The 288,358-nt window shown below is 43.1% G+C and overlaps 2 protein-coding genes and 1 long non-coding RNA gene across 18 annotated transcripts; 1 reads left to right on the top strand and 2 right to left on the bottom strand.

Moving 5' to 3' along the window:
• Positions 1 to 60,193: 60,193 nt before the first annotated feature.
• Positions 60,194 to 158,339, bottom strand: letm1 (leucine zipper-EF-hand containing transmembrane protein 1). Of its 6 annotated transcripts, none has more exons than XM_085975415.1 (16): positions 157,879 to 158,339; positions 156,796 to 156,864; positions 137,438 to 137,495; positions 132,191 to 132,644; positions 114,659 to 114,802; positions 112,750 to 112,887; positions 110,745 to 110,948; positions 105,179 to 105,298; positions 103,345 to 103,476; positions 90,131 to 90,310; positions 89,058 to 89,213; positions 86,415 to 86,447; positions 76,498 to 76,632; positions 75,881 to 76,074; positions 66,042 to 66,180; positions 60,194 to 63,318 (listed from the first exon to the last, which is right to left on the bottom strand). In XM_085975415.1, exons 1-16 carry the CDS (start codon positions 157,955 to 157,957, stop codon positions 63,166 to 63,168), a joined length of 2,388 nt encoding a protein of 795 aa, XP_085831541.1. In that variant the 5' UTR covers positions 157,958 to 158,339; the 3' UTR covers positions 60,194 to 63,165. The 6 variants fall into 6 exon arrangements, with proteins under 6 accessions (XP_085831541.1, XP_085831540.1, XP_085831542.1 ...); XM_085975414.1 differs by having other exon boundaries at positions 66,042 to 66,198; positions 157,879 to 158,336; XM_085975416.1 differs by lacking the exon at positions 86,415 to 86,447 and having other exon boundaries at positions 66,042 to 66,198; positions 157,879 to 158,335.
• A 54-nt stretch (positions 158,340 to 158,393) lies between these two features.
• On the top strand, positions 158,394 to 260,266 carry LOC147123631 (histone-lysine N-methyltransferase NSD2-like). Of its 9 annotated transcripts, none has more exons than XR_015074964.1 (25): positions 158,669 to 158,942; positions 163,536 to 164,245; positions 182,387 to 182,558; positions 192,246 to 192,415; positions 193,725 to 194,258; positions 196,154 to 196,310; positions 198,165 to 198,242; positions 200,977 to 201,098; positions 206,668 to 206,773; positions 206,960 to 207,084; positions 211,358 to 211,495; positions 213,083 to 213,206; positions 215,630 to 215,830; positions 218,661 to 218,840; positions 221,253 to 221,409; positions 224,305 to 224,510; positions 228,606 to 228,718; positions 230,489 to 230,758; positions 232,019 to 232,135; positions 242,798 to 242,939; positions 244,705 to 244,811; positions 247,528 to 247,729; positions 250,980 to 253,126; positions 257,158 to 257,282; positions 259,719 to 260,266. XR_015074964.1 is itself a non-coding variant. In XM_085975413.1 (23 exons), the coding sequence occupies exons 2-23, from the start codon at positions 163,565 to 163,567 to the stop codon at positions 251,264 to 251,266; spliced, it is 4,389 nt and encodes a 1,462-aa protein (XP_085831539.1). In that variant the 5' UTR covers positions 158,669 to 158,942; positions 163,536 to 163,564; the 3' UTR covers positions 251,267 to 260,266. The 9 variants fall into 9 exon arrangements, 1 of the variants encoding a protein (XP_085831539.1); XR_015074963.1 differs by having other exon boundaries at positions 250,980 to 253,444; XR_015074962.1 differs by having other exon boundaries at positions 250,980 to 256,736.
• On the bottom strand, positions 208,882 to 276,501 carry LOC147123630 (uncharacterized). 3 transcript variants are annotated; one of them, XR_015074973.1, is made up of 5 exons: positions 276,365 to 276,501; positions 271,060 to 271,205; positions 227,825 to 227,942; positions 219,668 to 219,738; positions 208,882 to 211,472 (listed from the first exon to the last, which is right to left on the bottom strand). It is a non-coding gene; the product is annotated as an uncharacterized LOC147123630 (long non-coding RNA). The 3 variants fall into 3 exon arrangements; XR_015074971.1 differs by having other exon boundaries at positions 271,084 to 271,205; positions 276,365 to 276,500; XR_015074970.1 differs by lacking the exon at positions 271,060 to 271,205 and having other exon boundaries at positions 276,365 to 276,499.
• Between the last annotated feature and the right edge of the window lie 11,857 nt (positions 276,502 to 288,358).

The raw sequence follows: 288,358 nt of genomic DNA, 5'->3' as shown, positions 1-288,358 counted from the left end.
ACAGACTTTACAGACGGGGCCTCGGTTTAACATCCCATCCGAAAGACGGCACCTTTGACAATGCAGCACTCCTTCAGCACTGGACTGGAGTGTCAGCTGAGATTTTTGTGCTCAAGTCTCTTGAGTGGGACTTGAACCCACAACCTTCTGACTCAGAGGTGAGGGTGCTCCCAACCGAGCTACAGCTGATGAGCGGGCGGTGCCCTCCCCCACAGAAATTCACTCCCGAGGAATTTTCAAACTTGCGTCAACAACAATTTACATTTCTGTAGGACTCCAAACACACAATGAAATATCTCAAAATACTTTACAAGGCAACAGAAAGCAGTGGAGGTTGGGTATGAGGGGAAAGGAGGTCCTGGAAAAGGGGACAACTGACAGAGGAGAGACTGGAGCAGGGGGTACCTGAGGGTATGGCAGAATGGCTAAAAGAGCGCTCATCAACAATGGAGCAGAGGGACCAAGCAACAGGAAGAAAGAACTTGCATTTAAATAACGCCTTTCACAGCTACTTTTGAAGTGTAGTTACTGTGATAATGTGGGGGAAATACAGCAACCAATTTGCACACAGCAAGGTCCCACACACAACAACGCAATAAATGACCGGATAATCTGTTTTAGTGATGTTGGTTGAGGGAGGAATATTGGCCAGAACATCCAGAGGGAGAAACTTGGCAAAGATGTACAGCTGGAGAAGGTTGCTAAGGCAGACTGGGGTGTGGCTATGGTGGGATTTTAAAACAAGAATGAAGATCTGGAAGGAAATTTGCTGGAGCACGGGGAGCCAGCTGAGCACGGACAGAGGATTTTTGTGTGGCTAAGTATGCGAAACATAGCTCTGTGAATGAGTCTTCTTGAACGTGCTCTGTATGTGTGCCGTACTTGTACAGTTCGTTGTTACAGCTTATGGCCCCAAAAAATTGCTGTTAAAATAACGGTGAAGCTAAATATCATCAACATTAAACGGGGCAAAGGCAAGTCTAATAACAGCGGGTACCATTTGTTGATTGGTTACAGGAGTTTTGGGCCATTATTTTTATTCACTTACTTGCGAATGCTCACTTTAAAATTGAATCTAGGGCTCCCCCTGATGGCAAAATGAGTAAACCCATTACATGATATCTTACTGGGCCATAGAAGCCAAGGAAATCTCAGGAATAGGGATCTAAGGATAAGGGGTAAGACATTTAGGACAGAGATGAGGAGGAATTTCTTCACCCAGAGAGTGGTGAACCTGTGGAATTCTCTGCCACAGAGGGCAGTTGAGGCCAATTCATTAAATATATTCAAGAAGGAGTTAGATATACTTCTTGAGGCTAAAGGGATCAAGGGATATGGGGAGAAGGCAGGGACAGGGTACTGAGTTTGGATGATCAGCCATGATCTCATTAAATGGCGGCGCAGGCTCGAGGGGCCGAATGGCTTACTCCTGCTCCTATCTTCTATGTTTCTATGAATAAGCCTTAACATAGGGAGCAATAGCAAAATTAACACCAAATAACAAGTTGTTAATTTTCAGGGTTGCAGTCCACCTACAATCTGACTTTCAGCCTTTGCTTAATACTGCCTTGTTCAGGGCAGGCTCACGTCACCCTGTTTTACAAATCCCTCCGGGGCCTCGCCCCATCATGTCTCTGCACCCTTCTCCAGCAACACTTTGGCTCGCACCCTCCATTCTTCTGGTTCTTGCCTATTGTTCCTCCCCTCTCTCCCCTCTGCCCCGCCATCAGTAGCAGAGCCCTCAGCCATCAGGGTCCTAGCACTTTGGAACGTCCTCCCTGAGCCTCTCCACAATGGTCAATCTCTTCCCCTTCAACAGCCTCCTCGGAACCTACCTCCTACCATAACCCTGCTAGGTGTGCGTTCCCCTTACCCTGGCATGTTTCATTACACTAAAGGTGCTGTATAAGTGCAAGTTGTTGTAAAAGAATGTGAGATCGGGGTATATTTATTCATATTAGGCTATTTTGTCACATTTCCTTGTGAGGCTTCAAATCAGCTTTCACCCTGAGAATTACATAATTACCTTTATTGAATTATAGATTTTAATTGTAAACTGAGCTGGCTAAACAGCCAAATTTCCTGAAGCTTGCACGGTATCACTTGGAATCTAGATGACATTTAAGCAAATGAACAAGCAAGGACTTTACCTGGGACACTTTGGGCCACAGATCATTCCAATATATGTAAGTCACTCGATCGATTCGAGGGAGTTCAGCCTAGGAAATGTTTGGATTGGATAGAGGACAGGTGTTTACAATGGAAACTATCGTTGGCAAATGACTGTGCACAGCAGTTAGAATGATCTATTGTTAACAGTATCCACTTGGCTCTCGCTTCTGAGTCAGAATGTTGTGCGTTCAAGCCCTACTCCAGGATTTCTTCACAAAGTCGAGGCTGACACTCTAGGGCAGTACTGAGGGAGTGCTGCACTGTCAGGGGGTGCTTTATCTCTGCAGAGATATTAAACCAAGGCTCAGGTGGACGTTAAAGGTCCTTATTCAAGAAGAGCAGGGAGCACTCCTGATATCCTGACCATTATTCCTCCCTCAATTAACACCACGAGCAACAGATTATTCAATTATTCAACTAATTGCTGTGGGCAAAATGACAATTACATTTAAATACATAACAGTTTCAGCACTTCAAATTAATTCATTTGGTGTAGGTGCTTTGAAGTCCTTCTGGGAGATCATAGAATCAGAGAATCTTACAGCACGGGGCCATTCGGCCCAACGAGTCTGAGCCACTCTGCAAGAAACATAGAAGATAGGAGCAGGAGTAGGCCATTCGGCCCCTCGAGCCTGCTCCGCCATTCAATGCGATCATGGCTGATCATCCAAATTCAGTACCCTGTCCCTGCAAGAGCTGTCCAATGAGTCCCACTCCTCGGCTCTTCGACTATAGCCCTGCAAATTTTTCCTTTTCAAGTATATATCCAATTCCCTTCTGAAAGTTCCTATTGAATCTGCTTCTGCCTCCCTTTCAGGCAGTGCATTGCAGATCATAAGAACTCGCTGTGTCTCCTCATCTCCCCTTTTTGCCAATTATCTTAAATCTGTGTCCTCTGGTTACCAACCCTCTTGCCAGTGGAAACAGATGCTCCCTATCTACCCTAACAAAACCCCTCTTATAAAGCACCTTTTATGAAAAGTTGCTTTATAAAGGCAAGTCTTTCTTTCTTAAGTTACAGTTACAAAGGTGCTGGGTAACAATCTCAGGCTGAGACTGGTAGAAGCAAACAGAGCCTGTTGTACCCACTAATATGAACATACGAAAATGACGAGCAGGAAAAGACCAGCCGGTACATCAAGCCTGCCCTACACTCATGATGGCTGGAGCATGATGACCAGATACTTTCCACCCCTTCCCCCGCAGCCATGTAATCTCCTGGGAGAGGCAAAAAAAAAGAGGAAAACCCAGAGCACAATAGAGAGCATCCTGACGAACTGTATCACAGTATGGTATGGCAGCTGTAGCTACTATGACCGGAAAGCCCTGCAGCGGGTAGTCAAAACTGCCCAACGCATTACCGGCACCCGGCTACCGACCATAGAGCACATATACCAGAAACGCTGTTTACGGAGGTCACGGTCCATCATCAAAGACCCTACCCACCCCAGCCACAGTCTGTTCACCCTCCTGCCATCTGGGAGACGCTACAGATGCATTCGCACCCAAACGACCAGATTTAGGAACAGCTTCTTTCCCAGGGCTGTCATCCTACTGAACTCCACAAATAAACTCTAAAGCCTGCACATCTGCCAATGCACTTTATTATGGTTATGTTTATGTTAATGTATTACAAGCCAAATGTATGTTGAATGTTTAAATGTCTTAATCTAAATGTACACTCTCGGGAGCCGCAAGCCTACATTTCGTTGTACTGCACTTGTGCACTAACAATGACAATAAAGTTGATTATGATTATATCTGATTAGAGCTGGCTGGGGGAATGGGTGTGTGGGCCATATCCCCAGCCTCCAATCCTGCTCACTGAAGTTGTGGCCTGCCTCTGTAGCCTTTCTAGTTTCTTTCTCCCACCTGATTGTGCCCCAGGTCTGTAGTATCTCCAGCCTCCAACTCTCGCTTGATCCTGGGCCACCTCACTAGCCTCTGCAGCCAATTATCCTGGCCTCACCCTTCTATTGTAGGTGCAATTCAGCGGCTGCAACATGGATCACTCCCATTGATTTGTATTAGCTGTTGGCCAGGACCATGAAGAGTAGCCTTGGCTCAGTTGGTAACACCCTCGCCTCTGAATCAGAAGGTTGTGTAGTTCAAGTCCCGCTCCAGAGACTCGAGTGTAAAAATCTAAGCTGACACTCCAGTGCAGTGCTGAGAGAGCGCTGCACTGTCGGAGGTGCTGTCATTCAGATACGACGTTAAACCGAGGACCTGTCTGCTCTCTCATGACACTATTTCGAAGAGGAGCAGGGGAAGTTATCCCCAGTGTCCTGGCCAATATTTATCCCTCAATCAACATCACTAAAAAACAGATTATCTGGTCATTATCACATTGCTGTTTGTGGGAGCTTGCTGTGCACAAATTGGCTGCTGTGTTTCCTACATTACAACAGTGACTACACTTCAAAAAGTACTTCATTGGCTGTAAAGCACTTTGGGACGTCCTGAGGTTGTGAAAGGCGCTAGAGAAATGCAAGTCTTTCTTTTGCTATAGGTGGTCTCGTCATAAAGGTGACTGTAACTACAGGTTGCACTGTAATTACCCCATTCCATTGGAAGTGACTCTGTAATATGATCCAGTTTTGTTGCTGACGCTTGCTCTGTTTATACTGCAAGCAGATTCAGCAGCAACAAAATAACTGCATATGCAAGATTTCCTTATGTGCAGTTATAGGAATGCCGAGCCCCAGAAAGAGCATTAAGAGCCAATATGAGCACTCCAAGAGATCAAAAATAACCCATACGATATCGCTTATACACCTCAATCTCTTTTGCCAAACCACCATCTATTCTCTCTCCGACTCCACTCTTTCTCTGGGCAATCTGTTCCATACATTCACAATCTTCCCTGTGAAGTAATTAAATCCAAACTGTCTGTTCACCTTCCCTCCCTGAGCTTGGGTTCATGCCCCGGCTGCAGAGTTTATGGTTATTTGAAATAATTTATTAATGTTCAGTTTATTTAAACCCCTCAGAATCTTAAATACTTTGATAAGAGCTTTCTTTCTCCAGTGTAAACATTCCCAGCTTCCTTGCTCTCTCCTCGTAGATCAGATTACTAAGCCCCAGTATCAGTTTGCTTGGATCTATAATTCTACTGCTGGAATAAGGGAACCCGACAGGGAGCTGATGCACAAATGCCAGTTTCCTGGAATCTGAACTAAATGAGCACTGATGTAAAAGCTTCTTCTAATCCAACCCGGTTCTACCTTCTGTACTGTGCCTTCCAACATTGTGAGCCAATCGTCTGGGTGGCTTAGAAGTTACAAATGTTAAACCGCAGGTTTTCTGCAGGCATAGTTAGTACAAAGTCCGATTTATTACTGACTGGACTTGTTCCAATGTCAAGGGAAGGGCTGTATAGGCCAATAGCACTGCCCACTTCTTCAGAGGTGAAAGGTCAGCCCGTCTACAGCCAGGACCAAGATAAATAGACCCAACAAAAGCTCTTTCAGTGACAGCCAAATGATACCCTTACCTACCACTGCCACTTCAAAATAATGATGGAGCAGGAAGGTCATTCGCTCCATCTAAATTCATCCATCCCCCAGTCCCCACATTGCAGCATACAATTGTTTCTTAAATGTCTCCAGGGTTGTCATCTCCACTACTTTATTCGGATGTCTGTTCTACGTATTGATGACTTTTTGTGCGAAGCAGAATTTCCTGATATCGGTTCTGAATTTATCTTTCACTAATTTGAGCCTGTGGCCCCTGTCCTACTCACAATTTAATTTAAAGTAACATTCCAGATTTGCCTTTTTTATTCCCTTAACTATAGAATTATATTACATCGAATGTACAGCACAGAAACAGGCCATTCAGCCCAACTGGTCTATGCCAGTGTTTATGCTCCAAACGAGCCTCCTCCAGCCCTACTTCACCGCACCCTATCAGCAGATCCTTCTATTCCCTTCTCCCTCAGGCACTTATCTAGCTTTCCCTAAAATGCATTTATGCTATTCGCCTCAACTACTCCCTGTGGTAGCGAGCTCCACAATCTAACTAATTATGCACCACTATAGGATCACCTCTGAGACGCTTCCCTTCCAGGCTGAATAGCGAAAGTTTCTCCAGTCATTCCTCATAAATCAGACCTCTGACACCAGGGATCATCTTGGCGGCTCCTCTCTGCACCACTTCTAAAGCTCAAATGTGTTGTGGCCACTGGAACTGGACTGAGCAAATCCCCCACCCCACCCTCCCCAGGGGGATAGCAGTACCCTTAATGCTCTTGACATTGGAGGCAAACAAATGGATTGAAATATAACTTTGAGAGTTTTAAATGACGGGTTTGTGCTTCCTCATTATGGACCACTCTGCTTTCTGAGCAATGTCATCAGGCACTACACGATCATTTCCATGCTATTCTTAGAAACCGAAGGTAATGAATTCTGTTCCCAGACAGACACTACAGCTGTTTTAGCTGACCTAGCCTGACAGGCATATAGGAACTGAAATTATTACGTGGCTGCACTGTGACAGAACCACCATTACATGAACATGAGCACACAAACGTCCGGTATCTTTTTTTATATATAGTAGGTGTCATTAATCTTATCTGACCACAAGAGACAGTAAACTTCATTAAACGGGTGCTTTTACTGGAAAGCTGCCAATTTATCTCACCACATACAACATGTAATGGGACAAGAATGGTCTTTATAGGAATCTGTCACATTGAGGAGCTTTTGACTTCACAGAGAGGTACAGTTCATTAATGTGCTCTTCTTGGCTTCATTATACTGAATTTATATATACATTATGATCAATATAAGATAGTCACCAAGAAATCCAATAGGGAATTCAGAAGAAACTTCTTTAACCAAAGAGTAGTGAGAATGTGGAACTCGCTACCACAGGGAGTGGTTGAAGCAAATAGTATAGATGCATTTAAGGGGAGGCTGGACAAGCACATGAGGGAAAAGTGTATAGAGGAAATAGATATAGATTTAGATGAGGAAAGATGGGAGGAGGCTCGAGTGGAGCATAAACACCGGCATGGACTGGTTGGGCCGAATGGCCTGTTCCTGTGCCGTATATCCTATGTAATCCGATATAATTTATAGATAATATAAATATATAATTTAATTATAATTCAATATAAATTAAATGGTACAATTTTAAACAAGGTGCAGGAACAGAGAGATCTGAGGGTTCACATACACAAATCTTTGAAGGTGGCAGGACAAGTTGATACAGGAAACGCTTTATTATCCGGCACCAACGGGACCGGTGTGGTGCTCGTTTATCAAAAAGTCCGGATTACAGAGAGGTATAGTTTAAAAGGTACGAGAGCTCCGTACACAGCAACAAATCCAGGCTTCCCTGTTGCTTAGCAACATATGCAGGAACTCCAGCCAAAGACCAAGCATCCCTGTTGCTTAGCAACAAGTGCACGAACCCCAGTTACACAGCCACAGGTCCAGGAACTGCCACTAATATGAAGTAAAACTTACCTGAACCTACTCCTGAATTTTGCCGGTTAAAAGAGAGTTTCCTGTAATGCATTTAAAAAAGCATATGGATTCTATATAGGGACATAGGAGGAAATTTTAGCAGATTAAAAAACGGGTAGGTTGGGACCGGTGAAAATTTTAGAATTCTGAACCCCGACCCCAACCCATCCACTTCCAGGTTTTACGGAGGCGGGACAAGGGCCGGGCAGCCAACCCGCTCCCAGGAGGCAGGTTGGCAATTTAAATATGTTAATGAGGCTGGCAGCCTCTGAGTTAACCTCCTTGGCAGGTTTTACAGTGGGCGGCCGGGTTTCCCAAGCCTCGGGGAAACCCGACGGCTGAAGCGAGACGAGGACAGCTTCAGTGAGAAGCTAAGTCCCTTCACAGCACTGCTTGTATGCCAGGAGGAGTCCCCCCGGCCCCCCAAGCTTCCCCCCCTAATCAGACTCCTCCCCCCCCATTCGGACGCCCACAGGACGGGGGTTCGGACCCCCGCCCCCCACCCCCCTTCCTACATAACCCACCCCTGGTAATATTCAGGCCATAGAGTACAAAAGCAACCAAGTTGTGCTAAATCTTTATAAATCACTGGTTAGGCCTCAGCTGGAATGTTGTATCCAATTCTGGGCACTGCACTTTAGGAAGGAGGTCAAGGCCTTGGAGAGGGTGCAGAGGCGATTTCCTAGAATGGTACCTGGGATGAGGGCCATCAGTTAAATGGAGAGACTCGAGCAGCTGGGATTGTTCTCCTTAGAGCAGAGAAAGTTAAGGGGAGATTTAATAGAGGCGTTCAAAATTATGAAGGGTTTTGATAGAGTAGATAGGTGTAATGTATATACCTTTAAGGGGGGAACTACTTTTTACAGCTCATGTATACTGTAGTACTGGCAGTGACCACACCTGTATATAGCACTGAGTAGTAATCTGTACAGGCAGTTCCAGTGTGAGCCACGTTTAGTAAACACCTGTTGTACCATTCTCCTGCAGTCTGTGTCTTATTATACACGGACACAACATTGGCGATGAGGCCAGTTCGAACCTACCTGCAACTCTGCATCACCTCCCGGGGATTCGTTCCTGGAGATCAGTGGATTGGAGGTCAAGGCCAGAGACTCGGGCGTCAACCACGGGCAACCGCCCAGTCATCCAGCAGAGACTCGAGAATTGCGGGGGAGGCTGTCGAGAGCCAGGATTGGCTTTCCAGTCGAGGTGGTCCAGCGAAACGGGCTGGCAACAGGTAGTGCGCAGACCCTTCCCGGACAGCGGCGGGCTAGAGCCCGACCGAGCGGCACAGCAAAGGGCCGAGCAGCGTCGACGGGGGAGAGAGAGAGAGGGCAGAGCGCACAGGGTGCTGCTGGTGTTCAGGGGCCAAGCACCGTCGAAGAGAGGGAGAGAGAGATGCGCAGAAACCCGCGAGGCGCCGCCATTGCCACGAGGACCACCGAGAGCGGCGTTGACAGCAGCACAGGAGAAGCGCGTGAAACCTACAGGGCGCCGCCATTGCCACAAGAACCGCAGGGAGCAGCGTTGGCAGCAGCGGGGGAGGAAGGAAAGCGCGGGAGACGCCATTTTAAGCCATTGGGAGACGCCATTTTAAACCACACCCAAAATGCTGAAGAGTGGCAGTATCACCGCATTTGACAATGAAGTCGAAGATTGGACTACATATGTCGAACAAATAGAGGTGTACTGCAAGGCAAATGAGGTGTCAGATGACAAGAAAGCGTCGGTATTGTTAAATTTAATGGGTGCAAAGACGTATGGTTTATTATGAAATCTAGTAACCCCAATGAAGCCAATGGAAAAGAGTTTTGAAGACATAGTAACAATACTACAGGAACATTTAAACCCCACACCGCTGCTGATAGCAGAAAGATTCAAGTTTCACAAACAGAACCAGCATAAGGATGAAAGCAATGCTGATTATTTAACAGAACTGCGCAAACTATCGAAACACTGCCAGTTTGGAGCGGGACTGGCAGATACCTTAAGGGACAAGTTTGTGTGTGGGCTTCAAAGTGAAGGAACCCAGAAACAGCTTTTATCTGAAAAGGACCTTACGCTGGAAAAGGCTTTCAGCATTGCGGTATCATATGAAGCAGCAGCACGGGGCGCTGCAGAGATACAACAGAGACCGCAAGTATATGGCACAAACGAAATGTCATATGGAACAGAGAAGTGCTATCGCTGCGGCAGAACAACACACGACCAGAATGATTGTTGGTTCAAAGACAAAGTGTGCAGACAGTGTGGAAAAGTAGGACACATAGCACGAGTCTGCAGGTCGGGAAAGAAAACCAGCAATAAGAAACCTACCAAAGGAAAGTACAAAAAGGTACATAAGATGACGGAGAATAGTTCAGACGAACAAAAGAGTGATAATGACTCTGAGAGCAGGGAACTGAGTTGTCTGAAATTACATAATGTGATCACAACGGAGGATCACCGAACCATTTGAGTCACTCTCAAGATAGCAGGAGTCCAGGTAAAGATGGAATTGGACACAGGATCAGCCCTAACAGTCATAAACTGACGGGATTACAAGCGGCTATTCTCACACATACCCTTGAGAGACACAAAAATTATTTTGAAGACGTACACGGGGCAAAAAGTCTACCCCAAAGGAAAAATAAGGGTGACCGTTATATATAACGACAAGGAAACACCAAAACTAGACCTGTATGTATTGCAAGATGGAGGACCACCATTACTGGGACGTGAATGGATCCGGAAAATACAACTGGATTGGCATTCCATACAGGCACTGATTGTGGCTGACAAAAAGGATGACGACGTCACACCTGGGCGACTGTCAAAGATCTTAACTGACGCGAAAGAAGTGTTCCAGCAAGGACTCGGAACACTAAAAGGCATGACAGCGACGATTAAAATTGAAGAAAACGCAAGCCCAAAATTTTTTAAGGCCAGACCGGTACCTTATGCAATCCGCCCAGCCGTCGAAGCAGAGCTGAAGAGTCTGGAACATTCAGGTGTACTGTCCAAGGTAGACTGGAGCGAGTGGGCTACACCCATCGTCCCTGTGATGAAAAAATCGTTGAGCAGCACACCTGGGGAACCAAGGAAGGTTCGCATCTGTGGGGACTTTAAGGTAACAGTGAACCCGGTCCTTCACACCGTACAGTATCCACTTCCGCGGATTGAAGATATTTTCGCCTCACTATCTGGAGGGAAACGCTTCACTAAGATTGATCTGGCCCAGGTGTATCTGCAAATGGAGGTAGAAGAAGCATCAAAAAAATACCTCACAATCAACACCCATAAAGGTCTCTACCAATACAACCGGCTGGTATTCGGGGTAGCATCAGTTCCGGCTATTTGGCAGAGGGCAATGGAACAAGTCCTGCAAGGGATCCCAGGGACCCAGTGTTATTTGGACAACATCCTGCTCACGGGCGAAAATGACAATGATCACCTTGCCAACCTGGAGCAGGTGTTCACTAGATTGCAAGAATATGGGCTCCGAGCTAACCGCCCCAAATGCGAGTTTTTTAGAAAACAGATCTTGTATTGTGGCCACGTTATCGATAAAGAGGGGTTACATAAGTCCCCAGAGAAGATTGAGCCTGTAGTCAAGGCTCCAGCACCGGAAAATGTGTCACTACTGCGGTCGTTCCTCGGGCTGGTAAACTACTACCATATGTTCTTGCCAAATCTGTCTACAATACTACACCCACTGAACACCCTCCTGCAAACTGGGGTGCCATGGAAGTGGAGTGACGAATGTAGACGAGCTTTCCAGAAGAGCAAAACACTAATCACATCGAAAGAGGTATTGGCCCATTACAACCCAGCATTACCAATTTGGTTGGCATGTGATGCGTCACCTTACGGCATTAGAGCGGTGCTGTCGCACAAATTCTCGGATGGCTCAGAGAGGCAAATAGCCTTTGCGTCACGATCACTAACCTCAGCCGAGCGTAACGACGCCCAGATTGACAGGGAGGCCCTCAGCCTAGTGTGGGGAGTGAAAAAGTTCAGTCACTATCTGCACGGACAGAAATTCACCTTGCTGACTGATCACCAGCCTCTTGTCTCCATTTTAAACCAAAGAAGGGCGTTCCGGTGATGGCTGCGCAACGACTACAAAGATGGTCACTTTTTCTAGGGGCGCACCACTATGAGATTGAATATAAGGGTACGAAACAGCATGGGAATGCTGATGGGCTATCACGCCTGCCACTGCCTACTGCGGAGGAAGTACCAGCAGTGGATCCTGTCGAAATATTCCATTCGACTATAGTTGAATACCTACCGGTAACTAACGCTTGTATCGAAAAGGAAACCCGAAATGCCCCGACACTGTCTCGGGTATATGATTTGACGGTGAAGGGATGGCCAGCTCATGGCGACTCACTGTTGCCAGCATTCTCGACAAGGAGAGAACAGCTGTCAGTGTGCCGGGAGACCTTGATGTGTGGATCCCGAGTGGTAATTCCACCCAAGTTAAGGGATAGAGTGCTCAATGAGCTTCATGAGGGTCATCTGGGAGGGGTAAAAATGAAAAGCCTAGCCAGGGCTTATGTGTGGTGGCCGGGAATCGATCAACAAATCGAGGACCTGACCAAGAGCTGCTCAGGATGCCAGAAAGTCCAAAATGCACCACCACAGGCCCCTCTACACCCATGGGAGTGGCCCTCATCTCCATGGCAATGGGTGCATATTGATTTTGCTGGTCCATTCATGGACTCAATGTTTTTAATAGCCGTGGATGCGCACTCGAAATGGCCTGAGGTGATCAAAATGTCCTCCACCACCACGGAGAAAACTATTGCAGTCCTACGGACCATTTTTGCCAGGAATGGCTTGCCAGAACAGATTTGCTCCGACAACGGACCACAGTTTGTGTCCGAAGAGTTCCGGAGATTCTTGAAAAAGAATGGGGTAAGGCATTACACATCCGCCCCGTATCATCCAGCCACAAATGGATTGGCTGAGAGGTTCGCACAAACCCTTAAGAAGGCAATAAAGGCTATGTACAATGACAACATTCCGCTGCAGCACAAGGTGGACAATTTCCTGTTCGCCTACCGGAATGCGACACATGCAGTCACCAACCAGGCCCCGGCCATGATGTTCTTTAACCGAAGGTTGAGATCTCGCCTGGATTTGCTCAGACCAAACGTACGAAGAGATGTTGAGAGTAAGCAATTCCAGCACATCCATGAGAAGCCAACAAGGAGCTTCAATGTAGGGCAACCAGTCTTGGCCCGCGACTACTGAACAGAAAAATGGCAGCCAGGAACGATATGCACACGGCAGGGGCCACTAATGTACACAGTGGACGTTGGGGAGAGCATCGTGAGACGCCATGCTGACCAGATCCTAGAGTCACAGGAACAAGTCAACCCCATGCCTCGCCCATACGTACCTGGTGATGAACCCGACGTACAGGTAGCATCTACCCCAGAAACAGTAGCATCGGAAGCTGATGAACCAATCGACGACAGGGGGCCAGAATCGCCTCCGCACCAAGAGCAAGACACTCGGGAAAGGCGCTATCCAGAAAGGATCAGGAGGCCTCCCCAAAGACTGAATATATAAATAGACTATTTTCAGCCAATGTTGCATGTTAAAAGTGTTAATTGTAATTAGTTTGATATTTAATTGTTAAATGAGTGTTATGGTACTGTTAATCTAAAAGGGGAGGAATTGTAATGTATATACCTTTAAGGGGGGAACTAGTTTTTACAGCTCATGTATACTGCAGTACCGGCAGTGACCACACCTGTATATAGCACTGAGTAGTAATCTGTACAGGCAGTTCCAGTGTGAGCCACGTTTAGTAAACACCTGTTGTACCGTTTCTCCTGCAGTCTGTGTCTTATTATACACGGACACAACAATAGGGAGATAGGGAGAAACTGTTTCCACTGGCGGGAGGGTCAGTAACCAGAGAAAGCAGATTTAATATAATTGGCAAAAAATCCAGCGGGGAAATGAGGTGACATTTATTTATGCAGCGAGTTGTTACGATATGGAATGCACTACCTGAAAATGTGGTGGAAGTGGATTCAACAGTAACATTCAAAAGGGAATTGGATAAATAGTTGAATAGGAGAAATTTGCAGGACTATGGGGAAAGCGCAGGGGAGTGGAACTAATTGGATAGCTCTTTGAAAAAGCCAAAATAGACACAATGGGCCGAATGGCCTCGTTCTGTGCTGTTTGATTCTATGTTGCATTTTCTGATTTTTCCTCACTAATGGTTCAGTGATAAATACATCACGTGATATGGTACAGAGTCTCCCAGACCAGGAAGATCACAAGTTTAATCTCAGGTCTGTATGGAATGAACTGTCCTCAGCTTGGGCGGTGATGGAGGTGCTCGAGTTGGTCTCTGTGTACCTGCGCTAGGAAGGCGAGGTTGGGGGAATAAGGCAGGGTTTATTCCTGATTGCTTTCCAGTGACCTTTTTGTGGAAAGGATGAAAGTGTCAGGTGAGGACAGGGCAGATCAAACATGAAAAATCGAGCATTTGAGCAACATAATGGAGTTGCTACTGACCATGGACAAGTACCTCAACCCGAATCCGTATCTTCAGAAATAAAGAAAAAAGGAAAGAAAACTGAAAAGGAACGTTTCTGATTTTCAAACTGGAGTCCCTGGATAGTGATCAGGAGTAGGAATTCTTCTGATTTTTTTTCCCTCTCTAGCCAAGGCCCGTTGACACCAACACTGTTTCAATTGGTCCTAGGCTGAGATCAGCAAACTCAACACAGAGCAAGGATTAAACCTAGGGCCATAGCAAAATACTGCAGATGTTGGAAATCCGAAATAACAACAGAAAATGCTGGAAAAACTCAGCAAGTCAGGCAACATCCGTGGAGAGAAATTTGAGTTGACGTTTCGGGTTTGACCCTTCTTCAAAACTGGAGAGAAAAGGAACTAGATCGAAGGCAGGGCTGCGATCGGACAAAAGAATAAAAGAACCAAAAGAAGTAAAAGAGATTAGAAGCTAGACGAGATGGTAATAGGCTGTGATTAGGTGTAAAGTGTACTGGCAGGGCAAAAGATAGCTGCCAGGTGTGAGAGAGAAACAAAAGGAAAGGGGGGGGGGAAAAGGAAAGGAGTGGAAAAATATAAGTGAAAATGAAATAGGGGCCGAGGTTATGATCTGAAATTGTTGAACTCGATATTGAGACCGGAAGGCTGCAGACTGCCTAATCGGAAGATGAGGTGCTGTTCCTCGAGTTTACGTTGAGCTTCCGTGGAACAGTACAAGAGGCCAAGGACGGTGAGGTCCGAGTGGGAATGGAGCGGTGAATTGAAATGACAGGCGACCGGAAGCTCGGGGTCACCCTTACGGACTGAACGGAGGTGTTCCGCAAAGCGGTCACCCAATCTGCGTTTGGTCTCCCCAATGTAGAGGAGACCGCATCGTGAGCAGCGAATACAGTATACTAGATTGCGAGAAGTACAAGTAAATCGCTGTTTCACCTGGAAGGGGTGTTTGGGGCCCTGGACAGTGGGGAGGGGGGAGGTATAGGGGCAGGTGTTACATCTCCTCCGCTTGCACGGGAAGGTGCCAGGCGAAGGGGAAGGGCTGTTTGGGGTGATAGAGGAGTGGACTAGGGTCGTCTTGGCCTGTATGGCTCAGTATTACAGCACACGGCACAGAACCATGATGTTAATCTAAGCAACAGTTACAGGGGACCACTGTTCTAAAGGATTTGGATAAATACTTGAAGGGAAAAAATTTACAGGGCTGTGGGGAAAGAGCAGGGGAGCGGGATTAATTGGATAGCTTTACCAAAGAGCTGGCACAGGCATGACGGGCCGAATAGCCTCCTTCTGTGCTGTATCATTCTATGACTCCATGGGCTAACTTCAGCGCCCCGGAAAAATTAGCGCCCCCGCGTCTGAACTTGAGTGGAGCGCAGGCAGGTGGCCAGCAACAAAAATGGCCGCCCCGCACCTCACCTTTAAATTGCGCTTCCCCGACTGCAGGTACGCCCCCCTGACCCCGTCGGACAAAGCGCCGGCAGTAAGTCAAGGGGCGCTCCTGAAGATGACGTCATCGCCGGTGGCGCAGCACCGCGGGGCGCTACCGGTTAGCGCCGCCGCTAACCTCCCGCTGAATTTCACAGGAGGCGTGGGCGACGCCGCGCCTGGGCACTAGTTGCTTTGCGCCCCGTTAACGCCCTCTTAGGGCACTAACGAGGCGCAAAGCAACCCAATTTTTCCGCCCCATGATTTTTTAAAGTATTTAGTAATCAATAGTCAATTAAATTTATCCTTGCAATCACAGTTCTCTATTCCTCTTACATTTCAATGCCTATTTGAATTGCTTGTTATAATTATTTTCCAGAATCTTTTTTACAGGCTAAAATAACTAATCTGATCCCCTACAATTAAGTGGAAATAAAAGTATAAACAAATTCAGCGAGTGCAATTTGTCCAGAAGTCTGATGTGCAATTTCCAAGAGGGGTTCAGTATCAGCAACTCCGCCAGCAGTTCTGAGAAGATTCCCTAAAGTGGCAGCCTTTGGCTTCATTGGCTGTGAATGGGGGATGGTAGCATAGTGGCTTATGTTACTAGTAATACAGAAGTCTGGAGCCATGAGTTCAGAGACATGAATTCAAATTGCACCATGGCAGCTGGGGAATTTAAATTCAATTAATTAAAATCTGGAATTAAAAAAAGCTAGTATCAGTAATGGTGACCATGGCTTGTAAAAACCTGTCTGGTTCACTAATGTCCTTAAGGGACAGAAATCTGCTGTCCTTACCTGGTCTGGCCTGTATGTGACTCCAGACCCACAGCACTGTGGTTGACTCTGAAATGGCCTAGCAAGCCAATCGGGGATAGTCAGCATGGCTTTGTCAAGGGTAAATCATGTCTGACCAATCTGATTGAATTTTTCGAGGGGGTGACTAGGTGTGTGGATGAGGGAAATGCTGTGGATGTGGTTTACATGGACTTCAGTAAAGCTTTTGACAAAGTCCCGCATAGGAGACTGGTCAAGAAGGTAAGAGCCCATGGGATCCAGGGGGCCTTGGCGCGTTGGATCCTAAACTGGCTGAGTGGCAGGAGGCAGAGGGTGATGGTCGAAGGTTGCTTTTGTGACTGGAAGCCTGTGCCCAGTGGGGTACCTCAGGGATCGGTGCTGGGTCCCTTGCTGTTTGTGATCTACATTAATGATTTGGATGAGAATGTAAAGGGTATGATCAGTAAGTTCGCGGATGACACGAAAATTGGTGGGGTGGTAAATTGCGAGGAGGAAAGCCTCAGGCTACAGGACGATATTAACGGGTTGGTCAGATGGGCGGAAAAGTGGCAAATGGAATTTAACCCGGAAAAGTGCGAGGTGATGCATTTTGGACGGACAAATAAGGCAAGGGAATACACAATGAGTGGTAGGACCCTAGGAAGTACAGAGGGTCAGAGGGACCTTGGTGTACATGTACATAGATCCCTGAAGGCAGCGGAACAGGTAGATAAGGTGGTTAAAAAGGCATATGGGATACTTGCCTTCATTAGCAGAGGCATAGAATATAAGAGCAGGGAGGTTATGATGGAGCTGTACAAAACGCTGGTGAGGCCACAGCTGGAGTACTGTGTGCAGTTCTGGTCGCCTCACTATAGGAAGGATGTGATTGCTTTGGAGAGGGTGCAGAGAAGATTCACCAGGATGTTACCTGGGATGGAGCGCCTCAGCTATGAAGAAAGACTAAACAGGCTGGGGTTGTTTTCCTTGGAGCAAAGGAGGCTGAGGGGGGACCTGATTGAGGTGTACAAAATGATGAGGGGCATAGATAGGGTAGATAAAGAGGAACTTTTCCCCTTAGTAGGGGGGTCAATAACAAGGGGGCATAGATTCAGGGTAAGGGGCAGGAGATTTAGAGGGGATTTGAGGAGGAACTTTTTCACCCAGAGGGTGGTTGGAAGCTGGAACTCACTGCCTGAAAGGGTGGTAGAGGCAGGAACCCTCACAACATTCAAGAAGCATTTGGATGAGCACTTGAAATGCCATTGCATACAAGGCTATGGACCAAATGCTGGAAAATGGGATTAGACTGGACAGGGATGGATGGACGGCGCAGACACGATGGGCCGAAGGGCCTCTTTCTGCGCTGTAAAACTCTATGACTCTATGACTCAGTTGTATAAGGCAGCTCACCACCACCTTAGTTATTTTAGCACTAAATGCTGGCCTTGCCAGCGACGCCCACATAAGAACATAAGAAACAGGAGCAGGAGTAGGCCAATCGGCCCCTCGAGCCTGCTCCGCCATTCAATAAGATCATGGCTGATCCAATCTTGGCCTCAACACCACTTTCCCGCTCTCTCCCCATACCCCTTGATCCCTTGTAGTTCAAATGTCTGTCAATCTTCGCCTTCAATATATTCAATGACTCCACCTCCACAGCTCTCTGGGGTAGAGAATTCCAAAGATTCACGACCCTCTCAGAGAAGAAATTCCTCCTCATCTCCGTCTTAAATGGGCGACCCCATATTCTGAAACTATGCCACCCAGTTCTAGATACCCCCACTAGGGGAAACATCCTCTCAGCATCCACCCTGTCAAGCCCCTCAGAATCTTATGGGGGAGAAATTCGGTGGAGCCGCAAATGGGGCGCCCAGCTCGCCTGGGCGCCAGAATTACCGCTGCGATCGGAGCAGTTGCGACCGCCGGAAATTCAGCTTGTGCGCCCCAAGAGGGACACGGGGCGCTGCTTGAGGCGCTCCGCGTCCCTCTTAGGGCGCTGAAACTGAATATTGCAGCGCAAGGTGCCGCAGCGCCACATGCTGCAGCACGGCGCGCTGCGGTACTGCAGGCCTTCCTCCCATCTTTAAGGGGGAGGGGCCTGCACCAGCGCGATCAGAGATCGCGAGTGCCGGCAAAAGAGCCCGGCACCAAGGGGAAGTGCCGGGCTCTTGGAAAACAGCCGGCACTGCCGCGGGGGGAGATCAGGAGGCCGGGGACGGAGGTGCTGGCAGGCGGCCGCCGAAAAAACGGCCGCCCCACACCTTCACCTTAATTTGCGCCACTCCCGCCACAGGTACGCCCCGTGAACCGGGCGCGATTTGCGAACGGCGCTACAGAGGCAGGTGCTACCAAATATCGCGATCGGGGCGGTAGCAGGGCGCTGCGCACACCGATGACATCATCGGTGGCGGCGCAGCGCAACAGGCTAACACCACCATTAGCGCCCCAGCTAAATATCGCGGGAGGCGTGGCCAGTGGCGCTAAAGCCACTGAGTGCCCTCTTTAGGCGCTAACTGGTGGCGCAGCCCACCGAATTTCTAGGCCCATATGTTTCAATAAGATCACCATTCATTCTTCTAAACTCCAATGAGTATAGGCCCAACCTGCTCAATCTTTCATCATACGTTAACCCCTTCATCCCAGGAATCAACTTAGTGAACCTTCTGCACTGCCTCCAATGCAAGTACATCCTTCCTTAAATATGGAGACCAAAACTGTACACAATACTTCAGGTGCGGTCTCACCAGCGCCCTGTAAAGTTGCATCAAAACTTCCCTACTTTTATGCTCCATACCCCTTGCAATAAAGGCCACCATCCCATTAGCCTTCCTAATTACTTGCTGTACCTGCATGCTAACTTTTTGTGTTTCATGTACTCGGACCCCAGATCCCTTTGTACCACAGCATTTTGTAGTCTCACTCCATTTAAATAATAATTTGCTTTTTTATTCTTCCTTCCAAAGTGGATAACTTCACATTTTCCCACATTATACTCCATCTGCCAAATTTTTGCCCACTCACTTAACCTATCTATACCTGTTGGCAGAATCTTTGTGTCCTCCTCACAACTTGCTAACCCACCTATCTTTGTATCATCAGCAAATTTGGCTACAGTACACTCGGTCCCTTCATCCAAGTCATTAACATAGATTGTAAATAGTTGAGGCCCCAGCACTGATCCCTGTGGCACCCCACTAGTTACTGATTGCCAATCGGAAAATGACCCATTTATCCCGACTCTCTGTTTTCTGTTAGTTAGCCAATCCCCTATCCATGCCAATATATTACCCCAACCCCATGTGCACTTATCTTGTGAAGTGATATTTTATGTGGCACATTATCGAATGCCTTCTGGAAATCCAAATACACTACATCTACTGGTTCCCCTTTATCCACCCTGTTTGTTACATCCTCAAAGAACTCTAGCAAATTTGTCAAACACGATTTCCCTTTCATAAAACCATATTGAATCTGCTTGATTGTCTTATGATTTTCTAAATGTCCTGCTATTACCTCCTTAATAATGGATTCCAGCATTTTCCCAATGACAGATGTTAGACTAACTGGCCTATAGTTTCCTGCTTTCTGTCTCCCTCCTTTCTTAAATAGGGGCGTTACATTTGCGGTTTTCCAATCTGCTGGGATCTCTCCAGAATCCAGGGAATTTTGGCAGATTACAACTAACGCATCCACTATCTCTGCAGTCACTTCTTTTAAGACCCTAGGATGCAGGCCGTCAGGTCCAGGGGACTTGTCGGCCTTTAGCCCCATTAGTTTGCCTAGTACTTTTTCTCTAGTGATAGAGATTGTTTTCAGTTCCTCCCTCCCTATAGCCCCTTGATGATCTATTATTATTGGGGTGTTTTAGTGTCTTCTACCGTGAAGACTGATCCAAAATAATTGTTTAGAGTCTCTGCCATTTCTCTATTTCCCATTATTAATTCCCCAGTCTCATCCTCTAAGGGACCAATGTTTACTTTAGCTACTCTCTTCCTTTTTATATACCTGTAGAAGCTTTTACTGTCTGTTTTTATATTATTTGCTAGTTTACTCTCATACTCTATCTTCTCCCTCTTTATAATTTTTCTCCCTCTTTATAATTTTTTTAGTCATTCTTTGCTGGTTTCTAAAAATTTCCCAATCCTCTGGTCTACCACTAATCTTTGCAACATTGTATGCCTTTTCTTTCAATTTGATACCATCCTTATCTTCCTTAGTAAGCCACGGATGGTGCATCCTTCTCGTAGGGCCTTTCTTTCTCACTGGAATATACCCAGGAAAGCCCTGCAGCGGGTAGTCAAAACTGCCCAACGCATTACCGGCACCCGGCTACCGACCATAGAGCACATATATCAGAAACGCTGTCTACGGAGGTCACGGTCCATCATTAAAGACCCTACCCACCCCAGCCACAGTCTGTTCGCCCTCTTGCCATCTGGGAGACGCTACAGATGCATTCGCACCCGTACGACCAGATTTAGGAACAGCTTCTTTCCCAGGGCTGTCATCCTACTGAACTCCACAAATAAACTCTAAAGCCTGCACATCTGCCAATGCACTTTATATGGTTATATTTATGTTAATATACTACAAGCCAAATGTATGTTGAATGTTTAAATGTCTTAATCCAAATGTACACTCTCGGGAGCCGCAAGCCTACATTTCGTTGTACTGCACTTGTGCACTAACAATGACAATTTAAAAAAAAGTTGATTTGATTTATGAAATATCTCCTTAAATGTCTGCCACTGCTGATCTACTGTCTTACCCTTTAATCTATTTTCCCAGTCCACTTTCGCCAACTCTGTCCTCATACCCTTGTAATTGCCTTTATTTAAGTTTAGGACACTAGTTTCAGACCCAGGTTTCTCACCCTCAAACTGAATGTGAAATTCTACCAAGCTATGATCACTCTTTCCTAGGGGATCCTTTACTATGAGATCATTAATTAAACCTGTCTCATTACACATTACCAGATCTAAAATAGCCCGCTCCCTGGTTGGTTCCTCAATGTATTGCTCTAAGAAACCATCCCGAATACACTCTATGAACTCGTCCTCAAGGCTATCCTTGCCAATTTGATTTGTCCAATCTATATGATGATTAAAAGCGCCCATGATTATTGCAGTACCTTTCTTACAAGCCCCCATTATTTCTTGATTTATACTCTGTCCTACAATATCGCTACTGTTAGGGGGTCTATATAGTACTCCCATCAGTGACTTCTTACCCTTACTATTTCTTATCTCCACCAAAACTGATTCTACATCTTGAACTTCTGAGCCAATATCATTCCTCACCATTGCAGTGATCTCATCCTTTATTAACAGAACTACCCCACCTCCTTTTCCTTTCTGTCTATCCTTCTGAAATGTAAAATACCCCTGAATATTCAGTTCTCAGCCTTGGTCACCTTGCAACCATGCCTCTGTAATGGCTATCAGATCATACCCATTTATTTCTATTTGTGCCGTCAACTCATCTATCTTGTTACGAATGCTGCGTGCATTCGGATAAAGAGCCTTTAATTTTATCTTATCATTTTTCCTTACTCTGATTCTATTTTCTGGTGCACCCTTATGCTTGTACACTCTGCCCCTTCCTGATACATTCTGGCTACCGTTACCCCTGTTGTTGCCCTGCAGTATTACCTTCTCCTTTCTCTTTGCCTTCCTAAATACCCCTTCACCTGAATCCCTATCTCTATTTCCAGCTTAGCTTTTCTCCCTTCTGATTCTACCCTCAGGTTCCCATCCCCCTGCCAAGCTAGTTTAAACTCTCCCCAACAGCACTAGCAAAACCCCCATCCTGTGAATGAATTTTTTTTAAAGCATCTTGGGACGTCCTAAGCACTTTATCAATGCAAGTTAGTTCATTCTTTCTTTCTTGAAAATTCTCGGCTCTTCAACCTCTCCACATCAACAACTTGCATTTGTATACCGCCTTAACATTGTAAAATGTCCCAAGGCGCGTCACAGGAGCGTAAACAAACAACATTTGACATCGAGCCACATAAGGAGATATTAGGACAGGAGACCAAAAGCTTGGTCAAAGAGGTAGGTTTTAAGGAGCATCTTAAAGGAGGACAGAGGCAGAGAGGGTTAGAGGCGGAAATCCAGAGTTTAGGGCCGAAGCAACTGAAAGCATGACCGCCAATGGTGGAGCAATGAAAATTCGGGGATGTGCATGAGACCACAATTGGAGGAGCGCAGAGATCTCGGGGGGTGATAGGACTGGAGGAGATTACTGAGATAGGGAGGGGCGAGGCCATGGAGGGATTTGAACACGAGGATGAGAATTTTAAAATCGAGGCGTTGCTGGACCGGGAGGGAGCCAATGTAGGTCAGCGAGCACAGGGGTGATTGGTAAACAGAACTTGGTGCAAATACCTTAAGCTTGATGGCAATTTGAAAGACGGTATATAAATGCAAGTTTGTTCTTTCTTTGATGGGCAAATGTGGTAGGCTGGTGGTTATGGTACTGGGACTAACAGCCCAGAGATCGCGAGCTCAAATAGCTCCCTCATAGCAGTTTGTGACATTGAATTCAATTTTTTTTAAACTGCTAATTTGTAAACCACCACTAATCTCTTTCAGAGAAGGTACCTGCCACTCCTCCCTAGTCTGATCTACATGTGACACCAGTCCCACAATGCGTGGTTGACTCAATTTCCTCAGGGTAACCAGGGAGGGGTAATAAATGTGACTGTTTGTCAGTGTTACTCACATCTCAAGAACAATATTGCCTGCCTCTCAGACATTTACACTTTCTGGACTGTTGCTCGTGAAGTACACAACACCAGCTCCATCACATGTCCCTCTATTCTCAGAAAGTGACCTGAAAAGCTGCAGCAAAAGGCCAGTTTCCTAAGATCATAACATTCTTTGGATGTGAGGCAGCCCGTTAACATAGCTGGATTAATAGTTAGTCTCTCCGACTGCCTGGCTGCTCCAGACTCTTCTCCAAGACCTGGGCCTAGAAATTCACTGTTTGGGGTGCCAGTCTCGCCAGGGCGCCGGAAGTACCGCCCCGGAAGGAGTCGCGGCCGCCCGCCGCAAATTCACTTTCAGCGCCCCAGACGGAAGCGCGGCGCTACTTGAGGCACCCCGCATCCCTCTTGGGGCGCTGCAACTGAAAATCGCAGCGCAACGTGCCGCAGCGCCACACGCTGCGGCACGGCGTGCTGTGGTACTGCAGGCCTTCCTCCCCTTCTTAAAGGGGAGGGGCCTGCTGCAGCGCGCTCAAAGAGCGCGAGTGCCAGCAAAAGAGCCTGGCACCGAGGAGAAGTGCCGGGCTCTTGGGACACAGCCGGCACTCTGCAGGGGGGGTGCTCAGGAAGCCAGGGACGGCGACGCGGGGAGGTGCTGGCAGGCGGCCAGCAAAAAAAATGGCCACCCTGCACCTCAGCGCCTCTACTGCCGCAGGTAGGCCCCCCTGAACCGGTCGCAAATTGCGACTGGCGCTAAAGCAGGGGGCGCTACTAAATTTCGCGTTCGGGGCGGTAGCGGGGCGCTGCGCACACCGATGATGTCATCGGTAGCAGCGCAGCGCTAACGGCTAGCGCCGGCATTAGCGTCCCGCTAAATTTAGCGGGAGGTGTGGCCAGTGGCGCAAAACCCACTAAGTGCCCTCTTAGGGCGCTAATGGATGGCGCAGCCCACTGAATTTCTAGGCCCTGGGATTCTCTCACTCCAGAGTCCTGATTCTTGAAATCCAAATATCTCACCCCTGTTCATCTCCCACTAACGTAAAAATAGAAAAATGAATAAGAGAATACATGAGCTCTATATCCAGGTTCAAGTACCTCAAAAGTATATGAATGTTTACATAGTAGTTTATAATGTCTTTTTTAAGTCTTGCATATAGCACACACTTCCTATAAGTGTCACACTTATTTCCTGTCAAACCTTTCTCTTCACATTTTGTTGTTAACACCCCTATTGTAGGAAAAGAAAGTTCATCCACTGCTAGTAAATATATATCGAGCCAAAGATTGCGGTCGGGGCGTACCTCCGGAGTACACCGCCGACCTGCGGAAAGAATATGAACCTACCTGATGGCGGCCCTCCTGTGAAAACTTGCGGTCTGACGCTGCGAGTAGGAGGGCAGCGTAATGGCCCACGGATCCCAGGGGCGCAGCCTGTGCGGAAGGGATCACGTGGGCCTGATCCTCCAATCAGGAAACAGAATTAGATTTTACATATTTCAGTAGGGAATCCCGTAATCAGATTTAATTACAATTTACAGGATTGGAATTTAATTCCTAATTAGCTCCATGCCACCAACTTCACTAAAAATTTAATTTTGCTGATAATTTTATCGACATCATTAAAACTCAAATTTTTGCATAAAGAAGAAAAACTAATTTGATAGTCAAACTATATGATTTTCGAGATGAAAATGTTTAAATCATGCCAGAGGTATCCCCTTACGCTGATGCAAACAGGCCCGTTTTCCTGTTTGCATCAACTGTAATGTTTCCGTACACAATTGCTGGGCAGTCGATGGGCAAATAGCCCAACTCTGCGCCAGCAATTGCTTTTTTGTGGGCCGTGTGGATGGTCTGTCAATCCGTACGTTGACAGACCGCAAGTTCGGGATTCAGCGCAAGCGCGTGCGGAAATCCTGAACTTGCGGTGGATTTCAAAGGAGGAATGATGGCGTACTCTGAGAGTACCTACCTCAAAATCCGGGCAATGATTTATAAAAATCCTCTGATGGTGACTGGGAAATCAGGTAAGTACAGAATTGGGCTTGTCTGTAAAAGTGCTCTGACGTTGACCCATAGCACCATCTGCTGGAGATGTGGACAAATTATTTATTTTTCAAGGGGCCAATTACTCTGAAGTATAATTTATTTAGTCAAGCAGAGTGGCAGTGACTTTTTCCAATTCAAGTGTAAGCACCATTAGTAGCCCTAACCCATGGTCTCTTCTGGCCCTGCATATACTTTGAGTAATTCACTTTCAAACTTAAATTCGTTTTTCTATTGTTTTGGTGGTACTTTCTGAATTGTAAAGATTGGACTCTTATCTGGTTATCGGGAGTATGAAAAATATGAATTTCAAACAAAATATATTTCTACCATATGGATACTGCCACCTAAATCAAGGTGAACTTTATCTCTGCAAATTAATGACTCAAGACTTCAAACCTTTTCCTGTATAAATTCAATTCTAGAGAACAAAGCTAACTCTTGTCATTTAATTATATATACAGTCAAACTGGGTTCAAACTTGTCATCTGTTAAGTTTTTAAAAAAATTAAACAAATGGAGATACCAAATTCAAACTCGGATAGTTATGCATCACAGATGTGCTCGTACCTTGGGATGGTGATGCAACATTTGAACCATGGGTCTTCATTTATTAGCAATCATTGCAAGTGACAGGCGGTGGTGTTAACTGAGTTGTATTTTCCTCTCCTCTATTTGGCTTTGATCGCTACCCCCTCACCCTCCCCCACCCTGCCCCATGCTCTAATTTCCATTCTACCTTGTATGCCTCAATAATCTCCTGCACCTTGCTTCTGGTTTCTCCCTTCCTCCCTCTTACTCTCCAAATTCGGCTGCTTTCAATACCCATGCCTCACAATGCAAATCCCCCTCCTTTCCTCCTTTTGCCCATTTCAGTTTTAGGCCCTATTCAGTATGATTTGGACAGGTTGGGTGATTGGGCAGAAGCATGGCAGATGCAATATAACGTGGATAAATGCGAGGTTATCCACTTTGGTGTCAAAAACAAGAAGGCAGATTATTATCTGAATGGCAATAGATTGGGAGAAGGGGAAGTGCAACGAGACCTGGGCGTCCTTGTGCACCAGTCGCTGAAGGTAAGCATGCAGGTGCAGCAGGCGGTTAAGAAGGCAAATGGTATGTTGGCCTTCGTAGCAAGAGGGTTCGAGTACAAGAACAAGGATGTCTTGCTGCAGTTGTACAGGGCCTTGGTGAGGCCACATCTTGAGTATTGTGTGCAGTTTTAGTCGCCTTAGGAAGGATGTTTTTGCCATGGAAGGAGTGCAGCGAAGATTCACCAGACTGATACCTGGGATGGCAGGAATGACGTATGAGGAGAGATTGGGTCGATTGGGCTTGTACTCGCTGGAGTTTAGAAGAATGAGAAGGGATCTCATTGAAATGTATAAAATTCTAACAGGACTAGACCGACTAGATGCAGGAAGGATGTTCCTGATGGTCGGGGAGTCCAGAACCAGGGGTCACAGTCTAAGGATAAGGGGTAAGCCATTTAGGACAGAGATGAGGAGGAATTTCTTCACCCAGAGAGTGGTGAACCTGTGGAATTCTCTACCACAGAAGGCAGTAGAGGCCAATTCATTAAATATATTCAAGAAGGAGTTGGATATATTTCTTAAGGCTAAAGGGATCAAGGGATATGGGGAGAAAGCAAGGACAGGGTACTGAATTTGGATGATCAACCATGATCGCATTGAATGGCGGAGCAGGCTCGAGGGGCCGAATGGCCTACTCCTGCTTCTATCTTCTATGTTTCTATATTCCACGTCTCTGTTCATCATTTGATATTGGTGCCACAATTCAGCAAAAGTGTTAATAGAACCCTTTTTACTCATCTTATAGAGGCTGTAGAAGAGAATCAGTATTTCCTGCCTTTGCCTTGCTGAGAGAGCAAAGAGGAGCATGAGTGGATCATAGAGTCATAGAATTATACAGTACAGAAAGAGGCCCTTCGGCCCATCGTGTCTGCACCGGCCATCAAGCCCTGTCTATTCTAATCCCATTTTCCAGCACTTGGTCCGTAGCCTTGTATGCTATTGCATTTCAAGTGCTCATCTAAATGCTTCTTGAATGTTGTGAGGGTTCCTGCCTCTACCACCCTTTCAGGCAGTGAGTTCCAGATTCCAACCACCCTCTGGGTGAAAAAGTTTTTCCTCAAATCCCCTCTAAACCTCCTGCCCCTTACCTTGAAACTATGCCCCCTGGTTATTGACCCCTCTACTAAGGGGAAAAGTTCCTTTCTATCTACCCTATCTATGCCCCTCATAATTTTCTACACCTCAATCAGGTCCCCCTCAGCCTCCTCTGCTCTGAGGAAAACAACCCCAGCCTGTCCAGTCTCTCTTCATAGCTGAAGCGCTCCATCCCAGGTAACATCCTGGTGAATCTCCTCTGCACCCTCTCCAATGCAACCACATCCTTCCTATAGTGTGGCGACCAGAACTGCACTCAGTATTCCAGCTGTGGCCTAACTAGCGTTTTGTACAGCTCCATCATAACCTCCCTGCTCTTATATTCTATGCCTCAGCTAATGAAGGCAAGAATCCCATATGCCTTTTTAACCAACTTATCTACCTGTCCTGATGCCTTCAGGGATCTATATACATGCACACCAAGGTCCCTCTGATCCTCTGTCCTTCCTAGGGTCCTACCATTCATTGTGTATTCCCTTGCCTTGTTAGCCCTCCCAAAATGCATCACCTCACACTTTTCAGGGTTAAATTCCATTTACCACTGTTCTGCCCATCTGACCAACCTGTCTATATCGTCCTGTAGCCTGAGGCTTCCCTCCTCGCTATTTACCACTCCACCAATTTTCATGTCATCTGAGAACTTACTGATCATGCCTTCTACATTCATGTCTAAATCATTAATGTACACTACAAACAGCAAAGCACCCAGCACCGATCTCTGCGGTACATCACTGGACACAGGCCTCCAGTCACAAAAAGAACCTTCGACCATCACCCTCTGCCTCCTGCCACTAAGCCAATTTTGGATCCAATGTGCCAAATTGCCCTGGATCCTGTCTTGTTTTATACACTTTGTATAAAAATAATAAATTGTAGGACAATGGAGTATTAGTTTAACTCTTTTATTAAGCATTAAGTCTGATCTTACTCATAGAAGCACCGTGGGGAAAAGCATGGCATTAGGACCCCTAGCCTGGGTCTTCAAAACAATAGTAGCCCTTACAGATGCCTGCAGGCCAATGACAAATCAGCATGTGATCACATGTGAATATAATAGGTATTCCTTACAGATGCCTGCAGGCCAATGATAATTCAATATGCAAATATTACATCCCTTTTCTTTTAAAAGAAAAATGTTATGCATTACTTTTAAACCTTTCTTCTACATAATGTTCTCGGTAGCATTAACATATAGGTAAACTCAACATTTAACTAGCACTGAAAACATCTCAACGTTTCAATAACGATGTACAGTTTTTTTTTAGGGCAGCGATCCACCTACACCCTTTGACAGTTCACAAGTCAAGGATAACTCTAGGCTTGACCTCTCGTCCCGACCTTGTGTGGTATGAAACTGAGCATGCTCCTGAATCGGTCAACAATTCAGGTTCAGGTTTAGGTTCAGGTAAGTATGATGCGTTTTGTGTATTGCTCTGTTCATCACACTCTGTTGAACTGATCTTCTCGCCGGAATGACGGTGTTGTTCCTTGGTGTTCAGGAGGTGCCTGCGATTGCGGCGGTACACCTGTCCTTCTGGGGTGCGGACGTGATATGATCGCTCAGTGTCAGCTGGCTGGATGATGACTGCTGGCTTCCAGTAGTCATGCTCCTGGATTCTGACGGATTCTCCATTATGCAGTGGCGGCAGTAGTCTAGCTGACCTGTCATAGTATCTCTTTTGGTGTTGCTGTCTCTGTACACATTTTGCATGCACTTGCTTGCAGCTGACGACCTCTGGCTGCAGCTGCTGGTTGGTGCTTGGAAGGATTGAGCAAAGTCTGCGGCTCATCAACAGCTGTGCCGGTGACTTGAAGTTGTCAACCGGAGTGTTGCGGTACTCAAGGAGACTGATGTAGGGGTTTCTTTTGTCTGCTTTGGCTTTGTCCATGAGTGTTTTTGCAATCTGGACAGTTTTTTCAGCAAGGCCATTACTTTGAGGGTAATGTGGGCTTGATGTGACATGTGTGAAATCCCATGCCTCGACTCGAACTCTTTTGATTTGTATTGGGGGCCATTGTCTGAGACTAAAGTCTCTACCATGCCATGCCTGGCAAAGGCTGCCTTTAGCTTGTGGATCACAGCTGCAGATGTGGTGCTGTGAAGCTTGTCCCATTCAAAAAATCTGCTGTAGTAATCAACAGTCACTATGTAGTCCTCGTTGTTCCATGTGAACAGATCCATTGCCGCGACCTGCCAGGGCCTGTCTGGGATACGGTGAGGTATCATGGGCTCTTTGACATTTGATGGGCGGCGTTCTAGACAAATGGAACATTTTCCGACAATGTCCTCAATGTGTTTGCACATTCCGGGCCAAAACATAATGTCACGTGCTCTTTGTTTGCATTTTTCCATGTCCATATGTCCAGCATGAATTTTTGTCAACATCTCTTCTCTGAGACTGGTAGGAATGATGATTTTCTCCCCTTTGAAGATGATTCTGTTGATTTGTGACAGTTCATCTCTGTGGTTCCAGAATTCAGATATGCTCTGAGGGCATTTCCTCCTTTCCTCAGGCCATCCTTCATGTATGACTTTGCTCAGCAGTGTGAGTTGTGCATCTTTCTCTGTTCCTGCTTGGATCTCCTTCAGTTTTGAGTCACTCACAGGTAAGCTGTTGTACACCATGTGCACCTGCACATCCATGCCTTCACTAAGGCTGCTGTCCTGGTAGCTAAGAGACTTTCTGGAGAGCGTGTCTGCAACAGGAATATCTTTGCCTGGACGGTGACTCGAGGGGCTTGTGGTCGGACTCCACAATGACTTGTCGTCCATAGACGTACTGGTGGAAACGCTTACATCCAAACAGAATTGCATATAGCTCTTTCTCGATTTGAGCATAGTTGATTTCACTGTCTGTGAGAGATCTGGAAGCGTAGCCGATGGGCTTTCCTTCTTACAGTAATACTGCGCCTAGTCCGTACTTTGACGCGTCCACTTGTAGTCTGAGCTCTTTGTTGGGGTCGAAGTAGGCAAGAACTGGTCCTGGTTCTCTGGTGATTAGGTCTTTCATTTTCTGAAATACTGTGTCATGTTGTTTGTCCCACAGGAACTCATTGGATTGTTTGAGCAACTGACGCATGGGTGCGTTGATTTCGGAGAGGCTCGGGGCAAACTTGGCTAAGTAGTTAACCATGCCTAGTACTGTCTCTAGCTCTGCGCGGTTCTTCAGCGGCTCCATCTTCTTGATGGCGGAGATTTTCTCTGGATCCGGCTTAATGCCATCAGTTGAGAGGCAATGCCCGAAATAACTGATCTCAGTGGATCCGATTATGCTTTTCTCGGGGTTGAGCCGGATACCTTTCTCCCGTGATCTTTGGAGCATCGCACGGAGGTTCCTGTCATGTTCCTCTCTATTCCTGCCATAGATGAGGATGTCATCTACGATTACGACTACTCCGTCGAGGCCTTCATAGGTTTCATCGATCTTCCGCTGGAATTCATTCTGAGCTGAGATAAGACCAAATGGTAAACACAGAAATGGGTAGTGTCCAAATGGTATGTTGAACGTTGTTAACTTAGATGACTCTTCCGTGAGCTTGATAGTCCAGTATCCTGATCGTGCGTCCATTACACTGAAGTAACGTGCTCCCACTAGCTTGGGTGTGATGTCATCTAGCGTTGGTAGAGGGTAGTGAGGGCGTTTGATAGCCTTGTTCAAATCTCTGGGGTCGAAACAGACTCTGAGCTTGCCTGTACGTGGTTTCTCAACCACTACTAACGCGTTGACCCGCTCTGTCGGTTCTGTTTCCTGGACGATGATTTCTGTATTCTCCATTGTGGTGTATGTGCCTTTAAGAGCAATTATGGTGTATGTGCCTTTAAGAGCCCCAGGTGTGCGTAATGCCGGTAATTGCCACTTGGGCTATATAAGCCTGTGTATTGTGTATATCCTTTAGAAACCCCCCCCCAGACTTGCTTAGTAAATACCTATGAACCAACTCCTGTCTTCAGTGTCTTTATCTACACACGGACACTACAGTGGCGACGAAGTGGAAACGGACTTACCTGCAATTCGGCAGCACCTCAAGGACATCGATTCCTCCAGCGTCCAGAAGACTCAAGGAAGTAAGAGAAACTGTGGTTTCACCAGCTGGCCAAGCTGGTGACAGGTACTGCGCTAATCCTTCCTGGGCGTCAGGCTGGAGCTCCAGCGGCGGGCTCTACAGCTGAGACAGGCAGCGAAATCGGAGGCAAGCAATAACGGACTGGGAGGGTGCACTCGAGAGACGGCCGGCGCGGCAAGCAGGTCAGCGTTTAGACCTCCGTCGGGAACGAGTCTCCAACAGTGAATAAACGGAACCCACAGTAAAACAGCGTTGTTATCGGTAGCAGCGGCGGGAAAGCGCGGGAAGCGCCATATCGTTGCTACAGAGAGAGAAAAAAAAAAGAAAAAAAAAAAAAAGCGCGGGAAGCGCCATATCTTTTCTGAAATGCCTAAATCTGGTAATATTGAGGCTTTTGATGGCGAAATAGAAGATTGGACCACATACGTGGAAAGAGTAGAGGTTTATTGCACTGCAAATGGAATAACAGATGAAAAAAAAGCTTCAGTACTTCTGAACTTAATGGGCGCGAAGACATACGGGCTGTTACGAAATTTAATCACTCCAGCCAAACCAAAGGACAAGACTTTTAAAGAAATAAAGAAATTGTTGATACCCTGCAGGAGCATTTAAACCCAACACCGCTGCTGATAGCGGAACGATTCAAGTTCTTCAAGAGAAATCAATACAAGAATGAAAGTAACGCTGATTACCTAACCAAATTAAGAAAGCTATCAAAGTACTGCCAATTCGGAGCAGGACTATCGGATTATCTTCGAGACAAATTTGTTTGTGGTCTCTTAAGTGAAGGAACACAAAAAAGACTGCTTTCTGAAAAAGATTTAACATTGGACAAAGCTTTCAGTATGGCTGTATCATACGAAGCAGCAGCAAAAGGAGCTGCAGAGATACAACAAGAGACACAGGACTTCGGCACCCATAAAATGACACAGGAGCTCGGAAGATGTTATCGCTGCGGCAGATCCACCCATAACCAGAGGGACTGCTGGTTCAAGGGCAAAGCATGCAGGCAATGTGGTAAGATTGGACACATTGCACGGGTATGCCAATCTGGACAAAATAAATCCACTGACAGAAAACAAAAAATCAATAAAGAAAAGTACAGGAAGGTACAAATGATGACGGACAATAGCTCCGAAGACCAGAATAGCGATAGCGACTCCGGAAACAAGAGACTAAGCTGTCTCAAATTACATAATGTACTTGCCAAAGAGGATTACCAAACCATTTGGGTTACCCTCACAATAGCAGGGTCCCCAGTTAAAATGGAGCTAGATACAGGATCAGCTCTAACCGTAATAAATCGACGAGATTACGAGAGGCTATTTTCACATATACCTCTAAAAGACACATCCATTATCTTAAAAACATATACGGGGCAGAAAGTCTACCCCAAAGGAAAAATAAGGGTGCCTGTGGTATACAACAGCAAAGAAATACAAAAGTTGTATTTATACATTCTACAAGATGGTGGTCCACCGTTGTTGGGACGTGAATGGATAAGGAAGATACGTTTAGACTGGCACTCCATTCAGGCACTGACGGTGACCAGTAAGGAAAAAAACAATGATGACATCATACCTGAATGATTAAAAGACATCTTGGCCAATGCCAAAGAAGTGTTTCAAGAGAAACTAGGAACCTTGAAAGGCATCACCGCCTCAATAAAAGTGGAAGATACAGCAATTCCAAAATTTTTTAAGGCAAGACCGGTGCCATACGCAATACGTCCGGCAGTCGAGGCAGAGCTGAAGAATTTGGAAAAGGCAGGCGCATTATCCAAAATAGATTGGAGCGAATGGGCAACACCCATCGTTCCAGTCATGAAAAAAACATTGAAAAATAACTCTGAGGAACAGAAAAAAATTCGCATCTGTGGGGACTTTAAGGTGACTGTAAACCCGGTCCTTCACACGGTACAGTATCCTCTTCCGAGGATAGAAGATATTTTCGCCTCACTATCCGGAGGGAAACGTTTCACAAAAATTGACTTGGCACAGGCATATCTACAGATGGAGGTTGAGGAGACCTCTAAAAAGTATCTCACAATAAACACACACAAAGACCTGTACCAGTACAATCGACTGGTTTTTGGAATAGCATCAGCTCCAGCTATCTGGCAAAGAGCTATGGAGCAAGTCCTGCAAGGGATTCCGGGGACTCAATGCTACCTAGACGACATCCTTATAACAGGAGAAAACGACAACGAGCACCTTGCCAATTTGGAGCAGGTGCTCACTAGGCTGAAAGAACGAGGCCTACGAGCAAATCGCCCCAAGTGCGAATTTTTCCAAAATCAGATATCATATTGTGGCCACATAATTAATAAGGAAGGGTTGCATAAGTCACCTGAAAAAATTGAAGCAGTTATAAAAGCCCCAGCACCTGAAAATGTTTCACAATTAAGGTCATTCCTGGGATTAATAAATTACTATCATAAATTTTTACCGAACTTATCAACTATTCTACACCCTCTTAATGATCTTCTACAGACAGGAGTGATTTGGAAATGGAACGAAGACTGTAAACGTGCCTTCCATAAATGTAAAGACTTAATCACATCCGAGAAAATTTTGGCTCATTACAACCCATCACTACCAATCAGACTGGCGTGCGATGCATCCCCTTACGGCATAGGAGCGGTATTGTCCCATAGATTCCCTGATGGCTCGGAACGGCCGATAGCTTTTGCATCACGCTCATTGAACTCAGCTGAGCGTAACTATGCCCAGATAGACAGGGAAGCACTCAGCCTGGTATGGGGAGTGAAGAAATTCAACCATTACCTACACGGACAAAAATTTACCTTGCTGACTGACCATCAACCTCTCATCTCCATATTCAACCCTAAAAAAGGTGTCCCCATTATGACGGCACAAAGACTACAGAGGTGGTCCCTTTTTCTAGGGGCACACCAATACAACATTGAATACAAAGGATCAAAACAGCATGGGAATGCTGACGGTTTATCACGCCTACCGTTGCCAACGATAGAAGAGGCACCTACAGTAGACCCAGTAGAGATATTCCACTCTACCATAGTGGAATGTCTACCGGTGACAAATTCTGCCATTGAAAGGGAGACAAGAAATGGCCCTACTCTCTCACGGGTCTACGATTTAACAGTGAAGGGATGGCCAGCACATGGAGAACCACTGTTGCCAGCATTCTTGCAAAGAAGAGAACAGCTGTCAGTGTGCCGAGGAACCTTGATGTGTGGATCCAGAGTGGTGATTCCACCCAAACTCCAGGATAAAGTGCTAAAGGAGCTTCACGAGGGGCATCTGGGTGGAGTGAAAATGAAGAACCTAGCTAGGGCGTTTGTATGGTGGCCAGGTATCGATGGAGACATCGAAGACATGACCAAGAGCTGCCTAGGATGCCAGAAGGTCCAAAATGCTCCGCCACAGGCCCCTCTACATCCATGGGAGTGGCCCTCATCTCCCTGGCAAAGGGTGCACATCGACTTTGCTGGTCCATTTATGGACTCAATGTTCTTAATCGCAGTTGATGCACACTCCAAGTGGCCGGAGGTAATAAAGATGTCCTCCACCACCACGGAAAAAACCATCACAGTATTAAGGACCATATTTGCCAGGAATGGGCTGCCGGAGCAGATATGTTCTGATAATGGACCGCAATTTGTGTCCAAAGAATTCAGAAAGTTCTTAAAGAACAATGGGGTAAAGCACTACACGTCCGCCCCATACCATCCCGCCACCAATGGATTGGCTGAAAGGTTTGTCCAGACCTTCAAGAAGGCCATCAAGGCCATGGGTAATGAAGACATAAAACTTCAGCACAAGGTGGATAACTTCTTATTTGCATATAGGAATGCAACGCATATGGTTACTAACCAAACTCCCGCCATGATGTTCTACAATAGAAACCTAAGATGCCGGCTGGATTTGGTCAAGCCCAACATCCGAAGGGACGTGGAGAACCGGCAGTTTCAGGGCATGAATGAAAGGCCAACTAGGGCCTTCCAGATAGGCCAACCGGTTTTGGCCCGGGACTACCGTACCGAGAAATGGCAGCCTGGAACTATCTGCACACGATTAGGACCACTGATGTATACCGTGGACATCGGAGACAGCATAATAAGGCGCCATGCTGACCAAATCATCAAGTCATCCGAAAAGGGACAACCTACACCACCACTCTATACATCTAACGATGAAGTAGAGATACCCATATCTACCTCCGATCCGGTGATACTGGAGCCCGATGAACCCGACACTGGCCTTCAAGCCGAATCAGCCTTGCCAGAAGAACCTACTACACCACCAGAAACTACTACACCCCCGAGGCGTTATCCGGACCGAGTCAGGAAGCCTCCTGAGAGACTAACTTATAATTAATTAATACAGCAATGTATATTATTTTGCATATAACATGTAATTAATAATTACTTAAAATATGATGTACTAGTTAGCTAGAAGGGGAGGAATTGTGGTGTATGTGCCTTTAAGAGCAATTATGGTGTATGTGCCTTTAAGAGCCCCAGGTGTGCGTAATGCCGGTAATTGCCACTTGGGCTATATAAGCCTGTGTATTGTGTATATCCTTTAGAAACCCCCCCCCCAGACTTGCTTAGTAAATACCTATGAACCAACTCCTGTCTTCAGTGTCTTTATCTACACACGGACACTACATCCATGCTCTGCAGCTCCTCCTTCAGGCGACTATGTAGAGCAAGGGGTATCCTTCTCGGTGGGCAAACCACAGGGGTTGCTGCTGGGTCAAGGTGAATAGTGCATTCACCTGGGAATAGTCCGATTCCTTTGAAAACGTCAGCAAACTCCTCCATGACTGTCTGCTTCTCAACTGGTGCTGTCAATGATAGCACTAGCTTGACGAGGTCCATGTCTAAACATGCCTTTAGACCTAGCACTGGAGGTGCTCGAGTGTCAACAATGTAAATGTCCAACATCATGTCGCTTTCTTTGTACTTGCATTTCATCACGCATGTGCCTTTTACAATGAGCTGCTCACCCTCATAGCTGGTCAGTCTGTGTGAGGTGGGCTGTAGTTCACACTCATCCTTCAAGTTGTGATACTCACTCAGAGGAATTACATTAACCTGAGCTCCAGTGTCTAGTTTAAACTTAAGCTCTGTGCCCTCTTTTCCTATCTCAATATCTGCAAAGGCTTGCTCAGTCTCTGAAATCTGTTTTTTCTGTGACACAGAATCAATAAACAGTTCCTCTGCATTTGGCTCTCTATCTGGCATTGGGCTGTCACTCACTGTGTGTACTGCTCTTCCAAAAACAGTCCTGCAAACTTTAGCAAAGTGATTCCGTTTACCACACTTAGCACATTGCCTTCCTTTGGCAGGGCAGTGCTCCTTTTCCCCATGCAGCTTGTTTCCACAATATCCACAGTTTTTGACGTGTTTTATGTCAGTGTCACTCATTTTTAGAACTCTCTCTGTTCCTTCTGTTCTGAAACACGCTCTCTGGGCGGTGTTCTTTGGTGTATGTCTATTAACTGCATGCACTGTCTGTTCACGTGAGCTGCTTGTGGCGCCGGTTTTGGTTTTCAACTGTACTTGGGCTATCTCGTGCAATCTAGCTATGTCCATAGCTTTGTCCAGCATTAGCCCGGACCCAACATTCAAAAGTTTCTCTCTCACTTTAGCTGAATGTATTCCAAACATGATGCAGTCTCTGACCATCTCATCTTTATCTGCATGTTCACAGTCTTTTACCAGCAGTTTTAACATGCACACCCACTATCTGGGTGCTTGAGAATACTGATGCCTCTATTTTGCCTGGGTCAATGGAGAAATGTTGGGCAGGAACCCAATGCATTTGGAACAAACTATCTCTACGAGTGGAGGGAAATCCTGGGAGGAGAGCACTCCTAAAACAGAACAAGTGACCCAGCAACTAAATATGCGAGCATGTATTAAATTAAATGGCTGTTTCATTACAATTGTTTATAACACAGGCTATATCCTGCAGTATAGGGGTGGGGTGCCCATAGGTTTTGTGAGCAGCAGAACAGACCATGGAGCCACGAAGACCACATATAAAGTAAAAATCAGTGTTTCTCTTAACTTGCATATATCTCAAGTTGCTGGTAATAGTAGGTCTTGGTGTTGTGATTGAAGATTTAGCCACCAATGAACTAAAACGGCCTTTTCCAAATATTAAGGCGTACACAGTTCAAACAGGACAAATCATAGAATGGTTACAGCACAGAAGGAGGCCATTCGGCCCGTCGAGCCCGTGCCGGCTCTCTGCAAGAGCACCTCAGCTAGTCCCACTCCCCTGCCCTTTCCCCGTAGCCCTGTAATTCTTTTTCCTTCGGATACTTATCTAACTCCCTTTTGAAAGCCATGATTGAGTCTGCCTCCACCACCCTTTCAGGCAGTGAATTCCAGATCCTAACCACTCGCTGCGTAAAAAAGTTTCTCCTCATGTCACCTTTGGTTCTTTTGCCAATCACCTTAAATCTGTGTCCTCTGGTTCTCGACCCTTCCGCTAATGGGAACAGTTTATCTACTCTGTCTGGACCCATCACGATTTTGAACACCTCTTTCAAATCTCCTCTCAACCTTCTCTGCTCCAAGGAGAACAACCCCAGCTTCTCCAGTCTATCCACATAACTAAAGTCCCTCATCCCTAGAATCATTCTTGTGAATCTTTTCTGCACCCTCTCTAAGGCCTTCACATCCTCCCTAAAGTGCAGTGCCCAGAATTGAACAAAATACTCCAGTTGAGGCCGAACTACTGTTTATAAAGGTTCATCATAACTTCCTGGCTTTTGTACTCACTGCCTCTATTTATGAAGCCCAGGATCCTGTATGCCTTTTTAATCGCTTTCTCAACCTGCCCTGCCACCTTCAGTGATTTGTGCACATACACTCCCAGGTCTCACTGTTCATGCACTCCATTTAGGGTTGTACCCTTTAGTTTATATTGCCTCTCCTCCTTCCTACCAAAATGTATCACTTCACACTTTTCTACGTTAAATTTCATCTGCCACGGGTCTGCCCATTTCACCAGCCTATCTATGTCTTGCAGCCGTGAAAGAGAGTCCCGAAGGCTGTGTTGCCTGCCCGGTGCCAGGCTTAAGGATATCTCCTCGTGGCTGGAGAGGAACTTGGAGTGGGAGGGGGAGGATCCAGTTGTCGTGGTCCATGTAGGAACCAACGACATAGGTAAAACTAAGAATCAGGTTCTGCTGAGGGAGGTTGAGGAGCTAGGGTCTAAATTAATAAGCAGAACCACAAGGGTAATAATCTCTGGATTACTACCTGAGCCACGCGCAAATTGGCATAGGGTCAAGCAGATCAGAGAGTTAAATGCGTGGCTCAAAGAGCGGTGTGGGAAAAAGGGGTTTCAATTCATGGGGCACTGGCACCAGTACTGGGGAAAGAGGGAGCTGTTCTATCGGGATGGACTCCACTTAAACCAGGCTGGGACCAGCGTCCTGGCGAATTGAATATCTAGGGCTGTAGATAGGGCTTTAAACTAAAAAGGGGGGCGGGGTCAGGTGAGGGGAAATTTAGAAATCTAAAGAGAAAGGTCATGGCAATAGAGCAGTGTAGCGATTTGGGTAAAAATACGCAGAGTATGACAGGAAGGGACAGAGAGTTTAATGGTAGCAGTGCAGCAGAGAATAAGGTCAAAGCAGGGAATAATGGTAAAACATTTAAATTAAAGGCTCTTTATCTGAATGCAAGAAGCATTCGTAACAAGATAGTTGAACTAGTGGCACAAATAGAGATAAATGGGTTTGATCTAATAGCCATTGCAGAGACATGGTTGCAAGATGGCCAAGGTTGGGAACTAAATGTTCCAGGGTTCTTGACGTTTTGAAAAGACGGCAGATTGGAAAAAGAGGGGGAGTAGCCCTGATAATAAAGGATGATATAAGGACAGTAGTGAGAAAGGATCTCGGCTCGGAAGATCAGGAAGTAGAATCAGTATGGGTGAAGATAAGGAATAACAAGGGTCAGAAAACACTGGTAGGAGTAGTCTACAGGCCCCCTAACAGTAGCTATACTGTTGGACAGAATATTAATCAAGAAATAGTAGGAGCTTGCAACAAAGTTAATGCAATAATCTTGTGGGACTTTAATCTTCATATAGACTGGACAAATCAAATTGGCAAATGTAGTCTGGAGGACGAGTTCATGGAATGCATTCGGGACAGTTTCCTAGAACAATATATCATGGAACCAACCAGGAAACAGGCTATTTTAGATCTTGTATTGTGTAATGAGACAGGGTTAATTAGCAATCTCATAGTAAAGGAATCCTCAGGCGAACGAAGGCTGCACTGGCACACTGAAGGCGGTGTTGGACTTCATCGTCGACGTCTGCCCTTGTTGACAGTAGGCTCCCGAGGTATGGAAAGTGGTCCACGTTGTTCAAGGCCTTGTCGTGGATTTTGATAATCGGGGGGCAGCACTGTGTGGCGGGGGCAGGTTGGTAGAGAACCTTTGTCTTACGGATGTTTAGTGTAAGGTCCATGCTCTCGTATGCTTCGGTGAAGGTATTTACGAGTGTTTGAAGACCAGGGCCTCAAACCCGGCACTAAGCTCATGGTCTACAGGACAGCAGTGATACCTGCCCTGCTCTATGCCTCAGAGACATGGACCATGTACAGCAGGCACCCCAAAGCACTGGAGAGGTACCACCAATGTTGCCTCCGCAAGATCCTGCAAATCCATTGGCAGGATAGGCGCACCAACGTCAGTGTTCTTGCTCAGGCCAACATCCCCAGCATCGAAGCTCTGACCACGCTCAATCAGCTCCGATGGACGGGTCACATTGTCCGCATGCCCGATACGAGACTCCCAAAACAAGCGCTCTATTCGGAGCTCCGGCACGGCAAGAGAGCCCCAGGTGAGCAGAGGAAACGCTTCAAGGACACCCTCAAAGCCTCCTTGAAAAAGTGTAACATCCCCACCGACACCTGGGAATCCCTGGCCCAAGACCGTACAAAGTGGAGGAGAAGCATCCGGGAAGGCACCGAACACCTCGAGTCGCTTCGCCGGGAGCAAGCGGAAGCCAAACGCAGGCAACGCAAGGAGCGCACGTCAACCCAAGTACCCCACCCAACCGCCCCTTCAACCACCATCTGCCCCACCTGTGACAGAGACTGTAGGTCCCGCATTGGACTCATCAGTCACCTGCGAACTCATTTTTAATGTGGAAACAAGTCATCCTCGGTTCTGAGGGACTGCCTAAGAAGAAGAAGAGTAAAGGAATCTCTGGGGCAGAGTGAACATAATAAGATAGAATTTTACATTAATTTTGAGAGTGACTTGTCCAAAACTACAGTCTTAAACTTAAATAAAGCCAATTGCATAGGTATGAGAGGCGAGTTGGCGAAGGTAGATTGGAAAAATAGATTAAAAGGTATGGCGGTAGATAAGCAGTGGTTAGCATTTAAAGAAATATTTAATAAATCTCAACAAAATTACATTCCATTGAGAAACAAAAACTCCACAGGAAAAGTGGCTAACTAAAGAAGTTAAGGATAGCATTAGATTGAAAGAAGAAGCTTATAATGTTGCAAAGAATAATAGTAAGCCTGAGGATTGGGAGTTTCAGAAACCAGCAAAGGTTGACCAAAAAATTGATAAAAAAGGAAAAAGTGAATGAGAGAAAACTCGCAAGAAATATAAAAGCAGATTGTAAGAGTTTCTACAAGTATATAAAAAGGATAAGAGTAGCAAAAGTAAACATTGGTCCCTTAGAGGCTGAGACAGGAGAAATTATTTTGGGGAATAAGGAAATGGCAGAAACATTAAACAAATATTTTTTTTCTCTCTTCACAGTAGAAGACACAAAAAGCATACCAAAAATGGCGGGGAACCAAGGGTCTAATGAGGGTGAGGAACTTAATGTAATTAATATAAGTAGAGAAAAATGACTAGAGAAACTAATGGAACTAAAAGCCAACAAATCCCCTGAACCTGATGGCCTACATCCTAGGGTTCTAAAAGAGGTGGCTGAAGAGATAGTGGATGCATTGGTTTTGATCTTCCAAAATTCCCTAGATTCTGGAGAGGTCCCAGTGGATTGGAAGGTCGCAAATGTAACACCGCTATTCAAGAAAGGAGGGAGAGAGAAAACAGGGAACTACAGGCCAGTTAGCCTGACATCAGTCATCGGAAAAATGCTGGAATCCATTAAGGAAGTGGAATCAAGTCACTTAGAAAATCTTAACATGATTAGGCAGAGTCAACATGGTTTTATGAAAGGGAAATCATGTTTGACAAATTTATTAGAGATCTTTGAGGATGTAACTAGCAGGGTAGATAAAGGGGAACCAGCGGATGTAATATATTTGGATTTCCAAAAGGCATTCGATAAGGTGCCACGTAAAAGATTATTACACAAGATTAGGGCTCATGGGGTTGGGGGTAATATAGTAGCATGGATAGAGGATTGGTTAACGGACAGAAAACAGAGTAGGGATAAGTGGATCTTTTTCAGGTTGGCAGGCTGTAACTAGTGGGGTGCCACAGGGATCAGTGTTGGGGCCTCAGCTATTTACAATCTATATTAATGACCTAGATGAAGGGACTGAGTGTAATGTATCCAAGTTTGCTGATGATACAAAGCTGGGTAGGACAGTAAGCTGTGAGGAGAACACAAAGTGTCTGCAAAGGGATATAGATAGACTGAGTGAGTGGGCAGTAAGGTGGCAGATGGAGTATAATGTAGGGAAATGTGAGGTTATTCACTTTGGTAGGATGAATAGAAAAACAGAATATTTTTTAAATGGTGAGAAACTTTCAAATGTTGGTGTTCAGAGAGATTTAGGTGTCCTCGTGCAAGAAACACAGAAAGCTAGCATGCAGGTACAGCAAGCAATAAGGAAGGCAAATGGCATGTTGGCCTTTATTGCAAGGAGGTTGGATTATAAGAGTAAGGAAGTCTTGCTACAATTGTACAGGGCCTTGGTGAGACCACACCTGGAGTACTGTGCACAGTTCTGGTCTCCTTATCTAAGGAAGGATATACTTGCCTTGGAGGCGATGTAACAAAGGTTCACTAGATTGATTCCTGGGATGAGGGGGCTGTCCTATGCTGTGCGATTGTGTAGAATGAGCCTATACTCTCTGGAGGTTAGAAGAATGAGAGGTGATCTCATTGAAACATACAAGATTCTGAAGGGGATTGACAGGGTAGATGCTGAGAGGTTGTTTCCCCTGGCTGGAGGGTCTAGAACTAGGGGGCATAGTCTCGGGATAAGGGGTAGGCCATTTAAGACTGAGATGAGGAGGAATTTCTTCACTCAGAGGGTTGTGAATCTTTGGAATTCTCTGCCCCAGAGGGCTGTGAATGTTGAGTCTTTGAGTATATTCAAGGCTGAGAGCGATAGATTTTTGGACTCTAGGGGAATTAAGGGATATGGAGATCGGGCGGGAAAGTGGAGTTGAGGTCGATGATCAGCCATGATCTTATTGAATGGCGGAGCAGGCTCGAGGGGCCGTATGGCCTACTCCTGCTCTTACTTCTTATGTTCTTATGTCTTCTTGAAGTCTATCACTATCCTTCTCACTGTTCACTATACTTTCAAGTCAGAAACAGGGTAAACTCACTGATAGCATGTTCTCAGCAGGGAGCTGCGCTCCAAGGGAGCTGGGGTCAGAGATGGGGCTACAACAGGGTGAACTTACCCCTAGAATCACAAATGGAACTGAGTTGTCCAGACTACAAAGGGCAAGTAGTCAGGGCCTGGGGGAGCACATGTGTGACATGGACAGCTCCAACCCAGGGAACTTCATGCCATTCCATAAGTGACTTTCCTCCATTCCCATATATTGTGTAAGGCTTAATTCTCAGCTATACTCAATTCTTTAACTGGAAAAAAATTAAGCTCCAAATAACAGCGAGAGTATTGGAATATACAATGGTCTCACACGCATCAGGTTACTATTTCAAGATTGCATCATCTTCAGCCCCCGGCACAAACTCTGTACCCTTGCCACTGATTCCACCCCCCTCCCAGGCCACGGCCTCAGGTTGAACCAGACCGTTTGCAATCTCGGCATTTCTATTCAACCCCAAGCTGAGCTTCATATGACCCCAATGCAAAAGCAAAATACTGGAGATCTGAAATAAAAACAGGAAATTCTGTAAATATTCAGCAGGTCAGGCAGCATCTGTGAAGAGAGGAACAGAGTTAACGTTTCAGGTCGATGACCTTTCGTTAGAACTGAGTTTCTCTCTCCACAGATGCTGCCTGACCTGCTGCACAATGTTCCCTTTAAGCTGCATGGCCGCGCAGCGTTCTGTGGCTCCCGCGCAGCCGGCTCACTGGCTTTTAAACAGGAAAAACCGCGCATGAATGGGCCGCGCACCCCAAAAAAATGTAACAGGAACATTGCTGCTGAGTATTTCCAGCATTTTCTGCTTTTATTTCATACGACCCCATATCCCCTCCATCACAAAGACTGCCGTTTCATCGCCTATCAAGCTAGTGGAAATCTGGAACTCTCTCCCCAAAAGGCTGTGGATGCTGGGTCAATTGAAAATTTTAAGACAGAGATCAAGGGATGTGGAGAAAAGGCAGGTAAACGGAGGTGAGGTACAGATCAGCCGTGATTTCATTGAATGGTGGATTAGGCTCGAGGGGCTGAATAGCCTACTCCTGTTCCTATCACCAACCCTGCCTCAGCCCATCTGCTGCTGAAACCCTCATCCAATCAAAAAGGCTAATAGAATGCTGGCTTATATCTCAAGGGGGCTGGAATACGAAGCGGTGGATGTCATGCCGCAGTTGTATAAGGCTCTGGTTAGACTGCATCTGGAGTACTGCGTTCAGTTATGGGCACCGTAAGAAAAATATATTGGCCTTGTAGGGAGTACAGCGCAGATTCATTGGCCTTAGAGGGGGTACAGCAAGGAGCTGAATGGTCTGTTCCTGTTCCTATGTTCCACGCCTTTGTCACATCCACACTTGATTATACTAATGCGCTCCTGGCCGGCCTCCCCCCTCCACAAACGTCAACTCATCCGAAACTCTGCTGCCTCTCCCCTATATCATAGCAAATCCCATTCACCCATCACCCCTGTCCTCAGTGATCTACATTGGCCGCTGGTCCAATGCCTCCAATTTAAAATTCTCATCCACAAGTTTAAATCACTTCATGCCCTCACCTCTACTGCGGAAACCTCTTAAAGCATTATAAAAGCCCCAGAACTTTCAACCCTGGCCTTTTGTGCATCCTCCTTCCCCTTGCCCAACCATTGGCAACTGTACTTTCAGCCTTCTAGGACCTGCACTCTGCCACAGGCTTCCTAACCCCCTTCACCTCCCTCTCCTCTTTTAAGGCTTTCACCTAGCTTTTGGTCACCCCTCCTAATACAGTATGTCTTTTGGCTCAGCATCTATTTTGGTCTGATTACTATAGGGAATTCAGGAGAAACTTCTTTACTCAAGTGGTCAGAATGTGGAGCATACTACCATAAGGAGTAGTTGATGTAAATAGCATAAATAGATTTAAGGGGAAGCTAGATAAGCACATGAGGGAGAAAGGAGTAGAAGGTTATGCTGATAGGGTTAGATGAAGAAGGGTGAGAGGAGGCTCGTGTGGAGGATAAAAGCCGGCATAGACCAGTTGGCCTGTTTCTGTGCAGTAGACTCGAAGTCACTTGAAGCAACACTTCTGTGAAGTGCCTTGGGATGCTTTTCCACTTGAAAGACGCTTTATAAATGCAATTGTTGGTGCTGCCAAGATCAGATGAAAGGCACAATTGTTCTTTATCACCTTTCTTTAGTTAGGAAGGCAAATGGTATGTTGACCTTCATTGCAAGAGGATTTGAGTGCAGGAGCAAGGATGTCTTACTACATTTATACAGGGCCTTGGTGAGACCACACCTGGAGTACTGTGTGCAGTTTTGGTCTTACCTAAGAAAGGATATACTTGCCATAGAGGGAGTGCAGCGAAGGTTCACCAGACTGATTCCTGGGATGGCAGGACTGTCGTGTGAGGAGAGATTGAGTCGACTAGGCCTGTATTCACTAGAGTTTAGAAGAATGAGAGGGGATCTCATAGAAACGTATAAAATTCTGACAGGGCTAGACAGACTGGATGCAGGGAGGATGTTTCCCCTGGCTGGGGGGTATAGAATGAGGGATCACAGTCTCAGGATACGGGGTAGGACATTTAGGACTGAGATGAGGAGAAATTTCTTCCCTCAGAGGGTGGTGAACCTGTGGAATTCTCTACCACAGAAGGCTGTGGAGACCAAGTCATTGAATATATTTAAGAAGGAGATAGATAGATTTCTAGACACAAAAGGCATCAAGAGGTATGGGGAGAAAGCGGGAATATGGAATTGAGATAAAGGATCAGCCATGATCATATTGAATGGCGGAGCAGGCTCAAAGGGCCTACTCCTGCTCCTATTTTTCTATGTTTCTATGTTTCTTCAATGACACCAAAGTTCAAATACAGGGCTAGGCTTATGGCATGTAAAGCATATGGCCAAATAGTTCCCCTCCATGATTGAAAATTCAGCAATAGATGGGCTTCCTATGGCCTGTACAAGGTCAAGGAGCTAGCTGTGAGATGGATTCTGGCAAAATGGGAAATGGTTGCTGTTGGATCCGTGGTTCAGTGGATATGCTATTATTAAATAATCACACGGATGCTGTACATTAACAATAAACAGGTCTTTACTGGAGGAGGGTAGTCTCTAGACTGGGGGTACAGAGGCATGCGCAAAGCTTGGTGTGGTCACTGCCGGTACTACAGTATACAGGAGCTGTAAAAGTAGTTCTGACTTAAAGGCACATACACTACAATTCCTCCCCTTTTAGATTAGTAATACCCCTAATATTCAAATAACAATTAACATTTTTAACATGTACATTAAACAACAAAAGTCCATTTATAGATTCAGTCTTTGGGGCTTTCTGACCCTTTCGGGATAGCGTCTTTCCGGAGGTTCTTGTTCTTGGTGCAGAGGCGATTCTGACCCCTTTTCATCGGGTAGTTCATCGGGTTCCACTGCTACTGGGTCTGAAGTAGATGCTACCGGTATGTCGGGTTCTTCCCCAGGTACTCGAGACATGGGGTTGACGCGCTCCCGTGACGCTAAGATCTGATCGACGTGGCGTCTCACAATGTTCTCCCCGACATCCACTGTGTACATTAATGGCCCCTGCCTTGTACATATCGTTCCGGGTTGCCACTTCTCTGTTCGATAGTCACGGGCCAAGGCTGGTTGCCCTACATTGAAGCTCCTTGTCGGCTTCTCATTGATGTGCTGGAATTGTTTGTCCTCAACACTTCTTCGCACATTTGGTCTGAGCAAGTCCAGACGAGATCTCAACCTTCGGTTAAAGAACATCATGGCCGGGGTCTGGTTGGTAACTGCATGTGTCGCGTTTCGGTAGGCTAATAAGAAATTGTCCATCTTATGCTGTAGTGGAATTTCATCGTCGCACATGGCCTTTATCGCCTTCTTAAAGGTTTGTACGAACCTCTCAGCCAATCCATTTGTGGCTGGATGATACGGGGCAGATGTGTAATGCCTTACCCCATTCCTTTTCATAAATTTTTGGAACTCGTCAGACACAAACTGTGGTCCATTATCAGAGCAAATCTGCTCTGGCAAACCGTTTCTGGCAAATATGGTCCGTAGGGCTGCAATCGTTTTCTCTGTAGTGGTTGAAGACATTTTTATCACCTCAGGCCACTTTGAATGAGCATCCACTGCTATTAAGAACATTGAGTCCATGAATGGACCAGCGAAATCAATATGCACCCGTTGCCATGGAGAGGAGGGCCACTCCCATGGGTGTAGAGGGGCATGTGGTGGTGCATTTTGGACCTTCTGGCGTCCTAAGCAGCTCTTAGTTAGGTCTTCGATTTGTTGATCGATTCCCGGCCACCACACATAAGCCCTAGCAAGGCTTTTCATTTTCACTCCCCCCAGATGACCTTCATGTAGCTCATTTAGCACTCTCTCCCTTAACTTGGGTGGAATCACCACTCTGGATCCACACATCACTGTCCCCTGGCATACTGACAGCTGTTCTCTTCTGGATGAGAATGCTGGCAACAGTGAGTCGCCATGTGTTGGCCATCCCCTCACCGTCAATTCATATACCCGCGATAGCGTCGGATCATTGCGGGTCTCCTTCTCTATATCCGCGTTTATTACTGGCAATCGTTCAATTATTGACGAATAAAATATCTCGATAGGGTCCACTGCTGGTGCTTCCTCCACAGTAGGCAGTGGCAGGCGCGATAGCCCATCAGTGTTCCCATGCTGTTTCGTGCCTTTATATTATTTCATATTGATTCGCCCCTAGAAACAGGGTCCATCATTGTAACCGCTGTGCAGTCATCACTGGAACGCCCTTCTTAGGATTAAAGATGGAGACAAGTGGTTGGTGGTCAGTCAGCAAGGTGAACTTCTGCCCATGCAGATAGTGGTTGAATTTTTTTACTCCCCATACTAGGCTGAGGGCCTCCCTGTCAATCTGGGCGTAGTTGCTTTCGGCTGAGGTTAGTGACCGAGACGCAAAGGCTACTGGCCTCTCCAACCCGTCTGGGAATTTGTGCGACAGCACCGCTCCAATACCATAAGGTGACGCATCACATGCCAAACGAATTGGTAGTGCTGGGTTGAAATGGGCCAACACCTCTTTTGATGTGATCAATTCTTTACACGTCTGGAAAGCTCGTCTACGTTCGTCATCCCTCTTCCATGGTACCCCTGTTTGCAGTAGGGTGTTCAGCGGGTGTAATACCGTAGACAAATTTGGTAAGAACTTGTGAACCAGCCCGAAGAACGACCTCAGTTGTGACACACTTTCCGGTGCTGGAGCCTTGACTACTGCCTCAATCTTGTCAGGGGACTTATGTAACCCCTCTTCATCGATAACGTGGCCACAATACGAGATCTGTTTCTGGAAAAACTCGCACTTGTGGCGATTAGCTCATAGCCCATACTCCTTTAATCTGGTGAGCACCTTCTCCAAGTTGGCGCGGTGATCACCGTCATTTTCGCCCGTGACCAAGATGTCGTCCAAATAACACTGGGTCCCTAGAACCCCTTGCAGGACCTGATCCTCGCCCTTTGCCAGATAGCCGGAGCCGAGGCTACTCCAAACACCAGCCGGTTGTATTGATAGAGACCTTTATGAGTGTTGATCGTAAGGTAATGTTTCGAAGCTTCTTCTACCTCCATTTGCAAGTACGCCTGGGCTAGATCAATTTTGGTGAAGCGTTTACCTCCAGATAGCGAGGCGAAAATATCCTCAATTCGTGGAAGTGGATATTGCACCGTGTGAAGGACTGGGTTCACTGTCACCTTAAAATCCCCACAGATGCGGACCTTCTTTGGTTCCCCAGGCGTATTACTCAACGACCTCTTCATTACAGGAACGATGGGTGTAGCCCACTCGCTCCAGTCCACTTTGGACAGTACTCCTGAATGTTCCAACCCTTCCAGCTCTGCTTCAACAGCTGGTCTGATTGCATAAGGCACTGGTCTGGCCTTCAGAAACTTTGGGCTTGCATTTTCCTCTATTTTAATCATTGCTGTTATTCCTTTTAGTGTTCCTAGTCCCTCCTGGAACACTTCTTTTGCGTCAGTTAGCATTTTTGACAGTCGTCCAGGTGTGACGTCGTCATCCTTTTTGGCCTCAACCTTCAGTGCCTGTATGGAATGCCAGTTTAATTGTATCTTCCGGATCCATTCATGTCCTAGCAGTGGTGGTCCTCCATTTGGCAATACATATATATCCATTTTAGGTATTTCCTGGCATTTATATGTCACTTTCACCCTTATTTTTCCTTTGGGGTAGACTTTTTGCCCCGTGTACGTCTTCAAGACAATCTCTGTAGCTTTCAAGGGTATGTGTGAAAATAGCCGCTTGTAGTCTCTTTGATTTATGACTGTTAGAGCTGACCCTGTGTCCAATTCCATTTTCACTTGGACTCCGTCTATCTTGAGTGTAACCCAGATAGTCTGGTGATCCACTATTTCTGTTACCTTGTGTAGTTTCAGACAACCCAGCGCCTTGCTTCTGGAGTCTGTCACTTTTCTGTTCGTCTGAACCACTGTCCATCACCTGGTGTACCTTTTTGTACTTCTCCTGTGGAGATTTCTTACTGTTGGTTTTCTTCCCAGACCTGCAGACTCTTGCTATGTGTCCTGCTTTCCCACACTGTCTGCACACTTGGTCCTTGAACCAACAATCTTTCTGGTCATGTGTTGTTCTGCCGCAGCGATAGCACTGCCCTGTTCCATAGGACATTTCATTGGTGCCATATTCTTGCGGTCTCCATTGTATCTCTGCAGCGCCCCTTGCGGCTGCTTCGTGTGATACTGCCATACTGAAAGCTTTGTCCAGCGGAAGGTCCTTTTCTGATAGAAGCCATTTCTGGGTTCCTTCACTTTGTAGGCCACACACAAACTTGTCCCTTAACGTATCTGCTAGTCCCGCTCCAAACTGGCAGTGTTTCGATAGCTTGCGCAGTTCCGTTAGGTACTCAGCATTGCTTTCGTCTTTGTGTTGGTTCCTTTTATGGAACTTAAATCGTTCTATCAGCAGCGGTGTGGGGTTTAAGTGGTCCTGTAGGATTTCTACTATGCTTTCAAAATTCTTGTTTACCAGCTTCTCTGGGGTTATTAGATTTTGCAGTAACCCATAAGTTTTTGCACCCATGGAATTTAACAGAACCAGTGCTTTATTAGCATCTGGCACTTCATTCGCCCTGCAGTACACCTCAATACGTTCCACATATGTCGCCCAATCTTCGACTTCATTGTCGAACGTAGAGATACTGCCGCTCTTCGGCATCCTTGGGTGTGAGTTAACTGTCACAAATGGCGCCTCCCGCGCTTCCCCTTCTCCGCTGGCACAAAATGGCGTCTCCCGCGCGTTCCTTCCTTCCCGCGCTCGCCCTTCTTCTCCGCTGTGTCTTCTAAAAATGGCGCCTCCCGCGCTCTTCCTTCTCCGCGGCTCAATGGCGTCTCCCCTTTCTTCGCCCCCGGACCCTGTTCAGCCCGTGAGCCCTGGCTGTGCTTTGCACGTTCTTCTTTTTATATTTTTCGACGCCGCTCAGTCTAGAACCCGGCTGTTTCTTTACCCTCTCTCCGGTTTGTTTTCTTTTTCTCGACGCCGCTCGGTGTTCAACCCCCGGCTGCGCCCTGCGCTCTTCACCCTCTGTCTTACCCCGTCGACGCTGCTCGGCTTTCTCTCCGCCGTCGGTCGGCTCCAGCCGCCGCTGCTCGGGAAGGGTCTGCGCTGGACCTGTCGTCAGTCTCTTACTGCTCGTCGTGGCTGGGGAACCAAGCCCGGCTCTCCACAGCCTCCCCTGCGAAGTTGAATCTCTGCCTGACTGCTGGGTGGTTGACCGTGGTCGACGCCCGTGTTCCACGCCCGTGTTCCTGGCCTCGACTATTTTTTTTTTAATGTTGCAGGTAGATTCGAATCAACACTCGTCGCCACTGTTGGATCTGTGGTTCAGTGGATATGCTATTATTAAACAATCACACGGATGCTGTACATTAACAATAAACAGGTCTTTACTGGAGGAGGGTAGTCTCTAGACTGGGGGTACAGAGGCATGCGCAAAGCTTATATACTGGTGTGGTCACTGCCGGTACTACAGTATACAGGAGCTGTAAAAGTAGTTCTGACTTAAAGGCACATACACTACAGTTGCAAGGATGACAATGTCTGGCCTACACAAATTGTCACCTGAATCACCTGGATCCGACAATCAACGAATCAGATCAATGCTCTGCACTCCTGCCACATCCAGTCGTGAATGGTGGTGGACCATTAAACAACTAATGGGAGGAGGAGGCTCCATGAATATCCCCATCCTCAATGATGGTAGAGCCCAGCACATGAGTGCAAAAGACAAGGCTGAAGCATTTGCAACCATCTTCAGCCAGAAGTGCTGAGTGGATAATCCATATCGGCCTACGCCCGAGGTCCCCACCAACACAGAAGCCAGTCTTCAGCCAATTTGATTCACTCCATATAACATCAAGAAACAGCTGAGCGCATTGGATACAGCAAAGGCTATGGGCCCCGACAACATCCCAGCTATTGTGCTGAAGACTTGTGCTCCAGAACTAGCTGCGCCTCCAGCCAAGCTGTTCCAGTACAGCTACAACACTGGCATCTATCCGACAACGTGGAAAACTGCCCAGGTGTGTCCGGTCCACAAAAAGCAGAACAAATCCAACCCGGCCAATTACCGCCCCATCAGTCTACTCTCAATCAGCAAAGTGATGGAAGGTGTCATCGACAGTGCTATCAAGCGGCACTTACTCACCAATAACCTGCTCACTGATGCCCAGTTTGGATTCCACCAAGACAGCTCGGCTCCCAACCACATTACAGCCTTGGTCCAAACATGGACAAAGGAGCTGAATTCCAGAGGTGAGTTGAGAGTGACTGCTCTTGACATCAAGGCAGCATTTGACCGAGTGTGGCATCAAGGAGCCCGGGTAAAACTGAAGTCAGGGGGAATCAGGGGGAAAATGCTCCCCTGGCTGGAGTCATACCTAGCACAAAGGAAGATGGTTGTGGTGGTTGAAGGTCAATCATCACAGCCCCAGGACATCACTGCAGGAGTTGCTCAGGGCAGTATCCTAGGCCCAACCATCTTCAGCTGCTTCATGAATGACCTTCCCTCCAACATAAGGTCAGAAATGGGGATGTTCGCTGATGACTGCACAGTGTTCAGCGCCATTCACAACAACTCAGATAATGAAGCAGTCCATGCCCGCATGCAACAAGACCTGGACGACGTTCAGGCTTGGGCTGAAAGTGGCAGGTACCATTCGCGCCACAGAAGTGCCAGGCAATGAACTATATCCAACAAGCAAGAGTCTAAACACCACCCCTTGAAATTCAATGGCATTACCATCACCAAATCCCCCAGCATCTTCATCCTGGGGGTCGCCATTGACCAGAAACTTAACTGGACCAGCTACATAACTACTGTGGCAACAAGAGCAGGTGAGAGGCTAGGTATTCTGCGGTGAGTGTCTCACCACCTGACTCCACAAAGCCTTTCTACCATCTGCAAGGCACAAGTAAGGAGTATGATGGAATACTCTCCACTTGACTGGGTGAGTGCAGCTCCAACAACACTCAAGAAGCTCGACACCATCCAGGACAAAGCAGCCCGCTTGATTGGCATCCCATCCACCACCTTAAACATTCACTCCCTCCACCACCAGCGTACCGTGGCTGCAGTGTGTACCATCTACAAGATGCACTACAGCAACTCCCAAACCCACGACTTTTTCCACCTAGAAGGACAAGGGCAGCAGACGCATGGGAACACCACCACCTCCAAGTCACACATCATCCTGACTTAGAAGTACATCGCCGATCCTTCATCGTCACTGGGTCAAAATTCTGGAACTCCCTACTTAACAGCACTGTGGGAGTACCTTCACCACACAGACTGCAGCGGTTCAAGAAGGCAGCTCACCACCACCTTCTCAAGGTCAATTAGAGATGGGTAATAAATGCTGGCCTTGCCAGCGACGCCCACATCCCATAAAAACAAATTTTAAATTTTTTTACCATCGCCGAATCAGGCAGGGGGATTGTGATATACTTGAACAAATTAGCATTGAGAGGGAGGAGGTACAGGAAACTTTGTGATATCCGGCACCGACGGGACTGGCGTGTTGCCGATCTATCAAAACTGCCGGACATACAAAGTTAATGTTGAAGCATACGGAGGTTTTCATCTCCGTATCTGACAACAAACACTGTTGCTTAGCAACAGCTTCTAAAGAGTCGGCTGCAGCTGCAAGCATCTGTAGCTGAAGCTGTTGCTATAGCTACAGACCTTGCAGTGGCTGACTGGGGGAAAAAAAACGAGATCTAAAAAAACTTACAGAAAATGGCTCCTGATTTTTGCCGTTAGTATTCCGGACACCTCCAGATAAACCAAAGTTTCCTGTACTAGCAGTTTTAGCGGGCTTAAGTGTGGATAAATCCCCAGGCCCAGACGAGATGTATCCCAGGCTGCTGTGTGAGGCAAGGGAGGAGATTGCAGGGGCTCTGACACAAATTTTCAGAACCCCTCTGGCCACACGGGAGGTGCCAGAGGACAGCTAACATAGTACCATTATTCAAGAAGGGTAGTAGGGATAAACCAGGGAATTACAGGCCAGTGAGCCTAACATCAGTGGTAGGGAAATTATTGGAAAAAATTGAGGGACAGAATTTGTTTCCACTTGGAGAGGCAAGGATTAATCAAGGATAGACAGCATGGCTTTGTCAGGGGGAGATCATGTCTAACCAATTTGATTGAATTTTGAGGGGGTGACTAGGTGTGTGGATGAGGGTAGTGCAGTTGATGTAGTCTACATGGACTTCAGTAAGGCTTTTGACAAAGTCCCGCATGGGAGACTGGTAAAGAAGGTAAGAGCCCATAGGATCCAGGGCAATTTGGCACATTGGATCCAAAATTGGCTTAGTGACAGGAGGCAGAGGGGGATGGTCGAAGGTTGTTTTTGTGACTGGAAGCCTGTGCCCAGTGGTGGGATCGGTGCTGGGTCCCTTGTTGTTTGTAGTGTACATTAATGATTTAGATATGAATGTAGGAGGTATGATCAGTAAGTTTGCAGATGACACGAAAATTGGTGGAGTGGTAAATAGCGAGGAGGGAAGCCTCAGGCTACAGGACAATATAGACAGGTTGGTCAGATGGGTAGAACAGTGGCAAATGGAATTTGACCCTGAAAAGTGTGAGGTGATGCATTTTAGGAGGACTAAGGACTAACAAGACAAGGGAATACACACTGAATGGTAGGACCCTAGGAAGGACAGAGGAACCTTGGTGTGCATGTACATATCTACCTGTCCTGCTGCCTTCAGGGATCTAAGGTGGTTAAGAAGGCATATGGGATACTTGCCTTCATTAGCCAAGGCATAGACTATAAGAACAGGGAGGTTATGATGGAGCTGTACAAAACGCTAGTTAGGTCACAGCTGGAAGACTGTGTGCAGTTCTGGTCACCACACTATAGGAAGGATGTGATTGCATTAGAGAGGGTGCAGAGGAGATTCACCAGGATGTTACCTGGGCTGGAGCGTTTCAGCTATGAAGAGAGATTGGACAGGCTGGGGTTGCAGTGTGTACCATCTACAAGATGCACTGCAGCAACTCGCCAAGGCTTCTTTGACAGCACCTCCCAAACCCGCGCCCTCTTCCACCTTGAAGGACAAGGGCAGCAGGCACATAGGAACACCACCACCTCCAAGTTCCCCTCCAAGTCACAATTGCGGAGAGGTTTGCTTGTGCTGTTGGGGAGGGTTTAAACTAGCTTGGCAGGGGGATGGGCACCAGCATATAGGAGTGGAGGGGAGGAATGGGGTCCATGGAAGAGTGAGTGTGTTGGCTGGTACTGGAGGGCAAGGTAGTGCTGGACGCAGAAGTAGTACCATATTAGATAGGAGACTAAAAGACAGTGTGGTGAATAAGATTGGTGAACTACAAGCACAATTAGTTGTGTGGCAATAATGGAAACGTGGCTTAAAAACAGTGAGGACTGGGCACTTAATATTCAAGGGCACAAGGTGTTCAGATAAGATAGGGAAGGTAAAAAGGTAGGTGGGGTGGCAGTGCTGATTAAGAAAGCCATTGTAGTGTTGGAAAGGGAGGATGCTTTTGAGGGGACAAAGACAGAATCCATTTAGCTAGGACTGAGGAGCAAAAAGGGTTCGATCACACTATTGGGGGTATTCTACAGACCTCCAAATAGTGAGAGGGAGGTAGAGGAGCAAATCTGCAGGGAAATCGCAGAGACATGCAACAGCTATAAAGTGGTGATATTGGGGGACTTTAATTACCCAAATCTCGATTGAGATAATGCTAGGGTAAAGCGAAAGGAGGGGGAAGAATTTCTGAAATGTGTTCAGGAGAATTTCCTTGACCAGTATGTTCTTGGCCCATCTAGGAAGGAGGCATTGCTGGATCTGGTGCTGGGGAATGAGGTGGGCCAGGTTGACCAAGTGTCTGTGGGAGAACACTTGGCTATGAGTGATCATAAGATTTAGATTAGCAATGGAGAGGAGCAAGAAACAATCTAGAGTGGAACTTGGAATAGGGCTAACTTCAATGGGATGCGAAAGGATTTAGCCAGGGTAAAATGGAACCAAAGGCGGACAGGAAAAACTATAATGGAACAATGGGTGATCTTTAAGGAGGAAATGTTCCAAGTACAGGTTAGGTACATTCCAACAAGAGGGAAGGGTAAGGAAACCAAAGCAAGGGCTCATTGGGTGACGAGGGAGATAGAGAAGATGATGAAACAAAAAAAAGAGGGTGTATGATGAATGTCAGGTGAATTCTTCAAGGGAGAACCAGACCAAATACAATAAGTTGAGAGGGGAAGTGAAGATGAAAGTAAGATTGGCAAAGAGAGAATATGAGAGTAGAATGGCAGTTAACATAATAGGGAACCCAAAAGTCTTCTACCGACTTGTAAACAGTAAGCGGGTAGCAAGAGGATGGGTGGGGCCTATTAGGGACAAAGAAGGTGATATATGCTTAGAGGCGCAGGGTAAGGCTAGAATACTCAATGAGTACTTTGTATCGGTGTTTACTAAGGAGGTGGATGCTGACAAAATATTGGTAGAAGTGTAAAAGGTAGAAGCAATGGAAGGGGTGAAAATCGATAGACAGGATGTACTAGAAAGACTGGGCATGCTTAGAGTGGAAATCCAAATATACTACATCCGCTGGTTCCCCTTTATCTACCCTGCTAGTTACATCCTCAAAAAACAAATAAATTTGTCAAACACGATTTCCCTTTCATAAAACCATGTTGACTCTGCCTAATCATGTTATGATTTTCTAAGTGCCCTGATACCACTTCCTTAAATAATGGATTCCAGCATTTTCCCCGACGACTGATGTCAGGCTAACTGGCCTGTAGTTCCCGGTTTTTTCTCTCCCTCCTTTCTTGAATAGCGGTGTTACATTTGCAACCTTCCAATCTGCTGGGACCATTCTAGAATCTAGGGAATTTTGGAAGATCAAAACCAATGCATCCACTATCTCTTCAGCCACCTTTTAGAACCCTAGGATGTAGGCCGTCAGGTCCAGGGGATTTGTCGGCTTTGAGTCCCATTAGTTTCTCTAGTACTTTTTCCTCTACTTATATTAATTACGTTAAGTTCCTCACCCTCATTAGACCCTTGGTTCCCCACCATTTTTGATGGAATCACCATCTGATGGACAAGGAAACCGGGTATGGTGTGTACTCATGATGTGGTCAGGAAGATGATGATAACTCCCATTTCTTGGGGAGTTATGCTGCATACCAAGCTTCTGGTAAGGAGCTCTTGGTACTGACAATCTTCTCCCCGAAGGATTATATCTCTATATTGATCAGCTGTTGAATGACCAAATAGTGATTGCCTTCAATGAGGGGGTGGGGAAAGGGCAAACAGGGAGGCTTTGGCACAAAGATAAGCCTGATGGAAGTTTTGAAACAAACTAACCTCTCTGGTTTAAGACATTGGATTACTGAGCCTACCACAGACAGGTGCTCCAGGGCATCAGTGATAATTGACCAGCCAGCTAAGCTGATGTAAAAAAGACAGATTAGATCAGTCGCCAGGAGCTGGACCTCCTTGCACTTGACTACATATACCCAACAAATCAGTGCTCTAATTGGTAGGATAACCGTAGCTGGACAATCAGCAGCAGGAAGCTTACCAGTGATCTGTGTTGGTAGGCTCAACAGTTTCAGCTTACTAAACCCCAGTAGTACCCTTGTGCATACTTGGAAATCCATTAAGTTTAGCTCTACCAACTTGCACTTAAGTTCCCTGGACTCAAGAGGGCGTGACTCTTCAAAGAGAGGCATGTGCACACTAGATCAGGCAGTAAATTTCTCAGTGACTTAGTTTGAGGACTTAGATGAGAATGATCAACGCATTTCATTTAATCTCAACAAATACCAAAATATTGCAGAAAATATTGGATATTACATGTTCTGGAAGGCTTTGCGCACTGCAATAATCAAATGATTATGAGCTTGAAGGGTCTGTTTAAATGTTGACGATAGCATATAAACCGCCTTGTAGGTGGCCTCAAAGCCGTACGTACACAACAATGGGGAAATGAACCTAGGTGAGCAGACAGTAACTTGAACAGTGGATCTTGACCAAATGAAGTAAAGACCGTGGAAATTTTAAATACCTTTTTTCTAAAATGGGAATTTTCTGGTAGAACCAATACTCTTCAGATTTTTAACATTAGTCTGTACTAGATTTGTGCCTTTGGGGCCTGGTTCCCAAAGCTCTCCACCAGTGGGGTTTTCACCTCATGTCTGGGTCTGTTGTAGACTAATTGACAAGAGATTGATTGCTAGGATTAGTCAACAACTCCATTTTTGTTGTATCCTGCGACTACCAGGATGGTAGAAGCTGAACTAGGCAGACCTTTGTTTTTTTCATCTAGCGATTCTTATCGAATGTACAGCACAGAACAGGCAATTTGGCCTAACAGGTTTATGCTGGTGTTTATGCTCCACACGTGCCTCCTCCCACCCCTCTTCATCTCACCCTATCAGCATAACCATCGATTCCTTTCTCCTTCATGTGTTTATCTAGCTTCCTCTTAAATCCCTCTACACTATTCGCATGAACTCTACCATGTGGCAGCGAGTTCCACATTCTGACCACTCAAACATAGAAGATAGGAGCAGGACATTCGACCCCTAGAGACTGCTCTGCCATTCAATGCGATCATGGCTGATCATCCAAACTCAGTACCCGGTCCCTGCTTTCTCCCCATATCCCTTGAACCCTTTAGCCTCAAGAAATGCATCCAACGCCTTCTTGAATATATTTAATGAATTGGCCTCTACTACCTTCTGTGGTAGAGAATTCCACAGGTTCACCACTCTCTGGGTGAAGAAATTCCTCCTCATCTCTGTCCTAAATGGCTTACCCCTTATCCTTAGACAGTGACCCCTGGTTCTGGATTCCCCGACCATCGGGAACATCCTTCCTGCATCTAGTCTGTCCAGTCCTGTTAGAATTTTATAAGTTTCAATGAGATCCCCTCTCATTCTTCTAAACTCCAGCAAGTACAAGCCCAATCTCTCCTCATACGTCATTCCTGCCATCCCAGGTATCAGCCTGGTGAATCTTCGCTGCACTCCTTCCATGGCAAGAACATCCTTCCTCAGATAAGGCAACCAAAACTGCACACAATACTCAAGATGTGGTCTCACCAAGGCCCTGTACAACTGCAAGACATCCTTGTTCCTGTACTCAAACCCTCTCACTATGAAGGCCAACATACCATTTGCCTTCTTAACCACCTGCTGCACCTGCATGCTTACCTTCAGCAACTGGTGCACAAGGACGCCCAGGTCTCGTTGCACTTCCCCTTCTCCCAATCTATTGCCATTCAGATAATAATCTGCCTTCTTGTTTTTGACACCAAAGTGGATAACCTTGCATTTATCCATGTTATATTGCATCTGCCATGCTTCTGCCCAATCACCCAACCTGTCCAAATCATACTGGAGTTTCTTGGCATCCTCGTCACAGCACACACGCACACCCAGCTTTGTGTCGTCTGCAAACTTGGAGATATTACATCTAGTTCCCTCGTCCAGATCATGAGTAAAGAAAGTTCTCCTAAATTCCACAGCTGTGTCACAGTTGGTAGCACACTCGCTTCGGAGTCAGAAGGTTGTGTCTTGAGCACATAAAGCTAGGCTGACACTCCAGTGCAGTGCTGAGGGAGTGCTGCACTGTCAGAGGTGCCACCTTTTTGATGAGACATTAAACCGAGGCCCCGTCTGTTCTCTCAGGTGGACGTAAAAGATCCCGCAACACTATTTCAAAGAAGAGCAGGGGAATTATCCCCGGTGTTCTGACCAATACTTATCCCTCAACCAACATAACAAAATCAGATTATCTGGTCATTATCACATTGTTGTTTGTGGGACCTTGCTGTGCACAAATTGGCTGCTGTGTTTCCCACATTACAACAGTGACTACACTTCAAAAAGTACTTAATTGGCTGTAAAGCGTTCAGCCATCCGGTGGTCGTGAAAGGCGCTATATAAATGCAAGTCTTTCTTTCTTTTAGTGACTATCTTATCTATGGCCAACACAAAAGCAAAATACTGCGAATGCTGAAATACTAAAATAAAAGTAGAAAATGCTGGAAATTCTCAGCAGGTCAAGCAGCATCTGTGGAAATAGAAAGAGTTAACGTTTCAGGGCGATGACCTTTCGTTAGAACTGGATAAGGTTAGGGATGTAACAGGTTTTAAGCAAGTGCGGAGGCAGAGGAGGAAAGAACAAAAGGGAAGCTTTGTGATAGGGTGGAAGGCAGGACAGATTAAATGGACAAAAGGTGGTACAAAGCAAAAAGGAAATGGCAATGGGACAAGTAAAAAAACAAAAGATGAGTCTGGAGGAGGTGTAAATGGGAATGGCACAATCAACAGCTTCCATGTGAAAAAATAGGGGCAGAGATTATGGTCTGAAATTGTTGAACTTGATGTTGAGTCCAGAAGGTTGTAAAGTGCCTGATCAATTCATACTTAAAAGTGCAGAACTAGTCGTATTGCTTGAAGCTTAAATGCATGCGGCACTTGTAACTAGGCTTATTTTCCCAATGACAGGCATTCGGTTACCTGGGTGAGACACAACAGCAACCATAGTGCATTCGTCTCGAGATCATCTTAAAACTTGAGCTGCTTTCTGGTCAGCTGAAATGGAGAAATCTCAGGAAGTGGGGAAGGAAAACAGAAAAATCCTTAGAAAAATAAAAAGTCAAGACATTGCAGGAGATTTAATTCTTTGTGCACTTTAATAATTCATTTTCCAATTTTTTAACACAAATGCCCAGACCTCTTTAACTTAACCTTTTCCAAATCCAGTCCATTGTTTTCATATAATTTTAAAAAATGTCTCCATTATATTTTCCAAAGATCAGTGCACTACTTCTGCACACATTCATGTTAAGCAGGAAAACATTAATAAAGCAGGACCATAGTTTGTATTTATCACAATAAAGGCAAAGACATATGTAGAGCCTACAACATACAGTATTTTACACCATCACTAACACTTAATAAGCTCACCATCAGAATAGGCATGAGTTTCCAGCAGGCGTTAATCATCATGGTTGTTAAATTAACAATTTTCCCTTTAAATTTCTTGAATATTAAACTTTGCAGACTGATTTTCACTTCCATTTCCCTTTACAAAGGGGAAGGGAGCCATTTCTACTGTAGTTACATAATGAGAGTCCATCATAACATTCTCAATTAAACTTTCAGATTGATTTGTTTTTTGTGCTTTTTCCCCCTAAAGTGATGTCAGTGACTTTCTATCTTTTTCTCTATCCTTCTCCATCCACCAAAAAAAACCATTTTGCTTAGAGTGCCAACATCATCAATAGTTCAGGATGGGTATAATACAGCAAGTAAAGCTCTCTCTACTTGGCTCCCAACCACCAAACTTTATCTCAACATTGTTAAATTTTCCATTCCGCACACCAACCAGATCCTTGTGATTTCTCAGATTACCAATTTAGGAGCAGCTTTAGATTGTGGCCCTAAATACAAACACAGAACCTTTGTAGTCAAGAGAAAGGATACCATCATAATTTCAGGCTCGATTTGAATCCAGATCAGAAGTAAAAAGGAAAGTAGTGTGTCCCATATGCTACCATGTAGTGCAATCAATTGGTACTCCAATGATCAATGAATTGGACTACACAATAGCTGGAAGAGCTGCACAGGGACCTGGGAACAGGTTTGGCGAGGAAAAAATATTTTCCAAAACAAGTGCTTTTGCACATTAGGTGACATGACAGAACACTTTGGAGGTAACTAATGAGGATGGATAGCTCACAAATCTGTTCCTAGTGGTTGTTGAGAATGATGGAGAAATTGTAAAGAGCTAAATGAGCAAGTCATAGACTTCCTTCCAGCAAAATGCACAATCCAACAGCTTTCAATGTTCAAAACAAATTTGTGTGTCCCCCTCCCAACCTGATTTAGTGATGCATTCAGCTGGTCTATTTGTGTTGCCTTTGAAACTGGTCAAAAGTATGCACACTATGCATCAAGTTGCATAAGTCTTATTCCCAGAGCACAATCACACAAGCATCTAAACCGTAAACGAAGTTAGGATCTTTTTCTTAAAAATACAAATAATTACTGGAAAAACAATTTGAGCTCAAAAGCTTCAGTATGGGCAGCGGGGTTTGCTATGGTCATGCCTAAAGAAAAATCAGAAAATGTATGCTAAGAGGGCTATAGCAATACTTTAAGAAAATTTAACTTAATGAAGTTTTAGTAAAGCACTTTATCCAAATAATTTCCAGCCCAAAACATGCATATACTTTCCCCACTGTGGTTAGAGAGACTTAAATTGCATTAGTCATGGATAGTTAACCTCAATTCTAAACAAAAACGTTAAAAAAAATCATATACAAGTCAATAGTGCAAATACTGCACAGATAGGTCATTAACTATACAACCTTTGTGCAACAGTCATTAGTTTTATACACATAGTTTAGGAAATAATATATACTTCACTATGTGGTGTCAAATGGTTTGGAAACCAGAATTGAGTGTACAATCTGCAGGTTAACATGCTGCTCAGTATCTTATTCATATGGCGGTGCTTTTTGAATGCGATGCAATTATGAAACTATTGCCATGGCAGTGCGAAAACAATAAAAATATGAAAACGTTCTGGGATAGTAATGTAGTTAACATTCAAATTTCATTAACCACATCATTACCCATGAGTAAAGCACAATCTTGTGCAGAAACACACATCTCAATTGCCACAACCAACACTGTATCTGCAATATAAATACAGGTACAATTTGAACACTGGGTCAGCTTTTTCCTTCACTAAATGTTCAACCACTTCAAAAATAAATTTAGCAATATCTGAGTGTATTCCGAACACCTGATTCACAAAACATATGCAGTCAATCAGCAATACAGTAAAACATAAGCTGTTTGGGGTGTGTGGGAGTAAACAGTAATAAGCAGTGTAACATTCATATCATTTGTTAAAAATGCATAAGTTATAGTTGAGTAAATGCACTATATGACTGGCATTTATAAGGACTGCAATAATATTTCAGAGGAGGAATTTAGCTCATTTCAAAAATACCATTAAAAATATTCTTTGGTTTGGTGCATTTATCTAGTTCCACTGTATAGCACTCTCTTTAGAATTTATAGAAAATCTGTTTTAATGGGCACTATCGCGCACAAGATTTTGAAATTGAAAGAAGTCTCAATATTGAACGAGTTGAAGATAAATAGTGAAATAAGTGTGGTCCAGAATTGTGTGTTTGTGTTAATGAAAATATTTCCTGAAAGCGATATGATATTCATTAATCCCAATTAGCTGACCTGAAAGTCCAGTGTAAGCACTTAAAAAAAACTGATCACCACCAAGACTATGTTTTCCTGTTGTTTTGTTCATTTATAAAAACATTATTTGAGCTTACCACATCACAATAACATTTATTTTATAAGTGTATTTTCAAAGAAAAAACATTATCTATTGTTTCCAAGCTTCTGGAATGGTGGGATTCAATTCTTGGCATAACAGAAAATTACTCCATTTCTGTAGCACAAATCCGCAATCTACAATTCCTCTTCAGTACATATGATCCACTGGATTCCTCTAGTTATGCACATTATACTTGTAACAAATTTCAAAAATCAAACAAATGAAATTAGATGGGTTCTGATATCATGAGCATTTTATTAGATGAAGCTGTTTAGTTCTGGACTTCTGCTGCCTGTTCCTTCTCAGATTTTCCTTTTGCTTTCTGCTGTTCTACAACCTTCTCTTCCTTGCGCAATAATTCCAAAATCTCTGCAACCTGTTTGGTTGAGATGTCTATATCCTCTTTATCAATTAACTCCACCACCTGCAAAGATCAGACAAGATAGGAATCAGGCAATCAATAATTGTTCTGTAAGCCTGCTATCTCCTAGCTTTTGACTGCCAATACTTACTCTTAACCATATTCAATTGGTACATTTTGTCCTTTTTCATTCATCTTCTAAAATTGTAATTAAAATATAAAATCTGTACAACAGCATTGTAATCCAGGGACAGGATATTAAAAAACTGGTCAGCACATCATCTTTTACAACGATGATCATAGGATTTTCACTCAACCTAAACATGAGGTATTTCTGTACAGTGAGGGAAAGAAGAGAAGCAGCAATATTTGATTAACTACTATGGCCATGGTAATTCTCATTTGTTGAATGAAGTCCAAAGTTCACACAGCAACAGGCATTTTTATTATGCAACAGGGGAAAGAAATAAAAGTGACCGCGGTTTATCGATTTGTCCATGCACAGTCATCTTGATCAGGTGGCCTTTCTGCACGCTGTCATACACAAGTGTGTGTTCTGGCCACACCCTTAATGCCTTCTGGCCAAAGACCCCAAACACCCAGATTAAAACTTTTTCTGCTACTCCCAGTAGCAGTTTTGTCGTTTCATTGTTCAAAATGTCTTGCTGTACATTAAGAAAATTGGAGGTGTCTCCGATGTGAAAAAGATAGTTATTTGTGATTGCCTTGATTAGGTGCTTCGCCCAAACATCAGCCCCATGATAACCTGTAGACTTTGTTGGTAATACTTAGTTTTCCAGAGTTGCACATGCCTAATCACCAAATAAACTGCTCCCAGAAAAAGACCACTCTCAGTGTTTACTATAATCTCGTGTGAAGCCAGAGATCCTCAAATATGCAAAGTAGTCTAGGACAATGGCCTGTTATGTAATTCTTGGCCCTATCCCCCAAAAAGCTATGACCGACTACTGTAACATCTTAACCACTTGGCCAATGCAAACCACACGATTGAGAATCTCAGTAGCAGCCAGTCAATTTGGATTAAGTATGTGCAAACTTCAACAGAAAGCAATGTACTCTGGTGAGTGAAGCCTCAGAACATCCAACTGCTTAGACTTCTCTGGAAGACATATTCTATTTTTCATCTGTACTTAAAACAGCTGCATAAACACAAACCCTTCAGAAGCCTTGCACACACATCTGTCGGGTCTGGATGCTGCACAGATGCCATGGTTAAAATTTATTCTAAAGTTCACGGAGACGGTGGTAATAGAACTCTAAAGATATGACTAGTAGGAACACCTGCTAAGGAAATGTTAACATCCTTGCTTGGCCTTGGATATGCTGGTGTTTGGAGACTGAACTGAGAAGCATTCTTTCTGTTGTACTCCTTGCATGGATTATGCTGAATCAGGGCCATATCCATGTGCAGCAGCTGACAAAGGCAACCTTTTTACCCATGTTCAACTCCTGTTCTGTCAGTGGATTGTCAGTATTCAACAGGGCTCAGTATCAGAACTGGAAATGTTCCTCAGCTCAGGTAACTGTTCTAGGTGGCCTTGAAGATGACAAAACTGCACAGACTCAGTTGGTGACATAAATGTTGTCAGTATCTGGAATTGATTTTGGACAGCATCAGACCAGTGTCCAAACCCGAGGATTGAGCCAGTCTGTGACTGGTGCCGCAGGAGATTATGTGGGACCTGGATGATCCAGCTGTATGAGTTAATACGGTTCAGGTGGTCATGCTCACAGGAAAGAATACACAAAAGATCACTTCTAACATTTCATTCTCCCTCTGATGTTGGAGTGGAAGCAGTGAGGGTGCTTCTGTGTTGAACCAAACCCTTGAGGTTTGTTTGTACCAAGAAGAATTTAAACCTGCACATTCTTATAGCCAGGATGAACAAACAAGTTGGCAGCATTGAGCCCTTATTCTCAGTTTTTCTCGCAATGAAAAATATTACAATAACGGAAGACAGATGTTGCTAAAAGTCAGTCACTAGAAACCATCAATGACATCAAATTGTAATCTCAGAGCTGGCGACAGCTGATATCCAATCACTCGAGTAGGCAGATACATAAAATGATAGTTAAAACAGCACAAGGAATGTGAACATACAGAAAGCCTTGAGAAATTCAAACATTTTGACATGATCAACTGCTGTTAAATGCTTGGAACAGCAAACTGTAATTTTACAAAGTTCTTCTGATTTTAGCGCTGGAGAGAACTGCCGCTGACAGGAGTAAACAACAGTTACTGTGACCTAACTGAATAGTGCATGAATGTGACTTAAAGGGATAATTCTTCTCTATCATCAGGGTGATGGTAATATCCTATTTGGATGTAGAGGTTGAACAAATGATGAAATAACTGAGTAATGGCAATTGAGTCACAAGCAAGTAAGTTTATGGTATTATAATTTCCAAATAAGAGAGATGACCAGCCAGTTGCAATCTCCACACACACAGAAAGAATTACTTTTGATTCAATAAGACTTCCTCAGAAAACTGAAAGGGGTATTACTTTACAGCATCTCCTACAAAGGTGCATTAACGAATAGCAATGCAAACATGCCTGCACCCGAGAAACTACTCAACGCAGGAGGATGTACCTTTGTGCTAAATATTTCTTGGATAAAATGTTTCTCCTAATATAGAAGAGACAGGAGGAGAAAATAGAAAAAAAGTTACAACTTTCCTCAAAAAAGTGTACAGGTACCACGTCATTAAATTCTGGTATGGCAAGATGAAGTTTGTGATTTTATAACTTATTTTGAACTTACTTTTGTGACATCATTGATATCGATCCTTCCATCCTTGTTTTCATCCAGGGATTCAGCAATCTTTTGTAATTTGTGCTGTGGGATATTCTGGATCTGCTTCATTGCACTGATCAGTTCATTGATGCTGACGAGATTGTCCCTAAAGGAGAAATACAAACTGTATATAGGAAAAAATTAAAGTTAATCGCAACTTCTTGTGAGGGGAGGAGAAGGGGACATGCAGGAGAATTTTAAATTACGGATTTGCAAATATCTTTCCTATAACCAGACTCGAGGTTATATTGACAGCCATTTGCCCAGAAAATTACCTGTACTTCAACAATGGAGGTTAACTGAACGTTAATTTATAATATAATCGCTGTTTTACCCATGGTGGGCGCGAAGCAGATAAATACATTACAATGCATTATTCAAAGAGGTAGTAGCAACTAAGTTTCATATCATCCCATATTAGGATTTTTTCTTGAGCACAAAAGTATTCCTACACAACAATCTTAAAATATACCATTACTTTTCTGGGCTTTTACACAAGATACTTCCTCCAGTTCAACGCCATTTGTCACTCCTGCACCAGACCTAGTGGCCTCTACAAACTAGAGTGTGCCTTTACCGGTCCAATAACTAGATAAATGCACCAAGACCCAATAGTTGAACAGAGAACCTTACTCCAGCTTACTGGACTATATGCCATGCCACCATATGATCGCCTTGCCTTAGTGTATATTTTTCCTCCTGTCAATCAGATTGTGACTCAAGCTAACAATCACTAGACAGATTTACTGAACATTAAAGCAGGTAAGAGAGTACCAAACAGCTGATTTACAATATTGACTTCTCTATTCTCCTCAGAAATCAAAACAAGAAAGGGGCTTCCCTCAGGCCAACACAAAACTAACCAGCGAAACAAGCTTTCAATGTTACAACCTACCATGGAACCTTCTGACTAGTCCACTTGGCTCCAGATTGGTATTGCACAAAAGCAGAGTCAAATTTGAAGCTGATCCAGAACATTGGTGCATTAAAACCATCTCTCATAACTAGATTCAGTGATCAGCCATTTAAAACTGCATTTGCCCACACCATATAACTGCTAAACTTCCTGTAAACAGCCCCACAGGATGATGGCTTGACCTATTGATCTGTTCCCAACAATGAATGACAATGTTCATTTCAGTTACAAGAGTAATCCAACTTACGCCAATTAGTTCACAATGACCACAAGCAGGTAAATACCCGCATACAAGTGCCTTCGACATGCCAAGCTAATGCATATTCTTCGCAGCTTTCAGAAACATTCAACAATGAATTTTAACCCGGCATACTGTGAGCAGCAAAGAATATAACAAATGTTGTCACACATAACCAGCTAATAAGATTCAAATTGAGCTGCAAGCCTAAAATGGTCATTGTTGGTATGATCATCAATATTGCAATTCTACATCTGACAGATACATTGAGTAATTGTCTTTTATTTAGAGAAACATTACATTTCAATACAGAGCAATTCACCTGCTGTCTCACCATGGATATTATTCTAAACATGGCAGCTGATCAAATTGTACCCGAGTCCCATTTGCCAGGGGTGCAGGATAGTGATAGATAGAGTGACTTTCGCAACTGTATCTGACTGGAGTCAGAGTAGAGGGAGAGGAAAAATTACTTCCAGGGGTAGGGAGGGGGGAGTTTTAGGGCAGAAGAGAACAAACTGGTGAATTTCAGAGAAAAATCTAAAATTGCATTTAATAGAGGAACCACAGCATCATATTAACTCGAGGCATAGAAACATAGAAGATAGGAGCCCTCAAGCCTGCTCCGCCATTTAATGAGATCATGGCTGATCATCCAAACTCAGTACCCTGTCCCTGCTTTCTCCCCATATCCCTTGATCCCTTTAGCTTTAAGAAATATATCTAACTCCTTCTTGAATATATTTAATGAATTGGCCTCAACTGCCTTGTGTGGTAGAGAATTCCACAGGTTCACCACTCTCTGGGTGAAGAAATTCCTCCTCATCTCTGTCCTAAATGGCCTACCCCTTATCCTTCGACTGCGACCCCTGGTTCTGGACTCCCCCGCCATCGGGAACATCCTTCCTGCATCTAGTCTGTCTAGTCCTGCTGGAATTTTAAGTTTCAATGAGATCCCCTCTCATTCTTCTAAACTCCAGCGAGTATAAGCCCAATCGACCCACTCTCTCCTCATAAGTCATTCCTGTCATCCCAGGTATCAGCCTGGTGAATCTTCACTGCACTCCCTCCATGGCAAGAACATCCTTCCTCAAATAGGATGACCAAAATTGCACACAATACTCAAGGTGTGGTCTCACCAAGGCCCTGTACAACTGCAGCAAGACATCCTTGTTCCTGTACTTGGTGGTAGACTAGGTGGTAAGCCCCAGACTGATCCTCGACAAGGAATCATCTAGTGCCCTGGATAAATATTTTTGCTAGGATATCAACCCCAGTGTTCTTACACTTTCCCAGCACTGTACAATTAGCCTCAGGGCCTCTACCACCAACCTGGATGAGATTAGCACAGCACAGACATCAAAAACCAGGTACATTTTGCTCTGCATGACCATCTAACCAGGATGCTGAGCCATGAAGGAGCATCAGTGCAGATTTCCTAAATCAATACTTAAATAAAGCCCAACAGTTCAGAGGGAAATGTAGCATATGGTGTCGCTGAGCCACATAGACCAGGAAAGTCAATTCACTGGTCTGAGACAAGTTTGCTGGTCCCAGCTAAAAAATGGTTTGTTGTTTTTGCTTTGGTGGTGATGATAATTCATACCGATATTCCAGGAGCAGGGGTTTAAAAAAAGAGCCTACGGTCAAATTATGTGCTACACCTGGATGTGCACTTGTTGCGGGTATTTGGGGGGGGGGGGGGGGGGGGGGAGAAAGCGTGCAGGGACCATCCTCCTTCTTGGAACTCTACCTTAGCATAAGAGGAGAAAGTTGAGGTTGCCAGGAGGGGTTGAAATAAGTCAGGATGTCAAGCAATTGAGAAAAACAAAACAAAATTAATCTCGATAAAAAATTTAAAAACAGTTAATCTTGGTTTTAATTGCATAATTAATTAATACAATTAATGCATCCATCTCATTCAAATTTGTTTTGTTACTGATGCCCAATGTAATTCTTTGCACAAGATGGGGTACGTTGGTAGTCATGCCCCAAATTCAGTCAATTGTGTTTTTTTGCGGATAGGGTTCCAAATTTACCTGAATGCTCATTAACATGACAAGACGCCCTTGTAGAGTAAGTTTATCTGAACAGTCTTTTGAAGCCTGGATCAATTGCTTGGCCTTCAAGATACCAAATCTCATAGGTGTTATAATCATTGTAAAAAAAGTACTCTGGGAACTTGATCAATCAGGAGAAAAATACAAAAGCAAAATACTGCAGATGCTGGAAATCTGAAATAAAAACAGAAAATGCTGGAAATACTCAGGTCAGGCAGCATCTGTGGAGAGAGAAACAGAGTTAATGTTTCAGGTCGATGACCCTTCGTCAGAACGTTAACTTGGTTTCTCTCTCCACAGATGCTGCCTGACCTGCTGAGTATTCCCAGCATTTTCTGTTTTTATCATCAGAGAAAAATACATCTCTATCCATAGAGCAGACCAAAAGATACTTCTGTGCATACTGAAGATTCCATCATATCAGCAAATAATATTTTTTAATCCTGGCATAGTAGAAATAGAATTTATAACTAAGACGGTTCAGATGCAAATCTCAATTTGCAAAGTTATTAGAAGAGACCAGAAGCAAAGCGAGGAAGCCAAGGATCTTAGAGAACTATCTCTATAACACGATATTCCAAGCATCTTCCTAGATCTGGCAGCTGCTCTCCATCTTAATATTCACAAATTTGGCAACTTGTGATATGGGAACCAGATATATGCACAATTGAGCTACCAGATGATTATTTTCACCTGCAGTTTAAAAGTTTTATAAAGGAGCAAGTCCAATCAGTTTCTAGAGCTAGAGTTCCAAAGGTGAGAGTTAAATCTGTGGCGTTTTTCTTCTAACCTCTGTCCACAAGCCTCAACGACTCACTGGCACACAGCAGCGAACTCATTATAACCAGGGGGTGGTGCATGTTCCACAACGTCAATCGGCGACATCAAGAAAAAAAAGCTGAAAAGTAAAGGCTTTTAACAGAGCATGTTAAAAAATGGAAAGGAATGAAACTGCCTACGGCCCTGTTCCATCATTCAATTAGATCATGGTTGATCTGCACCCCAAACCTATTCCCTATCCCTCGGTACCCTCACCTCACCAAATTTCAATTGACATCCACAGCCTTTTGGGCGAGAGGATTCCAAACTTCCACTACTTTATTTCACTCCTAAATAGCTTAGCTTTAATTTTAAGACACTTCTTTCTTCTGGATTCCCCTAACAGAGGAAATAATTGCTCTGTTTCTACCCTACCAAATCCTTTTATCATTTTAAAGAGCTTGATTAGATCACCCCTGAACCAGGGGTGTCAAATGTGCTGAACACTTTCATCTGGCCCACAGAATCCTGAACCAGCTGGCCATCCGTGTCTGCTGGAAAATTTGGATTTGGGCACGAAGCGCCAATTTGCTGCATTTCTCACGCACAGTTGAAAGCCCGGTCCTTTGAAATTGGGAACAGGCATTCTCGATTTCCCTTTCGCCTGCAGTGGGCAGTCAGTAGTGGTCTGGCTTCTCCTCGTTGTTGCTGCATAGGCCGATCGTGTTTCAAGCGAGTGTGTTTTAGAATTGTCTTTACAGATTTGGTGCTATTTGCAGACTCGGGACTGACTTAGTGTAAAAAAAGGTATATCGATGCATAAATCTGTATTCTTAAAGCTTAATGAAGAAAAAGTACTGGAGCTGCTCAATGACAGGATTATTTCCCCCATCAATCTTCATTTCTTTATTTATTCAACATCCCATAACATTGATCCCAGATTTTAAAATTCTGTAGTGACAAGTGGCCGTCGTGCCTTCATCCAATAAGAGAAAAGTAGATCAAGAGTGCCGTGGGTTGCGAGAGAAATGGAGAATTTCGTATTACTTTGCAGACATGAATGGAAAGCTCAAGTGCTTGATTTGTAAGTAACTGACCGCTCTGCTAAAAGATTACAACATTCGAAGACACTATGAAGCAAACCACGGTGAGAGTTACGAGAAGATAAATGTTCTGAATTAGCACAGTCGTTGAAAAAGCAGCAATGTTTACTAATGCTTGCCACGTAAGTGATGGTTCGATTAAGGTGAGCTCTCGTACGCTTCGGTGAAGGTGTTGACAAAGGCTTGGAGTTCGACCTCCGAGTGAGCGCAGACACAAACGTCGTCTGCATACTGTAATTCGACGACAGAGGATGGGACGACCTTGGATCTGGACTGGAGGCGACAGAGGTTGAACAGTTTCCCATTTGTTCTGTAAATTAGCTCCACTCCAGTGGGGAGTATGGGCCTTACTCTAAACATCCTAAGACAAAGGTCCTCTACCAACCTGCCCCCGCCACACAGTACTGGCCCCTGATTATCAAAATCCACGACAAGGCCTTGGACAACGTGGACCACTTTCCATACCTCGGGAGCCTACTGTCAACAAGGGCAGACGTCGACGACGAAGTCCAACACCACCTTCAGTGTGCCAGGTTGCCTGAGGAAGAGAGTGTTTGAAGACCAGGACCTCAAATCCGGCACTAAGCTCACTAAGAGCAGCAGTGATACCTGCCCTGCTGTATGCCTCAGAGACATGGACCATGTACAGCAGGCACCTCAAAGCACGGAGAAGTACCACCAACGCTGCCTCCGCAAGATCCTGCAAATCCATTGGCAGGATAGGCGCACCAACGTCAGTGTTCTTGCTCAGGCCAACATCCCCAGCATCGAAGCTCTGACCACGCTCGATCAGCTCCAATGGACGGGTCACATTGTCCGCATGCCCGATACGAGACTCCCAAAACAAGCGCTCTACTCGGCGCTCCGGCACGGCAAGAGAGCCCCAGGTGGGCAGAGGAAACGCTTCAAAGACACCCTCAAAGCCGCCTTGAAATCCCTGGGAATCCCTGGCCCAAGACCGCACAAAGTGGAGGAGACGCATCTGGGAAGGCGCCGAACACCGAGTCTCTTCGCCGGGAGCAAGCAGAAGCCAAGCGCAGGCAGCGCACGTCAACCAAAGCACCCCACCCACCCGCCCCTTCAACCACTGTCTGCCCCACCTGTGACAGAGACTGTAGGTCCCGCATTGAACTAATCAGTCACTTGCAAACTCATTTTTAATGTGGAAGCAAGTCATCCTCGGTTCCGAGGGACTGCCGAAGGTGGTGAGCTATGCGATTGCCTATGAAATAGCTGTGTCTGTAAAACCATTTTTGAGGGAGATTATTGAAGAACTGCATGCAGAAACATTATACCTAGATAAGCAGCAAGCTTTTGCCTCTCAAGAAACAGAATCGCTGAGAGAATCAATGATTTCGCTGAGAACTTGATCAACTCAGATAAAGCAAAGTACTTTGCTGCTTTTTCAACTGCAATTGAAAGAACTAATGTAACTGCAGTGACTCAGTTAGCAGTATTCACTGGAGTTGATAAAAACCTGTGCATAACGGAAGAGCTTGTAAAATTGGGGCCGATGAGACACAACAGCAGCAAATGACCTCTTCGACAGCTTGGTGCAAGTTCTGGACCAAGTGGCTGTGAACTGGACAAGAGCTATGAGATGGGGCAAGAAAGCCAGAGTGGTGGCAAAATTGAAGGTCAAATTACAAAGCATCAACCCAAACTAGCAGTTCAGTAGATTTCACTGCATTTTACATCAAGAAGCTGTGTAGTAATACTTCGAAAATGAATCACATTATGGATGTGGTTATTAAAACATTTTATTCAAGGTGCTGTTCTCAACCGCCAGCAGTTCAGCCGGCTGTTGGAAGAATGTGAAATTTTCCATGGACTGCCACATCATACTGCAGTTTGATGGCTACTTCAGGGAGCAGTGTTGAAGCACTTTTTTGTGTGGCAAGATCCAACTGTGCTTGGATCAGAAAGGGAAAAATGTGACTGTCTTACAGGACAATGAATGGCTTCAAGGCCTTTCTTTCATAGTGGATATTACGGAACACGTGACCTCGCTCAACAGTAGGACACTGATGGAATTCCAAATCCTAACCACTCATTGCATAAGAAGTTTTTCCCTCATGTAGCCTCTGGTTCCTTTGGCAATCACCTTAAATCTGTGCCCTCTGGTTGTCCACCCCCTTCAGCAATTGGAAACCATTTCTCATTATTTACTCTACCCGAGCCATTCGTGATTTTAAACATCTCTATCAAATCTCCTCTTAACCTTCTCTGCTCCAAGGAAAACAACCCCAGCTTCTCCACTCTAGCCACTGAACTGAAGTCCCTCATCCCTGGAACCATTCTAGTAAATCTCTGCTGTACCCTCTCCAAAGCCTTCATATCCTTCCTAAAGCGGCGCCAAGAATTGGACACAATACTCCAGCTAGGGTCGAACTAGTGTTCTATATAGGTTTAGCATAACTTCCTAGCTTTTGTACTCTATGCCTCTATTTATAAAGCCCAGGATCCCATATGCTTTACTAACTGCTTTGTTAACCTGTCCTGCCACCTTCAAAGATTTGTGTACAAACACTCCCAGGTCGCTCTGTTCCTGCACTCCTTTAAAACTGTACCATTTAGCATGTATTATCTCGTCATTCTTCCTACCAAAATGTATCACCTCACACTTTTCAGCGTTGTGGTTGCAGTTGTTGAATTTCATCTACCACATGGCCGCCCATTCCACCAACCTGTCTATGTCCTCTTGAAGTTTACTATCTTTCTCACTGTTTACTACGCTTCCAAGTTTTGTGTCATCTGCAAATTTCAAAATTGTGCCCTGTAGCCCCAAGTCCAAGTCATTAATGTACATCAAAAACAGCAGTGGTCCTAGTACTGAACCTTGGGGAACTTCACTATATACCTCCCTCCAGTCTGAAAAACAGGAAACCACCACGAGACCGTTTTCTATCCCTGGGCCAATTTTGTATCCATGATGCTACTGTCCCTTTTATCCCATGGGCTTCAATTTTGCTGGCAACTTATCAAACACCTTTTGAAAGTCCAGATACACAACACGATGGCATTACAGAATTGTACATGGGCAAATTTGCTGAACGGAGAAAGGAATTTCAAGAACCACTCTCTAATTTCAGAAACTATAAAACAGAGTTTGTAATTGTCAGCACACATTTTCTGTCAATGTGCATGATGTACCAGAGGAATTTCAAATGCAAGTTATTGAGCTGCAGTGTGACGCTCTGTTGAAGGATACATTTGAAGGATATTGTTGTTACCAAGTTGCATCACTATCTGGCACCAAATGATCCCAGAGGTCCTTTGCATCAATTATTCTTTCAATGTTTGGGACTATGTACATGTGTGAACAAGTTTTCTCCATGAATATCAACAAGTCTAAACTACGTTCTCAACTTTATGACACAAACCTGAACTTGGTCTTCAATGTACCCACAGCCCAGTCATTTGCTCCAAATGTTGATGCAATGATTCAACCCAAGAGGTGCCAGGTATCAGTAGTAGTAAATCAAACTTGCATTTTATATATTTTCATGACCATAGGATGTCCCATAGTACTTTATAGGCTATAAAATACTTTATAAGTGTAATCACTGACATTTAGATTTTATTTTTTTATATTGCAAGTACAAATCTGGTTTATCTTTATCTATTTCTCCCTTCACCCTCCATTAGTTGCCATGCCTTCAGCCATTTAGGCTCCCTGCTCAAATTCCCTGCCCAAACCCTCCACCTCGCCAACTACTTCTTAAAACTAACCTCTGAACAAGCTTCTGCCACCTCTCCTATCTGCTCCTTGGGCTCGGCTTCCACTTTTGTCCAATTATGTCTGTGAAGTGCCGTAGGTTTTTTTTTCCCCCCAACATTAAAAGGCACCATATAAATGCAATTTGTTGTTCTTGAAACTTAAGATAAAGGGGGCTATTTCCATTGGAGCCAAGATTTCTAACTGGAAATTTAATAAAAGTTTTCAAAATTATGGTGGGTTTTGATAGCCTTTCCCTATTCATTCTATTTCTTTTATTGGGGAAATGAGTGATGTGGATAATCGATTTAAAATTGTCAGAGAGCGAGAGGAGAGGTTCAGGAACATTCCTTTACTCAGGTTTGTTGGCGCATGGAATGTTTTGCTGCAGGGAGTTAGAGGCAGAAACCATTGCACAGTTTTAAAAGTGAATAAATATTTTATGCTAATATACAGGGCTATTGGCAGTGCAGAGCAGGGGGAGAGCAGTCACAGATATAATATGCCAAATGGCTGATTCGGTGCTGCAAACCACCAAATTTCAATTAAAGTGTGCTTTGAAAGCCTTACTGTTCTGAAAACACTTAAGACAATCAAATCACCTCACTGGATCCATTTTGTTTATATGCATTGCAAGAATCAAGTTGTTAAGTGGAAATGAAGCTGTGCGTTCTCTGCAGTTTATTTCTGAGACATTCTACTCTGCAACAGTCATAATTCCACTGATCTACAGCATTAGTGAAAATAAACTAATATTGCATCTAGTCCACTTTGCCAGCTTAATTTAAATGGCTTGAAAGAACATTTATTCAGAATGATGCTCCTGGAAATTGCGCTTTCAACTCATTTTGGTTCTATTATTCAAAAAGGTGTGCAAAAAGTGTACAATTTCTACAATTAACATTTTAATTAGGATTTTTTTTTAGGCCCACAAAGCAGATGGAAAGTGGTTTAAACTATGAACAGCAATAAGAGGAAAACAAAGTATTTATGTAGTGCAATAATCACATACCCAGTGGATGGTGTTGTACCACTGTCCAGTTGTCCATCCAACGCCTCTTTGCCCATCTCCAGCTCACCAATGAGTTTGTCAATCTGGCTGATCATTCGGTTTACTCTCTTCGTTAATCGCTTGCTAGCTTTGGATTCTTGTACAACTGCTTCCTTTCCAGTCTTGGACAATTCCTTCTTAATCTCTTCTAAATCCTAGAATAGAATACAAGAAACACTTTCAAAAGACATAATCTGAGCCCATGCGATAAAATGGGTTAAAAATAAAGACACTAAATCTAATTTGAAGGATTTATTGTAGAACAATCATGGGGTTGACCTAGCTCCAATGTTACCACAAGCCATTCATTCTGCTGCTGTACAGATAACAAGCTAAATTAGGGGGGTATTTATACTGCAAATTTAGCATTGCTAACTCTAGAAAGAAGTGCCTAGGACGATCTCAGCCCATTTTAAAGCCAGTTATATTTTCTGTAATGTCAAGTCTAAGCAGCGAGATACGACCGCTTTTAAATATGCAAGCTGATGTAGTCTCAAATAGGTCATTGAAAATTCAGGGTAGCATAAGGAAAAAGAGATATGAATATTTAATTTGGATTAAACCAAATATTTTCATACCTCGTTGTACTCTTGCACATCATCCTTTAATTCCTCCAGCTCTTCCTTCTCTTTGGTTAGTAGTTTCTTTTGTTCTTTCAACTTTGTGCAAGCATCACTGAGCATATCGATTTCCTCCTTCGTAATCTCTTCACCCTAAAAGTAAGGCAGTAAATCAGAGTGAATTGGAATTTAAAGTTTGAAGACAGTTACATTTTTGACATATTAATTTTGTGGATTTGCTGAAGCAGGGTATCTCGTGGCATACAGCGTTAGTTAGACTTTTTTCTGCATCCTTCAGCTCAAATTTTATTTGCGCCATAACTTGCCGGAAGTGCGAGTTTATATTGGTGTGGTGAGGTCAACAGGACATCTGGGACCTTAGTGAACAGTGGGACCAACAGTGTATCTCCTTAACCAATGAGATTTAATGATTGAGAAAGAAACAGAAGAATGATAGAGAAGGAAACATAGAAGATAGGAGCAGGAGTAGGCCATTCAGCCCTTCGAGCCTGCTCCGCCATTCAATGAGATCATGGCTGATCATCCAAATTCAGTTCCCTGTCCCTGCTTTCTCCCCATATCCCTTGATCCCTTTAGCCTTAAGAAATATATCCAACTCCTTCTTGAATATATTTAATGAACTGGCCTCCACCGCCCTCTGTGGCAGAGAATTCCACAGGTTCACCACTCTCTGGGTGAAGAAATTCCTCCTCATTTCAGTCCTAAATGGCTTACCCCTTATCCTTAGACTATGACCCCTGGTTCTGGACTCCCCGACCATCAGAAACATCCTTCCTGCATCTAGTCTGTCCAGGCCGGACAGAAATTTATAGGTTTCGATGAGATCCCCTCTCAATCTTCTAAACTCCAGTGAGTATAAGCCCAATCGACACAATCTCTCCTTGTAAGTCATTCCTGCCATCCCAGGTATCAGCCTGGTGAATCTTCGCTGCACTCCTTCCATGGCAAGAACATCCTTCCTCAGATAAGGCGACCAAAACTGCACACAATACTCAAGGTGTGGTCTCACCAAGGCCCTGTACAACTGCAGCAAGACAGCCTTGTTCCTGTACTCGAACCCTCTTGCTACGAAGGCCAACATACCATTTGCTTTCTTAACCGCCTGCTGCACCTGCATGCTTACCTTCAGCGACTGGTGCACAAGAACACTCGGGTCTCTTTGCACTTCCCCTTCTCCCAATCTATTGCCATTCAAATAATAATCTGCCTTCCTGTTTTTGCCACCAAAGTGGATAACCTTGTGGCAGAGCCACCAAGGGACTCTTATATGGATGTACATAATTGCCTTTAACAGAGTGAATCGGTACCTATATTTGTTTGCTGTATGTAAATAACGCGGTCCCTTTAAGATGTAGACCGAACGCGATGACGTCATCACGTAGGTCACGTGACGTTCCCAACGGCAGGAAACGTGATGACGTCATCGGGGAAGCTTCCAGAATCAGTCCTCGTGGAGTCAGCCTTAAGCAAACACCTGTTGTTTAGTTCTCTTGCGTTTTCACTGTTATTTCCACCAGTTTCTATTAAACATCGTTTAATTACCAGAGTTGCCTGGTCTCAGTACTTCAGATAGGAATTCGGCAATTCCTACCTCACATTTATCCACATTATAGTGCATTTGCCATGTTTCTGCCCAAATCACCCAACCTGTCCAAATCGTACTGGAGTTTCACGACATCCTCCTCACAGCATACCCTCCCACCCAGCTTTGTGTCATCTGCAAATTTGAAGATATTACATCCAATTCCCTCCTCCAGATCATTAATGTATATTGTGAACAGCTGGGGTCCTAGGACCGATCCTCGCGGTACCCCACGAGTCACTGCCTGCCACTCGGAAAATGACCCGTTTATTCCAATTCTCTGCTTTCTATCCGCCAACCAGTTCTCTATCCAAGTCAATACCTTGCCCCCGATCCCATGTGCCTTAATTTTGCACGCCAATCTCTTATGCGGGACCTTATCGAAAGCCTTCTGAAAGTCCAAATACACCACATCCACTGGTTCTCCCTTATCTATTTTACCAGTTACATCCTCAAAAAATTCCAGTAGATTAGTCAAGCACGATTTACCTTTTGTAAATCCATGTTGACTTTGTCCGATCCTGTCGCTGCTTTCCAAGTACTCTGCTATTACATCTTTTATAATGGACTCTAGCATTTTCCCCACTACTGACGTCAGGCTTACTGGTCTATAATTCCCCGCTTTTTCTCTACCACCTTTTTTGAATAGTGGGGTAACATTAGCTATCCTCCAATCCATGGGTACTGTTCCAGAGTCTATCAAGTTCTGGAAGATGACCAGCAATGCATCTACTATTTCTAGGGCCACTTCCTTAAGTACCCTAGGATGTAGATTATCAGGCCCTGGGGATTTATCGGCCTTCAGTCCCTTCAATTTTCCGAACACCACTTCCCTACAAATACCGATTTCTTTCAGTTCCTCCCTTTCATCAGACCCTATGTTCCCCGGCATCTCTGGGAGGTTATTTGTGTCCTCATTTGTGAAGACCGAACCAAAATATGTATTTCGTTGGTCTGCCATTTCTTTGATCCCCATTATAAATTGCCCTGATTCTGACTGCAAGGGACCTATGCTTGACTTCACCAATCTTTTTCTCTTCACATATCTATAAAAGCTTTTACAGTCAGTTTTTATGTTCCCTGCAAGCTTACTCTCATATTCAATTTTCCCCTTCTTAATTAATCGTTTTGTCCTCCTTTGTTGAATCCTAAACTGCTCCCAATCCTCAGATTATTGCTTTTTCTGGCCAATTTATACATCCTCTCCTTGGATCTTATGCTATCCCTAATTTCCCTTGTTAGCCACGGTTGAGTCACCTTTTTTGTTTTATTTTTATGCCAAACTGGGGATGAACAAATTCTGTAGTTCATCCATTCGGTCTTTGAATGTTTGCCATTGACTATCCACCGTCAACCCTTTGAGTGACATTCCCCAATCAATCCTACCCAATTCGCGCCTCAGACCATCGCAGTTTCCTTTATTTAAATTTAGGACCCTAGTCTGAGTCAACTATTTCATTCTCCATCTAAATGAAGAATTCGATCATATTATGATCGCTCTGACCCAAGATACAACAAGATTGCTAATTAATCCTTTCTCGTTACATAATACCCAGTCTAAGATGGCCGATCTCTGGTTGGTTCCTCGACATATTGGTCCAGGAAACCATCCCGTAAACACTCCAGGAATTCCTCCTCCACAGTATTGTTACTAATTTGGTTAGCCCAATCTATATGTAGATTAAAGTCACCCATGGTGACTGCTGTGCCCTGATTGCACGCTTCTTTAATTTCTCTTTTAATGCCATCCCCAACCTCCGCCTGTTTGGAGGTCTATATACCACTCCCACTAACGTTTTCTGCCCCTTAGTATTTCTCAATTCTACCCATACAGATTCCACATCAGAGCTAATATCCTTCCTTATAATTGTGTTAATCCCTTCTTTAACCAGTAATGCTACCCCACCTCCCTTTCCTTTTTGCCTATCTTTCCTGAATATCGAATACCCCTGGATGTTGAGTTCCCAGCCTTGGCCATCCTTGAGCCACGTTTCCGTAATCCCAACCAAATCATATTCGTTTACCTCTATAAAGGAGGGTGAATTATAATCAAATCAGGTACAGAAAGAGAGAGAAAGAATGAATTGAGAGAGAAAGAATGAATTAAGAAAAAAAACGAGAAGAAAATAAATAATTTAGAAAAAATTAAAAATCTGTACAATTTACGACATGCAGGAATGAGATTGAACACTTTAAATTGTTCCATTTCTGGGTTAGAGAGGTTGATTGGCATATGCATTAATAATTTTTGTGTCGTTAGTTCTTGCGCTCTTAATTACCAGACTTAACTTTTTGCGACAAGTTTATTGGGTAATTAATGTGCAAATCCAGCTAGTTCTTAAAAATAATGGGAATGCCAAGGACGAGATGCCATTTGTGCAAAGTAACCAGCAAGTTCTGGAGATTCGTAGCTCACACTATCTCTTAATCCCTGAAGTTGCTGGCTGATTTGCACAATAATAATGGCATGAACTGTTAATTGCTGTTACTTTTACAGCAAGATCCAGCCCATCAAGGCTCAAATAAATTGGGGCATCTTTATTGGAACAGTAGAGGTTCAGTGGCGACCTAGAAGACCATAATTATAAAATGGTATCGAGAGGGTAAATAGTGAAAGATCGTTTCCACTCCTGGGGAATATAAACTCAGGGCTATCATTAGAACAAAGGGGGCGGTAAGAAGTGGTGTTTTCACAGAGGGTTATTAGCCCATAGAACGCTTTATCACCAGTGACCACAGATAACTAGATCAATTAAAAGGAAATTAACTAAGTATTTGAAAATAATTCAAATGGATACTGAGACAGGACAGGGAAATAGGGTTACAAGAGGCAGTTTCAGTTTAAGACCTGGCAGTACCACAATTGGCCTCCTTCTGTGCTATAATTTATATGATTCTAGGGAATAACACCAACTTAAAAAAAAAAATTGTTCATGGGTTGTGGGCGTCTCTGGCAAGGCCAGCATTTATTGCCCACCCCTAATTGCCCTCGAGAGGCAAGGCACAAAAATAACACAAAATTCAACAAAGTTACAATACATTAAGTGGGTACAGAGTGGTAACACCCCCACTGGCAAGTCAGAAAGTTGTGGTTTTAAGCTCCATGCCAGGATTTGACAACGAAATCTAAGCCGACACTTCAGTGCAGAGCTAAGGGAGTGCGGCATTCTCAAAGGGCTGTCTTTGCGATGAGATGCTAAACCGAGGCCATGTCTGCCTGTACATGGTACTATTCAAAGAGAAGCAAGGAGTTCTTCCGGTGTCCTAGCCCACAGTTAATCCCCCAAACCTCACGAGAAACAAATTAATTGGCCATTTAACTTATTTGCCATTGCTGTATGCAAATTGGCTGCCATAGTTTACTACGTAACAGTGACTACACTTCAAAAAATTAAGTGCTTTAGGATACCCAGAGGAGGAGGAAGGTGCTATATAAATCCAAAGTCCTGAAAAGCAGTATTGGAAGTGGCAGCACAAATACAGGGGATCTAATATAAACAGGTGAAAATGAAGATCAAAACTAATCATCAAGTAACATAGCAGATACTGTTATTTTTGAATTAATAAACTGAGAAGTTTGGTTTTATTTTCTATACCATTTTGTAATGTAAGAAGAGATTTTCTTTCCTTGTTTAACCTAGTCAACTTTCTCCTTTTAGCAATGATTCCTTGTGGGGATACAAATCCAAGCGTAACGTACCTTGCCCAACCTAGACAGTGAATGCTAATTAACCACAGTAGTGGGTGGGAGCGCATTAAAACCAAGCTCGATTCTTTCTTCACACATACCACCCAGGAGTCATCACTAGATAGTGATTAGAAATGGGAAGCATGGATGATTTTTCTCCATTCTAACCTAGGTACACAGAATTCAATTCAAAAGAAAGATATAGGATACAAAGAGGGAGGCCATCCTTCAGAATAAGAAACCGACATTTCCCACCACAGCATTTAACTGACTCTTAAATCATGCATAGGAGTCGTTCCACAAAACAACAAAGGGAGGCTAGGAGCTCTTAATTATAACCACAAAAAACATGATTGAATTGCTGAGCAGCATTCTGTTACCATTTTTAATGGCCACATGGAAAAAAATGTCCTATACTCGGCTGTTCTCGGAGAAAATCGATAAGCCACTTGGACAAGCATGAACTAAAAAGAGAGTTGAGGGCAAATTGTGTTTGACCAACTTGATTGAGTTTTTTGATGAGGTAACAAAGAGGGTGGATGAGGGCAGTGCAGTTGATGTCATGTATATGGACTTTCAAAAGGCATATGATAAAGTACCACATATTAGGCTTGTTAGAAAAACTGAAGCCCATGGATAAAAGGGACAGTAGGAGCATGGATACAAAATTGGCTAAGGCGCAATTTTGAAATTTGCAGATGACACGAAACTTGGAAGTGTAGCAAACAGTGAGAAAGAGAGTGATAGACTTCAAGAGAACAGACAGGCTGGTGGAATGGGCAGACACATGGCAAATGAAATTTAACACAGAAAAGTGCGAAGTGATACATTTTGGTAGGAAGAACGAGGCAATATAAACTAAAGGGTACAATTCTAAAGGGGGTGCATGAACAGAGAGACCTGTGGGTATATGTGCACAAATCGTTGATGGTGGCAGGGCAGGTTGAAATAGCAGTTAAAAAAGCATACGGGATCCGGGGCTTTATAAACAGAGGGATAGAGTACAAAAGCAAGGAAGTTATGAAGCGCCTTTATAAACCACTGGTCCAACCTCAACTGGAGTATTGTGTCCAATTCTGGGCACGTTAGGAAGGATGTGAAGGCCTTAGAGAATGTGCAGAAAAGATTTACAAGAATGGTTCCAGGATGAGGGACTTCAGTAACGTGGATAGACTGGAAAAACTGGGGTTGTTCGCGTTAGAGCAGAGAAGGTCGAGAGGAGATTTGATAGAGGTGTTCAAATCATGAGGAGTCCAGACAAAATCATGAGGTGTCCAGACAGAGTAGAGAGAGAGAAACTGTTCCCATTGGCGGAAGGGTCGAGAACCAGAGAATACAGATTTATGATGATTGGCATAAGAACCAAAGGAAAAACTTTATGAAGCGAGTGGTTAGGATCTGGAATGCACTGCCCGAGAGGGTGGTGGAAGCAGATTCAATTGTGGCTTTCAAAAGGGAATTGGATAAATACCTGAAGGAAAAAAATTCGCAGGGCTACAGGGAAAGGGCGGGCGAATGGGACTAGCTGGTGCTCTTGCAGGGGGCCGGCACGGGCTCGACGGACCGAATGGCCTCCTTCTGTGCTGTAACCATTCTATAATTCTATGATTCAAGAGGACACAGACAGGCTGGTGGAATGGGCTGACACATGGCAGATGAAATTCAATGCAGAAAAAAGTGAGGTGATACATTTTGGTGGGAAGAATGAGGAGAGACAGTACATGCTAAATGGTACAATTTTAAATGGGGTGCAAGAAAAGAGACCTGCGGGTGTTTCTGCACAAATCTTTAAAGGTGGCAGCACAGGTTAACAAAGCAGTTAATAAAGCATATGGGCGCCTGGGCTTTATAAATAGAGGTATAGAGTACAACTGCCAAGAAATTTTGCTAAACCTTATAAAACACTAAAATAACAACAGAAAATGCTGGAAAAACTCAGGAGGTCAGGCAACATCCGTGGAGAGAAATTTGAGTTGACGTTTCAGGTCGAACCCTTCTTCAAAACTGGAAAGAAAATAGATCGAAGGCAGGGCTGCGATCGGACAAAAGAAGTAAAAGAGCTAGACGAGATGGTAATAGGCTGAGATTAGGTGTAAAGTGTACTGGCAGGGCACTCGTTTGGCCCCAGCTGGAGTATTGTGTCCAATTCTGGGCGCCACACTTTAGGAACAACATGAAGGCTTTGGAGAGGGTACAGAAGAGTTACTAGAATGGTTCCAGGGATGAGGGATTACAGTTACGTGGATAGACTGGAGAAGGTGGGGTTGTTCTCCTTAAGAGCAGGGAAAGCTAAGAGGAGATTTGATAGAGGTATTCAAAATCATGAAGGGTTCAGGTAGAGTAAATAAAGTGAAACTGTTTCCAATTGCTGAAGGGTTGATAACCAGAGGGCACAGATTTAAGGTGATTGATAAAAGAACCAGAGGCGTAGGCCATTCAACCTCTTGAGCCATTTCCGCCATTCAATTAGATCACGGCTGATCTGTATCTCAGCTCCATATTCCTTAGTAGCCTTACCTAATAAAAATCTATAAGGCTGTTATAAGGATCCTTGGCTTTATAAATAGAGGCAGAGAGTACAAAAGCAAGGTTATGTTAAACCTTCATAAATCACTGGTTAGACTGAGGTCACCTGAGGAAGAGTGTGTTTGAAGACCAGGACCTCAAACCTGGCACTAAGCTCATGGTCTACAGAGCAGCAGTGATACCCGCGCTGCTGTATGCCTCAGAGACATGGACCATGCACAGCAGGCACCTCAAAGCACTGGAGAAGTACCACCAACGCTGCCTCCGCAAGATCCTGCAAATCCATTGGCAGGATAGACGCACCAACGTCAGTGTTCTTGCTCAGGCCAACATCCCCAGCATCGAAGCTTTGACCACGCTCGATCAGCTCCGATGGACGGGTCACATTGTCCGCATGTCCGATACAAGACTCCCAAAACAAGCGCTCTACTCTGAGCTCTGGCATGGCAAGAGCGCCCCAGGTGGGCAGAGGAAATGCTTCAAGGACACCCTCAAAGCCTCCTTGAAAAAGTGTAACATCCCCACCGACACCTGGGAATCCCTGGCCCAAGACCGCACAAAGTGGAGGAGAATAATCCGGGAAGGTGCCGAACACCGAGTCTCTTCGCCGGGAGTAAGCGGAAGCCAAGCGCAGGCAGCACACGTCAACCCAAGCACCCCACCCACCCGCCCCTTCAAGCACCGTCTGCCCCACCTGTGACAGAGGCTGTAGGTCCCGCATTGGACTCAGTCACCTGAGAACTCATTTTTAATGTGGAAGCAAATCATCCTCAGTTCCGAGGGACTGCCTAAGATGATGACTGGTTAGACCTCAACTGGAATATTGTGTCCAATTCTAGGATGTCAAGGCCTTGGAGAGGGTGCAGAGGAGATTTACTAGAATGCTACCAAGGATGAGGGGCTTCAGTTACATGGAAAGACTGGAGAATGTGGAATTGTTCTCCTTAGAGCAGAGACAGTTAATGGGAGATTTAATAGACGCATTCAAAATCATGAAGCGTTTTAATAGAGTAAATATGGAGAAACAGTTTCCACTGGCAGGAGGGTCGGTAACCAGGGACACAGATTTGAGATAATTTGCAAAAGAGCCAGAGGAGGAGGCAACATTTTTTTATGCAGCGAGTTATGATCTGGAATGCACTGCCTGAAAGGGTAATTGACGCAGATTCAATAGTAACTTTCAAAAGGTAATTGGATAAATACTTAAAGGGGCAATATTGCAAGGCTATTGGGAAAGAGTAGGGGTATGGGACTAATTGGATAGCTCTTTCAAAGAGCCGGCACAGGCACGATGGGCCGAACAGCCTCCTTCTGTGCTGTTAAGATTCTATGATTCTATCAATCTCAGCTTAGAAATTTTCTATTGATCTAGTCTCAACAACTTTGTGTTTTCCAGATTCCCACTACCCTGTGTGTGAAGGCTTCCTGACAAGACTCCTGAACAACCTAGCTCTAATTTTAAGGTTATGCCACCTTGCTCTGGACTCCCCCCACCAGAGGAAATAGTTTCTCTAGATCTATCCTATCAACTCCTTTAATCACCTTAAACACCTCAATTAGATCAGCCCTTAAACTTCTATATTCAAGTGAGACAAGCCCAGTCTATGCAACCCGTCCTCATAATTTAACCCTTTTAGCCCCGGTATCATTCTGGTGAATCGCCGCTGCACCCCTTCCCAGGCCAGTATATCCATCCTGCGGTGCGGTACCCAGAACTGAACACAGTACTCCAAATACGGTCTAACCAGAGCCATATACAACTGTAGCATAACTTCCACCCTTTTGTATTTAGCCCCCTTGAGAAAAGCTAACATTCTATTAGCCTTTTTAATTATTACACACTGTGCCATGGAGCACTCAAATCTACCACACAGAATTCCCAGTGACAGCCATGTCACTGAAGAGGCAGAGCAGATGCAGAACACTGTTGGGATAATGAGCGAGTTGGCTGGTAATCATCTCCAGAAGTAAGCAGCCAAGGACAGCACTTGCAGACACCTGGAGGAAAGTCATCTACACAGCTTTCTGACCTGGGAAAAATACATGCACGAGAAGATATGAAGAGCAGTATATATATATAAAAAAAATGCCAGAAATAGGGAGAGATATACACCTAACCTTGATGCGTAGATATCTTTGCCATTTCTCAAACTGTGACGGCATGGAAAAACAAACGGGAAAAGTGGTTGAAATGGCTCATTTTTTTGCTCAATGCCATTAAATTTCTCATGACTATAGTTACTGTAACAACTTGTGTTACTGATGTACTGTACTAACAAACTCAAAGAGAAGTACAAATAGGGAGGCCATTCAGCCTAAACTATTTATTTTTGATGTGTTATTGCTGCTAATTAATATTTTCTTGCTTATTATTGTTGATTGAAGATATATTCTTGTAAATAGTTCAGTTTACTAAAGGGATTTTAACATTGCAATAAACACTAGTAATTTAAATACGTTAATATATACTTTTGTAAAATTTTTGTAATTTTGAAGTATAGTTCAACTTTTCAATATTTGTATTTCTTTGTAACAATTTACACTTAAAGTTATGGAACATTTTTGTAATAAAACATTCTTTGAAGTGTGTCTGACTTTTCTTGTTGCGACCTCTGCGGGGCGCTCATTGGGTAAAAGCCTGCACCACAAACACTGTCTCCTGCAGACATGCTATGTCCCTTGGCTCCAGCACCCGGAGCACAGGATCTTTCACTTCTATTGGCTTCTCTACGTCAAGGTGCAGACCTTCAGTCATGCAGACCCGTCTAAGCACCTGAAGTGGCTCTTCAGCACCCCGCTCATGATGGTCCTCAACGATCTGCCTGTTGGGACACAGGTATCTGATTAAAGCGGAGGAGAGGAACAGTCTTTGGGACGTGAAGATGTCAGCATCAGCCACAGCACCGATTAGCCATCTTCCATGGGCCCCCATCTCCAAGCGTGTGCGCAATGGTTTGAGTTGAACACAATGACAGGCACTTGCATGCTGCACAGTCACATGCACCATGTGCAGCCAGGCGTCACAGACCCACCTGGTAGCTCTTTCTGTTTATGTAGCTTTGCAGCTGCTGAAGGGGAGCCTTCAGTGCCACGTGTGCTCCATCGATCATACCCAGCACTCTGAAGAAGCCAATGATTCTGTAGAGAATTAGTGCCTTCTGCCTTTGCTCCAGTATTTGCCAAATTTAATAAACTCCCCAGCCCTATGGAAATGACATCAGTTACCTGCCGAATGCAGGGCGATTAATCCTGCACAGGTTGATGCCTGGAAGGAGCTAGACTCCTAAAAGTTGAGGGCTGTGGTCACCTTAATTTCTACAGTTAAGGCTCTGCTACACGTTGACCAGGGTTTAAGTCACGCAGTCGGCCAATGGCAACCTTTGTGAAGCGCAGCCGTCGTACAGTCCGCTGCTCGGGCACCTCCTGGAATGTCAGTCGAGGCCTATATACACTCTGGGCTGGGTACTTGCGTATCGAGTGCTGTCTCCGCTAGTGGTGTGTCACTCTTCAGGCCTCCAGTCTCTTCATCCTGCTCCTCCATGATAATATAAGTCAGCCCCCTCCCACCCCCCACTTGATCCTTCCCAATTCTACATGACAGATGTACTTTCAGGCATTGGTCATTATTCCATATAGAAGAACTCACTGGAAGTTCCCATCCCCACCCAAAGATAAGAGGCACAATGTGATTCTCTCATTTCTGGCTGACTGGGATAGGATAAACAAACAGAGAGCAAACTAGATATCTCAGTACAAAAAGAAAATACTGCGGATGCTGGAAATCTGGAATAAAAACAGAAAATGCTGGAGATACTCAGCAGGTCAGGCAGCATCTGTGAAGAGAAACAGAGTTAACGTTTCAGGTCAATGACCGTTCTGACAAAAGGTCATCGACCTGAAACGTTAACTCTGTTTCTCTCTTCACAGATGCTGCCTGACCTGCTGAGTATTTCCAGCATTTTCTGTAGATATCTTAGTACTTAGCCACACACTGTATTTACCTACTAAGCCAACAGGAAGCCCAACACAATGGATTCTGCAAATATTTACAGTTTAAAGTCTGGTTCCATTGTTTGATGGTTGAATTTTATCAATCTGGAATATATATTATTCAGAATATACTTTCACTAGCACTGTGCAATAACAAACACACTCAATACTGATATATAAATAAAGCTCAGGTTCTATTTCTCCATAATGACAATATGTACAAATATTCCAGAAAGGCCTCCCATCTCCAGAATTTACACTTGGAGAAAAAAAAAAATCAGCATTTAATTTACCTTGTAGAGTTTTTAACGTACTAGTGTATTTGATTTCATTCAATGTGCTTTATAGAATTAAAGCATACATAAAACACTAGTTGACAGCTTTGGCTGGGAAATATTCTAAAATGTCCAAAGCGAGGAATGGCTGTAAGAAAACCATTTGTTTCAAACCCATAATAGCAACACAGGTTGGGCCCAAAACAGTTTCTAATCACAGCATACCTCGCACTTAAAGTTGATCATTTTTTACTCTTGCAGATTAAGATCTTAATTTAAGAGTCATCACCCAGCTAAGCCCTATCCAGAGATGTTCACTAAATGGTTGTTGCATGTACTTGGTATTTTTTTGCTTCAAAATACTATGCAATATGAAGGCAAAGCAAGTTGGTTGGGCTTTATGGAGATGATGTCAACAAAACCTTTGAGCGATTTTTGATTATGAACAGCATGAAAATAAGCGTAAAAGATCATTGACCTTTACATTAAAACATACCTTAATTCCTTCTAATACAGGAGCTGTATCTTTCAATGTCTCAGAATGCATTGCCAGGTCTACATTAGCCAATTCCTGTTCTGTATGGACAGCGATCTGACTTTTCTTCACATTGACAGCTGCTGCTTCCAGATTCACTGCTGATTCTACTTCCTTCTGTAACACAGAATGAAAAGAGCGTGAGAAAGGACGAGGGAGAGAGGAAGAGAAAGGAGAAAGGAGAGAGAGAGAAAAAAAAAAGGAGAGCGAAAAAAGAGAAAGGGCTTGCATTTATATAGTGCCTTTTATGATGTCTCAAAGCACTTTACAGCCAATGAAGTACTTTTGAAGTGTAGTCACTATTGTCAGGTCAGAAACAGCAGATAATTTCACCACAGCAAGCTCCCACAATGTGATAATGACCACATAATCCGTTTTAGTGACGTTGGTTAAGGGATAAATATTGGCCAGGGCACGGGGGAAAACTCTCCTGTTCTTCTTCGAATAGTGCTGTGGGATCTTTTATGGTCACCCGAGGGCAGATGGAGCCTCGGTTTAACGTCGCATAAGGACGGCACCTCCAACAGTGCAATACTCCCTCAGTGCTGCACTGAAACGCCAGCCTAGATTTGTGCTCAAGTCTCTGGAGTGGGACTTGAACCCACAGCTTTCTGACTCCGAGGTATAGAGCGCTAGCATTGAGCCATGGCTGACACCTCAGTTTGACTAATGCACCCATGTTGAAATATATAATTCCACAAAACAAAATTCAGTTTATGCTATTTTTTCTCAACCGTTGTGGGATTAGGTTTGGACTGCTGCAGCAAATAGCCTACAGACACGTGCTGGGAATTTCTCCAGGTCGAGATGAAAATGCATATTTGAATTTAAATTTCATTATGGAATACTAGCTACTTTGTCACATTTTGGGCATTTTTTTGGGTAACTTTTCAAAAGCTGATCAGCCATATAAATTAATCAAATACTTGCAATCCTTTTCAAGGTCCTTGTGGGACCTTCCACTTTGGGAGTACTAGTTTACAACATGATGCTAAATTCTAAGAAATGTTAAGATTTATAAATTAAACACTTACCCTGGCTTCAACCTGTAAGCTTTCTTTAGCTCTCTCAGCAGCTTCAGCCATACGTTCCATCTCTCGCTCTCGATTCTCCCTCTTGATGGCTGCCTCCTCTTGCAAGGTTGCTTCCAGTTTGGTTTTATTATCCACCTTGTCACATTCAACTTCTGCTACTTTCACTTGTGCTTCCTTTGCCTGGAGTAGAAAAGCATGGATGAAAGGAGTCACACCACAGACCCTCTTGCACTCCTTCTAGCAACTTGGTAACAAATGCTTCAGATGGTGCATAGATTAACGATACAAATGGAAAGGAGACAAAAGTGCACATTACTCAAAAATACAGAATTCCAGACAGCACAACGTTAATCTCTTTCACGTGAAAAAACTGGATATTAAAATATTCTATTACTTACATGAATGTTTCTTTTCATCCTTTCAGTTCATTTCAAACTCTCCAAACAGATTTCTGCCAGCAAACCAAACCTTCCACCCCACAAAACATATCGCGTCCACAAAATTTCCATCATCGACAAGGTCCGTCATTTACTCAAATAACTCCAGTTCAGTAAAGACGTTCCTCCTATAAATCAATGCCGACTCCCTTTCTTCATACCATACCTTAGTTCACCAAGCAACAACTTTTGTATTGTTGAATGAAATTTAGATATTGGACATTAAGTGAATATTTCTTCATGGTGACAGAAGAAAAATTATGATTTGATGAACTAACCCCTTGGGCTCTTAAGCGGAGCCACAATGGATTCTCTGCTTTTTTGTTATATGGAAGTAACCTTGTAAACTAATTGCAGCACTTCTGTCTCTGATGTTAAAACACCATGTAAAACCATCCAGCCTGTTTCTGAAATTGGAATTGATCAGCAAAGCGATGGAAGGTGTTAGACAGTGCTACCAAGCGGCATTTACTCACCTATAACCTGCTCACTGATGCCCAGTTTGGGTTCCGCCAAGACCACACTGCTCCCGACCTCAACAGCCTTGGTCCAAACATGGACAAAGGAGCCGAATTTACGGGATGGTTTCCTGGACCAACATGTCGAGGAACCAACCAGAGATCAGGCCATCTTAGACTGGGTATTATGTAACGAGAAAGGATTAATTAGCAATCTTGTTGTACGAGGCCCCTTGGGTCGGAGCGATCATAATATGATCGAATTCTTCATTAAGATGGAGAATGAAGTAGTTGACTCAGAGACTAGGGTCCTGAATTTAAATAAAGGAAACTATGATGGTCTGAGGCGCGAGTTGGGTAGGATTGATTGGGGAATGTCACTCAAAGGGTTGACGGCAGATAGGCAATGGCAAACATTCAAAGGCCGCATAGATGAACTACAGAATTTGTTCATCCCAGTTCGGCATAAAAATAAAATAAAAAAAGGTGACTCAACCGTGGCTAACGAGGGAAATTAGGGATAACAAGATCCAAGGAGAGGACATATAAATTGGCCTGGAAAAGCAGTAAACCTGAGGATTAGGAGTGGTTTAGGATTAAACAAAGGAGGACAAAGGGATTAATAAAGAAGGGGAAAATTGAATATGAGAGTAAGCTTGCAGGGAACATAAAAACTGACTGTAAAAGCTTTTATAGATATGTGAAGAGAAAAAGATTGGTGAAGTCAAGTGCAGGTCCCTTGCAGTCAGAATCAGGGGAATTTACAATGGGGAACAAAGAAATGGCAGACCAATTAAATACATATTTTGGTTCTGTCTTCACAAAGAAGGACACAAATAACCTCCCAGAGATGTCAGGGAACATAGGGTCTGATGAAAGGGAGGAACTGAAAGAAATCAGTATTTGCAGGGAAATGGTGTTAGGGAAATTGATGGGATTAAAGGCTGATAAATCCCCAGGGCCTGATAATCTACAACCTAGGGTACTTAAGGAAGTGGCCCTAGAAATAGTAGATGCATTGCTGATCATCTTCCAACATTCGATGGAATCTGGAACAGTACCCATGGATGGGAGGGTAGCTAATGTTACCCCACTATTCAAAAAAGGTGGTAGAGAGAGAATGGGGAATTACAGACCGGTAAGCCTGACATCAGTAGTGGGGAAAATGCTAGAGTCCATCATAAAAGATGTAATAGCAGAGCACTTGGAAAACAGTGACAGGATCGGACAAAGTCAACATGGATTTACAAAAGGTAAATCGTGCTTGACTAATCTACTGGAATTTTTTGAGGATGTAACTGGTAAAATAGATAAGGGAAAACCAGTGGATTTGGTGTATTTGGACTTTCAGAAGGCTTTCGATAAGGTCCCGCATAAGAGATTAGCGTGTAAAGTTAAGGCACATGGGATTGGGGGCAAGGTATTGACTTGGATAGAGAACTGGTTGGCAGACAGAAAGCAAAGAGTTGGAATAAACGGGTCTTTTTCCGAGTGGCAGGCAGTGACCAGTGGGGTACCGCAGGGATCGGTTCTTGGACCCCAGCTATTCACAATATATATTAATGATCTAGACAAGGGAACTAGATGTAATATCTCCAAATTTGCAGATGACACAAAGCTGGGTGGGCATGTGTGCTGTGAGGAGGATGCCGAGAAACTCCAGGATGATTTGGACAGGTTGGGTGATTGGGCAGAAGCATGGCAGATGCAATATAACGTGGATAAATGTGAGATTATCCACTTTGGTGGCAAAAACAGGAAGGCAGATTATCTGAATGGCAATAGATTGGGAGAAGGGGAAGTGCAATGAGACCTGGGTGTCCTTGTGCACCAGTCGCTGAAGGTAAGCATGCAGGTGCAGCAGGCGGTTAAGAAGGCAAATGGTATGTTGGCCTTCGTAGCGAGACGGTTTGAGTACAGGAGCAAGGATGTCTTGCTGCAGTTGTACAAGGTCTTGGTGAGACCACATCTTGAGTATTGTGTGCAGTTTTGGTCGCCTTATCTGAGGAAGGATGTTCTTGCCATGGAGGGAGTTCAGTGAAGATTCACCAGGCTGATACCTGGGATGGCAGGAATGACGTACGAGGAGAGATTGGGACGATTGGGCTTGTACTCGCTGGAGTTTAGAAGAACGAGAGGGGATCTCATTGAAACTTATAAAATTCTGACAGGACTGGACAGACTAGATGCAGGAAGGATGTTCCCGATGGTCGGGGAGTCCAGAACCAGGGGACACAGTCTAAGGATAAAGGGTAGGCCATTTAGGACAGAAATGGAGGAGGAATTTCTTCACCCAGAGAGTGGTGAACCTGTGGAATTCTCTACCACAGAAGGCAGTAGAGGCCAATTCATTAAATATATTCAAGAAGGAGTTGGATATATTTCTTAAGGCTAAAGGGATCAAGGGATATGGGGAGAAAGCAGGGACCGGGTACTGAAATTGGATGATCAGCCATGATCTCATTGAATGGCGGAGCAGGCTCGAGGGGCCGAATGGCCTACTCCTGCTCCTATCTTCTATGAATTCCAGAGGTGAGGTGAGAGTGACTGCCCTTGACAGCAAGGCAGCATTTGACCGAGTCTGGCATGAAGGAACCCTAATAAAACTGAAGTCAATGGGAATCGGGGGAAAACTCTCTACTGGCTGGAGTCATACCTAGCAGAAAGGAAGATGGTTGTGGTGATTGAAGGTCAATCATCACAGCCCCAGGACATCGCTGCAGGAGTTCCTCAGGGCAGTGTCCTAGGCCCAACCATCTTCAGCTGCTTCATCAATGACCTTTCCTCCAACATAAGGTCAGAAATGGGGACATTCTCTGATGACTGCACAGTGTTCAGTGCCATTCACAACTTCTCAGATAATGAAGCAGTCCATGCCCGCATGCAACAAGACCTAGACGACGTTCAGGCTTGGGCCGATAAGTGGCAGGTAACATTCACGCCAGGCAATGATTATCTTCAACAAGTGAGAGCCTAACCACTGCCCCTTGACATTCAACGGCATTACCATCGCCAAATCCCCCACCATCAACATCCTGAGGGTCACCACTGACTAGAAACTTAACTGAACCATCCACATAAATACTGTGGCAACAAAAGCAGGTCAGAGGCTAGGTGTTCTGCGACGAGTGTCTCACCTCCCGACTCCCCAAAGCCTTTCTACCATCTACAAGGCACAAGTAAGGAGTGAGATGGAATACTCTCCACTTGCCTGGATGAGTGCAGCTCCAACAACACAAGAAGCTCGACACCATCCAGGACAAAGCAGCCCGCTTGATTGGCACCCCATCTACCACCTTAAACATTCACTCCCTCCACCACCGGCGTAACGTGCCTGCAGTGTGTACCATCTACAAGATGCACTGCAGCAACTCACCAAGGCTTCTTCGGCAGCACCTCCCAAACCCGCGACCTCCTCCACCTAGAAGGACAAGGGCAGCAGGCGCATGGGAACACCACCACCTCCAAGTTCCCTTCCTCAAGTCTCGCACCAGCCTGACTTAGAAGTATCTCACCGATCCTTCATCGTCGCTGGGTCAAAGTCCTGGAACTCCCTCCCTAACAGCACTGTGTGAGTACCTTCACTACAGTGGTTCAAGGCGGTGGCTCACCACCACCTTCTCAAGGGCAACTAGGGATGGGCAATAAATGCTGGCCTTGTCAGCGACGCCCACATCCCAAAAGCAAATTTAAAAAAAATTGAGAGAAATAAAATTGAACATTGACAAAACCCGTCAGTCCAACAGTACTGTTGTTTGGATTTTGGGATAAGTTTGAAATGTCAAAATAGACTCAGGCACAATATATTGGGTTACTTATGGGAAAATAAAAGATCCTGTAAAATAACAAATAAAAAGTGTTAATAACTTGGACCAAGTGAGAACATTTGATCTATATTTTCTATCTTAAATATTGTACTGAACAGTAAAGTTCCTCCAGGGCTCACGAATGAGATTTGAATGGCAATTAATGGGATGTGTAAAATGGAGAGAGGAAGTGATTGAGGGTGTAAGATAGAAACAGGAGAATTGCACTACCAAATGGAATTTTCCTAACTTTCTAGTGAAAGTCAGGAAAGTGTAGTTAAGAATAGTAAATTGATAGCTTTCTCTTGGAGACAGGTGTGTCCTTGCCCATGAACTTAAAAAAACACACCGGGACCATGCAGAAGGATATGAGCAAAGATCTCCAGACAATCTTTTGATACAATCCATTCTCAGGCTTTCAGGTGATTTTATCGGATGGCACATGTGGCATGATATTGGGATACCGGTAGGAGTGTGCAAATGTGATTTGTTATGTATTAAGCAATTACCATCCGGAAATGCATGGTGAATCTGCACTGAAGAAAGGGTCTCAGACATGCTCAGTTGCTTGACAACAGCAAGACATGAAATGGTCAATGTGGCTTAGGAGAGAGACAACTTTTAAAGTATTGACACATACTCCATCGAGAAACTATCTAATTAATGAAACAATCAGAATAGAGTTAAACACACTGGTACCTGTTAGAGGGAATGAAATCATAGTTGAAGTGAAGAGTTATATGGGATCTGGATTGGGACAATTGAGGGCTAAGGAGAAATCATTTTTAGTAAGAATTATCTACACGATGGATAAGAGCAAGAGAGATCTGGAGAATCTATCAAGTCCATGACTTATTGATTAGATGTTAAAGTGTAGTGTCGCTTGAAGTGATTGTAAGACTGAATTATAACTGTGACTGTAATAATTGTGGTCTGTAGGTAACAGAGCGTGGGAAAAGCCAGTACAAATCCAGTACGAGGTGGATTTGATGGTGTCTCCCGTGTCACTACCACCACAACTACCATGCTTTACAGGTCTAACAGGACCTGTCCCATCAACAAACACATTTTACTCAATATCAAAACCTATGCTCAAGTGAAACTGACAGTAAATGAGACACTCGAGTATGAGCTGCACAATTATGTGGACAATTGGATACGACATTCCCCTGTTGTCTGAGGGTTTCAGTGAGCTCGTGATGCAACTGAACTCCTCCCTAAAGCATTTTTATGTTTTGGAGCAAGACAACTCGAGAATAGATATTGAAATTGACAGCATAGGGGACGATTCGCACTGGTGGGATATTGGGCTTAATATATCAGCACACCCTTAGGTTCGTATTATTTCACAAGCTCTGATAGTTCCCCAACTTGTAATGATAGTGTATTTGATATATGTACCCTGTGTACTAAGACTTTGATGCATAAGCCAATTGTGTACTCGTGCCTATGACTAACTAGCACTAACAAATTAATTGAGCACACCGAAAGATCCGAAGCAACATAGGAGACCCCAGGCGGGGTAAGATCAGGAAAGATAGAGGAAACAGAGGATACCCCAGACAAGGCAGAATTGGAGCACCAGAATAGTGAATTGAATTTGAGTGAGGGGTCGGAGATTGCTCTTCCCCCTCAAAGGAGTGGATTGTAAGAAAGGGGGAAATCTTCATTTCTGAGACTCCCTACTAACTAATGCCCAAGTTGAGAAAGCAAGAAGTAAATTAAGGGACCACGAGTGGTGGGCAGTAGCATATAATGCCAGCCAGCATCCCTGGGCACGAATGATATCAGCAGGCCTAGTGGCTGCCCAGTGTCTGGTCTTAATAGTCCTTATTATGATGTCTGCTATTTGAAACATCTGACCCTCCAACTGAACCGTCGAACTAACAATTTACAGCTGGCACAATGTATGCAAAATCGAAAAGGAGGTTGAAATACAGTTTTTCTCCCTCTCAAGATGGGGAGTATGTTAGAAATTAGGGTTGTCCAAAATGTATATGGTTATGCGAATAAAATTATGATGCAAATAATGCTGTGTTTACATGATTGTATTAAAACTGGAGACAAAAAGTCTTTTCAGACTAGTATTCGAATAACTGGATAGATGTTTAGAATCTGCTTGTGTTTTGGTTCCCTGCGGATGTTATAACATTTTGCACTGTGACAGTCACATATGGCCTTGTTTCCAGTCTAGCTGTTTGTGTGCTAGGAAGGTTGTTTTATGTATCTTTAATTTAACCAACCAAGGCCCAACACCTATATTTCTTCCATTACTGCTAATAACCATGTTATAATGCTAAGTTAGGATTTTGACTTGTGTTTAACAAAACTGCTTTAAAATGCGTAAATTAATTAGTGTATGAGAACAGAATAGAAGATATCTTTGGGAATTTAATGATTCATTCCATGGTACAATAGACTGATAATGAAAGAGTTAGTTTTGCATAGCTAAAGCTGCATGAACATAAATAACTGATTAACAAGCAACTATGAACATCTAATGGCAAAGAATGTCATGTCGGACTCCAAACTAGGGAGGATTGGGACAAGGGAGATGAGAGAAATTCCGATGCAGGCCTTCAAAACAATAAAGCATGTGTAATGATTGTGCAGACCCCTCCTGGAGGGAGGTTCTTCCTCTCAAAGTCGAGACAAAGAACTCGATACCCAATTGGGTACTGAGGTTATAGGGGAGCCGCTATAAGTTAAATGGTCTTGTCAATAATTTGGCCTCAGGCCCACCCCTAAAAAAATAGCAACACTGAGGGCTTGCCCACGCAGATGGTGGAGCCAAGCGCCAAGCAGAAGTTGGGCTGGTTGAATGCTCTTTTGAGAGTGATCCCATGCTCAACTCTGAGGTTCTAGACGACAGGAAGAGAGGCCACAAGCCAGAGAACTGTTCACGCATGCCAGCAGTCTGTCCGATCGGGACCGGTACCAGCTGCTCATCACTGTCGTATGTTTTTGCTGTATAACTAGCATGTTATATTCAGTCTTAAACTCTGATTAAACACAATATACCCACCATATTGGTTTGCAGTTGATCCTGATTATTTGAAAGACTAGAGATAAGCTACTAATTGGCCTAATCTCTACATTGGGTGCTTGCATAAAATGAGGAAATGCCTCGAGAACCATCTCCAAGAACTTTAAACCACTGCGTGTTCCTTTGAACAAGTCTGCCCTATTTTGTTGTATACAAATAAAAGCATGTAGTCTCATTCTGATCCACATGGTAAGCACTAGAGACTATGCCTTAAAGTAGGAAAGAAAACATACAAAACAATTCCTAAAACCATTAGTCAAAAAAATTGAGGTGGCTGGATGTGAGCTTTGTATGTGGATCTGAACTGCATTGAGGAAATATCTTTTGTGGAGAATTTAGCATTGCGCCATTAGTCTCTACATGCAAAATACTGTAGAAACTGGAAGTCGAACACTGCAGACCTAATCATGGAAACTAACTTGGGAGGACAGCAACATCATCTTGAGCTTTCAGATCAACAACAGAATTTAGGGCTGCAGAAATTACTCAGGCAGCTGCTTCACAGATTGAGAGAAACTGTCTGCACTTTGGTTCCTGAATGTCTAAAGGGTAGCTAATGTTACCCCACTATTAAAAAAAGGTGGTAGAGAGAAAACGGGGAATTACAGACATCGGTAGTGGGGAAAATGCTCGAGTCCATCATAAAAGATGTAATAGCAGAGCACTTGGAAAACAGTGACAGGATCGGACAAAGTCAACATGGATTTACAAAAGGTAAATCGTGCTTGACTAATCTACGGGAATTTTTTGAGGATGTAACTGGTAAAATAGATAAGGGAGAAGCAGTGGATGTGGTGTATTTGGACTTTCAGGAGGCTTTCGATAAGGTCCCGCATAAGAGATTAGCGTGTAAAGTTAAAGCACATGGGATTGGGGGCAAGGTACTGACTTGGATAGAGAACTGGTTGGCAGACAGAAAGCAAACAGTTGGAATAAACGGGTCTTTTTCCGAGTGGCAGGCAGTGACTAGTGGGGTACCGCAGGGATCGGTCCTTGGACCCCAGCTATTCACAATATATATTAATGATCTAAACAAGGGAACTAGATGCAATATCTCCAAATTTGCAGACGACACAAAGCTGGGTGGGCGTGTGTGCTGCGAGGAGGATACAGAGAAACTCCAGGATGATTTGGACAGGTTGGGTGATTGGGCAGAAGCATGGCAGATGCAATATAACGTGGATATATGTGAGGTTATCCACTTTGGTAGCAAAAACAGGAAGGCAGATTATTATCTGAATGGCAATAGATTGGGAGAAAGGGAAGTGCAATGAGACCTGGGTGTCCTTGTGCACCTGTCGCTGAAGGTAAGCATGCAGGTGCAGCAGGCGGTTAAGAAGGCAAATGGTATGTTGGCCTTCGTAGCGAGAGGGTTTGAGTACAGGGACAAGGATGTCTTGCTGCAGTTGTACAGGGCCTTGGTGAGACCACATCTTGAGTATTGTGTGCAGTTTTGGTCGCCTTATCTGAGGAAGGATGTTCTTGCCATGGAAGGAGTGCAGCGAAGATTCACCAGACTGATACCTGGGATGGCAGGAATGACGTATGGAGAGAGATTGGGTCGATTAGGCTTATATTCGCTAGAGTTTAGAAGAATGAGAGGGGGTCTCATTGAAACTAATAAAATTCTAACAGGACTAGACAGACTAGATGCAGGAAGGATGTTCCTGACGGCGGGGGAGTCCAGAACCAGCGGTCACAGTCTAAGGATAAGGGGTAAGCCATTTAGGACTGAGATGAAGAGGAATTTCTTCACCCAGAGAGTGGTGAACCTGCGGAATTCTCTACCACAGAAGGCAGTTGAAGCCAACTTATTAAATATATTCAAGGAGGAGTTAGATATATTTCTTAAGGCTAAAGGGATCAAGGGATATGGGGAGAAAGCAGGGACAGGGTACTGAATTTGGATGATCAGCCATGATCTCATTAAATGGCGGAACAGGCTCGAAGGGCCGAATGGCCGACTCCTGCTCCTATCTTCTATGTAAATGGTCAGAGATGGCCTTACCTGCAATTGACACGATGGGAGTAGCGAGGCCACGAGAGATGGCAAGGTCGAGGGGGTGGCCGTGAATATGGGGTAGGGAGAAATATGGAGAAATTGTTTGACCAGAGGACACAGATTTAAGGTGATTGGCAAAAGAACAAGAGGCGACACGAGGAAAAAATATTTATGCTGCAAATGATGATGATATGGAATGCCTGCCTGAAAGGGTGGTGGATGTAGATTCAATAATAACTTTCAAAAGGGAATTGGATAAATAACTGAAGGTGAAAAATTTGCAGGGCTATGGGGAAAGAGCATGGTAGTGGGACTAATTGGATAGCTCTTTCAAAGAGCCAGCACAGGCACGATGGACTGCATCATTTTATGATTCTACGGATGGTCTTTAGTATATGGAATCCAGGCCTCGAACAGACCACAAATTTAACATTTCCTACATCAGTTTAAGAAAATTTCAATCAAAGATGCAAGATGAAATTCCAAGTACCTGTATTTCTCAAACAAATGCTGTTTCAAACTAAACAAAGCAAAGATAGAATGGTCCTTTAACGAGCCATGCTGTCTACGGTTTATTCCTGCACCATATATGGCACTAGATTAATAGTGTTTGCTCAGGATTGAAAAGGGCTTGAAGTAGCTGATAAAGTGGAGGTGATTTCACAAGATGAATACAAATGAGGAAATACCATTCAGCCCATCCATCTGGAAACATCCTATACAATCCCCTTTGACGCAACTATTTTATTTTTAAATATTCCAAGATTTTTGCCTCCATTTTTGCCTCCATCTATATCCATTCGTATATAGATTTCAATGTTAATGAACTTCCCTACATCAACTGAAAATTTGCCATTTACAGTCCTACCCGCTTATGTTGACATTTTGGGGACTGTTCCAATTCTGTCGAGATAAGCTGTTCTTTGAATTGACGTGAAACTGACCAGTCAGCTGGATAGTACAGTACCATTTGCCTGCAGTGGGAAGGATGCAATAAAAAAGAAATCTACATGAAAGAGATGGTTCCCTGCAAGCAGGTACCTGTGAACTGTCAAGCCCTGGCACACAGGGTGACGACACAAGAACCAGGACGAGGTTCTCAGTCGAACTGCACTAAAGGAGCATGCCCCTCCAGGTCATGTTTTGAGCCCTGCGTGCAATCACAAGAGTCATTGACAGGGATGAAGTAGTTTCCTGGTCCAGGTCAAGTGTCAGCATAAGCGGCAAGCAACATAAGCTTTTAATGTTGTTATGGATGTAAAAAAAATTGTTGACTTCAGTAGGCCAGAGTTTATTACATAAAGGAATTACATGGAATATATAGCACAGAAACAGACCATTCAGCCCAACCAGTCCATGCTGGTATTTATGCTCCACTCAAGCTCTCCTCCCATCTTCCTCATCTCTCTCAGCATAACCCTCTATTCTTCTCCCTCATATGCTTAGCTAGCCTCCCCTTAAATGCATCTATATTATTCGCCTCAACTAGTAGCAAGTTCCACATTTTCACCACTCTCTGGATAAAGAAGTTTCTTCTGAATTCCCAATTTGATTTCTTGGTGACTTATCATATTGATGGCCTCTAGTTTTGCTCTTCTCCACCAGTTGAAACACTCTCTCTGCGTCTATTCTGTCAAAACCTTTCATAATTTTAAAGGACACTATTGGGTCACCCCTCAACCTTCTCTTTTCTGGAAAAAAAGAGACCCAGACTGTTCATCCTTTCCCCGATAGGTACAACTTCGAAGTTCTGGCATCATCCTTTTTAAGTTGACATCTTTTTTGTCAACATAAGCAGGATGTTGACAAACAGATTTGAGATAAGTGAGTAGGACTCCAGTGTAAACCTTTGTCCTCTTGTTCCGTTTGAAGGAATAGCCCAGACTTCCCCTTGATACAATTTACTATCTTATACAACTTGATAGGATCACATCCGTGTCTCCTCCTTTCAGTGCTGGAAATGTTCACGTTTCTCCAGTATGTCCATAACTCAGACCTTTAACGCACCATCAGCTACCCCAACAGAACGCCTCGAACAAGTACCTGCTGTTTTCTACCCTTCAGCCAAATGAGCTATTCTGAAGATTTACCCAGAGTGTCCCACAGCTTTGCGCCTTTCTTGCATGCACTTATTAAAGTCTAGATACACCATGCCACAGGGGCTTCTAGAGTGCACTAGGGAGTCTTTTCCTCAAATTCAAGGTAGTTGGTCAGGAAAGATCTTCCCCTTTTGAATCCACATCTTCTGCTGTTTACTAGGATACTATCAAAGTTAATCTTCTAGTTTACTCCTGATCATTGTATAATTTTACATGGTACTGAAGCAAGACTAATGGGTTTGTAGTTCCCCCCCCCCCCCCCCCCAAAAAAAGAGCACGTTTACCTGTTGCTATCTACTGGGATTTCCCCTCACATCCACTGACGCCCTCAATCACCGCAATGCCTCACAAATTTTCATCTCTTGTCCCTTTTACTACTCCTGGGATAAATTATCTGAGGAAGGATGTTCTTGCCATGGAGGGAGTGCAGCGAAGATTCACCAGACTGATACCTGGGATGGCAGGAATGACGTATGGAGATCGAGTCGATTAGGCTTATATTCACTGGAGTTTAGAAGAATGAGAGGGGATCTCATTGAAACTTATAAAATTCTAACAGGACTAGACAGACTAGATGCAGGAAGGATGTTCCCAATGGCGGGGGAGTCCAGAACCAGGGGTCACAGTCTAAGGATAAGGGGTAAGCCATTTAGGACTGAGATGAGGAGGAATTACTTCAGCCAGAGAGTGGTGAACCTGTGGAATTCTCTACCACAGAAGGCAGTGGAGGCCAATTCATTAGATATATTCAAGAAGGAGTTGGATATATTTCTTAAGGCTAAAGGGATCAAGGGATATGGGGAGAAGGCAGGGACAGGGTACTGAATTTGGATGATCAGTCATGATCTCATTAAATGGCGGAGCAGGCTTGAGGGGCTGAATGGCCTACTCCTGCTCCTATCTTCTATGTTTCTAAATACTATCCCTGCAAATTTGTTAATTTTGAGCCCTTTTAGCCAGTCTAGGACTTTTGTCTAATTTATATCCAAGTCATTAATTCCACTGTGATTATTGCTACTTAGGGAGACCATGCTGTTCATGTCCTCCCTTGTGAATACTTAGAAAAACTGATCAAGAGAATATTAACTGTCTTATGTTCAGGTTCTCACCTCTAACTGCCCTCTTACTGTTAAAGTACTAAAAACTTATTAAACATCTCCTGTATATAAACTCAGCTGCATTAGGGAATATGCTAACCCATCAATGCTGCATTAGTGCAAGCCAACAACAGAACACTGCGCCATATTATGTTGAAAATTTAATAGCACCTAGTTTATCCTAACAGAAAAAGAGGCTTTATGATGAAATATTAAACAACTTCCAAAAAGTGCATTTTTATCTTGTGTAAATTGAGCAAGTTACTTACCGCACTATCTGGCAATGTCTGCAAAGTTGTTGTAAGTTGATCAGCAGGTGAAAGGGTGTCTGGAAGGAACATGGCCCTGGACAAAAGTAGCAGTGATGTTGGAATCTGCTGGTTTAGATGCAGCTCCAACCACTGCAAGGAAAAGAAAGACAGCAGTGTTTAGTTGAAGCACACGTTGAAAACTTTAAACAGAATAAACCAAGAAACTGATTCGGTACTAATGTGTTAATTGGTAACTTCTCAACTAGTCACTTGGATAGGTTCATAACAATTAATGGAAAAAAATCAGCAATGTGTCGTGTGTGTTATTGTCTGTGCGAGAATACGGAATTCTCGGTTCCACAAAATTTACTTGTTAAAAAAAATGTTTGCAATGCTCGTGCATGTTCAAATTCATTCCTAATTTACAGGGAGCCTAGTAGTTTATAAATCACTAATAGCAAGATAATGTAACTGGTACTCAAGTGAAATGAAATTCTATGGCACCCTTTATGCCGATGCCGAATAAAAAAAAGACAAAAAAAACACAGAAATTCATCAGCATTATAAAATGTACAGATCTCTTGCTCCATTAGTCTCCCAGAAGAACCGTACCTTTAATCTCATTAGTTTTATAGAGCTGTAGTTTTATTTTTGAATTTCACCCAGAGAGTGGTGAACCTGTGGAATTCTCTGCCACAGAGGGCAGTGGAGGCCAGTTCATTAAATATATTCAAGAAGGAGTTGGATATATTTCTTGAGGCTAAAGGGATATGGGGAGAAGGCAGGGACAGGGTACTGAATTTGGATGATCAGCCATGATCTCATTGAATGGCGGAGCAGGCTCGAAGGGCCGAATGGCCTACTCCTGCTCCTATCTTCTATGTTTCTATGTAATAGACACTGCTAGAAAAGGTGCTCATCTCCTCTCATGGCTCCCACCTTGCTTTTAACAATTCTCTTGTTACAGATACATTTGTAAAATACCTTGTTGTAACTTTTGATTTTAAATTTTTTTTCCCTCATACTCCCTCTTGGCTTTCGTTAACCCACTCAACCTCTTAATTTTCTCATTATTCACAGAAATCACAGAAACCCCACAGTGCAGATAGAGGCCATTTCGGCCCATCGAGCCTGCACCGACACATATCCCACCCGATCCCCGTAACCCCTACACCAACACATATCCCACCCTATCCCCACGTATTTAATCCCCCTAACACTAAGGGTCAATTTATCATATTCTTATGGTCCTTGCAGGCCCTCTTCAATTTTAAGTGGTTTTTAACCTCTTCATTTATTCATGGCATCCTTAAACTACTGGCCATTTCCTTTTTAAAATCGCACTGAAGAATAAACATAAGGCGGGGGGGGGGGAGAGAGCATGCATTAGAAAACGTTCTTCCCCACATAAAATGTAGAAGAGACTCCGAGTAGGAGTACTTGATGTGGTGTTAATTAACTACTTCAAAAGGAATTTCAATTGGGAACAAGTCAGACAATATAGGGAGATGTATATAGATATAGACTGAAGTAAATAAAATGCATCATGGTACATAATGGTCCCTGCTGGGCCTGGAAGAGTCAAAGATAGCCCATGGTTGCTGAAGGCCATGGTTGAATGGCACATATATATGAATGAATAATATTCTGGACTTTTGCTCAATTACCATTGAGGATCAAAGAGTACAGAACTTTCCCTCAGGAGACTGAAGTGTAGGATAGTCCATGATCAGATACATGTCACATGGCCACTTCCAGGATTATCTCTTTCACAATATAGTCATGGGTTCCAAGTCATCACACCATTACTGACAATTAAAAACCACAATGTAATTTTAATTTGCTCTCTTACTTGTTTGAGTTGGTTTTGTAAGCGCTCTTCAGTCACCCCAAGTGCTCTCATTCCCCGAGTCCGGCAGGCTGCCTGCAGCTCATTTACATTCAGTGTGGTTACTCCTTCTTCTGCAATCAACTATAGGCAAAACAGATCAATATACCACAGTTAAACCAAACTATCCAGAAGCAAGCAAAACAAATCAAACTGATCTATGACTTAAAGCAGAATCAACGTGAAGACAGAATGGACTGAGGTGGCAACGGGGTTAGATTTAACATCTGTATTATTTGGAGATAGGGAAATCAAAAATAAGCAGAGCACATTTTATTACTTGGACTATAGGTGTTTCCTTGGTGTGACTGCTAGTTGTTGTACCATGGCTTTGTGGTATATGGGATCTATGTAATACTTTCATCATTTTAATTTAAAAAAAATAATGCAGTCAATTGCTGCCTTTTTTGCAACATATTTTACTATAGTTTAGATTCAATAGCAGTTTAGTGGACCATGACCCCACCACCGAACAGCAAGCCATCGTTTCCAAGACGATCACTCACCTCATCTCCTCTGGAGATCTTCCCTCCATGGCCGCCAACCTTATAGTTCCCCAACCCAACACAGCCCGCTTCTACGTCCTTCCCAAAAAGTGGCAGCTGTGGCTTAGTGGGTAGCACACTCGCCTCCGAGTCACAAGGTTGTGGGTTCAAGTCCCACGCCAGAGACTTGAGCACATAAATCTAGGCCGACACTCCAGTGCAGTGTTGAGGGAGTGCTGCACTGTTGGAGGTGCCATCGTTCGGATGAGACGTTAAACCAAAGCCCCGTCTGCTCTCGCAGGTGGACATAAAAGACCCCTTGGCACTATTTCGAAGAGGAGCAGGGGAGTTATCCCCGGTGTCCTGGCCAATATTTATCCCTCAATCAACGTAACAAAAACAGATTATCTGGTCATCATCACATTGTGGTTTGTGGGAGCTTGCTGTGCACAGATTGGCTGCCGCGTTTCCCACATTTACAACAGTGACTACACTCCAAAAGTACTTCATTGGCTGTAAAGTGCTTTGAGACGTTCAGTGGTCGTGAAAGGCGCTATATAAATGTAAGTCTTTCTTTCTTTCAAAATCCACAAACAGGACTGCCCTGGTAGACCCATTGTTTTAGCCTGTTCTTGCCCCATGGAACGAATTTCTTCCTATCTTGACTATTTTTTCTCGCCTTGTCCAGTCTCTTCCCAACTACATCTGTGACTCTTCAGAAGCCCTCCGCCACTCCTGGCCCCAACCGTCTCCTTTGCACTATGGACGTATAATCCCTCTACACCTTCATTCCCCCACCAAGACTGCCTGAAGACGCTTCGCTTCTTCCTTGAACAGAGGCCCGACCAGTCCCCATCCACCACCACCCTCCTCTGCCTGGCTGAACTGCTCACATCGAACTTCTCCTTTGACTCCGCTCACTTACTCCAAATTAAAAGGTGTTGCTATGGGAACCCGCATGGGTCCTAGCTATGCCTGCCTTTTCGTGGGATATGTGGAACATTCTTTGTTTCAGTCCTACTCGGGTCCCCCCCCCACCCCAACCTCTTTTTCCAATACATTGCTGACTGTATTGGTGCAGTTTCCTGGTCCCACTCTGAGCTAGAAAATTTTCACTTTGTCTCCAATTTCCACCCTTCCCTCACCTTCACATGGTCCATCTCCGACTCTTCCCTTCCTCAACTTCTGAGTCTCCATTTCTGGGACAGGCAATTGACAAACATCCACTATAAGCCCACTGACTCCCACAGCTACCTGGAGTACACTTCTTCCCACCCAGCTTCCTGTAAGGACTCGATTCCATTCTCCCAGTTTCTCTGTCTCCGTCGCATCTGCTCTGATGCTGCCACCTTCCATACTAGTGCTTCCGAGTTATCTTCCTTTTTCCTCAACCAAGGATTCCCCTCTACCATGTCCGTTCCATTTCCCACACTTTTGCTCACACCCCTTTCCCTCCCGGAACCACAATAAGGTTCCCCTTGTCCTCACCTTTCACCCCACCAGCCTCCACATTCAACGGATCATCCTTTGCCATTTCCGCCACTTCCAGCGTGATCCCACCACCAAACACATCTTCCCCTCCCCTCCCCTTTCAGCATTCCGAAGGGACCGCTTCATCCGCGACACCCTGGTCCACTCCTCAATCACTCCCAACACCCACTCCCCTTATCAGGCACCATCCCGTACAAGCACAGGAGATGCAACACCTGCCCTTTTACCTCCTCCCTTCCCACTGTCCAGTGCCCCAGGTGAAACAGCGATTTGGTGAAACTTCTTGCAATTTAGTATACTGTCTCCTCTACACTGGAGACCAAACGCAGATTGGGTGACTGCTTTGCGGAACACCTCCGTTCAGTCCATAAGCATGACCCCGAGCTTCCGGTCACTTTAAACTCCCACTCCCGCCTCTTGCACTGTTCCAATGAAGCTCGAGGAACAGCACCTCATCTTTCTATCAGGCACCTTACAGCCTTCTGGACTCAACCTCGAGTTCAGCAATTTCAGACCATAACCTCTGCCCCTACTCTGCCAGTCCCACTTACACCTCTTCTAGACTCATCTTGTGTTTCTTTACTTGTCCCACTGCCATCTCCTTTTGCTTTGTACAATCATACCATGTGTCATTTAATCTGTCCTGTCTTCCACCCTATCACAAACCTTCCCTTTTGTTTTTCCCTCTCACCCCCACCGCCCTCCCCCCCTCTCCCTGCCTCTGCACTTGCTTAAAACCTGTTACATCTCTAACTTTTTCCAGTTCTGATGAAAGGTCATCGACCCGAAACATTAACTCTGTTTCTCTCCACAGATGCAGCCTGACCTGCTGATTTTTCCAGCATTTCCGGTTTTTATTGTCGTTTTGTATTACTGTATTATGCTTTACAATATAATTATACGCACTCCCATGTTTTTGAACGGGAAAAAAATAAACAAAGGCAACCTTCATAAGCATACAAACATCATTCTAGGGTTTTATAAACAGAGTCTAAATCAAGGAAATGGATCCACAAAAAGTTTCCCAATTAAATGGCAACATGCAGTAGGACAGGAACACAATTCTTTAGATAATAGCTCTGCCCCAGATTTGCACAAATGATTTAAATTTTTATAGTTTAAACCAGGAAATTAAAGAATTCTTTAAATCACATGACACGTTCCGTACAGACCTAATTCATGGTTTGTTTCATTTCACCGGTGAAAGGTGACCCTGAACACAATACTGCTTTTAAGTGACAATTATATTGATTTCTCGCCACTTCATATTTTTCTTAACTATATATGACCACTGGAACATCTCAAAAGGTTTGATTTTTTTCATGCCATTAACAAGATAACTTGTTTTGGTGATATTCTATTCCCTCCATTTAAACTTTCTAACCGACATTTAAAAAAAGGTTGATATAACTGCAAAAACTGTCACAAAAAAACCTCTCAAGGTTTTGCGTGAAAACAAATTACAAATGACTGTTGATTTTGTACCATACCACAAAATTAGCACATACATATATAAAGATCATAACAATTAGCAAAATAATGGCACAGGAGGACCAAGGTAACTGTGTTCTGGACTGAAGACTTTTCGTTCCACGACACAATTAAACAGGTTTGGCTGCATTAAAAAATTGAAAGACTAGCGTTAAGTTTTTAGCGATTCGATTCACCAGATACTTCTTTTGTGCCTGACACCAAAGATCTAAACAATCAATCAGTTACTCTAAAACCTGGAGTGTGACTTTAAATGCACAGTAACTGCTGTTGCCTTGGGGCCAATAGAAACCCTGTTACTTTAACGAGCTCAATAAATGAATATGCACCTGCAATATTCCCATAGTCTTTGGATGCAACGTGATAACTTTATGACCACGTAGCTTAGACTATAAATGATTCAACAAGTTTATTGAAAACAATTAGCAGAAAATCAATAGCAGATTTCACTTGATTACAGAACTTTTAACTTCTATCTCCAGAACAGTGGACTCGACACTGGAGTAAAACTAAACCCAAGTCCAATATCGATAATATAAATTATACCTGGTTTCATCTACCAACAATTTCCTCTCTACTACAATGCGCTAAGAACAGCGCACACTGCTTGTTCATAACTAAGATATAGGAAATCAAAAAAAATGCTTCCATAGTTAAACAAACCTGATCAAATTAGTGATTGCTCCCTGAACACCACCTAGACATTGGACCCAAGTCCATTTGCAATCAATTTACCTTCAATTAACTGATTCCAGGACAAAGCAAGCAATCAGTGTTTAAGTGGTTTCTAATTGCTTTGCAAAAACGTATTCATGGTGCAATAATGCCTTTGAAGTGACATTTTGAACACCAAGCAGAAAGTCCTTTCCAACCTAGAGAAAAAACAAGGCAGTAAAGGCACACAGGCATCTCCCAGATTCAAAAGCAAGGAGCCACATCTCAAATAGATACTAAAGATTTTATGATTCAGCATCTGATAGAACTTCTAACCACCTCAACTAGCTTATGCATTCTAAATATGAACTCAATGTTCCCCACTAATTTCTCTGCATAGCTCCTGGTTTGCCTTATTTACAAATTTGCATCAAAATAATTAAATAAAACAGAAGCATTACCCTCAGTCTTTCTTTAATTTCCAAATTCCAAATTGTTCCCCCCCCCTCTCCTCACTGTTCATGGATTACAGGTAATTAATCTCCCTCCCCTCAATTTGATAAGTCTCTACAGTCCCAAGCAGCGAGTAAACAGATCCCCTCTCTCTGCAGATTGAATAGCCTGCACACATCCACTGCCAAAACACACAATCAGTAATAGCTAGGCACTGGAGTTTAATCAGTACCCCAGCAAGAAGTCAGTACTTTCAGTAGTGCAAGAGAAAACCAGGAAGAAAAATCATAGGATTGAATTTCAACATATATGTATTTTTAACTAGGTATAATGCATATTTTCCATGTGTGCCTATTCCTTTAAAAAAAATGCAAACACATGAACAAAAGGAAGAGTTGCCATCTTTACATTAGTTCCATAAGCCCTGAAAGAGAGTCTGCTGGCAGCTGGCAATGTTTAAAAGAGAAGTAAAATATTAAACTTTCGCCATTCATTTTGCTATTTATTTCTGACTTCGAATAATCTGAATCCTGGAATAATCTAATTCCTTATCAATCTGAAATCCATCAAGATTTAAATGGTTTCAACTAATTTGGCTGGCCGAAATAATATGGATTTATGCATGCAGGTCCCAAAGTGAACAGAGACTTTCAGTCAGTCAGTCACTAAATCGTGAGCAGTCTTGGTACTTGAACAATGCAAGTGTAAACTTTGAAATTCTGCACCCCAGTGGTTCAGATCAGCTAAATAAACTCAAACTAAGGAACCAAACCAATTACCTTTCTGTGCTGTACGGCTCAACTACTCACTGGCTTAACCAGCTGTGCCATTGAGGGAACCCCATAGTATAATTTTTGAAATGCAATATATCAATAGACCGTCTTTGTTATAATTTCTATTCCCCCCCCCCCCCCCCCAAACAATACTTTTTCAGGGTAGCTTCACAAATATGCTACCTGGTCATCCGCACGAATGGCGCGCAGTTTCATAATCAGTTGGAATCGTAGGAAGTTATTGGTTCCCATTGACTGCAGCTCCAACAATTTACAAAGGGCTACAAGCTGAGGTCGAGTTAAGTTGTCCAGCGTGAGCTCATCCTCAAACAGTTTAGAAAAACGCATGATCTCCTCATTACTGGGCCTCTCTCCAGAATCGCGAATCTGACAAGAAACAAAATCACATTTTCAAGCTTTATAATTTTAAAAAAATTTGAAAAACAAGTTATCTCCTCCCCCATGGTTATAGAAATAAAAACAAAAAAAGGGAGTTTGTCGTCACCCAAAAATGATGAAAAGTCTTTCCCCATAGCCCTAAATTATTAATCTCAAGATGCTATGCATTTCCAGCATTTCATTTTTTTCAGATTTTCAGCATCTGCATTTTTCTTTCTAAGATAGTGTTATAGGGCATGCCTTACTTCCTGTTTATAAACTTTATAACAAGCTTGTTTTAATAAGTGCACATACACCCGTTCTGATTAACATTTTAGGAGCTCCCTGATGGCCTTATGGGTAAATGCACGTCATGCCGTAGCACCAAAACATAATGACCCTGGGTTGATTTCAAGCAAGAGGGCACCAGTCTGGGTACAAGAGGGGAACGTTAAGGTGCTCATTCTTGATCACAATCCACTTGTGCCTGATGGATAAACACACTTACATAGATGTCAACTGAAGAGGATTGGCCTCGTCATTCATAACCCCGCCAGATGTAGTGCACTCATTAAGTGGTTGGAAAGTTTGTAAAAAGAGGCACGCCCTATATCATTACACAAGATAAAAATAGTCTGTGCGTACTCACTGTATAGACTCATGGATGATGACTAGCCAGTTGGGTGAGGTACTAGAGGACAATGTTCCCTGTAATTATTGCATTGAAAAGCCAGCAAACCAGCTGCACAGGATCCCTGAAGCGTTGTGCAGCTTAAAAGGAACATTGCCAGAGGTGCCAGTTTACTACTTCCAAAATGCAAAAAATTTATAGGTGCGAGTTCAGCATTTAAATTGCTGCCGAGACCAAGAAATGCCTGGGACTTCGGTTTAAAACAAAACTTCTAAGAGGAATTGTCACAGATAAGCAATAAATCAAGTAACTTGCCTCAATCTACTTTGATGAACTTTATTTTTCTACAGACAGTTATACTTCCACAAACTAAAAACAATTAAACAAAAATCCACAAAGCGGAAAATGTTACAGCCATTGTGCTTCCTCCCAACTGTCCCACTCCCAAAGGCAGTGATTAATATGGGGTATAGCTCCACGGGCATCAACACCCAACAAGGGCCATTCTCCAGACAGCATGGCAGGATACATGAAGAGCATCACAATTGTGCCCGATTCCGTCCTTGTATGCAAACACATGCTTGTACTTTCTAACAATCAGTGGATAACAAATCAGAAGCATTGATCCAAGGATATGGAGGCCAGTTATAGTGCTGCTGCCTCAGAACTGTTCAAAGCACTTGCTTTTAAGAGAAGTAAAATAGACAACAAAGCCAATTTAAAAAATGAAAATTTTAGGTTATAAAATTCTGACAGGACTGGACTGACTAGATGCAGGAAGGCTGTTTCCGATGGTCGGGGAGTCCAGAACCAAGGGTCACAGTCTAAGGATAAGGGGTAGGCCATTTAGGACAGAGATGAGGAGGAATTTCTTCACCCAGAGTGGTGAACCTGCGGAATTCTCTACCACAGAAGGCAGTAGAGGCCAGTTCATTAAATATATTCAAGAAGGAGTTGGATATATTTCTTAAGGCTAAAGGGATCAAGGGGTATGGGGAGAAGTCAGGGACAGGGTACTGAATTTGGATGATCAGCCATGATCTCATTGAATAGCGGAGCAGGCTCGAGGGGCCGAATGGCCTACTCCTGCTCCTATCTTCTATGTTTCTAGATAACTCTTGCACTTGTGAATTGAGCAATGACAATTATCCTGGTGTGCAATTGGAGCTTAAAGGTTACCTTCTGGAAGAATGTAGAAAAGTCCTTTGTGACATCTCCTTTGGCTGCTTTATTTCTCAGGGCAATCTCTTCAATTGTATCTTGAAGAAATTTTGCCATTTCAAGCTTCAATCTCAGCTCCTTTTTCAACCTTTCCTCCTATACAAAAAGGAAATTATTGGTTTTAAAACACATCTAGAAGTTTCAACAAGGACATTTTTACTACCTTGTTTAATTTTTAATGACAACACAAATTTATAGGTTACTTGCCACGTTTCAGCAATCGATTGAAGCTTTTCTGCTCTTTAAATTCAAATGAGCCTTTCAGCAGTTTTCTCTAACTAAAACAGAGAGAGGTGGTTCTATTCTCTCGAGGAGATACCTCTTACCCTCAGTTACGCAGGGTGCTGCAGTTGCATTGTAAAATGCAGCTTCAAATGTCACTACAACTCCTAGCATTTAAAGCAGATAAAATGTTTGATATTGAGATAGCAGCAGAAAATAAGATTTAGATTCAATGTGAATATTTTAAGTCGAAATGTATGGGGCAAAACTAGGAGCCCCTAATAATCCAGTGATTTTGTCGAGTGAATAGCTGAGCTATACAGAGCAGAAAAGGTTGCACATTTGTGCTGAACTAGCTTATCTCAGTAGCATGCTACAGTGCTGAAACTTGGGGGGGGGGGGGGGGGGGGTGGTGGCGGTGAAGATAGCCAGGCTCGCTGATCTTGATCACAATCAAGTGAGCTGGGTAGAATTGGATCAGGCTTGGCGACAATATCCCACTGCTCAAATACCATGCCATTAGTCACAGTCAAGGCTCACACGTGACTATCAGACACTTGGGCAACATATAGCAAAACAACTGGCTCCTGTGGAACTGTATTCAAGCAAGGGGGAAAACGGACAGAAAATGATTACACAGCATCATGGAAAAAAAGTAACAATGTTTTGAGTATTACAGGGAGAAAAAATATGTTTCACTGATTTTAGAGGAAGCTGTTACAATGTTGGCCGTTGCAACAAAGGTCCAATTTGGATTTGCAAGTGTGTTCCATTGTGGTTCCTATGTAAAGAACATCAACAATACACTTGTAAAGAAATGGGTGTGTGTGTGTGGCAGGCCAGCCAGCAGATTTATTATAAAAATCAGTTCATTTCTCCACCACCATCTCTTTCATAAAAATGGGGGGGGGAAAAAGACCAAGCTTCACATTTGAGGCTCACTTTTAAAGCTTCAATTGTAGCTATAATGATAGAGTTGAACAATTAGACAAAATGCTAGGACTTCCTAATTCTTCAAAACGACACGTCTTTTTTGAATTTTGCATAATGTATTAACCGGCTCCAGTTACTTTAATTTCAGAGTTCTTAGACAAAATACTAGAGCTTCCTAATTGTGGGTTCAAGTTCCACTCCAGGGATTTGAGCACAGAAAGCTAGGCTGACACTCCAGTGCAGTGCTGAGGGAGTGCTGCACTGTTGGAATTGCCGTCTTTCGGAGGAGATGTTAAACCGAGGCCCTGTCTGCTCCCTCAGGTGGACGTAAAAAGATCCCATGGCACTATTTCAAAGAGGAGTAAGGGAGTTATCCCCGGTGTCCTGGCCAATATTTATCCCTTAACCAACATAAAAAACAGATTATCTGGTCATTTTCACATTGCTGTTGAGAGAGCTTGCTGTGTGCAAATTGGCAGCCACGTTTCCCATATTACAACAGTGACTCCACTTCAAAAGTACTTTGTTGGCTGTAAAGCGCTTTGTGGTCGTGAAAGCCGCTATATAAATTGCAAGTCTGTCTGTCTGTAATAATTCTGCGATTAAAATAACTATGGTCCAGCTTGAGCAGGTTAACATTACAGAAAATTAAGACAAGCATAGCTTTTGAAGATTAAAATATTTTAAAAACAGAATTCTTATACATACTCACCTTCTTTGACTTTGTCTCAAAGGTTGAAGGAAGCATATTAGGGAAAAGTTTAAGAACAACAGGAAGAAGAAACTCCATGAATGGAACGATTATGAAAACCAGGAAGGGCAGCAGGCGAAAGAGGTCAGCACATGTTCTCAGAAACTGTTAGAGGGGGTGAAAAAAAGGTGAATTTCAAAAACATTTCCTTTATTTTATTTATTAAAAAAAATCTTTCTAACAATTAATCAGAACTATGAAAGTAAGAAGCATACTTAATTATGTTTCAGCTGATTAAAACTTGAATTGATCCACTATCGGTAAAGTGTAGTGGTTATGTTACTGGACTAGTAATTCAGAGGCCAACACTACTAAAACTTGAACTGATCCATTGCATCAGTGAAAGAGATAGATACAGCACAAAAGGAGGCCATTCAGCCCACCGTACCTATGCCAGCTCTTTCGTAGAGCTATCCAAATTAATCCCACTCTCTTGCCCTTTCCCCAAAGCCCTACTTCTCTGGTTCATTTGTCATTACTGGAACAGTAGCATAGTAGTTATGTTACTGGACTAGCAATCCAGTGAGCTGGACTAATGATCCAGAGACGTGAGTTCAAATCCCACCACTGGGGAATTTAAATTCAGTTAATTAAATAATTCTGAAATAAAAAGCTAGCATCAGTACTGGTGACCATGAAACTATCTGGTTCACTAATGTCCTTTAGTGAAAGGAAATCTGCTGTCCTTACCTGATCTGGCCTATGTGAGACTCCAGTGGCTGACTCTTAACCGCCCTCTGAAATGGCCTAGCAAGCCACTCAGTTGTAACAAACCGCTACGAAAAAGAATAAGAATAAAACCAGATGGACCACTCCACACCGGCTACGGACATGACAATGGCACACCCAGCCCAGTCGACCCTGCAAAGTCCTCCTCACAAACATCTGGGGACTTGTGTCAAAATTGGGAGAGCTGTCGCACAGACTAGTCAAACAACAGCCTGAGAGTCATACTCTCAGAATCATACCTTTCAGCCAATGTCCCAGACTCCTCCATCACCACTCCTGGGTATGTCAGAGGTGGCGGCACAGTAGTATACAGTTGGGGGGGGGGGGTAGGTCCTGGGAGTCCTCAACATTAACACCGGACCCCATGAAGTCTCATGGCTTCAGGTCAAGCATGGGCAAGGAAACCTCCCATTGATTACCACCTACCGCCCTCCCTCAGCTGATGAATCAATACTCCATGTTGAGCACCACTTGGAAGAAGCACTGAGAGTAGCAAGGGCACAGAATGTACTCTGGGTGGGGGACTTCAATGTCCATCACCAAGAGTGGCTCGTTAGCACCATTACTGACTGAGTTGGCCGAGTCCTGAAGGACATAGTTGCCAGTCTGGGCCTGCGACAGGTGGTGAGAGAACCAACACGAGGGGAGAAACCTACTTGACCTTGCCCTCACCATCAACATGTCGCAGTTGCATCTGTCCATGACAGCATTGGTAGCAGTGACCACCACACAATCATTGTGGAGACAAAGACCCGTCTTCACCCTCCATTGTGTTGTGTGGCACTACCACCATGCTAAATGGGATAGATTCAGAACAGATCTAGCAGCTCAAAACTGGGCATCCATGAGGTGCAGTGGGCCATCATCAGCAGCAGAATTGTATTACACTACAATCTGTAACCTCATGGCCCAGCATATCCCTCACTCTACCATTACCATCAAGCCAGGGGACCAACCCTGGTTCAATAAGGAGTGCGGAAGAGCATGCCAGGAGCAGCACCAGGCGTACTTAAAAATGAGGTGCCAACCTGGGGAAGCTCTAACAGGGCTACATGCTGCTTCCACTGTTTAGCATGCATGCTATAGACAGAGCTAAGTGATCCTACAATCAACTGATCAGATCAAAGCTCTGCAGTCCTGCCACATACAGTCATGAATGGTGGTGGACCATTAAACAACTAACAGGAGGAGGCTCCATGAATATCCCCATTCTCAATGATGGCGGAGCCCATCAAGTGAGTGCAAAAGACTGAAGCGTTTGCAACCATCATCAGCCAGAAGTGCCGAGTGGATGATCCATCTCGGCCTCCTCCCGAGGGCCCCACCATCACAGGAGCCAGTCTTCAGCCAATTCGATTCACTCCATGTGATATCAAGAAACAGCTGAGTGCACTGGATACTGCAAAGGCTATGGGCCCCAACATCATCCCGGCTGTCGTGCTGAAGACTTGTGTTCCAGAACTAGCCACGCCTCTAGCCAAGCTGTTCCAATACAGCTACAATGTTGGCATCTATCCAACAATGTGGAAAACTGCCCAGGTATGTACTGTCCACAAAAAACAGGACAAATCCAATCCGTCCAATTAACACCATATCAATCTACTCTCAATCATCAGCAAAGTGATGGAAGGTGTCGTCGACAGTGCATTCAAGCGGCACTTACTCACCAATAACCTGCTCACCGATGCTCAATTTGGGTTCCGCCAGGACCACTCATTACAGCCTTGGTCCAAACATGGACAAAAGAGCTGAATTCCAGAGGTGAGGCAAGAGTGACTGCCCTCGACATCAAGGCAGCATTTGAGAGAGTCTGGCATCAAGGAGCCCTAGTAGTACAATTTGCCAATTTTACTGGATATTTTTAGAACATTAATAATGCAAATAATTCAGGCATGTTACCTATGTTTGTAACTTTGGACACTTTTTAAACATGTACGTAAACGCACAAAGTTTGGTGAATAAGGTTGGTGAGCTACAAGCACAATTAGCCGTGTGGTAATGTAATGTGGCAATAACGGAAAACGTGGCTTAAAAACGGTGAGGACTGGGCACTTAATATTCAAGGGTACAAGGTGTTCAGAAAAGATAGGGAAGGACATAAGGGAGGTGGGGTGGCAGTGCTGATTAAGGAAGACATTGTAGTGTTGGAAAGGGAGGATTTGTTGAGGGGACAAGGACAGAATCCATTTGGTTAGAGTTGAGGAGCAAAAAGGGTATGATCACGCTGTTGGGGTATTCTACAGGCCTCCAAATAGTGAGAGGAAGGTCGAGGAGCAAATTTGCAGGGAAATTGCAGAGATGTGCAAGAGCTAGAGTGGTGATAATGGGGGAATTTAATTACCCAAATATCGATTGGGATAATGCTAGGGTAAAGGGACAGGAGGTGGAGGAATTTCTGAAATATGTTCTGGAGAATTTCCTTGACCAGTATGTTCTTGGCCCAACTAGGAAGGAGGCATTTCTGGATCTGGTGCTGGGGAATGAGGTCGATCAGGTGTGTGTGGGAGAACACAGAGGACTAGGGGGACACAGATTTAAGGTTTGGGGCAAAAGATACAGGGGGAATGCGAGGTAAAACTAGTTTGCTCAGCGAGTGGTGATGACCTGGAATTCGCTGCCAACGGAAGTGGTGGAAGTGGAGACACTCAATGTTTTTAAGGGGAGACTGGATAGGCACTTGAGGGAAATAAAACTTGCAGGGCTATGGATACAGAGCGGGGGAATGGGACTGGCTGGATTGCTCTAGAGAGCCAGCACGGACTCGATGGGCTGAATGGCCTCCTTCTGTGCTGTTATGACTCTAAAACTGACGTCAATGGGAATCGGGGGAAAACTCTCTACTGGCTGGAATCATACCTAGCACAATGGAAGATGTGGTTGTTGGAAGTCAATCATCATAGCCCCAGGACATCGCTGCAGGTGTTCCTCAGGGCAGTGTCCTAGGCCCAACCATCTTCAGCTGCTTCATCAATGAACTTCCCTCCATCATAAAGGTCAGAAGTGGGGATGAGCGCTGATGACTGCACAGTGTTCAGTGCCATTCACAACTCCTCAAATAACGAAGCAGTCCATACCCACATGCAAGACCTGGACTACATTCAGGCTTTGGCTGATAAATGGCAAGTAACATTTGCGCCACACAAGTGCCAGGCAATGACCATCTCCAACAAGCGAGAGTCTAACCACCACCCCATGACATTCAACGGTATTACCATCGCCGAATTCCCCACCATCAACATCCTGGGGGTCGCCATTGACCAGAAACTTAACTGGACCAGCCACAAATACTGTGGCAACAAGAGGTCAGAGGCTAGATATTCTGTGGCGAGTGTCTCATCTCCCGACTCCCCAAAGCCTTTCCACCATCTACAAGTAAGGAGTGTGATGGAATACTCTCCACTTGCCTGGAGAGTGCAGTTCCAACAACACTCAAGAAGCTCGACACCATCCAGGACAAAGCAGCCCGCTTGATTGGCACCCCATCCATCACCTTAAACATTCACTCCCTCCAGCAGTAGCGCACCCTGGCTGCAGTGTGTACCATCTACAATTGCACTGCAGCAACTTGTCAAGGCTTCTTCGGCAGCACCTCCCAAATCTGCGACTGCCTCCACCTAGAAGGACGAGGGCAGCAGGCGCATGGGAACACTACCACCTCCAAGTTCCCTTCCAAGTCACACACCAGCCTGACGTAGAAGTATATCACCGATCCTTCATCATCACTGGGTCAAAATCCTGGAACTCCCTCCCTAACAGCACTGTGCGAGTGCCTTCACCACACTGACTGCAGCGGTTCAAGGCGGCAGCTCACCACCACCTTCTCAAGGGCAATAAATGCTGGCCTTGTCAGTGACACCCACATCCGGTGAACAAATATTTTTTTTAAATGACCATAAATCTGTGTCCTCTGGTTACTGACCCTTCTGCCACTGGAAACTGTTTCTCCTTATTTACTCTATCAAAACTTTTCAAGATTTTGAATACTTCTATCAAATCTCATAACCTTCTCTGCTCCAAGGCTAAGAACCTCATCTTCTCTCGTCACTCTGCATAACTGAAGTCCTACATCCCTGGTACCATTCTAGTAAATCTCCTCTGCACCCTCTCAAAGGTGGATGCATTCTTCCTAAAGTGTGGTGCCTAAATTGGACAGAATACTCCAGCTGGGACCTAACCAGTGATTTTAAAAGGTTCAGCATAACTTCCTTGATTTTGTACTCCATGTCGCTGTTTATAAAGCCAAGGATCCTGTATACTTTTCATATGAACCGCCTTCTCAACTTGTCCTGCCATCTTCAAAGATTTGTGTATGTACAACCCGAGGTCGCTCTGTTCCCGCATCCCCTTTATAATTGTACCACTTACTTTATATTGCCGCGCCTCATTCTTCCCACCAAAAAGCATCACTTGACTGCATTAAATTTCATCTGCAATGTGTCTGCCTATTTCACCAGTCTGTCTAGGTCCTCCTGAAGTCTGTTATTGGCCTCCTCACTGTTTACTACATTTCTGTGTTTGTATTCACACTGCCACTTTAATCTCATGGGCTTCAATTTTCTAATAAGTCTATTATGTGGTACTTTATCAAACATCTTTTGAAATTCCATATACACATCAACCGCACCATCTTCATCAACCCTCTGTTACTTCAAAGAACCCAAATCAAGTTGCCTTTAACAAATCCGTGCTGGCTTTAATGCATAGTTTTCCAAGTGCCAATTAATTTTGTCCCTGAGTTGTCTCAAAGTTTCCCCACCACTGATGTTAGGCTGGCTGGCCTGTAGTTGCCGGGTTTATCCCTCTTCCCTTTTTTTGAACAGGTGTAACATTTGCAATCCTCTAGTCCTCTGGCACCACTTGCATATCCAAGGAGGATTGAAAGATTGTGGCCAGATCCTCCGCTATATCCACCCTTATGTCCCTAGCAGGCATCCAATCCGGACCGGGTTACTTTTCTACTTTGAGCGCTACCAACCTTTTAAGTACCTTCTCTCTATCTATTTTTATCCTATCCAATTTCTCTACTACCTCCTCCTTCACTGTCACATTGGCAGCATCCTTTTCTTTAGTGAAAACAGATGCAAGTACTCATTTAATACCTCACTCATGCCCTCTGCTTCCACAAGATCATCTCCTTTTTGGTCCCTAATCAGCCCCACACTTCCTTTGACTACCCTTTTACTATTGATTAGGTTTATAAAATACCTTTGGGTTCCCTTTTATGTTACCTGCTAATCTATTCTCATATACATTCTCTTTGCTCTTCTTCAGTTCTCCTCTGTACTTTCGGTATTCAGCTTGGTTCTCTGCTGTATTATGAGTCTGACACTTACCATAAGCCTCCTTTTTCGGTTTCATTTTAATCTCTATCTTTAGTCATCCAGGGAGCTCTAGCTGTGGATGCCCTCCTTTCCCCCTTGTGGCAATGTGTCTCGTCTGTACCCAACCATCTATTCTTTGAAGGCCTGACAATCTACAATTCCAATCCGCCTGGGCCAGATCCCCTTTTAACTCACTGAAATTAGTCCTCCTCCAGTTGAGTATTTTCACATTTGATTATTCCTTGTCCTTTTCCATAACTATTCTAAACCTAATGATAGTGATCACTGTTTCCCAAATGCTCCCCCACTGAAACATGCTCCATTTTATTTCCCAGAAATAGATCCAGCACTGCTTCCTTCCTCATTGGGCTAGAAACATACTGATTAAGTTCTCTTGTAAAAGATTTCAAGAATTCCTCCTCCTCTTTGCCGTTAACATGTGTTACTTTCCAAGTCTATATTAGGATATAGTTAACACTACTCTTATGGTTCTTGCGCCTTTCTGACATGTGCTCCTTTATCTCCTTCCCACTATTTGGTGACTAGAGTATACACCCAGCAGCATCATTGTTCTTTAATTCTAACCAAATAGATTCGGTTTTTGAACCTTCAAGTACATCATCCCTTTCCAGTGCTGTAACAGTGGGCTCGAATTTCCAAGCCCCGTGGAGGCAGGAGTAGTGGGAAAATTGCAGAATCGGGGGGCAGGAACCCATCCCGCCCCCAACCCGCCTCCGTGCCAATGTCCCAGGAGGCGGGTATCCGACCTGTGCTGGGAGCCACCTCCCCGAGGCGGGAAGGGGATTAGTGCCAATTAACTGCCTCTAATCCCTATTTTTAGCCCTGAAGTGTGGGTTTCCCAAAAGCTCCGAACCACGTCAAGTTAGTGAGGTGGACCGTCGGTCTGAAGGCGTTGGAGGAGTCGAGATGTCCGTTGTGCAGGTGAGTGATGGGTGCATGTATGCAGCGGTAAGTGTGTGAGGTAAGTGTAAAATGTTTTAAGAAGTTTTACTTACCTTTACTTTCTCCTGCAGGCTTCCTGCCTTCAGTTCTCGGGAGTCCCTCAGTTCACTGGCACAGAAAGCAGAATGGCCGCTGAACTGTCAAAAGTTGCAGCATTCTGCTTTCTGGTCTGGAGAGATCTCTGAGTCCGAGTAGAAGGACTCAAGTTACAAGACAGATTGTCAGTGTTTGACAGCATAAAAGCTCTTGACAGATGAAATGTCAATCAATGACGTCACCAGTAACCAGGTGTCCCTTAATTGGCCTGCTGAGCCCGCTGGGCAGGCTCAACAAGGTCAATCAAGGGAAAATAGCATGGGTTGGCCACAAGTCGATGGAGGCGGGACTACAACCCAAAAAGTGGGCGTCCTGCCTCCATCACGTCCCCATTGACAAAATCCAGCCCAGTATCTTTGATCAATACTGCCACCACCCCACCCCCCGACACCACCTTTTTTCCCTTATCTATTTTTCTTGAATACTTTGTAGCCAGGAATATGAAGTTCCTAATCCTCCCCTTTGTTTGAGCCAGGTCTCCATTATTGCCACTATCATAATCCCATGTGGCAATTTGTACCTGCAGCTCACCAACCTTATTTACTATACTCTGCATTTACGCACATGCACTCCAAACCCATCCTCATCTGCCTTGCATTTCCCCCCCGTCTAAATCCCTCCCATTTCTGAACTACTCTTTATTCTAATGCAGTTTGTCTCTCCCAATCCTCTGTGCACCTTGTTTCTCCTCTCTAATGCTTCATCCTGGACTAACATAAGAGGGTATGGTAGTATAGTGGCTGTGTTACTGGATTAATAATAAAGAAAACGAGTTCAAATCCTATCCTGACAATTTGAGAATTTGAATTCAGGTTTTTCTTATAAATCTGGAAATAAAAAGCCCACTTTAATTAAAGTGACTGTGAAGCTGTCGGGTTGCCATAAAAACCCAATTGGATCAATAATGTCTATTAGGGAAGTAAATCTTACCCGGTCTGTCCGATGCGACTCCAGTCCCACACCAATGTGGTTGACTCTTAACTGCCCACTGAAGTGGCCTAGCAAGCCTCTCAGTTGCACCAAACTGCTACATAGAAACATAGAAGATAGGAGCAGGAGTAGGCCATTCAGCCCTTCGAGCCTGCTCCGCCATTCAATGAGATCATGGCTGATCATCCAAATTCAGTACCCTGTCCCTGCCTTCTCCCCATATCCCTTGATCCCTTTAGCCTTAAGAAATATATCCAACTCTTTCTTGAATATATTTAATGAACTGGCCTCCACCGCCCTCTGTGGCAGAGAATGCCACAGGTTCACCACTCTCTGGGTGAAGAAATTCCTCCTCATTTCTGTCCTAAATGGCTTACCCCTTATCCTTAGACTATGACCCCTGGTTCTGGACTCCCCGGCCATCAGAAACATCCTTCCTGCATCTAGTCTGTCCAGGCCTGACAGAATTTTATAGGTTTCGATGAGATCCCCTCTCAATCTTCTAAACTCCAGTGAGTATAAGCCCAATCGACACAATCTCTCCTCATACGTCATTCCTGCCATCCCAGGTATCAGCCTGGTAAATCTTCGCTGCACTCCTTCCATGGCAAGAACGTCCTTCCTCAAATAGGATGACCAAAATTGCACACAATACTCAAGGTGTGGTCTCACCAAGGCCCTGTACAACTGCAGCAAGACATCCTTGTTCTTGTACTCGAACCCTCTTGCTACGAAGGCCAACACACCATTTGTCTTCTTAACCGCCTGCTGCACCTGCATGCTTACCTTCAGCGACTGGTGCACAAGAACACCCAGGTCTCTTTGCACTTCCCCTTCTCCCAATCTATTGCCATTCAAATAATAATCTGCCTTCCTGTTTTTGCCACCAAAGTGGATAACCTCACATTTATCCACATTATAGTGCATTTGCCATGTTTCTGCCCAATCACCCAACCTGTCCAAATCGTACTGGAGTTTCACGACATCCTCCTCACAGCATACCCTCCCGCCCAGCTTTGTGTCGTCTGCAAATTTGGAGATATTACATCCAATTCCCTCGTCCAGATCATTAATATATATTGTGAACAGCTGGGGTCCTAGGACCGATCCTTGCGGTACCCCACTAGTCACTGCCTGCCACTCGGAAAACGACCCGTTTATTCCAACTCTGCTTTCCGTCCGCCAACCAGTTCTCTATCCAAGTCAATACCTTGCCCCGAATCCCATGTGCCTTAATTTTGCACGCTAATCTCTTATGCGGGACCTTATCGAAAGCCTTCTGAAAGTCCAAATACACCACACCCACTCGTTCTCCCTTATCTATTTTACCAGTTACATCCTCAAAAAATTCCAGTAGATTAGTCAAGCATGATTTACCTTTTGTAAATCCATGTTGACTTTGTCCGATCCTGTCACTGCTTTCCAAGTGCTCTGCTATTACATCTTTTATAATGGACTCTAGCATTTTCCCCACTACCGATGTCAAGCTTACCGGTCTATAATTCCCCGCCTTTTCTCTACCACCTTTTTTGAATAGTGGGGTAACATTAGCTACCCGCCAATCCATGGGTACCATTACAGAGTCTATCGAGTTCTGGAAGGTGACCAGCAATGCATCTACTATTTCTAGGGCCACTTCCTTAAGTACCCTGGGATGTAGATTATCAGGCCCTGGGGATTTATCAGCCTTCAGTCCCATCAATTTTCCTAACACCATTTCCCTACAAATACTGATTTCTTTCAGTTCCACCCTTCCATCAGACCCAATGTGCCCCGGCATCTCTGGGAGGTTATTTGTGTCACAGAATCACAGAATCCCCACAGTGCAGATAGAGGCCATTTCGGCCCATCGAGCCTGCACCGACACATATCCCACCCTATCCCCGTAACCCCACGTATTTAATCCCCTAACACTAAGGGTCAATTTATCATAGCCAAATCAACCTAACCCGCACATCTTTGGACTGTGGGAGGAAACCGGAGCACCCGGAGGAAACCCACGCAGACACAGGGAGAATGTGCAAACTCCACACAGTCGCCCGAGGCCAGATTTGAACCCGGGTCCCTGGCGCTGTGAGGCAAGTGTGCTAACCACTATGCCACCGTGTCCTCCTTTGTGAAGACAGAACCAAAATATGTATTTCGTTGGTCTGCCATTTCTTTGTTCCCTATTATAAATTCCCCCAATTCTGACTGCAAGTGACCTACGCTTGACTTCACCAATCTTTTTCTCTTCATATATCTACAAAAGCTTTAACAGTCAGTTTTTATGTTCCCTGCAGCTTACTCTCATATTCTATTTTCCCTTTCTTAATTAATCCCTTTGTCCTCCTTTGTTGAATCAAGAGACCCGCCACCACCTTCTTGGGGCAACTAGGGATGAGCAATAAATTCCAGTCATGCCAGCGATGCTCACATCCCAATAATGAAGAAGTGGGCCCAACAAATGGATTTAAATGGCACATAAATAGAATACTGCTTTGGCAAAAGTTTAAATGAACAGTAGTCCTCTTTAAAAGCCAGAAAGCCACTCCTGACCAACTACGAGCAAGGTGCAGGTCTTAAATCATTGAATCTTTCATCAAAACTCAGTCAACCTTAATGTGAGTCCTGATTAAACAATGACGGGCACTTGGAGAGGTTTAAGCTAATTAAGGAGAGCCAACACGGATTTGTAAAAGGCAGGTCGTGTTTGACTAATCTAATTAAATTTTTTGATGAAGTAACAGAGAAGATTGATGAAGGGATGGCAGTGGATGTTGTCTACATGGATTTTCGGAAGGCGTTTGACAAAGTACCACATAGAAGGCTGGTTAACAAAATTGAGGCTCATGGAACAGGTGGGTCAGTGGCAGCTTGGATAAGGAATTGGCATAAGGACAGAAAACAGTGAGTTGTGGTAAATGGCTGTTTTTCAGACTGGAGGATGGTAGACAGTGGTGTTCCCCAAGGGTCAGTGCTGGGGCCACTGCTTAAATGGCCTGGATATTGGAATACAGAGTAGAATTTCTAAATTTGCCTAGGACACCAAACTTGGGGGTGTGGCAAACGGTGAGAATGATACCAATCAACTGCAACAGGACATAGAAAGGCTAGCAGAATGGGCAGGCAAGTGGCAGATGGAATTTAATAGAGAGAAGTGTGAGGTGATGCATTTTGGCAGAAGGAACAGGGAGAGGCAATATACACTTAATGGCACAGTTATAAAGAGTGTGCAGGGACAGAGGGACCTGGGAGTTAATGTGCATAGGTCCCTGAAGGTGGCAGGACATATTGAGAGAGTGGTTAGTAAAGCATATGGGATCTTGGGCTTCATAAATAGAGGTATTGAGTACAAAAAGAGAGAAGTTATGCTGAACCTTTATAAAGCACTGGTTAGGCCACAACTGGAGTATTGCGTCCAGTTTTGGTCACCATACTTTAGGAAGGATGTGAAGGCACGAGAGGGTGCAGAGGAGATTGACCAGAATGGTTCCGGGGATGGGGGATCTTAGCTACAAGGACAGGTTGGAGAAGCTGGATTTATTTCCATTAGAGCAAAGGAGTTTGAGGGGCGATTTGATAAAGGTGTACAAGGTTATGATGGGTTTGGATAGGCTAGACGGGGAAAGGCTGTTCCCACTAGTTAATGGTACAAGGGCTAGGGGCACAAATTTAAGGTTTGGGGCAAGAGATACAGGGGGGACGTGAGGACAAACTTTTTTTACGCAGCAAGTGGTGAGGACCTGGAACTCACTGGTCGGCAGAAGTAGTGGAAGTGGAGACCGGATAGGCACTTGAGGGAAATAAACTTGCTGGGTTACAGGGATCGAGCAGGGGAATGGGACTGACTGGATTGCTCTACAGAGAGCTGGCACGGACTTGATGGGCCAGATGGCTTCCTCCTGTGCCGTTATGACTCCGTTTTCTCCATAGGTACTTTTACTTTGATATAGTGACATCAATAACAATAAGTCTACTCTTAACACATTCCATAATATATTAAACAATCCAATAATCCCAACAGTACATGGTCCATCTTTTGCTAGGTCCTGTAAGTGGAAGCTGGAGGCACAGACAGAAATTCCTTTTCCCCACTGGCCCTCCAATAGGTCCAATAATACCCAGTGGTACGTGATGCAGGTAAATAAAGTGGAGAGTTATTCTCAGAGGTCGCAGGTTTTGATTGTCAGTCCTTTGAAGCTTGAGCAAAAAAGACTGAAAGTGGTTTGTGTGCTCTCCTGCTTAGCTGTTGTCAGATACCATTTCAGGCATTTATTCAACTCACAAAGGACTGCCTTTGTTTAAAATCAGACGGTGATCAGTAGCAGAAATCAGTTTGGATTTCAGGTTTTGTAGCTCCAAAGTTTGAGGTTTTCTGAATAAAAAACTTTCAAGCTTGAATACACAAATGAAAAAAGTGGCCATTTTACCAATTAACGTTAATGTAGGTGAAACTACCTGGAACATACAAAGACCCATTCAGTGAGAGGAGGCTTTTGGCTGAAATTTTTCAATAGCACTGACATTTATTTTGCTAGATCAATTGTTCTGGAAAGGTCATTTTCCCTTCTCGAAGGAGGAGAAACCACCCTGAATGGCAAACATCTACCGCCCTCCTCCCTTCATCTGGTGTTGCATGTCAGAATTTCCAGTGATCATTTCTGCTGTATGGTCACAGTTTAACAGCTGTAACTTCACATGCTATAAAAGACTGGATTTATGATTTACATAAAGTCTACTTTGCTTCATTCAAATTATGAAAAAAATCCATGGTGTTTTATTAAAATTACTTAATTCAAATGACTGGATAGTTCAAGATCCCCTCCTTGAGCCAAAAGTAATTTTGAAATAACATGTCCAAGTATTTTAATAGCAAATGTGTTCTGTGGTTTATAAAAGAATGACTTTCAACAGCAATTAGTGGTTCACAAAGCATTCAATAGAGCTTTCCACGCACACTGTATACACTGCTTAAACAAAATATGTTGGATTCCAAAGCTAAGACCTACTTTCTGGCAAAAACATTTTAAAAAGGCATTTCCCTATACATAGGCACATTTCCCATGATGTTCTAGACCGCTTTTAATTATTATTTCAAAATAAAATGTTGAGCATAAGGTAATAAAAACAAAGCACATTCTTACTAGAAACTCTGTTAGTTTCTAACTAGAGCATTTGGTGATCTGTGATGCAACACATTAACTTTCATCACTGTTCTCGCTCCCTCATCAGCAGCTTTCATTGCACTCACCATCAGGCCACAAGCAAAACAAAAGGGCATACGCAGAAACTCATGGCACAGAACATGCTCGTTTTGTATAGAATTTTATTTTCTGCCCGTTAACCTGAGCAGAGAAATCACAGAGCAGAGAAATCACAATATAATTACTGAACTGCTAGAAATTCTGGCTTGTTGTGTGTAACAATGCAGTTTTCTACAATATACATGCTTACAAAGAAACAATATGCTAATGTATATTAACCCCTTTCAGGCCTCCACAACGCACTTAATCTATACTTCACTCATGTCCTGTAATTTATTTTGGAATTACACTAGGCACACTGTTCTCGAGCAATCAGCTACTAATTATTGTGATTTAGTCTCTATAAATATCAGAATTCTTAAAGCTTCAGTGCGAAATTCATAGCTGCTCTTACTTATACTGCTGTTTTGCTGTCCCTCAGGCCCCACCAAAGTTAACAGCAGGGACTGTAACATTTTTTGTCTCCATTTCCCGGCAGCAGCCAGCCAGATTGAGAGGCTGAGAAGGTCGCAGCCGGGGAGCAGAGAGGAGGGAGGGAGAGAGAGATCGTGGGTTGGAGGCTGTGGATCGATCGGAGGGCCAGACGTATGAAGGGACCCGGAGGCAGTATCGGAAGGGTCAGGTTGGTGGAAGATAGTGGCTGGGGGGTGGTGGGGGGAAAAAGAGAGAGCAGGTAAATGGAAAGACACTTAGCTGCTGGATTCAACAGTCCACCCCTCCCTTTAGCTGCCAGGTTGAAATTTAAAATGCAGATTAAATCTGAGACACGCAGCCTCATTATAATATTTAAATGACCAACCCGCCTCCTGGGAGTGGATTGGTCACCCACATCCCTCCCCACCCAGCTTCCATTAAAACTGGAGGTGGGTAGGCTGTGTTTGAGATTTTTAACATTTCTACATCTCACCCGACCCAAACCCACCCGTTTTTGGGGGTTGACATTTTCACCAATGTTTCTGTACTGATCACCAATCTTCCTCTGAGCTGGTCATTGTAGCCATGATACTACATGCTGCTGTGAAAGAAGAGCAACATTGGATTGTGAGAAGCATCTCCTGGCAAACCATATCCTGCAATACAGCCTCGAGAGATCGAGAAACTGATTGAAAACAGGGAGGGATCTTTCGAGACTGAGAAACAAATGATATTCTGGAGATTTAATTAGTTTAATATGAATATTTATAAAGTAATGTTTGTTGAAAACCTCAAATTGTATTGAACTAGTTGTGACATGTTCATTTTTTAATCTTGTATCTCAGACCAGTTTGTTCATCAATACTCAACTCTCATTCTTTAAAACAGATTACTGGATCTCCAATGGCATGCTCATAGTCAGGGATCTGGAGCACAGCTGCGATGTTTAGCTTCTAACATCCTGTCCCCTTTATGGCCACTGCTCTAAACAAGCAAATCCAAGGATAATACCAGGTTCTAAATTGCCATGGAACAGTTTGCAAATTTCAGAACCCAGCCCAATGATTTGCATTCTTCACATATAAAAATGTATTTTGTGCAGGTATATATCCTCCACTCTGAAATTATTTCAAAGCTGAAATCTTATTGAGGTTCAGATAATGGTTATGACCTCAAGCAGCACTCAGTTTATGACAACCTAAACCTTCAAACAACATGGTTCTACAAGTCGTGACATCACAATAACATCACACAATCTATGTAATTTCTCTACTACTTTTAACTGTCACTAGTATTGGGTTTCTCCATTTACAACCACAACATTTCAAGCTTTGCAGCGCTGGAAATTATGCCAGTTGTTGGAAATAAGACAGCTGCATTCAATGCAGGTCTTGGAGCTGGGTTCTGCCATCAATCAACACCAAAGGGAAGATCACCAAGAAGCAAGGCCTTATTAGCACACAGGTACTAAAACACACAGCAAACAAACGCCTCGAGGCAAAGCCAGTCATGGTAACACTAAAAGGGTTCCTAGAAAAGTAAGGCAATGGCTAAATGAAAACATCTGTACAGCTTCAGGTCACTGCAATGCAGATGGTCTTGGGAGGTGGTCTGTGCATGCTTGTCCAAGTGGCAGACAAACAAGTGGACTTGACCTCCTCAGTCCAACTCTATCTGGGGAGTGGAGATGCACAAGAAAATACTATCTACTGCCCAAGTTGCTCACCTATTTATTAATGATTATTAAAATGAGTGAGAAAGAAACAGCTGTTTACATTGAGTAAATATCTTCCATCCATCTGCATAAAAGTTTAATGCCCTTTGCAAATTAATTGAGGTACTACCTTTCAATGGTGGGATAAAAAGAGGTGGCAGATATATCTACTGTACCAGGATTTGCCAAGGCAAAATTTAGAAATATTTAACTGGAGAATGGTTTCACCCCTGTGCCAGACATGGCAAGATGGGTCAACCAACTTGGAGTAGAAGCCCAGTTAAACCTGATGGATTATTTGCGCAGAAAGTTAATCTAATATATTTGGTGTGATTCCAAATGCATTTGTAGTCATCTCAGGAATAAAAAGTCTTTCCTCGGGCATCAATTTGTTCTGACTCGCATCTACACAATCATGAGGTTTCCCCTAAAGGAGGGATTGGTCATATTTCATTTGCACTAGCAAGAATTCAAAGAGCTTGGGGAACCAGATACAGCCCATCAGCTCTGAATGCGCAGAACAAAGTTTTCTAAATTACTTCTGTTGTAATCCGTGTAGAGGATGTCAACTGCAATCACCAAAAATGAGTAGCGCAAACACTGTCGATTAAGGCATCCTTGCTTGCCACAGGACATACTGGTGGCTGGAACATCATTTGAAAAGCAATCCATAAAAGGCTCAGCTAAAGGCAAAGAAAACTTCTAAAATGGAAGCTCTTCCCCCATGTCCTTCTCCTTCCCGAGAACATGGGAAACTGTATGCCCTTCTGCAAAGTATCCACGAATCTTTCGAAAGGAAATTGGATATATACTTGAAAAGGAAAACTTTGCAAGGCTATACAACAGTGATGTATAACAGTACGCAAAAGTTACAGGGGACCACTGCTCTAAAGGATTTGGATAAATACTTGAAGGGAAAAAATTTACAGGGCTATGGGAAAAGAGCAGGGAGTGGGATTAATTGGATAGCTCTTACAATGGCCCCCTTCTGTGCTGTATGATTCGATGAGTCTTAGGTGACTCAATCACCCTTGCCTTGGCCAACAATGGAACTCCACTGGAACCTCTGTGCCCATACTACAGTCAACATAATCTTAAAGCTGATCATCTGCTGCTGCAGGTTTTCACTGACTAAGAACATAAGATCATAGAAGCGTTTCCTGCATTACAACAGTGATGACACCTCAAAAAAGTACTTCATTGGCTGTAAAGCGCTTTGGGACATCCGGTGGTCATGAAAGTTGCTATATAAATGCAAGTCTTTCTTTTTTCCTTTTTAAAAAGAAAAATCCCTCTGAGGAAGTTGGGGGTGGGGGGGGGGAAAGAGGAAAGAGATAGAAAGAAGGGCTCTGTGACCAATGCCTTTACTCTTTCTAGGACAATAAATGTATTGGTTTTGGCAAGCTGCTCTGTGGTTTAAAACAGAGTCTGCTAATGCAAGAGCCAACCTATCACAGACTGCACCCATGGAAGTGACAAAATTATTTAAGCTCCAGTCAATGATCTGGGCAAACATTGGATGACACCAGACTGGAGACCAGACCAGGGCAGCAAGTTAATTGTTTTTGAGCCCTAATGAGGAATTTTAGAAGATAACAAATTTAAAAAACTCTTTGCAACAACAGAAGTTAGCTTTTGTTAATATTGGTCATTGGGAAGGACATGCAGCATGTTAGACAAACTTCAAAACTGGGAGTTGATAGTCCAATAAAGGTCACAGTGAGATGCTACTCAAAATAGAATTGGTAAAAACACCACAAAATCTTTGTAGACTTAAACCATAGATAGAACAAGAATTTTGACAAGAACTTGCAGAAAACTGCATTGGGGGGAGGGGCAGAAGAAAAGTTAAAGGGTCAGCATTGTGCAGTTTTTCCATGGTAGAATGGATATATTTTACTTGCATGTGGTTGTTGAACAAATGAGGAATAATCAATCCATGCTCTATCATTCCAATGAAGATTACCAATACTTAAGAAATTTTGCATAAACTTGAAATGTGTGCCAAAACGTGGAACTTCAATTCAGAACGTTCACCAGTAAGTGAAGTACGTATACGAATGGTCTACTGCACACGTACCTGTCTATGCTCTCTCCTCGATAGAGCATATCCATTCAGAATCTGCCACAGCATTCTGCCTGCTATCTTTGTGTCAATCCACAACAATCTGAAGCCATGATAATAGTGTTTTACTTCATCTACAATCTTCTGACCCAGGGACTTACGCACTTCAGGTTCTACAGGACTATACACAGGACCTCCTTCCTCCAGTCGCTTATTCTTATCCTTTAAAGACTTGAGCGATTTTTCTACCTTGGAGTCATCATATAGTTGATGTGTCGAATGCCACCATCTTACTGAAACACATTGGGTTCCAATAAAACTCATATTGGTAGAAGTGCATGGCAGAGGAGCACCCACCACCCCGCAGTAAAAATGTTTTGGCCCTTTTGTCCAGTTACTATAGTGATCCCTTATGTGCAAAGAACTGTTGCTTGTGGACACTGTGCTGCAGTTTCTGAACCAAACATTTCTGAAAAGGGAAGGACAGAAAGAAAAATTTAGAACAATTTAATTTGTAAAGTCGTGAATTTTCCTCAAATGTATTTTTCAGAATGAGTTCTAATAATTAGCTGCATCAAACCACTTCAATTCTTGGAGAAATTTAACTTCACTAAACTGTACTTTTACTGAAGTCTAGCATATCTATATTCAGATTGGCATGAAGATGAACACATTTTATTCTAGACTGTTAATATATTTAAGGAAAGTGTTAGAACTAAACCATACAACCTGCTCAACATTAAAATAAATAATTTGACAGTTTCCATTGCAATCCCTGAATGATGACAAATAGCATCAGAACGAGATAGGAGCTCGAGCATAGGACAGCAATGTCAGGGAGAAATACATCAGTGCACTTTACACAAATGGATTGATTCTTGTATTCATTTCTGTCAGTTTTCACAGCAGAGGAAGAGGATAATATACCAGACATTCCAGGGAAACTAATAATGAATCAAGGACTGGAACTCACTAATGTTAACGTAAACAAGAAAACAATATTAGAAAAAAATAATGGCACTAGAGACGGACAAATCCCAGGACTTCAAAAGGAAGAAGGGGAGGAAACAGCAGATGCTTTAGACATAATCTTCCAAAGCTCTCAATTCAGGAATTGTCCTTTTAGGTTGGAAAATTGCAAATGAAACTTTGAGAAACAAGGAAATTACAGACCTATTAGTCTAATATCTGTTGTGGGGAGGTTATTGGAATCTATGATTAAGGACAAAGTGAATGAGCATTTAGAGAAATTTGAGCTGTTTAGAGCACTAAAATGGATTTGTAAAGTGTAGGTCATGTCTAACAAACCAAATTGATTTTTTTTTTGAGGCAGTAACTAAAGTAGCAGATAGGGGAATGTCTATAGATGTAGTTTATATGGACTTCCAGAAGGCATTCGATAAGGTTCCACATAAGAGACTGAGCTGAAATTAAAGCTCATGGAATTGAAAGCAAATTAATTGACCTGGTTAGGAGATTGGTTAGGTGGTAGAAGACAGAGTAATTGGTATGTACTCAAATTAGAAGGAAGTGACTAGTGCTGCCCCCACAAGGGTCTGTGCTGGGGCCTCAGCTATTCACTGTATTTATTAATGACTTAGATAACACAATAGAGAGCTATATATCCAAGTTTGCCGATGACACAAAGATTGGTGGCATAGTAAGTAGTGTAGACGGGATCATAAAATTACAAAGACACATTGATAGATTAAGTGAGTGGGCAAAACTGTGGGAGATGGATTTCAACGCAGGCAAGTGTGAGGTCATCCATTCTGGACCAAAAACAGATACATCCGAGTTTATTTTTTAAATGGTGAAAAGCTAGAAACAGTGGAAGTCCTAAGAGATTTAGGGGTCCATGTACACAGATCACTAAAAGTGATCAGGTACAAAAAATAATCAAAAAGGCTAATGGAATATTAGCCTTTATACCTGGAGAACTAGAGTACAAAGGGGAGACTGTTTTGCTATAAAGCCCTGGAGTACTGGGTACAGTTCTGGACACCACACCTTAGAAAAAGATTACTGGCCTTGGTAATGAGTACAGCCTAGATTCACCAGAATGTTACCAGGGCTCCAAGGGTTAGATTAGGAGGAGAGATTACATAAACTAGGCTTGTTAAGGGGTGATTTGATTGAGGTTTTTTAGGATTTTGAAAGGAATTGATAGGGCAGAGAGAAACATTTTCCGCTGGTGGGGTGGGGGAGTCTAGAACAAGGGGACATAACCTTAAAATCAGAGTCAGGCATTCAGGAGAGAAGTTCAGAAACATTTCAACAAAGGGTGGTAGAAATATGGAACCCTCTCCCACAAAAGGCAGTAGCTGCTAGCTCAATCAATAATCTTAATTCTAAGATCGATCGATTCTTGCTAGCTAAAGAATCTGGAGCCAAGGTGGGTGGATGGAGTTAAGATACAGATCAACAATGATCTCACTGAATGGCAGAACAGGCTCAAGGGGCTGAATGGGCTATTCCTGTTCCTAATTAGTCAAACTCTCGATCAAGGTCATTTATTCATATTCAAGAACTGAGACATGTCTGGGTCCTCGAAATGACATCAGCGAACGATCAAATTCTTGATCTGATGACAAGGATCTCCCTCAAAAGGGACATTTGTATTTTTTCTTCCTATTCTTGTTTTGGCCTTTCCAATTGTGCCATACCCCTATTTGGTTTCACTAATACCACCTTAACCAACCAAGAGGTGCACAAGGTTGATCTTTCTTCAGGTTTTCCATCTGTGAGGAGGCACACAGCCTCCATCAAACTAAGAATTTTGTCTATTCATTGAAGTCATTTTGGGAACTCAGTTCAGTAGCAAAATTAGCCCCAGTACTTGAATGTGAATGTAATTATTCTAAATAAATCAGGACTTTGGGAAAGAATTGAAGTGAGTAACGTGTCCCAACAGTAGACACTTGGAAAAAATTACATACATGGTAAAAATAGTGCAAGTCTGAACCCACACACAGCTTAACATTTATTTGTAACAACATCTATTACTACAACAAACTTTTCTTCAGTAAATCCAGTGGCATTACAAAAAACTAAAAAGTTAGAATGCAGATATATGAAATTAATTTAAGGTCATCAATCCATATTACACCACTTACCCACATGAAACCACAGTTGAAGACACATGGAAACTGGATAATATGGTCTTTAACTTCTTCCAGAGCCGGTTATATAAAAGATGAATATATCTGTGTATGTGTACGTGATCTTCTTCTGGATTGCTCACAGTAAGCCAGATGAGACAATGTTTTACAAGCTCAAGACCATTTATAATAATGTACTGCACAATGTATTATTTTGCTGCCAAGTTGAAACAGTGTCCTTTTTAAAGGTCAAAGTGCAGCTGCTAGCAACAGTGACATTCGTTTAATCGCTCATCAGACTGCAGGTTAGAATCTTGGTTTTCTTTCATTTTTATTATTAAAAAGTGAGATTGGTAAACTCAACCAAGGGTACAGACATTGTCTCCTGCATCAATTAAGGTATTTTCAATTGGTGGGGGACTTGGAGAAGAAAATATATTTGATGTATAATTTTTATTACACTAGCAAATTTTCTGTGGCACTGCTTGTGATAAGTCAAAAGATAAACTTTAGAACAGGAAGATTATACTATGCAAACAGCCAAGTGTGTTTCTGATTACATGTCTAACTGCCATTAAAAAGGGAGGTAGACAGATGAGAGAATATTATAAAACAAGGATCTTCTAGCCTGATTTAAGACATTTGGACAACTTCTGGAGATTTGAAGTGGTTGTGAGGTAGTCCATCGCTCAAAGTACTCACAGGTACAGACAGCATATCAGAGACCAGGAACATCCCAGTTTAATCTCCAGTCCACATCAAGTTAGCTGATCTTTGCCAGGGAGGGGATGGCGTGGAGAAGAGGAATCTCTGTACTGTATCTCCAAGCCAGTGTTTGGAAAATTCTGAAGATTTCTGAACCCACAAACTATCCAGTGATCAATGCTGGAAAATTCATGTGTGTGGACAAAACACAAGCAGGATCGGTTGCAGCTGCAATTCCTCCCATTGTCAAACAACCCACTAACACTCCAGTGAGGGCCCAGCACTTGCGGAACTGCAGTCCACAAGTAGTCTGTGCCTTCAAAAAGGGATACCAAATATATACAACTGGTATACTAACATAACAGAATAGCCAATAGTATGAATATGGAAATAATTGCACTTGACGTGCTCATGAGGTAACAACAGCTTGCCATCAAGTATTGGCTCTACTCCTAGATTAACCAGAATTTTTAAAACAAGAACAAACAGGAATGTAGTAGTACTGTATAGTAACAACTTGTTCATACCACACAGAGTACATTAACCATTTATCAAATTAGAGAATTGCAATTCATATTTTTCTTAGTATAATACCTCTTCAGGATAAAGAGAGGGGAAGAAACTAGTTTAGGGTTTGAGGCCTGAACCAGATAGCACAAGGAATGCCAACATTTAGCTACCAATTCAGAGTACTTTCTCAGTCTCTGGTCATCAATTTATCATCTGTCTTGTCAACATGCCCAATAATTCTTCCGAAATCAATCCTCCCATGTTGTCACCGTCCTTAAATGGAATTAACTGAACCCCACTCCTGATAATTAGAAGTCTTTTTTTCTGCATTTAAAAAAAATTGAATTGTCCCAATTAAGCAATGCAAATAACATAGCAAATGAGAACTTAGTGCTAAAAATAATCAAACTGTCAGGCAATTCAAATTAAGCAACTGCAAATTAAGAGCAGTTTACTGTACATTCAAGATTGGCATTAAAGCTAGAACCAAAGGGAAAGGGCTCAAGCTTAGAAAACAGGTGCACACAGTTTAAATGCAACTATTTTCCAGAGGGTGGTGACTGGTGAACGCTTGGAATAGACTGTCTGTCTAAGAGGCAAATTGTGTGGAAAGGTCGAGGTCAAATTGGACAGATATTTGCAATGGGAGACAGAGGGGCATTCATTTTCAATACCAGCCAAATTGATTCACTTGATTTGCAACATTTAATATCTCAGCTCAGCAAACAATTCCTTTACCAAGTCACTAACTGAATACCATTAAATTACAGAGAATTGACCCATGTCCAACAAATATTTCAGTTAAGTGAGCATCCCTATTAGTAACTGTGGGGAATCAACAAAGGTTAACTTGTAAAATATACACTGAACATTAGTGAATTCATTTTGCTGGTTTCCATTCTAGTCAAACACTATATTGTAGTCGGTCAGTAAATAGTTTCCTTACCTGTGGTTTGTCAACCTTAGTGCAGTACAGTTAAGACAGGCAATTTCACAAAAACCACCTAAAACAGGAAACAGCAAACAAATGATAAGTATGGCATAAATATTTTTCTTGCTTCAACTTAGCTAGGCAATTTGTGCATGGCCAGCAGAAAAATGCTGTTTCAAGCAAACAGTAAACCAATTCATGAAATGATTACACCATTAGGCAATAAAGTTATCTACCAAGTAAAAGTACAGCAGTAAATTTAGGTTACTGACCAAGTAAGATCACTGGTCCAGGACATGTCGGATCACCAGGGAGGGTTGCTTTTCATTGCTCGCCGCAGTTCCAAGCCCTAGCCCAGGTGACCTTGGAGCATGATCATGCCGTACCCATTATTAGTTCACTTGAAGACCTGTGTTAACGGCGGACCCGGTCTACCTCATCAACAATGAAAACCAAAATCATTTAATACACTACGCGTGCATTTTTAGTTTGGCCGGGCCGCTTGTTTTGTATTAGTAGTGCCCTCCTTGTGGTGTGGGTGGGGGAAGAGGAGGAGAACTTGCTGTATTTGTCCTGGTGGCATTGCACTCATGCAATGTCATTCTCCTGCCCCAAAAAAGAAATAGTGAAACAAACATTTCAACTTTTAGCCAAACCCCTCAAGTTATTACAAAAAGTAGCAAATATTCCCAAAAGTAGCAAATATTCCTACGAAACCATTAACAACAGCAATGACGTGGGTTGATATTTTCTCATGAGCTCTGCAACATTTCTGGTCCTCTCCATTATGTAGTTAAAATTCTTCTATCGCAGCTTCAGACATTTTTCCCTACAACCACAAGGTGTAATTCTGCCTAGCAAATGGATTATATATATTCTAATAATAAACCAAGTACTGAATGTGCTAATATATTAACTGCTTGCTTATACAGATTGATATATTTAGTAATCTTACATAACGGGATCTGGATGTTCAACAATCCAACATTAAGTTTAAACTAAAAATAAGGTTTCATCTGATGCTGCATTGTCCAGTGAAAATATCACTATGATCTCACAAAAGCTTCCTCACGAGTCATTTCACCATAAAAGCAACAAAACTGGCTTTAAAAAAAGTGTCTTGGTAGTCTGAAAGTTTTTTAAAAATTCGTTCATGAGATGCGGGTGTCTTGGCAAGGCCAGCATTTTTTGCCCATCCCTAATTCCCCTCGAGAAGGTGGTGGTGAGCCGCCTTCTTGAACCACTGCTGTCTGTGGTGAAGGTACTCCCACAGTGCGGTTAGGGAGGAAGTGCCAGGATTTTGACCCAGCGATTAAGGATCGGCGATATACTTCTAAGTCAGGATGGTGTGTGACTTGGAGGGGAACTTGGAGGTGATGGTGTTCCCATGCGCCTGCTACCCTTGTCCTTCTAGGTGGAAGAGGTCGCGGGTTTGGGAGGTGCTGCCGAAGAAGCCTTGGCGAGTTGCTGCAGAGCATCTTGTAGATGGTACACACTGCAGCCACAGTGCGCCGGTGGTGGAGGGAGTGAATGTTTAAGGTGGTGGATGGGGTGCCAATCAAGCGGGCTGCATTGTCCTGGATGGTGTCGAGCTTCTTGTGCTGTTGGAGCTGCACTCATCCAGGCAAGTGGAGAGTATTCCATCACACTCCTTACTTGTGCCTTGTAGATGGTGGAAAGGCTTTGGGGAGTCAGGAAGCGAGACACTCATCGCGGAATACCCAGCCTCTGACCTGCTCTTGTTGCCACAGTATTTATGTGGCTGGTCCAGTTCAGTTTCTGGTCAATGGTGACCCCCAGGATGTTGATGGTGGGAGGTTCAGCTATGGTAATGCCGTTGAGTGTCAAGGGACGGTGATTAGACTCTTGCTTGTTGGAGATAGTCATTGCCTGGCACTCGTGTGGCGCGAATGTTACTTGCCACTTATCAGCCTAAGCCTGAATGCTGTCCAGGTCTTGCTGCATGCGGGTATGGACTGCTTCACTTTCTAAGGAGTTGCAAATGGAACTGAACACTCTGCAATCATCAGCAAACATCCCCACTTCTGACCTTGTGATGGAGGGAAGGTCATTGATGAAGATGGTTGAGCCCAGGAGACTACTCTGAGTGATGGAATACTCCTGCAGTGATGTCCTGGGGCTGAGATGATTAACCTCCAACAACCACAACCATCTTCCTTTGTGCTAGGTATGACTCCAGTGGAGAGTTTTCCCCAATTTTCATTGAATTCAGTTTTATTAGGGCTCCTTGATGCCACACTTGATCAAATGCTGCCTTGATGTCAAGGCAGTCACTCTCACCTAAGGAATTCAGCTCTATTGTCCATGTTTGGACCAAGGCTATGAGGTCTGGCGGAACTCAAACTGGGCATTGCTGAGCAGGTTATTGGCGAGTAAGTGCCGCTTGATAGCACTGTCGATGACACCTTCCATCACTTTGCTGATGGAGAGTAGACTGAGGGGGGACCTGGTTGAGGTGTACAAAATTATGAGGGGCATAGATAGGGTAGATAGAAAGGAACTTTTTCCCCTTAGTAGAGGGGTCAATAACAAGGGGGCATAGATTCAAGGTAAGGGGCAGGAGGTTTAGAGGGGATTTGAGGAAGAACTTTTTCACCCAGAGGGTGGTTGGAATCTGGAACTCACTGCCTGAAAGGGTGGTAGAGGCAAGAACCCTCACAACATTCAAGAAGCATTTGGATAAGCACTTGAAATGCCATAGCATACAAGGCTACAGCCCAAGTGCTGGAAAATAGGATTAGATTAGACAGGGCTTGATGGCCGGCGCGGACGCGATGGGCCTCTTTCTTTGCTGTGTTACTCTATGACTGATGGGGCGGTAATTGGCTGGGTTGGATTTGTCCTGCTTTTTGTGGACAGGACATACCTGGGCAGTTTTCCACATTGTTGGGTAGATGCCAGTGTTGTAGCTGTACTGGAACAGCTTGGCTAGAGGCACAGCTAGTTCTGGAGCACAAGTCTTCAGCACGACAGCCAGGATGTTGTCGGGGCCCATAGTCGTTGCTGTATCCAGTGCGCTCAGCTATTTCTTGATATCACGTGCAGTGAATCGAATTGGCTGAAGACTGGCTTCTGTGATGGTGGGGACCTCGGGGAGGCAGAGAAGGATCATTTACTTGGCAGGTCTGGCTGAAGAGGTTTGCAAACGCCTTGTCTTTTGCACTCACGTGCTGAGCTCCGCCATCATTGAGGATGGGGATATTCATGGAGCGTCCTCCTCCCGTTAGTTGTTTAATGGTCCACCACCATTCACGACTGGATGTGGCAAGGCTGCAGAGCTTTGATCTGATCCGCTGATTGTGGGATCGCTTAGCTCTGTCTGTAGCATGCTGCTTCTGCTTTTAAGCATGCATGTAGTCCTGTGTCTATAGATATGTGAAGAGAAAAAGATTGGTAAAGTCAAGTGTAGGTCCCTTGCAGTCAGAATCAGGGGAATTTATAATGGGGAACAAAGAAATGGCAGACCAATTAAATACACTCTTTGGTTCTGTCTTCACAAAGGAGGACACAAATAACCTCCCAGAGATGTCGGGAACATAGGGTCTGATGAAAGGGTGGAACTGAATGAAATCAGTATTTGTAGGGAAATGGTGTTAAGGAAATTGACGGGATTGAAGGCCGATAAATCCCCAGGGCTTGATAATCTACATCCTAGGGTACTTAAGGAAGTGGTCCTAGAAATAGTAGATGCATTGCTGGTCATCTTCCAAAATTCTATAGACTCTGGAACAGTACCCATGGATTGGTGGGTAGCTAATGTTACCCCACTATTTAAAAAAGGTGGTAGAGAGAAAACGGGGAATTATAGACCGATAAGCCTGACATCGGTAGTGGGGAAAATGCTAGAGTCCATTATAAAAGATGTAATAGCAGAGCACTTGGAAAACAGTGTCAGGATCGGACAAAGTCAACATGGATTTACAAAAGGTAAATCGTGCTTGACTAATCTACTGGAATTTTTTGAGGATGTAACTGGTAGAATAGATAAGGGAGAACCAGTGGATGTGGTGTATTTGGACTTTCAGAAGGCTTTCGATAAGGTCCCGCATAAGAGATTAGCGTGTAAAGTTAAAGCACATGGGATTGGGGGCAAGGTATTGACTTGGATAGAGAACTGGCTGGCAGACAGGAAGCAAACAGTTGGAATAAACGGCTCTTTTTCCAAGTGGCAGGCAGTGACTAGTGGGGTACTGCAGGGATCGGTGCTAGGACCCCAGCTATTCACAATGTATATTAATGATCTAGACGAGCGAACTAGATGTACTATCTCCAAGTTTGCAGACGACACAAAGCTGGGTGGGCGTGTGCTGTGAGGAGGATGCCGAGAAACTCCAGTATGATTTGGACAGGTTGGGTGATTGGGCAGATGCAATATAACGTGGATAAATGCGAGGTTATCCACTTTGGTGGCAAAAACAGGAAGGCAGATTATTATCTGAACGGCAATAGATTGGAGAAGGGGAAGTGCAACGAGACCTGGGTATCCTTGTGCACCAGTCACTGAAAGTAAGCATGCAGGTGCAGCAGGCGGTTAAGGCAGCAAATGGTATGTTGGCCTTCGTAGCGAGAGGGTTTGAGTACAGGAACAAGGATGTCTTGCTGCAGTTGTACAGGGCCTTGGTGAGACCACATCTTGAGTATTGTGTGCAGTTTTGGTCGCCTTATCTGAGGAAAGATGTTCTTGCCATGGAAGGAGTGCAGCGAAGATTCACAAGACTGACACCTGGGATGGCAGGAATGATGTATGAGGAGAGATTGGGTCGATTGGGCTTATACTCGCTGGAGTTTAGAAGATGAGAGAGGATCTCATTGAAACATATAAAATTCTAACAGGACTAGACAGACTAGATGCAGGAAGGATGTTCTCGATGGCGGGGGGAGTCCAGAACCAGGGGTCACAGTCTAAGGATAAGGGGTAAGCCATTTAGGACAGAGATGAGGAGGAATTTCTTCACCCAGAGTGGTGAACCTGTGGAATTCTCTACCACAGAAGGCAGTTGAGGCCAATTCATGAAATATATTCAAGAAGGAGTTAGATATATTTCTTAAGGCTAAAGGGATCAAGGGATATGCGGAGAAGGCAGGGACAGGGTACTGAATTTGGACGATCAGCCATGATCTCATTGAATGGCGGAGCAAGCTCGAGGGGCCGAATGGCCTACTCCTGCTCCTATCTTCTATGTTTCTCTGTGTTGGCACCTCATTTTTAGGTATGCATGGTGCTGCTCCTGGCATACTCTTCTACACTCCTTATTGAACCAAGGTTGGCCCCCTGACTTGATGATAAAGGTAGAGTGAGGGATATGCCAGGCCATGAGGTTACAGATTGTGGTGGAATACAGTTCTGCTGCTGCTGATGGCCCACAGCAACTCATGGATGCCCAATTTGGAGTTGCTAGATCTGTTCTGAAACTATCCCATTTAGCTTGGTGGTAGTGCCACACAATATGATGGAGGGTGTCCTCAGTGTGAAGACGGGACTTTGTCTCCACAATAACTGTGCGGTGGTCACTGCTACCAATGCTGTCACGGAAAGATGCATCTGCGACAGGTAGATTGGTGAGGACGAGGTCAAGTAGGTTTTTCCCCCTCGTGTTGGTTCTCACCACCTGTCGCAGGCCCAGTCTGGCAGCTATGTCCTTCAGGACTCGGCCAGCTGTGGTGCTGCCGAGCCACTCGGTGATGGATATTGAAGTCCCCCACCCAGAGTACATGCTGTGCCCTTCAGTGCTTCTTCCCACTGGTGAATCAGTACTGCTCCATGTTGAACATCAGCTGAGGGAGGGCGGTAGGTGGTAATCAGCAGGCGGTTTCCTTGCCCATGCTTGGCATGAAGCCATGAGACTTCATGGGGTCCGGAGTCAATGTTGAGGACTCCCAGGGTCATTCCCTCCCGACTTATACCACTGTACCACCACCTCTGGTGGGTCTGTCCTGCTGGTGGGACAGGACATTCCCAGGGATGGTGATGGAGGAGTTTGGGACATTGGCTGAAAAGTATGATTCTGTGAGTATGACTGTGTCAGGCTGTTGCTTGACTCATCTGTGGGACAGCTCTCCCAATTTTGGCACAAGTCCCCAGATGTTGGTGAGGAGGACTTGAGGGTCCACTGGGTTGGATGTGCCATTGTCGTGTCCGTAGCCGGTGCCAAGGTCAATGCCGGGTGATCCGTCCGGTTTTCTTACTATTGTGTACAACAGAGTGGCTTGCTAGGCCATTTCAGAGGACGGTTAAGAGTCAATCACATTGCGGTGGGTCTGGAGTCATATATAGGTCAGACCAGGTAAGGACGGGAGATTTCCTTCCCTAAAAGGACATTAGTGAACCAGCTGGATTTTTACGACAATCAGATAGTTTCAGGGTCAGCATTACTGATATTGGGCCAGTAATTCCGGTCCCAACGCGTGAGTACGGACGGTGTACTCGCGCGTGGGCCCGTTGGAAGTGCCGGATTTCAGCATGCACAGCGCATGCGCGGGAAACCGGAATTTCCTGTCCTCTGAACCAAGGGGTTCAGAGGACAAGCGCGCGCGCGTGCGCAGGAGTCTGCGTGTGCGCGCTGAAATTCCTTTTCCCCCCCCCCACAGGTTTGCCTGTGTGTAAGGGCCTCTCCTTTTTACGAATGTAAAAAGGAGACGTAAAGACTTCATTCTTTAAGGTAAGTGGTCTATTACTTAAAATTATAACATTTTTTCCACAGCTTTATTGTTTGTAAGGACTTTACAGTAAGGTAAGTGTAGTTTTAGACCCGATTTTTAAAAAAATTATTTTTTTCAAAAATTTGATTAATTGTTTTAAAAAAACTATTTTAAGTTATTTATAGTTTATTTAATTATTGGGATGTTTTTTAAAATTTTATTTAAAGTTAAACTAGGCTTTTGGGCGCCCGTACTTTTCATGAGTTTGACAGTTCTTACTATCAAACTCATGAATGAAGTTTCCCCTCCCGATTGGCTGCACAGTGCTCACCTGATCCCAGCCAGCACATCGCACTATGCTGCTGGATCAGGTAAGCACAGCGCGCTGACATCTGAACCGGGCCAGTGACAGGAATTCCAAGCAGGCCCAGGCTTCAGATGTCGGCGCGCCGGGTGAGTGCACATCGGGGGCTTGCACGCACGGCAAGCCCCCGAACCTAATTTCTGGGCCATTAGCTTTTAATTCCAGATTTATTTAATTAACTGAATTTAAATTCCCCAGCTGCCATGATGGGATTTGAGCTCACGTCTCTGGATCATTAGTCCAGGCCTCTGGATTACTAGTCCAGTAACATAACCATTATACTATGAAAGTACTAAAATCAAATATTATTCTGTATAGATATTTAATACATCACAAAAGTACAGAAGCGGGTATGGTAACTTAGTGGTTATGGTACTGGACTGACAACCGGGAGATTGAGTTTAAATCCATGGCAAGTGATGAAATTGAATTCAATAAAATGTGTTGTAATGTGTGGCCCGACACCAGGAACAAAACAAGACAACCATGAAAGCTGCTGGATTGTTGTAAAATCCCAACTGGTTCATTAATGTCCTTCAGGGAAGGGTACCCATCAGATTGGACTCCAGTCCCACATACAGGAAACTTTGCGATATCCACCGATGTGACGCCGATCTATGCAAACTTCCAGACAGACCAGTGCTAATGTTGAAGGATACGGAGGTTTTCATCTCCGTATCTGACAACAAACACTGTTGCTTAGCAATAGCTTGTAAACAGTCAGCCCGTACCTTGGAAGCGTCTCTGTAGCTTAGCAACAGCTTCAGAGAGGCTTTCCAGAGACTGACTGCTAGAAGAAAAAAAAAAGAAAAAAACCTAAAAACGGCTGCTGATTTCTGCCGTTAGATCGAGGTTTCCGGACATACAACCTCCGGATAAACCAAAGTTTCCTGTACTGTGGTTGGCTCAATGCCCTCGGGACAACTGGGGATGCTGCCATGCCAGGTTGCAAACATCCCTAGAGCATATAATAAAATCTCCTGTTAACTGCATTATGCTTTTTTTTTTAAAATAAACAGCCCACTCTGGAAAGGTCTCAGTTTTTTACTCTCTCACATTTGCGCTGATGTCTCCAACTTCCACACTAGAGCTTCTGAAACATCTTTTGTCATCCAAGGTTCTTCTACCACAGTCATTGACAGGAACCTTGACCGTAACCACCCCATTTCCCAGGTATTTGGCCTCACCTCCTGCCAACACGACCCATTTGTACTTGCCTTTAACATTTGCCAGATTTTTCCTTTCCACCAAACAGTACCACAACCAAGCACGCTACCCCTGCCCCTCTTTCCAGAGGGACAGTTCACTCCAGGTTACCTGTACTTCTCTCCAACACCTGTATTTCTAGCTGATGTACAAGAGGATTTGAGTACAGGAGTAAAGAAGTCTTACTCCAATTATATAGGGCCTTGGTGAGACCACACCTGGAGCACTGTGTACAATTTTGGTCTCCTTACCCAAGTAAGGATATACTTGCCTTGGCGGGAGTGCAACGAAGGTTCTCGAGATTGATTCCTGGGATGGCGGGACTGTCATATGAGAAGAGATTGAGTAAACTAGGCCTGTATTCTCTTGAATTCAGAAGGAGAGGGGATCTCATTGAAGCATACAAAATTATTACAGGGCTTGATAGGGTGGATGCTGGGGGAATGTTTCCCTTGGCTGGAGAGTCTAGAACCAGGGGCCACAGCCTCAGGCTAAAGGGTCGGCCATTTAGATCTGAGAGGAGAAGACATTTCTTCACAGAGGGTGGTGAATCTTTGGAATTCTCTACCCCAGAGGGCTGTGGAGGTTCAGTCATTGGGTGTATTCAAAACGGAAGTCGATAGATTTCTGACTAGTAAGGGCATCAAGGGATATGGCGATAGGGCCGGTGAATGGAGTTGAGGCAGAAGATCAGCCATGGTCTCATTGAATGGCGGAGCAGGCTCGAAGGGCCGAATGGCCTACTCCTGCTCCTATTTCTTATGTTCTTATGTGCCTCTGGCACCTTCCCATACAATCACAGCAGATGCAACATATTTCAATTTATTTCTTCCCAAGGTCATCTTTCCAGGCTTATCAATACTTCTTCCACTTTTTATTTGTTCTTGGGTATGAGCAATACTGGTACGGCAGTATTTATTGCCCATTCCTAGTTGTCCTGAGGGTATTAAGAGTCAACTACGTATGTGGGACTGGAGTCAAGTGTACGTCAGATCGCATACGCGTAAGCAGGTTCCCTTCCATACAGGACATTTGTGAACCAGTTGGGATTTTAATAACCACCAAAGCTGTTGGATTATCATCTTTATGGTGCCAGTTCACAAATTATAGGATTTAATAAATGCAAGACTGCAATTTACATGTACTTCCTTCAATCTAGTACTGTATGCTGTATTCGCTGGACACTGCAGACTTCTGCATTGGGGGACCAGATGCTTGTTAGGACACCATTTTGCCAAATACCTCTTCTGTCCATAAGTGACCTGGACCTTCTTGTGGCTCACCACTTCAGCCACCCTTCCCAATCTGCCCTCTTCCATGTTTGGCCTGTATACAGTTTTTCATCTCTCCCAGGAAAATACCTGACTATAAGTTGGAGAGTACATGGAGTCATGATGTTTAGTTGCATCAGGACTGTTTGAGACAAGTATGATAGACTAGACAGTTTTTTTCCTGTCTATCTTTTCATATGTTCATATATGGAAAGAAATTATACTGTTGCTGGTGATAGCATTACAGCACCTCCAGGGTGGAGAGTGTAATTACATCCCGACAAGTTTACATAGGCAATTCTTATTATAAATATGAATAAAGGAATTTATAATTGATAAGTGTTTCTGTACACACTTCCTAATGCATGATACAATACACATGCAAATAAATATGGTGCTGACATCTTACTGGTGAAAACAATAGGCACATTCCAGTACAAGTTTTGCCACAATTGTTGCAAATTCTTGTCCCCATGCTCAAATATATGAGGCATTACAGAAACAGTTGTTTGAACAAAATTTATGGAATTAGGAAGACCATTATTTTGGTACATAATTAGATTCTTGCTCGTTTTATCCTAATGCCACAAATGAAATGAACAGGAACATAACCAGAGCAGTGCAGAATTCAGAAATGGGATTGGCAAGTGTTGTGTATGTACCTTTAAGAGAATAACTGGTCTCAGACTGCAGTACCGGCAGTCACCACCCTTGTATAAAAGGCGCTAGCGAGCCTCTGTTGTTCTAGTTTCACTATTGACTTCCACCAGTAAAGACGTGTTTTTGTTTAACTCTTGCTGTCCGTGTCTCAATCATTCACGGACGTAATACTGGCGACAAGCAGATACGAACCTACCTACAGTCTGCACCACCTCCTGGGATCCATTCCTACAGCGAAGTGAGCAGAGGTCGAGGCCAGAAGAAAGTAAGAGGCAGTAGAAACGGGCGTCGACCGTGGGCATCCGCCCTGTGTTGCAAAGTTGAAGATTGCTGGAGAAGCTGTCGGATGCGGGGCCTGGTTCCTGTCGACGGTGCTTCAGCTAATCGGGCTGGTGGCAGGTAGTGCACTGATCTTTCCTGGGCTGCGGCGGTCGCGAACTCGAGCGGGTGGTTTGCAACGGGGCCGAGCAGCGTTGTCGGGAAGAGAGAGAGAGAGCGAGAGCGAGAGAGAGGAGCGCACAGGGCGCAGCCGGTGGTACGAAGCCGGGCTGCGTATAGACCCGCGAAGAGGGAGGCAAGAGTCCCACAGGGTTGTTCCACGACGGGAAAATAATAAAAAAAATATATATTAAACGCGCAAGAAACTGCGAGGAGCTGCAGGTTGCAACGGGAACCGCGGAAAGCAGCGCTAACAACAGCGCGGGAGGCGCCATTTTAGATTTGCAAGATGCCGAAGACTGGCTGTATCACTGCTTTTGATAATACAATAGAGGACTGGACCACGTTATGTGGAAAGAGTCGAGGTATATTTCGAGGCAAACAAAATAGCGGAGGAGAAAATGGCATCGATATTGTTAAACTTAATGGGCGCTAGAACGTACGGCCTATTGCGGGACCCGATTACTCCAGCCAAACCGAAGGCGAAGAGTTTTAACGAAATTGTTGCTGTCCTACAGGAACACCTAAACCCTGCACCGCTGTTGATAGCAGAAAGATTTAAATTCCACAGGAGAACTCAGCACAAAGATGAGAGCAATGCTGAGTATCTTACGGAACTACGCAAGCTATCAAAGCACTGCCAGTTCGGAGCAGGACTGGCAGATACCCTACGGGACAAATTTGTCTGTGGACTCCTGAGTGAAGGAACACAGAAGAAGTTACTCTCAGAGAAAGAGCTGACGCTAGATAAGGCTTTCAGCGTGGCAGTATCGTATGAAGCAGCAGCCAGGGGAGCTGCAGAAATTCAACAAAAACCACAGGAATATGGCACCCACGAAATGACACGGGGATTTGCAAAATGTTATCGCTGCGGCAGAACTAACCATGACCAGAAGGACTGCTGGTACAAAGACAAAATATGCAGGCAATGCGGGAAGATGGGACACATTGCACGAGTTTACAGGTCTGGGAAGAAGACCAGCGACAACAAAAAGGCTACTAAGGAACCGTACAAGAAAGTACAAAAGATGACGGACAGTAGTTCCGAAGACCAGATGAGCGATAGTGAATCCGGGAACAGGAGACTAAGCTGTCTCAAACTTCACAATGTAATCGCAAAAGAGGATCACCGAACCATTTGGGTCACCCGCACGATAGCAGGGTCCCAAGTTAAAATGGAATTGGATACAGGATCAGCGCTAACCGCCATGAATCGACGAGACTACGAGCGGCTATTTTCACACATACCCTTGAGAGAGACATCCATCGTCTTGACGACGTATACGGGGCAAAAAGTATACCCCAGAGGAAAAATAAGGGTGCCTGTCGAATACAACGGCAAGAAAATACGGAAATTGTATCTCTACATACTGCCAAATGGTGGACCACCGTTATTGGGACAGGAATGGATCAGGAAGATAAACTTAGATTGGCACTCCATTCATGCAATGACGGTGGACGGTAAAAAAGATGAAGACGTCACTCCTGGACGATTGTCAACAATCTTAGCTAACGCCGAAGAGGTATTTCAACAAGAACTGGGCACGCTTAAAGGCGTAACCGCCTCGATAAAAATAGAAGAGAATGCAGTTCCCAAGTTTTTCAAAGCAAGACCGGTACCATATGCAATTCGCCCAGCCGTCGAGGCAGAGCTGGAGAATCTGGAGAAGGCAGGCGTGTTGCCTAAGGTCAACTGGAGCGAGTGGGCGACACCCATCGTTCCTGTCATGAAGAAAACGTTAAGCAATAAGTCCGGGGAGCCAAGGAAGATTCGCATCTGTGGGGATTTCAAGGTGACGGTGAACCCAGTCCTTCACACAGTACAATATCCTCTTCCAAGGATAGAAGACATCTTCGCCTCACTGTCTGGAGGAAAGCGTTTTACAAAAATTGACCTAGCACAAGCATATTTGCAGATGGAGGTTGAAGAGTCCTCTAGGAAGTATCTCACGATAAACACTCACAAAGGTCTTTATCAGTATCATCGATTGGTATTCGGAGTAGCATCGGCTCCAGCGATATGGCAAAGAGCGATGGAACAAGTCCTGCAAGGGATTCCGGGGACTCAGTGTTACTTGGATGACATCCTTGTGACAGGTGAAGATGACAGTGAACACCTTAACAACCTAGAACAGGTGCTCACTAGACTACGGGAACATGGGCTGCGAGCCAACCGCCCCAAGTGCGAATTTTTAAAGAAATAGATATCGTATTGTGGCCACGTGATTGATGGAGGGGTTATATAAGTCCCCTGACAAAATTGAAGCGGTTGTTAAGGCCCCAGCGCCTGAAAATGTGTCACAACTGAGGTCATTCCTCGGATTGGTGAATTACTATCATAAGTTTTTGCCGAATTTGTCGATAATTCTGCACCCACTGAACGCCCTGCTACGAACGGGGGTAGCATGGAAATGGAGCGATGATTGTAAGCGTGCTTTTCAGAAGAGTAAGGACTTAATCACTTCAAGGGAAGTATTGGCTCACTACAACACAGCACTGCCGATCAGATTGGCGTGTGATGCGTCTCCCTACGGCATTGGGGCGGTACTGTCACATAAATTCCTTGATGGTTTAGAGAGGCCGATAGCTTTTGCGTCACGCTCGTTAACTTCTGCCGAGCGTAACTACGCCCAGATTGACAGAGGGGCCCTCAGCCTAGTGTGGGGGGTGAAGAAGTTCAATCACTACCTGCACGGTCAAAAATTTACTCTACTAACCGATCATCAACCTCTTGTCTCCATTTTCAACCCTCAGAAGGGCGTACCGATAATGACAGCACAACGGCTGCAGAGATGGTCCCTTTTCCTAGGGCCACACCAATATGACATCGAGTACAAAGGAACTAAACAGCATGGAAATGCTGATGGATTGTCACGCCTACCGTTGCCGACGGTGGAAGAAGAAGACCTTGCAGTGGATCCAATGGAGTTATTCCACTCGACCATAGTCGAATGTCTCCCTGTGACGAATGCAAACATAGAAAAGGAAACCCGGAATGACCCGACACTATCACGGGTCTATGATTTAACGGTGAAGGGATGGCCAGCACATGGCGAACCACTGCTGCCAGCATTCTCGCCGAGAAGAGAACAGCTGTCAGTGTGCAGAGGAACCTTGGTGTGGATCCAGAGTAGTAATTCCACCTAAGTTGACGGATAGAGTGCTCAATGAGCTTCATGAGGGTCATCTGGGAGGGGTAAAAATGAAGAACTTAGCCAGAGCGTTTGTGTGGTGGCCGGGAATCGATAGAGAAATCGAAGAGATGACCAAGAGCTGTGCAGGATGCCAGAAGGTCCAAAACGCCCCACCACAAGCTCCTCTGCATCCATGGGAGTGGCCCTCATCTCCATGGCAAAGGGTGCACATTGATTTTGCTGGTCCCTTCATGGACTCGATGTTTTTAATTGCGGTGGATGCACAAAGTGGCCAGAGGTAATAAAAATGTCCTCAACCACCACGGAAAAAACTAATCACAGTTTTACGAACCATATTCGCCAGGAATGGGCTGCCTGAACAGATTTGCTCTGACAATGGACCACAGTTTGTGTCTGAAGAGTTCCGGAGGTTCTTAAATAACAATGGTGTTAAGCATTACACATCTGCCCCATATCATCCAGCCACTAATGGATTGGCCGAGAGGTTTGTCCAAACATTCAAGAAGGCTATCAAGGCAATGTGTAATGAAGATATACCCCTACAACACAAGGTGGACAACTTCTTGTTTGCTTACCGGAATGCGACACATGCGGTTACCAACCAAACTCCAGCCATGATGTTCTTCAATCGAAGACTACGATGCCGCTTGGATTTGGTTAAGCCAAACGTCCGAAGAGATGTGGAGAACAGGCAGTTTCAGAATATGAATGAAAGGCCGACCAGGAGTTTTAAGATAGGTCAACCAGTTTTGGCCCGGGACTACCGCACTGAGAAATGGCAGCCAGGAACGATTTGTACACGACAAGGACCTCTCATGTATACCGTGGACGTTGGGGAGAGCATTGTAAGACGCCATGTTGACCAGATTCTAGAGTCACTGGAAAACGTCAACTCCACACCACGATCTGATACACCTGGTAATGAAATCGACGTTCCAATTGCAGCTACCGCAGAACCGGTAATATTGGAAGCAGATGAACCAAACGACGACATTGATCCCGACTCAACATTGCCAGAAGAACCTGATACCCCAAAGAGGCGTTATCCAGACAGAATCAGGAAGCCTCCTCAAAGACTGAACTTATAATTGCTTAAACTTAACCAATGTATCTAGCAACAGTAATTGTGATTGTAATTAGTTATCATTTAGTTGTTAAATGAATGTTATGTACTGTTTATCTAAAAGGGGAGGAATTGTTGTGTATGTACCTTTATTCAGAGAATAACTGGTCTCAGACTGCAGTACCGGCAGTCACCACCCCTGTATAAAAGGTGCTAGCGAGCCTCTGTTGTTTTAGTTTCACTATTGACTTCCACCAGTAAAGACGTGTTTTTGTTTAACTCCTGCTGTCCGTGTCTCAATCATTCACGGACATAATAGCAAGTGCCAGCTTGGAACACACAGCACTAAAAGTGCTTTTTGCCCAAAGCCAAGAGCACTCCATCTTTGGTTCAAAGTCCACAATACCCAGCTTGATGGCCGCTTACGGGTCCACCATTTCACCATGCATTTATTTCTGATGATGTGACACATACATTAACATAGTTAGAGAAAATATCAACAGATATCCCAAATGAAGAGTTTTCATTTAGCATTAGATAAAATACAGCAGAATATAATGACTTTTTTGAACTAGGTTGTCAAACTCATGCCTGTTGAAAATATCTTTCCACTGGCCTCTAGAAGGGCCTACAGGATTGTCACACATTTGCAGCATCTTTTTATGCTTCATGATGATGCCCATAGCTGCAACAACAATAATGCTATTGAAATCAGTAGCCCTAACTAATCACAATACTTCAATGTAATCTTGCAAATCTAATCAAACACTATAAGGAATTGTTTAATGTTAAAGCACTAGGGATAATATGGCTGTCAATTATTCCATTTTATAAGTCTCTTCATAATATGGACTGCTTTTGTTGGTCTGATTCAAGTGATTTCATTACGCATTGCTCTCACATTTCCATGCCTATAGGCTGTTGAAGCTCCAATTTCAGAGCTGTACTGTTTGTGCAAGCTGTGTAACTAAGATACTGGCATCTCATTCTGTGAGGCCATAACAACTTATACCACAGCCTCTGTTCTTGGGTGACAGATAGTTGGACGAGGAAGTGCCAATCTATGTTCTAGTTACAAAACTTTTCATATGTTTTTAAATTTTGAGGAGAAATTCGGTACCCTAGCACCTCCCATTAGCACCTCTGGGGGGCGCGGCCGGCTTTGCGACCGGGTGTGGTGATAGTACCGACACCTGTAAAATTGACGGAGGTTTGCGGCGGCAGTAACTACTAGCGCCACGATCTCCTGCACCCGAGATCGTGACATCATTGCTGTGTGCATCGCCCCGGTCCCGAACTTTGGTTCCGCCCCCTGTAGTAATAACTGGGCGACAACACCAACAGTTGCAGGAAGCATTGTTCGGGAGGCCGGGATCTTCAGAGGCGCAAATAAAAGGGGATATTGGCACGGGCAGGAGAAAAATCATAACAACGTTGCAACTGATTTTTTCTGATTCCTCCTGGGCTGCGATCGATCAGCCCGGCACTCTGCGGAGGTGCATGGGGCGAATCAGGCCAGATCTCAGCTGCCATCGTGGACCAACTAACTGGTCCAGATGCAGAGCCTGCAGCGATGGCCCTTCCCTTTAAGGGAGGGAAGGAACCTCGGATCGCAGCAGCGCTGCACGGGACATTGTGCAGCGCTGCACCTCTACCGCCCCGCCTGCGTCCTTTAGCCGCAGACACCGAATTTTGCAGAAGCTGGGAATCATTAGCGCCTGCCGCTAAGTTTCCCAGCTTTCAAAAGTTAGTGCCCCAAACGGGGCGATACGGAATTTCTCCCCCTAAGTGCATGCCACGAGGTGGCGCTACTCACATGAAAACAGCCATAGGATTTGGACAAGTTAACTTACTAATTTAGCCTTTTGAAAATTACACACACACACACACACACACTTATTTATATGTATGTAAATAATTTGAAGAGTACCAGGAATTTATCATTTTCAAATATTTGCATTTTGGAAGCAGCGAGAAATATGCGAGTACAATACCACAAGCAGAGCACCGCAGCTTTACATTTATTATTACAACATCCAAGTTTTCTTTCACAATACATGCAAGAGATTTGATCATTGGAATCATTAACCCAAACAATCATGTATGTTTATTCTGATATATAGATACAAAATACTCTTTCCATGTATTTGCATTCACTACATACATTGAGTAATTGTCCCAATCAGAAACACATACACAAAAAACAGCAAGTAAAAATAGCCTTGTGCATTGATAGTCCTTTAGAACGCTACACAAAGCTATGTTACATGGCCCCAGCATTTAGCACAAGCATTTAATGATAACATGCAGATTATATTGCTCATCACAATTTGATTATAAGTTAACCAGGATGCTTTAAAAAGGAAATAACAACAGAAAATGCTGGAAAAACTCAGCAAGTCAGGCAACATCCGTGGAGAGAAATTTGAGTTGACGTTTCGGGTTTGACCCTTCTTCAAAACTGGAGAGAAAAGGAACTAGATCGAAGGCAGGGCTGCGATCGGACAAAAGAATAAAAGAACCAAAAGAAGTAAAAGAGATTAGAAGCTAGACGAGATGGTAATAGGCTGTGATCCTCTTTTGGTAAAACCATAAATTTAGACAGATAAAAAAAAACTGTAAATAAACCATTAAAACTGTAAATAAACCAATCAAACTGTAATAAACCAATCAAACTTCAAATAAACCTTAATAATCAAATTAAAATTTGGTTCTCCAACCCAATTATGCACTCCAGTCCCCGCGGCGCCCACCGGTCACGAAAATGATCCAGCGCGCCGGCGGACACCGCGTGCTCCAGCTCTAGGGCCACCCGGGCGCGAACATGGCCACGGAAGAGAGGGAGGCAATCTGGCCGGACGACCCCCTCGACCGCCCGCTGCCTGGACCAATTAATGGCCTTCTTCGCCAGGCCCAGGAGCAGACCCACGAGGAGGTCCTCCGACCTGCCCGCTCCCCTCCGCACCGGGTGACCGTAGATCAAGAGCGTGGGACTGAAGTGCAACCAAAACTTGAGGAGCAGCCCCTTCAAATAATGAAAGAGGGGCTGCAACCTCTCACACTCGATATAAATATGAAACACGGACTCCTCCAGACCGCAGAACAAACATGCGGTCTGGGAGTCCGTGAACCTACTTAAATACCTATTGCACGGGACTGCCCTGTGCAACACCCTCCAGGCCAAGTCCCCAATAGAACAAGGGAGGACTCCCGCATAGAGAGCCCCCCATTGGGGACCTCCGCCTCCGTCGGAAGGTAAAACTGCACGCCACGGCGTGTCCGGACGGCAGGCGAAGATGGCAAAGTGGAAGGTGTGCAGGAGCAGCCCGTACAGGAAACCCCTCCGTGCGGAATGAAAAGGCACGGAGGGTATTTCCTCGAGACGGCTCAAGTTGTGAGGCGCCGGCTCCCGAGGGGGGGGTCGGGGCTGGGCGCCGACAAGGAATTCCGTCCGAACGGGGGAAAGCTCAGACGGGATTGCCCCACACGCCTGAGCCGCCTCGATACACCTAGTGGTGCCGGGGCGCACTTTCGCCTTTATCGACTCGATGGCATCGGCCGCGAGCCGGACGTTTACCCAAGACATGCGCCTCGCCAACTCCTCCGGCGCCATCCAGCCCACTCCTCCGCCATCGAGCAGGTCCCCGACTCGAGTCACCTTGCCAGCCACAGCTCTGTGCTCCGCCAGCCACCCGAACCTGCGGACGTGGAGGTGCGGATTCCTGAACAGTGGCTCCCGAAGGACAGCCACCATTCCTGTCGGGGGAGAGCTGCGCCTGGAAGCGACCCGGTTCCAAACCCATAGCAGTTCCTGGTAGAAGACAGGCAGCCCCCGCAGGCTGGCACGCGTGCCACCCACTTCCACAAACAGGAGCTGCGTGTCATAATTGAGGCCACGCAGCTGGCGGAAAAAATACGTCGCCAGCGCGCACCATCTTGGAGGAATCTCAACGTACAGGTATCTCTGCAGCGTCTGAAGACGGAAAGTCGCAGCCTGGGTGCGAAGGCACACCAGCGCCTGACCGCCCTCCCTAAGCGGGAGACGAGATGGTAATAGGCTGTGATTAGGTGTAAAGTGTACTGGCAGGGCAAAAGATAGCTGCCAGGTGTGAGAGAGAAACACCTGGCAGCTATCTTTTGCCCTGCCCTGCCCTGCCAGTACACTTTACACCTAATCACAGCCTATTACCATCTCGTCTAGCTTCTAATCTCTTTTACTTCTTTTGGTTCTTTTATTCTTTTGTCCGATCGCAGCCCTGCCTTCGATCTAGTTCCTTTTCTCTCCAGTTTTGAAGAAGGGTCAAACCCGAAACGTCAACTCAAATTTCTCTCCACGGATGTTGCCTGACTTGCTGAGTTTTTCCAGCATTTTCTGTTGTTATTTCGGATTTCCAACATCTGCAGTATTTTGCTATCGCTTTAAAAAGGACATGGTCCTTTTGATTAATAAGTAAGTCAATATTCTTCAAGTTTCTCCAAAAACAGCACCAGCTCTTAATAATAGGGTTACAGCAGTATATATACACACATGAAATAGTTGCTTGTTTTAGTTTTACCTTTGGCTTCAACACCCCACTCTTTCCCTGCCTTCTGTACTTGCATAGAACCTGTAGCATTTTCCAATTCTGACGAAAGATTACCAAAATATTAACACTAGTACCATAGCAAAATACTGCAGATGCTGGAAATCCGAAACAACAACAGAAAATGCTGGAAAAACTCAGCAGGCCAGGCAACATCCGTGGAGAGAAATTAGAGTCAACGTTTCGGTTCAAAACCCTTTATCAAGACTAATAAAGAAGCACAGGGAATGAAATAGATTACGAGGCCAGGCTGGGAAAGAACAAAGGAGAAGAGACGACATTAAGAGGTATTCAAAACGAGACGAGATGCTCTCTCCACAGATGCTGCCTGACCTGCCGAGTAGTTCAAGCAGCCGCACTATTTTGCCTTTGTATTAGAACTTATCAAGTCATTTAACGGAAGACTGACATATCAAAATCTAGATTTGAACTGAAGGCCAAACATCCTCAACTCCTGCAAACTAATCAGGTTCGTTAAAAGCCTACACAACGGTCGAGGCAGTTAAAATATAAATAACCCCAATTAAAAGCACTTATTGGGAGATAAAATGTATGTGGCCTATTTCTTAAACATTTTTTGACATATGTATTAAAAAATCTAAGCGGCCACTTGACGCCTTTTCGGTCAAGACAGCGAGGTTTAAAGGGCATCGACACCATAGCAACAGTGACAACGGAGAGCGGCCTCAGATCATTGCGAGATAGGATATAGAGAAAAACCATGGAGATTGGTGGGTCTATTTTACATCGATGGTTCTAAAACCAAGAGATACCCATTACCGAATGGCTAGATTTCACTTCAAGGGGTATTTTTTAACGCCAACTTCCATCTTCGTGTTTGAAACTGAAAGGCAAATCTCACAGCTACAGCTCGGGCCTACTGCGAAATTTTAATAAACCCGCCCAACCTTGGTCGTATTTCCTTCCCCCCCCCCACAGAGTTTATTCCAGATGAATTGTATTCACTGCGGGCACGGCAGGTCACAAAGACGACTACTCCTCCTTAACGCGGGAGAGCATTTATTTGAAGAGCTCTCCGCAGAATTTTACACCTACCTTTCCGAATTTCTCGACACACCACTTTAGGCGTCTTCAGTAAAGAGGAGCGGGAGCTTGTGAACAGCATGAAGGTCATTTTCGCTGTCGTCTTCGGGCGCCGTTGACGAGCGAAAATGTCGGAGTCAAAGCTGGTTCCCCCTTGGAGGCAACAACCATTTATCTCAAGTATAACCCAAAAAGACTCGCTCCACGTTTCAATGAGTCAGCAGCCTCGACACGGCCATGTCGCTCCGAACGCTCTCTCCCGCATAAGAACAGCCCGGCTTCCTTAATCCGTCCTCCGACAATAGCCACCGGCAGCCAACAGGGTGCAGCAGCAGCAGCTGCACTGCGACGCCACCGAAAACTTCTGAACTCAACCAATCAAAAAAAACATCCTTGGCTTGCGCGTAATCTTCCCCGGCAACAGCGCTCCTCCACACTCGCCTCGCCTCTCCTCTCCTCTCCTCCCTTCCCCGCCCCGCCCACACGAGCCGCTCATTGGTTCGCCGTTCGCATTGGCGCGCACCCACTCGAGCCGCCTCGCGCTGCTTCTGCCGCCGGGCCAACGGCGCGCTGATCAACGTCGGTCCCGCGACGCCTGCCTTTTTTTTTTGAAATCACGTTCGGTTGGGGCGGGGTCGGGTCAGCGGCCGTTTTCCTCTCCAACTCGTCAGCGAAAAATGTGAGCTTCCGAGAAGCGGTGACGTCACGCGTTCGCAACGTCTGGTCCGTGTTTATTTTTTTTATATTAAGCCATCCAAGGAAATCGTTTGGTGAGAAATATTTTTTAAAGCGAAAAAAAACCCCGAATTGAATGCTGCCGGGGGGAAAGGAGAAAAAAAAACTGGCGTTATTTTCCTTCCTCCTCGCGCTCGCTCCCTCTCTTCACCTCTCTCTCTCTCTCTGTCCCCCCCCCCTCACACACACACAATTCGGCCGCAGCCAATGGGAAGCGAGAATTTTCGCGCTGATTGGCTTGGTTGAAGAAGAAGGAGGATGATGAGGATGAGGGAACGAAGGAGTTACTGTACTCATTGAAAGTACAGTACCCCCGCTCAGGAAGATGCGCGGGATAACAGGTTCGCTGCTTTTCTTAAAACTGTATTTACCTCCCCGCGAAATCTAATGCCTTTTTTGCATCTCTTTCACTCCCCCCCACCTTCTTCTTCATGTGCAAACGCGTGAACCGCATAGCGGGCCAAAAAAAAAAGGTGGCTGAACAAGAAGAGGTGGCCACTTAGTTACAGAGGACTAGGCCCTGAATTGGTCCAATCAGAAGCTGGGCAGTCAGTCAGTCAGTCTCTGGAACAGGGCATGAGATTTTTTTGGTCTTTTTTTTAACCCTCCCCCTCCAACTTCCACACAGGCCTCTTATACGTATATGTTTTTAATTTTTTTTAAATCAATTATGATCTATTAATCTCAGTGCAATAATTTCGTATGCAATGCAAGCACGGTGAGCGTAGATGCAATCGTTTTTTTTCTAAAGCTGCTGTGGGGTTGAATATGTGCATTGCTGCTGCTTGCTGTATGTATGGAGGGCAGCCATGTTTGTTAAATTTTAAGATTGGTTTTTTAATTTTATTGTGATCTCTTTTCGAGATGCTTTGAATTTAATTTCAGTTTTGCAACAAGTGTTTTTGCAGCAGACAGCACCAGTGGACTGCTTTAGTTCCAGTAGAGATTTTGTAATATGTGGCAGAAATTACCAAAAAAAAGTAGGATGTGCTTGCTACATCCAGCAGGAGACCTGCTGAGAACAGACCATTGGAATGACAAAAAGGCCATTTTTGTCAACGCAGTACCTCGTTTGTATTTGTTGCGCTTCTGGTATTGAGTGGAATTAACAAAGCTGTTTGGTTTGATGCGAATTGTTAATCCCTCATGGTAAATGTAGTAGAAGATGATGGGGGCGGGGGCAGCCGGCAGCCGATTCAACGAAAAAAATACTTTTTTTTCCAATTAATCCTGTAGACTCGAGATATGTAGGTCAGAAAAGTTTTAATGGTATCGTCATTGTAACATACTGAAAGAGTTACGTGCTTGTTTATGCTTTTGCCGTGGTACAATTAAATAATGTTTTATGATTAAAATGCTATCTGGTCCTGTAAGAATCAGGGAGTTAACTGAAATAACTGATTTGTCTGATACTACTAGGTGGCTTACTGTGCAATGTTCAATTTGGTCCTTTGGATATATTAGATTAATGTGCTACAATTCTGTGAACAAAATGTATATTTTTGATCCAAATTAATTATTTGAGCAGTTGACATATGAAATGGATGAAAAAAGTACTTTTGAATGGGTTGATGTTAATTCCAGGTGATGTCATTGTGTTTTGATGGACCAAAAACACATTGGGATTGCCCTATTTTATGGTAATGTGCCTGGATATTGATTGCCAACATAATTGCCATGACTCTTAAGTGAGCCCTATTAATTAAAGTTACATTTAAAAACTGTAGAGTACTGTATTTTGATTTAATTAAGTAATTCAATTTCATATTCATAATCCAAGCTTCTGAAACATTCCTCCTGCTAATCTGAGATGGCTGATCTACATCTTCCCTTCAGGGATTGTTGCTTTATTTTCTAGATTCAGGTTTGAAATTAGTGCATTGAACTCGATCTTGAATCACACATGCAGCAGGTTTAAACGTGATATGGTAATAGTTGCTTAAGTAAAAATGAAACCTTAAATGACAGTAGGTAGCATGGCGCAATAAAGTTTTTTTTTTAAATGTGGCTTCGAGGATGTGTTTGGACCCTTATTATCTCCTTCCAACAAATCAGACTTTAGTTTTATTTTTGGAGAATGTAATAGGTTTTCTGAAACTCATCAAAAGTAATAAGAATCAAGCTGCAGTAAATAGTGAGACGATATGCTACTGTTAGTGCCATGTGTGCTTTGGTCATTTGTATGTTGCAACTCAATAATAATTTTTATGCTTATAAAAGATTATAAACTGTAACATATTAGTAAATATTTATTTAAAAAATTAAGTCAAAAAATGGGCTTAGATAATTTTAATGGTGTTTACAGGTTTTCTGGGGTATTTTTTTAAAGTAAGTGTATAGCAGCATAATTTGAAGAGTGCAAACTGTCCTGGTCATTATGTAATGAAGTCTAGTTTTAATTTACTTTTTTGTTCTTTCTCCTTCCCCACTTGATTTTTTAAAATCTTCCATTTGGTAAGACAGTAGGTGAGATATGTCCATTTCTTTGGCAGAGCTGTTCTCGCTCCATTTGATGGGAGTTACACAACAGCAGCCTGAGGTTGCTGGTCTTCCATCAATTCTCCCTTCAACCTTGGAAATCATTTGGGCTCTGCTCTGTACACCCTCCAACCGTTTTGCTAAAATTGGGATCTCGCCATCTAGGAAATTGCCAATATAAGGCTGTTTCCTTTTGATGTAACACCCTGCATTTAAAATGTTTTAGAGACTTGTAATCTGCTCCAGAGACTTGAGCACGTAATCTAGGCTGACACTCCAGTGCAGTACCTAGGGAGTGCCGTAATTCAGATGAGACGTTAAACCAAGGCCCGATCTGCCCGCTCCGATGTATGTAAATGATCCCATGGCACTATTTCGAAGAAGAGCAGAAATCTTTCCCAGTGTCCTGATCAATATTTATCCCTCAACCAACATTACTACTAAAACAGATTATCTGTTTATTAGCACGTTGTTGTTTGTGGGACCTTGCTGTGTGCAAATTAGCTGCTGTGTTTCCTGCATTACAACAGTGACTACACTTCAAAAAGTATTTCATTAGCTGTAAAAAGCTTTGGGACTTCGAGATCATGAACGGCGCTATATAAATGCAAGTCTTTCTTTCTTTCTCACTTGACTTTGGATGACCTGATCACAAATAATAATGCACCATGTAGTAGGGTGTGGGTTCACAGATTATTTACTGCCACATGGTGAGTTTCAAGTCTTGGCCATTTTGTTCTGTGAGGTGCTGAAAGAAGTCTAGGTGCCTCACCACAGGAAAAGACATTTACCTTTCACTCCCCCTGGTGGGCAGTTATCAAGCTGCCTTGGTAGCTGTTGCGCAAGGAGACCGCAGGAGGACAGCAGGAAAATACAAAGTAAATACATTTGCTTTTAAGTATAGCTATTACTTTTCCTAAGAGCCTTTCGCTCAAGGGCGTAATAAAGCCAGAATGAACAGATTTGGGGCTTTGATGGTTTTAGAGGAAAGAAAATTGTGGTTAAAGAAACTTGGGTGGAAGTGGAAATAGTCTAATTAGGTCAGGATGGAGCTTTTGGAATTGATGTTTGTTTTCTTCAAACCCCTCCTGCCCCTACTTTTTCCCATTTTCCACCATCTCTCTCAAAAATGTCACTTGTGCTGGCTTTGGTTCCATGGATGCCAGCAACCCTGTGGTACTTTTCCCAAGTGACTATTTTTAACGTCAGGCGGAACAGTGCGTGATTCAGGCTAATTGATCACATGGCCGGCGTCGTATCTAAGTTTGATCCTGCCCTCACCTTGCGTCCACACATGCACTTTAGCAAGCAATTGCGAGTCTGAACACTAGCTGTATTTTTCTTGTTTCCATAACCAAGAGACATTGTGGCCAATCAAATATCTCAGCCGTTTTCCCAATTGAGATCAACTAACAGTGTCAATCATCAAGGATTGAATTTGAAACCATAGTCTGTTTGAGTCAGTGCTATGCCATTTGGTGGAGTTATTCACTGAGCCATCAAGGAGCCCAATGCTTTGTTTTATACCGCTAAAAATTAGACCTCCAACTCCCCTTACAGTCTGCTGATAACTGCATTGATGAATACTGTTACTTTCACATTAAATCACCTATTTCCTGTTCTTTGTTCTTTGGCATTGGTTCTTGCTGAAGTATGGTATTCAAGTGGCAGATGTTCATCTGAGTCTTCGTAATGATCATCAGCAGGCTATTTTACTGTCGTGGCATCACAACTTGGGTGTGATCCTGTCCTCACCTGCCATCCACGTGCAGTTTTTAACAGGGGCTTGTTTGGTGATCAAGAGTAAGATCCCTAGCAGATTTAAACCCTGCTTAGCCCAGGATTGCTGAGGCCAATTCTAGCACCTCCGTTGTATTCCTACAGGGATCAACTGTTGTAGCACAGACTATGACCCAACTTGAGACTTTCCTAGGCTGTATGGGTGGGTACCACAGGTACCCATTGAGCAACAGTGGATGTTACTACAAGGCTTTTTGTGTTTTATCTACATTAGTTTTAAAATGTTAACCATATATATTTTCATTTGAAATTTTGTAACCCATTCAGTGTCACATTGAACAAAAGACTGGATAGGTCGATTTAGTGATTATGGTGTGTGGAGAGAGGGTCTTTATTTGTTTTCAATTTTGTCAATATTATGGGTTGTGGTTATTGCAATAAATGTAAAACCAGCAACATGATACTTGTGCATCAAGGGATATAGGGATCAGGCAGGAAAGTGGAGTTGAAGGTCAGCCATGATCTTATTGAATGGTGGAGCATGCCCGAGGGGTCGTATAGCCTACTCCTGCTCCTATTTCTTATGTTCTTGTACTGAATATTTTACTAGCGTAGCACTTCCAAGTATTTGTCAACTTGACAGCATTGCATTGCAATTTTTCTTTACTACAGAAATTTTTTATAATCAGAGTTTTTCTCTTTTTGCCCACCTAAAGCTGTTTGAGACTGATAACATCTGGACAGCATGGCTCAGCCCTACCGACTTCCACAGAGTGTAATGGGGAGTTCCCGACCATTGGCACAGGAGTTGATTAATCCCATATCTATGAAAAAGGTTCCTGAGATCCTTGGTATTACTCATAAGAAGAGTCAGAATGGCGAGGTGGATTCTGAGCACTCGATACTGACTGACAAAGCTGCCACACCGTTATCGGCTGCCCTTCAGGATGGTGTGATACACCGATTAAATGGACATGATGCAACTTCTGCTTACAGATCATCAGACAAATTAAAGGATTTGACTTCTCTTATGTTAAATGGAGATTCTGGTGCAGCAGATGTAGTTGAAGAACCACCGTCCCAACATGCGTCTTCTCCAGTTGCATGCCCCACAGAGAACAGAGGGAATGAAACACCACCTCGAACAACGCCTAAAAAGAGTGGCTCCCCAGAGATTAAGTTGAGGATTACCAAAACTTATTTGAATGGAAAGCCACTGTTTGAATCCTCACTTTGTGGGGATCTTCAGATAGGTGAGCCTGAGCCTGCACAGCAGGAACAACAAGAGAAGGATGAAGACAAAGAAAAAAATCGAGAGAAAAGAAAAAGGAAGAGAAGTGTGAAGTATGATGCTCTCCTTGAGCGAAATCTGGCTGAAGTAGCACTTGTATCCAAGACATCCACTGCTCCTGATGAGCATGACAAGGTGAGTGTGAATAGTCATCGTTTTTCAGTGGACAGGTTTATAGCCAAATAGTTGCTGATTACCTTTTTTTGATCAAAGTTTATTTGTAGCTAAAATGTGATGTGATTTTTGTAAAAATCTTGGTACTCTGAGACTACATATTTTGGCACTTTTGTGGTATCAAATTAGTCTGATTAGTTTTGATTAGTGACTCCTAAATAATGTTTATGTTGTGTAAGGGAAAAGGCTGTATTGGCATCTGATTCTACAATAACTTGAAGATTAATTAAGCATAACCTGTAAAATTATATTTGTTGTCAGGCTCTGGTTAGATGGAATGTTCATATTTGCATAAGCATTTCTTTTAAAAATTAGATCTAAATTCCAAATTAGGTACGTGAACATATCGACTGGTGTATCTACCGGCAAATGAAGGTCACCTTTTAAAGTTCTGTCAGATAATTGCAGTGCCATGCTGGGAATATCATGACATTCTTGCAATTCTTAATTATCAAATCTTCTCAACTAAACTAAAAATCGAGGTTCTTGTTCAGATGTCGTAACTCTTATTTGGCTTCAGGGTAATCCGATGACAACATGCTGACATGACTGCAACTTATTTCATTGAAATATAAAGACTACAGCATTAAAACTGCTCCAAAGCATGAAATACATTTTTGAATATAAAGTAACTGTACTTTATCTTTTTAAGAGGCTTAACAATCTGAAACTTTTCTAGTCACTGGCAATATAACTATTCCTTTGTTGTTCTCTCAAGATCTTTCAGATGTCTGATGCCGGGTTCCTTTTGCAGTTTCAAATAAACCTCCGCTGCATCTTTTTGTTGTTTTTCAAAATTCCAGATTTTAAGTATTCTTGCAGCGGTGTCAGGAGAATTTGCACAGATTCACCAGAATAAGTTTTCTGATGGTCCATTAAATGGGAAAATGGCTTTGAAACACTGCGGATGCTGAAAATCTGAAATAAAAACAGAAAATGCTGGAAACACTCGGCAAATCAGGCAGCCGACCGGCTGAGTGTTTCCAGCATTTTCTGTTTTTATTTGAAGCACTATTGTTGACCATAAAAATATTTGGGACTGTTGGGAATTTGGAGATTTATTCAAACTCCTGTAAATGTTTGACTGGAATTTCTGGTCATGTGGTATTCTGGCCAATTTGGAAGTGTAGCTTTCAGAAGCATTTTCCCAAATTTTTATCACATGTCTGTAAATTACCAAGTGTTATATGCCCCACATTGAGGTGTTTTTTTGACTATTTATATTCCAGATGATTCGACTTAAATGTGTTCCTGACGCAGGTTTATTCTTAAGTGCTGTACCGATCTCTTGCTTACCTTTTGTGCGAGTAAAAAATTGGGTGTTTCAAACAAAATGTGTTATTGATGTGAGAAAGGCCTTGGCTCTTGTGAAAGTGAAGGGAAATGCCGCTGCTACCTGTACTGATAACATGTTACAGAAAAGTCATTTGATATGGGTGCTTTCCCTTCTAGAGCTTGCTCTGTATTTCAAAAATCGGTGACAAATATACAGCTATACCGGATTCCATTGCATTCATTAATTTTAAACGAGCAATTTTGTTTACTGAAGATTTGATGCTATTCAGTAGTTTTCTACAAAACTTTAAATAAAGAAGCATGTTAGATTTATACCCTTGCCTACCAAAAATCGCAGTCTTATTCTTCAATTGACTCCGCCTCCACAGCCTTTCGGGGGAAAGACAGTTCCTGATTTCTACTACCTTTTGTGTGATGAAGTTCTTCCTGATTTCACTCCTGAATGGTCTGTCTCTAATTTTAAGATTATATCCAATTGTTCTGGATTCACCCACCAGAGGAAATGGATTCCTTTTTTATCTATCCTATCAAATCTTTTTATCATCTTAACCGCCTCGATGAGATCACCCCTTAATCTGCTATACTCAAGAGAATACAAGCTAAGTTTATGCAACCTATTCTCATAATTTAACCCTTTAAGCCCCTGTTTCAGAAGTAAGAGCAGGAGTAGGCCATACGGCCCCTCGAGCCTGCTCTGCCATTCAATAAGATCATGGCTAATCATTTTGGTGAATCTGTGCTGTACCCCCTCCAAGGCCAATACATCCTTCTTGAGGTGCAGTGCCCAGAACTGAACGCAGTATTTCAGATGGTGTCTGACCAAGGCTTTAAACAACTGAAGTATAACTTCTTCCCCTTTGTAGTCCATCCCTCCCTTGAGATGAAGGTCAACATACCATTAGCCTTTTTGTACCTGTCCACTAGCTTTTCGTGATTTGTGTACATAGACACGCAAATCTCTTTGCTCCTCCACAGTTCCTCGTTTTTCACCATTTAGAAAATACTCCAATTTGGTCTTTCTTGGATCCAAAGTGCGTGACCTCACACTTCCCCACATTGAATTTGGCAGTTTTGCCCACTCACTTAATCTGTCTCTGTCCTTTTGTAACTTCCTGCTTCCATCTGCGCGACTACTGTGCCTGCCAACTAGTGTCATCTGCAAACTTGTATATACAGCTCTATTCCTTCGTCCAAGTCATTGATGATAAATATGGTGAAAAGCTGAGGCCCCAGTATCAGTCCCTGGGGAACACCACTTGTCGCATTCTACCTTTATGGCCAGACATATGGCAGATGAAATTAAACGCAGAGAAGTGTAGGAAGAATGAGAGGCAATATAAACTATTAGTACAATTTTAAAGTGGGTGCAAGAACAGAGTCCTGGGAATATATGTACACAAAACTTTGAAGGTGGTAGGACAAGTTGAGAAGGCTGTTAAAAAAAAGCAGATGGGATCCTTTAGTAGAGGTATAGTGTACAAAAGCAAGGAAGTTTTGCTAAATCTTTATAAAACACTAGTTAGGCCTCTGCTGGAGTATTGTGTTCAGTTCTGGGCACTACACTTTAGGAAGGATGTCAAGGCCTTCGAGACGGTGCAGAAGAAATTTACTAAAGTGGTACCATGGATGAGGGACATCAGTTATGTGGAGAGGCTAGAGAAGCTGGGAGCAGAGAAGGTTAAGAGGAGATTTGATAGAGGTGTTCAAAATCATGAACAGTTTTGAGTAAATAAGGAGAAACTGTTTCCAGTGGCAGGAGGGTTGGTAACCAGAGGACACAGATTTACGGTGATAGGCAAAAGAACCAGAGATGACATGAGGACACTTTTTTTATGCAGTGAGTTGTTATGATGTTGAATGCACTGCCAGAAAGGGTGGTGGAAGCTGATTCATTAGTAACTTTAAAAAAGAAATTGGATAAATACTTGAAGGGGAAAAAAAATTGCAATGCTGTGGGGAAAAGAGATGGGGAGTGGGACTAGTTGGATAGCTCTTTCAAAGAGCCGGCACAGGCACGATGGGCCGAATGGCCTCCTGTGCTGTATCGTTCTATGATTATCCCTACTCTGACTCCTACCTCCCAACCATTTTCTAACCCATGTCGCAAGGTTGTCTCCAAATCTAAGGGCTTTCAGTTTTGCGAATATCTCTTGTGTGGAACCGTATCAAATGCCTTCTGGAAGTTCCTATGAATAATATCCGTAGACACGGCCTTATACGCCATCTTCGTGACCTCTTCAGTTCTGCAGATTATTTGTGTTAACTCCAAAACTTGGGAGAGGTTGTGATTTCTTCTTTGGATGTTTCTCATTTCATTTGGGTTGTATTTTCAATGTCTTTCCTCTTTTATCCCCAGTTGAACTCTGTTTTAATAGATGTGTGGCATCCACTTTAAGCACAGCAGTACACTAATATATTTTAATTTATCATAATTTGCAAATTACAAAGATTATTGAGTTGCATTACTGTACTGAGATCCAAGTTCAAATCACGATTTATATTCTTCGACCATGCTTTTTGTGTTTCTTTTTTTTCCTTCTCCCTCCCCCTTCCCACAAAATGGGTGATTCTCATTTGGTACAGGGTGGAACTATTCATGATAATGGATTGCTCCATTTCGGGATGAGGTGGAAGGAAATGATGTCTAGATTTCCAAAAACTCCAGTTTCAAGACAACATAGAGACTGCGATGGCGGGGAAGACCACCATTTAACTTTTGCAGCAAACAGTGCAATGTCCTAACTGTTCTTATTTGTTAGATGTCCAGGTTTACACACTGTTATTTGATCTTTAATATTTCTGACTTTTGCATTTTCAGGTTTTGCTTAAACAGTGTTTGAGCACTGGCACCGTAATAGTGATTTGTTGTATCTGTATCACATTAATACTGGCCTGAAAACCTAGTAAGAAGAAAGGGCCCCCTATTGTTAGTTGATTCAGGCTTTGCATGTTTTGATATCATCAGGAGCCTGGATGGCTTGCAAATAACACTGTAAAGTAAATTCAATAATTAAAAAGGTGTTCTAGGATTGTTTGGGGCCTGCTGTAACATAGTTATGTGCTTGGCAAAACTGCCCTGTTTAGTTTTGAATCATAGATGTGTTGCATGGTCTGCAACATTTTCTTAAAACCATTCTGCATTTTTTCAAGATTAGCTCTCCATTGTGAATAGCCAATATGCCATAAGTCATGTGTAGTCTTCCATGTTTTAAGCAAAGCATTCCAGTTTGTGGTTTATGGCACTATTCAAAATTGTGGAATTTTTATCGTGACTAGTAATAAAAATTGGTGACGGGGTTATGAGCTGCAAATCATGTGAGTAATTGTATATTCCATTTTCATGACAAAACTGGAAATTCATGCATTTTTCAAACATAGAAAGGGGTACAGTCATAGTTGTTTTCATGAACCAGTACACTGGAGTTTAGTGTAATTTGTTCATGCTTGCACTCATTGTCTTTAGAGTGCTAAAATAAATACACTTCCAAGATTTCACAATGTTTGCAGTCATGGAAAAACATTGGGTAAGATAGACATTTTGATGGTGCAGCTCTTTCTTTGTGATGGCTAACCCCCACTATCGACTTCAACATATCATTTTGGGCTGGTATTCCAGTGCAGTGCTGAAGGAGTGTTGCACTCAGATTTGCTGTCTTTCCGATTTGAAATTATGGCTCTACCTGCCTGCTCAGGTGCACATAAAAGATCACACATCACCATCATTTCTTCCTCAAGTTGCACCCTGGAAGAACAGAATATCTGGTCATTCAGTCACCGTTTGCTAGACCTTGCTGTGTGTAACTTGGCTGTTGAGTTTGCCTACATAAAACAGTAACTGCACTTGGAAAAATAATCCATTGGCTGTAACGCACTGAGGCATCCCGAGGATGTGATCAGGCACTATACAAGTTAGGTTTTTTTTCTCTATATATCTTCATCTACATTTTCCCATACACCATTTCGTTTTGTGGTAAAACAGGTGGCATATATAAATTTTTAAGCCTGTTGAAATGTCTTGCTTGTAGTCAATGTCATTAAAGTAATACTGGTGCTTGGCATGTCACTTTACATAATATTAATATACAGTATTCACTAATTGTTTGTGATTGCCCTAGTTTGAAGTTGGATCTGATATAATATTGTAAATGTGCGTCCAGGCCTGCGATCTGGAAAAATCTACGTGCTTACCTGAGGGCTCCCGGGACGCACACACTTCCACTCCTGGGCCTCTCCATACTTGAAATGTGCAGGGCCCACGTATCCCAGAGGTACATGTAGTTCGCAGCGTCCCTGGGATCACGTGAGCCATAGGGAACCAATCACAGAAGGGAACCTCCCTTCATACATTTGATAGGAAGACCTGTCAAATATATGAATGGAGATCACCCCAAAAACATAGTAAAACTTTAAATACGTTTTTTTTATCACATTTTTAAAATGACTTGAAATTACAATAAATTAAGTATTTTAAACAAAAATTAATTCTTTGAAAAAAATAATTAAAGTTTTTTTATGGGGCTAAAAATAAACGTACCTTTTTTTAAAATATTTTTAAATGATAAATCAGTGAATTTTTAAAACTTTTTTGAACTCTTATCCTGGTAAAAGCAAGCTGTATGCCTGTTTTTACCAGGCGTAAGAATTGTAAGTGTTTTCTGCAGGCGGAAGGTCTCCAAAAAGCGGAACTATCTGCCCGCAGAGGCAGCTGGAGGATCATTCTTGACAGATCGGAAATGCCGGTTTTCAGCGCATGCGCTGTGCATGCCTGAAACCAGCATTTCCGATGTCCCTACGGGTGGGTACACAGCCCGTACCCACCCGTAGGGATCGGAATATCTGGGCCATTATTTTTCTATCTGCGGGTTTTTAAGCTTGCGATTATTGCACAATCACCCATTTCAAGAGCAGAACTCTTTTAATACTGTTTCATTGTGTGTTCAGCTTGGCTGAGTTGATGGCACTCTTTTTCCTTTGAAACAGAAGGATGTAGGTACTCTACTCCAGGACATACTGTACTGATGGAATGCTACATTGTTGGAGGTGCTGTCTTTCAGATTTGACATTAAATTTGAGGCTTTTCTGTCTGTTCAGGTGATTGTATAAAAAAAATTAAAATTCAGTGGCACTATTTAAAGAAGAACGAGGCGGTTCTCCGGATGTTTTGGCTACCATTTGTGTCTCAACCAACATCACAAAAAGTACTGGCTATTCATCTTATTTGCTGCTGTTGTTTTTTGTGCGAAAATTGGCTGCTGTGTTTGCCTACATAGCAATAGTGATTACACGACCATTGAAAAACAGAAGATTATTGTGACAATTTATGGAGGATGCCGTTTACCTTACCCGATGCTATGTTGGGCAAGCCCTCATCGTATTGATCCTTCCTGTCCTGACCTGGGGTGAATGGAAGCAAAAGTATGATTTTTTTTTTTGCCATGTACTTGTTTCATTGATACCCCTGGCTGCTCTCAATCATTCAATTTCTTTCTTTCAAGTGTAAACCTTGGCTCAATAGTGATGTTCGCCTCTTGAGTCAGTAGATCATAGGTTCAGAATTCATGCTAGAAACTTAAACGGATAGCCTAGCCTGACATTTTATTACAGTACTGAGGGAATGCTGCACTTTCAAATGAGATATTAAAATGAGGCCCTGTCTGCCTGCTCAGGTGTACGTACAAATGCCTCCTGCCCTACAGCCCTCTGAGATCTCTGTGTTCCTCCAACTCTGGCCTCTTGTGCATCGCCCAATTCCTTTGTCCCACCATTGGTGGCCGTGCCTTCAGCCGTCAAGGCTCTAAGCTCTGCAATTCCCTTCCAAAATCCCTCCACCTCGCTTTCATCCTTTAAGATGCTCCTTAAAACCTAGCTCTTTGTCCAAACTTTTGGTCATCTCTCCTAATGTCTCTTTCCAACTAGGCCAAAGCTAGGTGTCAATTTTTGTCTGACTATGCTCCTGTGAAGCACCTTGTATAACATTAATAAAGGTGCTATATAAATGCAAGTTGTTGCTGTCCGTTCAGGCCTTTACGCCCAATATACACCCCACAGGTTTAGTATCTGCACAGCCCAAACTGCTTCAAAACTTGTACACACGTAACATTAAGGCCCCAGCTTCGAGTTGGAACAAAGCTGAGTAAATGGGTGTTGAAATATAGTTTTCAAAATGACTTGTTTTTTCCCTTCCCCACTTTGTTCAGTATCAAGTACAGTGGTTTTATGACTGGATCTCTGTAGTCGGAAGTTACCTCTTGAATTGAGAACACCAGGAGTTCCTTTCAGTGTAATGTAGGTGGTTAATGACACCTCATTGCAGTACTCCACTAATTATTTAGGGTATTTCACAGGAAATGTAGAATATATTGGTGTTTCCAACCTTTTCATCACCTTGTTGAATTTTAGCAAGAGCTTGCAGTTTGAGTTATTTAGAGATGAATATAGCAGCCGCTTAATTAAATCACTTTTCTTACAGGGACTTTTCTACACTGGGCAGCTCCTGCTGTTCACTATGTTCCATCTCATTAGTTACTGCTGCAGGACAACAAGAAATGGCTTTGACAAACAACATTTCTGTTTGTCCAACAGGTATTAAACCATTGAGCTTGCAGTTGGAAACTGCCAAACTGCAATCTGTAGTGTAAGTCTTTTGTATCTTGAAATCGCTCTGCTTGAATGTAAGTTGCATTCCCAAAGTGTACAACCATCTTAGAGAATGACAGCGTAACGTGTCATTTTTAAAAAGTTAAATGCTGCTTTGCATTTTTTTTAAATCTCACCCAGGGTGGGGAAAGAAATTGAATGTTACGTTATCCCTTCTACCTGCATGCCTGCTCTTCCTCAAGACCGTGAATTTTTGTTGTAATGTGGTTTCACAGGCAGCAGTTCTTTTGATACCTCAGCCCAAGTAGTTACTTGTGTGAGCCTAGGTGGTTAAATGTTAATGGGATTGAGAGCTGAGCTTGATCCTGTCATCTACACATGCACAGTTCCAGCAAGGGTCACTGGATATTGATCAGGAATGAGAGCCCAGACTGATTGTTCAGTCATTGGATAGTTCTCCAACTTAATTATATCCAACACAATATAAGAAAGAAAGAGAGAGAATTTGCATTTATATAGCACCTTTCACTACCTCGGTACGTCCCAAAGCGCTTTACTGACGATGAAATACTGTTGTGATGGATAAAATGCGACAGCCACTTTGTGTACAGCAAGGTCCCATAAACAGCAATGGGGTAATGACCAAATAATCGGTTACAGTGATGTTGGTTGAGGGATAATTATTGGCCAGGATACCGAGAGAACTGGCTAGTGTATATGGATCTGATTTGTATGTCATTTTAAGTTTGTTGAATAAGTGGCATCTGTTTTGAAAATTTTCCAACACCATTTAAAAAAATTTGCTGTGTTTTTTGAACTATTTGGCATGTTTTTTCTTTATAATGGTACAAAAAACATTTTACGACAAGATTTTCAGTTCAGGCTGCAAATTCACATTCATGATTTTCCAGAGTTTAGTAGTTCTGATGTGGTCAGCCCAGTTTGAAGTTACGATCTTTCTGTTTGTAATGGAATCATTCAAAAGTTATATTCTAGGTAAATTTAAATTACAACTTGGTACCTTTTTGGTCTGTGTGACTCAGTACAATAACACACGGTGAACAATTGGGAGGGAGAGAGTATTTTTTAAGCATTAGATTCCTTGTCATCCTGTATTATTATAATAGTAGATAGGGAATTGATGTGTAATGTCATTGTTCGAAAACAATGTGATATTTAGTGCACGCCAGAAACTGTTAGTGTGGGGAGGAGACACGGTGGTGGTGGTGGGGGGGGACCATCTACAAAAATGAAAACTGACCCTGGCTTGGGGATATTGCAGCCAGTGGAGCACAGATATTGGTCCAGGGTACAATAGGGGCTGGTGCCTCGTGCATCCTGTGGGGCGGGAGATAACTGGCCACAGCTGACACAGGCAGCCGGCGCTAAATTCTGTTCTAAAAAAATAAATTTTTTAATGGGCTGCCATTTTGTGTTGGAATTGTGGCCAATGGACCCAGCAGAGGGGAACCGCTGAGAGACGGAAGATATGAGTGTTGTCAGTGATAGGAGGCTGTAATTACATCATGACAGGCAGGGAAATTGTACATATTGTTAGCTGGAATTTTCCCATTAGAAAGTTTAAGTACTTTTTTTTAATGTTAAATGTTGACATAAAAAGTGAATCAATGCGCAAGATTTTTATGTGTAGTTCATTTTTGATTTAAATGCCTTCCTTAAAAGCAGAGGCAACACTTGTAAAAAAAAAAAGCCATCTTCCAGATATATTCTTTTAAAATGATCCCTTTCTGTTTGTTGGGAGTAATTCTTATTTAGACTCTGGCACATTTCGGATCTGAAAGAAGCCTGGTCAGCGGCAAGCTCAGCAGTGAGCAGTTGTGCAGGCAGAACTGAGATTACAGCCCCTCGTTTTCAAGAACTGCTAATCAGTCCATAATCCAATACCAAGCCGAGGGACTAGTGTTGTCATTTTCTCCCTGTTTCCAGTGTGTTTTAAACTGTTATTTTTAGTGAGCAGATTTTCTCCCAAGATGTTTTCAGACAGTATATTAAATTTATGTTTTAAATGTTCTCTCTATTAAAATTGACATAAAGAGTAGTTTGTTAACTGTTTAAGTTACTGTTCTAACCCGAGTTGTTTTTAGCACTGTAATGGGAGCTTCAAATTCTGAACTGGCTGGTCCATCTCTCTGCCTGAGACTTTAATGGAGGCTGGTAGCACCTGGCTAGATACCTGCTCTAGATGGCTCAACCTGTCTGAAACAGAGAAAATCTATTGCTGTGATCAGGGTCTAGCTACTGACTATTTTGTTTTTAAAGTATGTGGAGCCATAAAAACATTACAGTATTTAAATTAAACTCCTGAATTAGGTTGATATACAATCTTCTCTAGAAGTGTTCCTTTAAGATTTTTAATGGACCACAAATTATAGGGAAATACTTAGTGGAATTCTTAATGGTATTTTCAAGGTATTTCGCGTACTTTTTTTTGGCTGTCTGACACCAATCCTAGTTAAGAGGGCGAGTCAGAAACCTGCTCTCGAGTTACTGCCAATACTTTCCTGAAAATTAACATTGAAAAATGCACAAGAGCAGCATGGGACAATACTTCCGTCCTTGTGGGGAAACACCCTGTGATCGCGTGAGTGAGGTCCAAAACTTGGTGGCTGGGGTATATCTCAGTGCCTTGTGGTTCTGCATATTGTTACAGTGCTGTTACTCTGACCCTGCCTCACATTTCTTTACTGAATACAATCAAAATGTTGGCAGGAAATAACATTTCAAGAAGCAGTTATGAAAAGTTGAGAGATAGAACTCTCCACGAAGTGAAACTGGGGATAGAAAAAAATTACAGTTCAGTTAATGCTAAAAGAATCTGGGACCTTCAGTGTCTGTATTGATCTGCTACTTGGTGAACCATGCGGGGGACATATTTAGTATTTCTGAGCTATGTTTATATTTTTAAAAATCAGGGTTGATTCCTTTTTACTTATGTGGAATTGTTGTTGTAGTGTGGTTTCTTTAAACCCAGTTTGTGGATGGAAATTGTAGGTTAAGTGCTTATGGCAGATTAGCCTTATCCTAAGCTCCTCTTCGGAAATTTCAAAAAAGGTTGTCTCGCACACCGTCTTGTAGCCTTGGAAGTTTCTAGCCATTTAAAATGATTTTTCTTTGCTAAACATTTAGCATTTTTGTGACACTAAGAATAATGTTGAAACAACAACAACCTACATCTCATTTAATTAAGATGGTATGATGTGTTGGCATGAACTGCCTTGTCTTGTGACACTGATGTAAAAAACAAAGGCTGTGATGGTTACTGGTGAGAATCATAACCCACCAATCTATATGCCCATCTATATGTACTTGTACAAAGTTAGTTACTTGGTCTCTTGTGCTCTGAAAATTATTTTTGATTTGGGATTTGATTCTTGTTTCAAAAGTGTTTGCTAGTTTTACTGAAGTGAACTGAAACATCTTTAACTCCATAGTAATCTCATGTAAAACTTTTTTTCTGTTTAAAAAAAAAAAAAAAAAAAATTCTGTGTGGTTTCTGCATAATTTCCTGGCCTAGATGGCAAATAGGTGATCATGTCTCCAGGTCTCTGCTAATTCAGCTCTTAATCAGTTATTAAAGGGGCCACAAGACCGCTTGGTTAACTTACTCTGTTTCTTTTTCATCCTTTGATAGCTGATTGCCCCACACCCACTCAGTACTACATTCTGATAATCCTGCATGGATCAAAGTGTGTATTTATTAACCGAATTGAGAGTTTAATTAACGCTTTAAAGATCTGAGAATTGAACCAAAAAGTTTTATGAGAGAGTAATGTGTGGAGATTTCTGCCCTCTATTTAGAAAGAACTTGCATTTATATAGCACCTTTCATAACCTCAGGATGTCCCAAAGTGTTTTACAGCCAGTTAAGTACTTTGACCAACACAGATCAGGGAAATCGGTCAGTCTTAGTGCAGGCAGTGATGGGACTTTGCAATTGGTTTCAGTGGCTCTCGACAATGTAGCTGGGAGGGGATATAAATTGGTCGCAGTTCCTATTCTTGATTGCTATCCTGTTGAAAAGTACATTTGTATGGGACATAGAAACATAGAAGATAGGAGCAGGAGTAGGCCATTCGGCCCCTCGCTCCTGCTCCGCCATTCAATGAGATCATGGCTGATCATCCAAATTCAGTACCCTGTCCCTGCCTTCTCCCCATATCCCTTGATCCCTTTAGCTTTAAGAAATATATCTAACTCCTTCTTGAATATATTTAATGAATTCGCCTCCACTGCCTTCTGTGGTAGAGAATTCCACAGGTTCACCACTCTCTGGGTGAAGTAATTCCTCCTCATCTCAGTCCTAAATGGCTTACTCCTTAGACTGACCCCTGGTTCTGGATTCCCCCGCCATCGGGAACATCCTTCCTGCATCTAGTCTGTCTAGTCCTGTTAGAATTTTATAAGTTTCAATGAGATCCCCTCTCATTCTTCTAAACTCCAGCGCGTATAAGCCTAATCGATCCAATCTCTCCTCATATGTCATTCCTGCCAACCCAGTTATCAGGGACCTACTGGGACAGGAATAGACTGTCCAATAACCTGACAACATTCGATGTCTAAATTGATGCACGAAGAGGACTGCTGGTCCCAGTTAACGTGTACTTTAAAAAAAAAAAAAGTCACCCTTTTCAGACAAGTGGGTAACGTTTTTAATTCTAATTGTGATATAATAGTTGTAATATGTAATGCCTGTGTGAGTTCCTTCAGATTTTGTCAGTAACTCCCTAATGGTTGACGGCACAGCCCATTATGATCCTGAGCGGAAAGCCCTGTGTTCAATCTCTGGTCTGTGCTCGGTTGGCGGTTTTACAGTTGGCCTGTAGTGCTCGTAGGAAAGGGAGGTGAAAAGTTAGACATGGGTTCCACTCCTTTTTGCAATCAAGTGACTTTTACTAGAAAATGCACATGAAGAGGTTGACTTAGATGAGAACAGGATTGTGCATAGCTGCGATGACCTCCACGGTCAAATGGCCTGTCAATACTCTCTCAGATGAGTCACTGGAGGGCTGATGGTGCCTGTGGAATCATACCCCAACAAGAATCTGCCTTCAGGAGAGAGGAGGAGGAGGAAATGGGGAGGGGTGAAAGAGATGAGATTTTGGCAGTTGTGGAAAAATGTGCACACTCAGCAGGGGAGTAATTCAGTACTTCGCAGCTCCATATGTCTTGGCTGAGTCCTTTGTCTAACTCCTGGTATTTGTATTCAGGTTGATCTAACTGGGGCTTAAGTTGAACTAGAGAATAGAACTTTCACTTGATCATTCAATTGGAGGAGCTCTTTCTATATCAGATTTGTCACACTGGAGGAAAGTTGCTTTTTCCTCTCGGTACTTTTATCTCTGAGGATCAAACCTATATTAACCAGGATTACCAATGGTCCTTCCTGAATGGAAATAACTAGTTGGGAATTTTACCCAACCATTTTAAACAGTAACAAAGTTGGAGTTCTTTTTTTGCAATGTTAATCCTTTCTAATCACCTTAATGATGAAGCATGATGTGACCCTTCGTACAGAGGCCATACCGAGTCAGATTAGCCTTTCTGATCCATCTGTACACATGCTCCCATTGACAGGCCATTGGCGCGTGAGAGGTTGGAAAATTCAATCTTGACCCAAGCCAGTTGTATTTTCTTTGATCATTCATGTTCCTACTCCTGTTGATGTGAAAATTACCCTATTTTTCCGTTTCCAGCTTTCCTCTCCTGAAGGCAGTGACTTGTGCTGGGGTACACTTTTCCACTGGGCCATTGAGAAAGCTCGCATTCATTAAAAAAAAAGTGTAACAACTCAACTCCATCTGCTCCAATTATTGGAATGAGTTATATAATCCAGTTACAAGTAGGCTAGGGAGACCTGACAACTAGGGTGATTTCTCAAAATTGTATTTCTGTTAAATACACATTCAATGGATGACAAACTTCAAACGTGTATTATTGAACTAATCTGAGCTCCTCCAACATCCTAGTCTACTGCATCAGGAGCAAAGGGAAGGAAATTAGAAACAAAAAAAATGTACGAACAAGACTGGTGATCAAGTAGAAGTGCATGATTAGATAGTACATTTTGTAGCATCCACTGTAGGATTTTCTCTTTCAATTTTGTATGTGTGATTTTTCTCCCTGCTCCCTGTGGGGAAAGGCCTGGCTATTCTTGATACCTGCTTACAGCAAGCCAGCTGAGATTGGGAACTCAGATGAGTAAGTAATCAAATCTACATTCTGGCAGTATTATGCCCTAAATTGGCCACTTCGTAAATTTTTGTGATTAAACTTGAATTGGGTCTTAGCTTGGCTAACAAATAAAATTATCTTTAGTGTCCCATTTATATAACCTAACCACTTCCAGTGGAAGAGCCATGTGATGTGTGCCGATTTCGTGTTATTCTGAATCTACGCTGTTTATACGATGGCACATTTGGCAATAATGAAACAACTGCATCTCCAGTTACCACAGAGTGACATTTACAACTTTCTCATTGTAGCCTCAGTCTTTCTTCAACATGGGGTGGGAGGCTGCACAATTCAGCAAAGGCAGATCGTTGACCTGTGTGGTTACTGATGGTCAGCATCAAAATAGCAACACTGACGCAGACATATATCTTTACCGCTGACAGTATTTTGCTCATGGGATACCCAGTGAAACTACCTCCTGAGGAGGGTATCCGTGTCTATGCCAAATCTCAGAATTGTATCCAATGGCATCCTTAAATGAAGGGGCAGAAGAAGCAGGCATTTTCTGATGCACCTCTGTGAAGCACCTTGGGATATTGTTCTCTGTTAAAAGTGTTACATAAATGCAGTTTGTTGTAGTTGCAGTTAACCTATAGTTCTGAATCCCTATGACACTTTTTAATTGTTTTATCTATTTAGCCTGTTGTGTTTTTGTTTCACCAACCAGAATTTGTAAAATGTTCATTTTAATTCGGTAGGTTTATTAATGAGGATATTTCTTTTTAATGTGTTTGTAGTTGTGCCACTTGCCTGTCACTTTTTGTGACTTTTGCTTTTGCTCGCTCTTGTTTTATATCACTTTTGCCTTTTAATGGCAGGGATGGGAAAGTAGTATATCTTAACCTGGACAACCACATGTGCAGGAAGTGTCGTCAGCTGGAGGAGCTCGCGCTCTGGGTTTTGGAGCTTGAGCAGCAGCTGGCGTCACTGCGATGCAGCCGTGAGGCTGAGAGTTTCATGGATAGCGCGTATCAGGAGGTAGTCACCCCGCAGATAAAGAGTGTGCAGGCTCCAAAAAGGGCAGATTGGATATTAAATATTCCTGGTTATAAGGTGTTCAAGAAAGATAGGGAAGGAAAGGTAGGTGGTGTGGCAGTATTGGTTAAGGAGAATGCTACAGTGCTGGTGAAGGAGGATGTCCTGGAGGGGTCAAGGACAGAATCTATATAGCTAGAGTTAAGAAATAATAGAGGTGCCATTACACTACTGGGTGTATTCTATAGACCACCAAATACTGTAGTGGAAAAGATATGGAGGAGCAAATTTGCAGGGAAATTACAGAGAGGTGCAAGAACTATAGAGTAGTGATAATGGGGGACTTCAACTATCCTAATATAAACTGGGATCGTAATAGTGTTAAGGGCAGAGAGGGGGAAGAATTTCTGAAGTGTGTTCAGGAGAACTTTCTTGATCAGTATGTTTCCGGCCTGACCAGGGAGGAGGCATTGCTGGATTGATTCTGGGGAATGAGGTAGGTCAAGTGGAGCAAGTGTTAGTAGGTGAACATTTAGGGAACAGTGATCATAATATCATACGGTTTAGATTAGCTATGGAAAAGGACAGAGAGCAATCTAGAGTAAAAATGTTTAACTGAGGGAAGGCCAATTTCAGTGGGATGAGAATGGATCTGACCCGGGTAAACTGGAATCAAAGATTGGCAGGCAAAACTGTAGTGGAACAATGGGCTGCCTTTAAAGAGGAAATAGTTCGGGTGCATTCCCACGAGGGGGAAAGGCAGGGCAACTAAAATCTGAGCTCCCTGGATGACGAAAGAGATAGAGAATATGATGAAGCAGAAAAAGAGGGCGTATGACAGATGTCAGGTTACAAATACACCTGAGAATCAGGCTATATATAGAAAGGTCAGAGGAGAAGTGAAAAAGAAAATAAGAGGGCGAAAGAGAGGATATGAGAATAGAATGGCAGCCAACATAAAAGGTAATCCAACAGTCTTCTATAGGCATATAAATAGTAAAAGGGTAGTAAGAGGAGGGGTGGGGCCGATTAGGAACCAAAAAGGAAACCTATGCATGGAGGCAGAGGGTATAGCTGAGGTACTAAATGAGTACTTTGCATCTGTCTTCACCAATGAAGAGGATGCTGCCATAGACATAATGGAGGAGGTAGTAGAGACACTTGCTAGGATAAAAATTGATCAAGAGGTGGTATTGGAAAGGTTGGCTGTACTTAAAGTAGATAAATCACCAGGAGCGGATGGGATGCATCTTAAGATGCTGAGGGAATTGAGGGAGAAATCGCGGAGGTACTGGCCATAATATTCCAATCCTCCATAGATATGGGGGCGGTGCCAGAGGACTGGAGAATTGCAAATGTTACACCATTGTTCAAAAAAGGGTGTAAAGATAAACCCAGCAACTACAGGCCAGTCAGTTTAACTTCGGTAGTAGGGAAGCTTTTGGAAACAGTAATCAGGGACAAAATCAAGAATCACTTGGATAGGGGTGGATTAATTAAAGAAAGCCAGCATGGATTTGTTAAAGGCAAATCGTGTTTAACCAACTTGATCGAGTTTTTGATGAGGTAACAGAGGATTGATGAGGGCAATGCGGTTGACGTAGTGTACATGGATTTCCAAAAGGTGTTGGACAAAGTGCCAGCAAAGTTGAAGCCCATGGAATAAAAGGGATACAAAATTGGCTAAGTGACAGGAAACAGAGAGTAGTGGAATAAAATGGACAGTGGCAGCCTGGATACGAAATTGGCTAAGTGACAGGAAACAGAGAGTAGTGGTGAAAAGTTTGTTTTTCAGACTGGAGGAAGGTATACAGTCAGTGGTGGTCCCCAGGGGTTGGCACCCAGACCACTGTTTTTCTTGATGTATATTAATGACTTGGACGTGGGTGTACAGGGTACAATTTCAAAATTTGCAGATAACGCAAAACTTGGAAGTATAGTGTACAGTGAGGAGGATAGGTGATAGACTTCAAGAAGACATAGACAGGCTGGTGAAATGGGAAGACACGTGGCAGATGAAATTTAACGCAGAAAAGTGAGAAGTGATACATTTTGGTAGGCACAACGAGGAAAGGCAATATAAACTAATGGGTACAATTCTAAAGGGGGTGCATGAACAGAGAGACCTGGGGGTATATGTGCATAAATCGTTGAAGGTGGCAGAACAGGTTGAGAAAGCGGTTAAACAAGCATACGGGATCCTGGGCTTTATAAATAGAGGTGTATATATAGATAGTACAAAACCAAGGAAGTTATGATGAACCTTTATAAAACACTGTTTCGGCCTCAATTAGAGTATTTTGTCCCATTCTGGGCACTGCACTTTAGAAAGGATGTGAAGGCCTTAGAGAGGGTGCAGAAAAGATTTACGAGAATGATTCCAGGGATGAGGGACTTCAGTTACGTGGATAGACTAGAGAAGCTAGAGTTGTTCTCCTTGGAGCAGAGAAGGTTGAGAGGAGATGTTCCAAATCATGAGGGGTCTAGACAGAGTAGATGGAGAGAAACTGTTCCCATTGGCGGAAGGGTTGACAACCAGAGGACACAGATTTAAGGTGATTGGCAAAAGAACCAAAGGCGACATGAGGAAAAACTGTTTTACGCAGCGAGTGGTTAGGATCTGGAATGCACTGCCTGAAAGGGTGGTGGAGGCAGACTCAATCATGGCTTTTTAAAGGGAATTGGAAAAGGAAAAAAAAATTGCAGGGCTACGGGGAAAGGGCAGGGGAGTGGGACTAGCTGAAGTGCTCTTGCAGAGAGCTGGCATGGGCTCGACGGGCCGAATGGCCTCCTTCTGTGCTGTAACCATTCTATGATTGTTAAACTAATGCTGCATAAACTTCCTCTCTTTATCAAAATACACCTTTCAACAGGTAAATTATTTTATAAACTTGTCAAAGATGGCTGCAATAAACCTTGTATGATTTCAAAAACTGAATTCTAAAGTTCACTCTGGCACCTCTGTGCTGTTTGTATCAACAGACTGAAGAAGACCAAGACAATGAAGAAGAGAAAGATGAGGAGACCAAGGAGAAGGATGTCCCAGTGAAGTATGATGTCGGGGACATGGTGTGGTCCAAAGTATCTGGTTACCCTTGGTGGGCTTGCATGGTTTCTTCAGATCCCCTCTTGAGTACCCACACAAAAGTAAAAGGTATTTGAAACAATAGCTTTTTAAATATTGAATCGGTTGAAGCCATTCTAATTTGAACAATTTTATGCAGATGAGTAATTTTAAGGCACCTCTAAACTAATTAAGCGGTCTCTAACATTTAGAGCAAGAAACCAATAGAATCATTGTCCCCATTTTTAACAGTGACATGCTTGAATAGCTGGTTTAACTAAGAAGAGGTTGACAGAAATATCTGTGTCCATTTGCGTGTGCATTTTTCCTGCCATTCCAGACCTGGGCCCATTACTTCTACCTCCCTTATTCTTTCCTCTCCTGTCAGCTCCTCCTCCTGTTACCCAGTCATGCCTCCTTTCATTTTTCACCTCTCTGGTACTTTGCCCCAATCCCCCAATTCCTACCGCAACCCTTCACTATCCCTGGACCTTCTACTCTCCTGCTGCCATCCAAGGCTTGACCCCTTCTTGGATAAGCCCACAGCTACCCTCTGCCTCCTCTACATTCTGCGAAGGGTCCTTCGAGGCACATGCTGCCGCCTTGCGAGCAGCTACCCCAATTCTGCTATCCTCCTCCCTCGCTGTCCTTCCCATCTAGCTTGCTCGTTGAGGGCTAATCTTATCAACCTCCTTCCCGTCCCATTCATTCCTCCCACCACGATCATGTGGACTTTGCCAGCGGATCACGAATCACCGCCTCTCTCCGCACTTGGGATCAAGGCCCTTGCCAGCCAGGAAATTATTGTGGATGACTGTATCAACATCGTGGCCTGACAGAAACTTGGCCCGCTGGTGATGACACCTTCCCCCTTACTGAAGTCTCCCCGCATGTTTATACCTTCCACCAGTTGCCCTTACCATACCGCCGCAGTGGTGGCGTGGCCCGTATCAGCTTGGTATGTCCCCCCGCCATCTCCTCTGATACCTTCTTCTTTAAGCGCCTCATCTTGTTCATCGCCTCTCCAGTAAAATCCTCATTCTCTATCTTCCACCCAAGCTCCATGCCAAGTTTCTCGCCGATCTCCTCATGGTTTCCGCCCTGAGTTTCTGCACCGAGTGACTTCTCATCCTCGGTGATTTTGACGTCCACCTCGACTCGCCTTGCCCCCTCTTTTCTAAGTTTAATGCCCTCCTGTCCTCACTTAACCTCTCATAGAAACATAGCAGATAGGAGCAGGAGTAGGCCATTCGGCCCCTCGAGCCTGTTCCGCCATTCAATGCGATCATGGCTGATCATCAAATTCAGTACCCTGTCCCTGCCTTCTCCCCATATCCCTTGATCCCTTTAGCCTTATTAAGAAATATATCCAACTCCTTCTTGAATATATTTAATGAATTGGCCTCCACTGCCTTCTGTGGTAGAGAATTCCACAGGTTCACCACTCTCTGGGTGAAGAAATTCCTCCTCATTTCTGTCCTCAATGGCTTGCCCCTTATCCTTAGTCTGTGACCCCTGGTTCTGGACTCCCCGACCATCGGGAACATCCTTCCTGCATCTAGTCTGTCCAGTCCTGTCAGAATTTTATAAGTTTCAATGAGATCACCTCTCATTCTTCTAAACTCCAGCGAGTATAAGCCCAATCGACCCAATCTCTCCTCACGTCATTCCTGCCATCGCAGGTATCAGCCTGGTGAATCTTCGCTGAACTCCCTCCATGGCAAGAACATCCTTCCTCAGATAAGGCGACCAAAACTGCACACAATACTCAAGATGTGGTCTCACCAAGGCCCTGTACAACTGCAGCAAGACATCCTTGTTCCTCTACTCAAACCCTCTCGCTACGAAGGCCAACATACCATTTGCCTTCTTAACCGCCTGCTGCACACTCCTACCCATATTCACGACTACCCCGTCGACTTTGCCATCTCATGTCTCTTTCTTCCCGTTGTCTCCATCACAAAGGACATCTCTGATCACTTCCTCATATTCCTCACCACTCGCATCCCCCTTCAAACCTTCTGAGTCTACCCCTAGGGAAAAATTTCACCCCCAAGTCACTTACTTTCAAACTCCCAACTGTCTAGCCTTTAGCCCTCTATTCACCACAATACTGCTACAGCTATCAATCTTTTCAGTCATGCCCTTGCCTCCACCTTTGCCCTTGTCCCTAATAAAACCCTTACTCTCTCCCACTTTAGTTGTTCCCTCATCTTTGCACCCCTAAGTCCAAGAGATGCAGATTTGAACGTTTATGACGCACAACTGGTTTAGCCATTCATTGCTAGATCTGACTGGACCTCATCAAGCACTATTGGGGCTCTGCAAAAACTGCTCACGACTGCAGGATCACCCTGGAATGCAAAGACAACCCCGGCTACTTTTCTCCACTACCAGCTGTCTCCGTATACCCCTCTCCCATGCCACTTCCACCCTCCCCTCCAACAACAAATGCGAGGAGATCATGGACTTCTTTGTCTCTGAGATTGAGACCATCTGTTCTGATGCCTTTGCCACATCCCTACCTTCCCTTAGCCCACCAAGCCCTTGCTCGGAGCTCGCATCTTTCTCTGCTATCTCCCATCATGCCGTCTCCAAGCTCAATTTGTCCATGAGACCGACCTCCCGATCTCTTGACCCTATTCCCACTAAACCGCTGATCACTCAACTTCCCTTCTGGCTCCCACATTAGCTGATATTGTTAACAACAACAACGACGTGCATTTATTTAGCACCTTTAACGTAATAAAGCGTCCCAAGGTGCGTCACGGGAGCGATTATCAAACACAATTTGACACCGAGCCACACAAAGATATTAGGGCAGAATCATAATCATAATCAACTTTATTGTCATTGTTAGTGCACAAGTGCAGTACAACGAAATGTAGGCTTGCGGCTCCCGAGAGTGTACATTTTGATTAAGACATTTAACATTCAACATTCATTTGGCTTGTAATACATAAACATAATAAAGTGCATTGGCAGATGTGCAGGCTTTAGAGTTTATTTGTGGCGTTCAGTAGGATGACAGCCCTGGGAAAGAAGCTGTTCCTAAATCTGGTCGTTCGGGTGCGAATGCATCTGTAGCGTCTCCCAGATGGCAGGGGGGCGAACAGACTGTGGCTGGGGTGGGTAGGGTCTTTGATGATGGACCGTGACCTCCGTAAACAGCGTTTCTGGTAGATGTTCCCTATGGTCGGTAGCCAGGTGCCGGTAATGCGTTGGGCAGTTTTGACTACCCGCTGCAGGGCTTTCCGGTCATAGGAGCTACAGCTGCCATACCAAAAGCTTGGTCAAAGAGTTAGGTTTTAAGGAGCGTCTTAAAGGAAGAGAGGCGGAGAGGTTTAGGGAGGGAATTCCAGAGTTTAGGGCCAAGACAGCTGAAAGCACGGCCACCAATGGTGGAGCAATTAAAATAGGGGATGCGCAAGAGGTCAGAATTGGAGGGTTTTAGAGCTGGAGGAGGTTCGAGATATGGAGGGATTTGAAAACCAGGATTAGAATTTTATTTTTGGAGTTGCTAAACCAGGAGTCAATGTAGGTCAGCGAGCGATGGGTGATCGGGGCTTGGTGCGAGTTAGGATACGGGCAGCAGAGTTTTGGATCAGCTCAAGTTACTGGAGGGTGGAAGATGGGAGGCCGGCCAGGAGAGTGTTGGAATCGTCGAGTCTCGGGCGAACAAAGGTTTGGATGAGCATTTCAGCAGCAGATGAGCTGAGGCAGGGGTGGAGTCGAACAATGTTACGGATTTGGAAGTGGGCAGCCTAGGGTCGGAAGCTCATCTCCGGGTCAAATACGATACCAAGGTTGCAAACAGTCTGGTTCAGCCTCAGACAGTTGCCAGGAAGAGGGATGGAGTCGGTGGCTAAGGAACGGAGTTTGTGGCTAGGACCAAAGACAATGGCTTCTATAGACATGTGAAGAGAAAAAGATTGGTGAAGTTAAGCGTAGGTCCCTTGCAGTCAGAATCAGGGGAATTTATAATGGGGAACAAAGAAATGGCAGACCAATTAAATACATACTTTGGTTCTGTCTTCACAAAGGAGGACACAAATAACCTCCCAGAGATGCCGGGGAACATAGGGTCTAATGAGAGGGAGGAACTGAATGAAATCAGTATTTGTAGGGAAATGGTGTTAGGGAAATTGATGGGAATGAAGGCTGATAAATCCCCAGGGCCTGATAATCTACATCCTAGGGTACTTAAGGAAGTGGCCCTAGAAATAGTAGATGAATTGCTGGTCATCTTTCAAAATTCTACAGACTCTGGAACAGTTCCCATGGATTGGATGGTAGCTAATGTAACCCCACTATTTAAAAAAGGTGGTAGAGAGAAAATGGGGAATTATAGACCGGTAAGCCTGACATCGGTAGTGGGGAAAATGCTAGAGTCCATTATAAAAGATGTAATAGCAGAGCACTTGGAAAACAGTGACAGGATTGGACAGTCAACATCGATTTACAAAAGGTAAATCGTGCTTGACTAATCTACTGGAATTTTTTGAGGATGTAACTAGTAGGATAGATAAGGGAGAACCAGTGGATGTGGTGTATTTGGACTTTCAGAACGTTTTCGACAAGGTCCCCCATAAGAGATTAGCGTGTAAAGTTAAGGCACATGGGATTGGGGGTAAGGTACTGACTTGGATAGAGAACTGGTTGGCAGACAGAAAGCAAAGAGTTGGAATAAACAGGTCTTTTTCCGAGTGGCAGGCAGTGACTAGTGGGGTACCGCGGGGATCGGTGCTAGGACCCCAGCTATTCACAATATATATTAATGATCTAGACGAGGGAACTAGATGTAATATCTCCAAATTTGCAGATGACACAAAGCTGGATGGGTGTGTGTGCTGTGAGGAGGATGCAGAGAAACTCCAGTATGATTTGGACAGGTTGGGTGATTGGGCAGATACATGGCAGATGCAGTATAATGTGGATAAATGCAAGGTTATCCACTTTGGTGGCAAAAACAGGAAGGCAGATTATTATCTGAACGGCAATAGATTGGGAAAAGGGGAAGTGCAACGAGACCTGGGTGTCCTTGTGCACCAGTCGCTGAAGGTAAGCATGCAGGTGCAACAGGCGGTTAAGAAGCCAAATGGTATGTTGGCCTTCATAGCGAGAGGGTTCTAGTACAGGAGCAAGAATGTCTTGCTGCAGCTGTACAGGGCCTTGGTGAGACCACACCTTGAGTTTTGTGTGCAGTTGTGGTTGCCTTATCTGAGGAAGGATGTTCTTGCCATGGAGGGAGTGCAGCGAAGATTCACCAGGCTGATACCTGGGATGGCAGGAATGATGTATGAAGAGAGATTGGGTCAATTAGGCTTATATTTGCTGGAGTTTAGAAGAATGAGAGGGGATCTCATTGAAACTTATAAAATTCTAACAGGACTAGACAGACTAGATGCAGGAAGGATGTTTCCGATGGCGGGGGAGTCCAGAACCAGGGGTCACAGTCTAAGGATAAGGGGTAAGCCATTTAGGACAGAGATGAGGAGGAATTTCTTCACCCAGAGCGTGGTGAACCTGTGGAATTCTCTACCACAGAAGGCAGTTGAGGCTAATTCATTAAATATATTCAAGAAGGAGTTAGATATATTTCTTAAGGCTAAAGGGATCAAGGGATTTGGGGAGAAAGCAGGGACAGGGTACTGAATTTGGATGATCAGCCATGATCTCATTAAATGGTGAAGCAGGTGCGAGGGGCCGAATGGTCTACTCCTGCTCCTATTTTCTATATTTCTATGACTTCGGTCTTCCCAATATTTAGTTGGAGGAAATTTCTGCTCATCTAGTACTGGATGTCGGATGATCAGTCTGACAATTTAGAGACAGTGGAGGGGTCGAGAGGTGGTGGTGAGGTAGACCTGGGTGTCAGCAGTATACAGCAGCTTCCTTTCCTCTGGTGCGGTCTCCCTCTTTCAAATCTGGCGTCATCGCCCCTCCTCAAAAAACGCTTGACCCCTCTGTCCTGGCAAACTACCACCTCATCTCCTATCTCCCTTTTCTCTCCAAAGTCCTTGTACATGTTGTCATCTCCCAAATCCATGCCCGTCTTTTACACAACTCCATCCTTTCCAATCAGGTTTCCGTCCCTGCCACAGCACTGAAATGGCCCTAATTAAAGTCACAAATGACTTCATATGTGACTGTGACAGCAGTGCAACATCTCTGCTTATCCTGCTCGACTTGTCTGCAGACTTTTACATGATTGACCACACCATCCTCTTCCAACTCTCCTCCGTTGTCCAGCTCTGTAGGACTGCTCTAGCCGAGCTCTTGCATAGCCAATCGTAGCCAGAGAATCTCCTACAATGGCTTCACTTTCCACCCCTGCACTGTTATCTTCGGAGTTTCCCCAAGGATTTATCCTTTGTTCTCTCCTATTTCTCATCTACCTGCTGATCCTTGACAGCGTTGTCCGAAAACACAATGGCAGTTTCCACATGTACGCTGATGACACATACCTCTACCTCACCGCCACCTCTCTCGACACCTCCACTGCCTCTGTGATGTCAGACTCTGACATCCAGTCTTGGATGCACCATAATTTCCACCAATTAAACAATAGGAAGACTGAACCCATTGTCTTTGGCCCCTGCCACAATCTCCCTAGCCACCGATTTTATCCCCCTCCCTGGCCACAGGCTGAACCAGTGTGTTCCCATGCTCCGCGTCCTATTTGACCCTGAGCTGAGCTACCAATCCCATATCCTCTCCATCACAAAGACTGCCTCATTCCACCGCCATAGAACGCCTCATTCCACCTCCATAATATCACCCGTCTCTGTTGTGACACTATGGTGGTGGTTACGTTTTGTTGATTGATACAAAGTATAACGGCAACAAATCAGAATTGAAAAGGTAGGGAGCATGTGAATCCAGAACAAGGAATGTGGTTAGAAAACTGCTAATGAGAACCTAGTAAGGGCTTCTGAAAATGTCTAAACTTGAAGGACCAGTCAGGAGAACTTGGCAATAAAAACAAATTATGAAAATCTATGATTCTTAAAGAAAATGAATCAATCAAATCATTCAAATGCTTTTTGAAATAATTTTCTTGGGCCATTTTTGTTCCATAACTGAAATTTCTAATGCCCAAAATGTTTTGAATGAAGTAAAAACATTAAAGTTACATGCGTCACAATAACAAGATTAAATTTAACCTGACGTGCTTTGTGTGCCTTTTAATACCTTTGTTCAAGTTTTAACTTAAGGCCTCAGCCTCTCTCAAAAGCATGGGCTTCAACTGAATATTTTCCCCAAGAACAACTGAAGGGAGTTACCAACTACATCTGCATTCTGAGCACGTGCCATTTGCAGAATTTCTCCATATGCATCATAGTGCCTCCTGTGAAGATTATTGAGACAAAAAAAACCATAGAAACAACTCAGAGCCAATAAGCGATTTTAAAAAAACTCTGGAAAATTCCTCTTCCCCCCACCCCCGCCCCCCCCCGGCAATGAAAACCAGTTCACCAAGAACGATAAAGAAAGAAAGGCTTGCTTTTATATAACGATCTCAGGACTTTCCCCCCCCACACCACCTCCCCACCCCCAAAAGCACTTTACAGCCAATGAAGTACTTTTTGAAGTGGAGTCACTGTTGTAATGTAGGAAATGCAGCAGCCAATTTGCGCACAGCAAGCTCCCACAAACAGCAGTGTGATAATGACCAGATAATCTGTTTTTGTTATGTTGATTGAGGAATAAATATTGGCCAGGACACCGGGGAGAACTCCCCTGCTCTTCTTCGAAATAGTGCCGTGGGATCTTTTGCGTCCACCTGAGGGGTAGACGGGGCCTCGGTTTAACGTCTCATCCGAAAGACGGGGGTGAGAGAGAGAAACAGAAATACGATCTATAAAGACACTTGCCTTCCATATGATGCGATCTCTGCCCAAGTCAGGAACTGCTCCAGCTCCCTCTTCGAGGCATGCAGAGTCACCCAGCACAGCAGCTGGCAATGTATTCCACAGGCTCGATTCTTCAATTCTCTGGGAAAAGAAGAACCACCAAACATCCAATCTATTCCTACCCTCGCATAGTTTGAACCCTGGTCTGAGTAATCTATCAATAGGGACACTATCCAGGCTTTTGAATATTTTATAGACCTCTATCATGACTCAAATACATAAATAATTTTGTCTCTAACTCATAATTGCACTATTGTAGACTTTCAATAAATTGAATTCAAGGTATTATTGTAAATTAAGTTTCAGGCCCAATGTTCTTTCGGCTGTGCAATAAAATATGATTCTCTGAATAATAACCACTTGTATGTACAGGAAACTCTCTTTTATCCGGCACCGACGGGACCAGCGTGGTGCCGGTTGATCAAAAAGTCCGGATTACAGAGAGGTATACTTACCAAGGTACGAGAGCCCCGTACACAGCCACAGATCCGGGCGTTCCTGTTGCATGGCAACAGGTGCAGGAACCCCGGTTACACGGCCACAGATCCAGGAACCCCGGTTACACGGCCACAGATCCAGGAACCCCGGTTACATGGCCACAGATCCAGGAACCCCGGTTACACGGCCACAGATCCAGGAACCCCGGTTACACGGCCACAGATCCAGGAACCCCGGTTACACGGCCACAGATCCAGGAACCCCGGTTACACGGCCACTAATATGAAGTAAAACTGAACCTACTCCTGAATTTTGCCGGTTAAGAGAGATTTCCGGTTATTTAGGTGCCGGTAAAAAGAGAGTTTCCTGTAACTGCTTCAACTTTTAAGTGCTAGACCTTAATTCTTACTGTTACTCTGGCCTACTTCTAAATTAAGTACCAGGCCTGTCCTGACCTAGGCCTCATGCTTTTATTCACAATGTTTTTATTTTAAAATCCCATTGCGCTGTATAAAAGTAATTTAAGTCCAAAGCTCTTGCAACATTAGCATTTTTCTGTGTGAACGCTATTACCTGCTGATAGATTCTCACTGGGAGGTCACGGTGGCTAAATTTTATTGCAGTAGCGTGTGATTTATTTTTTTTGGAATGTGCCTAGTTGTTTTAATAGCCAATTAGAAAGGATGTTTTGCACAATGTGATTTGGTGAGGAATTTAAAAATGAAAATAACAAATTAGAAAACAAAAGTACTGTTAATGACTGAGAAGAAACGTGGCACCATAGTCTGTGTGTGTGTAGTCCTCATTTATTGAAACATTACATTACTGTAAATTGTTTATAGTTCTGCTTTGGAAAATATAACTTGCTCCCCTGCGAACACTCCTTCCTAAATAGCCAGTAGGTGACTTTTTCCCAGTCCTCTTGAATGACTTATGGTAATATTAACTTGATTTGAATCTATAAGCCTATTGAGAAGTGTTTTATCTTCAAGATTTCTTTTCAGTAAAGGTATTCAGAAAATTACTGCTTAACAGCTTACATTTTCACTGGGATAAGTAAGATTTTCAAATATAGTTGCTCTTTGGGAGTCTGCCATGTTCAGTAAAAAATGTCCTGCTTTGTCATGGTTTCAATTTTTTCTAATGTTGTTGTGTTTCAGAAAACAATTATACCAAATTCATCACTTTAAAAAAAAAAAAAAATTGCAACTTTTTTGGGGAAATGACTTTTTTGTTAGTACCATAGAAATTCAAGGTTTTGAAAAGTTATCATGACCAGCAATGATTTGGAGTATTAATCCTTTTAAATCAAAGACAGGGAGTGATGCAAACTGAAATAACTGTCAGTATTGTATTCTTGAATCTTGTACATTGTTGCAGTCCTTTATAAATTGCTAACAATTCTTTTCTCTTACTTTGACAGGTCTGAACAGGGCCATTTGTCGCCAGTACCATGTCCAGTTTTTTGGAGAAGCCCCAGAAAGAGCCTGGATTTTTGAAAAGAGTATGATACCCTTTGAAGATGCTCATCAATATGATGAGTTGGTCCAAGAGAGTGCCAAACATGCAAGTACCAAGGCAGAGAAAAACAAGGTAGAAATTCCCCTTGGACACATTTTAAAGCATTGAGATTTTACAGTGCATCTTTCCTATGACACACACACGTTTTGTTCCCAGAAATCTAGTCCAATTTGTTTGACATTCTCTCTGAACACCTTCGTCCTAATGTTTGTTTTCTGCTCTTCACATGATAAAATAATTATTTTCTTCCCCTTTACTTCCAACATTGGATTTGTCGTTCTTGCTGAAACTCTTGTCAGTGTAGCATTGACTGGTTTAGGGTTTTCCCACCATCTAGTCTCCAATGACCAGCAGCTAAAAAGTGGTCATTGACTTGGGTGACCAAACCTTGTTGCAGTGTCCGAGATCAGTATTGGAGTGCTTTATAAACATCTCCTTTTGGCCTCAAACATAATTGGCTCAGAATTTTTATTCTATTTTGTAAACTATATAAAATGCTCAGATAAAAATGAAATCTTTTTTTCTGCCTTTTCTAAATTTCCCATCTTCTTTGGCATAGTACACGCGTGGATATTGCAGTTCTATATTGAGTGGGTCATTTGTGTCCTTCTTCCCTTCCTTTGTCCTCTCTTTCCCTCCCGCTCCCTTCTCACTCTTCTATCTTTCCGCCCCCGCCCCCCCACCTCTTTCTCCCCTTTTTTTGTTTCTGCTTTGAGTTTTCCAAACCCCTCTCTCACAAACAAGTTAACATTTTCCTATTCATTTCTACTGATTTTTTTCCTGTGATGTGGGCCATTCTGGTGAATTCTGAGTATTGTAATTCCATAGGAGCAGAGTGAAAACTACTACTCTCATCATGCATCATTCTTCCAGTTTGGCAGGTGGATAAGCCCTGAAGTTCAGCCTCAAGCACAGTGTATTCATGCCAAATTCTGAATTTGAGTCCCTGCTATTGCAAGTGAGATCCGCCTGGGGGTTAGCTTTGCTTGTGGTAATGAAACCTGCCTGGAGTCATACATAAATACTGTCTCGCTGAATCTTTCCACATATTGCACCTTCTGGTTAATATGCTCATTGCCGCAACAGCTTTATTGCTGTAACATTTTATGTCCGTATGCGAGTTGAAATGTGTTTTTTTTTTTAAGTCTATCCCAAGGAGCTTTGAACTCCTGTAGAGTTAAATGGAGATTTCTACCAACTTAGCAATTTAGTTACTATCGATCCCATGTAGGCGCTCGCTCGATCGTTTGTGATCAAATGTGTAATGCGTTTAGAATGTGAGGTATAAAACCCATCCCTAGCAGGTCAAAGGAGGTTCCTTTAGCAGTTTACCAATTATAACGTGTCCTTAGAGAATGAAATAACTCTCTTTGTTTTTCAGCTCCTAAAACCAATTCCTGCCAAAATTCGTGTTCAGTGGGATGTAGGTATTGCCCAAGCTAAAGAAGCACTGGCAATGAACCTCGAGGATCGAAAAGCTAAATACACCTTTGTTTATGATCATGACCGTCCACTACTACCGCCTCAGGTTGCAAAGGAAGCTGGGGTTCCTGTTGAACTTATTGAGGACAGGAAATGGCCAACTGAGGAATTCCCTAGTACCAAGGAAAATCTCACCGACAGTAAAGGAACTAGGAGGCGAAGAAACAGCAGTGCACCAAATAAAAGGCGGTGTTCAAAGCCGTATGAACCTAAGACCCCTGCAAAGCAGTGTGTAAATAGGACTGTAGATTGTACTGAAGGTTCTGCTCAAAGTCAGTCAACTGACAGGACATCTTGTAGATCATCAGACTCTGAGAGTGGTACAGGCTCCCCCGTGGCTAAGAGAAAACAAGGAGTCCCCACTCAGCGGACCAGGAAATGTGACACTGCCTTCGCTCAGTTCATGGCCTTTTGTCAGAAACACAGAGATGAGGTTTGTGTATTAAAAGCTTACTTGCCAAGTAAAGTTGTATAAATACTTGCATTCGCACTTGATTTCTGTCTCTGAAAGGCTATCCAATTTCAGAGTTGTCTCTATACTCTGGCAGTACAGGGTAGGTGGGCAGTACTAGGAGTACAGTATTTAATATTTAGCACTGAAGATTTGTCTAGGCACTGTATTAAGAGACAATGCCTAATTGGGGGAATTGGAAAGAAAGCACTATTACCTGAAAAGATAATACCAAATAGAAGCTGGCTTGTGTTTAGCACTAAAATGCATGTGCTGATATAGCCTGGATTATGAGTTCTGACCTGACTTTGATTGTTAATGACACACAATTGGTTATTAAAATTTCATATCAATTGGCAACATGGATGGCATTAGTGCAGCTCGTACCTTCGTAGTTTCCAATGATGAAAAGAAAATGAAAAGAGTAGAATGTTATTTCTGTTTGGATACTATTGGGAATAATTAAATGCACTTAAAACTGCTGGTGAGGATGAAATGTTTAGAAATGTTGCGGATAACCATCTGAAAGATTATATTCGTAGAATCTTTCCGTTGGAAGACTGAAGTTAGCCAATTCCACGCATGGAATTTGCATCAGGAATGGACAAAACTTTGGAGATGGGGCATTTGTTATTAGCCATTGTTAGTGAGTGTGTTTCCCCTGTATAAGCAGAAGTTCTGTTTTATCACTAGAACAAAAGGAGAAATTGGAAGAAATGTTTCCATACAGTGAGATATTTAGACCATGGAATGCTTTACTACAAGTGGCTATTGAGGCAAAGACTGTAATATAATTTAAAAAGGAAAAGACAACCATTAAATGACTTGGAGAAGAGGCAGGGAAATGGGATTACAGGAGCTTGCTCCAGGTAAAGAGCGAGCATCAGCACAGGCACCATGGCCCAAATGATCACCTGCTGTGCTAGAATTTCTGTGTTCATAAACGGCAAACCCCAGTTGATGCTGCCCAATCTCCCCTCAGTACATACAAGCAGTCTTCTGCACTGAAAATGAAATGAACTTAATCTTGGCAGAAACACATTCCCAGGAAGAAAATTATTTTGCAAATAATTATGTAATTTGTAAAAGAGTATATTGAATAAAATATTGCTTGACATAGTTGGTTTGAAATGGGGCATGAGCAGGTTAAATTTTTCAAATTAAATTAATGTTGCATATCTACTTCATGTTTATCATCTTCCTCCATAACTTTGTGTGTGTGTGTGTTAGTTAATGCACGTTTCCTATTGTATAAAACATCCATTCGTGATTCGTGCTTTCATCCCTGTCTACCCCATTTTGAAGCATCCTGTCCTTGTGCCATGCCTACATTTTCCAGTAAGAATCCATGCACGATGATCAGCAGTCAGATCTATAGTTGATTTGTTTCTTTCTCTTTCATCATGTTTGCCCCTAACCACCAGGCTGGTGATATCTAATTCAGTGCATATCAATTGAATCTCTGACCTTTCTGGTCTGCGTGGTTGAGTGCCATTCCTTTATAGTGCGTTTATCCATCGGGGAGCAACTTCTGCTATTCGTGGGCCGATAGCTTGGATTATGCCTCTGTGTAATGGTGCCTGACCTCTCTGTTTTGCACTTCCTTCTGATTGCATGGCCATGGTTGTTAATTTATGTCGAGAATTGCAGGTGCCAACCACTGTGTTGAAATTCAGAACTTTGCATCACCCTAAAAGTGGCCTTGCATAGATTGGCACTATAATGTTGACTGCAAACCTTTACAAGTGTTCTTTATAGAGTTTCAGCTTTATTGTGCAATATTTTGAGCAATAGGTGTGAATTCTTTTCTAGCAATAAGAGTTTGTGTTCACTTGAACCAAGAGCAAAATAATTCTGAAATGCTTTTCCATTTGCAGTTGGCTGAGGAGCATCCAGATGCTTCTGGTGAGGAGATTGAAGAGCTGCTCGAGTCTCAATGGGCTATGCTCAGTGATAAACAGAGAGCACGCTACAATACCAAGTTCTCTATGGTAACCCCAGTAACGGAGCACAAATCTCCTGTATCGGGTTCAGGTAAGTGTAAATTATCCGTTGTAACTGGTGCTAAAGTTTTATTACATAGAAACATAGAAGATAGGAGCAGGAGTAGGCCATTCGGCCCCTCGAGCCCGCTCTGCCATTTCATGAGATCATGGCTGATCATCCAAATTCAGTACCCTGTCCCTGCCTTCTCCCCATATCCCTTTAGCCTCAAAAAATATATCCAACTCCTTGAATATATTTAATGAATTGGCCTCAACTGCCCTGTGTGGCAGAGAATTCCACAGGTTCACCACTCTCTGGGTGAAGAAATTCCTCCTCATCTCAGTCCTAAATGGCTTACCCCTTAACCTTAGACTGTGACTCCTGGTTCTGGACTCCCCCACCATCGGGAACATCCTTCCTGCATCTAGTCTGCCTAGTCCTGTTAGAATTTTATACGTTTCAATGAGATCCCCTCTCATTCTTCTAAACTCTAGCGAATATAAGCCCAATCGACCCACTCTCTCCTCATACGTCGTTCCTGCCATCCCAGGTATCAGCCTGGTGAATCTTCGCTGCACTCTCTCCATGGCAAGAACATCCTTCCTCAGATAAGGCGACCAAAACTGCACACAGTACTCAAGATGTGGTCTCACCAAGGCCCTGTACAACTGCAGCAAGACATCCTTGCTCCTGTACTCGAATCCTCTCGCTATGAAGGCCAACATACCATTTGCCTTCTTAACCGCCTGCTGCACCTGCATGCTTACCTGCAGCGACTGGTGCACAAGGACACCCAGGTCTCGTTGCACTTCCCCTTTTCCCAATCTATTGCTGTTCAGATAATAATCTGTCTTTCTGTTTTTGCCACCGAAGTGGATAACCTCGCATTTATCCACATTGGGCAGATGCATGGCAAATGCAGTATAATCACCCAACCTGTCCAAGAGATGGGCAGTTGCTTCAAACATAACATTTTGGTTTAAAAGCAAATTGTCAAAGTAGAACATTCCGAGAATAATAAAATACAAGGACAGAAATGATATTTCTGAGCCCTTCAGTGAGAAGGTGCAGAGATACAGGATGGAATTTTAACCTAACCCGTCCATCGGAAAACTGACGGAATCGGGTAGAATGTCGGTTTTACATTGAATACAATGGAGAGTAAAATCGGGTGAGGTGTAAAACCAGCGTTGCACCTGATCCCATCAGTCTCCAGGCGGGCAGTTAGGTTAAAATTGCCCCCACAGTGTCTGTCTCCGTATAGTATTGTTCTCTGAATGTTCTACATTAATACAGTATAATTTAGGTATTTATTCTGCATAATATTCAACAAAATTTCACACTCGTGATGTTTACTATAATGCTCATGGAAATCATTTTTATTTCGGCTTCCAGGTTAATAAGGTACTTCTCGACAAGGGGGCAAACCATTAATGTTTAGATAGAATGGACAGATATTTATTGAAAATGTAATTGGAGTTTTTTTTTAATACTGGGCACGCAATTTTCTTTCCATTTACGTTAGACGAGTTGATGGCAGCCTTCAGTCTCCCTTCTAAGTCCCAGTGCATCCAGCGTTAGAAATTAACCATAATGTTCTGATCTAGTGAGATGAAAGCATAAATGTACAATCCTCCAGAAACAGTTTTCCCCATTCATTATTCTACTACATTGCAGACTATGAAAGAAACTTACTGATACACAGATAACCAATCTTAATTGTGCTTCTCTCTGCATCACATCTATCCTGCTGATTTAAATGGCTTTTTGTTCTATCGAAATAGCTTTTGTTTCATACTGCACTGAAAGTAATCGGGTACTAGTAGAATGCAAGAAATAGGTAGCAAGTGGCCCAAAGCATGAATTCAGATTTTTCTCTTCTCCCAAATACTGTCCCAATAGGTTTTTCAGCAGCATCTCCTGGGCCAACCAGACGCAAAGTGCTGCAGGAATCTCCAAAAAGAACAACTAGATCGAGTGGTAGGTTGAAGGAAATTTTTCTTGCGGTTAGTTGTTTTACATGTGGTTTAGTCGACTGCATTGAACGTTTTAAAAATAATATTGAGCTTTCACATTTGACCGGCCTTACCCGTGTGATCAAAGTATTTATATAGACTATGTAAATTACAAATGGCTAACATTTGCATAACCATATAAGTTGCTGGTTCAATTTCAGGAATGCCGTCACAACTATCAGGCATGATTATCAAATTTGTAATTTAAAACAAAACTGAAATGGAAATTTTGAAATGATTAAGGAACTTTTACATGAAACTAGCTTATCTCCTGTGGCATTGCTCAGAGTAAGCCAGGCGTTCCGCTGTTGCTGGGGTAGGTGTGGTGCACACTTCCGTTGAAAGGATTTGGAAAGAGGTTTGTCACACATTTGTGCAGAGAGTGAAGTAAGTGTATTTTTATTGATTGTTTTGTGGCTAAGTAAATAGTGTTCTCCTTACCAACTTTAGGTACATGAATAAAGAAATCGGTTTTCTTTGCATGTTATTTCTATAACTCTGTCATGTAACATGGTGGGGTTGGGGGGCGGGTGACTCAGGACCAGATAACTACGTCATTCTTTTGTACTGTAGAGTGGTGTAGGGCATGAGTGCAAATTGGCAATGTGTTCAATTGTTAATCCTGTTGAGAGAGAACGAAAGGCAACTAAGGAACCCCATACACCTGAACCCGGATCTGCACTTTGGAAGTAAACATCAAAGGAAGATCGTATTCCTGAGAGTGGGTGAGGCAAGTGATTCGGGAACTCAGGATGCAATCTCTAGAACAATTTGCTGCTTTAATAAACACATTGTATAAATAAACAACCCCTTGTTTACCTCTAAAGTTTTTGCTTTAGGTTGTTTTGATCTTTTACAGAAAAATGTACACCAGATTCCTCTCGGCTTTCCAGTTGTCCATCACTGGTCGAAGGAGGCAGGCTTACAAACAGCAAATCTTGGCTTTCTCTGGAAATGCTCACTTATAATAAAATACTACTGATGTGTGCCTCCCTGTTTCTTTTCGCCCACTCCTCCTGAGCTCCCATGTGTGGTGGTATTCCATTACACTCTGAAAGGTCTAATCCTCAACTGGAACTCTGGAACCAAAATGAGGGGCTTGTCATAACTGGTGGATTCAATTGCAAGTAGATACGTATTTAATTCACTGACTGTGAACAAATCAAAAACAGATTGATTTAGTTGGTAAATACCAGCGAGGAACAGGTAAGGAATATTATCTGGTTTGATAACTTCCCATGTGGTAAGGGTTTACGTGCCTAAGGCTCCTTGGTTCTCCTGCATTATCTCTCCGCCTGATCAGCAATTGAACACATTACTGCTTACCCTCAGGCCCTACACCCTCTCCAGGACAAATTGACATTGACCTGTACAGCAGTCACTTGGGAGAAGCCATTTCATTAGCGGGGGAAAAAAACTACAAAAAGCCAGCTCCGGTCCAGTTAGGTATTCCAAATTGACCCAGGAGTCTGGCTTCCCAGAAAATGTTTTCCAGGAAGTGACCATTCTGAGTAAGAATAAGAATTTTTTGTGGATTTCTTTTAAGTTTTCCTTTTACTTAACTTTTAATATACTTTCAGGTAGGTTTAAAAAAATTCAAGACTATTGACTCAAAGAACTTCACAAAATTATTTTACCAACTTGATTGTGTTGTTTCTACTATTTGCCAATTCAGAAATGGCAGGCTTGAAAAGAAATTTTCTTCAACTTGTTCCTCATGGTACTTACTGGCGGAATATAACTGTGCTTTTGATTCAATCACATTCAGTTGAATATTGATTGCTAGCTTAACAGAAGTCCTCATTTTAACCAATCAGTAATTTTGGCTGACAAACTTGTGACTCTTTCAAGTGTGACACCTTTGGAAGGCATGATACAAGAGACTTGAACTGGACACACGATTTTTAAATATGTAAATGCTTATAGTCTGAGGGAGCAGCACTCAGCCATAGATGTGAGTTTCCATGCGCCACATTTGTATTTGTTAAGTGCCACAGTCCTGGGAGAAATCTTTTCATTAAAGAGATAATGGAGATGAACAGTTGTAGTGACTCATGAAAATTGGGGCTCCAATGCCATTGGGTCTCTGGAGGCGGAGTGCTGCTAATGGCAGTAGAGCTGCGGGCCTGCCATCAATTTATTGAACTTAAAGGTACTTGATTTGTGACAAGTTAGTATCAAGCCCAAAATCAAACACTTCACCTAATTTGGATAACTGTTCCTCACTAAGCTCATTTAAAGAAAGAATTTGTATTTATAAAGCACCGAATCACATCCTCACGACATCCCAAAGCGTTTCATAACCAATTAATTGCTTTAGTTCTGTAGGCAAAAGCAGCAACCAATTTGTGCAAAGTGAGGCCCCACAAACAATGAGATGATGACCTTTTTGTTCAGTGCTGTCTGAGGGACAACCGAGATGGGAGAATGCTGGCCAGGACACCAGGAGAACTCTGATCTTCAATTAATGCCATGGGTTCTTTTATGTTCACCTGAATAGGCAGACAGTGATGGTCCAGTTCAATGCCTCATTCGAAAGACGGCAGCTCTGGCATTGGAGCACTCCCTCAGTACTGCACAGAATGGCAGCCTTGATTGTGCACTCAAGTCCTGGAGTGGGATGCTTGAACCCTTCCAATTCAGACAAAATTGGTACAAACTAAGCCAAGCTGTTAACTGCTCTTTATTTCTTTTTCCAGTTAGTTCAGAATCAACTAGGCAAAGAAGACTATCTAGGAAAATAATAGATTACAGGGAGGACTCTCCAGAGCGAATTGGCTCAAGCAAGAGGTTAAAGCGAAACTACTATGAGGATGAAAAGGTACTTGCTCATTTAGAATCTCGCCTACAAAAACTGTTGTGCAGCATATGTAATTCCCCCAGTCTTTTTTTAAAAAAAGGAAGGGTTACATTTTCTATGTGCTTCGAGTGTTGGGCACCCCCACGCGGTACATCATAATTAGAGCTAGCTATAATGGCCCATAAATTCCGTTCCCTATGGGTGTGTACGCGCTGTGTACTCACCTGTAGGGCCAACGGAAGTGCCGGTTTTACGCATGCGCTGGAAACCGGAACTTCCGTTCTGTGAAGAAAGGGCTTCACAGGTCAGACGCCTGCGCCAGATAGGCAGCGCGTACGGCTGCAACTTCCGTTTTTTTAACAGTTGCTTCAGCCCAGGTAAGTCTGAAACAGCTGCGCCTAGAAAAGCAGGCGCAAGGCCTGCTTTTAACAAGGTAAGAGTGAAGAAAGTAAAAGAAAAACATTTTTTCCATTGATTTATCATTTTAAAATACTTTAAAGAAAGGTAAGTTTATTTTTAGCCCTGTTAAAAACTTTAATTTTTTTCAGAAATTTAAATTTTTGTTTAAAATAGTTAATTTATGTAATTTATAGTCATTTTAAAAATGTGATGGTTTTTAAAAAAAAATTATTTGAAGTTTTATTTATGTTTTGGGGCTGATCTCTATTCATAGATTTGGCAGGTCTTCCTGTCAAATCTATGAATGGAGATTCCCTGCTCTGATTGGCTCCCCATGGCCCACGTAAACCCAGGGACGCTGCGATCTAGCTTCGCCCCTGGGATACACATGCCCTGCACACAGGCAGTTTGAGGATGCACATCAACGGAATTCTGCACCTCCCGGGAGCCCTCCGGTCCAGGCGCAGATTTTTCAGGATCGCAGCCCTCCGCCCGCAGGAGGGCTGCGAACGGAATTTCTGGGCCACTATCTTTTATATGTAGGTAGAATTTGGAAGGTAGCATAACGACTTTTTTAAAAAAACACCGCGGAGCCTGGGTACAATGGCATATTCAATCCAGCCTAATGAAATCTCTTCTGTCTGATAATTGTAAAGGTCCTACATTTGATCAGTCTCAATCCAGTTCCTAGGGCATGAACAGCCTCTGATTAGCATGAATTCACAATATCAGTCTGATGCCACAGGATGCCTGGCATGGGAAGCGAAAAAATGTTACTTTAGTATATTAGGGATGATGTCCTGATGTTGAGGTAGAGTCGAGGGAACTTTATCTGCATCTAACTGTGCTTAATATAACTGAGCTGAGGGAGTGCGCTTAATGCTGACACGAGGTGGATAATTTTAACCTAACTCGGCCGGTGGGAAACTGGCATGATTGGATCGACCGCCCATTTTACGCACTGCCAGATTTTACTTTCCATTGGAAAGTTTCCCACCGGGCCAGCTGGGTTAAATTTGCCTCCTGGGTGTTTGAATTTTTAAGTGTTCCATTTCCACCACCAACATCCCTCACCTTGATTAAGCTCAAAGTTCACACTTTTTTTTGTTTGTCCCAGTTGTTGGTAATCCTAAATTTAAATTTTGGGGTCTTAAACCAGTTTCCAAATGGCTAACTTTACTTCTAAGAAACTGAGTTTGTTTTGTTTATGTGCTGAAATCTTCCTCTGAACAACTCATGGCTTTCCATAAGACACAAGTCCCTGCAAAGCTTGAATGTTACTCTCCTATCTGGGGAGGCTTTTCTAACACTTGTCTTGCACTCCTGAACATATAAATAGAGCTTGTCATCTGATAGGCAAGATCTTTCTCCTCCAGTCTCCAACCTCTCTCCCTTTCCCTGCAATTCAGGCAGTTTATCCAAAATTGCCCTTTACTTTTTCTTCCATGATCTAAGGGATTAATTCCTTAAAGTTTTGGTGCCATAAAGACCATTCCTTTTACTGGCATGTCCTTCTGAGGTCCTCCCAACTGGCTGGTAGAATAATAGGCACATTATCAATATGCTTGATGCTTCTAGCTCCATCCTTCCTAATCTTGATATGCAACCCATGCAAAGTGAACAAAACTGATTTACCAAGACTATCTTCACTAGCTTTGATTGTCACGTTGGGAGGAGAGGTGAATAAAATTTACTAGTTCATAGAATCATAGAAATTTACAGCACAGAAGGAAGCCATTCGACCCATTGTGTCTGTGCCGGCTGAAAGAGCTACCCATCCTAACCTCAATTTCCAGCTCTTGGTCCGTAGCCTTGTAGGTTAGGGCACTTCAGGTGTATATCCAAGTACGTTTTAAATGTGATGAGGGTTTCTGCCTCTAACACCCTTTCAGGCAGTGAGTTCAAGACTCCCACCACCCTCTGGGTGAAAAAAGTTCTCCTTAACTCCCCTCTAATCCTTCTACCAATTACTTTAAATCTATGCACACTGGTTATTGACCTCTGCTAGGGGAAATAGGTCCTTCCTATCCACTCTTATCGAGGCCTCTCATGATTTTATACATCCCAACCAAGTCTTCCCAGGCTCCGCGGTGTTTTTTTTAAAAAGTCGTTATGCTACCTTCCAAATTCTACCTACATATAAAAGATAGTGGCCCAGAAATTCCGTTCGCAGCCCTCCTGCGGGCGGAGGGCTGCGATCCTGAAAAATCTTCCAAAGGAAACAAGCCCAGCCTATCCAACCTTTCATAGCTAAAATTCTCCAGTCCTGACGTCCTCGTAAATCTCCTCTGTACCCTCTCTAGTGCAATCACATCTTTCCTGTAATCTGGTAACCAGAACTGAGCACAGTCGTCTAGCTGTGGCCTAACTAGTGTTTTATACAGTTCAAGCATAACCTCCCTGCTCTTACTTTCCTTTATTAACTGAGGCATAGAATATATCACGTATGCCTTCTTAATCACCTTATCTAGCTGTCCTGCTACCTTCAGGGATCTGTGGACATGCACTCCAAGGTCCCTCTGTTCCTCTGAACTTCTCAGTATCCTTCCATTTATTATGTATTCCCTTGTCTTGTTGGCCCTCCCCAAATGCAGTACCTCACACTTCTCTGGATTGAATTCCATTTGCCACTTTGCTGCCCACCTGACCAGTCCATTGATATCTTCCTGTAGTCTACAGCTTTCTCCCTCACTATCAACCACACAGCCAATTTTTGTATCATCTGCAAATTTCTTAATCATGCCCCCTACATTGAAGTCTAAATCATTGACATATACCACAAAAAGCACTGACCTAGTACTGAGCCCTGCGGAACCCCACTGGAAACCGCTTTCCCGTCACATAAACATCTGTCCGCCATTACTCTTTGCTTCCTGCCACTGAGCTAATTTTGGATCCAACTTGCCACTTTCCCTTGGATCCCATGGGCTTTCACTTTTCTGACCAGTCTGCCATGTGGGACCTTGTCAAAGGCCTTGCTGAAATCCACGTAGACTACATCAAACGCACTACCCTCATCAACCCTCCTTGTTACTGCCTCAAAAAATTCAGTCAAGTTAGTCAAACATGACCTTCCCTTAACAAATCCATGCTGACTGTCCTTGATTAATCCGTGCCTTTCTAATTGACGATTAATACTATCCCTCAGAATTTTTTCCAACAGTTTGCCCATCACCGAAGTTAGTCTGACTGGCCTGTAATTACTCGGTCTTTCCCTTTTTCAACAACGGTACAACGTTAGCAGTCCTCCGGCACCACACCTGTAGCCAGAGAGGATTGCAAAATGATGGTCAGAGCCTCTGCTATTTCCTCCCTTGCTTCTCTTGACAGCCTGGGATACATTTCATTCGGGCCTGGTGATTTATCTACTTTCAAAGATGCTGAACCCATTAATATTTCCTCTCACTGTTTATCTCATCTAATATTTCTCACTCCTCCTTAACTACAATGTCTGCACCGTCCCACTCTTTTGTGAAGACAGATGCAAAGTATTCATTAAGAACCATACCCACGTCTTCTACCTCCACACCCAAGCTTCCTTTTTAGTCTCTAATAGGCCCTATTCTTTCTTTAGTTATCCTCTTGCTCTTTATGTATTTATAAAACATCTTTGGGGTTTCCTTGATTTTACTTGCTAATATTTTTTCATGCCCTCTCTTTGCTTTCTAATTTCCTTTTTAATTTTACCCCTGCACTATCTATACTCCTCTAGGCTTTCTGCAATATTGAGCTCTTGGTATCTGACATAAGCTTCCCTTTTTTGTCTTATCCTACCCTGTATGCCCCTTGACATCCAGGGGGCTCTAGATTTGGGAGCCCCATCCTTTTGTGGGAACATATTTGTTCTGTACCCCCACTGTCTCCTCCTTGAATGCCTCCCACTGGTCTGACACTGATTTACCTTCAAGTAGCTGTTTCCAGTCCACTTTTGCTAAATTACATCTCTGCTTAGTAAAATTGGCCTTTCCCCATTTGAGAACTTTTACTCCTGGTCTGTCTTTGTCCTTTTCCATAACTACACTAAATCTAATTGAATTATGATCACTACCACCAAAATGCTCTCCCACTGATACCCCTTCCACCTGCCCAGCTTCATTCCCTAAAAGTAAGTCCAGAACCGCCCCCTCTCTTTTTGAGCTTGCTACGTACTGGCTAAAAAGTTCTCCTGAATACATTTTATGAATTCTGTGCCCTTTATACTGTTAACACTGTTTCTATTCCAGTTAATGTTAGGGTAGTTGAAATACCATACTATTACTGCCCTATTGTTCTTGCACTTCTGAGAAATTTGCCTGCATATTTGGTCTTCTATCTCCCTCTGACTATTTGGAGATCTATAGTACACTCCCAGCAGTGTAATTGCCCCTTTTTTGTTCTTCAGTTCAATCCATAGGCCTAATTTGATCCTTCTAACATATCATCCCTCCTCACAGCTGTAATTGTTTCTTTAACCAATATTGCGATGCCCCCTCTTTTTTTATCCCCCTCTCTATTGTGTCTGAAAACCTTGTAACCAGGAATGTTGAGCTGCCATTCCTGCCCTTCTGTTAGCCATGTTTCAGTAATAGCTGTGATGTCATACTTACATGTGTCTATCTGTGCCCTCGGCTCATCTGCCTTATTCACTAGACCCCTTGCATTGAAGTATATACCGTTAAGCACTGCTAAACTCCCTTGTTGTCTATTTTCTAGCCTTTGTTTTGTCTGCCTTCCAAGCTCACTTACTAATTCACTGCCTTCCATTTCCAGCTTTGCTTCTCTCCCTTCTGAAGCTATGCTCAGGTTCCCATCCCCCTGCCAAGCTAGTTATGGAAACATTTTGTTTTTCCTGCCAATACTCAATAATTTTGATGCGTATGATTTTGGCAAAACTCTAATGAAGTAAAATGAGTGGGGAATTATATCAATTGGTGCTCAATTATTTTTCATTAAGATCCAGTTTCTCACCCTATGAAGCTGCATCCATATCTGAATGCTGGCAGCAATATTAACACTGACCGCCTGTAAGCGTGATTCAGACAGTAGTTAGTGAGTTTAAATTAGAACATACTTGGTGACAATTCAACCTCTTTTCTTTGAGGACTGTAGTAGGCTTTGTTGTGCACCTGATGATGCTGTTCTTGTGTATTAAAATGTTCTCCTATATGACACTATTGGGTAACCAGTGCTGACTTTTATCTTTTATGCACAGTATGATTTCAATAATTCTGGCCAAGCAGAAGCATGTGGAAGTGATGGTATTGAGGCTGGCGAAACATTATCTTCTGTTACTAATGCATCCCAAAACAGCCAGTCAGGTAAAGATTTATCGACTTTTGAGATAATTGTATTTTTGCTAAGATGGCCCTATTTTTAGTATGTATTTTAACCCAAATTCAAATGTGAATTAATCAAGTTGCACGTGCTTTATTTGGGAAGCTAAAAGTTTTTTTTATTTGATAAGCTTGGTATCAAATGTTGTTATCTTCATGCAATTTTTTCAGATATAAGCAAACTCTCTGATGCATGTAAACCACTGAAAAAGCGAAGCAGAGCATCAACTACAGAAACTCTGGTACCAGCTGTCAGCAAGAATCCATCTCCTCTAACTGTGTTTACAGAAAATGAGGTAATTTCAAAAGGAAGTTGCAGAGACCTAACTGACCCCAGTAATGCACCCATAATAAAATGGAGAAAAATGGGTTACAATGGCTAGTATGATTTGAGGTTGAAAGTTGGGATTGAAACTATGGATCTGCAACCTCTACTAGCTCACGGTGATATTTTGTGAGTTCTACTTGTGCACCATGAGATATATGATGAGTATCAGTTCACTTCGATATGGTACCAGCTGCTATGGATTGCTGCAATACAGTTCCCAGCAGCTACTTGTAGAATATTGATGGGCCAGGTCATTAATGGCTCCTTATCAGCGTTTTCCTGTAAATCATCATTCCACCCCCCCCCCCCCCCCCCCCATAGTCTTATTTTCTTTTTCCGGTATATTTCCCTGTATATTTGCTGCATACACACATATGTTGGCACATAAAGGACAAAAAAAATTAGCCACCACTGTCCTTGCAGAAGGTTCAGGCCACTGGAGGGGTGTTCCGAAGCTGTGATGGGAAGAAATAAAAGGAAACTATTTGGAGAAAATGTGAATAAAGTTCAGATTGCCAGCTTTGAGTGAAAAAGGAAGGAAATGCACCTTAAATCTCAAGAATTTAAATAGCCTGGAGGAGCACAGGGACATTGTTTACAGATACGCAAGTCATTAAAAGTAAAGAAAGCCATTGGTTTAGTATCTGGAAGGACACAATACAAAAGCAAGGCTTTTATTTTATACAAGACCCTAGTTAGGCCCCAGTTGGAATTTTGTGTGCTGTTCTGGCCACCCCGTTATGGGAAGGATGTATAAATAATTGAAACGGTGCCATGTTGGTTCACAAGGATGGTACCAGGGAGGCGTTGGGAAGAGAGGCTTGCAAATCTAGGGCTTTTTTTCACTAGAGCTGAGAGATTAAGGGGTGACCTGATCAAAGTCTTCGGGATTATAAAGTGTAAGTAATGAGAGATGGCAACAAGGGCATAAATTGAAGATGATCACTGAAAAGAATTTGAGGGGAAATTAGGAAAAAGAAAAGTTAGAGAGGATGGTTAAAATGTGGAATTACCTGCCTAAACATAAATTCTTAAAAACATTAGGTAGTTGCCTGAAAAAAATGGAATATTAGGTTATGGGAGTATGCAGGAGACTGTTACTGGAGTAAATGACTGGTGGAGTAAAACACTGGCACAGGTTTGATGGGCCAAATAGCCTGTTTCTGTGCTGCACCATTCCAATTGACCAGTCTGCTTTGGGGCATATTTGTGATGACTGCTTCTCACTCCACATCCCAACCCAGAGAACAATTATTGAAGAGCATGCATCCAGATAATGTGAGTGTAGAGAACCATTGATGCCACACATTATCCAAATTAGTTTTTTTACTCAAGTTTTCAACCTGCAGGTCAGCTGTTCCCACTTAATTAACAGGTTTGAAACCTGTTTTAATTTCCTTTTAAATTGAATTTTGTTATGTTCCAACTAACTAATTTGAAAGTTGACTGTTGACCATGCACCATTCGATATTTTTAGAAGTGCCTGTTTAGCTGTGATTGGACGGTTTGTGCTAGAAGTCTTAATCAGTCTACTGTTGCAATATTTGTAGGTACAAAAAATTGCTTTTTAGCTAAATTATGTTTGATTTCTTCATCTCACTAAACAAATTTGTGAAAAGACATTATTTATTTCAATCGTGAATTTTTTTTTTAAGAAAGTGGAATTTGTTTTCATGTGATTCAGAATTCACACGTGGGGCCCATCAGAGGACCAATCCACGTCATAATAAGCACACTGTAACCCCAGCACACTTCACTACTGTGCTCCATTGATGTTTCAGTTTTATTTTACATAGGACAAAAATTAGAACATTTTCAATTTGTGTCTAATTAATGTTAATAACCTGCTTTTGAAGAGCATAATAACTTTCCCTTGTTTTGTACATGGGATCTAATTCTTATTGAGGTCTTTACATCACTTTTGCTTGTGATGTTTCCCAGTTCCATACACTGTCACTGAACAAAAGGTCAAGTGGGTGACCTGCTAGCAGACCTCTGCTGGTACCCTTCTGAAACATAGAAGATAGGAGCAGGAGTAGGCCATTCGGCCCTTCGAGCCTGCTCCGCCATTCAATGAGATCATGGCTGATCATCCAAATTCAGTACCCTGTCCCTGCCTTCTCCCCATATCCCTTGATCCCTTTAGCCTTAAGAAATATATCTAACTCTTTCTTGAATATATTTAATGAACTGGCCTCCACCGCCCTCTGTGGCAGAGAATTCCACAGGTTCCCCACTCTGGGTGAAGAAATTCCTCCTCATTTCAGTCCTAAATGGCTTACCCCTTATCCTTAGACTATGACCCCTGGTTCTGGACTCTCCGGCCATCAGAAACATCCTTCCTGCATCTAGTCTGTCCAGGCCTGACAGAATTTTATAGGTTTCGATGAGATCCCCTCTCAATCTTCTAAACTCCAGTGAGTATAAGCCCAATCGACACAATCTCTCCTCATATGTCATTCCTGCCATCCCAGGTATCAGCCTGGTGAATCTTCGCTGCACTCCTTCCATGGCAAGAACGTCCTTCCTCAGGTAAGGCAACCAAAACTGCACACAATACTCAAGGTGCGGTCTCACCAAGGCCCTGTACAACTGTAGCAAGACATCCTTGTTCCTTTACTCGAACCTTCTTGCTACGAAGGCTAACATACCATTTGCCTTCTTAACCGCCTGCTGCACCTGCATGCTTACCTTCAGCGACTGGTGCACAAGAACACCCAGGTCTCTTTGCACTTCCCCTTCTCCCAATCTATTGCCATTCAAATAATAATCTGCCTTCCTGTTTTTGCCACCAAAGTGGATAACCTCACATTTATCCACATTATAGTGCATTTGCCATGTTTCTGCCCAATCACCCAACCTGTCCAAATCGTACTGGAGTTTCACGACATCCTCCTCACAGCATACCCTCCCACCCAGCTTTGTGTCGTCTGCAAATTTGGAGATATTACATCCAATTCCCTCGTCCAGATCATTAATATATATTGTGAACAGCTGGGGTCCTAGGACCGATCCTTGCGGTACCCCACTAGTCACTGCCTGCCACTTGGAAAACGACCCGTTTATTCCAAATCTTTGCTTTCTGTCCGCCAACCAGTTCTCTATCCAAGTCAGTACCTTGCCCCCAATCCCATGTGCCTTAATTTTGCACGCTAATCTCTTATGCGGGACCTTATCGAAAGCCTTCTGAAAGTCCAAATACACCACATCCACTGGTTCTCCCTTATCTATTTTACCAGTTACATCCTCAAAAAATTCCAGTAGATTAGTCGAGCATGATTTACCTTTTGTAAATCCATGTTGACTTTGTCTGATCCTGTCACTGCTTTCCAAGTGCTCTGCTATTGCATCTTTTATAATGGACTCTAGCATTTTCCCCACTACCGATGTCAGGCTTACCGGTCTATAATTCCCTGCTTTTTCTCTACCACCTTTTTTGAATAGTGGGGTAACATTAGCTACCCTCCAATCCATGGGTACCATTCCAGAGTCTATCAAGTTCTGGAAGATGACCAGCAATGCATCTACTATTTCTAGGGCCACTTCCTTAAGTACCCTGGGATGTAGATTATCAGGCCCTGGGGATTTATCGGCCTTCAGTCCCATCAATTTTCCTAACACCATTTCCCTACAAATACTGATTTCTTTCAGTTCCTCCCTTTCATCAGACCCTATGTTCCCCGGCATCTCTGGGAGGTTATTTGTGTCCTCCTTTGTGAAGACAGAACCAAAATATGTATTTAGTTGGTCTGCCATTTCTTTGTTCCCCATTATAAATTCCCCTGATTCTGAAACTGGGTGCTGTGCCAGGGCTGCTGTTGTAAACATTTCTGTTGGGGGGGGGGAAAATGTGTTCTCATCACTCTTCAAGTTCACCATGCTGAGGAATGCAAATAATCTTTGTGTGCAGTATTTTATATTGGCAAACACTTAACACCTGTTTTCTCTTGCACTGCTTATTTGTTTGCTGAATCAAACGGTTTTAAAATATTCAAACAAGTATATGGAACTTTTTTGGGGGGAAGATACTACAATTGGTCAATAGTTCATTAGACGTGGCCTTCGAGTTTGCTGGTTTGGTGTTGTATAAATTCCCAAAAATTGCAGTCTCTGTTTTTAATGCTGTTTTTGTTGATTCACAATGAAATAAAGTTATTTTGCTAACATATCACTTTATATTGCAGCATCATAGTAATTAATTATATTAAAATATTATTTTGTGTTTTGCCTCTTGTGTTCAGACATCATTTGATGGACAGCTGGAGTCAGCAGATGAAAGTGCAGATGAGACTCCAACAGAGGCTTCATCTGTGTCATCCAAAAAATCCCAAGGAGAGCGAGGAGGCAGTGGTGCAGCTAAGAAAGAAGGAGTTTGTCAGGTGAGACGGACTTCAAGCATACATACAGTACAAAGAAATAGAGCTGTTCGGTCACGTGATCAATTTATTTCATGAGCAAGAAAGAAAATCTAAAATCATGAGTACTGCAGATGTGACTGCATTCCATCTGTCTTTCTGACTTGAGATAAAAACTATTGATCGCTGGATATTCTTTTTATTATGTGCTTGACTTCTTATGAATAAAGAAACTGGCTCCCTATTTGTGTGCGTTTTTAATTTTTTATATATAATGGACAGTGATATGGGTACCTTCACTTGTGATGATCTGATATCTGAAGAGTTTGAAGATACTTCACAGTGTGGTTTTTGCAGAATTAGAGTAAATCATCAGAAGATTTCTATATCTTCACCTATTGTTGGTGATTTGTCAGTAGTTTATAAAATTAATGTTGATTCAATGAATCTCTACTTTGTAATGGTTTAAAGCTGCATTTTCTCCCACATAAAATTATGCATGAAGAGTGGAAACTAACTCACTTCAACTATAGAACAGAAACTATTTAAAATTTTGGACTTCATTGTAAAGCACCATCTCACACAAGTAATAGCCAATATGTTGGCTGATTTCATGCACGTTGCATTGGATGATATATATAAGGCAACCACGTGGAGTAATCCTTGCATATTTACCAGAAGTTACTTGTACTTTGGATTTGACTGCAGAGATGCTTGGTTTGGTAGGGGCTATTCTTGCCTCTGACTTGGATACTTTTCCTGAAGTGGATCTTTGAGAGAATCACCCGTGGTATGTGGAGGATAATAAGATGTAATTTCAAGTAGCTTACTTCCCTTTAGGCGTACTATATTACTGTACTCCTTTGAATAAAGTTAACCTCCACATACCAAGTTTTCAATCGTTTGCATAATCATCTAGTCTAGAGTTTTAGCCCCTTAGCTTTGGGTTTGTGTATTTGTTAAACCTGTGTTACACATATGTATTGAACAAATCTATCGGACATCATTTAAAAAAAACACTAAACCTGAATTAATAACAAGGTTAAACAATTAAATAAGTTTCTTGGCTATTTAAAAAAATTGAGAGGGCAATGGATTCCTTGCTGGTCTCCTTGCTTATCCTCTTCTGCCTTGTCTTCTCTTGTCAAAAAGAACTGAAGATTGCCACGTGGGGTTACTGTATTTGGGCACGGGAAGGGGGCAGTGGTGTGGTTCTGGCTGAATCTCTTAAAGGGACAGGCGTCCCTAGTGATTTTCCTGTTGGTATGCTGACCTTACCCAAGGTATGTGGAGGACAACTTCATTTGAAGAATGAGGAATACTGCACCTAAAGGTGAGTAATCTGTCTTTCTTCTTAGTCTACCTATTTTTTTAAACTTAATTTATTTTGCAGCTGAGATACAATAGAGAGAAAGTGAAAAATTTTATTCCTCAAAATGTGACAGTTATGTACAAGCTTTTGAATAATTTGGGAATGGCATACACTCTTCACAGTCAAAACTAAACTTGGATTGCACACCTTTGCAAGCATGTAGGTTTTTTAAAAAATTGCTTTTGGACAGTTTGCTAACTTTTCCACCGGCTGACGCATGCTTTTTCTTCTTTTTATAGGTGTGTGAGAACTCTGGTGAACTGCTCCTTTGTGAAGGACAGTGTTGTGGGACGTTCCACTTGGCTTGTCTTGGGCTGTCTAAATTACCTCAAGGCAAATTTATGTGCAGAGAATGCACATCAGGTAATGTATTTAAATTTTTATTGTAGATACCAGCCCCTTCTTAAAATGAATTGTGAGGTTACACACACCATTCTCTGAAATTAAAAACTTAAATCTATGTATCCAACTCAAATTTGGATTGTTTATAAGTGCCTGAAGTGCAAAGCAATCGCATGTCCTAAAATAGTCAGCTGACTTTATAAAAAATAAATTATGGTATGTGCCAGTTGACGAAAACTTGAGCTGCTTGGAAATGTCAAATTTGGTTCTTTTATGTACCCTTTTACAGTTGCTATAATATAACCTGTTCCATATAATCAACTTAAATAGTTTTGAATTTTGTAAATGCATTTTGTTTGAATTTCCCTACATGCACCATTCATCCCAAATTAATTTTTTTAAACTTCCTCGCTGCAGAAATACCACTTTAGTTCCATTAAAATACACTTCACTGTTAAATTCACTTAGTCAAAACCCTGTTCAATTCCACACAAGCTGCTATTTAATTGTTTCAAAAAGGAAATTATTAACTAGTCACAATTAGCAAAAAAGGGCAACAAAATAGTATAACCACTGCATGGAAGGCAGAACGGGATAGTGTTTAGCATAAAATGACTTCACAGACAGTTTGTGAGAATTATTCATTGTATTTTACATGATTTATATTGCTTGAATTTAACCACAACCAAAATTTGATTTTTTATTTCCACGCTTAACACACAACCTATAAAACCATTTGATTTTTCATTAAGCCATATCCTTTGCACACTTATAAAAATCCATTGACTTGTTTTGCACTTGTTTGGTGCTTTGGGATGCCAGATTAGGGTGGCAAGCAGAGGCAAAACTAGGTAAGCGTAGTATTTGTAAATGTCAGCTGCATCTTTCACATACTGACCAGATCCTTTGTGTTCCGCATGTGAAACACAAAGGAAGGTTAATGTTTCAGGTGTGATTTTTTTTTTTTTTCCCCAATACCCGCTGTTCGTTTCTGTTTTTATTTCAGATTTTCTTCATCTGTGGGTTCTTCTTTTAACTTTTGTATTCTACAGGGGTGGAAGCTCATCCAGTCATTGAAGAAGTCATGCAGAACAGGAAATGACTGAAGTGGCTGTGATGGTTTTCACCTGGCTGGGACCCCAAATGACCCCTGAGACTGTGTTGTTCTTGTACATAAACTAGTTTAGAATTTCCAATATAAACTCCGTTTTCTTCTGTAGCCAAAGGAGACTATCCTCTCTAGGTTTAAAATTCAAGTGCTATGGTGCAGTTTGGGTAGATTTGAATGGGTCAAGACTAAGCATGCCCACTGCCATTTCCTCTATGTCCCACACCACACAACCTATTACTTCCAGACATTGGAGAGGTTAAAGAGAGAACCTACTGTTGCAATCCATTGGGATTTGGGTGGCAGAAGTGGTTGCCAGTGGTTATACTCCATTTAAAATGGAATTCATCCAAGACTCGAGTGGCATGTCTGCATCAGGTCACTATCATCCATGTTCCAGCATTGCTTTGATCACAAAGGGTTCTTTAGCATACAAGCTTCTACCAAAATCTTTTTTCTTAAACTCAGCTTCTTTGCTTCTGGTGCATTTCCAGCTGTAGAATGAACAGCATCGTGATCGCTCTAACAATACAACACGGAGCTCCTGGAGCTCCAAAATCCCATGACCTATTGAATTTAACTATGTCCTCTGCGTGTTAATTAAGTTAAATAAGCGGTTTATCTTATTTGTAAATGTATTATGCGGTATGAATGGAATAGTATAGGAGTGTCTGTGCATCAGTCTTGTATTTCATTGGTATTCGATGATCTGCATAATTCCTAAACCATAGCGTCGCTCAGAACTTCTCCCTAATATAGTATGACCTGTATAGTTATTTTGAAAGGATATATTTTCACCCCAAAATCTTCCCCTATGAATCCAACGTTGCCTACTTTTGTTTTTTTGTCATGGGGAAGGGGACAGGCATGGTATTGACACCGTGATTGATGGGTACCCCTTTGATGGGAAAGGTGATCTATCACAGAATACTTGCCTAAAAGGATTTTTTTAAATAAGAATTTCTTGAAGACTGCAGCTATAGAACTATAGCCATTGTTAAAGGATGAAGTTGTATGCGATTTATAGGGTGAACAACTAGTGTATATAGCTGAATTTCTGAATATAGTATTTGGCAACTCGTGAATTCAGTAATTTTACAGTTGATAGTTCTCAAGTTCAAAATAGACAAATATTGTTACACCTGTCATATGATAACCTATTTTGAAACCTGCAAAAGACCATGATTTAATATATGCATCTTTTTAAGGACTAATAGTTAGTGGATTTTTAAATTTATTTTAAGGCATTGTATCTGTGCAACTTTTTAAAAAAAAAAAAACATTTATTGATTATGAGTTTGTGTTTTTCTTTTTGTTATGTATTTATTTTGTGCAGGTATTCACACTTGTTTTGTGTGTAAGAAGAATGGGCCTGATGTTAAGCGTTGTATTGTTCCTCTGTGTGGCAAGTTCTACCACGAGGACTGTGTGAGAAAGTACCCCCCAACTGTGTTTGAAAACAAGAGATTTCGATGCCCACTACACACATGTATCAGCTGCCATGCCACAAACCCCTCTAACCCCAGGGCAACAAAAGGTGCAGAATCCCTAGGATAAGTGCAAATGCCTTAGAGCTTCGATTGTTAAAATTTACCTATATGTGGAAATTTATTTGGCAGGATTTACATTTTAAATGGGCCTTGGATGTCGTACTATAATACTTTTTAATTAAAGTTGATATATTATGTAGTTGCCTAATTGGAATTGGTTATCCATATGAAAGTCTGAATAAGGTAAGTTCTTTTAAAAGCAAGTTTTGATTAAGCACACTATCAATGAAAAATATAGTGTGTTTTATAGCTTAAGTCTTTGGATTTAAGAAAAACTGAACATAGGAGATTGGTTCTTGCATTTGAAAGGCACAAAATGGATGGGTTGGGAGGTCAGGTTGGGTTTCCAAAGTGGATTGGAAATTGATTATCAGGATGCTTTAGGGATTCATACTAGGGTCATTGTTGTCATCAATGTACATAAATGATTTGGAATTGAGAACTAAAACGCAGCTGTCTAAGTTTGCTGGTACAAAATGGAGGGAGGAAGAGTTCTGTTTACAATTTTGGTCACTACACCATTGAGGACAGCTCGGCATTGGAGAGGATACAGTCAAATATAATAACAATACCTTGAATTAAGCACCTGAGGTAGGGGAGAATCTATTGAAACGAAATGTTAAGGGAGACCTCATCATGGTGTTTAAGATCTTAAGGGCTATAAATAGATTGATTGCCAGCAATATGTTTGACAATCACAAACCAAGCGAGGTACAGACTCGATCTCGAGAGAAGGTGAACAGATGGTTTAGATTTAACTACCTTACACAGAAGGTGATTAGTATATAGAACCAGACTGTCTAGGGTGACAGTGGAGGCACGTTCAGGAAGAAACTAGATATTTGGCAGATAAAGTGATGAAGAGTGAGTGAGTATGAGAGAGGAAATTATTTCAAACTTTGGGACCAGTAGATATATCGTAATGGTCTTTTCCCATCATGTATGTTGCTATGTTCCTACAACAATATGCGATCATATAACACTTTAACATATCCAAATGTTCCAAGGTGCTTCACAGTTGTGATTCAGACGTGAGAAGGAGTAGGTGGGTGAGGGTAGGAAAGGTGACCAAAAGTGCAGTAAATAAGATAAATTTTAAGGAAACTTTTGAATGTGTGAAGAGATGTGGCAAGGTTAAAGGGGTTTAGGGAGGAAGTTCCAGAATGTGGGGGCAAGATGGTTGAAGGCTCTGCCACCAATAGTAGACCAGAAAGAGAGTGAAAATAGACTAGTTAGAAAAGTTGTAGGCATGGCAGGGGCATGGCATGAGAAGAGATTGCAAAGATAGGAAATAGCAAGAATACGAGGCTGACGAGAATTTTAGAAATCGGTGACCTGAGGGACAGCACGGATTAGGGTGATGGATTTGGGGGATTTTGTGCTGATGGAATGCCTGTGGTGGATTTCTGGACGAGTTGGCGTTTCCATAGGATAGAGTTTCGCTGGCCCTTGATTAGGTTTTGGAAAAGTTGAGCCTAGAGGTGTTTCAGATTTGGAAGTGGATGTGGAATTTTATACTGAGCTCATCGAGCAGGGCACAAGGATGCAAACCATCAGATTCAGTTTGAGCAAGCATTTGGATTGGGATCAGGAGTTATGCCCAAATTCAATTCATTAGTTTAATGCATAATGACTGAAACATTATACTGGAGAACCTTGAGTAGGCGCTTTAACACATTATGCGTATTTAAATTTCTATACCAAGTCCCAGAACCATGGTTAGTCAAAATGCAATTCTTTGTTTTTTTTTTAAATAAACTAATTAGACTGGATACTTTTCAATATTATTTAAATGCATTTATGTTATGATTACTTAGTGAAGTTTTTCTTTAGGGGAGGAGTGGGAATTGTGTATATATAGTATTAAAGCTGAGACTTGACTGTACTTGCTAATGTATTTCATGTGGATGTGTAATTCTGCATATTCACTGTGACATGTATCTTAAAGCTGCATTTCCCATAACTTTTTGTTTTAAATACTTAAAAATTAATATTTTTTTTAAAAAGGACTTCATTTAAATGCACTAATTGGAGAAAAGCTATTGCTGTCTGATGAAAGAGGCTGCTGTACAATCTTGCTGCACTGACGTGGCTCAAACCTACATTTGTATCATTTCTGGTATCATTCCACTGTACATCAGGAATCGGATGATAGAAGCAGTTTACCAATTTCGTAACTCAAGTTTTATAACTTTCCATAAGCCTGTAATGAGGAAATTCGCTTGAATACCGAATCTAAGAATCACTTTTATAAAGCCAAGCTGATTCACTACTGAGACAGTGATTGTTCTTTATTTCAGATTTAGACTTCTTCCATTACAGACTCTTGGGGGGGGGGGGGAATTTAACTTTTTAATCTTGTGCATTTTTACCAAAATGTTTATCTGCGACATGAATCATCAGCAGGTCTTTTAAAAGTAGACTATCGGGAAACTTTTGTGACAAAGCAAAAACAAAAGTCTTTGATAGAAACTAAATACATTCGGCATTTGTAATGTTTGGAAATAATGACCCTTAAACCTGAATCGGGTTTCTGTTTGTTCCTTCATAATCTTATATTTTAAATACTGAAATATTTAATTAAATTGCTTGAAACTCCAGAGAATACATGATTCATCAGTAACATTCAAATGAGCCATTCGTGGAAGGAGGAGATTTTTGCTGGGGTGGAATGCCACGGTGCCTTGAAGTAAAATCTTTGCTAAGAATCTGTTTTAAAATATTTTTGCATAAATTTACTGAGAATTTGGGGAGCTGGAGCTTTGAGAAAAAGACAACTTCATTTAAAGGGTAACGCTAAATTCTCTCTGTCACCAGGGCGAATGATGCGCTGTGTCCGCTGTCCTGTGGCTTATCATGGAGGGGAGACCTGTCTGGCAGCAGGGTCTGTGATACTGGCAGCCAACAGTATTATCTGTACCAACCATTTTGCTCCAAAAAAGGGGTACCGTCATCATGCTCATGTCAATGTTAGCTGGTGCTTTGTGTGTTCAAGAGGTTAGTTTGAAATACTTTTTACTGTTGGATTTTGTGAATTGTTAAATTGATTTATTTTAGTCCTTTGAATATTTAGCTTTACAAACGGATTCATGAATTTGCTGCATGTAGAGGAAATCTTCCCCTCTGCCCATATGTACTGGGGCTGTTTCCTGAACTAGGGAGACATGTAGACACATACATACACACACCTTGGACACTTCCGTTGAAAAGTTTGGCATTTCACAAGTGTCTGCTGTTATAAGATCTCATCCTACTGTTGCTGCTGCTTCTTCTTTTCACATCACCATTAATAATATTCTAGGAAAATTACTGCTTCACCTTTTAACATATTGGCCCAGAAATTCAGGTCGGAGGCTTCCCGCGGGTGCAAGCCCCCGACCTGCACTTACCTAGCGCGCCGGCCATTGTGCTGTGGGCCCGCGTGGGATTCCGATCCTGGGCCTCCTCCAGCTGCCGGCGCGCAGTGCTTGCGTATCCCAGGGGTGCAGTTAGTTCGAAGCGTCCCCTGGGATCACGTGGGCCATGGAGAGCCAATCGTAGCGGGGAATCTCCATTCATAAATTTGACAGGAAGACCTGTCAAATCTATGAATAGAGATCAGCCCCAAAACCTAACTAAAACTTCAAATAATTTTTTTTTTAAATCACATTTTGAAAATAACTAGAAATTACATAAAATAACTATTTTAAACAATAATTTAAATTTTTGAAAAAATTAATTACAGCTTTTAACGGGGCTAAAAATAAACTTCCCTTTCTTTAAAGTATTTAAAAATAATAAACCTGTGGAAAAAATGTTTTAATTTTACTTAATTCACCACTTGCCTTGTTAAAAGCAGGCCTTGCGACTGCTTTTTAAACGCACAGCTGCTGGAGACTTACCCTCCCGGAGAAACCTGTTATAAACAAAAAAAAAACAGAAGTTCCAGACGTACATGCTGCCTCTCCAGCACACGTGTTTGACCCTCGAACCCCTTCCTTCACGGGAACAGAAGTTCCGGTTTCCAGCGCATACGCAGTGCATGCACAAAACAGGCACTTTCGTTAGCCCTACGCATGCGTGCACAGCGCGTACTCACCCGTGGGGACCCAAATTTCTGGCCCATTTTTTAACTTTTGGTTTATTTTTCGCATTATAATTGGTGTTTATAAAAGGCAGGATAATTGCATATCTTCTGAAAAGCTTAGCTGGCTTTTTTTACAATGTTTATCCTGCATAGTCATCAACATTGACTTCTGTTTTCAGAACTTGTTTAATGTTGTTAGTTCAATATTTTTACTGGAGTTCAACAACTATACATCTCCCACAGTCTTTCTGGTGGTTCTTGTGTCACCGCCTGATGTTGCAAAATTTCTAGAGGTGCTGCATACCGTTTAGCAAGTTAGACATTGAGCACTAATCTGAAAGAACAAATTAACTTATGTGCTGTTCCCAAAAACTGATTAAGCTGATGGACCAGTGAAAGGGTACCTGTATCTACAGAACTGTGCCAGCCTCATCCAGGTCTGGCCTGAAACTGAAGCCAGCCAAAGTTGGACTCTTCCAGCACTACAAATGCCAAGTTGCAAATAAATAGGCATTCTCACAGATTTCCTATGCTGGAGTCTTGGCTGATTCTCTGAGAATTACCTGAATTACAGTGCTACATCTAGTGCTACAACAGAAGTTTCAGTACCTGCCATTGCAGAAAAAGGGAATCTATTTTTTGAGATTCTTTACGTGCTTCTCTTCCTCATGCCCCCTCCGCCCCCCCCCCCCCCCCCAACCACATGAGGCGAGAACAAGTGGCCAACAGGAAGTCCCTATCCATTTTTTTTCTTTCCCTGTCCAGGGAGCACCTAGCTTCTCCTTGTGATTCCCTTCCACGGCTAGACTTTCTCAATAACTTCTTCAAATCAGTACTCCAATAATGCCATCAGAGCCCATTAGTTTCAGATTTCAGCAGGGTCCTTTGGGGCCATTTCAATTTTCCTCCATGAGGATGAGTTCCTAATCTCACTTGCATAGCTAAGGAAGTACAGAAGTGAGGCACATGTCTGCTGCAGGAGGGGTGGGAATCAGAGGAAGAGTTATCCATGAACAGCTCTGTCGCATTTCCTAGGCGCCATCTAAGAGCATCTGAGTTGATATTTAAATAAATATGTAAGTACGTGTTTTAAAATGGGTCCTGATGATATTTAGTGGAGGATTAAAAATGACATGGCTGATGATTTCTTCTTTGCTGTTTGTCTACATAACCACTACTGCATTTCAAAGTAAATAAAGTATCTCGTTGTACCTGAAGTGCTTTGAGTGTTTACTGAGAGGTATAATGAGGTGCTATAGAAATGCAAAACTTTTTCTTTTAGACATGTTATACATTTCTATAAAAGTTGTTTCCCTGTGTTAATGTTAGTTAATTTCCTGTAGGGGGAAGCCTATTGTGTTGTGAGTCCTGTCCTGCAGCATTTCACCCAGAATGCCTCAACATTGATATGCCAGAGGGGAGCTGGTATTGCAATGACTGCAAAGCAGGCAAGAAGCCACGCTACAAAGACATCATCTGGGTTAAATTGGGTAGCTACAGGTCAGTTCAAACATATACAAATGATTTGCTGTTATTTACAAGTTTTGTTAAATAAGTTTCCTCATTTTATATCGTGAAAATGCATTGCACAGCACAGTGAATAGGATTTCAAAGCTGGAAACTAATTTGAAATCCCTTGTCTAGTTTTCGGAACCCCCAAGATTGTATTGTGGAAATTAAATAATGCAAATTAGGTGGTGCTCCATTCGGATACATCCTTGGAAATCCATTCCTGTGAATTGTTAAGCCGAGAGATCTGGACCTAGAAATTTTTGGCAGGCTGTTGAGCCGTTAGAATTACAGCGGGGTGGCACTTCCACCTGCCCGTCTTGGCTTTAGCTCCATCACTAATCCTGGGGATGGAGCCGTTTACATGAAATGGGCAGACACCCAATCCATTTGCTTTATGGGCATCTGACCCACAGCGAGTTGGCGGATATTGTCGTGGCGCCTTGCTACCCCACCAGGGCAGCTGCTAATGGAGCCAGAGAATAATTAATTTTTAGAAAAGTACAGACCAAGTCTGTGTTGACGTTGGGAAATGGCATTGTGGGCCCTGTTTGTGACTGTGTTGCTAGTATACCTGCAACATGTGGCTGTACTTTACATTACCTTCCAGAGAGGTGCAACTGGCGAGGTTTTTGGCGGGGGGGGCGGGGGGCATTGTCCCGCTTCACTGCATGATGGGAGCAGCCACCTCTTGTAAATTGTGGCCGGAAAGGAACACAATGGAAATGCAGGTCACCATATTTGCAGGTTAAAAGGGTTGAGAGAGAAAACCACAGTGGGGACTTGCCATAGTAGTATTGATAAAACGGAGACGAGAAAGGTTGTGGCCAAAAAAGATTTTGGGAGGTGAGAAAAGGATATCTTGTCCAAAAGTATGAGTAGAGCCTCTCAGTTTTAAAGTCATGAATGGACTTGGGCCTTATAAAGAATAGTTGTATAATGGAATTTCTCCTATCCTCTCTCATTCTCTTAGTAACAATTTTAAATAGATTTTCTTGATACCAACTCCCTAATCAGAGGAAATAGTCTTTCCCTGTTCACTATCAAAACCCAAACCTCTATTAAATCTCTTAGGCGTTTCTGTTCTCGTGGAAATAGTCTCAGTATCTCGGGTCTCTCCCTGGCAGCATCCTACACTGCATCCTCTCTATGGCTTTACTATAATGGGACACCCAAAACTGCACATTACTTTAACTCTGACCTAACAATCACTTTGTACAAACTTACCATAATCTCTTTTCTCTTGTACTCTATGCCTGTGATGAGGGCATGCTATGTACCAAACCCTCTCCTTTTGTGTTAACTGGCTGCTGGCATACATCATTTTAAACCTTAAGAGGGTTAACTCCAGTAAGAGTTGCACCCATTAGCCCTAATCCTTTTGTTGTTTTCTATCCATTAACCAACTTTGTGTCCAGGCATCATCCTGAGAGATATCTTATCAAATTGTTTCTGAAAATCACATCATCTGCTTTCTGTTTATCAATCCAATCAGTCACTTCTTGAAGAAACTTATTCCTGCCGCTTTGTTGAAGCGGAGAGCCACATTTGCTTCCAGTCCTCTGGCATCATTTTTCCTTTCCACCAATTTTGAAAATTATGGTTGGAGCCTCTACTATTCCTTTTCTAGTTTCTCATAAGTAAACCATCTGGTTCCAGTGATTTTCCTATTTTAGGTTTGATTAGCTTCTTTAGTGCCATTTCTCTTTTGATAGTAATCGCCACTAACTGTTCTACACACCCCTGGTGGTTTTATAATGCCAATAGCTAACTCCCATGTGAAAACTGGTAAAAGAACTTACTTAAAATCTCTCTCATGCATTCTCCACTATAAGCTTGCCTTCTTCAGCTTGTAGTAATTTTTTCTAATTTTGTTTTTTATTCCCTCTTAGCCTTATCTTTTTTGTAGCGTTGCTACATCCTTTATATTTGGCCTTACTTTCATTTTTATATTCTGTCCTGTAAGTGCTGGATGCTTTTTTCAATAAACTTAATGGAATATACTTGATTTGTACCATTTCTATTTCAATGTTTAAATATTTTCAGTTGCTCATTGACAGTTCTATTTACCAATGTTTCCTTCTATTTAGGGCCTATTTGATGTAATTTGTCTTTCCCCGTTCAAGTGCCCTTTCCTCATCCTCTCTTTTCTCATGGCAAATATTTTCCTGATCCCAGTCTGTTTTTGGATAATTAAAATCTGTAGGACTATTGTTAATCCATATCTCTCTAATTTGTCTATTAATTTCCTTTTCACTGTTTGACAATATACTCCCAGTAATGTAATGGATCCCTGGCGCGCTCTCTGCTGAGTCCAAAGGGATTCTCTTTGGTCCACTTTTTTTGTGCTCTGGTATGATGTTGTCTCCAATTAATATCCGTCCTTCCGTATTCCTCCTGAAAGTTTTATACCCAGGTATATTTAATTGCCAACCTGACCCAGCTGCAGCCAGGTTTCAGTTACTGCTCTAATGTCATGATTTTCTATTTTAATCAGTGGCTCTACCCCAGTTTTCTTGTCCTATGTGCATTAATGTACATACATTTTATTTTGGTTTGTCTTCCCGTATCTTTTTTGGCATCTTGCCCTGCTTAATCTCTTTCTTCCCTCTCTACCTCCATATTATTTACACACTTAAAGCTTACTTTCCATTCCAAGGTGTGCCCCCACCACCCACACAGTTCAAGTTAACCTTCAAGCTCTGTTCAAGTAGAAGCCGCTGGTGGTTGCTGTTTGTTTTCATAGAAACAGATAGGATTTTTACAATGAAATTTGGGTGCAGTTATCTTTTTACTTTACTATTTGATGAGACTAAAGTTACTTGTTGCAGTAATCTGGTTGCCACTTTTGTACTGATTTTCCTGAAATCTGCTATCCAAACACAGGTGGTGGCCCGCAGAAATATGTCACCCAAGGAACGTTCCTACGAATATTCAAAATATGAAGCACGAGATTGGCGAGTTTCCAGTTCATTTCTTTGGATCAAACGACTACTTTTGGACCCATCAGGCACGCGTATTTCCTTATATGGAAGGCGATAAGGGAAGCAAAGACAACAAAATCAAAAGTCTCAGCAAAGCCTTTAGAAAAGGTACTACTTGAAAGTGAAATACTGTGGTTAATTCAAACTTGTTTACAAATTTCAGCGTTGCCTTATGTCATTTAGCATTAACAATAATGAAGGGCAGCTTCTTCCATGTAATTCCCTCACTTGACAACTTGCAGACCTTGTGGAGGAATGCTGAGTGGAACCCCCAAATGCTGCTTCCCAGGGAAAAAGGGGAACTTGGGAGGAGTGCTATTGTAGGCACTGGTACTTTGTGGGAGCTGGTTAGAGTAGCAATGGCAGGGAATTAAGTGCAGATCACCTGCTTGCAAAATGTAATGATTTATGACCTAGGTGAGGGAAATTATTTTTTAATGGTGTGCTTTTTTGGCAGTCTCTCGAGCTATTTTAATCTCCGTACTTGGAAACTTGCAAGGATATATTAATAGGTGAAGGATTTAAATGTGTTCGTTGGCTGTAAACATTTTATTTGTCTGAAATGCAGTTAATATTTGCTGGCATAACACCCATAAAACAATTTTCTGAATACTAGTTGATCTCTTTAGGAACTGAAATTTTAAAATTAATTGGCTCCATTCCTGTAACACTCTTTTTTGAAATGTCTCTCACCCTCTTAATTCTTTCTGTCAACTCTTTTGTCTTTCTGTTTGTCTTCCATTTTGTTCTCTCTCGCACATTTACACTTTTTAACAGGCACAGGCCTGAAAAACATTGTTGTTTCGGTATTTGTTTGTCTAACTTTTTCTCACTGTACCTTTTTCCTATAAGTCTCCCTTCCCTGTCCCTTAAACACTCTTTCTTTCTCTTCTTTGCCTCTCCACCTCTATGGAGACTTGGAGCACCAGCCCTTTCATAACCATAGACCTTATTTATGGACTCGCCTTGGATCCAACCAAGATTCCTTTCTGGCATCAATCTAATACTCAAAGTCGCTTCAAAAGAGACCACCACAGAAACACGTGTGGTGTGGGACACATTTTTAGGTGTGTATCATCCATGCTGCCTAGATGCAGGGGGCAACCTCTGGGTGCCTCCAGTACTACTAGTTGGTAAGGACACTTGAACTTTATGGGGAAAGAGCACCCACTGTCACAACCAATGACAGTGGTAGTAGCGTAGTGGTTATGTTACTGGACTCGTAATCCAGAGGCCTACACTAATGATCTCGAGATGTGAGTTCAAATCCCACGGCATTTAAATTCAAAATAATTAAATAAATCTGGAATAAAAAGCTATTGTTAATAATGGTGACCTATTGTCGTAAAAAACCCCATCAGGTTCACTAATGTCCTTTAGGGAAGGAAATCTGCCGTCCTTACTACTAGTACTTACTACTTACCCGGCCTGACCTATATGTGACTCCAGACCCACAGCAATGTGGTTGACTCTTGACTGCCCTCTGAAATGGCCTTGCCAGCCACCACCAAGGTGGCTCACCACCACCTTCTCGAGGGCAATTAGGGACGGTCGATAAATGCTGGCCTTGCCAGCGATGCCCACACCCTGTGAATGAAATTTTTTTTAAAAACAACCTGGGTGGCTTGAGTTTGTGAATCTTAACCTGAAGAATGAGTCCAAATGATGGCAGAAATATTAAATCATTGTTCACATTTACCAGGGAGATAGAACAGGTGGACATGACATTGGATGATGAGATAAGTGCATTTAAAATGTAAAAAGGGGATATATTAAATAAACTAATCAAACTCAGAGGATAAACCCCTGGATGGATTGCATCCACACATTTTTTTAAAGAATCTAGGGAAGAGATAGCAGAGGCATACTTAATAATTCATTAGAAAAAGGATTAGTGCTGGAGGACTGGCGGATAGCTAACGCAGTACCGCTATTTAAGAAGGGGGATAGAACATGTCTGGGGAATTATAGACCAGTCAGCTTGACATCGGTGGTAAGAAAATTAATGGAATCTCTACCAAAGGAGAAAATAGAAGAACATCTAGAAACCAAAAATCTAAAAATGAAGAGTAGACAATGGTAATGCAGTAGATGTAATTTATCTCAATTTTCAAAAGGCCTTCAATAAGGTACCCTATATTAGACTGATGAACAAGGTCAGAGAATGCGGAGTCAGGGGACAAGTAGCAGAATGGATTGCTGGCTGGCTTCAGGACAGAAAGCAGAGAGTAGGAGTAAAGGGTAACTATTCACCGTGACCGAAGGTGGGTAGTGGTGTTCCACAAGGATCAGTGCTGGGACCACTGCTGTTCACAATTTGCATTAACGATTTAGACTTGGGAATCAAAAACACAATTTCTAAATTTGCGGATGACACCAAATTGGGGGGGATAATCAATACTGAGGAGGACTAACAAATTACAGGAGGACCTTAATAAACTTGCAGAATGGGCATATAATTGGCAAATGAAGTTCACAGATAAATGTGAGGTATTACATTTTGGTAGGAAGAATAGGGAGGTCACTTATCACTTGGAGGGTGCGAGACTAGGTGGGGTAGAGGAACAAAGGGATCTCGGAGTACAAATACATAAATCACAAAGTTGAGACACAGGTTAGCAAGGCCATTAAAAAAGCAAACCAAGCACTAGGGTTTATTTCTAGAGGGATAGAATTGAAAAGTAGGGAAGTTATGCTAAACCTGTAACGAACCTTGGTTAGACCACACTTGGAGTACTGTGTACAGTTCTGGTCGCCATATTATAAAAAGGGTATAGAGGCACTAGAGAGGGTGCAGAGAAGGTTTGCAAGGATGATACCAGAAATGCAAGGGTATACATATCAGGAAAGGATGAACAGGCTGGGCCTCTTTTCTCTGAGGGGTGACTTAATAGAGGTCTTTAAAATTATGAAGGCTTTCGATAGAGTAGATAGAGAGAGAATGTTTCCACTTGTGGGGAAGAGCATAACTGGAGGCCATCAATATAAGATAGTCGCCAAGAAATTCAATAGGGAATTCAGAAGAAACTTCTTTACCCAAAGAGTGGTGAGAATGTGGAACTTGTTACCACAGGGAGTGGTTGAAGCGAATAGTATAGATGCATTTAAGGGGAGGCTAGACAAGCATATGAGGGAAAAGTGTATAGAGGGTTATGCTGATAGATTTAGATGAGGAAAGACAGGAGGAGGCTCGTGTGGAGCATAAACACCGGCATGGACTGGTTGGGTCAAACGGCCTGTTTCTGTGCCGTACATCCTATGTAAATGTGATTGTTGGTTTGGGCTGGGATTCGTGCCCTGGTCTTGTAACCTAAGCAAATAGTGTTTTACTTATTGAAATGCCCATTATATATTTTTTATTTAATCTATAAAGACCATGAGGGAAAAAAGTGTTCTGTATTCCAGCATCACACAAAACTCACCATAAGGGTCAAATGCCTTTACGATGCTTTGATGTTGACGAACGTGACCATATGACTGCTGCTTCCCATCTGCAGTTGAAGCACCTGGGCTGGCAGACATGGCACAATGTCAAAGAGACTGGAATAAAAACAGAAAATGTTTGAAGCACTTAATAAGTCGGCTGCATCTGTGAAGTTAATCTAGGGCTAATGTACAAGGGTGTGAACAACGAAACTCTGGCACACATTACGCAGAAATTTTGGAAGCAGCCTGAGAGCCACTCTTTCATTGCTAATTCACAAGAAGATTGTTTGACCACCAGTGCTTTGTGCTCCGCAGTACATCCGGCTTAACTAACACTATCATGAAAACGAAGTCAAACGTTTTACATGCTGTAAACAAAAGCAGTAGGTGTGCTCTGGGTTCTAAGAGTCAAGCTAACACCACCAGGTTACTGTAGCAGCTGATAACTACCTCTGAGAACAGACAGCTAGGGAAAAGGCAGAGTGCTAGCACTTCACACACTGCTCATTTAAAATTAAACTCCTAGTGAGCCCAAGAAATTGTTCCAGATTGAAAGAGGTAACACTATTTTTTGCACAACCCAGGACTTAAATATGCAAAGGCCCTCATCTTGTGAAATCTACCAATTGTGAATTTTCAGTGTTAAATAAATTTGTATTATTATTTGTAATGTGCAGTTTTTCATTTTTAGACTACATCTTCTGTGAGTACAATGGAGTTGGCACTTTTTTTTGGTCATAAAAAATTTAATCCACTTTTTTTTTGTAATCATTTCAGCTTTAGAAGAGGCAGCAGAACGTTTTCAGGATCTTAAAGCTCAGCGGGAGACCAAAGAAGCCCAGGAAAATGAGCGCAATGGTAGAAAGCCTCCACCGTATAGACACATAAGGGTAGGTCTGAAGTACAACCAGCAGCATTATACCTTTGCTCCCTCTGGCCTGAATCCTCATGCTGGAGTATGAATCCATATGCATGCACTTTTCAACAGGGGTTTATTTTGGTTATTTAAAACCATGTACCAAACGCCACAAAATTTGGGAAAATGAAAAAAGATGAGGTAAATCAGAAAGTAATGATTGGAGAACTGTAAAGAGAAGGAAAGACTAAGGGAGTTAAGCGGTCCATAGTTTTGAGGTTCTGCGTGAGTACGCATGAGATTGTGCAATAGTTTTAATGCCAGCACGGTAGGAATGCATGGGTTGAACATGAGGATTGCATATTTGGAAAGAACAAGAGAAGAAAGTTCAGAGAAGTACTGATCATAGTAATAATATTGATTTTAAAATAAAGACCAGAAAATTTGCGACTTGGAGGCTGGAAGGAGGCGGGGTGGGGGGGTTGGAGGGTCATTTATCAGATTAACTTTATCTTGTATCTTGTCCAGGATTGCGAGAGAGGTGCTGAAAACACTTTTCCAGATATGGGTGCAGTATTGGAAGTATTGGGCAGAGTTGGACTTCGTGTAGAGTTGAGGGTTGTTGATGTGGGGGGCGGGAGGGGGGAGGAGGTGAAATTGTTGAGCATGAAATAGGAAATCAAGAATCTTTAAACAGTTTAAGCAGTAGAGGAGATTTGGGAATTCCATTTGAGTTCAGAGGAATTAGTGAAACCAAGTATATCCACAAAAGTGGTTATTGGTTAGCATTCTGAAACCGGAACCCTGGTTGCTGTGCACACTCACTGCTGAGCTACCTGAGATTGGCTGACTTATTACAGATGAAGAATTGAACCTAAAACCTTTCTGTCTGACAGTATTGCTTTTTTGGCCACCTGCCAAGCTGGCAAGTCAGTATTTTATTTTGTAGGGTTTTGGGGCTGTTGCAGCAAAAAGAGGAGAAAATATGTTGAGTAACGGAATCAAAATGAAGTAATGCTTGTTCATGTGGCTAACTACTGTACTAGGACAAGCTTTTTTAAGGATACCTGTGCTGACCAACAATTGCTCTGAATACATAGCAGTGTTTCTTTCTCTACGGTAGAGATTGACATTGTTGGCTGAATGATTCTTTATTTCTTTACTTGTCATGAGCTAAACTTTCCCTTCCGCCTTGTTGTCCTCATCTATATATGCAAATTCCTATTTATGTTCCATCAAATCATCAGGAAATGCTAAATCCCCTACTTGATAGAAACCATTTTAAATGTGACATTCTAGTATCTTGTTACTTTGCTGGGGCATCTTGCAGTGTGTGCTTATTTTTTGCTGTATATTTTATTTCATATTTAAAGCTCCATTGGCCCACAGTATATGAAAATATAATTGCAAAACGCTAAATTCAAAATGCTTTTCGTAAGTCAGAATGTGTTGCTGGATTTGGGAGTCATTGCAGTTTTTTCAAATAGGATACTGCATACAAAACAATTGTAGGAATGATGACTCGTCATTTAGCTCATCCTGTCATTAAGATCCTTTTCACTTATTATATGAATAATTTTCTCTGTCCCACCGTCTGTGTGTTTCTCCCCCCACCCCAAACAAGGTTACATATTTTGCCAGGTACGCAGCCTAAATTACCTTCTTTATAAAGTATTGCATGATTTCTGTTAATTTACAGACTATAGAAATTAAACATTTCAAGTATATTAAAGAATTAATTTCAGCATTACTAATTTCTGTAAGTTTGGAGTTTTAAAAAAAAAAAAATGTATTTTTTTAAAAGGTCAATAAACCTTTCGGCAAAGCGCAGATTTACACAGCTGATATTTCGGAAATCTCGAGATGCAACTGTAAGCCAACTGATGATCATCCTTGTGGCCCAGATTCAGAGTGCCTGAACAGAATGTTAATGTATGAATGTCATCCAGCTGTCTGCCCAGCTGGTGTACGGTGCCAAAACCAGTGTTTTAGCAAACGGCAGTATCCTGAATCGCAGGTAGTCAAGACTGCTGGAAAGGGCTGGGGCCTCATTTCAAAGACTGACATAAAAAAAGTAAGTTGTTGTCACATTTTTACTCATTTCCGTACCTTAATGGTGTTTAATTGAAGGCAGCTGGCTCAGTAGTTCAATGTGTGGTTGGATGGTGTACATATTGGACAAGAATCTGGCAATACTCTCGATGAGCTTAATTCGAGGGTAAGCATTGATAAGTCTTGCTTTAGAACATCAAGAACAGAATATACTTGTACTTGCACAAGAGTAGCTTCTGCCAGCAGAACAAAAGATCCATTATAAAAAACTATTGTTTACTGTATGATAAATATGGAAATGCTTGCAGCGAGTGTGCAAGAATGTAAGGAAGGGATTAAGGGAGAGACTTGACGAGCAGTAAGAAGTTGAACAGCCTGGTAATTAACATAAAGGAAGCTTTTGTTCATTCAGGTTTATAAAAGTTGAGAACCTTCAGAAAGCTCGTCATTCATTAGACTACAGGATTGAGCCTGAGCAGTGCATTCCTGCTTCTGAAGAGGGCTGCTACAAGGTAAATGAGAGAATTCCAGAATTTGCTGCTGTGATTGTAAAGGTGAGGAATGCTTGATTGCATCCTCTGAAGCCTTCTACTGTCGACATCACAAAACTCCTGATGAATTCTCGCCTGCATGAGGAATACACTAAACTGATATTCACCTGTAGTTTCCACTGTGGCAGTCCTCATGGCACATTCTGCTGTCGCTGAATTCCACTGGAATAGTCCAATTCAGAAGGAGTCGTTTTTTTTTTGTTGTTTTTTTTTAAAGAGCAAACAAATTTAAAAACCTTGGGTGAAAAATTCCTCTCTTCCCTGCCCCATCTTTTTTAGTCTCCCCTACATCCCCCTTCCCAAAAGTAGTTGTGATTTATATATATTTTTTTTTTTAAATAGCAGCAGGAGGTGTTTTCTCTTAAAAATATTAATTCTCGACGCCAGTGCATTATACAGCTCATTGACGATCGCTTTATGGTTTGACCATACAGGAGAGGATCCTTGAAGCACTAATGAAATAGTTTTCAGTTGTCTTGATAAAGTTTAATACTCGTGCAAGTGGTAGCTGCCTGAAGTAGTAGTGTGAAGCTGAAGCAGTGCGGTGGTAAAGCACATCGCGGTGTTCCCAACATGCTCTGCCACATGTTGAAATCCCAGACAAGTTCCTTCTCTTTAGGAACAGAGCGGAAATAGAATAAAAAGAAATCTGGCAAGTTCGACGGTGTGTCAGGGGGTTTTCTAATTGCTATTTTTCCTTGTTTCAATTCTGCATATTTTGTCTCATGCAGGGAATATTTGTAAATGAGTACGTGGGAGAGGTAATAGATGAAGATGAGTGCCGAGCAAGAATCCGGTTTGCACAGGAACATAACATTGCCAACTTCTACATGCTCACTATTGATAAGGTACGGCTGCGTTAAAATCAAATCTTACAATAATTTAACTCTCCACACTCCCACTTACCCCTTTTTTTGAGGGGAAATAGTAAGAAAGGTTTGGACATTATTGATGTAAATACAGGTGTATTTAACAAATCCAAACTACTTTATTGTAATTATTAATAACTATATTTAAGAAGTTTTTTTAGTATTTGTGATTTCTCTTGCCACAGAAGCTATTTTAAATAGACATTAATACTAAGCAGATGGCTGTGTACAGACCACACTGTTGTGTAAGATTTTACGAGGGTAAATCGCTCACGAGAAGCACGCTGCCACATATTGATTTCAGTGATGGCTGTGAGTGAAGTGAGCTACAATAAGGTATTTAATTCTGAGTGTCGCATTCAAGTTAGTGTGATACTATGGTTTGGAATACAACATTTTATTCCGTTTTCACTGTAGCCGCTTTTGGTTTTTCTTTACAATCAAGGAGGCCATTCGACCCATTGTGTCTACTGGCTGAAAAAGAGACATCAAGCCCAATCCTACTTTCTAGCTCTTGGTCCGTAGCCTTGTAGGTTACGGCACTTCAAGTGCATATCCAAGTACTTTTTTAAATGTGCAGAGGGTTTCTGCCTCTACCACCTTTTCAGACAGTGACTTCCAGACCCCCACCACCCTCTGGGTGGAAAAAGTTCTCCTTGGCTACCAATTCATTTAAATCTATGCCCCCTGGTTATTAACCGCTTTGCTAAGGGAACTTGGTCCTTCCTATACACTCTACCTAGGCCTGTCATAATTTTAAACTCCTCAATTAAGTCTCCCCTCAGCCTCCTCTGTGTCAAAGAAAACAACCCCAGCCTATCCAATCTTTCCTCCATAGCTATAATTCTCCAGTCCTGGCAGCATCCTCGTAAATCTCCTCTGTACCCTCTCTAGTCCAAGCACATCTTTCCTGTAATGTGGTGACCAGAACTGTACGCAGTACTTTAGCTGTAGCCTAACTCGTGTTTTGCATAGTTCAAGCATAACCTCCCTGCTCTTCTTTTCTATGCCTCGGCTAATAAATGAAAGTATCCGGTATGCCAACTTATCTACCTGTCCTGCTGGCTTCTCGGTATCCTACCATTTATTGTGTGTTCCCTTGTCTTGTTAGCCCTCCCAAATGGATTACCTCTCCAGATTGAATTCCATTTGTCACTTTTACGCCCACCTGACTAGTCCATTGCTATCTTCCTGCAGTCTACAGCTTTATTCCTCATTATCAACCACACAACCAATTTTTGTATCATCTGCAAACTTCTTAATCATGCCCCCTACATTGAAGTCTAAATCATTGAGATATACCACAAAAGCAAGGACCGAGTACTGAGCCCTGCAGAACCCCACTGGAAACAGCCTTCCGGTCACAAAAACACTTGTTGGCCATTACCCTTTGCTTCCTGCCACTGAGTCAATTTTGGATCCAACTGCCACTTTCCCTTGGATCCCATGGGCTTTTACTTTTCTGACCAGTCTGCCATGTGGGACCATGTCAAAATCCTTGCTAAAATCCATGTAGACTACATAGATTATGGAACAGTTCCTGCAGATTGGAGGGTGACAAATGTAACCCCACTATTTAAAAAAGGAGGGAGAGAGAAAATGGGGAACTACAGACCGGTTAGCCTAACATCAGTAGTAGGGAAAATGCTAGAGTCCATTATAAAGGATGTGATAACAGGACACTTAAAAAATATCAACGGGATTAGACAAAGTCAACATGGATTTATGAAAGGGAAATCGTGTTTGACAAACCTACTGGAGTTTTTTGAGGATGTAACTGGTAGAATAGATAAGGGAGAACCAGTGGCTGTGGTGTACTTGAATTTTCAGCAGGCCTTTGATAAAACCCCACGTAAGAGGTTAGTGTGCAAAATTGAAGCACATGGGATTGGGGGTAATATACTGGCATGGATTGAAAATTGGTTAACAGACAGGAAACAGAGAGTAGGAATAAATGGGTCTTTTTTGGGGTGACAGGCAGTGACTAGTGGGGTACTGCAGGGATCAGTTCTTGGGCCCCAGCTATTCACAATATATATCAATGATTTGAATGAGTGAACCAAATGTAATATTTCCAAGTTTGCTGACGACACGAAACTAGGTGGAGTTGTGAGGAGGATGCAAAGAGGCTTCAAGGCGATTTAGATAAGTTGAGTGAGTGGAAAAATACATGGTAGATGCTGTATAACGTGGATAAATGTGAAGTTATCCACTTCGGTAGGAAAAACAGAAAGGCAGAGTATTATTTAAATGGTGATAGATTGGAAAATGTTGATGTACAAAGGGTGAAAGTAAACATGCAGGTGCAGCAAGCAGTTAGGAAGGCAAATGTTATGTTAGCCTTCATTGCAAGAGGATTTGAGTACAGGAGCAAGGATGTCTTACTACAGTTATACAGGGCCTTGTTGAGACCACACCTGGAGCACTGTGTGCAGTTTTGGTATCCTTACCTACGAAAGGATATACTTGCCATAGGTTCACCAGATTCCTGGGATGGCAGGACTGTCGTGTGAGGAGAGATTGGGTCGACTTGGCCTGCATTCACTAGAGTTTAGAAGAACGAGAGGGGATCTCGTTGAAACGTATAAAATTCTGACAGGTCTCGACAGACTGGATGCAGGGAGGATGTTTCCCCTGGCTGGGGGTTCTAGAACGAGGGGTCACAGTCTCAGGATAAGGGGTAGGACGTTTAGGACTGAGATGAGGAGAAATTTCTTCACTCAGAGGGTGGTAAAAATGTGGAATTCTCTACCACAGAAGGCTGTGGAGGCCAAGTCACTGAATATATTTAAGAAGGAGATAGATAGATTTCTAGACGCAAAAGGGGTATGGGGAGAAAGCAGGAATATGGTATTGAGATAGCGGATCAGCCATGATCATATTGAATGGCGGAGCAGGCTCAAAGGGCCGAAAGGCCCACCCCTGCTCCTATTTTTCTATGTTTCTACATCAAACGCACTACCCATTTCGACCCTCCTTTTTATCTCCTCACAAAATTCAATCAAGTCAGCTTCTTTCCCAGGGCTGTCATCCTACTGAACTCCACAAATAAACTCTAAAGCCTGCACATCTGCCAATGCACTTTATTATGGTTATGTTTATGTATTACAAGCCAAATATATGTTGAATGTTTAAATGTCTTAATCTAAATGTACACTCTCGGGAGCCGCAAGCCTACATTTTGTTGTACTGCACTTGTGCACTAACAATGACAATAAAGTTGATTATTATTATTATGACCTTCCCTTAACAAATCCATGCTGCCTTGCCATAGAGGGATTAGTCCATGCCGTTCTAATTGGCGATTAATACTAACCCTCAGAATTTTTTCCAACAATTTATTTGCCCACCACCAAGATTAGGCTGAATGGCCTGTAATTACTCGGTCTATCCCTTTCTTTTTAAACAACGGTACAATGTTAGCCATCCTCCGGCACCACACCTGTAGCCAGAGAGGATTGCAAAATGATGGTCAGAGCCTCCGCTAGTTCCTCCCTTGCTTCTCTTAACAGCCTGGGATACATTTCATCCGGGCCTGGTGATTTATCTACTTTCAAAGATGCTAAACCGCTTAATACTTCCTCTCTCACTATGTTTATCTCATCTAATATTTCACACTCCTCCTCCTTAACTACAATGTCTGCATCGTCCCACTCTTTTGTGAAGACAGATGCAAACTTTTCATTAAGAACCATACCCACGTCTTCTACCTCCACACACAAGCTTCCTTTTTAGTCTCTAATAGGCCCTACTCTTTCTTTAGTTATCCTTTTGCTCTTTATGTATTTATAAAACATCTTTGGGTTTTCCTTGATTTTACTTGCCAATATCTTTTCATGCCCTTCTGCTTTCCTAATTTCCTTTTTAATTTTACCCCTGCACTATCTATACTCCTCTAGGCTTTCTGCAGTATTTACCTCTCGGTATCTGACATAAGCTTCCCTTTTTTGTCTTATCCTACCCTGTATGCCCCTTGACATCTAGGGGCTCTAGATTTGGGAGTCCCATCCTTTTGTGGGAACATATTTGTTCTGAACCCTCACTATCTCCTCCTTGAATGCCTCCCACTGGTCTGACACTGATTTACCTTCAAGTAGCTGTTTCCGGTCCACTTTTGCTAAATCACATCTCAGCTCAGTAAAATTGGCCTTTTCCCCATTTGAGAACTTTTATTCCTAGTCTATCCTTGTCCTTTTCCATAACTATACTAAATCTAACTGAATTATGATCACTACCACTAAAATGCTCTCCCACTGATACCCCTTCCACCTGCCCAGCTTCATTTCCTAAAACTAGGTCCAGAACCGCCCCCTCTCTTGTTGGGCTTGCTACATACTGGCTAAAAAAGATCTCCTGAGTGCATTTTAAGAATTCTGCACCCTCTATACCTTTTACACTGATTCTATCCTAGTATTGGGGTAGTTGAAACCTTCAATTGGTTTTCTTGTTCAAGTTTCTGAATAATGTAAATTAAATTATTTTAGCTGCTTTACGAAAACGATCTCTCCCTTTCATAAGAACATAAAAATTAGGAGCAGGAGTAGGCCATACGGCCCCTTGATCATGGCTGATCTTGAACCTCAACTCCACTTTCCCACTCAATCCCCATATCCCTTGATTCCCCTAAAGTCTAAAAATCTATCTCTCTCAGCCCTGAATGTACTCAACGATTCAGATTCACAACCCTCTGAGTGAAGAAATTCCTCCTCTTCTCAGTCTTAAATGGACAACCCCTTATCATGAGACTATGCCCCCTAGTTCTAGACTCTCCAGACAGGGGAAACAACCTCTTAGCATCTGCCCTGTCAATCCTCTTCAGAATCTTATGTTTCAATGAGATCACCTCTCATTCTTCTAAACTCCAGAGAGTAGAGGCCCAATCTACTTGATATGTCCTCATAGGACAACCTTCTCATCCCAGGAATCAATCTAGTGAACCTTTGTTGGACCGCCTCTAAGGCAAGTATATCCTTCCTCAGATAAAGGAGACCAAAACTGTGCACCGTACTCCCAGGTGTGGTTTCACCAAAGCCCTATACAATAGTAGCAAGACTTCCTTACTGTAGTACTTGCAGATGACACAAAACTTGAATGTACAGTGAGGATTGTGATAGACTTCAAGATATAGACAGGCTGGTGGAATGGGTGTACACATGGCAGATGAAATTTAACACAGAAAAGTGCAAAGTGAAACATTTTGGTAGGAAGAACGAGGAGAGGCAATATAAAGTAAAGGGTACAATTCTAAATGGAGTGCATGAACAGAGACCTGGGGGTATATGTGCACAAATCACTGAAGGTGGCAGGGCAGGTTGAGAAAGCGGTTAAAAAAGCATACAGGATCCCGGGCTTCACAAATAGAGGCATAGAGTACAAAAGCAAGGAAGTTATGATGAACCTTTATAAAACACTGGTTTGGCCTCAGCTGGAGTATTGTGTCCCATTCTGGGCACTGCACCTTAGGAAGGATGTGTAGGCCTTGGAGAGGGTGCAGAAAAGATTGACAAGAATGGTTGCAGGGATGAGGGACTTCAGTTAACATAGAACATAGAAGATAGGAGCAGGAGTAGGCCATTCGGCCCCTCGAGCCTGTTCCGCCATTCAATGAGATCATGGTTGATCATCCAAATTCAGTACCCTGTCACTGCTTTCTCCCCATATCCCTTGATCCCTTTAGCCTTAAGAAATATATCTAACTCCTACATGAATATATTTAATGAATTGGCCTCAACTGCCTTGTGTGGTAGAGAATTCCACAGGTTTACCACTCTCTGGGTGAAGAAATTCCTCCTCATCTCTGTCCTAAATGGCTTACCCCTTATCCTTAGACTGACCCCTGGTTCTGGACTCCCCCGCCATCGGGAACATCCTTCCTGCATCTAGTCTGTCTAGTCCTGTTAGAATTTTATAAGTTTCAATGAGATCTTCTAAACTCTAGCAAATATAAGCCTAATCGACCCAATCTCTCCTCATACGTCATTCCTGCCATCCCAGGTATCAGTCTGGTGAATCTTCGCTGCACTCCCTCCATAGCAAGAACATCCTTCCTCAGATAAGGCGACCAATACTGCACACAATACTCAAGGTGTGGTCTCACCAAGGCCCTGTACAACTGCAGCAAGACATCCTTGCTCCTGTACTCTAATCCTCTCGCTATGAAGGCCAACATACCATTTGCCGCCTTAACCGCCTGCTGCACCTGCATGCTTACCTTCAGCGACTGGTGCACAAGGACACCCAGGTCTCATTGCACTTCCCCTTTTCCCAATCTATTGCTGTTCAGATAATAATCTGTCTTCCTGTTTTTGCCACTGAAGTGGATAACCTCGCATTTGTCCACATCATACTGTATTTGCCATGCATCTGCCCAATCACCCAACCTGTCCAAATCATATTGGAGTTTCTCTGCATCCTCCTCACAGCACACACGCCCACCCAGCTTTGTGTCGTCTGCAAACTTGGAGCTATTACATCTAGTTCCCTCGTCTAGATCATTTGTGAACAGCAGGGGTTCTAGCACCGATCCCTGCGGTACCCCACTAGTCACTGCCTGCCACTCGGAAAAAGACCCGTTTATTCCAACTCTTTGCTTCCTGTCTGCCAACCAGTTTTCTATCCAAGACAGTACGTTACCCCCAATCCCATGTGCTTTAACTTTGCACGCTAATCTCTTAAGTGGATAGACTGGAGAAGCTGGGGTTGTTCTCCTTAGAGCAGAGAAGGTTGAGAGGAGATTTGATAGGTGTTCAAAATCATGAGGGGTCTGGACAGAGTAGATAGAGAGAAACTGTTCCCATTGGCGGAAGGGTCGAGAACCAGAGGACACAGATTTAAGGTCATTAGCAGAAGAACCAAAGGTGACCTGAGGAACAACATTTTTACGCAGCGAGGGGTTAGGATCTGGAATGCACTGCCCGAGAAGCCAGTGGAGGCAGATTTAATCGTGGCTTTGAAAAGGGAATTGGATAAGTACTTGAAGGAAAAAAATTTGCAGGGCTACGGGGAAAGGGCAGGGGAGTGGGACTAGCTGAAATGCTCTTGCAGAGAGCCGGCACGGGCTCAACGGGCCGAATGGCCACTTGTTCTGTAACCACTCTATGATTCTATATTCCAATCCCCTTGCAATAAAAGCCAACATGCCATTTGCCTTCCTAATTGCTTGCTGTACCTGCATGCTAACTCTATGTTTACTGTACGAGGACACCTACATTTCTCTGAACACCAACATGTAATAATTTCTCACCATTTAAAAAATATTCTTTTTTTGTTCTTCCTATCAAAGTGAGTAACCTCACATTTCCTCACATTATGCGCCATCTGCCACCTTATTGCTCACTCACTTAACCTGTCAGTATCCCTTTGCAGGCGCTTTGTGGTCTCCTCACAGCTTACTTTCCCACCTAGCTTTATACTGTCAGCAAACTTGGATACATTACACTCTCCCTTCATCTAAGTCATTAATATAGATTGTGGTCAAAGCACTGATCCTTGCGGCACCCCACTAGTTAACAGCCTGCCAACCTGGAAAATGACCCGTTTATCGCTACGCTCTGTTTTCTGTCTGTTAACCAGTCCTCTATCCATACTACATTACCCCCAACTCCATGAGCCCTTATCCTGCATAGCAAACTTTTATGTGGCACCTTATCAAATGCCTTTTGGAAATCCAAATATACTACACCCACTGGTTCCCCTTTATCTACCCTGCTATTTACATCCTCAAAAAACTCTTAATAAATTTGCCAAACACCATTTCCCTTTCATAAAACCAGGTTGACTCTGCCCATCCCCAATGTTAATTAATGTTTTTTTTAAAAAGACAACTTTCTGGGTATGTCTTCTGGATATTCGTGCACAGACAATATTTTATACAACATGCACTTCAATCTGAGAGTTCACATGTATGTGGCATTTTTTAAAAGCTTTCCATGAGCCATAGTTCAAATAATAGTATAGACTATTATCATTAACATTATATGTTTCACACATAGCATCTAGAAGTGATTGCTTGAATTATGGGTTAGATGGCGCAACCACATCCTGTACAAGTCCTGAATGGGAGCCTAGATGACTGGGCAGGTTATAAGTGCAGAATTGGACACTCTCATTCTTGCTTTGAATTTTTAAGAACAAAAAATTCATGTTTTTAGATCTTGATCTATTGCCAATTTTCTAATCTCTGGTTGTCCTCTTGGATATCTGGTCCACGTGGCCATTCTTCATGTGTGAACCTGTATAGCTAGTGTTGGTAGGCTACAGTTGTAAGTGTTGGCAAAGCCAAACCCAATCCTTACCTCACTCAACATCTACATGCGCACACATTTACAGCTGGGATTGCTGAATAGTAATCGAAAACAGAAACCCTTTTCCAGTTTTCTCTCTCTTAACCAAAGAGTGTTTGGGCAATTACAATTGCTATCCTGGCTAAGATCACCAAACCTGTGATGGCAGACCATCTTATTCTGCAGGGCTCATCCAACCCGCTGAATCATCAGAGAGTCTGTTGATATTTATTGAGCATGATCTCCTCCATAATCCTGAATCTTGCTTTTTTTCTCAATAAAAAATGAATCCCAGAAGAATTCCCTATAAGCTATCTTGTTCATCTGTGTGTGACTGCCTCCGGTGGTTTGAAGATGTCATGTATTTTAACTGAAGAATTGGCGTAAAAATTACTTTCGAGTAGTTCATGCAAAATACGTAAGTAAAGGCAAGGCTGAGAAAAGACCGTGTGGCCCTGAGTGAGTTGGTTTTCTAGTCACAACATCTTCATTGTATCTCAAATAATTTGAGCACATTATAAAATAGAGTAACCTTTCCAACATCTAAAATAAAATGTGCGATATCATCAGATGTGTTAGTGACCGAACTTTTCATGCTTTTGCATTGGTCACCCGACCAACGTGCCGGCAATATTGTAGACCTGCAAATGGATTCAAGTTAAAGCCTCTTGCTTTGCCGTTTCTTTAACCTTGTAGCCTTTCTCCTCCTTGTGTGTTTCTAGTTCTTGCACTCTGTGTCTGCATGTCTATTTCTGTACTGTCTTTTCTGTGTGTGCGCATGCGTGCCACACGCTCTCCATTGATGAACTGAATTTTAAAGAAAGTGAGGTTATAGAAAGCAAAAGAGCCAAAATTACAATGGAGCTGGTTCAAGGTGACAGTAGAAAGGGTCTAGTAAAGGATCAAACAAATCTGGAGAAAAATGTAAGATTTGCATAAAAGCAAATAAAGAAATGATGGATTTCAACAGGGTTGTCACTAGGATCTTAGTCAAACTTACTGCTCGGGGTGATCGTCGCATGTCACACTTTTGGTGTTGTTTACTCGAGTTACAGTACAGTAAAGTGTACTGGTAAGTGTGGCAAATTGAAGCACATTTAAAGAGCTGCGTGTTTAGATTTTTTTCCTTCCTAACTTTGATTCTGTGTGGAAGGGGTATTTTGCACTGGTATACAGCACCGTTCACAACTTTCAGACGTCCCAAAGTGCTTTACAGTCCGTGAAGTATATTTGAAGCGTAGTCGCCGTTTGTAATGTAGGAAATGCATCAGCCAATTTGCGCACAGCAAGATCCCACAAACAGTAATGTGATAACTTGATGATCGGTTTTAGTGACATTGCTCCGATGGTGCCATCGTGTTGCCAGAAATCAAACGGGTGGGACAGAACTTCCTCCCATCATAAAGTCAGAGTGCCGACCTTGCTGTAAGTTGGAGTGGCAGATAATTTAAAGTTTGAGAAGTATGCAGGCTGTGTAAATCTAGCCTGTTATGCCTCACATAGAAATACAGAAAGAACTTGCATTTATATAGCACCTCTCATGACCTCCGGGCATCCAAAAGTGCATTACAGCCAATGAAATACTTTTTGAAGTGTAGTTACTGTTGTAATGTAGGGAAACACGGCAGCTGATTTGCACACAGCAAGATCCCACAAACAGTAATGAAATAAATGACCATATCATCTGTTCTAGTGATGCTGGTTCAGGGATAAATATTAGCCAGGACACTGAGGATAACTCCCCTGCTGTTGTTCAAAATAGTGCAATGGGATCTTTTACCTCCACCCGAGAGGCAGATGGGGCCTTGATTTTAATGCCTCATCTGAAAGACGGCACCTCCGACAGTGCAGCACTTCCTCAGATGTAAGTGAGCTGTTTAAAATGATAAAAGGATTCGATAGAGTAGATTCAGAGAAGCTGTCTCCTCTAGTGGGGGAATCCACAAGGGGGGGGGGTCACAATATTAAAATTAGAGCCAGGCCATTCAGGGGTGAAATCGGCAAACACTTTTTCACACAAAGGGTCGTGGAAATGTGGAATTCTCCACCCAAGAAAGGCTGTGGGTGCTGGGTCAATTGAAATTTTCAGGGCTGAGATCAGACTTTTATTAGGTAAAGGTATCATGGAATATGGATCAAAGGTGAGTAAATGGAGTTGAGGTAGCAATCAGCCATTTTGTTTTGGTCCTTAGCCAAGGCAGATTGATAATCCTAGGATAAATTTATTCATAATACGGTTACGCACTTCTTTATTTTCAGCAGTCCCTCTGTCAGCAAACAGACTTACTCTCGAGTACATCTACAGATATTATTAGATCTTACTAGAAATTTATTAATGTAACTACGTTATTTATTCTAGGATCGGATCATTGATGCTGGGCCTAAAGGGAATTATTGTCGCTTTATGAACCACAGTTGCCAGCCCAATTGTGAAACACAGAAATGGACAGTGAATGGAGACACTCGAGTTGGGTTGTTTTCTCTCTCTGACATCCCAGCAGGTAAGGGAGAGTGCTGAAATTTTCAAAATGAACATAAGAGACCATTCTAGATTTGTGATATTGGCCCTTTCTTACCATGGGCTCTTCCAAACAATTGGATAGAATTACATTGAGTCTATAGCACAGAAATGGAGCATTCGGCGCAACTGGAGTATTCTGGCATTTATGCGCCACGTGTGCCTCCTCCCACCCCTCTTCATCTAACATTATCTACATATCTTTCTATTCCTTTCTCTCTCGTGTGTTTATCTAGCTTCCCCTTAAATGCATCTATGCTTTTTGCCTCAACTACTCCTTGTGGTAGCGAGTGCCACATTCTAAACACTCTCTGGGTAAAGCAATTTTTTGTGAATTGTCTATTGGTGACTATATGAGGGAGAAGGGATTATAGAAACATAGAAGATAGGAGCAGGAGTAGGCCATTCGGCCCTTCGAGCCTGCTCCGCCATTCAACGAGATCATGGCTGATCATCCAAACCTTAGCACCCGATCCCTACACCGACAACCATCCCACCCAAGCCCTATCCCCGTAACCCCACGTATTTAATCCCCCCTAACACTAAGGGCCAATTTTTATCATGGCCAATCAACCTAACCCGCACATCTTTGGACTGTGGGCGGAAACCGGAGCACCCGGAGAAAACCCACGCAAACACGGGGAGAATGTGCAAACTCCACACAGACAGTCACCCGAGGCCGGATTTGAACCCGGATTTGAACCCGGGTTCCTGGCGCTGTGAGGCAACAGTGCTAACCACTATGCCAGGGTTCTGCTGATAGATTTAGATGAGGAAAGACTGGAGGAGGCTCAAGTGGAGCATAAACACTGGCATGGACTGGTTGGGCCAAATGACTTGTTTCTTTGCTGTATATCCGATGTAATCTTATGTTTATGGCCCCTAGTTTTGGTCTCTTCCACAAGTGGAAACATATTTTCTCCACTTCAACCCTATCAAACCCTTTCATTATTGTAAAGGCCTCTATTAGGTCACCCCTCGGCCTACTCTTTTTTTTTTCTAGGGAAAAAGAGCCCCAGTCTGTTCAGCCTCCCCTGATCGGTATCTTCTCTCAGTTCTGGAATCATCCTTGTGAATCTTTTTTGCACCTTCTCCAGTGCTTCTATATCCTTTTTATAATATGGAGACCAGAACTGTGCACAGTACTCCAAATATGTTCTAACCAAGGTTTGATACAAGTTTAACATAACCTCTCTGCTTTTCAATTCTATCCCTCTATAAATGAACCCCAGTGCTTGTTTTTTTTTATGGCCTTCTTAACCTGCATCGCTACTTTTTGTGCATCTGTACCCCTAGATCCCTTTTCTCCTCTACCTCCTCTATACTCTTATTACCCAAGCAGTATGTGGCCTCCTTATTCTTCCTACCAAAATGGAACACCTCACACTTACCTACATTGAAATATTTCCCTGGCTCCCCCATGTGGGCGGACAGGAGTTGGAGAAATTATAGGTAGCTGACCTTAACTTGATCAGTTCTCGCCTCTGCTCTGTGTTTTGGGCAAATTGAGTGAAGTTATTGTCTCTGTTATGTCAATGGCAATTTGAAAAATGGGTTTTATTGCGAGGGGAATAGAAATTTGAAGTTGTCTGTTCAGTTACTGGTATTTCAAGAGAGTTTCTTTGGAAGAAATCCAGTAATTGCTGAAGAAAATCCTTTACATTATTTGCATTGTTGGGAGTACAATGTTGCTAACTGTTAGAGCCAGATATGTATGTGTAATGCGATGACTTTTTTTTAACCTATAGGGACTGAGCTCACCTTTAATTATAATCTGGACTGCCTTGGCAATGAGAAGACTATCTGCAGGTGTGGTGCACCAAATTGCAGTGGATTCCTCGGGGTCAGACCCAAGGTAGGATTAATTATTACATCCAAGAATAAAGCATAAGTAATCAAGAAAGAAAATATTGTGTTTGAACACTGTTCTGACTTGTGTGAGCTCGGTGCACTTTAGGCTTGTATAAACCCACATGTGTCTGATAAAATAGTCTGCAACAAAAATAAATTGCTGAACATTTTATCATCTGGATTTATTTCATAATGTGTGATTTATCAAACTGGTGCTTCCAGATCTACTGAAGTTGTTGGAATTCCAGTCATTTCTAGGAGTTAGGGCAGCATGATGTAGCATATCGGAGTTCCAACACACTTGGCCACAGAGGGTAGGTTGTAGATTTGCAGCTGTGGGTTACTATACGATGGAGTACTACTCTTTGTTGCGGAAGCATCAGCTGAAAGCTATTCTCACGGAGGGAAAATCACCTCGAGCCCACTTGTGCACCTGCTAGCAGCAGAGATCAAGGAGGAGGTTGGGGATAGATTGCAGCATAAAATGGTCAGGGTGTAAAAGGGAGCAATGAAGAGACCCTTTAAAAAGTTAGAACTGTTTTTCTTCTAACTTTTTTTTCTCCTCCAGTTCTGTCTCTAACCTTTCCTTTTCTGAAGGCACTGACTCTCATGATATGGTACAATTCCACAGGTAAACAAAAGGCCCAATAATAATTTTCCCAAATGGCTGTTCTTTTCACCTGAGTGAATGTTAGTGGACTGACTGTTCAACTTTGGGTGGCCAAAATTGTATCAAAATGATCACAATCATCAAAACCTGAAAAAGTTACTGGTTCAAATTTATATCTGTAACTGTGTTTTTAAAATTAGTCAGTTAGCCAAACTAGTTACTTTACATGTCTCTCTTTGGCTGGTCCACCATTTTCTTTCAAACATTCCTTACAGCTTATCGAGCCTCCCTTTTAAATGCATCTATTCGCTTCAACCACTCCCTGTGGAAGCGAGTTCCATATTCTTGCCACTCTCTGGGTAAAGAAGTTCCTTCTGAATTCCCTATTTGATTTCTTGGTGACTATCTTATATTGATGGCCTCTAGTTTTGCTCTTCCTGACAAGTGGAAATACTCTCTCTGTATCCACTCTTATCAAAACCTTTCATAATTTTAAAGACCTCTATTCGGTCACCCCTCAGCCTTCTCTTTTCAAGAGAAAAGGGACCCAGCCTGTTCAACCTTTCCTAATGGGTATAACCTTGAGGTTCTGGTATCCTTTATAAATCTTTTTTTGCACCGTCTCTAGTGCCTCTATATCCTTTTTATAATATGGCGACCAGAATTGTACACGGTACTCTTTAAGTGTGGTCAAAACAAGGTTCGATACAGGCTTAGCCTAACTTCTCCACTTTTCAATTCTCTCCCTCTAGAAATAAACCTGTTTGTTTTGCTTTTCTTACAGCCTTACTAACCTGCGTCGCTACTTTGTGATTTGTGTGTTTGTACTCCGAGATCCCTTTGCTCTTCTATCTCATTTAGATTCTCATTTTTCAAATAATATGTGACCTCCCTATTTTTCTTAACAAAATGTAAGACCTCACATTTATCCATGTTGAAATTCATTTGCCAAGTATATGCCCATTCTGCAAGTTTATTAATGTCTTGTAATTTGTTGCAGTCCTCCTCCGTATTGACTATTTCTGCCCCCCCCCCCCCAAACAATTTGGTGACATCCGCAAATTTAGAAGTTATGTTTTGGATTCCAGTCAAAATCGTTAATATAAATTATGAACTACATTAGTCCCAGCACTGATCCTTGTGGGACCTCACTTTCTACCTTTGTTACCTCTTTTAAAAAAAATTCAAAGAGGCTGGTCAAACAAGACTTTCCCTTTTGAAATCCATGCTGACTATTCATTATTATATTTTTGGTTTCTAGATATTCTTCTATTTTCTCCTTTAGTAGGGATTCCATTATTTTCCCTGCCACCAATGTTAAGCTGACTGGTCTATAATTCCCTGGACATGTTCTATCTCCCTTCTTAAATATAGGTATTACGTTAGTCCAATGGCACTACATATTTTTCTAATTAATTATTAAATATGTGTAGTAGTGCCTCTGCTATCTCTTCCCTAGATTCTTTTAAAATGCACAGATGTAATCCGTCGGACATGGGGTTTTATCCTCTTTGAGTTTGATTAGTTTATTTAATATTTCTCCTCTTTATTTTAAATGGGGTTATATCATTTCTAATCTCATCTTCCTGTCATGTCCACCTGATCCGTCTCCCTGGTAAATACTGAAGCAAAGTAATTATTTAATATTTCTGCCATTTCACTATCGCTGTTTATCTCTCAGTTTTACTTATTTAAATAAGTTAATTTTCTGAGAGTCTGGCATGACATTCATTGTAGTGGGGTGGAGGTTAGGGAAGAAGTTGTGGGATCCGGGTTTAACTACGAAATATGAGAAATGCTCATAAAATGAGCAATAAAAAGAAGGGCACATCAGTCCTTATTATCTCTAAATGATTTTTTTTGGTCCCAAAAGTAATTTAAAAAAACTGTTGTGGTACATACTGATACAGTACAGATACTGGAAGCAATGCACTCTTGATGACTGGTAAGTGATGAAGATATTAAATGACAGAAGCATCGTTGTATCAGTCGTATGAGCCAACATGACACTGGTACGCTAGTACTTTGAAACTGGTGTTTTCTTGCTATAATGATTTTTACAAAATAGGACCCCAAATCTAATCTAATCATTTTTTTTTAAATTTCACAGAGTGCAAGCAATGGTTCAGATGAAAAAGGAAAAAGGGGGAAAAAGAAAATGCGAAAACGCAAATCAAAGAGTGATGGGAAAAAAGAGCATGAGGATGAATGCTTCCGCTGCAGAGATGGCGGAGAGCTTGTACTCTGTGACAGAAAAGCTTGTTCGAAGACATATCACCTGTCCTGCCTCAGTCTTACAAAACCTCCATTTGGTAACTGAAACTCTTGAGAATCTCACTTTTTTGAAGACTTCAAACTCCATGCAATATTATCTCTTTGCTCAGTAAAAGACTCGGTGTGAAATAAGTCTCTTGATTAGGTTAGAGAGATGAAGCCGTGGGTTCACAAACCTAGGATGGGGAAATCCAAACTCCAAACACTACCACTGATCAATCAGTGACGCAAACATTTTGGACCTGAATAGTAACTTTTCCCCAGACTGATACTTTATGCAAAGCTGTTGAATAACATTTGTTTCTAGAGGAAAAATAATTACACAATTCACAAGCCTTAATTAAAATTATAGAATAGAAAGCTCTCTTTTTCTAACAGGACGGTATACATGCAGAACAAACTCCATGTACAAAGTTGATTTTGAGGTTAATTGGCACCTTTAAAAGGTTGGATATCTGCTAAAGGGGATTCAGGATTATAGAGCTGTGAGCACTGCTTGACTTTTTTCAGGGATGATGGGGAAGGAACCTAGTGTTTCTTAATTAGCAGATCAACTGATGGGGGTGGAAAGTAGGAGTCCATGAGAGAATAATTAAACATGGACTCCAGATGAAGTGGGGCCTTTATTCACTCAGGACTTCATTCGTAACTGCACTTAATTGTATTAAAGTGAGTCACTAGAAATCCTCTACAATGTTGAGCTTCCGATCAGGTCATAGGAGTATAAGTATTTTTACAGAATTACTAAAAAAAAAAAAAAAATGTTCTGACATGACGATCCAGAAATATAGCAAAACTTGGAAGTTCTGTTGACCCTGCTTGACAGTGTAATGTACTGAGATGCAGCACTTAAACAGCTGACTAGAGGAAAATGTGAAGTGCTAAGAATAAGTCCTTCACTCAAAGAGGGTGGTGAAGGGGTGAGGGACAAAACAATTCTGTTAATGCTGAATAATTCTCTACTTTTGGGTTGCTAGGTCACTAGTTAATGCAGTGCTAAAAATGGTACTGAATGGGGAGGGGAAATGTACCCTTTGTTTTAGGAATTATAATAGCATACACACAATCTGAGATTCCTTCAGTTTTTGGATCATTCTTCAGTACAGTCCCCATCACTTGCACTGTCCAGGCTTAATCACGAGCAATTTAAATCTTCACAACAAAGTCTGAACAGCTACTGCTTTTTTTAGTAAATAAAGTAGAATGGATAAACCTTGATGTGCTGTCAATATAAACTATTCTTACCATTTAAATACAGTCAGAATTCCTAGAGTTCACAAGATGAATAGGGGTGTGGAAGATCATCCACCCAGAATAACCCTGACAACCCCCTGCCTTCCAATTCAAGCATTCAATTGGTTCATAGAACCATTGAATCTTGCAGCACAGGAGGAGGTAATTTGGCCCATCGTGCCTGTGCTGGCTCTCTGAAAGAGCTGTCCAATTAGTCCCACTCCCCTGCTCTTTCCCTATAGTCCTTAAATGATTTCCAGGATTCTCCTCTTCATTGCGCTCTCTCTCTCTCTCTCTCTTTGTATTAATCACTCTTTTTGTGTGAAGAACTTTCTGGTATCGGTCTTAATTGCCTTTTCCTCATTTCAATCTGTGCCCTCTTGTTCTACTCGTGATTAAATTTAAAGTAATTCTCTAGATTGGCCTTTTCACATCATTTACTGTCTTAGATACCTGTATATGATCACCTCTCTGATGCCTTCTTACAAAGCTAAAAAGCGTCTCTAGTCTTTCCTCATAACTCGAATCTCTAACACTAGGGATCAGTCTTGTGGTTCTTCTCCACATTGCCTCCATCACATTAATATTTTTGCTTGTGACTCGGTAACAAGAACTGGACACATTATTCAAGTCGTGGACTTATCAGATCCCTAAATTGTTTGACAATGACTTCCTCTGCCTTATATTCTACTGTTGTGGCTATATAGTTCAATGTTCTATTGAATTTGTTCATTGCTGCTCTGTGTTGTTTGGACATGTTGAGCACCGAGTCTACCCAGATTCCTAGGTCTCTTTGAACTTCATCCTCTGCTAGTTCAACATTATTCATGGAATACATGTGTTTCCCATTTTTCCTTTTCATGTGCAGTAATTTCACATTTATTAAATTTCACCTGCCATTGTTCTGCCCGCACACCTATTTGTCCAGCTCATTCTGTAATTTCTGAGCTGCTTCCTCCAATTCTACTGCCCCTCCTAGTTTAGTATCAACTACAAATTTAACCAGTTTGTATGTGGTTTCTGATTCCAAGTTATTGATGTAAATCAGAAACAGTAATGGTCCCAAGACCAATGCTTTGGGACACCCCACTCAGCACTTTTTGCATCCCCGCCCTCCCGACATAATTCCTTGAACAATTACCTGTTGTTTTCTACACTTCGGCCAATTTCTTATCCGTAGCCAAGAAATTACCTGAATATCCACCACTTTGCGCTTGGCTTTTCATGTGGAACTTTGTCACATGCCTTCTGAAAGTCTAGTTGCAATGTTGTAAGACTTGCCACAGTCCACTTGGGATGTCACGCTCTCAGAATTCAAGGGGTTGGTCGGGCAGGATCTTCCCTTTCTGAATCCACGTTAACTGCTGTCTACTGAGTTATTATACAGATAGTCTTCAAGTTTACACCTGATCAATTCCATTATTTTACACACAGTTGAAGTAATACAGTACTGAGGTGTTTGTAGTTGCCTGAGTCTTGTTTATTATCCTTTTTTTTAAATACGGGCACCACATTGGCTAGTTTCCAGTCTACTGGTACCACTCCAGTGTCCAGAGACTCCTGAATAATTGTGCTGGCCTCGCGAATCTCCTCCACAGTCTCCTTTAACATTCCTGGGTGAATACCAGGGGAATGTACTGCTTTATAGCTCTTTTAGCCTTTAGGGCTTGCATCTTATTTATATCACAATCATTAATTTTGCCCTGTTAAATCTGTTTGTTTGGGGAGGGTATGTTGCTTATGCCTTCCCTTGTTAATACTTGGAGGATGTAATCATTCAGTGCTCCTCCTCCAATTCAAGCCTGTTTGCATCCTTTAAGATTATTGCCTCTTGTCTGTTGAAGTACTGAAAGTATTTCTCAGTTTTGCATCAGCAGCAATGCTTTACTTCTGTTGTATCTGATTTTGTTTTGAAATGATCTCTAGAACAGAATGGATACCCAAGTGTACTTGAGTTATTTAAACAAAAAATAGAAATACACTTTTATCAAGTAACTTATTCTATTGCTAGTAACCAGTGCACCACCACTAATTCATGTTTTGCCATTGTTTCAGGAAAGTGGGAGTGCCCATGGCACCATTGTGATGTCTGTGGGAAACCCTCCATTGTTTTTTGCCAATTCTGCCCCAACTCTTTTTGCAAGGATCATGAGGAAGGAACAATGTTCAGGTCCACACTAGATGGGCGTGCTTGCTGCTGCGAACATGACCACTGCAACATGGCGGAACCTCTGGAACGATGCAAAAACCCGGAGACCAATCCTTCTCTGAACGAGACAGTGAAGTCCGAGTCCAAGAACCCCAAAACCAGCAATCCTATGCCAGTTGAAAAAGCACAGTGAATTACTTGAACTGTGGACACTATTGGGAATTGATGTTGATTGATGCATACTATCACAAACGCTCCTTACAATTTATCACACAAGAACTGTTTGCAGGAAAAGGCATTCTTGATTCCACTGAGCCATCTCCAGCAGTTCTTAACTGCATCTGCACTGATAACTCAAGACTGTGGCTACATAACTCACAGTAACCAGGACAGCAAAACTACAGAGCATTACATTAACACTGGGAATCTATGATGAAACTGTCCCTCCTATGAAACATTGAAAATAGGAGGTAGATTTAAAAGACCAAAATACAAATTGGGATTGAAACTAGAAATTAATAGCATTTATCAGTCATTAAAAGTGTTAGAAATATGATACTGAAAGAAATGACACTATTAGTTGCTCTTCATTGTGTTTGTATGCGTTAGTGTAGTTTACATTAATAGTTCAGTACCTTTTGTAACCCTGCTGGTCTTTATTGCAGTGCATAGATAATCACTCATGTTCAGCGTTTTAAAATACCTTCACTTCAGGGCTGTTTGAACTGTTTAAATGCGTGACCGCAGGGATTGAAACTGTATTACTGTAGCCAGTAAATGCAGCAATTTTGGGTCTTTTACTGGAAAAATTCTGGTCAGACAAGTTTTATTTAAATCCACTGTAATAACAGCAAATACAAGTTCTGTTTAGTCAGATATGTACCAAACTGTGAACCATGTTCACCTTAATTGAAATGTTTTAGATTAGTGTTCATGTGTTTCCTCTAATTTTGTTTTGTGTTCATCCTTTGGAGGTTCCTGTAGCTTTTAAACTTTTGTCTTTGCAACATCACGAGAAAAATAGCCAACTGTTTATAGATCTGAGAAATGTATCATTTAACTCTGCTTTGCTCAAAGCACTGCTTGCAGAGTTCAGCCTCTAGTTTTAACTTTTTTTACACCATATATTATACTTCTCCTGTAGCTGTAGCAGGGGTCCAAGAGTAGCCCATTCCACAGCAGGAGAGCTTTCCGATTTAGTGATATTTTTTATTTATACCACATGTCAACAAACAGTGGTATGTTGGCAGATATTTTTTTTAATCATATTTTGTTATTGAATATTGCCTACAACGTTACCTGTGTCTTCATTTGGCAGCTGTGGCTGCCACCTTGCGAATTCCTTTAGGGATGACAAATGAAATTCATGGGGTTGTTGTGAAACTAAAACTGAATATGTTCCATCGCTGAATGATGATGCTAGTATGAGTTTTCATCTCCCTGACTCAATACACTATTTCCCTTTTTCTGTCATGTTGTATCATTGCTTGTAGGTCAGTGTGTGCTGTTTTGTGCAATTTTTATTTCAGTTTGCGGGATGAAGTTTGGGTCACTTGCAATTCAGATTCACCGAGCACAAAATGTAAATTTGCAAAGCCAGAACTGAAGATTCACTACTGCTGGTTCACACAAATGTGTTGGGTTATTAAGGAACATAACCTTTCCCTTCTACAGTGTCCGTTAAGTTGTAGATGTCTGCCTACACTGTCAGGGAGAAGATTCACATACTGTGCCACTACACCAACAAGAATGGAGTACAACATTCAAAGGTTGAACAGTCCTTCTGCCACCTATTTAGATGAACATTACTTTTTATTGCTATGGACCTAACTCTGCAAAATAGTTTTTTTTCCCCACTGTGACTGCTAGCGTGTTCAGCGTGTCTTTTTTTTAAAGCAACAAGCCAGTCCCAACACAAAAGTATTCACAAATAATAACTGGCTTTTGAATTCAATTCCATCGTGCACTTTTCAGCCGACAACCTGATGAGTTTCATTTTCCATCCCTGCGGAAATATTCAGGATGGTGCTCCTCATTCCTGGATGGTTGAGAGGTAGCTCATGTTAACTATTTTGTATACTTGTAATAGTCTGATTACTTACAGTTACTTTAAGTACATAAAATAATTGTGCACTTGAAACATATGTTTATACTTGCAGTGCAAACAGACTAATAGTAAGTAATTGGAGAATTGTGGAAGACTGAGTTAAGTGCTGCATGTATGTAGTCAGCTCAATGGAATAGTGTTTAGATTTTACCCCTAAAGGTATAAAGCAGCAACCTGAAAATAGTTTTGGATTCTGAAGATACCGGATGAGGGCAGAATGAATAAGATGCATGAGAAGAGTACTTCAAATTTTTGACTCCAGTTGTAAGTGAATTGATGGCAGTAAGTTTGCAGGGAACTCATTAGTTTAGGAATAAAAGTATCCCAGTAGCTCCTGTTGTACAATATTGGACTCAACAGTCTTAAGGTTTTTATATTCAAAAGCCAGCTTCAGCTGTTCAAACCCACTTGCCCACACTTCTTGGCCAGGCTGCCTGATTTTACAAAACTAGAGACATATGTTGATAGAGCAAGCCTAAGCCTGACTACAGGGGTGTACTTCCTGTCAGGTACGCATTGATTACTATTGGCTATGCAAAGTGTCATATCCAATATTTAGCACCTAGTTAAGAGTAAATGTGGGATTGACGTGAAAAACATAACTAAATTTCTGTCTATTCATAGTGGAAAATGTGGGCCAATGTGAATCACGGTGATGCACTAAATAACTACCAATATGGTTTTGTTGAGGAAAGATTTTTGCTCGGGTGTTAAAAATGGCTTCTGACTGTTGAGTTCATTCTATAAGCAGTTGTGTTGCAGTTGCTTCACTTTGACTAGAAAAAGTCTTGGGTTCTTATAAGAGGGTAAATGCATAGGGAAATCATGAGCCTAAGTATTTTACGGGCGTAAAACGGGCACAACGAGGCCCAATTTTGGGAACCATATCAGGTATCTATGATGGACACCTAAAACAGGTGTTAGGCCCCCTACATATGTAAATGAGGGGCTAACATCTGTTTTAGATCATCTCTCTCAAATTGGGCAGTGATGAGCAGGGCAGGCGTTGGGCTTTCCCTGCTTAGGATTCTTATGCAGCTGCTAACTAAAGGTCAGTTCTTCAGGAAAATTTCCCTGTGGAGGCAGGAGCAGGAGTCCCAGTTTGGGGTCTGTGCTGCTTGTGCAGTGCCGATTCTGGGCCTGAAAATGGGCCCAGACAAATTTCCACCGCAAAAAGTTTTACGGGTGAAATTGGTCTTTGCCGGTAGTGAAAAATGTGCTCATAGCGAATCGGCCGCTATGTAACATGGACTGCCGATTCATAACGCAGTTTGCATTACTGACTTGAGACCAATTTCACCCCCTTTATAACACATTTGACCGTAGCTCTGTTGAAACTGTTAAAATTGGACTATTTTGCAAAATTGATACTAATGAGAATTTTGAACTTCAGTTGATTTAGATAAGCTTGAATATATAGTATAATTTCTCCAACTGGTTTGTACATGTTTAAATCTAAGCAACAACCAGGCAACAATTAAAAGTGTCTTGAGTTCATAGTCTTATTGATGGGACATTACATACTGAAGCTGCTGTATGCCTTTTTTTCCACTGTGCACCTCAACAAGATTTTATTTTTTGAAGTTTTGTATTAAAAGACTTGCTTACCTAGAATTGTAACCCATCATTTAAATGTAGAAGTTTACTTTTGTGGCTGAGAACAAACTCAACCATAAAGGTGTGATTTGGTATCCCCCAGAGGTCAGTGTTAGGACCACTGCTCTTCAATATATATTAATGACCTGGACTTGGGTATACAGGGCATAATTTCAAAGTTGCAGATGACATGAAGCTAAGAAATATAGTAAACAGGAAGATAGTAACAGATTTAAGGATGACGAGACTGGTGAAATGGGCAGACACGTGGCAGACAAAATTTAATAGAGAAGTGTGAAGTGATGCATTTTGGAAGGAAGAATGAGAAAAGGCAATATAAACTAATGGGTTTGGAGGAAGAGAGAAACCTGGGCATCTATGCACACAAATCTTTCAGTGGGGCAAGACAAGGTGAGAGGGCTGTTTTTAAAAAAAATTTAAAAAAGCATATGGGATCCTTGGCTTTATAGAGGCATAAAGTACAAAAGCAAGGAAGTTATGCTAAACCTTTTATAAAACACTGGTTAGGCCTCAGGTGGAGTATTGTGTCCAATTCTGGGTACCACACTTTAGGAAGGATGTCAAGGCCTTGGAGAGGGTGCAGAGGAGATTTACCAGAATGGTACTATGGATGAGGGACATCAGTTAGGTAGAGATTAGAGAAGCTGGGATTGTTCTTGGAGCAGAGAAGGTTAAGCGGAGATTTAAATAGGTGTTCAAATGTATATGGGGTTTTAATTTTGTAAATCGGAGAAGCAGTTTCCACTAGCAATAAGATCGGTAACCAGATGTCATAGATTTAAGATAACTGGCAAAAGAACCAGTGGAGATGAGAATTCCTTTTATGCAGCGAGTTGTTATAATCTGGAACGTACTGCATGAAAGCATGGTGGAAGCAAATTCACTGGTAACTTTTAAAAGGGAATTGGATAAATACTTGAAGGGGGGAAATTGCAGGGCTACGGGGAAAGAGCATAGGAGTGGGACTAATTGGATAGCTCTTTCAAAGAACCGGCACAGGCACATTGGGCCAAATGACCTCCTTTGCTGTACGATTCTATAATTTATCATAGGCAGCGTCTCTTGCAAATGAGCTGTGTCCAGGCTTTTAGCAATCTAACACTGGCCATTGCAACAGCCTAGTAACTTTTTTCTTTCAATTTTCAACAGGAGGGTGGAGGTTGTACTGTTAGTACATGCAGCAGTTAACTTCCACCATTGATGCAGTTAAAAAGTTTTGAGAAGATCCACTCTACTTGAAATACATTTCTAATATAGATTGTGATTTATTTCTGCTGGAATTTTTTGAGAAAGTTAAAAGATTGGCAGCTGAGTTGTACACTGAAGATAACTGATTTGACACCGTTACATTTGTGGGATGGTTTTGGGTTGTAAATTGACTTGACAGAAGACATTGATAATTGGCAAGTATCTAACTGAGATGGGAAAGTGACTCCCCAGAGAGATATTCCCATTCCCCTCTTACTTACACCATATTTGTCCAGTAGCGAATATTACCTCAACTAGAATGCCATTATTTAATACATTCACTCACAGTTGACCAATGTAAGTAGTGTTCTGTGGTTTGTGCTTGAGTAATTTCAGCAAGCAGGTGAAAATTAACTTAAAAGTTCAAACATTCGGTTATTTATTTTCCTTATGCGATAGATTTAGGTAATGTGTGTGAGTGAAAATTATATATAGTCCATTGAAATAGCTAGCAACCCCTTATTTATTATAAACTTTATTCTTCCCAGAGGAAAGGAGTAAGGGACTACAGACCTCTTGATTAGGCATTGACAGACGCCTGGGACAAAGTTGTTCATTTGCCTGAGGACTGCACATGACACAGATCAAAAAAAGGGGAAGGAAACACAAACTTGCAAGAAGGAACTCTGACTTGTGCACATAGGAAGATGGTAGCAAAGTCAGATTTATTTGGAATATATTGCCTGTCTAGGTAATTACATTATTGATGTTCATTATTACTTGCATGCTGGGGTGATTCTAGCTCTCAAGGTCAGTGAACCATACAGTGAGGGATGAGTTTAGCCTGTGTACTTCCAGGCTGTACTGGGCACGCCAGTATTTTCCAACTGAGCACCTCTATATTTGCATACACAAGACTTTTAAAAGTCAGAATAGTACTTGTTTTGTTCAGGAATCACCCATGATGTCCTTTGCTCCAGTGCACTGCCTCCTTTCACCTGCATGTGAAACAACTTCATTCTTGTGAATTTAAAAGATTGGCATTCTTATGTCCTCCCTGGAGGAAAAAAAGTTGTGAAGTTTTAGGCTGCACATTTAACTTCACTTGATTGGTGGCTTCAACTATGCAACCAATCCTACTTGGTTGATGCACTGACCTTTTTTTGTTCCAGGTATAGGGTTAAATGTGGCCTAATCCAGCACCCTCTACCTTCAATACAAGGGAGAAAGTTTGCAGATAATAGATTTGAACCCATCTGATCATGGGTTATGGGCTATAGTCTACCTATAACCACAGGTAAGGTTGCTGCTGGATTGTAACACTTGTAAGTAGTTTAAGTTTTTGAAGGAGTTGAACTGTTCTTTTTACAAATTTCTTCATTCTGCTAGGCGCTGCAAAGGTATTGGCCTGGAATTTGCAGTACTAATAACAGCAAGGCAGTCAGCGCTTGCCGTTATTACTGGGTAAAACTAACTGCAACTTCTGGCATCCGCACATGTGCAGTTAAACACGGAAATCTGGAATTTGTTGTTGGACACCCTGCTTCTCCACAGGGTGCTGTTGCAGTTTTTGCAGATGGAATCAACATAGAAATCATTGATTTGGTGTCAACGTAAACTAATTGCCCATTATTCTCGCTGTAAAGACTGATGAAAGAATTAAGCCTTGTTCAATCAGGAGTAACTGAGTTTTTAAATGGCATACTAAGTCATAATTATTGCTGAACAAGCTCTCTGGCCCTGAAAAATTAACTTTACAATTGTGGAGTTTCATTCCCTCAAGGAAATTTAAAAGTTGCAGATTTTTTTAAAGTTTCTCCTGTAATCCCATCTGTTATTTCGCTTTCTGTACAATGATTTAAATGTGATTTATATTCCCTGCTTTTCACTTCCTGTTTTGCCATCTGAGAATTCTTCAAACTGATTGATCAGCCTGCCTGCTGTCTGCCCAGTTCCTGGATGCCCTATAGAAGGCGCCAAATACAAACTGACATTGGAACAAAGAATCTGCACTGTAGAGCTTGTTAAACTTTGTGGGCAGCTTTTGAGGTCAAAGGCAAGCACCATTCCTCCACTGCTGACCACAAAGTCCGGGCCAATATCCAACCACCAGGAAAACCATTACTGGTTGCTATTAGGACTGACTAGTGCCTAGGAATGTACCTTTCTTCTAGAACAGCCTGTTTGTTTTTTTTTTTAATTTGTTCGAGATGTGGGTGTCCGTGCCCATCCCTAACTGCCTTTGAGGAGGTGGTGATGAGCCGCCGCCTTGAATCACTGCAGACTGTGGTGAAGGTGCTCCCACACTACTGTTAGACTGTTTTGTGGCAGTTAAGAGTCAACCACATTGGTGTGGGGCTGGAGCCACATATAGGCCAGACCAGGTAAGGACAACAGATTTCCTTTCCTAAAAGGACGTTAGTGAACCAGATGAGTTTATACGACAATTACTGACATTAGCTTTTTATTCCAGATTTATTTAACTGAATTTAAATTACCCCAGCTGCCATGGTGGGATTTGAATTCACGTCTCTGGCTCATTTAGTCCAGGTTTCTAGATTACTAGTCTAGTAACATAACTACTGTGCTACCATAACCCGCAGCAGAGTTTGCACCATCTTCCCGTCTATGGCGGCAGACCAGCCTCCATGGGCTATGAAAACCTAAGAGTTATTACAAGAAAACATTTACCTTTCTAAAATAAAGTTACTCACCATCTTTGTCACACTAACAGCAGAACCCTTTTAAATCGGAAATGAGAAGGAATTTCTTCTCTGAGGGTCGTGAATCTTTGGAATTCTCTTCCCCAGAGAGCTGTGGAGCTGGGTCATTGAATATATTTAAGGTGGAGATAGACAGATTTTTCAAAAAGGTAAGGGAATCGAGGGTTATGGGGAGCTGGCAGGGAAGTGGAGTTGAGGACAAGATCAGATCAGCCATGATCTTATTGAATGACAGAGCAGGCTCGAGGGGTCAAATGACCAACTCCTGCTCCTACATCTTATGTTAACCACTAGTCTTAATAACGCATTCTTTACTTAGACACACTCTGATGTGGTTTCTCTATCAAGACAAACTGCTTGTCCAGACCACAGTAGAATTCTCATTGGTTTTTTTGTGCATGTTACAGTTTACATCATAATGCAGATAGTGAGGATTTCACAAGGGATAATGCAATATTGGATTTAGTTTCAGTTCTAACAACATGAAGGAACAATAAGCAAAGTAGCAGGAAGGGAATATTTGGGATGAGGGTAGAAAATAAAAGGAAGCCAATTAAAAAGCTATGTTTTAAATGAACTTACTTTAAGGGTATGGGAAAAAATACTGGAAGCCAAGTGGAATAGTTTCAAAGGGATAGTTTTAAGAAGCGAATGAAATTTATCCCCAAAATAGGAACAGAATAAAAAGAATAAGACCAGTTTTGACTTACTAACAAAGTTGTGAATGGCATTAGGAAGAAAGAGAAAGCATACAAAAATATTTAATGTTCAGGAGAGGGAGATCTATAAAGATAGGCTGAGGAATTTTAAGAAACAACGGTTTCAAACAAGGATCACGAGGAAACAGCAAAGAATAAAGCAGAGCAGTAAAGCACTCCAAGGATGTTGGAGTAAAAGGGTGCAAAGGGGGTTTGATCCACGGTAACGAGTTTTGTTATGTTACCACACTTAAAGTATTTCATTGGAAGTAAAGCAGTCAGATGTTCTAAATTCTTTCTTTTCTTTAACAGATTGCTGGCATGGGTGGAGGAACAAAAAACTTTAATGAACTTCAAGGAGGAACTCTACAGGTTCTGGTCAAGAAATGGGATTTAGAGTTATTAGAAATGCACCAAGGGAATAGGGGTGATAGATGGATCAAAACTCTTGTGAAGCACCTTGGTATGTTCAAGGTGCTATATAAATGCAAGTTGTCACAGCTAACTGCTTTGAGCAGGGATAGAACACTTTGAACCAGTTAATTACTAGTTTCCTGTGCCCTGCTTTATAAAGTTAATTCTTCAACAACTGAGAACAGAGCGAGCGAACCTGAGGGGAAACAACTGATAAAAGTGGGAGGACCGGCGGGTGAGAGCTGGAGAGAGCGAGCGAGCCTGAGGGGGAACAGTGAGAGAGGCCAGCAGATAAAAGTGGGAGTCAGTGAGAGCGAACCTGAGGGCAAGGCAGAGCACGAGCTGAACGCAGGACACAAGAGAATTTCAAAGTGATGTCACAGTTGTGGAGGGAGTGGGTAACAGGCAAGCGTTAGTTTGTTTCATTAAATTGTTTTTTCACTGTTGATTCACTTGATGGTAATTTCCATTGTGTTTTCAATTCGTAGATATCAATAGTTAACTTTTTTAGTAACCTTTGAGGTCAGTCTCTGAGTTTTGTAGGTCAGTTTCTCAGTGTCTTCGATTTTGAGAGTTCAGTTTACTGTTTTAGTGGTCAGGGTCTCTGATTTAGAGATCATAGGATTGACTACCATGACAGGCCAGCAGAGTCCCAATGCATGCGCATGCATCTTCAAGAAAGGTGACTAGTCCGATTGTGGTAATTACAGAGGAGTTTCCCTCAAATTTGGCTGCTCTCAAAAGTTTGTCACCATCCTCCACCTGCTTCACGAAGACATGCAAGCAGTGTTCCTGACCAACGGATCCACCACAGATCCAATTCACGTACGGACCGGGGTCAAGCAAGGCTGTGTCATTGCACCAACGCGCTTCTCGATCTTCCTTGCTGCAATGCTCCATCTCACTCTCAGTAGCTCCATTCCAGTGGGGAGCTTAATCTACAGAACAAACAGGAAACTGTTCAACCTCTGTTGACTCCAGCCCAGATCCAAGGTCGTCCCATCTTGTGTCATTGAGTTACAGTACGCAGACAACGCTTACGTCTGCACACACTTGGAGGTCGAACTCCAAACCATCGTCAACACCTTCACCGAAGTGTACGAGAGCATAGGCCTTACATTAAACATTCGTAAGACAAAGGTCCTCAACAACCTCTCCCCGGCCCAATTATCAAAATCCACGACGAGGCCTTGAACAGCGTGGACCACTTTCCATACCTCGGGAACCTACTGTCAACAAGGGCAGACGTCGATGACTAAGTCCAACACTGCCTTCAATGTACCAGTGTTGCCTGAGGAAGAGTGTGTTTGATGACCAGGACCTCAAACCCGGCACTAAGCTCATGGTCTACAGCGCAGTAGTGATTCCCACCCTTCTGTATGCTTCAGAGACAGGCACCTCAAAGCACTAGAGAGGTACCACCAACGCTGCCTCTGCAAATCCATCGTCTGTGTTCTTGCTCAGACCAGCATCAAAGCTTTGACCACACTCGATCAGCTCTGATGGATGGGCCACATCATCCGCATAACCAATACGAGACTCCCAAAACAAGCACTCTACTTGGAGCTCCGACACGGCAGGAGAGCCCCAGGTGGGCAGAGGAAATGCTTCAAGGACACCCTCAAAGCCTCCTTGAAAAAGTACACTATCCCCTCAGACACCTGGGAATCCATGGCCCAAGACCGCTCGAAGTGGAGGAGAGGCATCTGGGAAGGTGCCAAACACCTCGGGTCTCTTCACTGGGAGCAAGCGGAAGCCAAGCTCAAACAGCGGAAGGAGCCCATGTCAACCCAAGCACACCACCCACCCACCCCTTCAACCACCGTCTGCCCCACCTGTGACAGAGACTGTAGGTCCCACATTGGACTCATCAGACACCCGAGAACTCGCCTGAGAGAGAGAGAGAGCGCGAGAGATATTGCATATGCATCCTGTTCTACCTGGGAACTCCAGGACACTTCATGCATCCTGGATAATCATGTGTGCAGGAAGCGAGGAGTGTCTGGTGTCACTGCAATGCATTCAGGGGTCTGAGTTTCCTGGACCATACGTTCCAGGAGGTGGTCACCCCACTGCCACAAAAGGTGCAGCAGTAAGGGAGTGGGTGACCACCAGACAGGATGGAGGAAGACACAGGTAGTGCAGAATCCCCTATGCCAATGGCACTCGCTAACCGTTTTTAAATTTTGAATACCGGGGAGGGTGAAGACGACAAGGAGGAATGCAGCAAGAATCAAACCCCTGGCACTGTGGAAGATTTGACTGCACACGGGGGGGGGGGGGGGGGGAGCAGAAATGCAGTAAACAGGGGGTTCAATAGGGGCATAGACAGGTGTTGCCAGGGTAAAGGATATCACCGAGCGGGTGCAGAACATTCTGCGAGGGGAAGAGGAACAGCTAGAAGTTGTGGTCCATGTTGTAACTAATGACATAGAAACATAGAAGATAGGAGCAGGAGTGGGCCATTTGGCCCCTCGAGCCTGCTCCGCCATTCAATGATATCATGGCTGATCATCCAAATTCAGTACCCTGTCCCTGCTTTCTCCCCATATCCCTTTAGCCTTAAGAAATATATATCCAACTCCTTCTTGAATATATTTAATGAATTGGTCTCTACTGCCTTCTGTGGTAGAGAATTCCACACGTTCACCACTCTCTGGATGAAGAAATTCCTCCTCATCTCTGTCCTAAATGGCTTACCCCTTATCCTTAGACTGTGACCCCTGGTTCTGGACTCCCCGGCCATCGGGAACATCCTGCATCTAGTCCTGTTAGAATTTTATACGTTTCAATAAGATCCCCTCTCATTCTTCTAAACTCCCTCGAGTATAAGTCCAGTCTCTCCTCATATGTCATTCCTGCCATCCCAGGTATCAGTCTGGTGAATCTTCGCTGCACTCCCTCCATGGCAAGAACATCCTCCGATAAGGTGACCAAAACTGCACACAATACTCAAGGTGTGGTCTCATCAAGGCCCTGTACAACTGGAGCAAGACATCCTTGCTCCTGTACTCGAACCCTCTCGCTACGAAGGCCAACATACCATTTGCCTTCTTAACCGCCTGCTGCACCTGCATGCTTACTCAGCGACTAGTGCACAAGGACACCCAGGTCTCATTGCACTTCCCCTTCTCCCAATCTAGTGCCGTTCAGATAATAATCTGCCTTCCTGTTTTTGCCACCAAAGTGGATAACCTCACATTTATCCACATTATACTGCATCTGCCCAATCACCGAACCTGTCCAAATCATACTGGAGTTTCTCGGAATCCTCCTCACAGCACACACGCCCACCCAGCTTTGTGTCGTCTGCAAACTTGGAGATATTACATCTAGTTCACTTGTCTAGATCATTAATATATAGTGAATAGCTGGGGTCCAAGGACTGATCCCTGCGGTACCCCACTAGTCACTGCCTGCCACTCGGAAAAAGACCCGTTTATTCTAACTCTTTGCTTCCTGTCTGCCAACCAGTTCTCTATCCAAGTTAGTACCTTGCCCCCAATCCCATGTGCTTTAACTTTGCACGCCAATCTCTTATGCGGGACCTTATCGAAAGCCTTCTGAAAGTCCAAATACACCACATCCACTGGTTCTCCCTTATCTATTCTACCAGTTACATCCTCAAAAAATTCCAGTAGATTAGTCAAGCACGATTTACCTTTTGTAAATCCATGTTGACTTTGTCCGATCCTGTCACTGTTTTCCAAGTGCTCTGCTATTACATCTTTTATAATGGACTCTAGCATTTTCCCCACTACCGATGTCAGGCTTACCGGTCTATAATTCCCCATTTTCTCTCTACCACCTTTTTTGAATAGTGGGGTAACATTAGCTACCCTCCATTCCATGGGAACTGTTCCAGAGTCTACCGAATTTTGGAAGATGACCAGGATTTCATCTACTATTTCTAGGGCCACTTCCTTAAGTACCCTAGGATGTAGATTATCAGGTCCTGCGGATTTATCGGCCTTCAATCCCGTCAATTTCCCTAACACCATTTCCCTACAAATACTGATTTCTTTCAGTTCCTCCCTCTCATTAGACCCTATGTTCCCAACATCTCTGGGAGGTTATTTGTGTCCTCCTTTGTGAAGACAGAACCAAAGTATATATTTAATTGGTTAGCCATTTCTTTGTTCCCCATTATAAATACCCCTGATTCTGACTGCATCGGACCTACGCTTGACTTCACCAATCTTTTTCTCTTCACATATCTATAAAAGCTTTTACAGTCAGTTTTTGTTCCCTGCAAGCTTACTCTCATACTCTATTTTCCCCCTCTTAATTAATCCCTTTGTCCTCCTTTGCTGAATCCTAAACTGCTCCCAATCCTCCGGTTTACTGCTTTTTCTGGCCAATTTATATGTCCTCTCCTTGGATCTTATGCTATCCCTAATTTCCCTTGTTGGCCACGGTTGAGTCACCTTTTTTGTTTTATTTTTATGCCAAACCGGGATGAACAAATTCTGTAGTTCATCCATGCGGCTTTGAATGTTTGCCATTGCCTATCAACCGTCAACCCTTTGAGTAACATTCCCCAATCAATCCTACCCAACTCGCGCCTCATACCATCGTAGTTTCCTTTATTTAAATTCAGGACCCTAGTCTGAGTCAACTACTTCACTCTCCGTCTTAATGAAGAATTCTATCGTATTATGATCGCTCCGACCCAAGGGGCCTCGCACAAGATTGCTAATTAATCCTTTCTCATTACATAATACCCAGTCTAAGATGGCCTGATCTCTAGTTGCTTCCTCGACATATTGGTCCAAGAAACCATCCCGTATACACTCCAGGAATTCCTCCTCCACAGTATTGTTACTAATTTGGTTAGCCCAATCTATATGTAGATTAAAGTCACCCATGATAACTGCTGTGCCCTTATTGCACGCGTCTCTAATTTCCCGTTTAATCCCATCCCCAACCTCTGCATTACTGTTTGGAGGTCTGTCACTGCCACTGTTTTCTGCCCCTTGGTATTTCTCAGTTCTACCCATACAGATTCCACATAATCAGAGCTAATATCCTTCCTTTCAATTGTGTTAATCCACTCTTTAACCAGCAATGCTACCCCACCTCCTTTTCGCCTATCTTTCCTGACTATTGAATACCCCTGGATGTTGAGTTCCCAGCCTTGGTCACCCTGGAGCCATGTTTCCGTAATCCCAATCATATCATATCCGTTTACCTCTATTTGCACAGCTAATTCATCCACATTATTACGAATGCTCCTTGCATTAAGACACAAGGCCTTCAGGCTTGTTTTTTTAACACTCTTACACCTTTTAGAATTATTATTTACTGTGGCCATGTTTGATTTAAACCCTTGATTTCTCTGACTGCCACCTTTGTTTTTCTCCTTCCTGTCTTTTGCTTCTATCCTTGTTTCCCTTTCTTCTGACTCCCATCTCAGGTTCCCAACCCCCTACCATTTCAGTTTAAACCCACCCCCAGAACACTAGCAAACACTCCCCCTCGGACATCGGTCCCGGTCCTGCCCAGGTGCAAACCGTCTGGTTTGTACTGGTCCCACCTCCCCCAGAACCGGTTCCATAGGTTAGAGAAAGTGTTGAGGTCCTTCAGGCAGAGTTTCAGGAGCTAGGGAAAAGATTAAAAAACAGGACCTCAAAAAGGTGGTAATTTCAGGCCTATTCCCAGTGCTACATGCTAGTGAATATAGAAACAGGAACGTAGTGCAGGTAAATGCGTGGCTGGAGAAGTGGTGCAGGAGGGAGGGTTTCAGACAATGGGGCATTGGGACCGGTTCTGGGGGAAGGGGCATCTAGACTGGTTGCACCTGAACAGAGCCGGGACCAAGGTTCTTGGAGAGGTTAACTAGTTCTGTTGGGGAAGGTTTAAACTAATTTGGCGGGGGGGGGGTACCAGAAAATAGCAGAAAGGAGCAGCAGTGAGATCAGAGATCATAAGCAGCAGTAAAATTAGAAATATCCCAAAAACTGCAGGGACCAGATTGAGGAAAATAGCAAGTGACGAAGGAAGTATTAAATTGTACATCGTTGTCCATAGTGTAACTAATAAGGTTGGTGAGCTGCAGGCACAAGTTGCCACATGGCATTATGATGTGGTTGCATTAACAGAGACATGGCTCAAACAAGGCTCTGAATGGGTTAATATTCCTGGTTACCAAGTATTCAGGAATGATAAGAGGAGGGGGCATGGCAGTATTGATTAAGGATGATGTTAGTTCTAAATAGAAAGAAAGACTAGCGCTTCACAGCCAATGAGGTACTTTTGAAGTGGAGTCACTGTTGTAATGTAGGAAACGCAGCAGCCAATTTGCGCACAGCAAGGTCCCACAAATAACAATGTGATAATAACCAGATAATCTGTTTTTGTTATGTTGGTTGAGGGATAAATATTGGTCAGGACACTGGGGATAACTCCCCTGCTCTTCTTCGAAAATAGTGCCATGGGATCTTTTACGTCCACCTGAGGGGGCAGACGGGACCTCAGTTTAACGTCTCATCCGAAAGACTGCACCTTTGACAGTGCAGCACTCCCTCAGCACTGCACTGGAGTGTCAGCCTAGATTTGTTTCTGCTCAAGTCCCTGGAGTGGGACTTGAACCCACAACCTTCTGACGCAGAGGCGAGTGTGCGCCCAACTGAGCCACAGCTGACACAAATAGAAAGGATATACTAGATGGTTCTAGGACTGAATCTATTTGGCTTGAGTTAAGGAACAGAGGGGGAGCCGTTATGCTGCTGGGAGGTTTTTTTTAAATATATAGAGCTCCAAACAGGAGATAGATGAGCAAATTTCAAAGGTGTGTAACAAAAATATAGTAATATTAGACTTAATTTATCCTAATATAGACTGGTAAAAAAAACAATACTAAGGGTAGGGAAGGAGAGGAATTTCAGATATGTACAGGAGAACTTTCTCAATTTAACATGTCTCCAATCCAACAAGGAAGGAAACAGTGTTGGATCTGGTTCGGAGAAGCTAAGTAGGGCAAGTGGAGTGTGCTACAGTAGATCATCCAGCTAACAGTGACCACAACAGAATTTGGTTTAGAGTAATTATGGAAAGAGACCAGAAAATATTGAAGGTAAAAATTCTCAACTGGGGAAGAGCTAATTTCAGTCACTTAAGAAAGGTCCTAGTGCAGGTAGATTGGAAAAGGTGATTGCAGGGTAAAGCGGTAACTGAGCAATGGAAGGCATTCGGGGAAGAGAGAGTTCATGTACAAACTGGGCATATTCCTTTGAAGGGAAAAGGTAAAGCATCCAAAGCTAATGCACCATGGATGACAAAGGGAATAAAATAAACACACAAATTTGGCTTGACTTGTGACAAGTATCAGGAGCAAGATTCAGTTAATTATCAGGAAGTTTATGGAAAGTACAGGAGGGAATTGAAAGTTAATACGGCCAGCAAGAAGTGGTTATGAGAAAAGATTAGCAGGCATTAAATTGAACCCCAAAACATTTTATTAAACATAAAGTTGAAGAGGTTAGCTAGGGAAAAAGTTGCACCTATTAAGGACCCAATAGTAAATCCTCATGTAGAGGCAGAGGACATGGCTAAAGTATTAAATGATTTGCAACTGTCTTCACAAAGGAAGTGGATGATGTGAAGGTTGCACTAATAGAGAAGGAAGTTATGGACAGGATAGTAAGAGAGGACGTACTAAAAAGATTAGCATTACTGAAAGTTGGTAAGTCACCTGGTCTGGATGAAATACATCCTGAAAGAAGAAAAGGCAATAGCAGAGGCATTGGTCACAATCTTTCAATCCTCATTGGATACAGGAGTAGTGCCAGAGGACCGGAGGGTTGCTAATGTTATACCACTGTTCCAAGAAAGGGAGCGGGTTAAACCAGGAAACTACAGACCAGTCAGCCTAACATTGGTGGTGAAGAAGTTATTGGAAACCATTATCAGGGATAAATAAACCTTAATTTGGAACGGCTTGTTAAGAAGATGGAACACCATCGAAATTAAGGGGAAAGTGGTGGTATAGAAACAGAATTGGCTCAATGACAGGATGCACAGGGTGGTGGTGGGTGGATGTTTTTCAGACTGGGAGGTGATTTCTAGTGGTGGTCCAAGGGTCAGTTTTGGGTCCATTACACACTGCAATTTTTATAAACGACCTAGATTCGGGTGTAGGAAGCAGCATTATAAAGTTTGAAGATGACACAAAACTTGGAAGCGTAGTAGATAATGCTGAGGATAGTTGTAGACTTCAGGGTGGAGTTCAATGCAGAGAAGTGTAAAGTGATGCACTTTGGAAGGACTAATATGGAAAGACAGTATACTATAAATGGCACGATTTTGAAAAGTGTAGATGAGCAGAGAGACCTTGGTGTCTATATACACAAATCCTTAAAGGTGGCAGGGCAAGTTGATAAGGTGGTTAAAAAAGCATATGGGTTACTTGGGTTTATAAATAGAGGCATAGAATATAAAAGCAAAGAGATCACGCTAGAACTTTATAAATCACTGGTTAGGCCTCAGCTAAAGTATTGTGGACAGTTCTGGGCACCACACTTCAGGAAAGATGTAAAGGCCTTAGAAAGGGTACAGAGGAGGTTAACTAGGATAAGGGATGAGGGACTTCAGTTATGAGGAGAGGTTGGTAGGACTGTTCTTGGAACAGAGAAGGTTAAGAGGTGACCTAATAGAGGTTATGAAGTTGAGAGAGAAAAACTATTCCCTTTGGCAAGTGGGTCAATAAACAGAGATCATAGATTTAAAATCATTGGCAAAAGGTCTAGAGGGGAGATGAGATGAGAATTTTTTCCACTGAGTTTTTGGGATCTGGAACGCTCTATCTGCAAAGGTGGTGGAAGCTGATTCCATAAATAATTTAAAAAAGGGAGTTGGACAGGTGTTTGAGGATGAGGAACTTACAAGGTTACCGACAATAACTTGGTGTAGGACTAAGCACAACTGCTCTTTCAAAGAGGCATGATTGGCTGAATGGCCTCCTTCTGTGCTGTAAGTTTCTAGGATTCTATGAATCTATTTAAAGCTACCCCATAACTTTTGTCAGATAAATACAGCAAGAGCTGGAACTTTGAAACAAAAATAGTAAATCCTCAATGCACAATATCTGAAGAGATAGGTTTGCATTTCTGGTGTAGGCATTTAATTAGTTTTGACTAAACGTTTCTGATTTTATCCTGTACCGTTTCTCACTAGATTAGAGATCCTCGAGCTTTGGTATTCGCTTAAGGGTAGGTCTACCATTCTGAATTCAAATCTGAAGTATGTGGTAGTTAATAGCTAAAGATTACTTCAGTAAGATCTCCATTTCAGTGATATCCTATCCAAGTTCCCACCCAACAGACTGAAACGGTTAGCATGGTGTATTCAGTTATATATATTTTCTTAAAAAGAAAAACTGAAATTGGTTGTGTAATTTATGACTGAGTTAATATCTCAAAGTGGAAAGCCAACACTTTTTTTTTGAAAGAGCGAGACCACCCATGACAATTCTTACCATTCCACTATAATATGAAGAACATAGGAACAGGAGGAGGACATTCAGCCCCTCCAGCCTGTTCTGTCAATTCTACCAAGGTAGATAACCTATCCACTTTGTCCTCTCCTGGATGTTTGGATCATGTTTTACTTGTGTTTCCCACCAGGATCTTGGAGAAACTTTGCTCAAGTACGGCATTCACATTCTACTTCTGTTTTTCCACGACTTTTGTTTTTGCTCAATGCCAGGTTCATACATTTAGTGTCGTACAATTGTTTGTAAAATTATTCAGTCCCACATTAATGAGTATTTTTTAGTTCTCATAGCCCTTCTCTGCAGTTTCCATTTATGGAGAATTATTCACACCTGTTCGCACCAGAGCAGAAAGCAGCTATATCCAACCCCAGGTTTCCACAGCTGTCTGCCTGACTCGTATCAAAGCTGGTGATAACTAACATCAAGGCTTCGTCCTCAGCCAACCACTGCATGTAACAAAGTTATTCCATACCAGCAGCAAATGTCTTCTGAAGAATAGAAATGATGAAAAGCAAAGCTATTTGTAAAAGTTTTTTTCCCAGTTGCTATCCTCTTCTTTTGAGACCACTCCCTACCACAAACACAGCCATACAACCTAGTCCGAGACATCTTTAATGTTATTATCAAGCCAGCTGTTGCGAAGTAAGCAGTAACGGCCCAGTGACTCACCTGCCCAGTTTCCCTCCAGCTGTGGGGGAAGAGGAAGCCTAATTATGTTGCTCATTTTTTAAAATTAAAGGCATATGCAGGAGAGAAAAATGAGAAATAGTACATTTAATTAAAAAAAACAATAAAATCTCATACTTCGGCTATAGTTCCATGAGCATCATCAGCCACTGCCTTGCCCAAATATCAAATTTCTCAAGACTTCCCAAAGCATTTCAGATAGAATGAATTACAATGTGCTGAATGACCAGTTTGTCTGTTTTTGGTGGTGGTGGTGGTGGAGAGGAATATTGACCAGAACACCAGAAGGAACTCCCTGCTCTTCTTTGCAGGGCCTGTAGCCTTCTAACTCTGGCAAATGTGCAGCCAACTAAGCCAAGCTAACACCAAGCCTGGAAAGTGAATTACCAACAAATTATTTGACCACAGGGCCATTCCACCATCCACGTGCACATTCTGCAGCAGTAACTGGTTAATAATTCCCCCCCTCCCCCACCCAAAACATGGCACAAAGCCCAATTGTAGCCCCCTAATGCTACGGCAGCAGAGATTGGCTAACTCAGCCTGGACCAGGGATTAAACATGGAATCTTCTTGTTCTCTATGTCTCAACATCTCCCTGGCTGAGAGGTGCGAAAGCAAGGCCAGACCTATAGATAAGCAATAATTTTCAAAGAAAAATAAATTAAAAATAGAGTGTGATTATATACATTGGTGACAATGGTTTCAAGGCTATCTTAATCCCATGATAAATTGAAGGTGTGCTGGCAGCCATCTTGGAGGCCATGCCACAGTAGCTGTAGACTGATGATTGTTCCTTAATATCATTATTCCCTGTTTATATTCGCACATTATTCCAGCATTACGTTCTTCTTTCCGATGTTAGCAGTAAGGACATCAAATGAACCAAGATAATAACTAAAAACAGAAAATAGAGGGAACACAACAGATCAATCAGCATCTGAAAGAGAAAGACAGATTAATGTTGTGGTATAATCTTTCATTAAAACTGGCATGATCAGGTTGCAGAAAAACAAGATTAATCCAAGAGAACAGTGCAACAAGCTAAAATAGAAATTACTTTTAGTGTGAATGCTGGTCTTACTTCACAGCTCCAGCACACCATCCAGCTTCACTCCTGCTTTAAAATGGCAGTCATTCCATAATTACACCAGTTATATTTTGAGTCTGATCCAGTTTTTGTAATTTCTTCTCTTTTCCATATAGCTGGCAGCAGAAAAGCAAAATACAGTAAAATGATTCAGCTCAGAAAAAGGCCCAAGCTTCAATGCATACAGATATTAACAACTTTTCAACCAGAAAAATGCACAATAAAGAGGGAGAGCTGCAACACACTGTCCTTACAACTCTGCGATGCAAGCCCAAAAAATCCAAGTCAATGGGACAATGTCTCGTTTTAGGGCAGGGGATTTCCCATAACAATAACTACTCATGAAAACTCTGCCATTCAGAGGTCCTAAGGCTGGCCAGCATGAGGACACAGAAAAATTCAGATAATAGGAGTGGTGCTTCCCGTGAGAGACAGTGCTGGATTGGGACACGAGCTTTACTTTCCGTGTATTACCCAATCTGCTGGTGCACCGCTGACACCAGGTGCAAAAATGTTTCACTCCCACCTTAATCAGCCCAAAAAGTCACAAAAGAAAATGCAAAACTCAGCCTGAAATTCCTCAATTTTGGGGGGCAAAAGTGGCATAGTTCCAGCATTTTGGGGGCTGGGGGGGGGGGGGGGGGGGGAGAAAGAGAGAGAGAGAGAGTGTGAGTTGGATTTTGGTTGGATATGCAAGAGTTCAACCCGTTCTAAAATACACACTAAATTCCAGTAGAATTGGGTGCTGGTAGATGATGCAACCTCCTCTAAAGCAGTCCATGTATGACAACGATGTGATAATGAGGGCAAAACCTTCTGTCCCCAAAACTCCACCATGCCCACCAGACTCGCAAGAGGACAATCTTAGCCTGTAGAAGAGGAATAAGTTGCCTGCGTGACTCGTCATACCTGGAAGTGGTCGAGTTCATAACACCAACTTATATTTAAAATAGCGCCTTTAACATAGTAAAATGTCTCCAGGTGCTTCACAGGAGCATTATCAAACAAAACATGACACTGAGCCACATGAGATATTAGGACAGGTGACCAAAAGCTTGTTCCAAGAGGAGGATCGAGAGGCAGAGAGATTTAGGGAGGGAATTCCAGAGCTTAGGGCCTAAGCAGCTAAAGGCACGGCCACCAATGGTGGAGCAATGAAAATCGGAGATGCGCAACAGGCTAGAATTGGAGGAGCACAGAGATCTCGGAGGGTTGTAGGGCTGGAGGAGATTAGAGATAGGGTAGAACGAGGCCATGGGGGGGATTGGCAAATGGAGTCCTTGAGACGCCCCTGTACATGGTTTGTGAATGTGGGTGATCAGAAATAAGCTAGGCAGCCTGACAGCGCAGAAATTTAGAGATTGCTTGCTCTTTTGGCCCCTGCTGCTGTCCTTCTCACCTAGGTTGCCCGCTTCCTCCAGTTCTGTCATTGCCCCTTTAAGCGCCAGTGTATTTTATATTCTGCTGCTGCACCAGATCTCTGCCTCTCCTCCAATTATTTCCCACCCCCACCCAACTAGTCTGAGGCATTCTGGGCTAGATTTGCACAGCTCTGTCCCACCTGCCTGATTTCTGGCAGTCTGATAGCACCGTCTGAGGTTTCAGGCCCTCGCTGTTTTCCAAAAAGGAGGAAAGCTCAAGTGGGCTACACAGTAAGAATGAACATTTGGGTAAATTCAGACATTGAGTTCAGCTTTGGTAATACTTTAAATTCAGACGTTATAAATTTGTAGTATAAATTTAAAAGCTGTGGTATACAAGTGGCACTAGGGTATAGACAGGTTCATCTACATTAAGGGGCATGGATTAGGCCATATTTCATTTGGAGTAAAACGTTTCTAATCAGTGAATTTACACGTGGTATAAAAGAGGTTGGGTGGGAAAGCTGACAGAGTCACCAGCACAAGGCCTCATACCCTATTAATTTACCACAGATCAAATGGATGCAGCACAACCATATAACTGCATTCCTCCATTCCCAACAGACCACAGATTAAACCTCCTACACTCGAACTAACCACCAGAAGTCAGCACAACGCATCTTCCCAAAAGGTCGCTGATCAGGCAGAACTTGCCACCTTTCCTCAATGTTAAATCAAAATCATTTGATTGAATTCGATATTAGGTCTGAGGGGGAGAAGGGAAAGTCATGAACTAAAGGTTTTAAATTTGGGTGAGGCAGAAACTGACCATAATAGACTCGGCAGAACTATTAACAGATGAACAGTGGGAGGTGTTTGGTCGAATACAAGACCTATACATATCCCTAAAGAGCAAAAGCTCCAATTGTGTAATTAAACAACCTTGGTCAGTGAGGGACAGTATAAAACTAAAAAAGGGCTTATATGAATGCAAAGAACAGTAGGGATCTCCCAGGACTGGGACAGATATAAAGAACAGAAAGGAAGTAGTAAGAGCTGCAAAAGAGGAATACGAGAAAAAACGTGAGGGATATAAAGTCCAACACAAAGGTTTTTTACAAGTATATTAAGTAAAAGAGGGTGGCTAAGAGTAATGTGGGCCCCTTAAAGACAAATGCAGGTGAATACTGTAATTGAAAAAAAAAAATCAGGAAATGGCAGACTTACTAAATACTTACATTGTATCGGTCTTCAATTATAGGGGATGAGGGAAAGTACCAGAGATAAGAGGAAAAGTAAAAATAAATCGAGGGGGGGGGGGGGGGGACTTCTTAGATTTAATACAAGTACAAAAAAATGGTAATGTAGAAAATAATGAGACTACAGCTAGACAAATCTGCAGGAGCCACCCCAAGGTATTAAAAGTAGGCGAGGAAATTGTAGTTGCTCTAGTCATGGTTCTCCAAAACACTCTTGATTCAGGAATTGCCACCTTGGATTGGAAAATTTCCAATGTTACTCTACTATTTAAGAAGGGCAAGAGAAATAAACCAAGAAATTTTAGGCCTATTAGTCTAATGTCTATTGTGGGGAAGTTACTAGAATCTCTTATTACAGGAAACTGTGTTTTATCCGGAGGCTAAATGTCCGGCAAGCTCGAGCCACCGGCAAAAATCAGGAGCCGTTTTGTTTTGTTTTTTCCCCCAACAGTCAGGCTCTGCAAAGTCTCTGTAGCTTAGCAACAGCTTCAGAGAGACGCTTCCAAGGTACAGGCCAACTGTTTAGAAGCTGTTGCTAAGCAACAGTGTTTGTTGTCAGATACAGAGATGAAAAGCTCCGTATGCTTCAACATTAACGCTGGTGTATCCGGCAGTTTTGAGGGAACGGTCCCGTCGGTGCCGGATAGCACAAAGTTTCCTGTAGTAGGGACAGAGCACTTATAGAAGTTGATCAGAGAGAGCCAGCATAGATTTGTAATGGGCAAGTCATGTCCAATAAACGTGGTAGATAAGGGAGTGTATATGGACTTCCAGCAGGCATTCAGTAAGGTTCCACATAAGAGACTTAACAAAAATGAGTGCACATAGAATTGGAGGTAACCTATGGACATGGGTAGGGAATTGGTTAGGAGGTAGGAGACAGAGTAGGGATAATGGGTATATACTCCAATTGGCAGGATGTGACTAGTGGTGTCCCCCAGAAATCTGTACTGGGACCTCAGCTTTTCACTATATTTATAAATGACTTAGTAGAAGGAATAGAGATCCATATATCCAAGTTTACTAACACCACCAAGTTAGATGGTACAGTCAATAGTGTAGATGGGAGCAGAAAGTTGCAATGGGGCATTGTTAAATTATGTGAGTGGGCAAAACTGTGGCAGATGGAGTTTAATGTGGGGAAGTGTGAGGTCATCCACTTTGGACCCAAGAAAGACAGATCAGAGTATGTTCTCAGAAGCTGAGAACTATGGAAGAGCAGAGATTTAGGGGTCCAAATACAGAAATCACAATTTTTTTTTTTTTTTTTTTTTTTTAAAACGCTAATGGAATGTTCGCCTTTATCTGAAGGGGGCTGGAAGTTATGTTACAGTTATATAAAGTTCCAGTTAGACCCCATTTACTACACTCAGTTCTGGGCATGGTACCTCAGGAAGGATATATTGCCCTTGGAGAGGGATGCAGTGCAGATTCACCAGAATGATACCAGGGCTAAAATGGTTAAATTATATGAGGACAGGTTGCATAGACTAGACTTGTACTCCCTTAAGGAGTGATCTAATTAAGGTGTTTAAGATGATTAAAAGAGTTGATAGGGTACATAGAGAGAAACCATTTCCACTAGTGGGTGGGGGGGGGGGGTCCAGAATAAGGGGACATATCCTGAACAGCCTAGCTCTAATTTTAAGGTTATCAGAAAGCACTTCACAAAGGGTAGTGGAAATCTGGACAACTCTCCCCCAAAATGCTGTTGAGGCACAGGCAATTGAGAATTTCAAAGCTGAGATTGATAATATCTTTCCCTAACAAACATCCTAAGGGTTACGTAACCAAAGTGGGTAAATGGAGTTAAGATACAGATCAGCCATGATCTAACTGAATGGCAGAACAAGTTTGAGGGGCTGAATGGCCTACTCCTGTTGCTATGTTCCCATTTAAAAGAGACTGCTTTAAAAGAGTGTGCTCCTGGAATAAGATGCATCGTCCAGAGTGCTACTCAGTCCAACAGACTAGAAAATCCCTGGTTTGATCTGCAGTCTGTGCCGAGTTAGCTAATCTCAACCACGATTGCACTGTGACCCTACAACTGGCTCCCTGCAAGATACAAGTGTGCAGCACCCATGGAATTGTATTCAAACATTAGTCAGCACCTTCAGAAAGCGAAGGGTGGGGTGGAGGGTAGAGGGGAATGTGGTGAATTACAATACCTGATTGTCATAAAATGCATAATCCAAACTAAATAAGCATAAATAAACTTCATATTTCATTGAACATACAATGTAATTAATAAGACAGCTGAGCTATGCTCCCAAGTTCCAGGGGAAAAAATGCTGATGCAGGGATAAATTCAAATTTGCCAAGTCACGGCCATTCAATTCCTATTCCAAGCAAAATCTGTCTCCATTTGTTTTTTTTCCAGATTAACCATGCAAAATCTATCCATTATCTTTCACACGTTTTAATTTAAATAAATTGTCCATGATTTGGCACTCAGCAAAATCAGTCATTTTAACTTACGGTCATTCCGATTAAATCACAGTCATTTATCAAGTTCAGAGGGCTTCAGATCTGCCACAAGGAAAGGCAGGCCACAAAATGTGCTATTAATTTCTGGGAAGAAACACAAAGGAAAGGAGAAGGGGGAACAATGTCTATTGTTTGGATTAGAGTGAGAGATAAGAAAAAAATGATTACCTGTTCACTGAAAGCTTGGTGATGAACCTCACTTCCAGGAATGTCTTCAAAAACAAATACCTCAGTGATCCCGAATGCAGAGCATCCCAGAAGTCAAGGCCAGCTATCATAGGAAGAGGAAGTTAGAGCAATTTGCCCCAGCAAATTACAGACAATGCTAGGTATGCTGGGAGTTGTAGTCTTAGCAAAATCCAAAAAAAAAACATACTCTACTGCAAACTAAATAAAGCAAACACTAAAATGTTCAATAAATAAGGTCATTTAAAAAAATTTTGAACTAAAGCCTACAATACTGAAACCAAAATAATGTCCAGAGACAAGCTGAGACACAGGCTCATTTTGCCTTTGCAAGAAAGTCAGCTTGGCTTGGTCAGTAGCCCATTGGCCCCAAGTCCGAAGGTTGTGGGTTCCATTCCATGCAGCACTGAGGGAGTGGCAGGCTGACCCCTGGCCCTCGTTTTCCCACCTGCAGCCTGTCGAACAATTGGTAATTATGCCCATACGTCAAAATAGGACAGGCCTCCGCCAGGACTATCGGACAGGTGCCCTCTACCAGCTGCAGCCCGAAATGCGCACCTGGGGCAAAAATCTACCCAGTCCTGTGAAACTGAGAAATTTCAGTCGAGATGGAGATTTGTTTATTCAGACAGCATTTAAAAAATGTATTCATTTATGGGATGTGGGCGTTGCTGGCAAGGCCAGCATTTATTGCCCATTCCTTAATTGCCCTTGAGAAGGTGGTGGTGAGCCGCCTTCATGAACCGCTGCAGTCCGTGTGGTGAAGGTACTCCCACAGCGCTGTTAGGGAGGGAGTTCCAGGATTTTGACCCAGCGACGATGAAGGATCGGTGATATACTTCTAAGTCAGGTGTGTGACTTGGAGGTGGTGGTCCGATGCGCCTACTGCCCTTGTCCTAGGTGGAAGAGGTCGCGGGTTTGGGAGGTGCTGCAGTGCATCTTGTAGATGGTACACATTGCAGCCACGGTACGCCGGTGGTGGAGGGAGTGAATGTTTAAGGTGGTGCCAATTAAGCGGGCTGCTTTGTCCTGGATGGTGTTGAGCTTCTTGAGTGTTGTTGGAGCTGCACTCATCCAGGTAAGTGGAGAGTATTCCATCACACTGACTTGTGCCTTGTAGATGGTGGAAAGTCTCTGGGGAGTCGGGAGGTGAGACACTCGCCGCAGAATACCCAGCCTCTGACCTACTCTTGTTGCCACAGTGTGTGTGTGGCTGGTCCAGTTAAGTTTCTGGTCAATGGTGACCCCCAGGATATTGATGGTGGGGGATTCGGCGATGGTGATGCCGTTAAATGTCAAGGGGAGGTAGTTAGACTCGTGCTTGTTGGAGATAGTCATTGCCTGGCACTTGTGGCACAAATGTTACCTGCCACTTATCAGCCCAAGCCTGAATGTCGTCCAGGTTTGTTGCATGCGGCCATGGACTGTTTCATTATCTGAGGAGTTGTGAATGGCGCTGAACACTGTGCAGTCATCAGCGAACATCCCCATTTCTGACCTTATGTTGGAGGGAAGGTCATTGATGAAGCAGCTGAAGATCTGAAGATGGTTGGGCCTAGGACACTGCCCTGAGGAACTCCTGCAGCAAATTCCTGTGGCTGTGATGATTGACCTTCAACCAACTCCAACCATCTTCCTTTGTGCTAGGTATAACTCTAGCCAGTGGAGCATTTTCCCCCCGATTCCCATTGACCAGTTGCACTAGGACTCCTTGATGCCACACTCGGTCAAATGCTGCCTTCCATCACTTTGCTGGTGAGGGAAGAGTAGACTGATGAGGCAGTAATTGGCCGGGTTGAATTAGTCCTGCTTTTTGTGGACAGGACATACCTGGGCAGTGTTCCACAGTGTTGGATAGCTGCCAGTGTCATAGCTGTACTGGAGCAACTTGGCTAGAGGCACGGCTAGTTCTGGAGCAAGTCTTCAGCACGATAGCCGGGATGTTGTCTGGGCTCATAGCCTTTGCTGTATTCAGTGCGCTCAGCCGTTTCTTGATATCACGTGGAGTGAATCGAATTGCCTGAAGACTGGCTTCTGTGATGGTGGGGACCTCAGGAGTAGGCCGATATGGATCATCCACTCAGCACTTCTGTCTGAAGATGGTTGCAAATGCTCCACCATCATTGAGGATGGAGATATTCATGGAGCCTCCTACTCCCGTTAGTTGTTTAATGGTCCACCACCATTCACGACTGGATGTGGCAGGACTGCAGGGCTTTGATCTGATCCATTGATTGTGGGATCGCTTAGCCCTGTCTATAGCATGCTGCTTCCGCTTTTTAAGCATGCATGTAGTTCTGTGGTGCAGCTTCCCCAGGTTGGCACCTAATTTTTAGGTACGCCTGGTGCTGCTCCTGGCATGCTCTTCTACACGCCTTGTTGAACCAGGGTTGGTCCCCTGGCTTGGTGGTAATGGTAGAGCGAGGGATATGCCGGGCCATGAGGTTACAGATTGTGGTGGAATACAATTCTGCTGCTGCTGATGGCCCACAGCGCCTCATGGATGCCCAGTTTTGAGCTGCTAGATCTGTTCTGAATCTATTCCATTTAGCACGGTGGTAGTGCCACACAACACGATGGAGGGTGTCCTCCGTGTGAAGACGGGACTTCGTCTCCACAATGACTCTGCGGTGGTCACTACTACCAATGCTGTCACGGACAGATGCATCTGCAACAGGTAGATTGTTGAGGACAAGGTCAAGTAGGTTTTTCCCTCGTGTTGGTTCTCTCACCACCTGTCGCAGGCCCAGACTGGCAGCTATGTCCTTCAGGACTCGGCCAGCTCGGTCAGTAGTGGTGCTACCGAGTCACTCTTGGTGATGGACATTGAAGTCCCCCACCCAAAGTACATTCTGTGCTTCTTCCGGGTGGTGTTCAACATGGAGGAGTATTGATTCATCAGCTAAGGGAGGGTGGTAGGTGGTAATCAGCAGGAGGTTTCCTTGCCCCTGCTTGACCTGAAGCCATGAGACTTCATGGGGTCTGGAGTCAATGTTGAGGACTCCCAGGGCCACTCCTTCACGACTGTATACCACTGTACCGCCACCCCTGGTGGGTCTGTCATGCCGGTGGGACAGGACATACCCAGCATCACTACCTGTACAATGTATTATAATCCAGTATACTGTAGGGCATCAGCAAGTAGAAACACTACAAACTGAGGTATCAGGAAGAGCCTATGGTGCCTAAAAAGAGCATTCTCGCTTAAAGATACTTGCAGCTGTCATGTATAAAGTATTCCAACAGGGGGTGCTTGAATCCACTTAATGCAATACAGTACATTGTTTAAAAAAAATCTCAATGCAAGAAGCCTGCTCACACAAGCCTCCTTTGGATTCAGATGGTGATTTCTCCGATTCAACATAAAAATAGGAGGCAGTTACTTTTGTGCAACATGCTTGCCTCATTAAACAAACAACAAAACTTTCTGCAACTTAGGTCAACTGGCCTGAGCACCAATTCATACTTACCAGCAGATTTTACAAAGTGGAGACGAGACTGGGAAGTGACGAAACGCTAGCGCAGAGACAGCCAGAAGTGCATGGAGAATGGGGTCAATTAGCACAAGCTCCAATCACAGCTTTGGCCTTGCACCAGGAACTAGCAGAATGGAGGATGATGACAATATGGCTAGTATCTGAAATTTAGAGAGATGTGACTGCATAAAGTTAAGTATCTAAATATGGGGTGGGGGTGGAATTGTTTCAATCTTTATAAAGGATCAAAATGTTTTATTAAACATTGGGCAGCTTTTGTAAGTCCAAAGAGGGGGGGGGGGGGATGCCAGGCAAAAATGAAGTGAAAAGGAAATCCAGAGTGGTAGTATGAAACTGAATGTGTGACAGAGTGGCACAGTACCAACCCCTTGTTTGATGCCTGGACTTGGGAATGGGAATGGATGAGATACAAGGAATGAATATTATAGCTCTTTTCATTACATCTCGTACTTACCTATACTGCAGCAAGGCACATATTTAACACAAAACATACAATTGATAGTCTCGCCTCGCACATCAAATTATTGTAACGTGACCCAACTGCAGGATCACTTACTGACACAGATTAATCTGCAGATTGGACACATTATTTGTCACTGTGCATCAAGATTATTTTTCCATTTGTATGACAAGATGGCAAAAAGCTCAATAGAACAAGTCACGACTGGCACATCCAAGCATGGAAGGATAGGGAAAGATGATGCATCAGGCCTCCCTACAATCAGGCCCAATACTATTCTGCTCTTACATCTTGTCCCTCGCTCCCACACAATACACACAATTGTATGCACAATATCTTGCGATACAAGCTCTGTTTGAAGGTGTGTTAGGCAGCCAGTTTTGTAACACTGGTTTCTTTTTCTCTTAATGTGGGCCTGGAAGAACAGCCTGTCGGCACAGCCAGTGGCCCAGAGCAAAACAGCACCACAAAAACATGGTTTGCAAGCAGCACCACACATTCTGGAGGATACAGCTATTGAGAAGATAGCATTGGTTCTGGCACAGGTGAGGTGGAGCAAAGGTCTACAGCATAGGTGGGCAGTAGCTGCCATGAGCAGTTGTAGTTTGAGAAAAGCACCAGTGCAATGATATTGGGAAGCCACGTTATGCCACTCAGTGGGAAAGCAGATCGAAAGTGCTGCCTATGTTGACCAATGTGTCAGTCACCTATTTGATGCATATGTGGTTAGCACATCACCAGATATTGAAGTATCATAGAATCAGAGGAGGCTACCATTTGGCCATTGTGCCTGTGCCAGCTCTTTGAAAGAGCTATGCAATTCGTTCCACTCCCCCTGCTCTTTCCCAATAGCCCTGCAATTTTTTTCCTTTTTTAAATACATATCCAATTACCTTGGCAGCTGTTAATGATTCTGCCATTCCAGTTTACACCTCTAGACTCAGCTTTTGTTTCTTAACTTGTCCCATTAAGGAACATAAAAAATAGTAAAATATTTTACAGGCACAATAAAGAAAAGGTTGGGATGGGAATAGGGCCATTAAGGGATCAACAGGACAATACCACAGGTAATGATAGGGCAGAAATATTAAATCATTACTTTGCTTTGCTATTTACCAGGGAGATAGAACAGGTGGACATGACATTGGATAATATGAGTAATGAGATAAGTGCATTTAAAATAAAAAAAGGGGATATATTACATAAACTAATCAAACTCAAAGAAGATAAAACCCCTGGTTTTGCATCCACACATTTTAAAAGAATCTAGGGAAGATAGCAGAGGCATTACTACACATTTAATATTAGAAAAAGGTGTAGTACCAGAGGACTGGCAGATAGCTAACATAATACCTATATTTAAGAAGGGGGATAGAACATGTCCAGGGAATTATAGACCAGTCAGCTTAACATCAGTTGTAGGAAAAATGGAATCCCTACTAAAAAAGGAGAGAATAGAAAAACCATCTAGAAATGAAAATATATAATAAATGAATAGTCAGCATGGATTTCAAAAGGGAAAAACTTGCTTGACCAACCTTATTGAATTTTTTTTGAAGAGGTAACAGCGAGAGTAGACAATGGTAATGCAGTAGATGTAATTTATCTAGATTTTCAAAAGGCCTTCCATCGGAACCCCATAATAGACTAATGAATAAGGTCAGAGAATGCAGAGTCAGGGGACAAGTAGCAGAATGTGCAGTCTGCACAGAGCGGGATTAAACGGTGTGGACTTGAACGGAGTGTTTTATTTGGGAATTTGGAAAGTGGAAATTCGGAGAAGAGGGGGAAGGAGCTGCTGCTTTTTGCCTACACTACTTGTAGTGCTGTGTGTTACAGGTAGATAGTTAATTGCAGTACCCTTAACTTAATCTAGATCAAGTAAGTAGTCAGGAAACTACATTGTAAACCAAGATACCTAATTACAAATTTAATTAAATAAATCAAGGTCATATAGGAATGGCAGTGCAGGTGGTGTGCCACAATTGCAGCATGTTTGTGGAGAGCATTGTGGTCCCAGACAACCACACTTGCAGTAAGTGTCTGCATCTTGAGGAACTTCAGCTCAGAGTTTTTGAGCTGGAGTCGGAGGTGCAGACATTGCGGGGCATCAGGGATGGGGAGAGTTACCTGGGCACATTGATCCAGGAGGCAGTCACACCCCTTAGGTTAGGTAGTGGTACAGGTCTGGTCAGTGGTCAGGGACAGGAGAGTGTGACTGCAACTCAGGCAGGTAAGGGGACCCCAGGTGCAGTGCTGGATGAGCTTCAGCCTTTGCCCTTGTCCAACAGGTATGAGGTTCTTGCTGCCTGTGTGGATGAGGGAAAAGCCTGCAGGATGGATGAACAGGCTGACCATGGTGCAGGAGGCCATTCAAGTGGGGAGAGTGAAAGGGAATGTAGTTGTGGTAGGGGACAGTATAGTCAGGGGGATAGATACTTCTCTGCAGCAGTGACCGAGACTTCCGAAGGTTGTGTTGCCTGACCGGTGCCAGGGTTAAAGACATCTCCTCACGGCTGGAGAAGAAGTGGGAGGGGGAGGATCCAGTTGTCGTGGTCAACCTAGGAACCAACGACATAGGTAGAACTAGGAATGAGGTTCTGCTGAGGGAGTTTGAGGAGCTAGGATCCAAATTAAAAAGCAGAGCCTCAAAGGTAATAATCTCTGGATTATTACCGGAGCCACGTGCAAATTGACATAATGACAAACAGATTAGAGGTTTAAATGCGTGGCTCAAAGAGTGGTGTGGGGAGGAAGGAATTTCGGTTCATGGGCATTGGCACCAGTACTGGGGAAAAAGGGAGCTGTTCCGTTGGGACAGGCTCCACTTAAACTGGCCTGGGACCAGTGTCCTAGCGAACCAAATAACTAGGGTAGTAGACAGGACTTTAAACTAATGAAAAGGGTGCAGGAGGATTCAGAAAAGAGTAAATTTAAAAGCAGTGAGAGAAATGTCAAGGCTCTAGAGCAGAGCAGAGTTTTGGGTAAAAGTAAGCAGAGTGGGTCAGGAAGGGGCAGAGAGAGTAACAAAGGTAATAAGGCATCAGTGACTAAGGTGACATCAGGGAAAAAGAGAAATGAGTCAAAGCAAAAGGCATTATACCTGAATGCGCGAAGCATTCGCAACAAAATTAATGAAATAGCACAGATAGAAATCACAGACCTTCCCTTTTGTTCTTTCCTCCCCTCCCCCCTTTCCCTGCCCCTGCACTTGCTTAAAAACCTGTTCCATCGCCAGCATTTTCCAGTTCTGATGAAGGGTCATCGACCTGAAACGTTAACTGTTTCTCTCTCCACAGATGCTGCCTGACCTGCTGAGTATTTCCAGCATTTTCTATTTTTATTTCAGATTTCCAGCATCTGCAGTATTTTGCTTTTGTAGAAATTAACAGGTTTGATCTAATAGCCATAACAGAGACATGGTTGCAAAGTGGCCATGGTTGGGAACTAAATATTCCAGGATACATAACTTTTAGAAGGGATATGCAAAATGGAAAAGGAGGAGGGGTAGCCCTAATAATAAAGGATGGGATAAAGACAGGAGAGAGAAAGGATCTTAGCTCGGAAAATTGGGTAGAGCTAAGAAACAGCAAGGGGCAGAAAACATTGGTGGGAGTTGTTTATAGGCCCCCAAACAGTAGTTGTAATGTAGGGCAGAGTATAAATCAGGAAATTAGAGGCGCATGTAACAAGGGTAATGCAGTAATCATGGGGGACTTTAATCTACATATAGACTGGGCAAACCAAATTTGCAGTAATAGTGTGGAGGACAAATTAATGGAATGCATGCAAGATCGTTTTCTAGATCAGTATGTTGAGGAACCAACGAGGGAACAAGCTATTTTAGATCTAGTATTGTGCAATGAGAAAGGGTTAATTAATAACCTTGTAGTAAAGGGACCTTAATATAATAGAATTTTATATTGAGTTTGAAAGTGACTCGGTTAAATCCAAAACTAGGGTCTTAAATCTAAACAAAGCAAACTATGTAGGTATGAGGGGCGAGTTGGCTAAGGTAGATTGGGAAACTATATTAAAAGGTATGACAGTGGATGAGCAATGGCTAGCATTTAAAGAATTAATACATAATTTACAACAAATATACATTCCTTTAAGGCACAAAAACCCCAACAAGGAAAAGTGATCCACCCATGGCTAACAAGAGAAGTTAAAGATAGTATTAGATCAAAGGAAGAGGCTTATAATGCTGCCAAAAGAGTAGTAAGCCGGAGGATTGGGAGAATTTTAGAATTCAGCAAAAGAGGACGAAGAAATTGATAAAGAAAGGGAAAATAGAATGAGAGTAAACTAGCGAGAGACATAAAACAGACTGTAAAAGCTTCTATAGGTATGTAAAAAGGCAAAGATTAGTGAAAGTAAATGTGGGTCCCTAGAGAAATTATAATAGGGAATAATGAAATGGCAGAGAAATTAAACAAATATCCTGAGAGGAAGGAATTAACCTGGAGTGCAGATTGTCCGTGTTTGACAGCTTCAAACAGCTGTCAAACACTGATATTTCATCTGTCAAAAGGTCTTGACAGATGAAATATCAATGTGTGATGTCACCTGTTGCTGGGTGGCCCTTAATTGGCCTGCTGAGCCCGCTGGGCAGGCTCAACAAGGTCAATAAAGTCAAAATCGCGTGGGTTGGCTAGAACTCGATGGAGGCGAGGGCTACAACCCCAAAAGTTGTAGTCCCGCCTCCTATCCGCCGCCTCAAATGAAAATCCAGCCCATTGAGTAGACTATGCCTATATTCTCTGGAGTTTAGAAGAATGAGAGGTGATCTCATTGAAACATACAAAATTCTTACAGGGCTTGACAGGGTAGATGCAGGGAGGATGTTTTCCCCTGGCTGGGGAGTCTAGAACCAGGAGTCACAGTCTCAGAATAAGGGGTCGGCCATTTAGGACTGAGATGAGGAGAAATTTCTTCACTCAGAGGGTGGTGAATCTTTGGAATTCTCTACTCCAGAGGGCTGTGGAGGCTCAGTCATTGAGTATATTCAAGAGAGAGATCAATAGATTTTTGAATATTAAGGGAATCAAGGGATATGGGGATAGTCCAGGAAAGTGGAGATAAGGTAGAAGATCAGCCATGATCTTATTGAATAGTGGAGCAGTCTCGAAGGGCCAAATGGCCTACTCCTACTTCTTATGTTCTTATGGATTGCTAGCTGGCTTCAGGACAGAAAGCAGTGAGTGGGAGTAAAGGGTAGCTATTCACAGTGGCAGAAGGTGGGTAGTGGTGTTCCACAAGGATCAGTGCTGGGACCACTGCTGTTCACAATTTACATTAACGATTTAGACTGGCATCAAACATAATTTCTAAATTTGCGGATGATACCAAATTTGGGGGGGCGGGGGGGGGGGGGGGGGGGGAAATAGTCAATATTGAGGAGGACTGCAACAAATTACAAGAGGACATTAATAAATTTGCAGAATGGCCAAATGAAGTTCACAGATAAATGTGAGGGATTACATTTGGGTAGAATAGGGAGGTCACTTATCATTTGGAGGGTGCGAGTCTAGGTGGGGTAGAGGAACAAAGGGATCTCGGAGTACAAATACAGGTAGACTATCCTTTATCCGAAAACCTCGGGACCAGCCGTGTTTCGGTTTTCGGAAAATTTCGGATTTCAGAAGGTATTTTATAAGACTGGGAAATTTGTCGGGGGTGGGGGTCGGCGTCGGCGGGGGGGTGGGGGTCGGCGTCATGCGCATGACTTCCGCTGAACGAAAAAACTTTCGGTTTTTAGAGGTTTTCGGTAGTTCGGATAAAGGATAGTCTACCCGTACACAAATCACTAAAAGGTTGCTCCACAGGTTAGCAAGGCCATTAAAAATGCAAACCAAGCGCTAGGGTTTATTGCCAGAGATAGAATTGAAAAGTAGGGAAGATATGCTAAACCTGTATTGAACCTTGGAGTACTGTGTGCAGTTCTGGTCACCAGATTATAGAAAGGATATAGAGTCACTGGAGAGGGTGCAGAGAAGATTTACAAGGATGATACCAGAAATGCGAGGGTCTACATATCAGGAAAGGATGAACAGGCTGGGTCTCTTTTCTCTTGAAAAAAGGCTGAGGGCTGACCTAATAGAAGTCTTTAAAATTATGAGAGGATAGAGAGAGAATGTTTCCACTTGTGGGAAAGAGCATAACTAGAGGCCATCAATATAAAAGGGAATTTAGAAGAAACTTCTTTACCCAAAGAATGATGAGAATGTGGAACTCGCTACCACGGAGTGGTTGAAGCGAATGGTATAGATGCATTTAAGGGGAGGCTGGACAAGCATATGAGGGAGAAGGGAAGAGGGTTATGCTGATAGAGTAAGATGAGGAAAGATGGGAGGAGACTCGAGTGGAGCATAAACGCCGGCATGGACTGGTTGGCCGAATGGCCCGTTTCTGTGCCGTATATCTTACGTAATTACCATCTCCTTTTGCCTTGCACCATCATCCCTTTGGTCTTTTAATCTCTCCTGCCTTTCATCCTAGCACAAACTTTCCCTTTTGTTCTTTCCTCTCCTCCCCTCCCCCCTTTCCCTACCCCTGCTTAAAAATCTGTTGCATCTCAAACTTTTTCCAGTTGTGAGGGTCATTAACCTGAAACGTTAACTCTGTTTCTCTCTCCACAGATGCTGCCTGACCTGCTGTGTGTTTCCGGCATTTTGTGTTTTTATTTCCAATTCCCTTTTGCTAGTTACTATTGAACCTGCTTCCGCCACCCTTTCAGGCATTGCATTCCAGATCATCATAACTGTCGGCATATAAAAAAAGTACTAACCAGCTACATAACAGTTGAAGCCATTGGCGACCTTGCCCTCATTGGCAATGGCCACGTTGCAATGTAGCTGTTGGTAGCTTTGCAACAGTTAACAAAGCTGCTAACCTGAACCAAGCAGAGATAGCACCTCTACCCGTTGAGGACAACGAATGAACATATGCTAGGTAGTATAGTGGCAGGCAGCCATTGCAATATCAAACATGGTGCAATAGCTTCAGAGCCACCTCCAAGCCACAAGGTTCCCATAGCAGCCTGCCACCACTCATGCTCCTCCCAATGTGCTCCTTCTAGGTGTTGCCCCACGTTAGAAAACACCCCACTAGAAGCGAGCGAGCGGACCTGGGGGAGGAACGGAGTCGGAGACCGGGGATAAAGGCAGCGCGGAGCAGAGGCCTGGGAGTCTGAGTAAGCGGACTACCTGCGAGGGAGACAGTCAGCAAGCGACACAACGAAGGAGTGACGTCAGAAATTCAAAGGTGTCGCTGGCACAAGGGAGCTGAGAGGTGAGTATAGGGTGAGTATTTGTGGTAAGTTTTTTTTTGTTCTGCGAGTATATTTCTGCTAAATAGATCATAGCCAAGCTAATAGAGGGAAGTGCTGATTGGTGGGTAGCTGTTGAGTGGTACTTGTTAAGTTTTAAGTTTATTTCTGCTAAATAACCTCCATAGTCTGGTAAATAGAGGCATGGCAGGGCAGCTCAGTCCTGTGATTTGCACATCCAGTGCCATGTGGGATATCCTGGACGCTTCTTGCGGCCTGGACGACCACGTGTGCAGGAAGCGTCGCCAACTGCAGCAACTCAAGCTCCGGATTTCGGAGCTTGAGCAGCAGCTGGAATCACTACAGTGCATCCGCGAGGCCGAGAAATACTTGGAAAGCACGTTTCTAGAAGTGGTCACCCCTCAATGTGCAGGCAGAGGGGGAATGGGTGACCGCCAGAGGAGGAGGATCAGGCAGGTAGGGCAGGAATCCCCAGGGTGCATCTCGCTCGCTAACCAGTTCACAGTTTTGGAAATTGGTGGGGGCAATGGTTCCTCTGGGGAGAGCAGCCAGAGCCAAGGCACTACGGGTGGCTCAGCTGCACAGGGGAGGGGGGTGGGGGGAGATGGTGAAAGAAGACTGGAAGAACAATAGTGATAGGGGATTCATTGGTTAGGGGAACAGAGGCATTTCTGTGGACGCAGACGTGACTCCAGGATGGTATGTTGCCTCCCTGGTGCCAGGGTCAA

The sequence above is a fragment of the Somniosus microcephalus genome, chromosome 2 (genome assembly GCF_052327205.1).
Source record: "Somniosus microcephalus isolate GS21.2 chromosome 2, FLI_Smic_1.0, whole genome shotgun sequence".
NCBI lineage: Eukaryota > Metazoa > Chordata > Chondrichthyes > Squaliformes > Somniosidae > Somniosus > Somniosus microcephalus.
Note: the sequence above shows the minus strand (reverse complement) of the source record. Positions and strands in the feature narration are given on the sequence as shown.

Coding starts and splice junctions, on each gene's coding strand:
- letm1 (XM_085975414.1), bottom strand. CDS start 157,957: ATGACCTTCATGCTGTTCACAAGCTCCCGCTCCTCTTTACTGAAGACG. Junction 137,496..156,795: donor GTGGGGTGTTGAAGCCAAAG/GTAAAACTAAAA, acceptor TTCCTGTTTTAG/GTGGTTTTTGTGAAATTGCC. Junction 114,803..132,190: donor CGAGGAGAGAGCATAGACAG/GTACGTGTGCAG, acceptor CCCCTCTAACAG/TTTCTGAGAACATGTGCTGA.
- LOC147123631 (XM_085975413.1), top strand. CDS start 163,565: ATGGCTCAGCCCTACCGACTTCCACAGAGTGTAATGGGGAGTTCCCGA. Junction 194,259..196,153: donor GTCAGAAACACAGAGATGAG/GTTTGTGTATTA, acceptor TTCCATTTGCAG/TTGGCTGAGGAGCATCCAGA. Junction 230,759..232,018: donor CAAAGACTGACATAAAAAAA/GTAAGTTGTTGT, acceptor TGTCTCATGCAG/GGAATATTTGTAAATGAGTA.